Here is a 281,637-nt window from a genome sequence, read left to right as displayed (position 1 = left end):
AATCCTTGAGGAAATACTTTTCATTTTACTTCTTATAAGCTCATTAATACTTATTAGAGGGACACTAAATGCAAATCTTTTTGCAATCCTCAGCATGAAGAACAGTAAAAAAGCAGTCGTTAAGATCTAATACCATATTGATATTTGCAATGGGATACATGTAGGGTTTAGTAACCCCAACTGAATGGGTCCCTTAATCTCCATGGTTTCATTAATTCCTCTTAGGGCTTGCAATAGGCTCCATTTGCCAGATCTTTTCTTATTAGAAATATGGGTGTGTTCCATGGGCTGTGAGTGGGTTCAATATGCCTTGCCTCAAGCTATTCTCAAACCAAACTCTTGTCAACTTTGAACTTCTTTCCTAATAGGGGCCATTGATCAAATCCAGACCGGGTATCTACAAGCCAGGTAATTGTGGCTGCTGTACGTTGAGTCTAAAAGATGATCAATGTTGAAAATTCTGGTAACCATAATTCGTGCCTCCTCTTTTGAGTGGACATTGGGATTGATGACTGACTCTCTTGCTGATTCTCTCCTAGTCCCTTTAGGGGGATGAAATCCTTCAGTAAGCCTTAGAGAAGTCACAATGGAACTCGGACTTGTTATGAAAACCCTCATCTGCTCTACCATCTCCAGTCCCCATAGGTTAACAGGTAACTGTTGCAATACATAAGGTTGAAAACAACCTGGATCTTCCCATTGAAGGAGCTGAGCATCTGCAAGGGTTGAGTAACAGACCCCACTCCTGGCAATTCAGAAGCCATGCGTTAAAGGCCAGGCCAGGGGCCAATGTCTGAAAGCGATGATTGACACATCAGATGCAGTATCCATAATCCCTTTAAAAGGATTCCCATTAATACTTAGTTCTAACTCACGCCCATCCCTGCGTAACTGTTCTTGCCCAATATACAGCGTTGCTGGACCCAAAGCCTCTCCACCATGGGGCTGCATTTCTGGATAGTAAGACAGAAGGAGAATTTGTGCTATTTTTTTTTTTTTTTCTGGAAAGACCTGAATTACAGTATTAACTAGAGGCCTGGTGCACGAAATATGTGCATGGGGGTAGGGGTGTCCCTCAGCCCAGCCTGCACCCTCTCCAGTCTGGGACCGATTAAGGGATGTCCAATTGCCCATTTAGGCCTGATCCAAGTATTGGGATGGAGCCTAAACAGGCAGTCGGACCATCCTTGCACCATCAAGGACTGCTGGTTCCCAATTGCATGCCTGCCTGCCTTCCTGATTGACCCTAACGTATTCTGCCTGCCAGCCTGATCAACCACTAACCACTCCCCTGCTAGCCTGATTGATGCCTAACTGCTCCCCTGAAATCCTGATTGCTCCTAACAGTCCTTTCCTTGCAGGCCAGGTCACCCCTAACTGCCCTGCCCTCTGTCCTGGATTCCCCCCCCCCCCCCCAACTGTCCTTCCCTATAGGCAGGGTTGCCCCCAACTACACTCCTCTGCAGGCTTTGTCACCCCTAATTGCCCTCCCCTGCTTGCCATCTTGTGGCAGATATCTTGTGTCCACATGGGGGCAGCCATCTTGTGTGTTGGAATGATGGTCAATTTGCATAATATTCTTCTATTAGATATGATAGAGGCCTGGTGAACTGGTGGTGGGAAGCTGGTTTGCCTTGAAGGGTGACCCAGATCAGGGTGGGGTTCTCTTGGGGTATGGGACAGCCCGAGTGAGTGGCCTGTGGTGGTTTTCAGGCTGGACACACACCCTGGTGACCCAAATGGAGACCCTGATATCTGGGATTTATTTATCTTCTATAATTGAAACTTTGTAGCCTTGAAGGGAGGCCAGGGCAGGCAGGAAGCTTGGCTTCCTCCATCTCCAGGGTCAACCCAAATCTCTGGCTGGTTCCAGCTCCATGGCTGCTGCCATCTTTGTTGTGATTCATAATTAAAATTTTGTAGATTTGAGCAGAGTCCAGGGTCAGCCAGGGCAGGCTGGAAGCATGGCTTCCTCCATCACTGGGGTCAACCCAAGAGTCCTGCTTACTCTCGCACCATAGGCACTGCCATATCTGTTGGGATAATTTGCATACTTGCTCCTGATTGGCTGGTGGGCATGGCTTGTGAGTATAGTGGAGGTAAGATCAATTTGCATGTTTCCCTTTTATTAGATAGGAATGTTTGTGCTAATACTTTAATTTATCCATTATAGTCCTGATCTATCATCCCAGGGAGAATTTGAAATCATTTTACTGTCAAATTGCTCCTGATTAAATTAATCTCATCATGCCCTGGGGAAGGAGAGCATACAATGGCCTGAGGCTCCATCTCCTGGGTTAGGACATAAAGGGAGGTGGGACTGTGGTCCAATCCTTTACTTCCAGGAGTGGCACGGTTCTGGTTTCCAATGGTTGGCTTTGGGACTGAGCCGCTGGAAAGGCTGCAGTGGGGTCAAAAATAAGGTCCCTACTGTTTAGTGGGGCAGGGGCTGGCCCTGCTTGAAATCCCCCTGCCTAGGGGCATTAAATTGTCTTCAATATCAGTCTTGGAGCAGCATTCATTTACCCAATGCTTTCCTCTCCTGCATCTTGGACACAGCCCAGGCTGCTTGTTTCCACTCCCTGTAGCCTTTTGACTTCCATTTCTACCATTGCAGTCTCTAGCAAAATGCCCTAGCTTACCACAGTTAAAGCATCTCCTTTTTTCTGCTGACAAGCGATCATTTCTTTTAATGTGGCAGCTAATACTGCTCCTTGAACATTGGCTGGTCCAATGTCACCACAAACACGATGAAATCAGGCACAGTACCATTCTTCCTGTAGGTAAGGCCTCCTGACATACTCCATTTGTATTTTCAACAGCCAATTGTTTCATGAGTATCATTCCAGCCTCAGAGTCAGCCACAACCGTGCCTACTGCTTGGAACAAGCAGCCACACATCCAGATATGGTTCCTCTGGGACTTTCCTAATTTTAATTCCATCTAGAGATGTTTCCACTTTTGTTGGCAGCTGCCTCCATGCTTTGGTGGCATAGATATTTATCTGCTGATAAGCTTATATGGGGTATGCTAACTGAGCCTGCAAAGTCCCAGGAGTTCAGGTGCGCATGAGCATATTAATTGTAACGGGAACCCCATGAGCTGGGTGTCTGCTAGCCTGCTCCTCACTAAGCTCTGCCCAGTTACATTTCCATATGAGTAATCTCCAGGTGAGGGACAAGCCTTTGGGACAGTATTCCAATCACTGGGAGCCATAGCTTCCCCTGATATTGCATCTAGTAAGCCGAGCACACAAGGGGAACTTGGTCCACACAGAGAACAGGTGGTCTTCAACTCCTTCCAAGTTTTAAAAGATATAGACTGAGGGCCGTGGAGCATCTGACCTGCATTCTGAGGATCAGGCTGCGCAAATACAGGGTATGGACTGAATCCTGAAGCATCTTCCCCAGCCTGCCTGGCTGCATGCAGAGTCCGCTGGAGTAAAGACAGAGGCACTATATTGGTATCTGCTTGTTTGGGGGGAAAGGAGAGGCTTAGGAGCAACAGTAAACGCCCCAAATGCTTGCACCTGACCCCCACCTTCACATTCCCACAGGTGCTGTTCCCTTGCTGCCTCCTCCTCAGATTCTCATTCACTTTTGGGAGGAAGAACATTGTGCTCAGGGCTCTGCCCACAGCAGCTGTAGCCCCGGGGACTGGAAGAGGCAGCAGAGGCATCCATGGTAGCCTTCCATTCTTACTTCCCCTGCACATCCACCCATTCCTTTCCGGAGTGGGGCCCAGTCAGTCAGGGACCACAGACTGAAAGTAGAGGCAGGAATTCCCTCTGGACCTTCACCCAGGTCATGATCTCTAAGTTGCTTTTCTACCTTCTCCCATGTCTCTGCATTTACCTTTCCTTCCTCTGGAAACCAGGGGCAAGTTTGATTTACCAAATCCAACAAATCAAGCAGCTGATGATGTCTAACAGAACAGCCCCGTGCGTGGAGCACAGCTTTAAGCATAGATACATGTAAGTTCTTTTCCTGCCATCCTGAATTTCCCATTTTTTGCCCCTAGCTATTACTAAACCATGTAAATTGCGCTCCTTACCTTACCTTTTGCTTTCTGCATGTGCTTCACTGGAGCGCCCTTTCACCTTGCAATTGTAGTTCCCCCGAACTCAGGCCCCGCGTTGGATGCCACAGGTGCCATGCCAGCACTGCCAGCACTGCCAGGAGGGGCGGTGGGGGAAGGACTGAAGAAAAGACTGACAAGAGAATACAGCTAGGCACCGGTGGAACTCCGTGCCTGGATGAGGACGGACACAAAAGGCACAGGCTGCAAACAGATGCTTTATTTTATAGTCTGATTACAACAAGGGTGGATTAACATTTATACAAATGTCCTTGTTTTGACAACACTAGCTGCAACCCCCACAGCCCATTAGCTCCTTAGGAATGAATTAGAGAGGCTACAGGTGGGGCTTAGACAAACCAGGAAAGCACAGGTCAGGCCAAAGCTTCCCCTTAGAGACCTCCCTACAGGCCCCATGGCTCTGGGATGAGCATCCACCTACGAAGCAGAGGTCGTGTTTTCATTAGAGGTCCAGGAACCTGTCTGGGTTGCAGGCTCTATCTGGGATATGGGGCATGCATGAGTCAGCCAATCAATGACTCCCTCATCATTGATGTCTCTCTCTCTCTCTCTCTCTCTCTCTCTCTCTCTCTCTCTCTCTCTCTCTTTCTCTGTGTGTGTGTGTGTGTGTGTGTGTCTGTGTCTCCCTCTTGCTACTCCCTCCATCCATACTTTCTCTCTGAGATATAATTTTAAAATATATATATTTTGAAATCATAACAATAAAAAATAAATAAAATGCACAGCCCTGTCCAGTTTTCTCAGTGGTCTGAGCATCAGCCCATGGATCAAAGGGTGGAGGGTTCCATTTCTGCTCAAGGGCACATACTTCAGTCAAAGGTTTGATATCCAGCCCCTAGGCAAGGGTGTGGGGGAGTCAACCAATCAATCTCTCTCTCTCTCTCTCCCAATTACGCAGATCAATGATAGAGAATACCCTTTCCTTCCGTCAAACACTCTAAAAAAATCAATGGAAAAAATATCCTCTAGTGAAGATTATTAGCAAATGAAAAACAAAAAATTACCAAATGGACCAGCAATGGCACTTCTGGGGAGATACACACAAACACGACAGGCAGGTCCTGAAGGGATGTGTGGGCACACCACCTCAGAATAGAAGCAGCCACCGGGGAAGGTGCATTGAGAGATGGAAGGATAAGAAGCAAAAGGGATTATAGACTGGGACCGTGGGACAGCGTTCAGCTTTCTAAACGGAAGGACATGCTGACACATGCTCCCACATGGACGATGACCCATGAGGATATGATACTTCCTGATATCAGTCAGCCCATCATGGCATGTTCTGTGGAATTCTACTTTCATGAGGTGGTCAAACTCACATGGACCGAAAGTGGAATGTAGCAGCCAGGGACTGCAGGGAGAGGGGGGGGAGTTAGGGTGTTTCATAAGTACAGAGGCTCCCTTTGGCCAGATGAGAAAAGGGGAGAGCCTTACAGAGGGATGAACACATGTTCCAGCTCCCAGAGAAGAGAAGGCAGAGGACAAGAAAACATTGCATCTGACCACTCTGTCCCATGGACCAAGCAAGGCAAGGGGACACAGTCCAACAGGCCTCTGGTCCAGGCAGACCGGTGCCCAGAACCACATTCAATCAGAGTTCTGCTCCACGCTGGCAGGGTTAGAGGGTCCTTGGAGTGCAGGGAGAGTGAGATATGGGTGAGCCCTCCCACAAGGTCACAGTGTCTGGTCCCTGTGTTGCTTCTGACTTGCGCTGTGTGGTCTTGACCTCAGTGAGCCTTGGCTTCCTACCCTTGGCCCAGAGACAGGAGTGGTTGTGAGGCCAGTGTGGGGCACTCAGTGGCCTGGCACAGGGAAGGCTGTGCAGAGGATGGGGCCCACCCTCTGGACTGCGAGCTCCCTCCTGTGGATGCGGTCCCCAGGGAGCTCCAGCATTCTAGAAGCCAGTCCAGAGAAGATCAGATTAAGTAGGGTGGGTTCAGGGTACAGATCTGAATAGCAGATTGGAGAACAAGAAGTCAAGAAGAAGTGATTGGCTTAGCGAGTTAATCTGCTGGGAGGCGGGGCTTTCTGCCTATAAAAGTGCGGAGGGCTCCCAGCCTGAGCCATTAGACTGCAGAGCCCAGGAGAGCAGGACCATGTCTTCGCCCAGAAGAAGTCGAAGAGCAGCGCAAGCTCCAGCCCTGCTGAGGGCCACCACACCCAGCTGGTTTCCTCCCGGACATCTGCAAGCTCTGCGGACCCATAGGCGTGCTTCCTGCCCAGCCCCAATCCTGCTACCACTGCATCATCCTACTGACCCTGGCAGCCTGCTCCTGGCTCCCCCCAAAAAGTGCTGGGCCCCCAAATTTCTCATTATCCAGCCAGAGTCCGTGAGGAGAGGCCTTGCCCCCCGCACCCGACTGCCTACCATCCAGGAGCTGTGTGACCTGGGGTGGCAGGCAGAGCAGGCTCCCAGATGCTCAGATGGCCTGCTCCAAGCTGCCCAGCATCGCACCCCAAAGCACCCCGGCATCCACATCTCAGCTGCTGGCAGGGACAAAAGGAGGGTGGCCCTGGTCCCAAAGCCCTGCCTGGCTGCAGGTGCCAAGAGGCCCCTCCGAGGCAGCAGCAGCAGCCCTCCTGCCGAGGCCCAGGGGCTGGGCAGCCAGCTCCCTGAGACACGTGCCCCCTCAGACATGGCCCCTGGCACCATGCCCCCCAAGCGCGTGGCCCGCCGCCCACCCATGCAGAGTTCTCAGCAGCCAGTGCCACCTGAAGAGGCAGGAGACAAAGTCCCCGCTGTCACCCGTCAGCGCTTCCTCAGCCTGTTCCTGGACCAGTGTCTCAAGTCCTGCCCCTCCACCCAGGAAGCCATCGAGAAGGCGCTCCAGGAGGAGAAGACTGCCTACCACCAGAGCCCCAGCAAGACCAAGTACCACAAGCTGGCCCTCAGCACCTTGCACAGGCTGTGCCGCCTGGCCCCCCGCCCCGGGCCCGGTCCCTGCAAAACCCTCAGCGCTGTGCCCCAGGACGTGGGTCTGGGGGGCATGTTGGCCACCCAGGTCTGTTTCTCCCTCCAGCACCCGGACAGCCCCCTCGAGGAGGATCCTGTGAAAGGAGCTGCCCTGTACCTTCGCCTCAAGGAGCTCCTGCTCAGCCAGGCCCAGCTGAAGGAGCTGGGCTTCCCCTTCCCCCACCCCGAGAGGCCGGGGGGCGCTGTCCTGTTCACCAACCAGGACAAGCCGCCCCCAGACCCCTCCTGCAGGCTCTGCTGCCGCTGTGGCACCCAGTACCTCGTGGCGCCCTCGGGCCGCTGTGTGCAGCAGGAGGCATGTCACTACCACTGGGGGCGGCTGCGCCCCACTCCAGCGCCCGGGGGCTGGCAGATCCAGTACACCTGCTGCTCGGCCGCCATCGGCTCCCCTGGCTGCCAGGTGGCCCCGCAGCACGTGCGGGACGGCCGCCACGAGGACCTGCAGGGCTTCGTGCACACCTTTGCCAAAGACCTGCCCCCAGGCGCTCACCCCGGCATCTTCGCCCTGGACTGCGAGATGTGCTACACCACCGCCGGCCTGGAGCTGGCCCGCGTCTCCGTGGTGGACAGCGCCGGCAGGGTGGTGTTCGACTCCTTCGTCAGGCCCCAGCGCCCCATCGTCGACCACAACACCAGGTTCTCCGGAGTGACCGCGGCTCACCTGGCCCGCACCAGCGTCTCCCTGCGGGACGTCCAGGCCGTCTTGCTCGCCCTCTTCAACGCCGACACCATCCTCATTGGACACAGCCTGCACAGCGACCTGCTGGCCTTGAAGCTCACCCACTGCACGGTGCTGGACACCTCTGTGCTCTTCCCGCACCACCTGGGCCTCCCCTACAGGCGCTCCCTGCGCAGCCTCGCGGCACAGCTCCTCGGACGCGTCATCCAGGACGAGATGCGTGGCCGCAGCTCCATCGAGGACGCCATCACCTGCATGCACCTGGTCCTCTCGAAGGTTGAGCAAGACACCGAGACCCAGCACTCACCACAGCCCAGCGTTTGAAGGACATGAGTATGGATTTGGAAACTGCTGTGTGATCACACATGTCTCCTGCCCACATGTCTAACAATAAAGAAATGGTTCAATAAAGTAGAGTACATCAGTAGTTTTCTTTTTCATTATGTTTATTTCCTTCTTTGCTTCTGTGCCTTGCCAGCAAGGTTAAGGGTGAACCTGAGGAGGGGCAGGGAAGGACTGAGGAAAAGACAGAGAATATGCTGGGCGGGTGCATTTTCCGTGCCTGGATGCGGACACCAAGGACACAGTGTGCGAGTGGATGCTTTATTTCACAGTCTCACTAAAACAAGGGTAGATTTATGCAAATGTTTTAGTTTTGGCATCACTGCTGCACCTCCCTCAGCCCATTAGCTGCTTAGGAAGGAATTAGGGAGGGCCACAAGGTCAGGCTTAACTATGCCAGGAGAGCTCTGCCCGCCAGGCCCGGCCTATTTGGTGGACTTGCTACACAACTGCCCGGGGATTCACCATATGCTCGTTCCATGCCTCTCCACCTTTTATTTTTAAGCTACTGCAATTAAAGTAAGCTTGGACATAACCCTCACTATTGAAACAATAACAAAGAAATGCTAAAGCACAGCAATAAAAGAGACATCAAACTACAGACATGTTAACATTTTTAGCTACTAAATAAAATTTCTTGGGCTGCTGGCGTATATTTGTCCAGAGTCCTCGGATTTGGTTGTGTAAGACTTTGCAGAAGACTGGTAGAATAGCCAGAACCATGGCTGAGGGAGTGGCTTCCATCTTCTGGGACCCAGTTGTGAGCTTCTGTAGCTGTCCCCGTGTTGGCACCTTGGCCCCTTGCGTTTTCTTCTTCTTCTTCTTCCTCATTGCTGTCATCGGGCAACTCTGGGACAAAGGGACACCGAGCTTCTCCGGGTCCTTTGTGGTGACACAGGAAACACTCTGGCATCCAAAATGGCTGCACCTTTCCTTCTGGAAAAATACTAGCACAACTACTGCTCCACATCATTACTGGATCTGGCCCAAACCATTGTCCAATTTGTGCATCTTTCCTAGTGGCAGTCGTCAACTCATTAGTCCACAGAGCCAAATATCTGCAGTACAATGACTGAAATTTCTTTTGAGAGACAATTTTTTAAACTTAAACTTCTAAAGTCACTTCCTCAAAATAGACTGGCCCAGGCCGTGGTATTTTGTGGAAGAGCCACACTCAAGGTGCCAAAGAGGCGCATGTTGCTCCCGAGCCACAGTTCGCTGACCACTGCACTAGCCTACCCCAGCAGAGGCTACTGTATTGAGGCCTGGTGCCTTTCGGCTGCTGTGGGACCCTCTGCATCACAATTCAAAAACTTTAAGTATAAAAGGCATGATTGAGTGTGTTCTGAGCTGACACATAACATCCCTCTCCCCTTTTTTTGTTTTAGTAATTGGCTCTTTCTATTTCAGCTTGGCCTTGAGGGTAGTTAGGGAAACCAGTTTTATGACAAATTTGATATTGCTCACAAAAGTGCTGAAATCAGAACTAGCATATGTGGGTCCATTGTCTGTTTTTAACCCTAAAGGAGTTCTTAGTACTGCAAAGTCCGGTAAACAATGATTAATTACGTGCCTGGCACTCTCTCCCTTTTGGGGAGACTCAAAGATAAAGCTGGATCCGGCATCTCCATTAACATGTACCCATCTATGCTGACCAAACTCCAGGACGTGGGTGACATCCATTTGCCAGATTTGATTAGGTTTAAGAAAACCTAGGATTAACCCCTAAGATTGTACAGAGCAATGAGTTTCAAAGGGAGAGCACTGCTTATCAATTTCAGGAGCTTTGCCCCAGAGAAATACGGAATGGTTTGGACAAGGCAAGCAGCGTTGTGATGATGCCATGCACGGGAGGTCTGGGCAGGAGAAAGTGCGGTAGCTTCATGTATTACAGCAAGGAGGCGATCCATAGCGTCCCTGCCTGTAGCTAACGGACCAGGGAGGCCTGAATGAGATCGGATATGACCAATAAAGCAGGGAAATTGTTGTTATATAATATCATAACCTTTTGAAGGCTGAAAAATAAATGAACAAGGTCCTCTGAATTAGTGTGCCCTATAGTAGCTTTTTCAATAATTTTGGCCATACTTACCACATAGGCACTATCAACGTATTCCTTCATAGGCTCCATAGCAAAGTCTGTCAAGCATAAATAGGAGCTTGTATTTCTACCCATTTTGCTGAACTACAAGGGGTTTGAAGGGCCTTTGCTCACCTGCTGCAGTGGTACCCAGCCTTTCCAGAACCGGATCCATCTGTAAAAATGGTTAATGCCCGAGGTTTAGGTGTGATTTCACCATCTTTGGGAAGGTAAAGGTAGTAACTGAGAGAAAATGTAAGACTTTATTTGCAGGATAATGGTTACCAACCTGTTCGGAGGAATTAGCAAGTGCAGCATGTCAACCTGTTGATCCTTGCCAGAGCCAGTCTTGCTATGTATCTGTGAATGGAACTACAATGAGCTCAGGGTCTCAGCCCAGTAACTGGCCTGTTCGAAGGCAGGCTCCATCTATTAGCTGGGTAACCGAATCATGAAAAGGAGTTAATCCCTTGGTTGGAGAATCGGCCAGATATAGCCATTCACCAACTCCAGGAGCTGGCCAAATGACCCCAGTGGGTGTATGTGTTTGTAAGGAAAAGTAAACCGTGTGAAGGAAGGGAGTAATCAATTCTAGTAAGTTGTGCTAAACTTAAGGCATCCTCAACTTTATGTAAGGCTGTCTTGGCTTCCTCTGTCAAGCAGCGAGAGGATGATGGAGATGAATCTCCTGTAAGTATATGTAATAAAGGGCTTCAGTCAGCAGTAGTTATTTTTAAATCAGGTCGGTTCCAGTTAATATCTTGTAATAATTTCTGGAAGTTATCTAATGTAAGTAATGTGTCTGTCGAATTTTGAATTTTCTGAGATTTTATTGTTTTCCCTCAATAATGCTGTCCATATAGGGAAAAGGCTATGTCCTTTGAACCTTTTCAGGTACTATGCATAATCCAGCACTTTGCAGGGAATCCTCACATAATATATATATATATAATTTAGAAGTGTTTCATTGTTATGAGCTAAGAGAATGCCATGCATATAATGAATAATATAAGCCTCAGAATATTTTTCCTTACAGGATGTAGGGGTAGGACTACAAAATCCTGACATAATGTAGTACTATTGGCCAATCCTTGAGGAAATACTTTTCATTATACTTCTTTATAAGCTCATTAATACTTATTAGAGGGACACTAAATGCAAATCTTTTGCAATCCTCAGCATGAAGAACAGTAAAAAAGCAGTCGTTAAGATCTAATACCAATATTGATATTGCAATGGGATACATGTAGGGTTTAGTAACCCCAACTGAATGGGTCCCTTAATCTCCATGGTTTCATTAATTCCTCTTAGGGCTTGCAATAGGCTCCATTTGCCAGATCTTTTCTTATTAGAAATATGGGTGTGTTCCATGGGCTGTGAGTGGGTTCAATATGCCTTGCCTCAAGCTATTCTCAAACCAACTCTTGTCAACTTTTAACTTCTTTCCTAATAGGGGCCATTGATCAATCCAGACCGGTATCTACAAGCCAGGTAATTGTGGCTGCTGTACGTTGAGTCTAAAAGATGATCAATGTTGAAAATTCTGGTAACCTAATTCGTGCCTCCTCTTTTGAGTGGACATTGGGATTGATGACTGACTCTCTTGCTGATTCTCTCCTAGTCCCTTTAGGGGGTGAAATCCTTCAGTAAGCCTTAGAGAAGTCACAATGGAACTCGGACTTGTTATGAAAACCCTCATCTGCTCTACCATCTCCAGTCCCCATAGGTTAACAGGTAACTGTTGCAATACATAAGGTTGAAAACAACCTGGATCTTCCCATTGAAGGAGCTGAGCATCTGCAAGGGTTGAGTAACAGACCCCACTCCTGGCAATTCAGAAGCCATGGCGTTAAAGGCCAGGCCAGGGGCCAATGTCTGAAAGCGATGATTGACACATCAGATGCAGTATCCATAATCCCTTTAAAAGGCTTCCCATTAATACTTAGTTCTAACTCACGCCATCCCTGCTTAACTGTTCTTGCCCAATATACAGCGTTGCTGGACCCAAAGCCCTCTCCACCATGGGGCTGCATTTCTGGATAGTAAGACAGAAGGAGAATTTGTGCTATTTTTTTTTTTTTTTTTTTTCTGGAAAGACCTGAATTACAGTATTAACTAGAGGCCTGGTGCACGAAATATGTGCATGGGGGTAGGGGTGTCCCTCAGCCCAGCCTGCACCCTCTCCAGTCTGGGACCGATTAAGTGATGTCCAATTGCCCATTTAGGCCTGATCCAAGTATTGGGATGGAGCCTAAACAGGCAGTCGGACATCCCTTGCACCATCAAGGACTGCTGGTTCCCAATTGCATGCCTGCCTGCCTTCCTGATTTACCCTAACGTATTCTGCCTGCCAGCCTGATCAACCACTAACCACTCCCCTGCTAGCCTGATTGATGCCTAACTGCTCCCCTGAAATCCTGATTGCTCCTAACAGTCCTTTCCTTGCAGGCCAGGTCACCCCTAACTGCCCTGCCCTCTGTCCTGGATTCCCCCACCCCCACCCCAACTGTCCTTCCCTATAGGCAGGGTTGCCCCCAACTACACTCCTCTGCAGGCTTTGTCACCCCTAATTGCCCTCCCCTGCTTGCCATCTTGTGGCAGATATCTTGTGTCCACATGGGGGCAGCCATCTTGTGTGTTGGAATGATGGTCAATTTGCATAATATTCTTTTATTAGATATGATAGAGGCCTGGTGAACTGGTGGTGGGAAGCTGGTTTGCCTTGAAGGGTGACCCAGATCAGGGTGGGGTTCTCTTGGGGTATGGGACAGCCCGAGTGAGTGGCCTGTGGTGGTTTTCAGGCTGGACACACACCCTGGTGACCCAAATGGAGACCCTGATATCTGGGATTTCTTTATCTTCTATAATTGAAACTTTGTAGCCTTGAAGGGAGGCCAGGGCAGGCAGGAAGCTTGGCTTCCTCCATCGCCAGGGTCAACCCAAATCTCTGGCTGGTTCCAGCTCCATGGCTGCTGCCATCTTTGTTGTGATTCATAATTAAAATTTTGTAGATTTGAGCAGAGTCCAGGGTCAGCCAGGGCAGGCTGGAAGCATGGCTTCCTCCATCACTGGGGTCAACCCAAGAGTCCTGCTTACTCTCGCACCATAGGCACTGCCATATCTGTTGGGATAATTTGCATACTTGCTCCTGATTGGCTGGTGGGCATGGCTTGTGAGTATAGTGGAGGTAAGATCAATTTGCATGTTTCCCTTTTATTAGATAGGAATGTTTGTGCTAATACTTTAATTTATCCATTATAGTCCTGATCTATCATCCCAGGGAGAATTTGAAATCATTTTACTGTCAAATTGCTCCTGATTAAATTAATCTCATCATGCCCTGGGGAAGGGGAGCATACAATGGCCTGAGGCTCCATCTCCTGGGTTAGGACATAAAGGGAGGTGGGACTGTGGTCCAATCCTTTACTTCCAGGAGTGGCACGGTTCTGGTTTCCAATGGTTGGCTTTGGGACTGAGCCGCTGGAAAGGCTGCAGTGGGGTCAAAAATAAGGTCCCTACTGTTTAGTGGGGCAGGGGCTGGCCCTGCTTGAAATCCCCCTGCCTAGGGGCATTAAATTGTCTTCAATATCAGTCTTGGAGCAGCATTCATTTACCCAATGCTTTCCTCTCCTGCATCTTGGACACAGCCCAGGCTGCTTGTTTCCACTCCCTGTAGCCTTTTGACTTCCATTTCTACCATTGCAGTCTCTAGCAAAATGCCCTAGCTTACCACAGTTAAAGCATCTCCTTTTTTCTGCTGACAAGCGATCATTTCTTTTAATGTGGCAGCTAATACTGCTCCTTGAACATTGGCTGGTCCAATGTCACCACAAACACGATGAAATCAGGCACAGTACCATTCTTCCTATAGGTAAGGCCTCCTGACATACTCCATTTGTATTTTCAACAGCCAATTGTTTCATGAGTATCATTCCAGCCTCAGAGTCAGCCACAACCGTGCCTACTGCTTGGAACAAGCAGCCACACATCCAGATATGGTTCCTCTGGGACTTTCCTAATTTTAATTCCATCTAGAGATGTTTCCACTTTTGTTGGCAGCTGCCTCCATGCTTTGGTGGCATAGATATTTATCTGCTGATAAGCTTATATGGGGTATGCTAACTGAGCCTGCAAAGTCCCAGGAGTTCAGGTGCGCATGAGCATATTAATTGTAACGGGAACCCCATGAGCTGGGTGTCTGCTAGCCTGCTCCTCACTAAGCTCTGCCCAGTTACATTTCCATATGAGTAATCTCCAGGTGAGGGACAAGCCTTTGGGACAGTATTCCAATCACTGGGAGCCATAGCTTCCCCTGATATTGCATCTAGTAAGCCGAGCACACAAGGGGAACTTGGTCCACACAGAGAACAGGAGGTCTTCAACTCCTTCCAAGTTTTAAAAGATATAGACTGAGGGCCGTGGAGCATCTGACCTGCATTCTGAGGATCAGGCTGCGCAAATACAGGGTATGGACTGAATCCTGAAGCATCTTCCCCAGCCTGCCTGGCTGCATGCAGAGTCCGCTGGAGTAAAGACAGAGGCACTATATTGGTATCTGCTTGTTTGGGGGGAAAGGAGAGGCTTAGGAGCAACAGTAAACTCCCCAACTGCTTGCACCTGACCCCCACCTTCACATTCCCACAGGTGCTGTTCCCTTGCTGCCTCCTCCTCAGATTCTCATTCACTTTTGGGAGGAAGAACATCGTGCTCAGGGCTCTGCCCACAGCAGCTGTAGCCCCGGGGACTGGAAGAGGCAGCAGAGGCATCCATGGTAGCCTTCCATTCTTACTTCCCCTGCACATCCACCCATTCCTTTCCGGAGTGGGGCCCAGGCAGTCAGGGACCACAGACTGAAAGTAGAGGCAGGAATTCCCTCTGGACCTTCACCCAGGTAATGATCTCTAAGTTGCTTTTCTACCTTCTCCCATGTCTCTGCATTTACCTTTCCTTCCTCTGGAAACCAGGGGCAAGTTTGATTTACCAAATCCAACAAATCAAGCAGCTGATGATGTCTAACAGAACAGCCCCGTGCGTGGAGCACAGCTTTAAGCATAGATACATGTAAGTTCTTTTCCTGCCATCCTGAATTTCCCATTTTTTGCCCCTAGCTATTACTAAACCACGTAAACTGCGCTCCTTACCTTACCTTTTGCTTTCTGCATGTGCTTCACTGGAGCGCCCTTTCACCTTGCAATTGTAGTTCCCACGAACTCAGGCCCCACGTTGGATGCCACAGGTGCCACGCCAGCACTGGCAGCACTGCCAGCACTACCAGGAGGGGGGTGGGGGAAGGACTGAAGAAAAGACTGACAAGAGAATACAGCTAGGCACCGGTGGAACTCCGTGCCTGGATGAGGACGGACACAAAAGGCACAGGCTGCAAACAGATGCTTTATTTTATAGTCTGATTACAACAAGGGTGGATTAACATTTATACAAATGTCCTTGTTTTGACAACACTAGCTGCAACCCCCACAGCCCATTAGCTCCTTAGGAATGAATTAGGGAGGCTACAGGTGGGGCTTAGACAAACCAGGAAAGCACAGGTCAGGCCAAAGGTTCCCCCTAGAGACCTCCCTACAGGCCCCATGGCTCTGGGATGAGCATCCACCTACGAAGCAGAGGTCGTGTTTTCATTAGAGGTCCAGGAACCTGTCTGGGTTGCAGGCTCTATCTGGGATATGGGCATGCATGAGTCAGCCAATCAATGACTCCCTCATCATTGATGTCTCTCTCTCTTTCTCTCTCTCTCTCTCTCTCTCTCTCTCTCTCTCTCTCTCTCTGTCTCTCTCTCTCTTTCTGTGTGTGTGTGTGTGTGTGTGTGTGTGTGTGTCTGTGTCTCCCTCTTGCTACTCCCTCCATCCATACTTTCTCTCTGAGATATAATTTTAAAATATATATATTTTGAAATCATAACAATAAAAAATAAATAAAATGCACAGCCCTGTCCAGTTTTCTCAGTGGTCTGAGCATCAGCCCATGGATCAAAGGGTGGAGGGTTCCATTTCTGCTCAAGGGCACATACTTCAGTCAAAGGTTTGATATCCAGCCCCTAGGCAAGGGTGTGGGGGAGTCAACCAATCAATCTCTCTCTCTCTCTCCCAATTACGCAGATCAATGATAGAGAATACCCTTTCCTTCCGTCAAACACTCTAAAAAAATCAATGGAAAAAATATCCTCTAGTGAAGATTATTAGCAAATGAAAAACAAAAAATTACCAAATGGGCCAGCAATGGCACTTCTGGGGAGATACACACAAACACGACAGGCAGGTCCTGAAGGGATGTGTGGGCACACCACCTCAGAATAGAAGCAGCCACCGGGGAAGGTGCATAGAGAGATGGAAGGATAAGAAGCAAAAGGGATTATAGACTGGGACCGTGGGACAGCGTTCAGCTTTCTAAACGGAAGGACATGCTGACACATGCTCCCACATGGACGATGACCCATGAGGATATGATACTTCCTGATATCAGTCAGCCCATCATGGCATGTTCTGTGGAATTCTACTTTCATGAGGTGGTCAAACTCACATGGACCGAAAGTGGAATGTAGCAGCCAGGGACTGCACGGAGAAGGGTGGGGAAGTTAGGGTGTTTCATAAGTACAGAGGCTCCCTTTAGCCAGATGAGAAAAGGGGGGAGCCTTATGGAGGGATGTACACATGTTCCAGCTCCCAGAGAAGAGAAGGCAGGGGACAAGAAAACATTGCGTCTGACCACTCTGTCCCATGGACCAAGCAAGGCAAGGGGACACAGTCCAACAGGCCTCAGGTCCAGGCAGACCGGTGCCCAGAACCACATTCAATCAGAGTTCTGCTCCACGCTGGCAGGGTTGGAGGGTCCTTGGAGTGCAAGGAGAGTGAGATAAGGGTGAGCCCTCCCACAAGGTCACAGTGTCTGGTCCCTGTCTTGCTTCCGACTTGCACTGTGTGGTCTTGACCTCAGTGAGCCTTGGCTTCCTCCCCTTGGCCCAGAGACAGGAGTGGTTGTGAGGCCAGTGTGGGGCACTCAGTGGCCTGGCACAGGGAAGGCTGAGCAGAGGATGGGGCCCACCCTCTGGACTGCGAGCTCCCTCCTGTGGATGCGGTCCCCAGGGAGCTCCAGCATTCTAGAAGCCAGTCCAGAGAAGATCAGATTAAGTAGGGTGAGTTCAGGGTACAGATCTGAATAGCAGATTGGAGAACAAGAAGTCAAGAAGAAGTGATTGGCTTAGCGAGTTAATCTGCTGGGAGGCGGGGCTTTCTGCCTATAAAAGGGCTGAGGGCACCCAGCCTGAGCCATTAGACTGCAGAGCCCAGGAGAGCAGGACCATGTCTTCGCCCAGAAGAAGTCAAAGAGCAGCGCAAGCTCCAGCCCTGCTGAGGGCCACCACACCCAGCTGGTTTCCTCCCGGACATCTGCAAGCTCTTCGGACCCATAGGCGTGCTTCCTGCCCAGCCCCAATCCTGATGCCCCTGCATCATCCTACTGACCCTGGCGGCCTGCTCCTGGCTCCCCCCAAAAACTGCTGGGCCCCCAAATTTCTCATTATCCAGCCAGAGTCCGTGAGGAGAGGCCTTGCCCCCCGCACCCGACTGCCTACCACCCAGGAGCTGTGTGACCTGGGGTGGCAGGCAGAGCAGGCTCCCAGATGCTCAGCCGGCCTGCCCCAGGCTGCCCAGCATCGCACCCCAAAGCACCCCGGCATCCACATCTCAGCTGCTGGCAGGGACAAAAGGAGGGTGGCCCTGGTCCCAAAGCCCTGCCTGGCTGCAGGTGCCAAGAGGCCCCTCCGAGGCAGCAGCAGCAGCCCTCCTGCCGAGGCCCAGGGGCTGGGCAGCCAGCTCCCTGAGACACGTGCCCCCTCAGACATGGCCCCCGGCACCATGCCCCCCAAGCGCGTGGCCCGCCGCCCACCCATGCAGAGTTCTCAGCAGCCGGTGCCACCTGAAGAGGCAGGAGACAAAGTCCCCGCTGTCACCCGTCAGTGCTTCCTCAGCCTGTTCCTGGACCAGTGTCTCAAGTCCTGCCCCTCCACTCAGGAAGCCATCGAGAAGGCGCTCCAGGAGGAGAAGGCTGCCTACCACCAGAGCCCCAGCAAGACCAAGTACCACGAGCTGGCCCTCAGCACCTTGCACAGGCTGCGCCGCCTGGCCCCCCGCCCCGGGCCCGGTCCCTGCAAAACCCTCAGCGCTGTGCCCCAGGACGTGGGTCTGGGGGGCATGTTGGCCACCCAGATCTGTTTCTCCCTCCAGCACCCGGACAGCCCCCTCGGGGAGGATCCTGTGAAAGGAGCCGCCCTGTACCTTCGCCTCAAGGAGCTCCTGCTCACCCAGGCCCAGCTGAAGGAGCTGGGCTTCCCCTTCCCCCACCCCGAGAGGCCGGGGGGCGCTGTCCTGTTCACCAACCAGGACAAGCCGCCCGCAGACCCCTCCTGCAGGCTCTGCTGCCGCTGTGGCACCCAGTACCTCGTGGCGCCCTCGGGCCGCTGTGTGCAGCAGGAGGCATGTCACTACCACTGGGGGCGGCTGCGCCCCACTCCAGTGCCCGGGGGCTGGCAGATCCAGTACACCTGCTGCTCGGCCGCCATCGGCTCCCCTGGCTGCCAGGTGGCCCCGCAGCACGTGCGGGACGGCCGCCACGAGGACCTGCAGGGCTTCGTGCACACCTTTGCCAAAGACCTGCCCCCAGGCGCTCACCCCGGCATCTTCGCCCTGGACTGCGAGATGTGCTACACCACCGCCGGCCTGGAGCTGGCCCGCGTCTCCGTGGTGGACAGCGCCGGCAGGGTGGTGTTCGACTCCTTCGTCAGGCCCCAGCGCCCCATCGTCGACCACAACACCAGGTTCTCCGGAGTGACCGCGGCTCACCTGGCCCGCACCAGCGTCTCCCTGCAGGACGTCCAGGCCGTCTTGCTCGCCCTCTTCAACGCCGACACCATCCTCATTGGACACAGCCTGCACAGCGACCTGCTGGCCTTGAAGCTCACCCACTGCACGGTGCTGGACACCTCTGTGCTCTTCCCGCACCACCTGGGCCTCCCCTACAGGCGCTCCCTGCGCAGCCTCGCGGCACAGCACCTTGGACGCGTCATCCAGGATGGGGTGCACGGCCACAACTCCATCGAGGACGCCATCTCCTGCATGCACCTGGTCATCTCGAATGTTGTACAAGACACCCAGACCCAGCGCTCACCGCCGCCCAGGATTTGAAGGACGTGACTATGGACTGGGAAATACTGTGTGATCACACATGTCTCCTGCCCACATGTCTAACAGTACTCAATAAACTAGAGTACATCTGTAGTTTTATTTGTCATGTGTATTTCCTGTCTGATCTCCATGGCTCTGGGTTGAGCATCCATGTAAAAAAAGGTTGTCTTGATTTGACTCAAAGTGCTGGCACCTGCCAGGGTTGCATACTCCATCCCCAATGTGGGGAATTCAAAGGGCAGCTTATCAATGTTTCTCTCTTATCATTGATAATTCTATGTCTTTCTCCCTCTCTCTTTCTCTCTAAAATGTAATGAAATGTATATTATAATGTTTATTTTCTGATTTTTTGAATTGTTAGTTTTTTCTGTTTATTACTCATAAGCTCCTCAGTCTCATAATTCTAGTATAACTTTATATGTATGTTTGAACATACACAAATTCATGTAAATGAGATGAAAATTTTAAAGCTTAGATTTCAGCATTTAGATATCTCATTAATTTTATAAAACTATGAATGTACTAATCACATGTATCATCATATTAGAGCTTTACAAAGACCAAAGATATGTTGCTTATTTTGCATTGCCTTTGTAATTTCTACCTTTAAACCTTTTTTAAAAAATAAATCTTTATTGTTCATATTATTACAAATGTTCCTCATTTTTCCCCTCCATTGCTTCCCTCCACCAGGTTCCCACCCCACCCTCTGCCCTTTCCCCACACCCCTTTGTCCTCATCCATAGGTGCAAAGTTTATGTTCAGTCTCTTCCCACACCCCCCACTCCCCTTTTCCTCGAGAATCGTCAGTCCATTCCCCTTCCATACCTCTGATTCTATTATATTCACCAGTTAATATTGTTCATCAGATTTTTTAATTCCCTTGGTTTTTAGATTCACTTCTTGATAGTTATGTATTTGTTGTTCATAATTTTTATCTATATCTTCTTCCTCTTCCCAAAGAACCCCTTTCAGCTCTTTACCTGGCCTTCGATTCTGGTCGATAGCTTTGCTGGGTATAGTATTTTTGGCTGTAGGTTCTTGCTATTCATCACCTTGAATATTTCTTGCCATTCCTGTCTAGCCTGCATGGTTTCTGTTGAGAAATCAGCTGACAATCTTATGGATGCTCCTGTATAGGTAACTACCTGCTTCTCTCTTGCTGCTTTTAATATTCTCTCTTTGTCTTTTGCTCTTGGAATTTTAATTATGATTTGTCTTGTTGTGGTCCTCTTTGGATTCCTTTTGTTTGGGGTTCTGGGCACTTCCTGGACTTGTAAGTCTAATTCTTTCACCAAGTAGGGGAAGTTTTCTGTCACTATTTCCTCCAATATGTTTTCGGTATCTTGCTCTCTCTCTCATCCTCTGGGACCCCCATAATTCTGATGTTGGTTCACTTGAAGTTGTCCCAGAGGTTTCTTACATTATCTTCAACTTTTTGGATTCTCTTGTCTTCTTGCTTCGCTTTATTTCCCCTAATAAGTCTTCAGACCCCATGCTTGTGTCCACATCTAATGATCCCACAGGCTCAGGGACAGCTGAGGAACCATGCCTGGCCGGGGTCGTTAAACAGCCGTGTAAATCCCAGAACCAGTGAACAATCACTATTGCTCCAAAGGGGCCAAGCTCCACTCTGGTCTGAAACAAATAGAATGTGCAGCAAGATATCCGGACCCACTCTCAGATGGCTACAATCTAAAAAAGTGACAATAGCGATTTCTGGCAAGGAGGTGGAGCAACAGGTGGGAACACAGATGGCACAGCCACTTCAGGAGATAATCTGACAGCTTCTATGAAGCTAAACATACTCTTGCCATACGATCCAGAAGTTACAGTCGTGGGCATTTACCTCCTGATTTGAAAATGCCCTCAGAAACCTGCACATACATGTTTAGAGCAGCTCTACTCATAATCATCAAAACCTGGGCGCAAGCTCACGTACAGATTGTGAACCCCAAGAAAGATGTCCTTCAGTAGGTGGGTGGATAAAGAAACTGTGGTCCCTCCAGACAATGGAATGCAATTCAGAGATTACAAAGAAATAAACTACCAATCCACTCACCAACATGAATGGACGTTGCATTGTTCTACACATGAGTGTGTTGTGCTGAGTGAGCAATGCCACTCAGAAAGGCTGTGTACACTCTAGGATTGCATTGATATGAAGTTCCGATAAAGGAAAACTATTAAGATGGGAAACAGATCAGTTGTTGCCAGGGACTTGGAGAGGAGGGGGTTTGAATTAGAAGGAGCACATAGAAGATTTTTAGGACTGAGACAGTTTTGTAGGACACTATAGTGGTGGGGACATCACATTGTGTTTGCAAAAGCCCATGGACTCTTATAGAACAAAGAATAAACCTTAATGTGGGCCCATTAAAAAACAATTAGGAGGTCAGGGGGTTACAGGATGGGATGTAGATTGGCAAAAGAGTGTAGCTGTGTACCGATGCATGCCACTGAGGGAGGTGGGAGGAAAGGTGCTCCCTGAGGAACTGGGATGAGTGGTGTCTGTAAAACTGAAGACAAGACACTGCACACATGTGCTTGAACTTTAGCTGTAAAGTTGTTTCTTACAGGTGGAGGGATGAACAAGTGTGTGTATACTTGGATTAACAGGATTAGTAAAAGATGGTGGGTGGTGGGGGCCAGCTCCTCAGTACTGGGCTGGGATTTTACAAAGAAGCAAGGGGAAGCCTACAATGAATTAGGAGGTGGGTCGGTATGAGACATCAGTATATGCTCGTGTTTCACTTCATATAGACACAGATGATAAATCTGCCCTAATAAAAGAGAAAAATGCAAATTGACTGTACCTTTGCAACACCCACCAGGCAATCAGGGGTGAGTATGCAAATTAACCCACCATCTTTGTTGGGTTAATTTGCATACACAGGTGCTGAGTTGCCAGGAGCAGGACACTTGCATTGTCGCCATGGCAACAACGCAGGTGTTCCACACCACCCCAGCTGCTCCGGGCCTCTGGGCATCATGGGAAGATGGAAAGGCAGCTCCAACCTGAATGAAGGCAGTGCTAGCAGCCAGTGGAAGGAAGACCCATTCTTGCACAAATCTTCATGCATTGGGCTCTAGTATAGAAATAGGTATGGATATGTGCACACTCATGTTCCCAAGCTCTGTCTGAGGGAGTCTAAAACCAATGATACTCCAATTGCAGTGAGCACAGGTATTGCTCAGATCTTGGTTTCTAATGCCATTCTTCAATAAAAGGAACAAAGGCTCCTTGGAGAAATGGCTGAGTCTAAGATGAGAAAGGGAATGTGCCTGGAAATGAGTTGGGACAGAAAATAGAGAAGAGTTTACAAAACATGATGGGGTTATGGCAAAAAGACACAGGAACATTGGAAAGAACTCCCAATGGCCAAAGCTAGAACAATCTGGGTAACAAAGTTATGTACTGTTGGATTATAACCCAAGCTATGAAATGATACCCACCTGCCTGTACTTAACAGTGATTGAAGAAATAAATGGGAGATGGTTAGACAAATCCCTGCAGAATTCCAAATAATTATGTAGATCCTACTCCTCTCAAGGAGGTGGCACATAGCTCCCACCTTGCGGCATGGGGGGCGGGGAAGATGTTTGGTGACTTCATTTCAAAGAGCACAGATGGAAAAGGCATGTGGGGGTGGGGAGAGGAACTTCACAGTGCAGAAGTCTGACAGACTGCCTCAGGCAGGGGATCATGGTCAGCACCATCAGTGAGAAATCATGATGATCAGGTTCCCTCGACCTGATGTGACGAGAGGGACACTTCACCGGTGATCTTTCTTCCCCAATCCCAAATCCCACTCTCATGAGAAAAACACCAGCCAAACCAAAATCAAGAGACCTTCTATAAAGTGCCTGCTCAGTTCTCAAAACTGAAAAGCTCATGTACAGATTGTGAATCCCAAGGAAGAAGACACTAAGAAGGACTCCTGGTGGCTACCGGGCCTCAAATTAAAACAAAACAAACAAACAAACAAAAACACAGAATCCAGCAGCCCTGGCTGGGTAGCTCAGTTGTTTGGAGCATCCTCCCACACACCAAAAGATTGTGGGTTTGATTTCTGATCAGAGCACACACCTAGGTTTCAGGTTCATCCCCTGCAGGACACATACAGGAGGAGGCGGCTAATTGATGTTTCTCTTCCACAGCAATGCTTCTCTATCTTCCTTTCTCTCAAAAAAAAAATCAATAAAACACATATTCTCAGGTGAGGATAAAACACACACATACACACACACACACTCACACCACACACACACACACACACACACACACACACACACACACACACACCCACACACACACACACACACACACACACACACCACACACACACACACACACACACCACACACAAAGAAAACCAGAGAGTAGTAGCTATTTCTCCACAAACTGTACTTCAGGGAGAACCACCGGCACTAAACCTTTCTCTGCACTGAATCGCCTGCCTGCACTGTGTTCTGCCATCTGAGCCAGCGCTTACAAAGGTTTCCTGGAATCCTATTCCAACCAATAGAACTGAGGCTTTCCCCATCCAATCAGAGCTGTGCAGTTTCAACCACCCAAAGTGGCTCTATTCTGTCCAATGAGGACAGTGCCTTTTGGACCAATCAAACTATGAGGAATTGGAGTCCTCATTTGCATGAAGACAGACCAATCGGGGACCAGAGACAGGGATCTCTGCCTGTATAAATCACCTCCTCTCTGGCTCTGGGAGCATATTTTCCCTTTCCAGCAGAGACTGAAGACTGCCTTTCAGAGCAGGTCAGGAGAGGGACCTGGCCCAAGACACCTGACCCCCAGGGCTGCTTCACATGCTGTTTTCACAGCCAAGCCGCACTGTACCCGAAGTTGTTATTGCATTGGCACCAATGACCATCTATTGACAAGATGTTAATGTAAATAAGACTGACTCCATCTTTGTACCCCACCACCATTTTTTTGTTTTTCTATTCAAGGTTTCATGCTATGGACTCTGACCTAACTAGTCTCTGCCAACACCAAAGCCTCATAATTAATGATTTGCTTTGCCCTATAAACTTACATGATGTAAACATATATGCCTTCAGAAGTGGCCAGAATAGCACAGCAACCAAGGTAAATACCAAACTAGGTGATGGCATCAATTGTAAGCAATTCTCCATCATAAGACGATCAGGAGGTATGGCCCCTGGCTCATGCTGTATTTTGTCCCTTTGCCTTGTTAATCAGTACTTTAGCTGGAGTATAAAAATAAACTATAATAGCTGTCTATCAGAGGAGATTAGCTATGGGGTCCTCTTATGCTCCCTGTAAGTTACCCCACAATAAACTGTGGTAATCTATGGAGTTGCCTGCATCTTTTTTCATTCTTCAGATATCTTCACTGTACCACACTGAGACAGCTCATTAACAACAAAGAGCGTCTGAGAAACTATAACATTCTAGAGGTGCCTACAGAAACCTCATACCTGAGTGACAGGTAGTCCTGGATGGGATCTTGGGACAGAGAAAGGACATTGGGGGAAACGAAGGCAATCTGATTCAAGTGTGGACTTAGGTAACGGTACTCACCTATCATTGTTGGTGCACCACAGCACCGTAAGGAGTTAGCAACAGGGGACAGGTGTGAGGGACACAGCGATTCTGCATTAGCTTTGCACCTTAATCTAAATCTAATTCTATTCTAAAGTAAAAACTTTACTTAAAACAGAAAGGACGAATGGAGCTAACTTTATACTTGGGTAAAGAAAACTTATTCACCAGAATCCCTCTGTACTCTATCAGAAGGGTACCCACATGACTGAGAGGGGCTCTGAGCAGTGCTTCAGGAATGGAGCCTGAGCCTCCTTCCCCAAAGCAGCCAGTGCCAGCGGGAGGCCGGTCACCGGTCACCGGTCACCAGTCACGGGTCACCGGTGTGCTGCCCTGGGCGAGGCTCACAGCAGTGGGGGAGGGGCTGGAAGGGAGGATGCGATGGAGCAGGAGGGGGAGCCCTTCACCTCCGGTTCTGCAGGCCTCCTGAGCTGTGAAACGCTGGTGGGAGTGTTTTTAAACTTCAGGAGGAAACTGGTGAAGTTGGGTAAAGACAAAGGAATGAAGGAAGTTGAGGCTTTAAAGACATTTTTGAGGGTCGAGAATGACTTTAGTTCTCTGGAGATTAGCAGGAGCCTTCCGAGGCACCGGGTCCCCGGGCCTGTAACTGAGGGGTCCAGCCTGACAGACATGGATGGGAGGTCAAGGGCAAACTGGACCCTCAGGTAATGTCTGGACACATATTGTTTCCAACTGCTGACCCAAACTGAAAATCGTCTCTTCATGATCAGAGGTTGGGACTGTCCCTGACCATTGAGGATTTTCACTAAGTTAAGAGCATCACTCTGAGTCAGTGATGTTCCTTATCACACACATATGCACGCACACACATACACACATATATACATGTTCACACCCATGGGCACATGCACACACACACCATGGTCATGCGTCGGCCAATTCATAAAGCAAACTAATGTCATTTTTGTCTTCTTGCCCTATCTTGTCTGTTTTTGGTCTCTTTCTCCCTCACTTTCCCTCGGACTTCATCTCTATGATCTTTGTTACATCTTCTATAAGTGACAGATACCATAGTCACGGTAATTGAGTTCCGTTGGCATTTACCTAACGTAATAAAATGGGGGAGGGTGTTCCTGGTGCTTTCAGGCTGTGTGATCTAACTTGTGTTGGAAGGTATGGGGGGGAGGGGCGTTGGCATCAAACCCTCCTCAGTGCAGTGATCCCTGGGGTCCCTGCGCAGCAGCGTGGGCATCACCTGGGAAGGGGTTGGAGACACATTCTCCAGCCTCGCTCCCCCGCCTGCTGTGGGGCAGCTGGGGCCCAGGGATCTGGCCCAACAAGCCTCCAGGAGGCTCCCGCACTCACTAAGGTTTGAGAACCACTGATCTAGGGACTCCGATCCTCCTAAGGCCAAGCTGTGGGCTGGGTCGTGCACTCTGAAAAGCTCCAAAATGTGACTGCACATCGCCTGGGAACTTAAAAGGACAGCCCTGCCTGCACCGCATTCCCCAGGCGTGCTGATTCCCACGTTACTTTTTTAAAAGCTCCCGAGTGATTGTAATGTGCAGGACGCTGAGAACCCGGCCCGGGTCCAGCCCAGGCCTTGTCTTACCGTCCCCCTGAGGAGCTGACAAGAGCGAGTGCCAGAACCCCTGGGAGGGCTCAGAACCACCTTGGACCTCTGACCCGGCAGGTCTGGGATGCCGTGAACTTTCCTGCATTTCTGACAAATTCCCACGGGCTGCTGCTGCTGCTGGCAGGGGCCACACTTTGAGAACACTGGCCTAAGGCTCAGACTCGAATGGCTAGCCACCCTCCATCCCGTCTTCCACAGGGGGGCGTGTGAGCAGCGTCAGGCTGGATGTGCTTGGAAACACAGGCTGCCCCTCCCCATGGAGGCACAGCTCCTCCTCCGGCTTCCAGCCTCCTGGCGAGTGCATACACACACACACACACACTCTCTCTCTCTCTCACACACACACACACACACACACACACACTCACACACACACACACACACACTCACACTCACACACACACACACACACACACACACACACACACTCACACGCACGGTCTGAGAATAATGGTCCCCGAGGTGTTCATGTCCTGATCCCTGGCTCCTGTGAATGGTCTCTTATTTGTACAAGAGACTGTAGATGTGATGAAGTAGGGATTTAAACCGGGAGGTTATCCTGGTTATGGGCGTGGGCCCAGTGCAAGGGCCCAATGCCAGGTCCTCAGTGGAGGGAGGCAGAGAGAGGTTACATTCAGAGGAGGAGGAGATACCATAGGCAACAGAAATAAGATGCTGCCGGATTAGAAGGAGAACGGCCGCAGGCCAAGGGATTCAAGAAATTTGGCCCTGGAAGCCTTGAGTCCTGGAAGCCGTGAGCCCTGGAAGCCGTGAGCGGAAGGGATGGCTTCTCTCTAGGCCTCCAGAGCATGGCCTGCGGACACTTCCATTTTGATCATGAAACTGATTCCCCATTCCTGGCTGCCGAGCTGAGCTGTGGGAGAAGAAATGTGTGCTGAATTAAGCCTTTGAGTTTGTGGAAACTTGTTACAGAAGCCATGGGAAACTCGCTCTCTCCCCCTTCTTCCTCCCCCTTTCCCACCTCTCCCTCTCCCTCTTTCTCTGTCCTTCTTCTTCCCCTTCCCCTCCTCTCTCTGCTTCTCTCTCTCCTCCTCCCTCCCGCCTCTCTCAGGCACACACAAAAGGAGTAGGAAGCCCTGAAATGAGTGAAAATTAAGTTTTCAGTAACTCGCTTCCTCTCCACAGCCCAGAGAGTGAGAAAGGAGGGCATCACGGCATTCCCACTTCCCAGCTGGGAAAGAGCCCTGCGCCGTCCTTACGGCCGCACCTGCCACAGGGAACCCAGGGCTCACTCAGACCTGCAGACACCAAGTCCAGGCCCACATTCTGCAAATAATTTTAATACAAGAATCATCAAAATACACTCTTTAGTTTAAGGTTGACAAGGTCTGGGGTTGGCTGTTCTTAGCATTGTTACTGTGAGTCCAGAGTGAGCTTTAAACTAGGGCTTAGTTTAGTCCTACTGTGTGGTGACCTCTCTGGGATCCCTCAAGCACTTATTGATTTCTCTCCGTTTTGGTTGATCAGAGCACAAATGTCATTAAGCCCTGTGAAAATTTTAGTGTTTTCGGCTTATAGCTCCCTGCTACCAGCTCCCCACATAGACCCCTGGGGGTTTACCTTCCATGTGCATACTTGGTATTCAGCAAAAGATTCTAGGGGAGCCTTATACAGAGTTTTTGAGCTTTTTCATTCTGTAGCTCCCTCCTATCCAGGACTCTTCTCTGGAAATTCTAATCATGTCATCGTAACAAAGCTTAGTCCCTTCCTTCTTGTCCTACAGTTTGAAAAATGCCTTCAAGCAGAAGACCAGGGTGATTGGAGGTTCCCTCATAAACTTCCTTTCTGTTGGGGATCACAGTTAAATGCTGGCTACAGTCAAATGTCTGGAAACAATTGTCTCCCACACTGTGTCTAGTTTTCCAGTTATTTACAGCCGAAGAGTAAGTCTAGCACAAGTTACTTCATCATGCTTGGAAGTGGAGGAGCCTATAGCATTTTCTAATGTAAAGGGCATGTCTTGAGCGATCTCTGGAGCAGTCTTCATGGACAGAGAAATATTTGAAGGGGAACCCTGTACAAAGCACTGTGACTGGCCCATGGACATTAAACACTTGTGATAAATTGTGATGTGCAAACACATAAATGTGCAAGATAATTGCTTTGAGCATTTTAAGTGCTTTAATCTACTTTAAACATTTATGGGACAAGCTTGTCTATGTAACAGATAGAATCCACTTCCTACCACTATGCTATAAATTTAATTTCCATCCCATCAGAGTGATTTCATTAAGGTGTCTGTTATTGTTGTTGTGGGGTGTGTGTATATGCACTTATCGATAATGGGATTTTAACTGTGTGGCAGAGTAGTCCAGTTTCTAAAGTAAATCCCTATAATAATAAATATTTGTCTAAAGCCTGCCACTCCATCCTCACCACATTTGGGCTTTTGCCTACAACGGTGACAGGGAATGTATCTGCGACACTGTTTTGGTTTGCTCATTACTGCGGCAGCAATGACGTGCACCCTCCACCCAGTGCTTATTTACCGCTTGCTCTGCTCTCACAGTTTCCTCTTCTTGAGTTTCTGCTTTGGTTGGCTTTTGCTTGTTTGGTGGATGTTTTGGTTTTGTCATTTGGCTCCCAATACTTCCTTGCCTTATTGTGCATTCTCTGGTTTAAGGTTGGCAAGGTCTGGGGTTGGCTGTATTTACTTATCCACTGATCTTGATCACAAGTCCTGTTGTCCCAGCTCCATCTCACCAGAGCTGTCACGGAGAGGGGAGACTATGTGGTGCCCTTCCATCCACCCATTAAAGCTCTCCTCTCCCAATACGTTACTGTTTGCTGACCCCCAAATACCAGAATCAGCTCCCCATTCCATCCTGGAGGTCAGCCCTCCCAACACAACTTCCACCGAGGCTTGGCCAATGTTCTTTCCACCCAACCTTTCCCGCCTCCTCACCAGCAGAGCTGAACTGTTCTCTGTGCCAGCTATTCCAAGCTGTAATTTCACCCTATAAACTTGTGGAAACTTGTTACAGAAGCCATGGGAAACTCTGTTATAAAGCCAGACTGATCATAAAGGGTAATGACCCAGAGTGGCTTAGTACTTGGCCTCCAGCATCCTAGTTACTTAGGACAGGGAGGGCCAATGAACAAGAAACAGGAGAAAGGACACCCAGTGGAAGTTTCAGGCGCCAGGGAGGAGAGGTGTTAAGATCCATCTTGGAGACTGCTCTTCACCAGAGCTCTCTGTTCTCTGCTTCATCTGTGCCTCTCTCGTCCTGATACCAAATTCAAAGAACAGTGAAAACCTCTATTTAACAAGAGACAAGCAGCTTCTACAAATGAGTGTGGTAATCTTAACAGTACATTTGAAAGCTCAAAATAGTAGTCCTGGAAGTAGCTATTTTATCATCCTGTAGATTTGGCCATTTGTTTGATATGAGTTTGACTATATCATTTAACAAGCTTCAAATTCCCACTTCCATGGGCAGGACCTACGGGTGTGAGGTTTATCTATAAAGCAGAGCCTGGATAACTCTAGTAATTGATGTTTAAGTAATGCCTAACTATTTGAATGCCTGTGCATTTGGGGAAATGGAAAGGCCTCTTCTGTTGGCAGTAATAATCGGATGTGAAGCAGCAGAGTCTAAATGATTACTTCTTTAGTGGGCTTTTCCCATTTTCCCCATTTTCAGGAATTTTAATGAAAAAAACAAAAGCTGATCCATGAGAAAAATATCTGTATCTACGCATTGTAAAATTGATTAGTTTCAGCCGGGACCGGTTTGGCTCAATGGATAGAGCGTCGGCTTGGGGACTGAAGGGTCCCGGGTTTGATTCCGGTCAAGGGCATGTACCTTGGTTGCGGGCATATCCCCAGTAGGGGGTGTGCAAAAGGCAGCTGATCGATGACTCTCTCTCATCGATGTTTCTAACTCTCTATCTCTCTCCCTTCCTCTCTGTACAAAATCAATAAAATATATTTTTAAAAAAATTGATTAGTTTCACTCAGATCTATAGCCAGTGGTATTTAATTGTAATCATTTCCATCAAAATGTTTCAATTAATTTTAAAACTAAATATTTAGTTGATTTAGATATTAGACTTCCATGGCACTAAAACAAATTATTTTTAAACAGCAAAATTTGGCCAATGTACTTTCTCTAAAATTCACCAAAGATATTTATTTTAAGTCTTATTCAATACCAAGGTAAGGAATACTCATTGAGCTGGTTGGGGTTGTGAGAAAGCATTTATCCTCTGGATTAAAAAAAAAAAGATTCTTGCAGAGTATCTGAATTCTTAAGGTCCTTTTTCATGCTGTGCAAAATATGACCTGATTCATATAAAAAGCAACTAATAAAAGAAACCAAGTGCTCTGTATAATCAACATGAGGTGCTTACACGTGAGAACTCAGAGTAGATGGAACTGCTTATTACATTCACTTTCAATCTTGAACTTGACAACCAGGTCTGGGTGTGTGTGAGGAGTGGAAGGAAGTTGCTGGAAAGACCCCCCTGATGGGTACAAAGGGCATTAATGGTAAAATTATATGAAGGCCCAGCCTTCCAACGAAGATTCTTGTCGCTTCTTATTAATGAAAATGGATTCTCTTATTTTTCCTGTCAGATTCCAGCATTGCTGGCTGTAGGCTACACAGAGTATCTGAAGCCTCCCAGATGCCAGCTTCTGTGGGTATAAGACAGGAAGTGCAAATCAGTTTGGGGCCAAGTGCAAAAATATGCCCTAAACAGAGATGCTCTGTGGGGTGGCCTCTATTTTTTTTTTTTTTCATACTTTTCAGGCTGAGTATTAAATCAAGAGTAGCTTGTCTCTGTGGAAATGGTGGTGTATTCAGCTACTTTTGGTCTTAAATGACAGTCCTATTGGATGAGTTAAAGCAAGTACATTGATTTGTTGGAAATGTGTGGCCCCCTCACAGGCTCAGGAAGGTCTTGGACTCAGGAGAGTCCACCTGACACATCTCGAGGGTGCCCTTCTCTCATCTCCGCTTTTCCTCTACAACATTCTCCTTCCTCCTGTGGACTGCTTTCTCCACGTGACACTGGGACCAACAGTTCCTTCGGCCACAGTTAGTGATGCTGCCCCTGACACAGGTCCAGCGGCCCAGAAAAGAGACTTAGATTAGCTGTCAACCAAGAGGAGGACACCTAAGAGGGGGACACATGTTTGGAATAGGGGAAGGCCATTCTTGATAGAAAAAGATCAAAAGAAAAATGCAGGTGAGTGCTGGGCCAACAAGATGGTGCCTCATAACACTTGGCATGTTGGGTATTTGTCCTAGATGAGACCATGGATCCGATCATGGTTGGTCATAGATTTTCTATGGTCCTTTACCCAATATCACTCTGATGTGGTCATCTTTTAATGGCTCAAAACAAAAGAAAGCAAACCATGTTCTAACAGCTTTCTCCCATCATGGAAAGAGAAATAGCATTTTGTGGTCTTGGATATGTGGTTTCCCACACGCTTCAAAGAAAGACGTAGGAAAATGGGTAATTAAACTAACGCGTGCTAACGGAGGACAGGGAGCGTGTCCTGCTCATCGTGGGTTTTCTGCTTGTGCTAGAGGGGTGCCTTGCACACGTAGGCATTCTGTTATGCTCACTGACTTAAATTTTTGGGAAATTATTCCACCATATTGCGAGCAGGAAATCAATAAACAACTGCTGTGGATTGGATGTCTATGGTAGAATCACGAAAAAGTGGTTACAAGCTGGAATAAAGATGGACTTAAAGTCCCGCTAGGAAGTGATGTCCTGGAGGTCACTGTGCGGAGGGACCAGAGCGACGGGCAGGGGCTGCAGCCCTCTCTGGGCTGGCTGCTCCCTCACGGAAGATCTCCACGCGAGTCCGGGCTGCGAGCGTGCTGGGACGGGGCACCAGCCGGAGGCCGGGAAGGCTTGGTAAGTGACTTGCTGTGTGACTCTTGGAATGTTATTGAGTTCCTTTGGTTTGAAGTTCTCACAACATTATGTTAAACTGCCCAATATCACACACAAAAATAATTGGAAAACAAAGGAAGGTTGTACTAAAGTTTGCCAAGTGCCTGTCACGTGGGCTGTATAGTTTTACGCATTTAAAATACCTCACCGGTACTGAAGCATGGACCTCTGCGCTTTTCTAAAAGCCACGCTAGGGATTTCCCCTGCCTGCCCACGCCTTCCCTGCTCCATGGCCTCCCCTTGCTCCACTCACCCCCAGGGCCCCTCGCTCATTCCCCTAACACATTCCTCCTCTGCTTTTCCTCCCTCTTCTCCACGATCTTCTCAGCTCTTCTGCTGCCTCTGCTCCCTGACTGCCTCAGGGTGTCTGCTTCCCAGCACCTCACAGCGTCACTCAGAGGCCTGAGCTGCGGCCTTGCTGAGCTCTGCGGAGGCGCTGAGATTGGGGAAGGGTGCTGCTCGGGCTTCCTGCCGCTGCACACAAACCGCCTGAACCCAGAGGTGCCCGCAGGGCCAGCTCTCCGTGGTGCTTCACACTCTTCATGAGCCGGCGGCTCAGCTGGATCCTTCTGCTGCTGGCCTCCTGGGTTGGTCTCAGAGCTCAACTCATCGCTACACCTGGCTGGGGCAGAAGCGCCCATGAGGCCGCCCTCCGCTGGGCCCCTCTGGCAAGGCAGCCGACCTGCTCCACAGAAGCTGACTTTCTGTCTTTGGCTTGGAGGCCCCCAAATGTCACTTCCACTGTGTTCTTCTTTAATCCTCACCTGAGGACGTGTTTTACTGATTTTAGAGAGGGGGGGAGTGGGGAGATAGAGAGAGAGAGAGAGAGAGAGAGAGAGAGAGAGAGAGAGAGAGAGAGAGAGAGAGATGTATGAGAGAAACATGTCCCCACCAGGTATCAAACCCTCAACCTGGGTACGTGCCCTGACCGAAAGTCGAACCAGCAACTTTTTGGTTCACGGGATGAAGATCCAACCAACTGAGCCACACTGGTTCTATTAATATTAATAGCATGTGGCAAACTTTTTCTAAAATGGACTGCTAGTATTTTAGCTTTGAGGGCCACCCCGGCTCTGTCACAACTGCTCAGCTCTGCCTTGTAGCAGGGAAGTAGCGTAGACACTACACTCAGGAAGGAGCTGGCTGTATTCCACTGAAATTTTATTTACAGGAGCCTGCAGTGTGAACCTACAGGCCACAGTTTGCCGACCTTTGCTATTGGTCACAACAGTCTCAAGGCCAGCCCAGAAGTAAGAGAGGGAACAGCACATGCATCAGGAAGGAGAGAACCCGACAGTGATCACTGGGAGGCTGGGAGGCAACCAGCATGGCTAGGCCCGGGTCCTGTGGGCTGACTGCTGATGGGCAGGGAGGTCAGCGGAGCCCAGTGTGATGACGGGGGGGTCAGTACATGCTTGCCAGCTTGCTGCTCTCCTGCAGACAGGGTTGGGGAGGAAGACAGGGTTGGGGAGGAGACAGGGTTGGGGAGGAAGATGGCTGGCTTCTGGCCTCCTTGGCAGCTGAGCTCTGAGTAAGGAGAGGACACTGCCACAAAGCCAGCGAGGCTGAAACTTATAGCGAGTGCCCGCCACCTCCCCTCATGCTCTGCTGGTGACAAGGACATACTTTTTCTTCCTAAAGCGATAAAAACAGGAAGAGCAAAACACAGTTCTTTTCCTCATGTATTCCCTTTGTGGATTTGCATTAATACGCCAATATTATTGGGACTGATCTATTGAAGGGGAAGGAGGAAGAAAGGGAGTAGAAAAATAGGGATGGCAAAGATGATCTCCCCCAGCCACTCCGGGCAGGAGGCGGGGTGTGAACTTGGGGGGTGGCATGGGAGACGGTGAGTCCATGAAATAATGTTATGCTTGTGTGTCTGTCCGGTGGGTGTGGTATGGACAGCAGGAAGGAAACAAGGCTTGGCTTCGCAGGGAACAGAGGTTGGTGATGGGACATCCCTGGAGGGTGGGCGGTGCTTGCTTAGCAGGCAGCTCAGGAACTCTGTTATCAGGGCTTGCAGTTCTGTCTGAGGCCCTCTTGCAGGTGATGTCCAGCATCCTCAGAGGAGAGTACCAGCAGGTGAGCTGGGAGCCCAGAAGGTGAGCTGGGAACCCAGAAGGTGAGCTGGGAATGCAGAGAACGGGGGAAGAAAGGAATTCACCCTGAGAGGGCAGCATAGGTGCGGCCTCCTGGCACCATTAAGACAAGCATGGCACAGGAAGAGGGCAGCTAAGAAATTACAGAGCTAAGAGGCATCTGCTGGGCTCACGGAGTGGGTGGAGAGAGTTAGGCTCGCCCAGAAAGGACTGTTAGAGAAGAGAGAATGGGCCCGATGAGGGAAGGACTTTCTAACGATGGGAAAGGTTTCGAAGGGGAACGGCTTCTCCATGGAGTGCTGGATCCCGCAGGTCAGAAGTGCTCAGCCACAGGTGGGTGACTGATGTCAAGTTCATTCACTTTCCTCCCAGGAGTGGCGCTCTGCGGAGACAGCCTCCCGGCTCACCTGTGAGCTCCCGGAGCAGGGCCTCACGGGTTCCGTGCCCAGAGCCTGCACACTTGGCTGGTCACCAGTCATGTGTGGTGATGAACAGGGAATGGTGCCATGCTTACAGGCGGGATGGCCATGGCTGCTCTTCCCCTCAATGGATGGTGCCAATTTATTGTTAGTGCATTTTCAAAAATGCACTAACAGAGTGTCTTGGGAATACAGCACTTAACACAAGGAGTGACCGAGGCTGACGTGGAGCTCCTGGGGAGTTTGCACCACACTTCTCTGCGTTTACAAGGAACCCTAAAGTTCTCTGCTCAGTGACTAACAACACACATAGATAGCACACTGAAACACCAAACATAAAAATAGAGGAAATGAGGATGGCAGCGACGGCACTGGAAGGCTCGGGGACGGTGATGTGGTGTGTCCTCAGCAGTGACTCCACCACTCAGCGGGGGAGGGGACTGAGGGGCTGTCACCTCCTCTGAGCTGCAGAGCAGTGGCCCCACACGGCCACTCTGCACTGCGCTGGGGTTCGAGACCCTGGCAAAGCTGCAGGGACTCCTGAGGCACCGGAGCAAGAAACACATCAGTGCTGCCAGCGCCTGCGGCCTGCGGCCTCCACTTGGACCAACGGTGCAGGAGCCGCTTGGCCGTCCTGGGTCAGGAGGCTGAGGCCTGGCGCACGGCAGGCCCCCAGCGGGCCTCCTGCTCTGATCTAGGCACTGCACCGCTGCCATCCACCGCTACAAACTCCCCCTTAGAATCCTTATTTTGTGTCCAGGTGGTTGAGTTTTACATTGAGGAGCCACCATGCTCCTCTGCCCACAGGGAGGGGATTTGGCAAACGTGTGGGGGGAGGGTGGTCGTTGGGGGGAGCCTGACGTGCACAGCTGTGCTCCCTGCACCTGAGGCTGCGGCTGTCTCTGGATCTCCTCAGCTGTCAGCATCTTTTCCGTTAAAACGCTGCAAATGCAAGGTGTGAAGAGACGGGAAACGCCTCATTCCACATGCTAACCTGGTCTGGTAAGATCACCTCTTCCCACCAGAGGTCCAGAGGGATGTGAAGACGTTTACCAGAGACATCTTGGCTGTGTCCAGGGCCCTGGCTGGGGTTTACACTCATCCTCACGCAGGGCTGGGTAGCGTGCGGAGTCTGGACACTCCGCTCAGGCCTCGCTGCCCCGGGCTCCCTCGCCCAGAGCCCGCAGAGGGGCCACTGTGCATAATGAGGACTTTGTGCTCCTCGGTATTTTTTTTTTTAGACCAAAAGGAAACTTCTGTGCTTTTCCTGCCTTTGGCTTCAGTTTGTTATTTGAAATGGCAAACGTTATTGCAATTCAGCATGGAATTTTGCTTAATAAACAGAAACAGAATCTTGAGGAACCACCACTGATCATAAAAATTAACCCTGTGGGTGCCAATCCTTAGGCATAGACAGTAGCTATGGCTGGCATTTGGTGAAGATCTTGTTAGTGGACTGCTGCTATGAGCCGTTGCTATGTGTAACATATACTTTGCTAATATTAAACCTAAAATTAAAAAAATAACACAGAGACATTCAGAATGATTTCGTTTATACAAGATCTGTGTAGCCACAGACTCACTTTTAGGTGATTCACATTGACTCATTCCTCAAATATTTGCGTGTTCCCTTCTATGGGAAATTTTAAAAATAGAGTACCGTAAACACATCAAGAAACTCAAAGCTTAAAATCTAATGAAGCCCTCGCTGGTTTGGCTCAGGCGATAGAACATTGGACTGCAGACTGGAAGGTCCCGGGTTCGATTCAGGCCAAGGGCACATGCTGAGGTTGCGGGCTCAATCCCTAGTGGGGGGTGTGCAGGAGGTAGCAAATCAATTATATTTTCTTATCATTGATGTTTCTATCTCTCTCTAACTCTCCCTTCCTCTCTGAGATCAATAGAAATATGTTTTTTAAAATCTAATGGAGAAAAGAGAAATAAGGTGCACAGAGGAGAATAAGGTGCAATGGAGGAAACATGTGGTGTAGGAATTAATAAGAAAAAATATTTCTAGCCCAGAAGGGGGAAGCAGAAAAGGTCTCTTGGTAAAGGCAGCATCTGAGCTTGGCCTTGGAAGGTGGGGAGGATTAAAGGTAGCCACCCTTCCTTTGATGTTCTCCCACTGAGAAATGGGATTTTTGTACTTCCTTGCAAATGCCAAGGGCCTGTGCCTGCCTCAATCAATAAGACACTGGCTGTGTTCCTTCCGAGTGAAGACCTTAGACCACACATGTCAAACACAAGGCCCTCGGGCCAAATCCGGCCCGCCAGGCCTTGCAATGTGGCCCGCACCATCACTGCACTGCGCTGTCATCACTGCACTCCGCTGCGTTCCATCACATGACGCGCGGTGACATAGGAGGCTTGTGATCTCGCCGGCCGCCTCGCCGGCAGCCGTACTTGCTATCTATTACGCATGCGCATAGATAACAAGTCACGCGAGATTCAGGAGGCGTGACCTATAGTCCGGCATCCGATGTGGTTGTGTGGGTGGCAGAGCAGAGGAGAGAGTGAGTGTGCGGGCATAAAAAATACACAGCAGAAGCTGCCAGTTCCTGGCATAAAGTGCAGGCATAAAAATCGCAACAGAATCTGCTATCTGTACCCAGCCAGGCATTTATTGACTGACTTTTTTTTTCTCCACTCCATCTGCCAAATCAAGCTATCCCTGTGCAGTTTTCAACTCTTTCCTTCTAACATAGATTTCCAATAAACTACATCTTTTACTGCCAATATTGATCCCAAAATGTCCAGGAAAAGAAAAGTTGACGGTGAAGGCAGACAATTTAATGACAAATGGGAAAATGAATACATGTTTGTGCTTAGAGAGGGCAAACCAGTGTGTATATTGTGTTATGAGACAGTGTCGGTGATGAAAGAGTACAATATACGTCGTCATTTTGACACCAAACATAATGTTAAGTATGGCAAATATACTTTGGAAGAAAAGCATAAAATTGTTAAAGAACTAAAAGGCAAACTACAATCACAGCAGCAAATGTTTACAAAGGCTACAGCGAAAAATGATGCTGCAGTGAAAGCAAGCTTTATAATGGCTGAAGAAATTGCCCGTACTTCAAGGTGTTTTTCAAAGGGTGCCTTTTTGAAGCAATGCATGCTAAAAGTGTGTGAGCAAGTATGCCCAGACCAGATACAGAGTTTTCAAAATGTCAGTTTGTCAAGAAACACCATTGCAGATAGAGTTCAAGAACTCTCAGGAAATCTATCATCACAGCTGGCCGAACAGGCATGCAGTTATCTCGCTTTTTCACTTGCTATTGATGAAAGCACAGACAACACTGATACAGCGCAGCTGTCCATCTTTATACGTGCTATGAAGACCGACCTCTCTGCCACTGAGGAACTTTTGGATGTAGCTGCCATGCATGGGATGACGACTGGTAGAGATATATTTGAGGCTGTGGAGAAATCTATAAATAATTTTAAATTACCCTGGGAAAAGTTGGTGGGGCTAACTACCGATGGTGCACCTTCAATGTGCGGAGAAAAGAAAGGCTTGGTTGGACTAATGAAGGAAAGAATGCAAAAAAGTCACTGCCACACACCCTTGATTACTTATCATTGCATTATCCACCAAGAGGCTATGTGTGGAAAAGTTCTGGACATGAATGACATAATGACCAGTCATTAAAACTATTAACTTTATACGGGCACGTGGCCTGAATCATCGCCAGTTCCAGCAGTTTTTACAGGAGGTGGGTGCAGAGCATGGAGACGTGCCATACCACACAGAAGTAAGATGGCTGAGCAAGAGCGCAGTCCTCAAAAGATTTTTTGAGCTCAGAGAACAAATTGCTCTTTTCATGGAAAGTAAAGGAAAGCCCTTGCCTGAACTGTCGGATCCCGCCTGGCTATGTGATTTTGCTATGATGTGTGACATATGCAAGCATCTCGCCCAACTGAATCTGAAGCTGCAGGGACGCAAACAAGTCATCACGAAGATGTCTGACATGATCACAGCATTCCAGCGTAAACTTCAACTATGGAAGTCCCAACTGGAACAGGACAATCTTGCCCACTTTCCCGTTTGTTTGAGTATCTCAACCACTATTTCTGATACTTTTCCTTGCAGTCGGCTGGCTACCAAAGTTAGCCGTTTACTAAGTGAATTTGAGTGGCGCTTCTCTGACTTTAGAACACAGCACTCAGGCTTTGACATCTTTGCCAATCCTTTTACAGTTGATGTCAACAATGTGCTCCATCACCTTCAGATGGAGATAATCGAGCTTCAGTCTGACAGTGGCCTGAAATCAAGGTTTCAGGATGTTGGAATTGAGGACTTCTACCCTGACTCAATGCCAGAGCTCCGACTTCATGCTGCTGGTATTCTATCCATGTTCGGGAGCACCTATCTTTGTGAACAGATGTTTTCAATAATGAATCTGAACAAAAACAAGCACAGATCACGCATTACCGATGACAACCTCCATGCTGTTTTGCGGGTTGCTACAGCCCAAGAAATAAAACTGAACATTGACTCATTGATCCGGGGAAAACGGTGTCAGACATCTAGCCAGAAAACAAAACAATGAGCATTTTAGGTACATTCCAATATTACTGTTTTGCTTGATACCAATATTACTGTTTTGCTTGATAGCATGTGAGTTGGTTAACAGCACTGTTAAGGAAAAGATTGTTCCACTCATTTTAAATTCACATTTCTGGTTAACATTGTCAGTTTATGACTGTTCAGTAAACCATTCGGCCCGCGATTTAGGCTGGATTTTAGATTTTGGCCCCTTCTCTGATTGAGTTCGACACCCCTGCAAATGCCAAGGGCCTGTGCCTGCCTCAATCAATAAGACACTGGCTGTGTTCCTTCCGGGTGAAGACCTTAGACACTGGCGCTCCTCTTGGCTTTTGAGCAGTGATCTTAGAACACTCCTTCTGGGAGCACTGAGACCTCCCGTAGGAACTACCCTGAGGCTCATGCTGGAGAGGCCACATGTCAGCTCTTCAGTTGACAATCTCAGCTGGACCCAGACCTTTCCAATGATCCCCACTGAGCAGAGCTCTCGGACTGTCCAGTGAGCCCATCCCAGCTGAGTCGGCTGAGTGAGCGCCATCAACACTGTGCAAGGCAGCAGAACCACCTGGCTGAGCCCTGCCCGGATAGGTAAGTGGGGTGTAGGGTTTGCTAGCAGAGGTGAGGCCCAGTGGATCCCTGGGAAATGTTGTGTGCAAAGCCATGAAGCCAAGAAGGTGCTGAGAATGCACTTAGGAATTGAGTTTAGGTGAAATTGGGTGACCTGCAGAAAGTATTAAGGAAAAATACCTGTTGTACATATTTTAAGACTAAACAAAGAGTTTGGAGGTCATGTTTATGTTATAGATTTTATAGTCAATGGGTGCCACTAGGATTCTGTATACTAGCATCTTTTATTGTGGAAATCTGTAAAGATACCCAGAGGACACTTAGCAGGCTCTTCTAGTGCCATGTTTCTTAGAAGAGAAAGAAGTGGGGACACCAGGTCAGGCAATGTTTGAAAAGGTGAATCTGATAATGTATAATAATGAGGTGGTGGATTGAAACCTCATCCAAAATGAGGGTTCCTGCTCACCTGGCTGGGGTGGTGGGGGAGCACTCAGGTGTCAGAGCACTAGGAATAGAGAGGTCAGAGGGGGTGCTGGTGATGAAAACCACTCCTGATATTTATCGAGTGCTTACTGCATATGAGGCTCTGTACATGTGACTCTGGTCTCAGCATGCTAAATATTTCCCCATTGTACAGGACAAGGCCCAGAGAGGACATGGACTTACATGCATGGTTAGCATATGACACATTCCTGGAACTGTGTTCTCAGCTACTACGCCCAATGGCAGAGAGGAAGCCCCTGCAGCTGCTGTGGTAGCTCGGGGGGAAATACTGGGGTGAGAAGGAGAGGCGAAGCCTGAGGGCAGTGGGTGAGTTTGGATGGTCAGCTGCGTGAGCTCAGTGTCTCAAACAGCACTCTGAGCCCTGTAACATGGGCATCCCCTAGAATCCTCCTTCCAAAACAGGCAGACTCCTGGCCCTCCTCAAGGCTGGCCCTCCCCTAGAATCCCAGCAAGTGTGGCCCAGGAACGGGCTTTACCCAGCGCCTTGGGGTTGTTAGATGAAGTTTGAGAAGCACTGGCATAAAGCAGGGGGCCAACTTTAGCAGAGGGAGAAAGGAGAGCCATGCACTTCAAATGTAGCGGGGATCAAAGGGCTTGTCACAGTGCCCATGCGTAGGTAGGGTTTTATAAGTAAATGCTGGTGAACAAATAGACCAATAGAAGGAACTTTAGCAGACTGTGAGGGCCCAGCGAGTGGTGGTTGGGGTTTTTTTATTTCGGGTTTTGTTTTTTTTTCTCTTTCTTAATCTGACCCCTACTCGAGTTTTTCCAAAGACTTATAAGATTTCCCTACAATCATTTGATGGGTAGCCTTATCTTTCTGTTTCTCTCTGGAATCCAGTGCAGCCCAAGTTCTTGTGGTTCTGTCAGACCACTGCACACCTGTCCTGCACCCGCCACCATACGTCCTTTCTCGCCCAGGAGTAACACTCTCCTCCCAGCGGCCTGCTGGAGAGCGCCCCCTGCCTGCGAGGAGGCAGCGACCTGGTGGACAGTGGGCCCGTAGCCCCAAGGTGCGAAAAGCCAGCAAGAGGTAAGCGAAAGAGACAATCCCCTGCGTTCGGAGCAGGTCCTAGCGCAGCCTTTTGGACCTAGAGGGAAGGGTCCCCACAGGCCTAGGGGCTAATCAGGTGACACCCGAGGTCAGCGGGGAGGGCGGGGGGGCAAGTTGGTCTTGTTTCCCCTCACCCCTGCGGTCCTCGTACCTGGCATCTGCGCAGGCCTGGCTGGGCCTCCTTCAGTGTCCCTTATGCGTGGGCCAGAGGGCACGCAGTGGGCACTCTGGTCTGCGGACACCTACAGCTCACCAGCCCTGGGTTCTGAAAGGCCTTCTGTTCCGGCGGCCGGGGTGGGGGTGGGGGACGATGTTTTCCTGGATGGCGGCTCTGGACCCGGACTGTGGAGTCTTTCAAAGCATCCCAAGCACACGCTGCCAGAGGCATCTTTAAGTGCAGCTTGGGAATTAAGGAAATTCCAGAGGCCTCTTTCCGAGCCAACAGTGCGGAGGGAGCGGACAGCACAGCAGCCAGCAACCCGGCTGGGGCCAGAGGGACGAGGGGAGAGGGGAGACCTGGGTGGGAGTTGGCAATCCACCTCCCATCCTTCCCAGGGGTCCTGGCCTGCCCGCTGCGCCCTGCCAGGTCCTCGGTGGTGCCTGCATCCTGAGCATCCCGGCCAGAGGCCAGAGAGCCGGGCTCGGCTCAGAGCCTCCGCTTGGACCACTGCCCCCCTGGCACCGCGCCACTGCCTTCGGTCCCTCCCCAAAAGGACGCAGGCCACGCCCGCCCTCCCGGCCTCAGCTCTCCCGCCAGTCCTCCCTCGGCCAGCCCAGCGCGTCCCTCCTGCCGGTGCAGCATGGCCTCCTCGGTGCGGCCCGCCGTCCTGGCTGCCACTGCGCTGGTGCTGTTCCTGCTGCTGTGTGTGGGCCCACGTAAGTGGGGCGATGCCAGGGAGGGAGATGGCACGGATGGGGGCACAGGACGCATTGTGAGTCTGAGCGAGGGCAAAGGGTGATGGGGGTGTTGGGCTTTGCACTCCCACAATGGCAAGTGGTGGCTTGGCCAGGCCAGCAGAGTACCAGGGTCAAGGGCAGGGCCTCAGACCCGTGATGACCTCGGGGACAAGGAGGGCAAGAGGTCCTGGAGGGGCAGGAAGTGTTCCAGGACTAAGGCGGGGAAGGTCCCCGGAAGCTTGAGTCAATGAGGTGGTGCGCCCTCTCCTCCAGGCTGAGCTGGCCTCAGGTTCATACGGGACCTGCTCCCAAAGGAGAAATGCTCCCTGCTTTCTGCTTCATGGAGCCCTCAGCGAGTGGGGTGAGAATTCCCAATGAGATGCTCCCTATAAAATGTGCACCTTCCCACATACTCCCAAAATGAAGCCAACTGGGGGGTGCAGACACCCGGACCCGGGGGCGGCAGAGCCCACCCCAAGAGGCAGTCTGAAATAGCACATGTTGTCTGGACACCCCAGCTTCCCTGTGCCCCTCCTTCTCCCTGGAGGCTCCTGCCTGCGGGAGTGCTGAGCGAGGCAGGCGCGGTGAGGCCCACAGCTCTTCTGAGGGGCTGGAGCGTGTGGGCCGCTTGCCTAAGACCCGAGGCTGGTGCTTTTCCCGCTGCAGAGCAGCCGGCACTTGTGCTGGGAGGGGAAGACCTGCATTTTACTCACTCAGAGCAGGTGGGGAAACCAAGGCCCCGGGGAGGGCGGGAGGCGTGCTGTCCGGCCCAGTGGGAGGGTTGGAGCTGGGTCCTTAGAATAGCCGGGCCTGTTCAAGTGGGGAGGGTGACTGCAGTTCCCATCACAGCCACGGGGGGGCGGGGCACGGACCAACAATTCCCGTTACATCATTGGTCTGCCTGGTGCCCGCCCTTTGCTCCTCCCTTTGTAAGAAGCACATCCAGCAAAGAGGGTGAGCACTGGCTGTAAGTCCTTCATTGCTCCTCAGGCTGCGTTCTACTTCATCATACCCACACACAGTGAGAGTGCTGACCGTTACAGTAACATCACTGAGCTCGATGGGAACTTTCCGAGGACATAAAATGAAAACCTTTTTATCTATGTAGAGTCCCCTTGCTGGCTCTTTGTGACACTCAGAAACATTTACTAGGGGGAAAAAAAAAAAAAATAGATCATCGCCCCCTCTTGATCAATTAGTGAATTGAACAAAGAGACATCTTGCAATCCTGAACCTGCTGGGAGATCTATGCCATGTCACTAAATTTCAAAAATTCACAAGTGCCAATTATCACAGCTTAGAATTAGGAACTGATAGCGTGGGGGTAAAAATAAAAATCTATCCTCAGAAAATAATCATGGTTATTCACTTGTTCTTTGTTTTTCTTCTTCAAACAAATTTAGGGTGGCGTCCGGTCTCATGGTGTATAGTAACTGGCATGGCAGCGACACTGACAATTCATAACTCAGGGACAGCCATGCCTCTCAGTTGCATGGCCGAGAAGCTGTCAGAGGACAGCAGCAGTCTGGAGCAGTGGCGACACATTTGCTGCGAGACACTCCAGCCTCCTGGCAAATGCTTACGCCTCATGTCTATTCCAATATGAGACCACATCCCATCCATTAACTGCTCAGCGCTTTTATAGAAGGCAAGCTGTGGAGGGACTTAATTCCGTGTGAGCTGTTGGAAATAACAAGTGTTAGGACAGTAATGGGTGCTGATGTTACTGCCAAGGAGCACACCTGCGGCTTTAGGAAGTGTTTCCATTGATTTCCTTGTTTAAAGGGAGTATGAGCCAATGAGGACGGGTGACTGCATCTAAAAGTCATCCCCTCAAGCGCTCCTCTCTGCTCACGTCTGCTCAGCGGCTCGCGCTGTGACCTGGGCCAGGCTGCATGGCTGTGCAGCTGTTGGAAACCTTACTTCCCGTCCTAATGTATGGCCCGTGGCCCCAGAAGTTCTATTTCTCTAGGACGTAGGGTGGTCGGCAAACTCATTAGTCAGCAGAGCCAAATATCAACAGTACAACAATTGAAATTTCTCCTGAGAGCCAAGTTTTTTAAACTTAAACTTCTCCTAACGCCACTTCTTCAAAATAGACCCGCCCAGGCCGTGGTATTGTGTGGAAGAGCCACACTCAAGGGCCAAAGAGCCGCATGTGGCTCGTGAGCCCCAGTTTGCCGACCCTGGCTCTAGGTGAGACATCTCAATTCCTTTACTGTTTCTCAGGTAACACATGTTTGCGCCCTGCCCTCATCCTCTCTCCTCCGGTCCCTGTGCTCTTGTGGAAGTGCCCTGTTCTGAGCAGAGGGCTGGTCCGGTCAGAGGAGGGACGAGACAGAGGCCGGACAATTGCTTCCTTCTGCAGACGCCACCCAGTAGTTCACGCAGCCACAGGTGCAATTGTGTCTTAACAGTCCGTCACTGTAGACTGGCGCGCACAGACAGGGAAAGCCCCCGGGTTCTTCCAGAGGCTGCTGTCCCGCAGGCCCCGCCTCCTATGGAAGATGCGGGGACACCCCCCCTGCACCCCAGTCCTTCAGTGTGGTCTCTAGAGACTCTTCCGAACCGGCTCCCCCACTGGCACACCTACTGACAGCTGGGTACCACTACGTTCAAATGCTTGGAGGGGGGAGTGGGAGTGGCTGTTTGGGGACCAGGGGTGTCGAGTGACTTGGGCCCAGAGGTGTTCGGATTGAACTTCTGTAGCATTGGGCATGCCAATAGAGCACACCTGCAGGAAAAGCCATGTGGGCGGCCAGGTTGTGACCTTTCCCTACAAATGAGTTTTCCCCCTCACCTACCTGCTAACTTCTCTATGCAGGGGTTTTTAATCTCACTGGGGTCCCAGACACTTCTGAGAGTCTGGAAAAAGCTATGGCTCCTTTCCCCAGAAAACTGCGCCCTTTCCGACAGAAGCCTGGCATGGGGGCCTGTCCATGGGGAGGAGGCAAGTTCCTGCCCAGAAAGGGCACCCCACCTCCAGGCTGTCTCCATCCTGGGACCAAACTAGCTCCTTACCCCTGACGGTACTCAGCTCCCTGCTCTGAGGCTGGCTTCCCCAGGGCTTTGTTTCCCTGCAGAGGCCAGACCTTCCACTTACAGGCGCCCTGAGGGACCGGAGGGTCTGACTGCCTGCACATGGAGGGTGTTCTGTCAGGCCAGACGTGTTGTTTTCCATTGAAATGCTCAGGCTGATTAGAAACATGTTTAGAGGTGAATAAAAGTCAGAGCGAATGGTGCAAGGAAGGCCTGACTCCGAGGTAGCAGGACAAGCTACTCAGCTGGGCTGGGCTGGGCTGGGCTGGGAGAGGGCGAAGGCAGGGCGTGTGGCAGCTTAGCTCCCTTTCTGCTGCTGTCCTCTGACGGCCTTCTCTGCATCGACTCCCCTTCCTGTGAGGACAGGTCTCGGGGTGCAGAGCCCACCCTAGGCTCAGTGTGATAGCACCTCGAGAGCTCTACTCATTATGTCTGCAAACACTGTGTTTCCAGATGAGTTCAACACAGAGGTTTCCGGTGCCGGAGTATTTGGAGAGGGGGACACTCCCACCCACTGTACCACCCAGAGAGGAAGTCTGCCGGGAGGGACCTAGGGCAGGTGGCCCTCAGAATAGGACGTAATGGCTGACAGAGAAAGGCCACTCTCCAGGGACTAGCTCATGTCATAATGTCCCTGGTCAGCCACAGTCATGGCTTAGTCTGCGCCATGGGCAGCCTGAACTGCTTTTTCTGCACAACAGGGAACACAACGAGCCCAAAGCAGTGTATGTGCTACAATCAAGTTGCCAAATCAAGATGGGCACACGTAGTGGGATTTTCCAACTGACTTTTGCATTTGAGGTGTTAAAGAGTACAGCCACGCTGAACCTGGTCTCTATTTCCATTCCTCAGGCGCCACGCGTGGAAATACACTCAAGCTGATGCTTCAGAAGCGGGAAGGTAAGTACACCCCAGTGGGTAAGGGGTTAAATGCAATGGCCACGCTGAACGTGCTCACCCGAGTGTCATGTCTGGCCACTCAGAAGTGTTTCGTCCTTTAAAGGTTAGCAGGCCTGAAGAGCTCGTTCTGTGGGCGGTGGTGTGATATTTTATTAGTTAAGTATTTTTGCCAGGAGTGTTTGAAGGCTGTTTTTCTGAAAGCTGTCAGTGGGGACTCAGCTAAAAGAGGCCGTGCTGCAGTGTGAATTGCTGTGCTTGTGTTGGGGCCGTGGACCCGTCAGAGCGCATTGTAGAGTCCAGCAAAGCTCAGCCGGTGGATGCGCACCTATTGTATGGTCCTGGTGGTCCATCTCCAGTTAGCTATTGTGGGGAGGGTCAACTCAAAAGCTTCTTCTTACTCACACGCTGAGCGAATGTGGACAGCAGCAGAGTGCCGCAGAGCAGCCTGGGAGCCACAGCAGCTGGGCCATCCGCCATCGCCATCCGCCATCCCATCCGGCGGCCATTGGGCCAGTGCTGTGCTCTTGTGAAGGGCATTTTTCTCTCGGATTTTTCATCTCACCTGTAAAATTAACTGCCACATTTCTGTTATGAACATTTAATCACTTATTCCTTTATAAATATATATATATATATATATATATATATATATATATATATTTCAGAGAAGGGAGAGAGAGATAGAAATATTAATGATGAGAGATACCGTATTTTTCGGACCATAAGATGCACTTTTTTTCCCCCAGAAGTGGGGGGAAAAAGTCCCTGCGTCTTATGGTCCAAATATAGCCTACACATATACTTTAAAAAAAAGTTTTTTTACTTGCCCGGCTCTGTGTGGTCTCTGTGTGCTTGCCCGGCTCTAAAATGGTTCTAAATGCTGCTGTTTACTTTACAGGGTTGATTACATGTGTTTATGACTGTGATGTTGGGTTTTAATGCACATAAAATATTTTAGGACACTATTTGTTTCAGAATCTTTTTTTCTTCATTTCCCTTCTCTAAAAACTGGTGCGTCTTATGGTCCGGAGCGTCTTATGGTCCGAAAAATACGGTAATCATTGATTGGCTGCCTCCTGCATACTGGGGATCAAACCCGCAACCTGGGCATGTGCCCTTGCCTGGAATCAAACCAGGACCCTTGAGTCCACAGGCCGACGCTCTATCCACTGAGCCAAACTGACTAGAACCACTTGTTATTTTAAAAATTTATCTTTATATCAAATACAATACTATGAAAGTATTACAGATGTCCCCCTTCCTCTCTCTCATTAACCCCCTCCATCCTGTTCCTTTCTCCTACCCAGGCTTCATCACATTATTATCTGTGCCCATGGGTTATGCATATATGCAAATAAGGTCTTTGGTTAATCTTCCCCCCTCTTCCCTCTGAAATATGTCAGTCCCTTCCATGCTTCATTGTCTCTGAGTCTATTTTAATCATCAGTTTATTTTATTTGATCCCACATAGGAGTGCAATCATGTGATACTTATCTTTCTCTGACTGGCTTATTTCACTTAGCACAATACTCCCCAGGTCACTCCATGCTGTTTCAAAGGGTAAGAGCTTCTTCTTTTTCACTGCTGCATAGTATTCCCTGGTGTAAATGTACCATAGCTTTTTTATCCACTCATCTGCTGATGGGCACCTGGGCTGTTTCCGGACCTTGGCTTTCGGAAATAACTTACTCTTGTCTCTCTGAGTTAGTGGGGAATCTAGCAGGCTTAAATTGCCTCCAGCACTCACCCTTAGGGAACCCCTCTCAGAATCAGGGCTCCTGGGCATCTTTCCCAGGATTCCCAGCCGCTCCTGTGGCCTGGGTCTCTCCTCAGATTCGGAGCTGCCTCAGAGGGCTTCCTCCCCCAGCTGGGCAGCCAGCCTGTCCCCACGGACAACCCCGCAGACAACTCACAGGGCCAACAGACAGAGGTGGGGCTGGAGAAGAAACCACCAGAATGGCCACAAGTCTGGGGTGTAGATCCTCAACTTTTATTCATTGCAAGCCAAGAAATCCATATGCAGCCCTGCTGTGTACACAACAGTGTGGCAGGCCCCAAGGGAAAAGATGTGAACAAGAGTGAAAACAACCCCCTGGTGTTTGTCCACGTGACAAGGAACACAGAGGGCACCCACTCCCGTTCCCCTGGCAGCCTTCACGTCAGCCCGGGACAGGGGCACTCAGGCCCACGGTGTAGGAGGGCCAGGCCCAGCCAGCCAGCAGGGCAGACCCGGTGCAGAGCGCCCCTGGCACACCTGCCGAGGAGCTGCCTTCTACCCAGCTGCAGCCCCACAAGAAGATGGGAGGAAGCACGGCGCAGCCAGCACCAGACCCTCCCGACTCGGCTGGCTGCCAGGAGGCCCGAGGTGGTGCCCAAGGGGGCACGGTGCACTGTAGCGATCTGCCGTGAGCACTGGAGGTTGGGCCTGGTCTGGCCCCTCAGGCTCATCGCTCTGGTTCTTTCCACTCCCCAGTGTCCTAACAAGCCCAGTGCTCGCCTGCCTGCACGCACAGTGCGTATGCACCAGACAGCTGTGCCTCCCAGTGCAGAGCCCAGCAGTAGCCCCACCTCCACTCGAGGCCTGGTCTCAGCGCGGTGAGAGGCTGTGGAGAGTGAGCTGCCTTCATTCCACCCGGGCCTGAGAGGTGAAGGCCCTGTTACATGACTGTCCCCAAACAGGAGCGCTCGCTAACTTCACTTACATGTGAGGCTGGGCCAGCACCGTCTTCCCGGGGGGCACTGATGGGGGGCATAAAAGTGATCCCCCAGTGAGAAGAGAGGTCATCTCTGTGCCTTGGGGTGGGACTCACCCGTTTCAGCATCCGCTCCAAAGAAAACTGATGTGGCTGTGGCTGAGAGCAAGGCTAAAAGCTTCCTCGGCAGCCTGAGGCGCCAGCGCCGGCAGCTGTGGGACCGGACCCGGCCGGAGGTGCAGCAGTGGTACCAGCAGTTCCTCTACATGGGCTTCGACGAGGCGGTGGGTACCCGCTCCCGAGGCCTGGCTTCCTGCAGGGCCGGGCGGGGGTAATAGCGGGGGGCCGGGGGAAATGGCACAGAAATTTAGGCTCCATTATTCACTCCAGAAGTATCCTTCCCCCACTACCACATCCCCCACTGCCAAGGCCATCCAGGCATCGGTTACGGGTTACGTGAGCATCGATATGAGGGCAGCAGCGGGAATTTTCCATCACACTGGGTCCAAGTGGGAAGCCAAATTCCAGAGAAGGCAGCGCCCAGACTGGCTGGAACTTAGATTCAGCAGAGTCAGATCTTCCAGGGGACAGTTCCCACTGCTTTGCCTGGGTGTCCTTAAAGTAACTCACAACCTCCCAAAAGCATTTCAGCTTTCCCTCAAAAAATGTCAGAAACACCCAGACCAATGGGAAGACCCGCGAGGCCAAAGGAAGGAGATGAAACTTTCGTTTAAGGAGAAAGGGGTCTGAAATGTCTTGGGGAGAATCTGTCAGTGCATTTGCAGGAAAAGATGGTTCGGTTCACGAGCCCAGGTAAGGAGAGTGGGCAATTCACCGCGTTTTTAACCAAGCACTCCCAGCGGGGGCCGGGGCCAGGTAAGCCAGTGCGGTGGGGGTGGGGTAGTACAGCGCAGAGCTCTGCATGGGGCCAGGGCTGCCCGGGGCTAGTGCAGGGAGCACTCAGCCCTCCACCCTGGTCAGGGAGCACTCAGCCCTCCACCCTGGTCAGGGAGCACTCAGCCCTCCACCCTGGTCAGGGAGCACTCAGCCCTCCACCCTGGTCAGGGAGCACTCAGCCCTCCACCACGGCCAGGGAGCACTCAGCCCTCCACCCTGGTCAGGGAGCACTCAGCCCACCACCCTGGTCAGGGAGCACTCAGCCCTCCACCCTGGTCAGGGAGCACTCAGCCCACCACCCTGGTCAGGGAGCACTCAGCCCTCCACCCTGGTCAGGGAGCACTCAGCCCTCCACCCTGGTCAGGGAGCACTCAGCCCTCCACCCTGGTCAGGGAGCACTCAGCCCTCCACCCTGGTCAGGGAGCACTCAGCCCACCACCCTGGTCAGGGAGCACTCAGCCCTCCACCATGGCCAGGGAGCACTCAGCCCTCCACCCTGGTCAGGGAGAGAAGGGAGGGCGGCATCTCCAGCAGGGCAGATGGAAGTGTTTTTCCTAAAGGACTCAGGATTCATATTGTGAACCAAGGGTATATACAAAATAATGCAATAGGTGAAAACAAATTAAACTCTTTAGCGGCATCAGATTTAAATTAAATTTATTAGGAAACAAAACTAAAATAAACAAATGGCACTACATCAAACTACAATGCTTTTGCATAGCAAAAGAAACCATCAACAAAATAAAAGGCAGCCAACTGAATGGTAGAATATATTTGCAAACAATACCTCTGATATGGAGCTAATATCCAAAATGTAGAGAGAACTCGTATAATCCAAGAACAATAAAACAAAGAATCCGATGATAAAATCAACCAGGACCTAAAGAAACCATTTTTAATAGCTGCATAAAATGCAAGCCTGTAGCCATATCATTATTTCTTTCTCATTCCCAGCCGTTGGACATATCAGCTGTTCCCCTTTTATCTTTTTGCTACTCAAATATAATTTTTTTTGTTGTGCAAATAGCTAAACACTTATAGCCAAACTCTGTGCCAGGAATTACTCTAGTCCTTGTGTGAATTAACTACTTAACATTCACAACCTAAAAGGCCAGTGCTGTTATTGGCGTCTTGGTGTGTAGCTTGTTTCTCACTCAGTATTGGGTTCTGTGCAGGGCAGTTACTGGGCAATAACAGAATTACATTCAAGGGTCGTTAAGTAATGCCAAACCCATATTCCTGTAAGTCATGGGTGAGGGTCCCAATTTTCTCACATCTGCAGGAGCATCTGTTCTCACTGAAAATTTTGATTTTTTTACTTATTTGATTAGATGAAAATGCTATATCATCTTCCAGCACTTGGCATTTCTTTGATGACCAGTATTTGCAGTTCATAAGAATAGGTATTATGAGTTCAACATGGGGAAATGGCTAAAATAATGTCTGATGACAAAACCATAATAAAGGAGGAACCTATAAGATTCTAATAGCAAGAACAGAAGCACAGCAATGCTCTAACAAGGACTCATTGTTAGCCAGGGTGTTAACCATTGAAGGGAACCACACAGAGAAAGCCAGGGGTGAGGCACGGCCAGACGTGCATCCTTAAACCCGCTCTCACGGTGTTTCCTCCTTCTTCCCAGAAATTTGAAGACGACGTCGCCTACTGGCAGAGCAGAGGCCGGAACGGACATGACTACTACGACGACCACCACCGTCACTACGACGAGGACGCTGCCATCGGTCCCCGGAGCCCCGACAGCTTCCGGCATGGAGCCAGCGTCAACTACGACGACTACTAACCGGGGTCCTGCCTGTCCGGTGCCAGGAGGATCCCTCTCCTCCTCCTAACCTGGCACAGGTGGCCTCTGTCGTGCTTTGTTTCGGCTGCTCTTTTCCGCCCACTTTCTGTGACCAGAAAAAAAGCGTGCAAACAACGAATATAAATGCCTTTTTATACAGCTTATGCAAGTGCCAGAAAGTGCATTTCATTAAAAATAGCAATAAAAGCATTTTGTTAAGAAGAGGTCTCAGGGTGCATTTGGATGACAGTTAAGCTGGCCGCAGCTTTGTCACCGGATGTTCGCAAAGTTGAGCTTCATCTGAGAGGCCCCTGTTTGTTATCCCAGTGGAGCCTCCCAGGAACTGGCCTCCCCAGGCACCGTGGACTCAGTAGGGGTCTTCCTGTGGTTAAATTCAGGCCACACTGAGTGCAGGATGTAACTCCAGCAAGGAAGCCGAGTTGAACATTATTTCCAGGTTACAGGACTGAGCCTCTGGTCCAGTCCGCGAGCCAGGGCTGCACCAGTTCAGTGTCACCCTCCATGCCCTGAAGAGTAAGAGGGAAAGCCCTCAAGTCTGGTGGATCTCTGAGCCTCCCTATCTTTAAAAAATCAAACCCTGCCCCAGGGCTTCAAGAAGATTTAAGCTTATACTTCACTGCATTTAAGTCACCGAGTGAATGAAGTGAAAAGTGGTGTTGGGGCAGGGAGAGGGGACGAGGCAGGTGGGAAGGAGGGAGGAGGCCGGTGAAGGGCTGGGCATTACTGGAAGCACCTGGTCACAGCCTGCGGGTCTGCAGAGCTGGGGCGTGGGGGTGGGGCGGGTAAGAGGTCCACTCAGAATGGCTCTTATACTTCTGTGGGTTGCAGACCCCTCTGACCATCTAATGCAGTGATTTTCAGCTCTTTTCAGCTCTTGGCACCCGTAAACTAATTTCTAAAATTCTGCTGCAAACCAACAAATATTTTTTGTTGCTCTAAAAAAAAAATTTAAAAAAAAAGTATGATTTTTATTCATTTACACCAAAAGACTATTGTGGTGGCTGATGGCTGTTGTCACTTTTTTTTTTTTTTTTTTTTACAATCTAAGGGAAAAGAGGTCAAGGCCCCTAACTAGTCAGGTATTGCATGTTTTAAAAAGTCTTGTGGCATACCTGTTGAAGATCTGAAAAAAAGCTGTCCTAATGGAAGCTTGTTTGTTCTTAGAAAAATGATCCATAATTTTGCAAATAGTCTCTGAAATACATCCCCATTTGGAATCACGGGTAACAAAACCCCTGGCTTAGCAGGAAGCACCGGCTCAGGAGAGCAGTGTATGGACAATGAAAACAACTGCACATCAGTAATTTCATTTCTTCCTTTGGAATCCTTGCAACTTTTTTAGATTCATGGCAAGATACACATAATATAAAATCTGCCATTTTAACCATTTTCGGGGTACAGTTCAGCAGTTTGTGCACCATCACCATCATCCATTTTCAGAAATTTCCATCTTTCAAAACTGAAACTGTCTCATTAAATACCACTTCCCTCTCACGCCCCTCGCCCCTGGAACCTGACATTCTACTTTCCATCTTCGTAAACTTGACTATTCCAGGTGCCTCATATAAGTGGACTCTGCAGAGATGTAAAAAAGGCTTCTTTTTCTTTAGTATGGCCTTTCACAATTTATAAGAAGCAACTGGTAATTAAACCCCAAGACTGTCAGCTCCTCTGGTTCAAACAGGTTCTCTGTTCAAATTTCAAGACAAGATAAGCTACTCTCAGGCTACATTCTTGCATACTCCCCTCCCTGCTGGTTTTACAACTCAGGGATAGTTAATACAATGCTCCCTTCCTCCCACATCCCTTCAAACAGGCCTTTTTTGAACTCTTCATTGTTTTTGCTCTAAGCATGTTTTACAAGCTTGGGAAAAATACTGATAAGACACCTTCCTAGGACATCTGCCCAGACTATCTCCTGAAGAAGTAACAAACTACAATCCCCTTGATGGCTGCTCAACTTCAGCTCCCAAAACCCCACCCCCCCCTTGTCACCTCCCAAGTTCATATCTCAAAAGTTGGATGTGATGAAAGATTCTAATTTCAATTATAATTTCTCCTTTGACCTATGAGTGGATTATAAGTATTATTAAACTAATGGCCCACTGCACAAAATTCATGCACATTAAAAGGGAATTAATTATATGAAATATTTAATATTGCTATTTGCCCTTTCTCTATAATAGAAATGTCAGAGATGAAAGAAAATTAGTAAAATGTATTAATATATGAAAACCTCCCTACTGTCAGTCTGGGCACACCACAGGACCCAGAGTCAAGTCCCCACCCATCTGCATGTGCCTTGAAATCACACCAGACCCAGACCCTGCCAGCCCCACTCCCATTGGGTGAAACCCAGACGTGGTGGGCCCTACCCGTCAAGCCCTGCCGGGCAGGGGGCATGGCCTCAGGTCCCCTGTCAAGCCCCACTGGGACAGGGGTGCAGCCTGAGGTCTCGGCCTGGCAAGAGGCCACACAACTTCAGGTCACTGCTGATCAATCGTTATGGCATCACAGCATGATGGCCATTTACATATTAGCCTTTTATTATGATGATTTCAAGTGAATGAATTTTTAAAATTATCTTGTCTTTGTTTTCTAGCTTAATTGCATTGTAGTTAAAGACAATGTGGTCAGTCAGATCCAAATCCTTTGAGTATACACTGGGGTCAGCCAGCCTCATGTCCATGTGGGTGTTGCCTTGGTCGGTGTTCCATGTGCACTTGAAAGAAATATGTCATTTCCAGACATCATGAAGTCAAGTCCATTAGCTCAAGTTCCATAGTTACACTTCTCTCATTTTCTATTTTCTTTCTTTTAAGGGATACATTTGATCTGACTAGTGTGCAATCTATTGATATTAAAAGCTGATGGATTTCACAAGTTTTTCCTTTAATCCTGTCAGCCTGGCTTTATATGAGGCTATAGGCAAATTCAGCAGATACATATAAATTTAGAATCAATATGTCTTCCCAGTGAATGGAATAATTTATCTTAAGGTTCTTGAACAAATCCATTAACCAACAGGGATGTCATCACTCCATCGTATCTGCTAAAAAACAGAACAAACAAAATCAGTAACTCTTCTTAGATACACCTGAGAAGTGAAGTCAAAAGGCAAACTCCTTTCCCTCAAATTGGGGAGACTGACAGGCAAATACAGAGAATCACAGCTCACTGATTAGTCGCCTCCACGTGATCAGTGCTAGGGTCAGAAAACCTGAAGTTTAATTGACGAATTGTTGGAGGCTTAGAGTGCACAAGTCCAAGTTTAAAAATCCGGGGGAGCCAGCCAAATGGGGACCCCAACATTTTGAGTTTCACCTCCAGGAGTTCAACTGGGTTCTCATGGTGAAGAGCGGAGAAAAATCTCCTTGCTCCTGGCATCAGGAAGGAAAAGGGAACGGGTTGTTCTTTATAACAAGGCCTTTCCCAGGAGAAACTAGTTAACCAATCTAACCTGCGGGGGTTATACAACAGCCTTCCCCCTCCCCTGGGGAAAGGGAAATGAGCCAGCCCCCTAAACACTGTCCTACCTAAAGGGTGAAAAAAAACTAATTTTTGATAAAACAAATCGCTACTCTTTTCCTTCCCACACACAGCTGTAGATATAAATGACCCTTGTTCCCCAATGTGACCAAGCTACAAACAGGATTTTTAAAGCAGATAAAACAGATGGGTTAATCTCAATAATTGGAACAAGCCCTACTGGGGTCTTTGAAACAATGTGCATCCTACCCCCTAGAAGCTGTAGTGGCAGTCTTGGGGCAAGGCCATTTTTCAATTTTCTATCTAAGGTAGCAATCAACCACCGAGAAAGTCCAGGCGAAGCACACAGATCACTTTACCAGGTAATAGGCAAATTGAAACCCTGAAACTCATGCTCCTTTACCCCAGGAAATCACTGAGGGCCACCCAGGTTTCCCTGGCTCTCTTATGAGACAAAATTGCTACTCACTCTCTTGGCCAGACCAGTGTTTGACTCAACATAACTTCTAGATTAAGAACTAAGTCAAGCTCACACATAACTAAGACTCTGCCAGGACTCATGCAGTAGCGATGGTACAGGAATCTACGTGTGGTCCATCAGCTGGACTCAGTGTCCACAGAGTGCAGTTGAAATCTAGGCTCCCTCAATAGCACTTCCTGTCTCCCTGGGATGTTCACATGCTTAATTTGAAGTTTTCATTATTTCCCTGGATTTATTACGCCTTCCCTGATGTGACTTATTACACATAACCACTCCTCCTCCCCTTCTTCCTTGTTCCCTGAATTTTGTAAAAATCAAGGGGGGGGGGGGGGATGTCTTAAGAATGAAACTCAAGGTGAGTGTCCTAGAATTAGCAAGTAACAAGGTAGGAGTATTCTGGATCCTGTGGCTCTCCCAAACGCACCACACAGTTTAGCCCCACACACCTCCTTCCCTGTCTACACTGTCTTCAATGTATGGGTCACCGTTAGTAGCTTCCAAACTAGTTTCTCACTTCTATTCATCTCTACTCAATAAATAGAGCATCACTTAGTTCTGGCCAAAAGAATGACAAAAATAAGAAACCATCCTGTGTCCTCTCTTTTCCTCCCTCACACCACAACCAATCTAGCACCGACTTTTGTTCTAGAATCTTGCGGAAAATTGAGCATGACAAATAAAACCAAAACTTCTTTCCTTGGCCTGGCACCAGATTCTGATTGAAAAACACATCCAACTAAAAAATCATTCCAAGGTGATTTTGAAGGACAGGCAAAATCTTGGTTAGGTTTGGAAAAGTGTATTCTGGCCAAATGCTTGGTCCTCTGGCCTCCTCGGTGCTGGTTCCAGTTTGTCCATCCCGTGCAGAGCCTACTGAATGTGTTGCTTTGACTTACTGCATTGTTCTTCCATTTGTTTGAAAAGGAATACAAAAATAAAAACTAAATCTTGAAAGAATTCTTAAGGACAGGAAAAGCTCTCGAAGTTTTCACTCAATGAGCTCACAGGCACTTCTTTTTCTCCGTCTGGTCTTGTTGCCAGAAAAGGACACACAATGATTCTAACCCTGGTAAGAGCTAAAGATGTCTCCACACAGCAGTTAACATATTCAAACTCAACCCCAGGGGCCTATAAAAGATTTCACTATCCACTCATCTAATTGTATATATATATACACCAACATAAATGTTTACAGAATTTTTAAAATTAAATTTCTCAACATTTTTCTGAGCAATCCAACAATGAAAGTAGAAAGCCAGCCAACCTTTAAAAGTGAGTTTCAATATTTTATTAAAATAGCATATTTAACCACTGTTAACCAATACCTTAAACTCTGTCCCCCACCCCACCTCACCCCAAATACGCAGCACAACACAGTAGTGATTTCAAATATCCGACAGAAATATCTCAAAGTCAAGTTTGCAACTCAAATCCGGACCTTGGAAAAATTCTGAACTGAAAGAAACACAACGCTCTCAAGACAGAATTCTTTGATCCACCAAAGAAGTGCCAGGGCCACCCTGACAGCACTGTTCGGCTGTTCTTTTCTTTATGCAGAGTATCACGTCTCATTTATAGGTCCCACTTTTATAAATAAAATCGGCATTTTCAACCCATTTAATGTTCCTTTTCAGCTTCACAAAGAAACCAGTAAAAAAAACTGTCAACGACAGTCATGACGTTTGCTCTCACAGCAAGATAAAAAACTTGAAAATACGCAGAGATGCTATTTTACATAAAAAGACAGATTTTAAAAAGTGCAAGGCAAAATTTGCAGGTTTTTGAGGGGAGTTTTTAGGCACATCCATTTCTTTAAAGCAAGCTTCAGATAAAATTCCAGTTTGTTCTTCATGACACCTGTTTAAGTCTCTCTCAGAAAAAAGAAAAGTACATCTCATCAGTGTGAAACAGGGAGTCTCCGTCCCCAGAGTGAGGTGCTCAGTTATGGCGCGTCCGTCCTTTTTTTATTCTTGCGGGCTTTGGTTTGGGGATGTATTGGTTATTCGCCTGGTACTCGAGTTCTTTCCGGAAGTAGTGAATTGCTTTGTTTAAACCTTCTTCCAGCGGGACCTGTTTAAAAAGAAAGGGAGAATGAGAGACAAGGCGGCGACTGAACAACAGTCTCAGGCGTCACAGGAAGAAGTGACGAGGTCACAGCACAGGTGTGGGTCACAAGCGAGAAGCCATCTTTGCAAAGGGCCCTTTAAATGCCCTGGGAATTCTGACAAATTGTACTCCGGGCTGACATAAAAAGAATGAACTCCAAACCCCAGAGATCTGAACGGCTTCTTGCCTTCAGCATCTGCTCGTTGGATCAGTCACAAAGGTCGCTTTCACAGGAGTGCACACACACCCACCACGGAAGAAGGCGCTCTGGAAGCACCTGCACCTGATCGCATCCCTCATTCTCTCTGACACCGACTCTGCACCTCCACCCCACTGGCCTAGGGCTGAATCTCAGAGGGGCCTAATAAAAAGCAATCTTCACTTGCAGCAGCCTACAGCAAACAGGAAATGGAAACCCAATCAAAGAATGAAGGGAGAAGTGGGAGAACAGGCCAGAGGTCAGAAACCGGGAGGAGATGTCTGTTAACTCAGTGGCAATGGTTTCATGTAAAAACTTATAATCGCACAGTTTAAATATGGCAGTTTGCTGTATGCCAATCTCATCAGAGCTGTTAGAAACAGACAAACATGGGAATATTAAGTTGGATTAGACAAAAGCTTCTTTGGACAAGATCTCTGAAAAGTTTTCTTATGAATTAGACTACTAGCAGGAAGAGAAACTAGCAGTAGGTGACTTATATTCCAAGATGCTATATTATTATACTTAGCTCCAGACAAATAAAAATATCCCTGTATACACACTTCACATAAGTTATAGGCCACAGTTACTATATAGCGAATGTGCATCTAACTTTATTCAAGGCCTTTTGCTTAAAACAGGCTCTGCTTAGACAGGGACCAACAACAAATCCCTCCTAAATATGAGGCCTGTGCTCGCTGTTCCTTGTTCTGTACAGAGGTCCTGTTACATGGTAGGCTTTGTTAAGTCTGGGCATAGTCATGGTTTCATTCCAGACAGCAGGTTCTGGGCCTGCAGCAGATACTAAGACTGTAGATCACAGGACAGAATAAGGACCGGGAGGATATTCTCCCGCCTCTTTAAGGTTCAACATTTTGCCTTCTACTCACTGAGTTCCCTCGACCGCTGTCGGGGAGCAAAACATGCCACCCCAAAACATAACTGCGGGGGTTCAGGACGTGCCCCCCAGACCTGCCACGCTGATGGGTCTGAGCTGTAGGCACTTGAAAAACAGAAATGCGGGGGGAGGCGTCCTCTGAGCTTCCCTTATCCGCCTAAAGAGGAACGCTCCGCAGAAAGAACTCAGTTGTCAAAAGTCCTTCCCAAAGCGTTTCATAATCAGGGAGTCTGATGTATTACAGGAGTGGACACTAGAGCTGTCAGCAGATAAACTTTGTCACAAACTATCATCCATCGCCATCTATTCTTCTCAGGGCTCATTCACCTTCTTAGGTCATTTCCTCTCCCCTGAAAGGCCTCCATTCCCCCCCTTTCCCTGTGAAGATGGTACGTAAGCCTGAGTTCTACATCACGTCTCTGAGTTACTCATTTCCCTTTCCCCTCGTTTCTCCCATGTATCTATGCGAGATGCACGGGTCCCCACTTACCACAGGCTCCCACCCGAGCATCAGCTTCGCTTTTTTGATGTCTGGTTTTCTCTTCTGCGGGTCGTCTTGGGCTTCGGAGAGAAACTGGATTTCACTTCCACTACCTGAGTTGTTTTAAAAAGAGAAGGCCAGAGCATCACAAACCTCCAGGGATGTGATGTTTCCCTGCATGTCAAATGACTGGTACAGGCTGGGTGACGGGAGTCCTTCAGCCGCCTGCGGGACTGCGCTTCTGTCCCCCAAGAGCGTGGTGATGGGCAGGCTACTCTGCTGCCAACAGGCCTGAGTGACACTTGAGGGCCAGCCCGACACTGCCAGCTCTCAGGCAGACCACCCACCACCAGCTAACATGGCAGGTGTGCCCACATACAGCGTGCAGGTGCCAATGACGCTGCTGCCCCCACGGAGCACCGGCCATGCCCTGGACGAGGCCTCGCCCAGAACCAGGGGGTCTTTAACTCACTAACCGCAGAGTGCAGGGGGAATGACCCTGGGCCAGCTCCGGCTGATGCCTACCGAAACCTGGGCACTACGTGCCTGCAGGAGCGAGACCTGAGCAACACTAAGATGTCCAGCAGCCCCGCTGGAGGCCGCGAGCAGGACAGAGAGCCTGGCTTGTTCAACATCCTTGCTGGACAGACCCTGCTGGCCACCGGAACGAACCACAGCAGGGGGCCCCGGCCAGGCCTGCACCAGAGACCTGCTTAGGGGCAGAACCTTGGGCAAATTATACGGTTGCTGCTTCAGCCAGCGTGATCTGGGGTGTGTCACACAGCTACCACAGAAGCAGGGGGTTACTCTGTGGCCCGCTTGGGTTTTAGGCCAGCACCTCTCAGAGCCTGAAACCAAACCCGTCACCTGTGCAGAGGGAGCTAACGGCACCAGGTCTCCACTGGGCACTGAGCTGTACTCCCACTCACGTATACCTGTGATTACCAAGGGGAGCAAAACCCACCTCCTTCCCCACCCCGTGGTCTCCATCTTCCCATTTCTTAAAGAAGCAGAGAGCAATGAAGTGCTCCTGATAAAGGTCTGCTTTTTATCTAACTCAATTAGCTTCTATCCATCACACATCTCCAGACCAGGCGTCCTGACTGACAGGAAGGTGCAGGCGCTTCCCCCAGGAAAGTGTGTGCCCCACTCACCCACGAGGTCTTTAATTAGCTGAGCAAACTCCAGGATGGTGTGTTCCTCTGGGTTTCCCTGAGGAAGAAACGGGGTCTGGTTATAGGCATAACTGCATCGGCCGAGCCGGCACCACCACCCACATATGTGCACAGCTTCCCAGGAGCCGGGGGCCAGCCGAGCCTCCGGAGGGGCGCAGGCTCCTGCCCGTCTGCACCGGGCACCCAACCGCCCTGATGACGCGACTCCGCATGGCAGAGGGGCTCCATCCTGTCCTCCAGAATGTCTGGATGGGGACACCCTCTGGCGAGGTCAAGAGTGTCTAATGTGAAAGCGCCTTCTGGCCGATTCACCATGACAATGTCCCTATCTAACTGCAGTGTCAGTAATAAAGGACTCGCACACACAGGTGGACGATACACCCACAGGGGAGGGCTGGGCCAGCCATGGGGGGACACGGTGCAGCTTATAAGTGAGCTGACTTTGGGGACTTTAAGGGAAACTGTTGTCTCCCTTTCTTCCTCCCACCACACACTGAGAAAATGGCCCTCTTCTCTCCCGAACTCCCAGGAGTCAGCCGAGAAGGGGACAGCTCCCTGCCCCGAGGGAGGAGGTACACGGCGGGCGGGCCTGGGCCTAAGGGGGCAGTGCGGGCAGGGCCGGGTCTGGCAGAAAGCGGCCCGTCTCCACGAGGACCGTTGGCAGATGTGCTCCAGACTCAGGAAAACGGGTTTCTACAAGAGACGGGAGCCTCCAAATATGCTGTACAAACGTCCCCAAAAAGAAGAAAGAGGCAGAGAGGGCACACCAGAACATGCCCGCCTGCCAGTGCCAAAGCGCTCCGCCAGTGCCTGGGACTCAGCTGGCTCAGTCCCGTCCCACCACGCTTCGTGTCCTGCAGACATGCAGCTTCTGCGTCCTCTCACTGTCTCACTGTGTGGGCCGTTATCTCTAGGACCCAGCAAACAATAAGCGCTCCCCGGGTGCTCCAGCCAGCCAGGCAGAGCTGGTGCTCCTCGTGCACACAAGGGAGCAAGCGTGGCGGCTCTGAGACTGAGGGCGAGTGGGGGTGGGTGGGGGCCTGGGGGGGCACTCACCAGGTTGACGGGGCTGCTGACGTTGCTGTTCATGAGCACCACCAGGCCGTTCACCAGGTCGCTAGGAGAGAAGGGAGCCGCTCAGGCGCCGGTGCTGAGCGTGCGGAGCGTTGCATCAGCACGGCCACCGCCCGGAAGGACGCCAAACCCGGATGGGAGAGCGTATGTCAGCCTGCATCCTGCATGTGGGCTGCAGCGAGCACGGGGTGACAGGACAGGACCCCGGGGCTGTTCGCCTGGGAGGGTGCACACGCAGACCAGGAGGAAGCTGAGTGACGGGGCTGAGGGCTCTACTTCTATCAATTTCTGAAACCCTTGCACTATCACAAGATAAACATAAACTGCAGTAGGCACAGGCCCAGGAACAATGGGGTTGATACAATTTCTGCTGAAAGTGCCCGGGACAGTGAGCCCAGGGAGCTGGCCCGTGGGAAGGAGGTGACTGAAAACAGTGGAACAGAAGCCCTCCGCACGGAATTCCCACCTGGCAACGCGCAGGGAGAGCAGACGCTGTGCGTGGAAATACGCAACCTGCTCCGACTCCCCGAATCGTCAGCTCACCCACCCACCCACGCGCCTCTAGATGTGTCAAATAACTCGTGATCCACCGGCCATGAAGGGGAAGATAAGTAAGCAGATTTACGCTTACCAAGGATTGTTTCTTATTTCCACAAGTTTTAAAGTGTGGCTCTGCTAAAAACAAAAAGTTACTTTGTAAAAATGACACCTTGCTGCTCTGCACTGCCTGCTTCTTCAGCGCTCTCCCTACACCAGCGGTGGCCCACGGTGGTCCGTGAGGTCCAAAAGGTTGGCGACCGCTGTCTCAGAGGACGCTGAGGTTCTAATGATCCAAATGCGGCCTAATTGAAACTCCCTCCTCCTCCCCGTCTCCCTTCATCATCACCAGAAAGGAGAGGTTACTATGACCAACTTCTAAAAGAAAACCTGCTTTTGCTTTCCTTTCATTGAAACTTTTTTTTTGGTGGGTTATTTAGTAAACAATTTTCTGGGTTTTTGTTTACAGCAAAAGAGTATTTTGTATGAGGAGCCTGAAGTCCGTTCTGTTCTCACAGCTTCAAGCACTGATGCCGACTTTTCCAGAAACAGACACAGTCCCTGCATCACTCTGCCAGTGCTGAGCTCACAGCACATTCTCTTAGGCCACATGTGTCAAACACAAGGCCCTCGGGCCAAATCCATCCCGCCAGGCCTTGCAATGTGGCCCGCACCGCGCTGTCATCACTGCACTCTGCTGCGTTTCCATCACAATGACAGTTTATGACTGTTCAGTAAACCATTCGGTCCGCGATTTAGGCTGGATTTTAGATTTTGGCCCCTTCTCTGATTGAGTTCGACACCCCTATCTTAGGCACACACCCCACAGGGCATACGATGCGCAAGCTGCCATTCAGCAGTCCCAGCTGTTTACTGCACCTGCAGAGCGAGGGGCCTTATTAAGCTACAAGATGACTGTTCTGCAGTCCAGCTCACTGGGGGAGTGGAGGCGGGTCGTGCATCTTGTATGTTAATAACTGACAAATTTTAAATACAAAATTGCGTAGATCACTCTCATTTAACCTGAAGCTCAGCTCTATAAAAGTGTCATTTTGACAAAGCGACTCTAAAAAAATCTAGAGCAGTGGTTCTCAACCTTCCTAACGCCGTAATCCTTTAATCAAGTTGTGGTGACTCCAACCAAAATTATTTTCGTTGCTACTTCATAACTGTAATCTTGCTACTGTTAATGAATCATAATGTAAATATCTGTGCTTTCCGAGGTCTCCGGCTCCACAGCAGCGGCTCTCCACCTGTGGGTCGGCATCAGGAAGGTTGAGGACCGCTGCTCTAGAGTAGGGATGTCGAACTCAATCAGAGAAGGGGCCAAAATCTAAAATCCAGCCTAAATCGCGGGCCAAATGGTTTACTGAACAGTCATAAACTGTCATTGTGATGGAAACGCAGCGGAGTGCAGTGATGACAGCGCGGCGCGGGCCACATTGCAAGGCCTGGCGGGACGGATTTGGCCCGCGGGCCTTGTGTTTGACACATGTGCTCTAGAGCAAGCCGCTGCTGTGCGTGCGGATGAGGACGCGGTCTGACCGCGGGTGTTGGTGCCTGTGCCGACCTCCGGGCTGAGTGCTGACCGCGGCAGTGCAGTAACTGCAGGCTCAGACACTGCACTGAGTGCAGCAAGGAGATTCTGCTGCTCAGTCAGAAACAGCTTTATCAAAACCGCAAACTCTGGTAAGGGAGCTCTCTCGGTGAGTCCTGAATAACGGACAGGAAGTCACGAGCCTCCTCACCTCGCCTCTATGACATGAGATGCGAACATGTCCAGCGGAGGACGTTATGAAGGAAGGGCTCTGGGAAAGGGCTGTCAGTCACAATTCCAGTGAAACTTCCAAGGCCCATCCTCAAACTGTCCGCTGGCGTCTGAGTTGGCGACCACGTGCGTGAGCCGCGCCCATCAGAGCAGGCAGGCAGCATGTCCCAATGTCCCAAGCTGGATGGCATGCGACACGCGCATCACTAAATTCGTAAAACATTTTATCCCCAGCAAGTATCTGAGGCTCTGCTCAATGATCTCCTATCTCCTGCCTTGAAATAATGAGAATAGTGAGGTTAGGCTCCAAAGACTTCCCTCCACCCTGTATCTCTCACTGCGTTCACAAGGGGTCCCAGGGGAGCGGTGTGGGGACACTGGCGAGGGGGCTCCGGGAAAGTCAGCGAATGCAGATGCTAGACCCCTCAGGAGGGGGGAGCGCACGATCACAAAAGGACGGCGCCCGTACACGAAGTCCAACGAGCACACTGCGGACCAGTCATTTCATTGCTAGCTTTCCCAGTGGCCAGGTAAGTTTCTACTGAACGAGTACGAAACATTTTACATAAATGTTTAAGGCACGCCTTAAAATTAAATACCCACTGGATTTTGAAGTTACTTATTACATGTTCTTACAAGCTAATATCTTTTTAAAGTTTGATGCTTTGTAAAACACTGTGTAATATAAAGCAAGAATCTCGTGATCTGTCCACAATGTGTTAATATGGTCGCAGTACAGAAATATCACTCTACCCTGGACCCTCATTATCAGACAAGTCTGAGTGACCACGCTGGCTGAGGGCAGGGCGGGGGGCTGCCAGACCTGCACCCCACTGCCACCCACTCACCGCTACAGCACACCGGATGGCCTCAAGACGCCAGGAATAGCACTTGCCGGCTGAGAGGCATTCCAGGGCATCTAACAATTTAGGGTACCACGATTTACAGGGGATTCCCAGTAACTGCCAGCTGGGAGCGGGTCTGGGGCTATGGAACTGTTTACATGGTGACTCTTCTCTCAGAACCAAAACTGCATTTTAAGTCAGTCACCGATGGAACGGACCGACAAAATCCCCACACCAAGAGGGCAACGAAAATCACCGCGTGAGACTGCGGACCAAGTGCTCAAATGTATTCCAGGCAGCAACACTGCAGCAGCGAGACACTCTCACCTGGCCTTGGGGAGGACATCCGTCCACCCAGACGCCACGGTTAAAGTGGGTCAGCTTCTTGGGCCTGTGGGTTTGTTGGATGATCAAAACCGAATCTTGAACTAAACTCAACTGCCCTCAAGCTGGGCAGGTTTACCTACAAGACACCAGGTGGCAGTAAAGGGCTAGCACAGGAGTCCTAAGTCAGAAGCAAGATGCACACTTTCCACTTCCCACAGGTCTGGGAGCCATTCACAGAGCGGAGCTGCCATGGGGCCTGAGGAAGGCTGCTTATCACAGACACGGCCCGCAGGGCCCACACGGCCCAGCTGCGCCACCGCCAGGCCCAGCGCTCCCAGCGGGCCGCTGTCTTACCTGACGTACTGGAAGGCCCTGGTCTGTGACCCAGATCCGTACACCTAGGAGGAAACAGACCGTTAGGCCTCGTGTGGGTGCTTCAACACTGTGCCCAAAGGTGAGCAGGGGCAGAACTACGCATGCCTGTGTGTATTCACACGTATGGAGTTCTTCCTCAGAAGACATCACCGTGACGAGCCAGGCAGTGTGTCAGGTTCTGGGACAGGAGCCAGCAGATGAGAAACCTGCACACACACGGCACGGGGGCCGCCCACCTGGCCCTCCGTGTCGGGAAGCTGGGCTCGGTCAGGCCAGGCCACAGGGCCTCTGCCGGGACCCAGCATAGGTGTGTTTACAACTAGTTCCCTAGGTCATCCCAATGCGTGGCCAAGGCTGAGAACTAGCCAGGCGACTCTGGGTAGAGCCAGGAGGCGGGAGGGAGGGGGTCTCATGCTCGTTCCTGTCCACTGGATGCTTCCACGTCTCCGCCTCGTACATGCTTTCCACCTGGCAGTGCTCCTCACCTCAGGGACCAGTTCAGACGCCACTTCTTTGGGACACCTCCCCTGGCTCATTCCCAGGAGAGAATTCTCTGCCCTTTTAGGGACAGTCCTCCGCTAATGGATTCATACCAATTTCCCCGGCTGAGAGCTCCCTGGGCCAGGAATCGGGGCCGACTCACTTTGCCCTCCTGCAGCCCAGCACAGCCAAGTGCTCAGCGAATGTGTGCAACACTACAGGGCCCGGGCACTAAGCACCGGGTGCAGGTCACAGCCTGGTCACTCAGGGCTCCCAGACGGAGAGGCAGGCCGCTGCGCACAGGCCGGGGGGAGCACCCTCGGGAGAGCGGGGAGCACCACCACCCACGTGGGGCCTCCAGTGCCTCGGGGCCTTTCATCTGCCCTTGGACAAAGGGCCCGAGTTAAGAGTCACTACAATCCCACACGACTCATATGAGGAGTAAATAAAATGCTAACTTTGGACTGGTCTTAGAAGTGTGGCTTCCCCATAATTTCCTTTGGAAAAGCAAGGGTGTTAAAATGACAGAGACCCAGGTTCAAACCCTACGTCTGCCCCACGTGGGCTGACCTGGGACAGCACCTCAGGGAAGCTCTTTCCTCGCCTGCAACCTGAACAAACAAGCCGGCGGCACAGCAGAAGCAACCGCGCTCTGATGGCATTTGCGTGATCCCATGCTTTAACTGTACTGTGAACTAAGGTCTCTTCAAGACAAGCTTAATGAACTCAATAAGCAGCTCCCCCGTGTGACTCACACAACTAGGCAACAAGCAGACAGACATGGGCATGTCACTGTGCCCACAGGTACTGCAGACAGGTGTGCCTGCTCAGACTGCACTCCACTGCCCTGCGCCTTTACATACCGTAGGTGTGTGGCACCCTGCACATCCCAGCAGCATTGGCTCACTGTGTCTGTTACAAACTTTTTCTTTATTATTATACTAGAGGCTCCGTGCATGAAATTCGTGCAAGGGGGTGGGGGGAGGCAGTGGGTGTCCCCCAGCCCAGCCTGCACCCTCTCCAATCTGGAACCCCTCGGGGGGTGTCTGACTGCAGGTTTAGGCCCGATCCACAGTGGATATCCCTCTCACTGCAGGATTGACTTCAGGTTGGTCAAGCCTCTGGTCCTTGGAATGTGACGGATCCAGGGTTTTTATATATTAGATGTTCCAGTGATCTGTAATCAGTGATTTTTTTTTTTTTTTGTAATCTTTACCCAAAGATATGTTTTTAATGATTTTTAGAAATAGAAGAAGGGAGGGAAGGAAGGAAGGAGGGAAAGAGAAACAGTGACCAGTTGCCTCCCACATGTGTCCCTGCCGAGGATCTAACCCACAACCCAGGTGTGTGCCCTGGCGGAGAACTGGACCTGCAGCCCTTTGGTACAGGATGAAGCTCCAAGCAGCTGAGCCACTGGCAGTGAGCTTTATGTTAATGTCGTGACAGAAAACAAGCACGTCCTGAAAGACCTGGGGACCCGCCACCTGGCAGGTGTCAGGAGACCACCTGCAGTCCTGGGCATGTGTCCAGCTCTCGCCGGCACACAGGCTGGAGCTCCCGATTTCTCTTCTGAGGCTCCCTCTGGCTGCTGGGTGGAGAGTGATTAGGGGCCACAGCAATAAAATGGAAGCGGGCGGAGGCGTGGACCAGGGCAGTGGGAGAAGAGGTGAGAAGGCACCGGGATCCACTTAGGGCAAGGCCACTAGGATGTGTGGTGGATCCAACATGGTGTGAGGGAGAGAAGACTGAGTGTGTGTGATCAGTGTGCCTGTCCTCAGACACCAAGGCACCGAAAGAGCTGGTGTGTACTGAGCGTGGAGGGGAGACAGCGGCTGGGGCAGCCAAACCTTGGCTGGGGTCTGAATTCACCTCTTCCCTACAATGTGTCAAACAAAACTCACCTGAAAAAGCCACATCGTTTTTTAATTCTAATTTGGCAAAGCTTCTGGTTCTAAATTGGTGGCGGTACAGCAAACACATCTAAGAACGGTGATCAAGAGAGGAGGCTCTGGGTTCAAACACAGCCGTCAACATTTGGCCACCTCAGCGTGGGCACCTTATCTAATCTCCATGCTGCCGTTTCCCATCTGGAGACCAGGCATGTAAGCCGCGGGCAGCCCCGCTGTGAGCACTGAGTGAGTTAAAGGTACTGACTCCATTAGTAGACAGCCAGAGAAAGAAGGTGGATGTGTGGACAGATGGATTCGTATGTCCATGGAGCCATATTCCCCCAGGAACAGCCTTAGCTGACCAGCAAACTGCCCTGCAGAACTATCTGAGTCCCACCAGGCACTGCGCTCTCAGAGCCCCAGGTGAAGAGCAAAGAAATGGAGGTGGGAGGCAGGGAAAGGCAGGAGGAAAGAGAAGCAGGAAGAAGGGAGAGGAGGGAACTGAGGATTAGGCAAACCCGGAGAAAACGGTCTGAACTTAACCAGCACACTCCTGGCCTAGCAGGCTGAGGGGGTGCCTGAGGGCCCTGAGCCACACACTCGGACCACTGACCCCAACCCACCATGTGGCCCCAGGCTCGAAGCTTCCTGGGTGCCCAAACCAACCAGACAAATGCCTATTTCTCGACCACCTGAGCGGCCCCTGAGCACAGACACACCCTGACTGTGGCCAGTGGGATAAGCAAACATCGGGAAGGTGTTTGCAGGCAGGCCGGCACAGCAGACAGACCGAGGCCTGGGCAGTGTGGACCACGCCCGCGGCCCATGCTCTATGTTCTCGGCAGGCTTGGAAAGCAAGGCCACCCAAGTGACACCGGTCATCCCTCTCCCGGATCCTGTGCCCCCGCCTCCCCTCCCAGTCACCAGAGTGCAGGGACATACAGAAACCCCAGGCAGCCGCTTCAGGAACGTGACCCTGAACCAGCAGCACGCACGCAGCACCTGAGGCTGCACCTACCGTGAGCGGCTCCCCCTGGAGCGCCTGCAGGATGAAGTTGCTGACGACCCGCCCGTCGTTCATGTGCATGCGCGGCCCAAAGGTGTTGAAGATCCTGGCCACCCGCACTTCGACGCCCTCCTGGACAGGGAGCAGAGAGAGAGAGAGATGGCTTAGCGCCGTGCTGCTGGGAGGCAGTGCATCCCCAGTGCCCTGCACATAAATATGCCAGAGACGCTCTGCTTTTCCTTCCACGTGAAAAAGGCTGTTTTATTTTTATCATGTGCTATGTGCTTGCAGTAAACGCACCTGAAGGCTACACAGTCACACCGAAGGAAGTCAAACATATCCCACGTCTCACCAGGGGCCGCGGTGTGAGCTCTCTGGTAGGGCTCCTGCACTGCCTCTCACCCGGGGCCGCGGTGTGAGCTCTCTGGTAGGGCTCCTGCACTGCCTCTCACCCGGGGCCGCGGTGTGAGCTCTCTGGTAGGGCTCCTGCACTGCCTCTCACCCAGGGCCGCGGTAGGGCATCAGCACCACGTCTCACCCGGGGCCGCGGTGTGAGCTCTCTGGTAGGGCATCAGCACCACGTCTCACCCGGGGCCGCGGTGTGAGCTCTCTGGTAGGGCATTGCTTTGTGTGAGCTCTCTGTTCGGGCATCGCACCACGTCTCACCCGGGCCGCGGGTGTGTGTGAGCTTCTGGTAGGGCTCCTGCACCGCGTCTCACCCGGGGCCGCGGTGTGAGCTCTCTGGTAGGGCATCAGCACCACGTCTCACCAGGGGCCGCGGTGTGAGCTCTCTGGTAGGGCTCCTGCACCGCGTCTCCACTCGGGGCCGCTGTTTGAACTCCTCTGGGAGGGCTCATGCATTCCTCTCACCGGGGCCGCGGTGTGAACTCTCTTGTTAGTGATCAGCACCAGTCATTCCCCAGGGGCCACGGTGTGAACTCTCTGGTAGGGCATCAGCACCACGTCTCACCCGGGGCCGCGGTGTGAGCTCTCTGGTAGGGCTCCTGCACCGCGTCTCACTAGGGGCCGTGGTGTGAGCTCTCTGGGAGGGCTCCTGCACTGCCTCTCACCCGGGGCCGCGGTGTGAGCTCTCTGGGAGGGCTCCTGCACTGCGTCTCACCCGGGGCCGCGGTGTGAGCTCTCTGGTAGGGCTCCTGCACACCTGTGTCTCCACAGTTTCTCCCCGTAAATGTTTATTCAAATAGGATCGTGTTATGCTCAGTCTTTGATAATTTTTTTCACATATTTTTTGCTAATTTATCAATCGAAGATTTATTTTTAAAAATTATTTATTTATTTTAGAGAGCAGAAGGGGAGAGAAAAATACCGACTTGTTGCTCCCTTACTTACACATTATTGATTGATTCTTGTATGGGCCCCGAATGGGGATGGAACGGCAGCCTTGGCATGACAGCATGATACTCTAACCAAACGAGCTACCTGACCAGAGCCCTCAATAGTGATTTAAAGGTCAGTGAATGTTCAATAGCTGACCTGAGGAGAAACGAATCTTCCCCTTGGGAAGTAAGGGACACAGAAACATTCTTAAAGAGCTACCTTCTGCCTCTACCCCACCTGTTACGCTCAAAACTAAAGACAACAGGCCACCCCGAGCTGACGACTGGCTGAAGGGCCGGAAGATGAGCCAACACAGTTGAACACGCTCTTTCCATGGTGGGAGCCAGACATTCCTCTTCTTCTGTGCACTTTTAAACTTGCTTCTATCTTTATTACAGTAAAAAAGGGGACAGGAGAGAGGGAGAGGGAGAGAGAGAGAGAACACCGATTGCCTGTCTCTGTACAGGCCCGACTGGGGATGGAATCCACACCGGCCAGAGCAGGAAAAGCGTGTTTTTAAGTATGTAATAAAAAAAGCATACTTTTAAACTCTAAATGTCTTCTTTAAACTACCTTGTTTAATTATGAATTTCACAGACGTTTTCATAGATACAAAGATTAGATGTTTTATTATAAATGCATTAGTGGACTTTCCCAGCGTATGTGTTCTAACCGGTTGGATCTACCAGACTTCAGGCATACATTTCTGGGGCCCGAGGCAGGAGCATGGTGTGAGGACTGGGCTCCACGCTCCTCGGCTTCCACAGCCCCCACTCACCCTGTCAGAGGAAGGCTGGAGAAGAGAGCACCTGCCTACGGGCTAGGACAAAACGAAGCTGGCACTACCCTCAGCACAAGCCCAGCAACACTTCTGTGTTGCTATTGTCACTCCTGGATAAAATAGTTTTTTCCTTCTCTCGTTTTACCACCTCAAATCTGGCACAAGCTGGGAGCCAACAGACCCTTAGCTAATGAGGTTGTGCAGCAGAATACCCCCCCAGGACAATGAGCTAAAAGCAATCGGCTGCAGGGACCCAAAGGCCCACATCAGGCCTCAAAGAGGCTGGAGCCCCAACCCCACCCCGACTGGCCACCTGCCCACTGCCCTCCCCTCTGTCCCACCCACTGGCCACCTGCCCACAGCCCTCCCCTCTGTCCCACCCACTGGCCACCTGCCCACAGCCCTCCCCTCTGTCCCACCCACTGGCCACCTGCCCACAGCCTCCCCTGTCCCACCCACTGGCCACCTGCCCACAGCCTCCCCTGTCCCACCCACTGGCCACCTGCCCACAGCCTCCCCTGTCCCACCCACTGGCCACCTGCCCACAGCCTCCCCTGTCCCACCCACTGGCCACCTGCCCACTGCCCTCACCCCATCCCTGGTGTGCTGCTTCTACATGTGCTGAAACAGGACATGGTTGGGATGATGGCCCCAGCACATGGTTAACTTTTAGGAACCGATGCACTATATTTCTGCAAAATCCTCCCAGAAATACATAATTAAAACCCTTTCACATGACCTTTCAGATTCTTAGGACTGAGCTGTTATACTTGATCCAGGAACTTGAAATCAGCCCCTTTCTCTACTGATCAGAGAATATTTCAAAAAATATGGGGGGAGGAAGGAAGCAGGGACAGAGGTGTTGAATTCAACAGAAAATAACTCAGAGGTTTCGACTTGTGTTTCATTGCTAAGACGAGGAAAGCATCAGAATGGGAGAAATGGACTTCATTCTAGGAAGAGGCCAGAAAAACAGGCAGAGCCACATGCTTGGCAGGAGGGTCACTGGGCTCATAAGGGCTGCAGCAAACTCCCATCCTCAGGCTCGTCCCAGCACGTGGCTTCCTGAAAAGCAGAGCTCTGGCCACTCCATAGGGAGCTGCTCCCATTCAGACGTCACCTAGGTGACGCAGGACCACGCCTGGGACAGGTGCAGCTGCAGAGAAGGTCACAATGATTTTTCAACAACTCTGGCTCTCAAGCCCAGTTTGCACCAAGACTAGCTCCATATTAAGCCTCACCTCCCAAATCAAATCAGCACAAACCCAGCTTCCCCTCTTGAGACCCGCTCCCCCCTCGTGCACCGGCTCTTCCCATGCAGCATCAGGACCGAGGCACCGGTGCCACCGCGTGCACCCACCGGCCACCTGACACGCAGCCCCTGGGCTTCCTCCTGAGGCGCCCTGCGCAGGACGGCGGAGAGTCAGCAGGCACCCACGTGCGGCTGAGGGAGGTGGTCTGGTGGCACCACATCCTGAAGGAAAGTATAATTCTCCCACCTGAGGAGAGGGCCAGCGACCCACAGCCTGCTTCAGCGGGTAAAAACCAGGCACATGCCTCTTTAGGAGACCCTCCTCTGAAGGACCAGTGAGAGCAACACAAGCTGCTGACCCCCATGGGGTGCATGTTTCACCCTGGCGAGGCGGAGGGCCTGTGCCACACGGCCGGGCAGGGCGCTGTTTCTCCGTGCCCGGCCCTTGTCCCAGCTGGGGGTGACTCACTCACTCACTGGTTTCCAAGCCTCAAGACGCTTATCAAGGGCCAGCACAACTCCGCAGGAGCGAGTCACACCTGTAACCCAGCGGCCACCTGGGGCACACACAGGAGCCCGGGAGGCCCTCGCCAGCTGCACATTCCTGGGAAGGCACGAGATGCCAGATTTCAGATCATGATCTCTGGAATGGGACAGTAATATCCACCTCCCAAGTTTAAAGAAAACACAGGAATCTGCTTCGAAATGCCATCATTCCTGTCTATTTCCATGTGACAGCCCTAAACCTGGTATTTGCCCTGGAATTTGACCTCCTTCTTTGATTCCACTAAATCGTGGTGCAATGGGAACCCCAAGTGAAGTATCTCAGGAACATTCCACCAGGAGCCTTTACCGCCTGAGGGTGGCCACAGCGGAGGGACTGGGTACTATACAACCCCGGACAGGGAAGGGGCATCCGAATGCCTCTTCCGCATCTGCCTCAGCAGGAGGGGCGAGGGCTGGGGAGGCAGGCGGTGCAATGGAGGGACAGGGCTGCCTCCCTCCCCAACCTTTCCAGGGACAGAGACGTTACCAGCAGGGATTAAATGGCTCTCCTTCTACAGTTCCCCTGTGGCCGTTGCTTGGCAAGCCGGTTTCCGGCCTGAACTCGGCAGTGTGATTGGTCACTGTCCTCACTGACGGAAGGTGCGGGTGGGGCAGAGAAGCAGGGTGCAGGGAGAGCAGCGCTCACAGGAGAGGACCGCCCTCCACTGTGTGGACTGCCTATCCCGAGAAAGGCCCCGGGCGTATCTCATTAGTTCTGTCCTGTCCCCACTAGTGCTCTAAGCTTAGAATTTTGGGGAATATACAGGTCAAATTGTATATTTAACTAGTGCTCTAAGCTTAGAATTTTGGGAATATACAGGTCAAATTGTATACTTAACTAGTGCTCTAAGCTTAGAATTTTGGGATATACAGGTCAAATTGTACACTTAACTAGTGCTCTAAGCTTAGAATTTTGGGATATACAGGTAAAATTGTACACTTAACTAGTGCTCTAAGCTTAGAATTTTGGGAATATACAGGTAAAATTGTATACTTAACTAGTGCTCTAAGCTTAGAATTTTGGGATATACAGGTCAAATTGTACACTTAACTAGTGCTCTAAGCTTAGAATTTTGGGAATATACAGGTAAAATTGTATACTTAACTAGTGCTCTAAGCTTAGAATTTTGGGAATATACAGGTAAAATTGTATACTTAACTAGTGCTCTAAGCTTAGAATTTTGGGAATATACAGGTAAAATTGTATACTTAACTAGTGCTTTAGCACTTCTTAGTTGGGATTCAGGAATCTGTAGTTTAACAACTCCACCAGGTGTTTCTCATCATGAGAGAAGTTTGGGGAACACTGCCCTAGAGCATGCAATTCCCGCTCGGTGTCCTGCACGGGGAGGCCACACCCGTCAGGGACAGCAGCACCTGTCTGCCTAGCAGTCTCCCCCAACAGCCCTGCTTCGTTGTGTGGTAACCATGGGGCCCCAGTGCTGTACACAGCAGGCTAAGCTCAAGTCCAGGCCAGGAGGGGACACCTAGGAGGACAGCGGGCACGGAGGGCGGGTGCCCAGCCAACAGACAGTAAGGCTGGGCAGATGTGAATGCTACCAAGAGAACACTTGACTTGTTTCAGCTGCTTCCTGAGTGCTTTTAAAAACGAAAATATAAGGAACATACCAACTATGTTACTTTTTAGTATTCTGAGAGTAAAACAAGCCATTCCCTCAGCCACGGGCTAGATGACTGTCGGTGCTCATGCCTCTGCTCTGCTGGTCTGGTGCTAGGAATGGCGGCCTGTTTGCTGACCCTGCCCAGTGGGTGGGCCACACATCCGTAGCATCGGGCTCCGCAGGGCAGTGAGCTGGCCATACCCACCAGAGGGAGAAGTCCCCACATTGACAGACCCACCACACCCAGGGCACAGAGCCCCCTTTAGTGCCTCTCTGACAAGTTAAAAGTATTCGCAAAAGATGCTGTGCCCCTGACCTCACTTCCATCTCCCATCCCCTGGAAGAAACCCAAGGGAGCATCTCTCTGTGCTCTAACATGGATACGTGCCACGGACTTTTGTTCTGGCAAGTTAAATCCTATTTTGAATACATTAGCATATTTCATGAAGAGAGACTCAGAAGAGAATTCTTTGTAAAAGAGAAACTATAAAAAGATTATTCCTACTTGTATTTGTCTTGTTTATATTTTCAATCCTTATACTGATTCAGAGTAAAATATATCCACATACCATCTGGGAGAGAAAACAATGATTTATACTTAAAAAGTGGGAACGTCATTATGTATTAAAAATATCTTATTAAATAATTAAAATATGCCAAAGACATATAATAGAACCCCACCCGATTCATCCTTCTTTCGGGCTATTTTGTTACATTCGTCCACGGACAGTTTTGAATTCCCCCTAAAAGCTGCTGTCCTGAAGGCCGATGCTAGCTGCTGCAGCTCCCACACGGCCTCCCCGCCCTGCGGAGAGAGGTGATTCCGAGCAGTGCGTGGCCTGGACCCGTCCCGGGTGTCACACTCCCCGCTGTGCACTAAAGGAACCCGGTGCCCTTAGACCCAGAGCTGTATCTCCTCCTGCTGGCCCAGCTTCCTCACCCCGACGGCCCGCCAGCATGGCAGGGAAAGGGGAGGAACACACCCTGAGGACTGCCAGGCCAGGGTGAAGCTCTGCTGATAGGCCTGGAGCTGGAAACAAGTTTTAGGGCCCACTCTTCCATCTGTAAAGGGGCCGTGGGAATGAGGGGAGAATAAACTGACTGAGCCTTGACACAGGCTGAGCCTATTAGAGACCAGCCCACTTGGCTGGCACCCTGTGACCCTGGCCACCGGTGTGTCTTTTCCGTCCTTTCAGCCATCAGCTGTGGGGGCCTCTTGTGTGAGGAGACATGCCACACCTTCCACAGAGGTCATCTTCTCGCGAGTGCGCCCTTCACAAGGACTCCGCTGGCAGGGCACTCAGCCTCAGACAGCTGTCCACAGGGGCTTCCGATGGGCACCTTCCTTCAGTTTCCAGGGCAGGGCCACCCATGCCATTCATCTCCCGGAACCCATGTGAGCAGAAGTGTAAATGCTGACAGTCCAGAGTGATACAGGTGCTACGCGCTGGAGCTCACCAACCAATGACGTGGCTGGCGGTGTTAAAGTGCGTGAAATGCGTGCCCTGCCAGCACCCAGAGGTGTATTCCAGTTCCTGGCATACAGTCAGCAAATGATGGCTATCTCTCTATATAAAAGCCAAGCGGCCAGAATGACCAGATGACTGGTCGCTATGACGCGCACTGTGGCAGCCAACCTGCCCAATCGGGTCCCGGATTGGACCGCCCCAACCTCTTGCAGCCCCTCCCCCTGGCTGACCCAACCCTGATTGGCCCCCCAACCACAACTGGGGGCGGGGCTGTCCGGCCTATGCCCACAGGCCCTCTCCCTGGCCAGATCCGCCCATGATTGGCCTCCCTACCCCGATCGGGGTGGGGCTGGCTGGCCAACCTCCCATGGCCCCTCTCCTAGCTGGCCCTGCCTCCAATCGGCAAACTACCCCAATCAGGGTTGGGGCCAGCTGACCTCCCATGGCCCCTCTCCCCAGCCAGCCAGGCCCAATGGGCCCCCATGGGGGCATGCCAGCTGGACCCCACCCATGCACAAATTCATGCATTGGGCCTTTAGTGTCATTGCTAAACTAGTAGCCCTGCACATGAATCCATGCGTCAGTAGTTCGCTGCCACCCTCCAGTAGCTCTCGGCCCACTGCCCCACCCTCCTGTAGCTCCCTCCGCCCCAGACACCCACTCATAGCTTGCTGCTCTGTCCCCTCCTGTAGCTCTCCGCTGCCCACTTGTAGCTCGCTGCCCCACCCTCCTGCTGATCAGTGATCTGGTCATTACACGGTTGGTCATTACAGCCTCAGGGCGTAATGGAAAATTAGCAGATTCCTCCTATTATATAGGATACTATAATCATCAGTTCATTCCGTAAAGTAATATGTATGCTTACAAAATTATCAATTAAGTTACACTACTAATCCTTTAATAAAAATTGAAATTTCAATAAAACTGTCCTACTTGCCCACCAGCTGTACCTATACAAAAGTCACTGATAAATACAAGACTGAAAGTAAAAGAAAATGGTGATAGACACATCCTCTTCACACTTACCGAGGGGTAAGATGCAATTGCGTGTCCCTGGCATTCAGGGTCGCTTTCTGAAGTACCACCATGCATACAGGTTGTGCTCTCTATCTGGGAGACCATCTTATATTTTGGGATCAAGATATCCTAGGCTCCAAAATGATAACAGTACGTCCTTTCTAAAACTGATTAGTGCTTCTTAAAAATACAGGGTACTCTGAGCCAACTTTCCGAAGGAGCTTAGAAAGTAGCCAGTTCTGCTTCTGGCTGAGAAATAGGGAAGAAAGGCCTAAATACCTACATCGGCACAAGGCAATTTTGTGGGCTTCAATGTTGGCATTTCACTAAAAACAGCAACAACAGAGACACACAGGGACTCCTGGGCCACACACTCAGCACCAGGCATCCAGGGTGCCTCTCCGTCCCATGAAGCCCATGACCTCTGAACTCCCAGCTCCCTGCAGGCAAAAGGGACCCTGGGTCCTGGGACACAAGCCCACTCCTCTTTAGGCCCAGAGAGCACAAACCTGTCCCGTCCACATTCCCTCCCTCTACTGAAGGGCACGTCCATGAGCTCAAGGCGCTGGTCCAAGCACAACAGGACGGTCACCGCAGTGGGTGGACTAGTCAGGCTTTTGCCTGGGCCCTAGGCCTGTCTGGAGGTCTCACTGGCTCCCGCACAGCCTGAGGCAGGCAGGCCGCGCACGGAGCCCATGTCAGAGCCGAGCACCGAGTGACCAAGGAGGTCAGGCCACACTCTGAGGTCGAGGCGGCAGCAGAGCCAGGCGGAACCAGATCCTCTGCCTCGGTCTGTGGGCTCTGTCTGCTCCCGTGTGTGGGAGCAAATCTGGGGCACGAAACCACCAGGGACAGCCCCAGGGAAGCAATGAGTAACGGAAAGCAGGAGACAGTGAAGAACAGTGCCTAAAGAGGTCTGGACGACAGCAGCCATGCACTCACTTTCACACCTAAAGCGAACGGAGGTGAAAAGCACAAGCCACTGATTCGGGGGCGGCAGGAAACACAGGGACTTCCGGCCGCAGGCGGGCATGGCACGTAGACAAAAGCAGCATGGTGTTTCAAGCCTTGTGGTCGTACTCCAAAGCGAGGAACTCATCCCCTGGAAATCGCCATTTAAAAGGAAGAAGGCTGTTGCTAATACCATTCATTTAAAAGTGGAGCCTGGGCTCCCTTCCCAGCGCCTCCCTGCAGGTAGTCATGGCATTCATTCCTTCAGGGCTGCATATTCAGCCCAGCAGGTGCTCTGCATGTCCGCCCCCAGCTCGCACGTGTGGCCAGTACCTGCTTCATGTAGGCGTAGCACATGGTCTCCGCAACCCGTTTGCCTTCATCGTAGCAGGCCCGGGGGCCTATCGGGTTCACGTGGCCCCAGTATTCCTCGTTTTGAGGGTGAACTTCAGGGTCTATGAGAAGGAGAAACGAAACCATGTTTTCACCCCTCCTTGTTTCAAGTTCATAACCGTGATGAACACTGATGATTTATGATGCAAAAGGGAGCTGTGGAAAGACTAAAATAACTTTACACGTGGTAAATGTAAATCTGACCCGTATCTCAAGAAGTCAGTGTTCCACATTCCACTAAGTTCAAGTGGGATATGCTGTTCTTACCTCTCATGTTAATCCGTATTTTACAGAGAAAAAACGAAAAGATCAAAGGCTCTCTATTTTAGTCTTCCCCTCTCTCCCATAAATTGTTCAAGAACTTTTAAATCTCTGTCAAACTATAATTAAATATAATCTATGTGCAGAGATAGCCCAGAGAAAAACCCAGGGACGTCATTCACCCAGATGTGGCGGATGGTCCCCATCAGACCTCTCCTGGGGATTCTTCACAAGGACTGGCCGGCTAGATTCCAAAGGAGACGGTCTGTGGAACCGTGACGGGCAGTCCTCCGCGCCAGGGAGCCGTGACCTGGCCCGGAGGGCGTGCTTCAGCGGGAGGGAGGCGGAGCTGAGACCACAATGGCAGCGACATCGCAGACCAGGAGCCTCTTGGCTGCTGTGCACTGGAGTCAAACAATGCTGCCTCCTTAGAAATGGAGTTCTGGGCCCACCTCTGATTCCTTCCTCACCTAAGACAGGGTGCGAACTGTCCCAGAGAAGCCCCCCGCTCCACCCCCCTCACATCACACACCACACACACACACACACACACACACACACCCGCTTACCTCCATACACCTCGGAGGTGGAGGCCAGGAGCAGGCGCGCACCGACTCGCTTCGCCAGCCCTACGGGAGCAGGGACACAGAGCAACTGTCACTTCAGGGAAACAGGAAAAGACACGCACGCACATTTTGGTCGCCAATTTCAGCAATCTTTCAGTATTAACGGCATCTGACATCCACACATCCTCACTTATCCATTCTTATATACTTTCAAACCAATAAAAACAGGACGAAAAGCACAAGTGAACCCTGAGGAGCCCAGTACGCAGTGAGATACCTATAAAGTAAGCAGGCCAAACTCGGGACCTGTTGGTGTGATAACATGCGATTTGAAGAGTTTCACAAAGATTCTTTGCCCCAACATATCATCCACTATTCAGTGAGGAGCTCCACCCTGTTTGGCATAAGGCCGTTGGCACTTACACTTCCTTCCACTGCTGCCCCCCAATGGTCCGCCCGGCACTTCCTCCGCACGCTCCCAGCACCTTCGCCTGCACTGAACCACCCCAGTCTGGGGACACCTCCACCCCGTCCTCCCGCCTCCTTCTGGGTTTGGCTTAAACAGCACCAACTTCCCCAAAGCAACTCCCACATCCCACCCCTGCTCTGAACTTTCCCTGCCTTCGCCCCGACATGCAGATGGGCGAGAACAGCTCTATCTGTGGTGGTCACGCAAGGTGCAGCATCGGTGTCCGGATGTGCAGGAGGCACAGAGAACTCCACGGCCCCTCACTTAACCCAGCGCTTCCCAACTGTCCTCCACCCAGCACCCCGCACCCCGCACCCCGCACCCGGGCACAGGAAGGGCTGCAAGGAGAGGGCGGGAGAGCACAGAGCCTGCAGCCACTCTGGAGAGGCCGGGCAGACAGAGGAAGGGAAGGGTCCTGGGTGAGGCGGCCGGGTGGGAGTGCGCAGCCGCTGGGGGCCATGAGGACGTGCCCGGAGAACAAGCGGACAGAGCCGCTGGGAGGTAAGGATCTGAGACAACATGTGCAAACGCCCCTGTGGTTGAGGAAGGAATGGTCGGGATGTAGTGTGATCTGGAAGTCGTAGGCTCCCAACACTGGGCCCCATCTCCTTCACTCCAGTTCTCCCCGCAGAGCCGAGAGGTGGGCCACACAACATGGCACAGAGGCAACGGTAGTTGCTTCACCGTGAAGGATCCGAGGTCTCTTCTTTAAACTTGTAAGTTGAAAGAATACAGAGATCCCATGTACCCTTTCCTAATCTAGTTTCCCTCACTGGTAAAAACTTGCAAAACTACGGTTCAGTACCACCACCAGGGCACCGACAGGGCGCACTGAGACAGGCTGCCTCCTCTGTGCAGGCCTCCTCCGCGGGGGGCCTCTGCAGAGGCTGGGCAAAGAGGCTGCATCAGGAAGGCGCCAAGCACAGGAGCAGGAGGCGGCGAGCACAGAGAAGGTCACTACCCGGAAAAGCCAGGCGGCGTTCGGGGCATCCTGTCTCAAATGCAGAATGGCTAGCAACAGCTCCTCTCAGTTCGGAATACCAAGTCCCATGTGGGTCTCTTTCCGGCCTCTGTCCCTCTCCGGCCTCTGTCCACATCATTCCTGGAAACCCTCTGCCATTCCTCCAAGACCTCCAGGCCCAACCTCATGCAGGTTCGGGTCCCAGCCCAGGAGTCACCTGTACCTTGAACTCGCACAGACGCCTCTTTTTTGAGACCTTTCCCTCCCTCCTGGGAATCACTGATGCCTGTGCCCATAGTCCCCTGGCAAAGAGCCAGCGCAGTCCTTCTCTGAATGCCCTCCAGTGGCCAGGACAGTGCCCATGGCACCTGACTGCACAGCTAAATGGGGTCTCCCAGGCAGCCTGCGCTCGGTGGCTTTTTCTCTGTGGGTCTAGCTCTGGCATGAAGGAGGGGCAGCCTGCCACACACCGTATCTCTAAGCAGAATCAGGGCACAACACAGAGGACAAATGCCCTTTCACCTCCCACAGAACTCATCATGAAAACCAAGCTCCAGCTGCCTCTTCAGACCCTGGGCTGAGGCTTCAGTCAAATTCAAACTGAGTGCTAGCTTCCCAAATCCACTTATAAACCTGCTTCACGTCCTATAACTAAATCCTTTTACTTGGCATTTTAAAAAGTGGTTCCTTTCTTCCCGCTTGTAACTAATCAAACCCCAGTGTATTGGGCATCTGTGCCGAGCTAGCCCATGCCTCCTATCTCAAGCGTGGATGTGTGCACATCACCCACATTGTGTGCACCCACACTCACGCGGCCCTTTAATGGGCTCCCTCTCATCTTGCTCTTCTCAGTGAGCCCTGCGGTTCTGTCTGGAGCCAGGACTAGGTTTCCACAGCCCCATAAGGACAGTTGTGTGTGTGTGCGTGTGTGTGTGTGTGTGTGTGTGGTGTGTGTGTGTGTGTGTCTATGGAGGGGTGGTGGTGTGTGTGTGCTGTGTGCTGTGTGTGTGTGTGCTGTGAGTGTATGTGGTGTCTGTGTGTGTCTATGGAGGGGTGGTGGTGTGTGTGTGCTGTGTGCTGTGTGTGTGTGTGCTGTGAGTGTGTGTGGTGTCTGTGTGTGTCTATGGAGGGGGATGTGTGTGCTGTGTGCTCTGTGTGTGTGTGCTGTGAGTGTGTGTGGTGTCTGTGTGTGTCTATGGAGGGGGATGTGTGTGCTGTGTGTGTGTGTATCTATGGAGGGTGTGTGTGTGTGTGTGTCTATGGAGGGGTGGTGGTGTGTGTGTGCTGTGTGCTGTGTGTGTGTGTGTGTGTGTGTGGTGTGTGGTGTGGTGTCTGTGTGTCTACGGAGGGGGATGTGTGTGTTATGTGTTTGCTGTGTGTGTGTGTGTGTGTGTGTGTATGTATGTGTGGTGTGGTGTCTGTGTGTGTCTATGGAGGGTGTGTGTGTATCTATGGAGGGTGTGGTGGTATGTGTGTGCTGTGTGCTGTGTGTGTGTGTGTGTGTGTGTGTGTGTGTGTGTGTGGTGTGTGGTGTGGTGTCTGTGTGTCTACGGAGGGGGATGTGTGTGTTATGTTTGCTGTGTGTGCGTGTGTGTGTGTGTGTGTGTGTGTGTGTGTGTCATCCTCTCCAACCCAATTGGAGCAGAGCCGCCAGTGTCCTTTCCAGCGGGAGACACAACACCGCGAGTCAGAGGGGACAGTGGAGGGAGGCTGGGTCCTCACAGAGGCACAGGCCGTGCTCCCCGGGGACTGAACTGGGACAACACAGACTGGTTAGTTACTACAATGACCATCTCCCCATGACTAATTCTGATGCCAAATGAAGTCCCAGTGAAAGAGCCCACACAGCGCTGAGAGAGGGTGTCTCACTCCACAGCACCAAGACCTACCCGTGGGCTGGCTACGTACCCCCAACAGCAGCTGCCAAACAGGAACGGGCGACTCACCCAGCATGTTTAACGTCCCGATCGTGTTGGTCTTCAGCGTCTTGATGGGGTTGTACATGTAGTTCGGGGGAGAGGCTGGAGAGGCCAGATGGTATATCTGGTCAACTACAGGAGACAAAACCGAAGTCTGTCATTTACAAGGAAAACACTAAAAAAATCTGAATGTCTGAGTAGACAATGATTAATAAAGGTGTTTGTGTACCTTTACTAAAATTTTAGTTATTTTATTCTTCACAGAAACTAATTTGCCATCAGACGAACTTTAAACAAAAACTGAAACCTAATTATCTGGAACGAAAACATGTGGTGGGCCAATTATTTGGACGTTTCTCCTCTAATCAGGGTCGGTCCGAGTGCCAAGCTGTTTGCTGGGAAGACCTGCCCCAGTAAAGCAGTCAAATGAGAGGCCTGAGTTTTCAGACCCAGAATTAAGCACAAATATCTGAAGCAGCGAATTTCAACCTTTTTCCATCCCATGGGTACACAGAAATTACTAAAAGTCTGCAGCACACCAAAAAGTGTATTATTCTGCCAACCTGACAAAAGAAATTTAGACTCATTCACATGGAATGCCCAGCATTGGCTGGCTGTTGCCGTTTATTCGACAGTCTCAGGGAGAAGAGGTCAGTGCTCAGACTAAGTGGTCAGGTTTGGCACGTTCCAAACACCTTTGTAGCACACAGTGGAGAACTGCCGATCCTCAGGAAACACTTTTAATTGGTGAAACAAACCTGGCAAAAAAGCAAAGGCTCAAACATTTGTAAGAAAACAACCTTCAGGATGCTCCTAAGCATCCAGTCCACAGGAGGAGTTTCAAAGCTACAAATGGCTCAGCAAGTCCGACCCCCCACCTCCTCATGCACAGGCGTCAGTCACTTCAACATCCCCCAAAGCCGCACTCTTCGGTCAGTAACAAACAGTGACCCAGCAGAGAGGCCCTTGGGAACAGGACTCCTGTGAAAGCAGAGAGATGAACAAGTCCATAGGAGGAAAGCCCTCCCTCCAGGCCAAAGCATACTGAGAAAAAAGAACAAAGCTGGAGATATCACACTACCTGACTTCAAATTATGCTACAGAGCTGCAATCATCAAAACAGCATGGTATTGGCAGAGAAACAGACACACAGATCAATGAAACAGCATAGAGAGCCCACCTACAAAACCATATGTATATTGGCAGATAAATTTTGACAAAGGAGCCAGAAATACACATTGGAGTAAAGATAATCTCTTCAATAAATGGAGCTGGGAAAATTGAAAAGCCACATGCAAATGAATGAAACTGAATTACATTTTATCCCCAGTTACAAAAATTAACTCAAAATGGATCAGAGACTTAAATATAAGATCCAAAAAATTGTTGCATAGAAAAAATACAAGTACCAAACTTACGGCTATGGGTCAGAGAGAACATTTTATAAACTTAACCCCAAAGGCAAGTGAAGTAAAGACTTTTTAAAAACAAATGAATGGGACTATATCAAACTAAAAAGCTTTTGCACAGCACAGTAAACAGACAACAAAACAAATAAGCAGCCAATCAACTGGGGGATGATATTTGCAAACAGGTTTAATTTTCAAAATATACAAAGAACTGGTAAAACTCAACACCAAACAAATAACCCAATCAAAAGGTGAACAGAGGACCTGAAAATACACCTCTCCCAAGAAGACATACAAACAGCCAATAGATATATGAAAAGATGTTCAACCTCACTGGCAATCAGGGAAATGCAAATCAAAACTACAATGAGATACCACCTCAAACCTGTTAGAGCAGCCATTATCAACAAGACAAGCAATAACAAGTGTTGGACAAGTTGTGGGGAAAAGGGAACCCTCACTCACTGCTGGTGGGAATGTAGCCTGGTAAAGCACTATGGAAAGCAGTCTGGAAATTCCTCAAAAAAAATGAAGAATAGAGCCACCATATGACCCAGCAATCCCACTCCTGAGTACATACCCGAAAACCTCGAAATCATGTACTTGCAAAGATATATACACACATATGCTCACTGCAACATTATTCACGGTGCCAAGACATGGGAACAAACAATATGTCCCGCAATAGATGACTAGATAAAAAAGATGTGGTGCCTATACACAATGGAATACTACTCAGCCATAAGAAAGGACAAAATAGTACCATTTGCAACATGAATGGACCTTGAGAACACTATGCTAAGTGAAATAAGTCAATCAGAAAAACCTAAGAACCATCTGATTTCCCTCATATGTAGAATATAAAAGTGAAATTTATGAACACAAACAGCACTGTGGTGGTAACCAGAGGGAAGTGGGAGGGGGAAGATAGGGGACCTAATATATGGTAACAAATTTTGACTTGGGGTGGTGGGCATATGGTGCAATATACAGATCTTGTAACATATTGTATTTTTCTATGAATTTTTCCATTTCATCTACACTGTCCAGCTTATTAGCATACAGTTGTTCATAGTATTTTCTGATAATCCTTTGTATTTCTGTGTTGTCAGTGGTACTTTTCCACTTTCATTTCTCATTTTATTTATTTGGGTCCTCTCTTTTTGTTTCTTGATGAGTTTGGCTAATGGCTTATCAATTTTGTTTATCCTTTCAAAGAACCAGCTCTTGGTTTCATTGATTTTTTTTTTTTTTAGTGTCTATGCCATTAACTTCTGTTCTAATCTTTACTATTTCCTTCCTTCTACTTACTATAGGCTTTCTTGTTGTTCTCTTTCTAGTTTTTTAAGTTGTAAGGTTAAATTATTTATTATTAATTTTTCTTGTTTTTTTGAGGTAGGTCTATGAACTTCCCTCTCAGGACTGCTTTTGCTGTTTCCCAGAGATTTGGGGTTGTTGTGTGTTCATTTTCACTTGTTTCCAGGAAGTATTTTTTAATTCATTGTTTAAAAACATGCTACCGTATTTCCCTGAAAATAAGACATCCTCCAAAAATAAGACCTAGCGCATGGAAAGATAAGACATCCCCTGAAAATAAGACCTAGCACAACTTTGGGAGAAAAAATTAATATAAGACACTGTCTTATTTTCGGGGAAACAGGTATTTAGCCTCCATGTGTTTAAATGTTTTTGGGTGTTTTTACTCTAGTTGATTTCTAATTTCATTCCTCTGTGATCTAAGAAAATGCTTGACATGATTTCCATCTTCTTGAACCTGTAGATACTTGTTTTGTGTCCTAACACGAAGTCTATTTTCGTGAATGACCCATATGCACTGAAGAATGTATATTCTGCAGCTTTGGAGTGAAATATCCTATGAATGTCAATTAAATCCATCTGGTCCAGTATGTCCTTTAGAGTCACTGTTTCCTTGTTAATTCTTTGTCTGGAAAAATCTATCCAGTGAAGTCAGCAGGGTGTTAAAGTCCCCTACTATGATTGTATTGTTGTCAAACTCTCCCTCAAAGTCCTCTAGAAGTTTTAAAATATATTTAGCGGCTCCAATATTGGGTGCATATGTGTTTACCAGAGCATCGATCCCTTTAGTATTATTTAGTGACCTATGCTATCTCTTGTGATGGTCTTCATTTTGAAATCTAGTTTGTTGAATATGAGTCCTGCTACTCCAGCTTTTTTGTTTTCCATTTGCATGGAAAAATTTTTCCCCCATCCCTCACTCTCATCCTGTGTATGTCTTTCGTTCTGAGGTGAGTCTCTTGTAGACAGCATATAGTTGGATCATGTTTTCATAACCATTCAGCTACCCTATGCCTTTTTATTGGAGCATTCAATCCATATACATTTAAGGTTATTATTGATAGGTACTTATTTATTGCCATTTTAATTCTGTATGGCTAGGCTTCTCTCTCTCCTTCTGATTACAGCAGTCTCTTCAGCATTTCTTATAATGCTGGCTTGGTAGTGATGAACTCCTTTAGCCTTTTTCTTTTTGTCTGGGAAGCTCTTTATTTCAAAGTCTATTTTGATTGATAGCTTTGCTGGATTAGTACTTCAGGCCATTTCCTTCTGGCCTGTAGAATTTCTGATGACAAATCAGATGACAGGTTTATGAGAGCTTGTTTGCAGGTAATAGTTTGCTTTCCTCTTGTTGCCTTTAAGATTCTCTCTTTATCTTTAATATTTGGCATTTTAATTGTAATATGTCTAGGTACAGGTCTGTTTTGGGATCTTCTTGTTTGGGGTTCTCTGTGCCTCCTGAACTTGTGTGACTCTTTTCTTCACCAGGTTAGGGAAGTTTTCTGCCATTATTTCTTCAAGCACATTCTCTATCCTTTCCTCCCTTCCTGCCTCTTCTGGAACACCTGCTATTCGCCTATCATTATGTTCCATGTTGTCCAAAGGCTCCCTTACGTGGTCCTCCTGTGTGTGTGTGTGTGTGTGTGTGTGTGTGTGTGTGTTTGTGTGTGTGTTGTTTTTTGTTCTCGGATTTGAGTGATTTTTCTACCCTGTCTTCCAATTCACTGATCCAATCCTCAGCTTCTCCTAATCTGCTGTGTATTCCTTCCAATATGTACTTTATTTGTGCTAAGTCATTCTATATTTCTGTTTTCATAGTTACTATATCTTCTCTCATGCTGTTGAGCATCTTTACCATTATTATTCTGACTATAAAATATAAATTTCTTATCTCCATTTCATTTATACTTTCTTTAGGAAAATTCTCTTGTTCTTTCATTTTTGGGTGCCTGCTTTGGTTGTGACTATGTTTTAGGGAGATCTGCTATGTCAATCAATCTCTAGTACAAGACAGTGTCAAACTAAAAGCAAAATTTTTTTAAAATGCAAGAGATTTAAATTTTTTATATGAATTAACGTGTAAGAAAGTCTAATCTTTTTAGTAACCAAAATAATTACATCAAGTCATGGATTTTTCTATCAAATTATTTTTGTTAATATTTTTTAAAAATAATGCTCACTGTTATTAATATATTAGTGAAATGAACACTACCAAATGACAAAAAAAGACATTAGTATTTGGCACAGTTCGTATATAGATTCTTTATTGAAGAAATAAAATTCAAACACATATTTATAATAAAACCCTCGAGAAATTTAAATAATAATACAATTACAAATAAACCATGGCATAGTCATATAATAACACTGTTAAGCAATTAAAATGGCTCGAGATACATTCTACCAACATGGGAAAATGCTCGGGATTTTATATGGAAAAAGCAGAAGGCTACACTATGCATGCAGGAGAAGGAGCATATGCTTACAAGCTTTGGAGTCAACCTAAGGCTGTATTCTGGCTCAGTTGCTAAACAACCCTGGAACTTCGGGCAGGCCATAGCACAATTCTTTTTCCAAATTCAGGGGTGAACAAAAGTAGGTTTACAGTTGTGAGCTCGCAAAAATAATTATTCTTGTATTATTATTTATTGTCTTATTTACTATTATTATTATTAACCTACTTTCACCAAAAAGGTTGCAGATTTGACTCCTGGTCAGGGGGAGTGCTGGAAGCAACAAATCAATGTTTCTCTCTCATATCTATGTGTGTTTTTTTCTCTCTCTCTCTCCCTTCCTCCCTCTCACTCTAAGAATCAATAAGAACATATCCTTAGGTGAGGATAAAAAAAAAATAATAATAAGAGATGTGAATATCTTTTGGGAAGAGGGGGAATCACCATCCAACCCACTATAGCTCTCACACCATAATTCCTAGAATTGTCCAAATTATCAGTCAGTTTTAGACTTTTATATGTGAAATTTCATTATGAATTCAGCTACCTTCCCATAGAAAGCTAGAAGTAAGTTTTCATGGGTGGGTAGGCATCAGATCTGTTAGACAGATTTGTATGACACAAGCCCCACTGCTACAGGCCATGAAATTCAAAACCAGGAGGACTATGTAAAAGTGAAGTCAGACACTCACTCCATCATAACCATTCTTTATCGCAGGAACTAGACTGGTGTCTTGTGCATGAGACGACCAATCAAGCACAAAACGCAACACAAACTGGGTGGGGAAGAGATGGACAGCTCACCTGCCAGGCTCTGATGATACAGGGCACGTGGCACTCACCTTCAATGTAGAGAGGCTCCACCACATCGTGGTTGATCAGCTCAAAGTTCTCGTGGCCGATCCAGTGCTCCACGTTTCTCTTCCTGCCAGTGAAGAAGTTGTCCACCACGGTCACTTCATGGCCGTCCATCATGAGCTTGTCGGTGAGATGGGAGCCCACGAAGCCCGCTCCTCCAGTTATCTGCAGCGGGCGGGACATCCCAGAGAAAGCACAGGAGAATGGGACAATCAACTTCAAGAAGACATATTTCTGGGGCAGCCACAACTGAGGACGTCCTCAGGCTGAAGGGAGGAAGGAAGGTGGCAACAGCTGTATTTAGAGCAGCGTCCTTACTGCTCACAACAGGGCAAGAGGGCACACCACGGGGCAGCTTGCAAACAGTGAAAACTGCACTGCCACTCAGTAAGGAAGTCAGAAAAGTAGTAATTACAAGTTTCAAAACGTCATCTTTGACAGAAAATTTTACATTCTTAAAAGGCTCTTGTTGAAGCATTATTGCAGACAGCTAAGACATAGACCTAAGTTTCAGTGGGCGGAGGAACACAAAAAGATGCCTGGCGGGGTGACGTACAGAATATCCAGCCCCACGGGAAGGGAAATCCTGGCCCTGCGCCATGGGCACGCCCGGAGGGCGGCCTGCTGAGTGAGCCAGGACAGGAAGACCAGCACTGCTCTCACTCTGCTGGCAACGCCAAGGCCAAAGCACAATGGTGGCTACCAGGGAGGGGAGGACGGAGATGTGGGTTAGGGTACAAACTGGCAACTACTAGGTAATAAGCCCTGGGATTATAAACAACAGAACCGTCATATAAACACTAAGCTAGCAAGAGACCAGATCTTAATTTGTTCCCAGCACTAGAAGAAATGACAACTCTGTGACAAGATAGAGGTGTACATTAATGCTACAATGACAGCCATAACGCAATATAAATGTGTGAAGTCAGTATGTTGTACATCTTAAATTTACACAGTGTAGTATGTCAAATATATCTCGATTTAAAAAACACAAAAAAAGTTCATGTTTTATAATGAATGGGATGCTGAAACCATCACTTATATAGTTCTAATACAACTCCTGCCAAGTTTTAGAATTACTTTTTTTTTTAAGTGATTAGCAAAATGCAGAGATCTGGGGAACTAGGAAAAAAAAGTGATATTTAAAATGCACTCAAGAACCCCATGAGAAATTTGTATCTTTCAAATCGTTCTTAAAAACCAATTAATGAACAATAGATGCTGCTTGCAGACCAAAGCTCTAAACGCACAAGTTCCCCTGGCTGGGCACTGTCTGAGCAGGAAGGCAAACAGAGAAATGGTGTGGCTGTGAGGGCCTGAGGGGACGGGAGAGCAGCAACAACTGTTCTGAAACTTACGCCATAACAATGGAAAGGTTAATTTAAAAATTTTTAACTAATAAAAAGACTTTATTCAAATGAAGTGGTGTCACTGATGGGCTAGACAAAGCATATTTCATTTCTGGGAGATGGCAGTGAAAAAAGTATACTCTAAAACAGACGTATGATAGACGCTTCTCTTTCCTACTTTCCCACTCTTCCTTCTCTCCAGTAAAACTTGCATCCATCTCATGCCCTTTTTCCAAAGCGGAAAAGTTTACAGTAGGGGGAAAAAAGCATTATTTTTACTTAAAATAAAAAGTACTAAAAGACCTAGATCTATACTTTTAGAACAGTTAATTTGCCATGAAGTCCTATTTAAATAAAATATGACACATGTCCAGGTTTGTCACAGATAAGAATTGGCTGTTCTGGGTGGAAAAGGTAGATTTAGGGCAGCAGCTGGGGTACTGCCTGCCTTAAAAACCCTGTGTCAACCAGGTATTGGCATGTGCTCTGATGGAAACACAAATATGGATTAGAGTATGAAGGGTTAGAAAATCCTGATACTCCAACAGCTTTTTATCAGCTACACTCACGTTTTACTTAGAGCACCATTTTCTAAATCCCTCTGTTTAGAGGTGGATCCAGAGGAACTTAGATTTTCACCAAGATCCACGATCACTACTAATCTATAATAATAAAATCGTGATATGCTAATTTGACCAGACAGCTAAACAATCTTCTGGATGTCCTTCTGGACAAAGCTGCCACAGCGGGGCAAGGCAGGGGCAGTTAGGGGCAATCAGGCAGGCAGGCAAGCAGCTAGGGGTGATCAGGCAGGCAAGTGGGTGGTTAAGAGTGATCAGGCAGGCAGAAGGGTTAGAGGTGATCAGGCAGGCAGGCAAGTGGTTAATGTTGATCAGGAAGGCAGGCAGGCAAGTGGTTAATGTTGTTCAGGAAGGCAGGCAGAAGGGTTAGGGCTATCAGGCAGGTAGGAAGAGTGCTTAGGGGCGATCAGGCAGGCAAGCAGTTAGGAGCTAGCAGTCCCAGATTGTGAGAGGGTGCAGCCCGGCTTAAGGGACACCCCACACACATCCATGCACTAATTTTGTGCACTGGGCCTCTAGTGATATATAAGTTCACAGTCTTAATTCCATGTTCTCCCACTATCTGTCCATCTGTACAATTTGTATTTTAGCTTTAGCACTCCTATAGTCTACTGTATGGGTTTGAACAGAGAATTTTCTGAAAAAATAAAATTCAAATTGGTTCACCACTAGGTGAGAATTCATTTTACTTTACTTTTTATTTGATTGCATTTATCATGTTTTCCATAGTTTTTAGTGAGAAAAATTATACCTTTTTAAAGGATTAGTAACCTCTTCTACTGTAACTATGTCTATGTGCAACTGTTGTTAAATAAGATGTTCTGTGCCATGCTGACTCTATCTCAGAATGCAGACCGTGCGTTAAATTATACACGATAACCTCCAACACTTCCCTAGTTTTAGGAAGAACAGAGAGCTGCTAGAAGCACCTTAGTGTCGCTTAAGATGGACTTGAGCTGTTTTTCTTGAACAATGCCTTCCTATCTAAAATACTAAAAGATTTATGTAACATAGCTGGATGGTTATAATGGCTTTCCTAATGAACTCCAGCCCATTAAGCAAGCATTTAAAATAGAACCAAAGCTGACAGAAGCGTAGCACTTAGGAAGCTCGCTCAGGAAGACTGATCACCAAGCCCAGGCATACGCCTGAATAACAAGGAGCTAATCTAATCGACAGGAGACAGTGGAAGAAGAGATGAGATCTTACACAGCTTGGCATCGCTCTGCAGTCTATGAGCTCATCTATATGTGCTTGTAGCTCTTGCTCTTGCGGGAATTAACTGGCAACTAAAGTGACCTAGTTCAAGGTCAGCATTCAAAGTCAAGCTGCTTGGTAAACCAGCAAAAACTTTCCAAAACAAAACCCTATCTTTGTTCTGAGGCTTCAACAATTACTGACAAGGCTTTAAAATTTCCCACAGTAAGCCAGACTCGGCATCAAAGTGACAACCTATGAGGTGGCAGATGAATGAAAAACCCGAGTCCACTTATTGTGGTTATGTGTAGAGTGAAATAAATCAGTAATTCTCAGCATTACCAGGCAGAGCATCCCACTTGGAAATAGTAGTAATAACCCTTGAAGACTGTGCAGGATCATAAATTAGTGCACAGCACCATACTTTCTGATCACAGTGACACAGAAAGAATAGAATTATCTTTCCTCTGCAGCTGAAGACAGTCCTTAATCCAAACTTAAATGCATAAACATTTTTGATGTGATAATGGGTGTACAAGTAAGAATAGACTTTAGATCTGCTCAGGGTGAGATTTATGAAGCCATCTAAAGGCAAGAGACCTTCTGTAACTATTTATGTGGGGAAAACAGATTTAATATTGACTCAGAAGTATGACTTTGGTGTTTGGGGTACATATTCCTACAATCTAGACGATGGGTAGAAAAACAAGAAACAACCTTATGTACTAACCCTTTACATATCAAGGTCACAAATAAGACATTTTTCCAGAATGGTAGTGTGAGGTGCTCTGTAGACCTGTTCCCCAGCAAAACAACCAGAACTGGTGAAAATTAATTAAAAACAAACAAACCAGCCCTAGCTGGTTTGGCTATCGGATAGAGCATCGGCCTGCAGACTGAAGGGTCCCAGGTTCGATTCCGGTCAAGGGCACATGCCTGAGTTGCTGACTCCATCTCCATTGTGGGGTATGCAGAAGGCAGCCAATCAATGATTCTCTCACAACAATGATGTTTCTATCTCTCTCTCCCTCTCCCTTCTTCTCTGAAATCAATAAATATGACACACAAACAAACTACCTGGTCAGCTAGCTCATTTGATTGGAGCACTATTCCACGCAACAAAAGGTCATGGATTTGAGTCCCAGTCAAGGTACTTCACTAGCTGTGGGTTTATTCTCTGGTTGGGGCACATAGGAGAGGCAACCAACCAATCAATGTTTCTCTCTCACATTGATTTTTCTTTCTCCCGCACTTTCTTTCTCTAAAAAAGTCAATAAACATATCCTCGGGTAAGGATTTGAAAACAACCACCACCACCATTTAAAGTCTCTAGAAATTGTCACAAGAGTATACAACAAATGAAGAAATATTTATGCAAGAAAATGTATTAAAATTCAGTAAAAGTCTGTGACACTTATGCCATGGCTCGCTTTCCCCTTCAACCTCCCACACCCACAGTTCACAATGGGAGAGTGGCGGGCGTGACCAAAATAAATGGAGCTCCCAGTCAAAAGATGGATTCTCACTAGGAAGGCAGCCACCAGCACCTCTCATCCCCACCAGCTGCGAGCCAGAAGCTGAATTCCTGGCAAGCGAGCCAGGTGGCAAAGAGCTCCCTTCCTCCAGCCAGATCCCACTCACGGGACACAGCTCCACCCCAGGCTCGGCAGGCTGTGACCAAAGAGACTGGTCCCTGTTTGCTCATAGGTGGAGATTCCAAGCCAAGAGAGGCCAGTTGAGAAGATGGGGCCTCTGCTCCTGCCCAGCTCCCAGCCTGTAAAAAGCAGTGGTATTCCCTCCCAGCTCCAGAGCAGTGGCTGAGGTCTCCCCAAGGGCAGGGGCAGTCAATACACAAAGAGAGCTCCAGAGTTGCCCCCCAAAATCAACTCAACGTGAAAGAGAGTATAGGGACTTCAAAACAGTGGAGATGGGATGGTAAGCAATACAAAGGAGGCTGGTAGCGCTATGAGGACAAGCTAAACCACAAACCAGAAAGTTCAACAGGAACATCCAGAGGAAGAGACATCTAAGAGCACTCCTGGGGCCAGAGCAAACCTCAAAACTGGCCTCAAAAATCCACCTCTGCAAAGGGGCCAGAACGTAATGGGCCAGACGAGGAGAAATTATAACCCAAAGCACTGTGGAAAGAACAGTTCACTCAGCTGGCAGTTACTGGGGCCTAACACTTGGTGTGACACCACACAAGGCGGATGGCTTAACAGCGACATCGGGGAGCGAGATGGTCAGTACCAGTAAGAACTCTGCTAGAGCCACTGCCGTCCAGGGTGCGTGTGTCCACGCCCAAGTCTGTGCTCGCTAAGGAGCATCCACGAGCTTCACAATTCCGGGGACACACACGTCACTAACACAGACCAGCCAAGCCACTGAACAAACAGAACCAAACAAAAATGAAACTCATCTCCCAGGGAGAGGAGAACAATATCCAGACTTGCTACAGTATACTACATAAAATGTCCAATTTTATACAAAGTATGCAATCTGCAAAGAAACAGGAATACATAACCTGTAAAGAAAAACACTCACCCAATAAACACTGCCTCTGTAAGGACTGGACGATGAATTTAACAAAGTTCCTCAACACAACCATCACAAATACTAGAGGTCCGGTGCACAAAATTCGTGCACTGGGGAGGAGGGGGTCCCTCAGCTCAGCCTGCCCCTTCTCACAGTCCGGGAGCCTCAGGGGATGTCCTACTGAAGGCTTTCTGGCTCCCTCTGCCAGTGGCGACTGGCTGATCAGGGAAAGGCACCATCCCCATCACCCCCTTACTACTGCTGCCTCTGGCTCCAGGAGATCAGGGGAAGGCGACGCCCCCATCACACCTCTGCTGCTGCCACTGCCAGCCGCAAGGCTGCCTGAGCCTTGGCCTTCGCAGCCACTGCGGCTTGTTTGAGCCTCACCCAGCACTCACTACTTGAGCCTTGGGCCCTTGCAGCAGCAGCAGCTGCCATCAGCAGCTTGCCTGAGTCCCAGGCCAACCTGGGCAAGCGGCAGCCACCATTGCATCCCGAATGTTGCAAGTCCCCACACCTGGCCCTGCAATTCCCCACCCACTCTCGCCTGCTGCGCATGCAGCCTGATGATAGATCATAACTATGAGAGTGTCCCAACCAACTTGCATATTACCCTATTATTAGATAGACTAGAGGCCCGTTGCACAAAGATTCGTGTAAGAATAGGCCTTCCTTCCCCTGGTTTCACTCCCAGCCACGTGGGAGCCTGCAAGTCCTCACTCCCAAAGGGCACCACTCCTGTAGCTCCCTCCACCTCCCGCCCTCCCCCTCATAGTAGGTTGTCTAGCTCTGCCAAGCCACTTTGCACCTGCGTATGCAAATTGACCAGCCATCTTTGTTGGGTTAATTTGCATACTCACTCCTGACTGACACCGTGGAGTTATGGTCAATTTGCATATTTCTTTTATTAGTGCAGCTGCTTGAAGAGCCCTGGCTGGTATTGTTCAGTAGTCATAGCACCAGCACTCACACTGAAGGATCTTGGGGCTCAATTCCCAGTCAAGAAGATGTACCTGGGTTTGAGTTCGCTCCCAGCTCCCTGGTCAGGGCACATGCAGGTAGCAACCAATCAATGTATCTCTTTCACAACAATGTTTTTTTTTTCTCTCTCTCTCCCCTTAATGTGGTCTGTGAACCATAAAAGATTTTAAAAACCATTGCTCTAGAAAAGTTTGACATTTCCTCAAAATATAAGACACCCAACAATTCCATTCATTGGTACATACTGAAAAGAACTGAAAACCTATGTCCTCACCAATACTTGTAGACATAGGTTTAATGCTTCTTTGTAGACATTATGTACAAAGAAGCATTATTCAAAGCAGAAACCCCAAATGCCATCAACTGATAAACAGATAAACAAAATATGGTACGTTCATACAGTGGGATATTGTTCAGGAATAAAGTACTGAATCATGCTACAGCATGGATAAACCTTGGAAAATTATTCTAAGTTTAAGAAATTAGACACTAAAGACCACATATTCCATCATTCTGTTAATATGAAATGTCCAAATCAGGAACAGCCATAAAGACAGGAAGTGATTTTAGTAATTGCCAGGAGTTGGTAGGGAAGGGGGAAAGAAGAAGTATGGAAAATGACTGCTAATGAGCATGAAGAAATTTCTTTTTGGCATGATAAAAAATATTCTAGAATTAGAACATGGTGCTGTATGCAGCTTTATGAATATTCTCTGTGTATGGTAAACCACTGAACTGTATATTCTATAAGGGTGAATTTTATGGTGTGCGAATTAAAACTTGATTTAGAAAGCAAATTATTTAATATTACAAATATTAATCAGATATGCAAACTTACCAAAATTCTTTTACGATCCTTTTCAGATAAAAATTTTACTGGTGGGTATTTCTGGGTGAAGCTGTATAATACAAAGAGATTAAAGAAGAAAAAAATCAAACATCTCATATGATTATTTTCTCTGCCTATCATCAAAGCAAAGGTCAGATTTTAGTACTGTTACTACTTTTGTTCTTCTCTTGCTACTCCAACTAGTGGGGCAGGAACCAAACAATCAGCGGCTAATTTGAATTCAAGAAATAGCTAATCTGCTCCTGGTTTCAAATCAAGTGAAGGGTATGCCTTGAGATTCTATTCTTAGAAGGGAAAATTGAAGAATGTGTAGACTACCAGCAGCCAAAGCTAAACACTAAAGGAGGAAGGTGGCAGCATCATCACAATGCTGTATCAGGCCTGGAAGCAAGAAAGCAGCTGCATAAAGTAGACCCAGTGTGGGAGAGGAGCCTTGGGGGAGTGAAAAAAGACCTCAAAGCTGATTTTCCTGATCTAGGCAGGTTCACAATTCCAGCACCCGCTTCCCAAATTGTGCCTCTGGGAAAAACTACTAGGCATCAGCACTTTCTGTCTCAGTCTCTTTGGAACCTACTCGGTCTCCTCTTATTTTTCCACTAGAGGCCTGGTGCACAAAATGCGTGCAAGGAGGGGTGTCCCTCAGCCCAGCCTGCACCCTCTCCAATATGGGACCTCTTGAGGGATGTCCAACCACATGTTTAGGCCCAATCCCACTGTGACATCCCTCTCACAATCCAGAACTGCTAGCTCCTAACTGCCTTCCCTGCAGGCCTGGCCCCCCACCAACTGCCCTCCCCTGATGGCTTGGTCTCCCACAACTCCCCTCCTCTGCAGGCCTGGGTTCCTCCCAACTGCCCTCCCCTGCATGCCTGGTCCCCCCTAACTTCGCACCACTGCCTTCCCCTGCAAGCCATCTTGTGGCAGCCATCTTGTGGTGGCCATCTTGTGTCCACATGGGGAAAGCCATCTTTGACCACATGGGGGAGGCCATCTTGTGTCTTGGTATGATGCAATTTGCATATTACTCTTTTACTAGATAGAATGCCTCTTGCCCCAGGGCATGGGTCCTGACCCACACTGATAATTCAGGAGCAGGATAGCATAAATCATATATAAGATGTCAAATGGGAGCTGCTAAGTACAGATTTGAAACAGCTTTCTTAAAAAAGGCCTTTCTTTTTGTTTGCTATGGCCTTCCACAATTTATGAGAAGCACCTGTAATTAAACCCCAAGGTTGTTAGCTCCTCTGTTCAAACTGCAAGACAAGATAAGCTACTCTCAAGGTTACACTCTTGCATACCCCCTCTTTTTACAACTAAAGGATAATTCTTACCAAGCAGTCTCTAGTTAACAGAAAGTTCCCTCCTCCCCTCTCTCCCCTTTGAACAAGCTCTTTTGAACTTGTTTTGCTCTAAGCATGTTTTACAGGCTCGGGGGGGCGGGGGGGGGGGGAATAGGGGATCTGTCCGGACTGTCTCCTGAAAGACAAAGAAACTCAACTTCACCCAAAATCCTCCTCCCTTCCTTGTCACTTAACAACCAAGGATTAAAAGGGGAAGCCACTCTTCTGTTTCTTGCCCTGTGTTGATTAGCAATACTTGGGCCTTCCCCTTCAGGGAAAGTAAAATAAACTTCCTCTCTGCATCTCTTCCTTTAGCTGTGAATTCTTTCATAGTCCTCACCACCAGCCAAACCCTAACGAAATTATTTTTTTAAATTCCAAGAAATAGGCTTTGTTGTTACTATCTTAATTGGAGTTGCTGGGCCAGGGGCACTGTCTTCATGCCCTCCACATCTCAGCTGGGATACCGAATGCATCAGTGGTTGCGAAGAGAACAGTATATGACAGGTGTCTGGAAAGAGGCCTTGAAGCAAGTGTTCCTCACTGGAAGAACCATTAAGTTGGAGGGTGGAACAGAGGGCTTTCCTTTCAATCCAGACAATTCTCCTGTTAGGAGCTTCCAGATTCTCAAAAGGTCAAGTGCCCCTTGAGACTACAAAAACAGAGGCAGGCCGGTGGGAAGATGTGAGGGGATGGTGAGAAACTCAGTCTTCCCCCAGTTAGTTCTGTGCATCTTAGCACTTCCTGCTCTAACAGGCAGGGGCCATCTTTTTCCTTTCTTATTTTCCAGTTACAGAGGACATACAATACCATATCAGTTTCAGGTGTACAACACACAGCTGGATATTTATATACGCCATGACGTGATCACCACAAGAGGAGAGCGGCTGTCTTTAGCACACCCGCCATGGTGAGTGCGCTGTTGTGGGACCGGGGCAAGCTCCACTGCGCCATGAGCATTCTTGCTGGAAGGCGGGGGAGCCAACAGCCGCCTTCGCTGGGAAGTGATCCTTTGTCACTGCAGATACTTCCTCAGTCACACAGGTGTAGGGCAGCAAAGTAAACCTCAGCAATGCTGTGTGCAGCCCTCACACCTGCCACAATTCCCCTTGTCTTCTCATGTCCTCCACTCCAGACCCAATCCCGAGTTACAAATCCCACCAACAGAATGAAGCATGAATTAAATAATAAACACTTTCTTACATCCCCAAATTAATTCTTTAGTAACTACTTTATGCCATTTCAGACTCCAACCTTATTATTTAATGAGATAGCCAGTAAAGACGTTTTTCTTAGAGTTCAAAGTATCATTATTTGCTATCTATTCAAAGAATATTTAACGATATTGAAAGAAATCTGAGAGACAGAAAGGCAGTTTTAGGGAAAAGGGGGTCCTGGGGAGAGGAATGCATTAGTGATGGGAGGAGATAGCTCCAAGATGCCAGAATGCTTATCTCACTTTTGCAGAGGACGGAGAAATGTTACAGAGGAAGCAAACATTCAGAGGATAGAGGAATGTTGCAAGGTGAGAGGGAGAGGAGAGGGGGCACCACAGGGGCTCCGGACTTTGAAACTGATACTCTGCATGAGAATGACCGATTAAGAAAGCACACGGGTCACAGATTAAAGAAGGGCCCAAGGAGAAAGGGTCCTGAAGAGACAAAGAGCTGCAGCCTTTATCAACCGGAGACAGAGAGGCTCAAAAAGGATGGATGCTTTTTCCCCCATAAGAGAGAGTGAGCAAGCTTTTGGGGACCCCTCCCCTGAACCCTGCCCAAGCAAAGTCTGTATATGCTCCCAATAAACTGCCACATTTTTTACTAAAGAAGCGTTTTAGTTTGCGAATTTATTCTTCAAACTTCGTAGGGCAAGAACCCACAAGGGGGAGATTCTGCACCCCGAAGCCCACATATCAGTATGAAGGTGGAATTTTAAGGCGGCGTGTAGTCAAAGTAAGGAAGAGGAAAGCCCACATTAGCCATGTGCTTATACTTCCGGAAAAGCACTGTCCCTATTCTTTCCCTGAAAAAATACAATCATGACCTTTCAAAAATATTTCTTGGGGGCTACTTTACTCAAAGTAGCAAGCACACCAAGACTACATTATTTCAGATATAGTCCTACCCGCAGGTGCTGAGACTGGCCTGACCATCCCTAGAGCAGAGCCAGGAAAAGTACAACCAGACCGAGCTCCGCTGGTTTCCACCACTAAGTCAGGTTCGGGCCTGACTTTCTAACCAAAGCATTAACTCACGCTCATCTGTCACCGGACATACCAACCTGAAGAACAGAACCTTTTTAGCATAACCAGTACGGCAGAGCCAACAGGCAACTTCTTAACCTTTGCACCTATTTTAAAGGTCATTCTGACTGCCCAAGAAGCATAAGTTACCGGTAAATTCCTTACGATTATATTCACACTGTGCTTCTCCTTCCAGTTTGAAAAGCGTCCAGGAAGCCTGTGTAGGAAGATCTGAACTTACCTCCTCCGCCCAGCTACACACGGAACATGACAAACTGTAGCTACACATGGAACAATTTGCTCTGAAAACTAGCTGAGCAGGTCATTCAGGACAAGGATAAAAGGGCCGCATCGAGTCGGGTAGCAGAAACAGAATACTAGGTCTCGATAAAACACCCACCCAGGCCAGGAGAGAGCTCACAAATACCGAGCTTCCCCCCAAGGTGTGGGTTTGTGCCCCACATCAAGCACCCGACCCTTGGACTCTGCCTGGGAGACATGAGCCCCCAAAACATTTGGCTCTGAAACAGAACTGGATTTGCGTCCAAGAGAGCCAGAGGAAGGTAACAGAGATTCACTCCTCAAAGGCTGTGCGGCCCAAGTTGGTTTGGCTCAGTGGTTAGAGCATCAGCCGCAGAACGAAGGGTCCCAGGTTCAATTCCAGTCAAGGGCACCTGGGTTGCAGGCTCAATTCCAGGCCCAGGATAAGGCTTGTTCAGGAGACAATTAGGGAAGAAAAGACACTGGCAAGAGGCGTATTTGCATTCTCCTTCCACCTTTATATAGTGTTGGTGGGCACCATTTTTGCATTCTGTCTCTAACCTGCTAACGCCAGTGGGCACGCCTGACACCACACCACTCCTATAGCCCCAACGAAGTTTAAGTGGCCCCACGTAGCCCATACAAGGGACACCCCCAGGCACCTGGCTCTTGTGGCCAGGATGAACTGTGCTTCTGGGCCCCGTGGATCTGAAACAATTAGCGACAGTTCTTGGGAAACTATCTCTCTCTCACACACACACACACACACACACACACACACACCACGCACAGACAGCAGACTGAAACAGCCAGGTCTTCCTTTGGAAAAGGGCTACTTACTCGTCCTCAGCTTCAGCCTGAGCGGCAGGCTTTCGGCGGAAGACTATCCCAGGCTAAGGAAGGGTTCCTCACAGAACATGGGCCGGGAAGCCAACTGTGCGCTCTGCCCAGGACTTGCTACAGCACCAGGACCTCTCAGAAAAGAGCTCAAACACTTGCTGAGCCCTGCACTTTTGCAACTATTGCCAAGGAGAAAGCCCATAACTCAGGTGGGTCTGGAAGTCGGCAGGTGCCCCTGCAGTCCCACAGGTTATGTAGGTTTGCTGCTACCTGAGGGTCTAGACTCCAGTCAGCCTGGAAGCAGGTGCTGACTGAGATCCACTCTCTGCAGCACCACAGGTCTTGGCACCCGTTCCAGGAGCCACGACAAAGAATAAACCAGAATGTTTAGACAACCACCAGGTTCAAGAGACAACCGAGTGCCAGGGAAAGGCTAAACAGTAAGGTTCATCTCCTGCCTGCGGCCACCCTTCAGGGCTGGCAGACAGAGACAGCTGCTTCACTAACACACAAAACAAACAGGGTCAAGCAAATGAGGAAACAACGGAATGCATTCCAAACAAAACAATAAAACACCAGGAAAAAAAACATAATAAAACCAAGGTAAATAGTTTACCTAATTAGATTTCAAAGCGATGATCATAAAGATGCTAACCAAACTCAGGAGAAAAATTTATAAACACAGCATAAACATCAACAAAGTTAAAATATAAGAACCAAACAGATGTCATAGAGCTGAAGAATAAAAAACTAAACTGAAAAATACAGTAGGAGGGGTTCAATGGCAGATTAGAAGGAGCAGGGGGGAAAAAAGAATCAGTGATCTAGAAAGACAGGGCAATAGACTTCATCACAAAAGAGCCACAAAAAGGAAAAACAAATTAAAAATGGAAGATGACTTAAGGGACATATAAGAAAACATCAAGTGAGCCAAAACCGGTTTGGCTCAATGGATAGAGCGTTGGCTTGGGGACTGAAGGGTCCCAGGTTCGATTCTAGTCAGGGGCATGTACCTTGGTTGCGGGCATATCCCCAGTAGGGGGTGTGCAAGAGGCAGCTGATCAATGACTCTCTCTCATCGATGTTACTAACTCTCTCTCTCCCTTCCTCTCTGTACAAAATCAATAAAATATATTTTTTTTAAAGAAAGAAAAGAAAACATCAAGTGAAATAACATTCATATTATAAGGGGTCCTAGGAAGAGAAGATAAAGGGTCAGAAAAGTTATTTGAAGAAATAATGGCTGAAAACTTCCCCAAACTTGGGAAGCAAACAGATAACCCTATCCAAAAAGTCAGAGAATTTGAAACAAAATGAACCCAAAGAGGCTAAAAGAACATATAAAATGCCTAAAGTTGATAATGTTAGGAAAATCTTAAAAGCAGGGGGGAAAAAAAAACAAAACAAAAAAAAAAAAAAAAAAAAAAACACGTATTAAGTATAAGAGAGTCCCTATAAGACTATCAGCAGATTTCTCACAAAAACTTTGTAAGCCAGAAGGGAATGACGTGATAAATTCAAAAGGACTGAGAGGAAAAATACCTTTCCAAACAAGAAAACTACCTGGCAACGTTACCAGTCAGAACTGGAGAGACAGGGTTCCAGACAAACTAAAGCTAAAGGCCATCAAAACTAACCCGGTCTTACAAGAAATGCAAATTTTAAGCTGAAAAGAAAGGGCACTACTCACTAACATGAAAATGAGTAAAAATCTCTGATAAAAGTATATTAAGAAGATAGTATATTATAAAGCTAATATGAAGGTCAAATGAGAAGATTCATAAAAATAACTAACACTGTAACAATTAGATAAATGCTCCCTATAAGAGATTCACTTTAGATGTAGACACATACAGAATGAAAGTGATGTTATGGAAAAAGATGTTTCATGCAAATGGAAACCAAAAGCAAGCTGCAGTAGCTATATTTATATCAGGCAAAATAGACTTTAAAACAAAGAATGTAGAAAGAGATAAAGATGCTCATCATATAATGATAAAGGGTCAATCCATCAAGGAAATATAACATTTACAAATATTTCTTCAACCAATGTGGAAGCACCTAAGTACAGGTCTAAAGAAAGAAAGAACAACACAATACCACCACACTGAAGTGAATGGATAGACTGTCAAGAGAGAAAGTCAGCACACAATACACTAAATCAGATGACATTAATAGATATTTTCAGAACATTCTAACCAAGAACATCATTCTCAGAAGAATGGAGCATTCTACAGGATAGATCCTATAAATCATATTAAGCATCTTTTCCAACCACAAAATTAGAAAGTAATTTCAAGAAAACTGAAATAATACAAAACATGACAAGATTAAACAACATGCTGCTGAACCAATGGGTCAATAAAAAACAAAAGTGAAATAAGAAATACCTGAGCAAAAGGAAATTCAAATACAGCACACCAAAATCTATGAAGTACAATACAGAAAAGCAATTCTAAAAGGTGTATTCAAGTAAATAAAGGCTGATGGGTCGGGGTTTCAGAGAGCCTCTCCACTAGAGAAAGGTTACTGCCTGCTCCCCACGCCTTCTAATTTATATTTCTTGTCTAGTGTATTCATTTGTGTGTCAGCCCTCCTCCTCCTACCCTTTCGCCAGCCTCATATGTCTAAACATACTTTTCCAAAGTCTTTGGTAACTTAAAACGTTAGAACACTGCTGAATTAAATGGTAAAAATTATTAAATATTTAGATATTTTTAAATGACAAAATACTGAAATATTTTTTAAATATATATATTTTTTTATTTCCGAGAGGAAGATAAGAACATCAATAATAAGAGAGAATTATTGATCGGCTGCCTTCTGCATGCCCCCCACTTAAGATTGAGCATGTGCCCTTGGCCAGAATCAAACATGGGACCCTTCAATCCGCAGGCTGACACTCTATTCACTGAACCAAAAGTAGTAAAATATTAATCTGAGTTTGCCTCATATGAAAAATCTAAAGGATATATTTGAATCTATTAATTAAATATGTCTTGTATTTTATTTGAAATATATCCTTTAAAATGTGAAGGTTTTACTAACCTGAGAAATGCTAAGCATTTAACGAACCAACCTAAAATTTAAGGCTTCTAAAAGTTAAAATTAAATTGGGAAAGATTATATAGTTATAATAATCAAATGCATAAAGCATAGAAATTCATTTTTGAGAAAAATAATTCTGGATTTTTCTCTAGAAAAATTAGGAGTTCAAAACATATTGTAGTCCTTATGTATACTATGTGTGATAAAATTTCAACCTAGGATATAATATTTTATTGGCCCGATTAAAAAAGGATTAATGCCATTGGTCTGAACCAAATTTTTAATATAAAAACCAGTTTAAATTTAATTAATACCTTTTAGAATAATTACAAAAAGTGTATAATATAATCTTTGGGTTATGTATATTTCAGTCTTTCCAGGTTAAATATTAGGACTTTAACCGAGAGATAGCTTTGGAACATTTCAAGGGCCCAGAAATTATTCAGGGATTTACTCTCTTTTTAAAAGAAATATTTTTTAACTAAATTAGGCCAATATAATATACTTAAAATCATACAGGAAGCTTTATCAAATAAAAATTGATAACTGTGTTCTATTTATATACATATATTTTATTTTATTTATTTATTTATTATTAAATTATTATCTTTGTACATATACCAATGCCCCCCCTCCCATACATACCCTCCCTCCCCAGAGTTTTATGTCCATTGGTTGTACTTATATGCATGTATACAAGTCCTTCGGTTGATCTCTTATCTACCCCAGATCTCCCTACCCTCACCACTGTAATTTGACAGTCTGCTTGTTGCTTTACTGTCTCTTTATCTATCTTTTGGTTCTTCAGTTTATAATGTTATCATCCATAAATGGGTGAGGTCATGTGGTGTTTCTCTTTCATTGACTGGCTTATTTCACTCAGCATGATGTTCTCCAATTCCATTATATACATATATTTTAAATGTTATCAAAGTCTCAACCTCTAAGGGAAAGCAGGACAAAGTTACTGAATACTTCTTAAGCAGATTATTCAGCAACGGAATCTTAAAACAAGAAGCCTCAGACAGCTTGCTCTTCAAATAGGCAAGGGGGATGGGGCAACATCTGTACTTGACAGGTTAAATGTATGAGTTTACTTACTTTGCTTTTTCAATAAAGATGCCTACTTTAGTTACTTAATAAGTTAGCTTTTTACAATAAAATCAAGGTCTCATATAAACTAATTTTATAAACAATTGGTTCTAACAAAGTCCAAAGTAAATTTGCATACATATGCAAATGAGCACTAGCCACAAAGAATACTATTTAAAAGTAAATTTTAAGCTTATTAAAAAGGAGAAATTTTAAAATCTCTTCCGCTAATATTTACAAAGTAAAATGATAGTTATTATTCAAACATTAAATCTCACCATTAATAAGATATCATAAGTAAAAGGAGTTACTTTTACTTGATATGTATGCATTGCAGTATTGGCCAGCATACCTCTCTCCTATTGGTATTTCTAAAAAGCAACCAAGTATGTTACTCTGTTTAAAAGAAAGAAAAAGGTTTTTTTTTAAAAAAAGAATCTCCCTAAATGTGGCCTAGAAATTACTCTGGGAGAAAAAAACAAAAGGAGAGTCCCTTCAAATATCTAGAAAACTGTAATTAAAAATAAAAAATCCCAACTTGTAAAACAAAAAAGGAGGGGATAGTGGAGAAATCTCCTATAAATAAACTACATCAAGCCTTAATTACTTTACATTTTTTCACTTGTAATGCTGATGGCCAGATACCCATGGAATTATACTGGTGTCAGAATAAGCCAAAGGAAAATGGTCTCACTAAATAGAAAGATCCCAAGTCTGGTTTATGGAAAGGTCCCTTTATTAACCTTTGGTAGAAGATATGCTTGTATATTTCCAGAAAGTTCCCCCAAGCTCATGTGGATTCCCGCAACATGAATCCGAGAGAGGACCTTGCACCCTGAGCCTCACCCTGTACCTGTGACTGCAGATGACTGACTACTCCAACCACAGATAGCAGTAGCCACAAGCAACACGCTGACAAGACAGAGGAGAAACAATCCAGAGATGGGGTATGGTAAAGACGCCTTTCCATGCTAGCAGTCATCAGCTGTGCGTCAGTGCAGGTTGCCCTGGACAAAGCCAAAGAAGTTCAGACCTGCACTGCCATTGCCCACCATTTGTCCACCATCCAGAACTTGAATATCATTGCCATCATGTCACAGGGGACAGTGATTGGGAAGGGGACCTGTATAGAACGGATGGCTCAGAAAGAAGTCTACTACAGACTAATTCCTTAAATACCTGACAATTTTTAAAAGGATATAAAAGAACACAATCCTTTTCATTGTATTTCCCTACATTTGCCTGTTAGCATAACCACTATTGTCTGTCTCATTCCTGTTCTTATATGTGTAATTCTAGTCTGCAGATGCAGAATGTAAAGTCTTAAAAGGACCCAAGACTTGCAAGTGGCATACACTTTTCAAGATTTATTAAGAAAACCAAAAGGGCCGAAACCAGTTTGGCTCAGCGGTAGAGTGTCAGTCTGCGGACTGAAAGGTCCCAGGTTTGATTCCGGTCAAGGGCATGTACCTTGGTTGCGGGCACATTCCCAGTAGGGGGTGTGCAAGAGGCAGCTGGTCGATGTTTCTCTCTCATCGACGTTTCTAGCTCTCCATCTCTCTCCCTTTCTCTCTGTAAAAAATCAATAAAATATATTTTTTTTTAAAAGAAAAAAGAAAAGAAAAAAGAAAACCAAAAGGGGGGATTGCTGGAAGCAAAGACCAACAATAGTTCGCATAATCATGCAAGAAGTCTCATGGAAGGCTAATGGACTTGGATATTCAGCAGGACTGAAAGTCCGCATAATGCCTTGCTATTGGTCAAATGGCTTAAGGCAATTCCCTAATGTGATAATACTTTTATTGTTTACCAAACTTTACCATTGATATACCTATTTCTATTCTTAAAGGGCAAATGTGTATTCAAGTAAATAAAAGCTGATAGGTCAGGGTTTCAGAGAGCTTCTCCACTAGAGAAAGGTCCCTGCCTGGCTGTCCCATGCCTTCTAAATTTATATTTCTTGTCTACTGTATTCATTTGTGCATCAGCCCCTTCTCAAAATTTGAACCTTAGCTGCAAATGGATAAGGCATTCACAGAGATCCAAGATGGCAGCAAAGTAGGTGGAAGCTACACTCATCCTGAATAACAAACTGAAGATTAGGTAAAGAGAACTCTTATAATCAAGGTTTACAGTAGAAGCCACATTGAGACTGGTAGGAAAGGTAGAGACGCAAAAGGGCTGGCTCCGTCCACACGGGTAGTGACTTAGATTCTGCATGGATATCTCAGCTATAGGAGTTTACCCTGAGAGGCATGGAGACACAAACCCACGCTGGGTTCCCTAGTCCAAAGAACCAGAGTCGGGAAGAGACGCCAGCATAGCATGTGGCTGAGAAAAGCAAGGGTTTCTGTCCCTTATAAAGAAAGAGACCGGAGTCTTCTAAAAGGGCCAAAGCACAAAATCTCCTTCACAGGCACTCACCCTAGGGTCTGGCAGAGGGCGGGCAGAGCAGACCAGATTTATGTGAGGAGAGAGTGGGATTTGTAGCTCTGGGGGGAGAGCTGAAGAGCCAGCCGCATGGATCCCTGGAAAGAGCTCCTCTCCTACACTGCAGGCTCCATCTCTGTTAGCTGGAGCACTTCCCTCCACGTGCCAACAGTCTGGGGTATTACAATACCCCCACCTGTGGCGCTTGTGCCTGCTGAGGAGTCTTCTGGGGCTGGATGTGGAGGCCTGGGCAGACTCGGAGAGTGTTAGTGATTGAGTTGTGTGGGTTTGAGGCAGGGGCCATTCACTCCACTTTCCCGTGAGCCTGACTGGTGCTTAGCCCTCACTGAAGATCCTCTAGCTCCACTCTCTGGGCTCCGCACAGCCTCACCCTTCAGAATCCCGGTGGCTCCACTCTGCCACGGTCTGGGTTGAATCTAGAAAGACTGACTTGAATGGCTCTGGCAAGCAGGCCACTCCCCACCCCTTCCACAAGCCTGGTTAGAGCCTCTCCCACATAAGACGTCCGCCGGCCTCATCCTTCTGGCTCATAAAGGCTGTGTCCTGCTGAGCTGTCTCCTACCAGCACAAACGGGGCAGGCTAAGTTGTGTGGCTCTAGGACATGGGCCATTTTTCCTTTGCACCCCCAACTAGAGCAGAGCCTTACATTCACACAGCCAAATCTTGCTCTGTTTGGGTCTGAAAAACTGCTGGCCTCATCCTGATGACTCCCTTAGGCCTGGCCACCACAAAGGTGTGTGTGCTGTGTGGTATACGCTAGGGCGTTTGCTGAGTGGCCTCAGCCCCAGCATTGAAACTGAGTTTGAATCTGAATCAATCTGGTGAATATCCCTACCTAGTTACTCACTGAGAACCTAGCTCGGGCAACTTGAGTAGTGCAAGAGGCTCTTTCAGTAAGTAGCCTAGCAAGCAGCTGGCAGGCAGAGGCAAATGGAGGTGGACTTCAGAATGCCTCAGGTCTTTTATAGACATACTCCCAGGCCCAATGCTGATAAAAGCTAGCCTTATTGTGAAACTTAGTCCTTTCCATTCACATTCAGGCTAAGCAAAGGCAGCCACAATCTAAATCGTTTGTAGCTCCAAAAAACATTGCTGACAGCCAATCATAGGCAGCATCTAACATTGACAACCAGTCACAGGCAGCATCTGACACTGGCCTGCACCACAGTCCATCCGAAGAGGCCCCAGAACTTAAACACATCAGTGGCCAGCTTCAGACATCAGCCCAGGATCCAACTATCTTCACTAGTGACACATCCAAAGGGAGATCTCTGCAGATGCCAGACCCTTCTGAGGTGAATTCTGCTTTGTGTAATCAGTGTATGGCACAGCAGGCCATACACTGTGGTTGAAGTTGATCTTCACAGTCAGCCAGACACAGGGTTGACACCACACATGGATAAGCCAATATCAATCAAGACTCTATTGCAACAGAAGAGCTCACATAACCCAAACATGGGACATTCCTGTAGCACCCAGATCAGGTGATCAAGGAAACTGCACCATTAGTACCACAGGACACCTACTAAGGCCACTGTCCAAAGACTAAAATATAGGAACAAATACAAAGATGCAGCCAAAATGGAGAGACAAAGAAGCATGCCAAAATGAAAGAACAGTAGAAATCCCCAAAAAAAGACTAAATGAAGTTCAGGTAAGCAATTTATCAGGATAGAGTAAAAAAAAAAAAAAAAAAAAAAAAAAAAAAAAAAAAAAAAAAAAAAAATGGTTATAAGGATGTTCTAGGAACTTCGTGAGACCTTCAAGGAACTTAGTAGGAATGACCACAACATGCAAAAGAGGACACAGTAATCATAAAACATACCAGTCAGAAATGAAGAATATAATATATAGGAATACACGGAAAGGAATAAATAAAATTGGATGAAGTGGACAAATGAATCAGTGATTTGAAAAACAAGGTAGAAAAGCTGCCCAATCAGAGCAACAATAACAACATTTTTTTAATGAAAATAGTTTAAAGAACCTTAGGGCAAAATGAAGTGTATCAATATTAACATATGGTAGTAGAGAAATGAGAAGAGAGACAGCAAAAAAATTGAGAACCTATTAGAAGAAATAATAACTAAAATTTCTCTAACTTGGTAAAGGAAAAAGCACACAAGTTCAGGAAGCACACACAATCCCAAGCAAGATGAACCCAAAGAGGCCCACACCAAATATATCTTAATTAAAATAGAAAGGTTAAAGACAAAAAAAGGATCTGAAAAATAACAACATAATGAAAAAGAAGGTACTTAAAAAGAAGCTCCCATAATACTTTTAGCTCATTTCTAAATAGAAAACATTTCAGGCCAGAAGGGAGTAGAATGAAATATTCAGTGCTAAAAAGGAACGACTTTCAACAAAGACTACTTTACCCAACAAAAGTAAAATTTAAAAGTGAAGACGATTTAAAGATCTTTTCCAGACAAATGAAATCTAAATGAGTTTGTTAAGACCAACCCAGTATTATAAGAAAGATTAAAGGGCCAATAAAGAGAATGATAAAAAAAAAAAAGAAAAAGGAATATAGTTAAATAAATAAAATAGCAATAAATACATACCTATTAATAATCACTTTAAATAGTGTAAGTTCTTCAATCAAAAGGCAAAGGGTAGCTGAAAGGATAAGAAAAAAAAGAGCCATATACATGCTGTCTAAAAGAGACCCACCTGAGAATGAAAGATATGCACAGACTAAAAGCACAGGGATGGAAAAAGATATTTCATGCAAATGTAAAGGGGAAAAAATATCTGGGATAGTGATAATTAGACTATATTTTTTAAATGTTTAAATATGTTTTTATTGATTTCAGAGAAATAGCAACACCAATAAGAAAGAAAAACTAATTGGCTGCCTCCTGCATGCCCCCTATTGGGGATTGAGCCTGCAATCTAGGATTGTGCCCTGATCATGAATCAAACCAGCAACCTCTCGGTGCATGAGACAATGCTCAACCAACTGAGCCACACTGGCCGGGCTGACAAAATAGACTTTAAACAAAGGCTATAGTAAGAAACAAAGGAGGACATTATATAAAGATAAAGAGAGCAATCCAATAAGAGACTATAATCTTTATAAACATTTATATATCCAATGTAGTAACATAGAAATATGTAAAGTCAACCATTATGGAAATAAAAGAAGATACTGACAATATTACAGTTATAGTAGGAGATTTTATCACCCCCACAGACATCAATGGAGAGATCCTCTGGATAGAAAATCAATAAGGAAATGGCAGCTTTCAATGACACAATAGATCAGATGTATTTATTGATATTTTCAGAACATTTCACCCCAAAGCAGAATAATATATATTCTTTTCAAAGTACACATGTCCTGGCCGGAGCAGCCAGGCCCGGAACAGCTCGCTCCTAGCCTGCCCCTGCCCCACGGCTGCCTCTCAGACATGGCTGGAAACTTTTGCGGAAACTTGAGGGTCTGCTGAATCAAGTGATGAAGGCTTAGATCTGGATGTGTTGAGTTAGTATAGCGCTGGGGTGTTGATCTGTGAGTGCCTTGGGTGGGGCCTGGATGAGGCTGGTTGACCTATTTGGAAATGTCTTTTGTGTGAAGGGTATCATTGGTCATGTGGAGGTATTATTGATATGAGAAAATGCTAAGTAACTGATTTACTATCTGAAAAGGGATTTACTATCGGGGAAAGGGAGGGAGGAAGAGATTGAACATAAACTGTGCACCTATGGATGAGGACAATGGGGGATGGGGAGGGGGCGGAGGGTGGGGTGGGAACCTGGTGGAGGGGGGAAGAAATGAGGAACCTTTGTAATAATATGAACAATAAAGATTGATTTAAAAAATAAATAAATAAAATAAAAATAAATAAAATAATAATTGGGGGAAAAACAACAACAACAAAGTACACATGTCCTTTCTAGCATACAACACATGTTAGGACACAAAACAAGTGTCAATAAATTCAAGAATATTGAAATTATATCAACCATCTTCTCTAACTATAAGAGTATTGAAACTAGAAATCAATCACAATAAAAAACTGAAAAACTCACAAAAGCATGGAGGCTAAATAACATGATACTAAACAAAAAACTGGTTAACAATGAGATCAAAAAAGAAATCTAAAGATACGTTGAAACAAATTAAAATAAAAAACAACCCAAAATCAATGGGATAAAGTGAGAGCAATCCTGAGAGGAAAATTCATAGCTTTCCAGGCCGACCTCAAGAAGGAAGAAAAATCTCAAATGAACAATCAAATTTTACACTTCAAGGAATTAGAAAAACAACAAACAACGCACAAAGTGAGTAGAAGAAAGAAAATAAAAAAGATGAGAGCAGAAATAAGCAAGAGAGTCTAAAATAGCAATACAAAATATCAATGAAATCAAGAGCTGTAAAAAAGGAGGAGCTCTTACCCTTAAGACAGCATGGACAGACCTGGAGATTATTATACTAAGCAAAATAAGCCAGTCAGAGAAAAACAACTACCGGTACCATATGATTTCACTCATATGTGGAATCTAATGAACAAAATAAACTAACAAACAAAAGAGAAACAGATTTATAGAAAATAGACTGTAAGCTGTCACACATGAGGACGGTTGTGGAGCTAGGTGAAATATGTACAGAGATTAAGCAGGGGAAAAAACAACATACAAGCTTATAGCCCTGGCTAGTGTGGCTCACTTGGTGGAGCATCTTCCTATATACAAAAAGGTCACCAGTTCGATTCCCATTCAGGGCACATGTCCAAGTTGGGGTTTGTTCTCAGTCAAGTGCACATGGAAGACAACTGATATACGTTTCTTTCTCTTTCTCTCCCATCTTCTACCTCTAAAAATAATAATAATTTTTTTCAAAACAAAACAAAACTCATACTCACAGACAACAGTATTTTGATTACCAGAGATAAAGGATTGCTATGCGAGGAGATAGGAGAGGGTACAGAAAAGGATAAATGGTGTTGGAAGGAGATTTTACCTGGGTTGTGATCATATAATATAATATACAGATAATGTATTATATAATCATACACTTGAAATCTATATATTTATTTTTATTATCCAATGTTACCACGGTAAATTCCAAAACATTTAATAATAATTTTTCTAGCCATAACCGGTTTGGCTCAATGGATAGAGCGTCAGCCTGCAGACTGAAAGGTCCCAAGTTCAATTCCAGTCAAGGGTATGTACCTTGGTGGCGGGCACATTCCCAGTAGGGGGTGTGCAAGAGGCAGCTGATCGATGATTCCCTCTCATCAATGTTTCTAACTCTCTATCCCTCTCTCTTCCTCTCTGTAAAAAATCAATAAAATATATTAAAAAATAATAATAATTTTTTCTAACAGTCCAGGAACAGACCTGGCTGTTGTTGCTCAGTGGTTAGAGTGCCGGGCCATGCACTGGAGAGCTATAGGTTCAATTCCTGGTCAAGGGCATGTACCTGGGTTGGAGGTTTGATCCCTGGACTCAGTTGGTGCACATGTGGCAGGCAACCAATCAATGTGTCTCTCACATTGACGATTCTCCCCTTCTACCCTCACCTTCCACTCTAAAAATCAACAGAAAAATATCCAATCTTCCTCTTGCCCTAAACGGGAGGTGTCTTGTAAGAGCCCAAACAAGATGGCACTGGTCACCTCTTTGTTCTTTTTGTCTTTTCAGATGAGCACCTCATCTACCATCAAGGTCAGCATTCCCCCAGGTTGTATACTGGGATTCGTTTGACCCACAAACCCTTAAGGAAAAGCTCCTGATCTTTTGTACTCATGCGTGGCCTCGATATAAGCTTGCAGATGGAGAGACATGGCCCTCAGAGAGAAGTATAAAACATCTTGCGACTAGATCTTGCCTGTAGAAGGGAAGGGAAGTGGTCTGAGGTTCTGTATGTTCAGCTTTCTTTGCTTTAAGGGACAATCAGAAATTGTGGGGCAGTGCAGAATTGCTCCCTCGCTTCTGGCAGCACTAATCCAAAGTGGTACCAGAGAATGAGAACCCCTAGGGAGACAGCAGAGTCTGTGCTCCATCAAGTGATTCGGAATCATCGTGTCCTTCTTATCCAGGACCCCCGGGAGGACCTCCCAGCTAGACAAAGGAGACTCGGCCACCCTGGCCCTCAGCTTCTGGTGGTGGCCCAGGGAGAGCTCGAACTCACTTGGGTTCAGGTACCACTTTCCTTACAAGACGTAAGACAAATGAAGATGGATTGGGGGAAATTTTTAGACAACCCTGACAAGTACATAGACGTTTTCCAGGAGTTAACACAAGCCTTTCATTTGTCATGGAAGGACGCAATGTTTCTCCTAAGTCAGACTCTGTCAGGGTCAGAGAAACCATCAGTCACAGAGGCAGCTCAGCCGTTTGGAGATGAACACTTGGCAAATGCAGGTGGGGCCTCCCCGATCAGATTGACCATTACCCTGCTGGCCAACAGGCTGTCCCCTGGGAAGACCTAAATATCTTGATGATGAGCTAGAAGATTGGAATAGGAAACATGTTCATGTCTGTGTGATTCAAGCATTAGGAAGGTACCGCTCCAAACCCTTGAGCTTCTCTAAATTGTCAACTATAGATCAAGGGAAGGGTAAGAATCCCTAGGCCTTCATGGACAGACTCATGGAAGTACACTTCCATGTCCCCAGACTCTTTGGAGGGCCAACTTATTTTGAAAGACAAATTTGTTGGCCCCAGACATTAACAGATTTACAGACATTGGCAACAGGCCCTGATAGTACCTTAGAGAACCTCCAAAATATCGCCACCTCAGTCTTTTACAACCGGAATCAAGAGGAGGCCGAGGAGAGGAAGGCCAAAGGCAAAAAGACGACTGCAGACCCGATTGTAGCGCTCCAAGAGACTGTCAAAAATCAGGGACTCGAAGGACGCAAGTCTCCCACAGTTACTTGTACAACTGTGGCTAGCTAGGGCACGTCCAGAAAGACTGCCCGCAGGGGAAGCAGCAAGCCACCCCCTAAGCCCTATGCTATCTGCAGAGGGAACCACTGGAAGGTGGGCTGTCCAAAGGGACACAGGCCGTCCCGGGCTGATCCGGCATCTCAAATGGTCCAGCAGCAGGCCTGATGGGCCCAGGGACCTTCCCACCTGGCTATGACATGGACGGTCATCTTCACCCAGGTGCCCTGGGGAACCCTGACTGCTGAGGGCAAGGAAATTAGTTTCCTCCTCAACACTAGAGCCACCTTCTGTGCTTTCTTCTCCAACCCTGGCCTACCCTCATCCCATACTGTGACTGTTAAAGGCCTGTCTGAGGGGCTGGTAACTAGGCATTTCTCTCAGCCTTTGAGCTGTAACTGGGACAGTTTTTCCCACATGCCTTCCTTATTTTACCAGAAATTCCGACTCCCCTATTGGGGCTAGACATCTTGGCCCATTTTGGGACCAATATTTGCATGGCACCAAAATAAGTACTCTGCCTATCGTTAGTAGAGACTGAAATTGATCCCAAAGTGTGTGCAACACAAGGGAAAGTTGGCAGCGGTTAGGGCAAACCCGGCACAAAGCACCATAGGGATTCAGCTTCCTTTCCACATCAGAAATAATACCCTCTTCAAGCCAGAGGCAAGGAAAGGATTACAAGCTCTAATAAGCAATTTTAAGCCCAAGGCCTGGTAAGACCTTGTAACAATCCGTAAAACACTCCTATTCTGGGCATCCAAAGCCCAATGGAGAATGGAGGCTTGTCCAAGACCTCAGACTCATTAATGAAGCAGTCACCCCTAAACATCCTGCGGATCCTAACCCATATACCTTGTGGCCCCAATGCCAGAGGATAGGAAAGATTACAGTCCTAGACCTTAAGGATGCCTTCTTTTGTCTACCCTTGCATCCCGACTCCCAGTTTCTTTCTGCATCTGAAGATCCCTCAGACCAGTCTACCCAATTAACTCGGACTGTTTTGCCCCAATGTTTACAGATCGCCCCCTGGTTTGGTCAGGCCTTAGCTCAGGGCTTATGCCAATTTGAGCATCCACAGACTCCAGTTATACAGTCTGCTGGTGACATTCTGTTACGTGGCCCCTCAGAGGAGATCTCGCAAGAAGATACAAGAGCTTTGCTTAATTCCTGGCAGAAAGAGCATATAAGGTCCCAAAGTCCAAGGCACAACTTTGCTAGGCATCTGTGCCATATGTGGGCTTGGTTTTAACAAAGAGAAGTAAGGCTCTGGGGAGGGGAGGGCCAAGCCTATTTCTTCCTGCCCTCTGCCCCATGTCTTAAAGCAACTCAGAAGCTTGGGGCATTACTGGATTTTGTAGATTATGGATTCCAGATATGAGAGCCTGCCTGTCCTCTAAATGAGATGATCAAAGAAGCACAGCAAGAGAACTTAACTTTTCTGGAGTGGGAGCCAGCAGCTGAATTGGCTTTTAGACTCAAGCAGGCCCTCCTTCACACTCCAGCCCTGGGTCTTCCCACCGGACAGGATTTCAATCTGTATGTAACTGAAAGGGGAGACATGGCCCTCGGGGTCTTATCTCAGCTCTGAGTCCCTGTACAGCAACCGGTGGGACACCTGAGTGAGGAATCAGACATCATAGCCAATGGCTGGCTAGCTTGTCTCCGAACAGTAGCAGTGGTAGCCCTGCTGCAACCAGAAGCTATCAAATTAACATTGGAAGAGACTTCACCGTCTGCACCACCCTCCCCACTCCCATAATGTGTCTTACCTCTTAGCCTCTAAGGGCGGACTTTTATTAGAGGGGCTAGCTGTCCAGTTAAAACGCCCCACAATGAATCCAGCTACCTTCCTTCCCCAGGAGGGTGAAGACATAGGCCTGACTGTGAGCAGATTATACTTCAGACTCATGCAGCAAGGGAGGACCTAAGAGAAACCCCTTTAGAGAACCCCAAGTTAATGCTCTTTACAGACAGACGCTCCTTTGTGGAGCAAGGGGTCCGGAAAGCAGGCTATGTGGCTGTAACCTTTGGCATCATTATGGAAAGAGCACCGCTGGCAGAACTGACTGCCCTCACAAGAACCTTAGGGGTAAGCCAAGGTCAAAGAGCAAACAAACATTTACACAGACTCAAGTATGCAGATTTGGTCTCCATGCCCAGGCTGCTATTTGGGAGGAAAGCACTTCATGGCGGCTGACGGCTCTCCCATTCAATTTCATAAGGAGATGGGTAGGCCCCTATCAGCAGTCTCCCTTCCCCAGCGGGGGCAGTCGTACATTGCTGAGGATATCAGAGGGCATGGGCAGGGTTTCAGAAGAAAGCAGGAAGCTGACCTAGCTGCCAAGGTGCTGCCAGGGGCCAGTAACTGAGAACGTGGGAGACTGTAATCTGGGAGGACTCTTCGCTGGAAAGGATGGGCCTTGCTCGGGGACACTCTGCATACCCCAGAAGGGAGACAAGCCGAGGAAGGTAAGGTACACTTCTCCTCCCCAAGACAGTAGATGAAAAGTTATTCGAACCCTACACCAGGCTTTCCACCTGGGAGTGAGGAGGTCCATCAGATGGTTCAGCAGTTGTTCGTAAGCAGAAATCTCCAGAGAACTACCCAACAGGCCATCAGGGCCTGTGAGATATGCCAAAAGAATTACCCCACAATAAAGAGCTGCCCTACCCGAAACTCGAAGGACAGGAGAACAGCCTGGGCAAGCTGGCAGACTGATGTGACCCAAATGCCTAAATCAAGAGGGACCAGGAACTCCTCGGTGGCAGACACTCTCACTGACTGGTGGAAGCATTCCCGGGCCAGACTAAGAAGGCACAAGGAGCAGTTAGAAATCCCTTGTCTCGATTTGTGTTGCCTAGGACCCTGCAACGTGACCATGGTCCATCATTCAGAAGTGCCACCCGGGGGTTTCCAAGGCTTTGGGGCGCCAATAGCAGTTACAGTGCTTGGAGACCACAGTCCTCAGGAAGGCGGAGAAAACTAATGATCTTAAAGAGACATCACAGAAAGCTCACCAGGAGACTCACCTTCTCTGGCCCACAGTGCTTATAAGATGCACACTTCAAAACTTAGGCCCTAGCCGAAACAGGTTTGGCTCAGTGGATAGAGCGTCAGTCTGCGGACTGAAAGGTCCCGGGTTCGATTCCGGTCAGGGGCATGTACCTTGGTTGTGGGCTCATCCCCAGTAGGAGGTGTGCAAGAGGCAGCTGATCAATGATTCTCTCTCATTGATGTTTCTAACTCTCTATCCCTCTCTCTTCCTCTCTGTAAAAAATCAATAAAATATATATATATTTAAAAACTTAGGCCCTAGTGTTAATGAGATGCTTATGGCCGTCCATTCCTCACCAGTGACCAGTTATTAGACAAGGAAACAGCTGCACAGGTTCAGGTATTACTGCCCTGGCCAACTCTCAGCAGAAATTGGCAATTCCCTCTTCTACCTGAGATGCAGTCCTGGTAAAGTCTCTCCCTTCTCTCTCATCTCCCTCAGCCTCTTTGGGAAGGGCCATATACACTGATGCTGTCTATGCCTCAGCATTCAAGGTCAGTGGAACTGACTCCTGGATTCACCACTCGAGAGTGGAAGTTTAGACACCGGGTAGGACCAAGGACAGGAAGGGCCAGGAGGAGAATCTAGGGACACAGGATCAGGGTGACCAGTACTCCTGTGAGCTCCTGGAGGATTGAAACGTCTCTTCCGAAAGACCCCTGGAGAAGCCACAGATGCCAGATAAGTAAAATGTTCTGGTATCTCTGGGTAATCATTCTCTTCATCATCTTAATAGTTCTTATCTTTCTTTTCTGAGGATCACCGAAACCCTAGAATAATTCCTGAGGGACCCATTTTCTGCCCCTGCTGGGATCCTGAAATACTGAGCTAATCTCCTGAAGTCATGTGGAGACCAGGGCAGGAGAGTATATTCCAAACTGAGCGTCAGGGTCCCGATTACCCTAGTCCTTACTAATTATACCACTCTCCCTCCACCCAAGCCTCCTCCTCCTCCTCTTACTAGTACTGTGCACGAAGGTCTACCCCATACCTCTTGAACATCTTCTAAGTCCTCACTATCTTTCTCAAACCCTCAACCTAGCACATCACCTCAACACTAAACTCTCTCTCTCTCGAGGGACTGTTGGCTCTGTCTTCCCCTCTCATCAACTAGCTACACAGCAGCCTCAAATTCCTTACACGCATGGGCCAATCCAGTCTATCCTTCTATAAGAAACATGGAGGACCCCCATTCCAACTCACGCACCTCAATGAACTTTATAACTTCCAAATCACAGAAACGACAAGAGGCACACTCACAGGCAGAGCCGTTCAGTCACCAGAGTCATATTTAAGCAGCATAACTGAACACTCATCCAAAAGTCCACCAGATTTCATCAACAGAACAGTCCCTGCAGGGAAGGGTTTAGGACAGCTGATAGACACTTATGCAACTTTACTCTCAACCTACAGCCTTCCTCCAACTGGGTTAATTTTTTCTTCTCCCTCCAAATGGCCTTTTTCGGAAATTCGTTCCATTCTCAGCCTGGCCTACCATCTCAGCAACCTTTCCAACAACCAGTACCTCCAAGTTCTGTTTAGGTTGACCCCTTTCCTTTTTATTTATTACTAGAGGACTGGTGCACAAGAAACTCATGCATGGGGGGGGGGGGGGGGGGGGAGTCCCTCAGCCCAGCCTGCACCCTCTCCACACTGGGACATCCCTCTTACAATCCAGGATTGCTGGCTCCCAACTGCTTGCCTGCCTGCCTGATTGCCCCTGCTTCGGCCTGCCAACCTGATCACCCCCTAACCACTCCCCTACCAGCCTAATCAAAGCCTAACTACTCCCCAGCCGGCCCAATTGCCCCTAACTGCCCTCCCCAGCCGGCCTGGTCACCCCTAACTGCCCTCTCCTGCTGGCCTGGTCACCCTAACTTCCCTTCCTTGCCAGCCTGGTCGCCCCTAACGGCCCTCCCTTGCTGTCCTGGTTGCTCCTAACTGCCCTCCCCTGCTGGCCCGATTGCCCCTAGCTTTCCTCCCTTGGTGGCCTGGTCACCCCTAACTGCCCTCCCCTGTAGGCCTGATTGCCCTAACTGCTCTCTCCTGTCAGCCTGATCCCTCTAACTGCTAGCCTGATCCCCCCTAACTGCTCTCCCCTGCCGGCCTGATTGCCCCTAATTGCCTCTGCCCCGCCACTGTGGCTTTGGAAGGACATCCGGAAGGTTGCCCAGAAGATGTCCAATCTAATAAGCATATTACCTTTTATTAGTATAATTATTCTTAATCCTCCCTGTAGGATATAATTTTTAGAGAGGGCAGAGAGAGGGAAAGAGAGAGAGAAATACTGATATGAGAGAAGTACCATTGATTGTTTGGTTGCCTCCTGCATGAGCCTCAATCAGCATCCATCCCGGGGAATAGCCTGCAACCAAAGCACTTGAGGTTTCCAAATTGGATGGGGGAATTCGGAGATAGAAGAGCTATAGGTACTTAGGGACAGGACCACGGGAGGGAAGGAAAATAATGGGAAGTCCACAAATAACAAGATACAGCTTGCTGACTAGTTGCTAATGCAACCCAACTGGGTGTGTGTGTGTGTGTGTGTGTGTGTGTCCTAGATAGAGTGCTTTGGCAGTATCCCACTTGGGTCCTCTCCCTGCTAAAGGGAGTCTATCGCTCAATATACTTGGCTTTCACTTTCGCTTAACTCTGCTCATGAACTCATTCTTCGATTTTGCAACAAAATGAAGTTGGACCAAGACACTGCATACTACAAGGTTATAGTAGTCAAAACAGTATAGTATTGGCATAAAAAACAGATACACAAATAAATGTAACAGAATAGAGAGGCAATAAATAAACACATGAATATATGGTCAATCAATTTAAGACAAAGGAGGCAAGAATATACAATGAAAAAGAGACAGTCTCTTTAATAAATGGTGTTGGGAAAACTAAATAGCAACATGCAAAAAAATAAAACGGGCCCACTATCTAACACCACAGACAAAAAAATCAACTCAAAATGGACTGAAGACTTGACACCTTAAAACTCCTGGAAGAAAACACAGGCAGTCAGCTCCCTGACATTGTTCTTGGCAATGATTTCTTGGATCTGACTCTAAAAGCAATGGTATCAAAAGCAAAAATAAAATAAATAGGATTTCATCTAAGTAAAATCTTCTGCTCAGTGAAGGAAACCGTCAACAAAACGAAAAGATTACAAACTAAATGGGAGATATTTGCAAAGCATATCTATAATAATAAAAGCATAATATGTTAATTAGACCGGACAACCTTCCAGACGACCATGCTATGACACCCACTGGCGCCAAGCCAGCCAAGGTGGGTACAATGTGATTGGTTAAGGGTCCGGCCATCGCCTCATGATCGCCCCGCAGAGGGCAGCCCTGGCCACTGACTGGCAGGGCAATCAATCAGAGGGCTCCACAGTAACCCCAAAGAGGGAGGCCCAGGGGTGAGACCTCCCTCTGTGAGGGAAGCCCAGGTCCCAGGTGCCTGCTGGCGGACAGAGGGAAGCTGGTGCTGGCAGTTGGGGGAAGGAAGGCCTACTCTTGCATGAATTTTGTGCATTGGGCCTCTAGTCTTTAATAAGGAATTAAATCCAAAATATAGAAAGAATTCATACACCTCGTTAACAAAATAACAAACTGATTAAAAAATGTCCAATGGATATGAATAGACATTTTTTGAAAGAAGACATATAAATGGCCAGCAGATACATGAAAAGATGCTCAACATCACTAATCAACAGAGAAATGAAAATCAAAACCACAAAGAGAAATCACTTCACACCTGTCAGAATGGCTATCCTCAAAAAGACAAGAAATAAGTTTTGGGGAGGATGCAGAGGACTGCTGTGCACTTTTGGTGGGAAAGTAAATTAGAGTGCCCACTGTGGAGAACACTATGCAAGCTCCTCCAAAAATTAAAAGTAGAACGACCATGTGATTTAGCAATTTGTCTTGTGGGTATTTATCCTATAAAGATGAAAAACATTAAATGAAGAAGATATATGCATCCCTATATTCACTGCAGCCTTATTTACAATAACCAAGATATGGGGGGAAATGGATGAATAAAAATAGAAGAAGTTGTGGTACTTATATACAATGTAATACTAATCAGCCATAAGAACAATGAAACCTTGTCATTTGTGACAACATGAATGGATCTTGAGGCTACTATGCCAAGTGAGATAGTCAGGCAGAGAAAGGTAAATACTGTGTGATTTCACATATGTGGAACATGAAAACAAAACAAATGAATAAGCAACACAAAACAATAATCATACATACAGAGAACGTACAGGTGTTTGTCAGATGGGAAGGGGCTTGGGTGATGAGTGCAATGGGTGCAGGGAGTCAATTGTGTATGGTAATGGATGTTCACTAACTCACTGTAGCAATCACTTTGTAGTGGGCATAAGTATTTAATTAAGTTGTACACCTAAAACTAATATGTTATATGCCATGTTTACCTCAATTTTTTACAAGTACAAAGAACACCAAGAAAATATCAAAGGAAATTCTATAATTCTCACATTTAAGGATATCTTGTGTGTAAGCCTTGCCATATTGGTAAGTTATTGATTTCACTTTTCACATCTAAATATTATTATTCTCTAAAGAAAATTATTTCTGGTGGACAGATTTTCTTTCTTCTTTTTCTTTCTTTCTTTCTTTTTTTTTTCTTTTTTCTTTTTTTACAAACGTAAAACCTGTAGTGGGTTATTTCTATTTTTTTAAGCTCCAATTAAAATCTCAAATTATGCCAGTCATATCAAATTCTAGCTCTCATCCATTGGAATTTTACAAGCAGCATAATTTCAGCACTGACTCATGGCAAGAATGATTTTAAAAGACAAATAATCTTTTATTACTATCTGAATCTGTTAAAAATATCAGTACTAACAACTTTTACTCTAGTAAGAGTTGAAATTAATAGACTTCCTGATTACATATAAACAACCAATTAAAGAAAAGAAAATGAATAAACACATTTTGATTGAATTTTATCCATCCTTAATCCTCTTTAATCATATAATGAAAACACATAAATCAAAGACAAAAAATTGCTCTCCATTTCTTTCCTCTTATCCGGACTTGATAAAAGACTTGTACAATGCTGATGCACATAATTTGAACTCATTCCAAGAAAAAAGATTACTAGACTTAATGAATGTTATCATTTTTCTTTTGTAAACTAGAACCCAACTGTTACTCCAGAAACATGAAGTTTTCTTAATACAATAGAGGAAAATGTCCTAGTGTCTGAAGCTCAACTGTTTAAGAGAGGAAAAACTGCAACAGAATCACCCTCAAAGGGTGAAGAAAATTTTCTTTGCACTCTGATTTAAATAGTCTCCACCATATTACCCAATTCTTCACTGCCAGCCACATTACCTGAACTCAATTCTGAAAACTTCCTGATATATTTTGGTGAAAAAAACAATTATATGGCGCAACATGACAGATCATAAACCATAATTTCTTACAGTACTTTCATATGATACTAGGTTTTATACCCTCTGAAGTCTTTGCTCGCTTTGGAAATAATTCTCTTAGACTAATCAATATAGGCTAGAAACTATCTGACCAACTTGTATGGCATTAAATTGCAGGAATTTATTTAGAAATGCACAAGATTTAGAAAAAGAAGATCCTCTCTTCTCCTAATGTTCTGACTACATGGGTATTACACTCAAATGAAAAAAAACAAAACATTATGTAGACATTTACTTAGATCATCAGAGTTTCTAAAAATCAAATTCATAGCCCAACCAATGTGGCTCAGTGGTTGAGAATCGACCTATGAACCAGGAGGTCACCTTTCGATTCCTGGTCAGGGCTCATATCTGAGTTGCAGGCTCAATCCCCAGTGTGGGGCATGCAGAAGGCAGCTGATCAATGATTTTTCTCTCATCAAGGATGTTTCTATCTCTCTCTCTTCCTCTTCCTTCCTCTCTGAAGTCAATAAAAATTAAAATAAATAAAAATCCAACTCATAGAAACTATTAGAAAAAGAATTTATAACATAGGATCATTGGTTGGCCTCAGAAGACCTCTGAAAATATAAATTTAAATATATCCACACACAAATAATTTCCAGCCCTGGAGAAAAATCCATAGCTTTCATCAGAAATAGTTCTTGACAGCCCTGCCATGTGGCTCAGTTGGTTGGAGAGTCATCCCAATGCACCAGCGTTGTGGGTTATATCCCCGATAAGAGGAATCAACCAGTGAATGTATACAAAAGTGAAACAAATCAATGTCTCTCTCACCTTCTCTCTCTTCCTTCTTCTCTATAAAATAATCAATTAAAATTTTTCTTTAAAGAAATAATTCTTGACAACTAAACTATAGAAAAACAATCATTTACAACTGCCTGAAATTTGGCTGAATAGAAGTCTTATAATTATGGATTAAAGAAGAAGCCACCTGAGACTGGTAGGAAGGTCATAGATGTGGAACAGACTGTTCCCACACTCACATGTAGTGATTAAAAATTGAGAGGAATATCTCATTTCCAAAGGTTGACCCTAAATTGCAAGGGGTCCCAGCCCCAAACCAAGCCCCAGCCCAGGGTTCCAATGCCAGGAAAAGAAGTCCTCATATCTTCTGGCTATAAAACCAGCATGGATTGCAGCTGAGGGAGACAGAAATTACTGGAGTCCCAGGAAGTTCCTCTTAAAGGGCCTGTGCACAACTCCCACCTTCTGAGCTTCAACACTGGGGCAGCAGCTTGAAAGGCACCAGAAACATATGGGGAGGAACTGAATTGTCTGCCATCAGAGCAAGAGCTAGAGGGGCAGCTTTCTCCTGGACAGAAGTGCTACCAGGAGCCATTGTTCCTTTTTGAGAAGCCCCAAAATCTGGCAGGCTGGCTTGATAATACAGCCTATATCAACCTGGATCACACTACTTATCCCACCCTGGAGAGTCCCTGAGACCCTGCCCCACCCAACTTGTTGGTCCATTCCCATATGAATGGCCTGTCTTGGCTAATGCATCAGACTTTCCTAAAATCTCTCAAACAAGCATCATCTGGCCTTAGTGTGCATCTCTTGCTAAGATGCCCAGGCCAAGCAGTAGCAGCAACCAGTCTTAGCTCACAGCCCACACCTCCAAATCTAGCACAAGTAGCAGCCATTTACCGATTGCTTTATAGCTCATGCCAGTGGCCCTGGGCAAACACAGGGAGTGGCTGATCTTGTCCTGCACCTCCTGGGAGGCCTCAAAGCCAGTGCACCCAATGGACAGCTTCAGACCACAGTGAAGCATCACCCAACCCAAACACCTCCACATACAACACACTCAAGAGGTATTCTCAGTGGGCACCAAAGCCACACTACAATAAGTCCTGTTCTAGGGGGTAAGCTGATTCTCCACAGTTATACTCCACTGTGGTCCAACATTGGGAGGTGGGTGGATGCAGCCAATCCTTGCAGCTGATCAGCTCAGGGATAAATGCCTCCCATTGGCATGCCAACAGCAATCTAGGCCCACGGGGAACATACCTTGAGAGCCCAGAGGGGAAGGTGATCAGCTAGCCTGTGTCACTGGGCCCTACAGAATATTGATATTAAGCCACTCTACCAAGTCCGGGAAATATTGCAGCTCTACCTAATACATAGGAAAAAAACACAGGGAGGCTTCCAAAGAGAGGAGACAAAAAACATGCCCCAATGGAAGAACAGAACAAGCTCCAGAAAAAATAAATAAATAAACATGGAGACAAGCAATTTACTACATGCAGAGTTCAAAACACTATTTATAAGTATGTTCATTAACATAGTGAAAACTTCAATAGCACCAAAAAAAAAAAAAAAAAAAAAAAAAAAAAACAGACAAAAATGCAGCACACACTAACTAAAATGAAGAATAATTTACAGGGAAATCAACAGGACAATAAATAAAACCATGAAACAAATCAGTGATTTGGAATATAAGAAAGCCAAAAAAATCAGAACAGTAAAAAGAAAAAAGAATAAAAATGAAGATATTTTAAGAGCTTCTGAGTCAACTTCAAGTATACCAACATTTGCATCATGGTGTGCCAGAAGGAGAAGAGAACAAGAAATTCAAAGCCTATCTGTAAAAATACTGAAAGAAAACTTCCTTAAGTTGGTGAAAGAAACAGGCATACAAGACCAGGAAGCACAGAGAGTTCCAAACAAAATGAACCCAAAGAGGCCCACACCAAGACACATCATAATGAAAATGCCAAAGAATAAAGACAAAGAATCTTAAGAGCAGGAAGAGAAAAGCAGTTAGTTACCTATAGGGAGTTCCCAAAAGACTGTCAGCTGATTTCTCAAGAGAAACCTTACAGGCCAGAGGGAGTGGCTAGAAACACTCCAAGTGATGAAAAGCAAGGACCTACAACCAAGATCACTCTAAGCTATCATTTAGAATCAATGGACATATAAAGAGCTTCCCGGACAAGGAAAAGGTAAAAGAGTTCATCACCATACAACCAGATTATATGAAATATTGAAGGAAGGAAGGAAGGAAGGAAGGAAGGAAGGAAGGAAGGAAGGAAGGAAGGAAGGAAGGGAGATAGGGAGGAAGGGATGGGAGAAAGGAAAGGAGGAAGAGAGAAAGGGATGAAGAGATAAAGGAGAAAAAAGAGAAAGAGGAGGAGGAGGAGAAGGAAAAGGAGGAGGAGGAGGAGAAGGAAAAGGAGAAGGAGGAGGAGGTGGAGGAGGAGAAGGTGGAGGAGGAGGAGGAGGAGGAGGAGGAGGAGGAGGGAGAAGAAATTAAGCAAAAATATGTGAATAAAATGGCAATTAACACATATCTATCAACAACTGAATCTAAAGTAAGCAAACAAACAAAATGGAAACAGATTCACTGATACAGAGAAATATATACTAGAGGCCCGGTGCATAAAATTCATGCACAGGGGAGGGGGATCCCTCAGCCCAGCCTGCATCCTCTCCAATCTGGGACCCCTGGAGAGATGTCCAACTGCCTGTTTAGGCCCGATCCTGGTGGGATATCCCTCTCACAATACAGGACTGCTGGCTCCCAACGGCTCGCCTGCCTACCTTTCTAACTGCCCCTAACCGCTTCTGCCCACCAGCCTGATCACCCCTAACCACTCTCCTGCTAGCCTGATTGATGCCTAACTGCTCCCCTGACAGCCTGTTTGCCCCAACTGTCCTCCCCTGCAGGCGTGGTCACACCTAACTGCCCTCCCCTGCAGGCTTGATTGCCCCCAACTGCCCTCCCTTGCAGGTCTGGTCTCTCCCAACTTCCCTCACCTGCTGGCCAACTTGTAGCAGCCATCTTGTGTCCACATGGGGGCAGCCATCTTGTGTGTTGAAGTGATGGTCATTCTGCATATTACTCTTTTATTAGATAGGATAGAGGCCTGGTGCATGGGTGGGGGCCAGCTGGTTTACCCTGAAAGATGTTCTGGATCAGGTTGGGGGTTCCCTTGGGATGTAGGGCAGCCTGAGTGAGGGGGCCTGTGGTGGTTTGCAGGCCGCCAAGCCCCCTGGTAACCCAAACAGAGGCCCTGGTATCTGGGGTTTATTTATCTTCTACAATTGAAACTTTGTAGACTTGAGCAGAGGCAAGCTTTCTGCTTGCTCCGTGGCTGCAGCCATTTCTGTTGGGATTTATGTATCTCCTATAATTGAAACTTTGTAGCCTTAAGTGGAGGCCTGGACCAGCTAGGGTGTACAGAAAGTTTGGCTTCCTCCATCACCGAGGGCAACCCTAGACTCCTGCTCTTTTCAGCTCCATGGCTGCTGCCATTTCTGTTTGGATTTATTTATATTTTTGAAATTTTGTAGCCTTGAGCAGAGGCCTAGACCAGCAAGGGCAGGCGGAAAGCTTGGCTTCCTCCACTGCCAGGGAAACCCAAGCCTCCCTCCTGCTCTCTGTGGCCACAGCCATCTTGGTTGGTTTTACTTGCATATTTGCTCCTGATTGGCTGGTGGACGTGGCTTGTGAGTTAGTGAAGGTGTGGTCAATTTGCATATTACTCTTTTATTATATAGGATATATATAGATATATTTTTTAATCTTTACCCAAGTGTATTTTTTCCACTTATTCCCAGAGAGAGTGGGAGAAAGGGAGGAGTAGGAGAGAGAGTAAGAGAAACACTAATGTGAGAGAGATACATCAATTGCCTGCCTATACCACACACACCTTCAGGGATTGGGGACCTTGCAATTAAATGATGTACCCTTGACCCGGAATCGAACCAGTGACTCTTCTGTCTGCAAACTGACACTCTAACCCCTGAGAAAAACTAGCCAGTGCTACAGAGAATTATTTGATGGTTGCCAGATGTGAGGGAAGTTGGGGGTATGGGTGAAAAAAGTGAAGAGATTAAGAAGTACAAATTGGTTGTTACAGACTCGTCATGGGGATATAAACTACAGCATAAGGAATACAGTCAATAATATTCTAACTTTGTGTTATTTATTGGGATGTAACATTTATTGGGATGATCACTTAGTAAGTTATAATGCCTAATCACTGGGGTGTACATCTGAAACTAATATAATAATGTACATGTAATTAAAACATTAAAATTATTTAAAATAAAAGGAATAGTTCTTAATGACAAAATAAAAAAAGTTTAGAAAACACTGCATCCAAATTTTAGAGTAAAAATTTACCATGTCATGAAAAGGTTCTTGTTTTGACAGTGCCTCACATTTTTGATACTACAAAATTAATTACTCGGTTGAGATAAACATATATATGATATTGACCTTCTAAAAATCAATTCATAAAGATATATGCATTTTCCTAAATGCAGAACAAAAAGTATACATACCTTTTTTCCAAATCTCTTATTTTCTCTCGAAGTGGTTCAACAATCTAAAATAAAAATAAGCAATATCAGCAAAAACAGTGCTTCACCACTTTCACCTCGTTCTGATGTTCCAGATAATATAACATAATGCAAAAAAAGATTTAATTCCTCCTACAATTCACTTCCAGTTGGAAATTAAGTTATACCACTTCAATCACAATTCTAGAATTGAGATGATAAACTGCACACTGGAACCCTTACTCCACAGATGCATAAGTCTCTGAGGAAATTAACCTTTTTACTTTCCTATCTTACTGTGAACAATATTAAAGGCGGTTCCAGCTCATAAAAAGTGGCAGCTCAATACCACTGGTGTCTTTCCGGGAACAAAAAAATCCCCTAGTTGCTGCCCACAAAAGCGTATCATCTTGTTTCTGCATGTTATCCCCAGGCATAGGCTCTAACTCAGAAATCACAGGCCATAAGTCAATCCCTATCTGTGCTAACACCTTGAGCGTGGACAGAGCAACAAGGGCAATCCAAGGGCTTCCCCAGGAATTCAGCATCTGGCTTCAAATGAAAACAGGAACTCCTCATCCCTCCCAGGCCCATGTTGTAATAGTTATTCATACCTACTTTTATTTGACTAAAACATAAGCAATTACTTTACAATATAAGGTATATTATCAACTACAGGAACTAACTAGCTTTCAGTGAGGGAGTCTGTGATTTCCCTGTCTGCTCCTACAAACACTCTTGTGTTCCCAGAGACCTAGCATCTCAGGCGGACCTTTTTCCTTTCAGCATCTGCTCAGGTGAGCCGATTCATGTAATCACTTCCCCTTCTCTAGGGATTTCTGGAAAGGCTCACCAAGAAGTCACATAAAGATTTAAACTCATTTTGCCTTTAAGATAGGATGTGTTTTAATGGAGCATGCCTTTGTAAAATGCACAAAAACTGACACAAAGATATATCTTCAGTATAACGAGTATTATTAAGTCTCCTATTAAATAAGGGATTTTTTTTTTTTTTTTAATCTTCACTCAAGGACATGCTTAGAGAGGGTAGAGGGCAGGAGGAGAGAGAAACAACCATGTGAGAGGGAAACTTTCAGTTGCTTTCTGTACATGCCTGAGGATTGAACCCACAACCTAGGTACATGCCCTGAGACTAGGAATCGAACCAGCAACCTTTCAGTGTACAGGATGACACTCAACCAAATGAGTAACTCCAGCTGGGCAGGGATCATTTTTTTGATAAATAGTCTCAAAATCATAGATCAGCATCAAGTTGCAACCATAAACCAGCACAAGCAAAGGAACTGAAGTAGATACATATATAGGAAAAAGTAGAAGCAAAATATGGAAGAGACTACTAACCTCTTCAATCTTCCTTTCAAGTTTCATTTCACCATTTTCCTGGATAGACCTGTTGAGTAAAAAACTACAAAACTGAGATCAATTGAAAGGCTTTATGTCTTCAAGAGTTATTTCTGAACAAATGTACACAAAATAAACCAAAGTCTGAGACCATCTCTCTCTCCTTCCCAAATATCAGTACACTAGAGGCCCAGTGGAGTCCCTCAGCCTGGCCAGCAACCGGGGGGGGGGGGGGGGGGGGGTGCACGGCTGGCCATGGGGAGGGACCACAGGAGATTGGCCAGCAGGGGGAGGGACTGAGGGAGGTTGGCTATGAGAGCACACTGACCACCAGGGAGCATCTCCTGCATTGAGCATCTGCCCCCGGTAATCAGTGTGCATCATAGCAACCGGTCAACTTATCGATTGGGCTCTTAGGCATACACACACACACACACACACACACACACACACACACATGACCGGTGCATGAAGTTCATGCACATGGAGAGGGGGTGTCTATTAGCCCAGTCTGCACCCTCTCCAATATGGGACCCCTCAAGGGATGTCTGACAGCCCGTTTAGGCAGCTGGACATCCCTCTCACAATCTAGGACTGCTGGCTCCCAACTGCTTGCTTTCCTGCCTGCCCCTAACCACTTCTGCATGCCAGCCTGATCACCCCCTAAAACACTCCCCTGCCAGCCTGACTGATGCCTAACTGCTCCCCTGCCACCCCAATTGTCCCTAACTGCCCTCCCCTGCTGGCCTGGTCACCCCCAACTGTCCTCCTCTGCAGGCCTGGTTGCCCCCAACTACCCTACCCTGATGGTCCGGTCACTCCTTACTGTCCTCCCTTGCCAGCCTAGTTGTCCCTAACAGCCCTCCCCTGCCAACTTAATTGTCACCAACTACACTTCCCTGCAGGCCTGCCCCCTCCCCACCCAAATGCCCTTCCCTATAGGCCTGGTCCCCCTCAAATGCTCTCCCCTACAAGTCCGGTCACCCCTAACTGCCCTCCCCTGCTGGCCTGGTCATCCCTAACTGGCATCCCCTGCAGGCCTGGTCGCTCTCAACTGCCCTCCCCTGCTGGCCTGATTCCCTCTAACTACCCTCCCTTACAGGCCTGGTCCTTCTAACAGCCCTCCCCTGCTGGCCTGATCGCCCACAAATGCCCTCCCCTGCTGGCCATCTTGTGGAGGCTATCTTGTGTGTTGGATTAATAGTCAATTTTCATATTATTCTTTTATTAGATAGGATGTGCTAATTCCCTCCTGAGGTGGTGCAGTAGAGAAAAATAAATCAACCAGGAGAGTAAATCTAAATCCATCTCACACACTCACTACTGCCTTAGCATTGTTTCTATTAAATAAAATAATCTCACTTTCACATTATACCCAACAAGGGATTTTAAAGCAGGAGGTGTGCCTCCACAGTAGCACAAGCCTGACTGCTGGGCTTTCCTGGGGATTTAATACCAAATGGAGTTTTTCCAAGGAAATAAACAGAACTCCTTTAAATGGGAGCGGAACACCCCACACACAGAAGGCTTTGTCCGGAAACACACAAGTCCTGGTGGTAGGAATTAGCTCAACAAGGACCCGCCTTGCAAAAGCAACCCAATATGAAAAGCCTGGTGGGGGCAACAGCAGCATTAAACTTCCAAACCCAGTTCAATCACCACGTCATGATAGCTTTCTTTATTTAGTTGTACTACCAAGAAAAACAATATGGAGTGATTTTTTTTTTAAATAAAACTGTACTAACTCTGTACTAACTGCACCAAATTTGTTTTTATAATGAACACTTATTATATTTTGACGACTTTTTTAAAATTAACACAAGGATTTCACCTTTATAAGTGTCCTTCCTGTCCAAGTTAGCAACACAAATAATGCCCAGTGAGGCCAGAAGATTCCTGGGAAGGACAGATAGTCTCAGCATCCACGCGGCCTGATCCCTGAGGCCAGGGACCAGCTGCATTACTCGAGAAAACCCACAGAGGACAAGACACAGCACGGATGTGTGAACAGCAAAATACTCGACTTCATTTTTAAAATTAAATCCAATTAAGCCATGATATCAATGCTGTATATGTAACAACTGAAATGTGTCCACAAAACCCAAATTATTAAAATCAATTACCTCATATTAACGTAGTTGCCCCAAACAGCTGTAAGGGAAAGAAGAAGAAAAGGTCAATATTTAAGTTCATGACATTCATGAATATCAATAAATACAATTTTAATTTTTAACCAATGTTTTAAAGTTCACTAAGTAACTAAGTTATAGCTCATGATGACATTATAAATGCACACTTTTAAAATATTAAGTCCAACTAAAAAGTAAGTGCAACCCTAATTGGTTTGGCTCAGTGGATAGAGCATTGGCCTGTGAGCTGAAGGCTCCACCGTTCGATTCCGGACAAGGGCACATGCCTGGGTTGCAGGCTCAATCCCCAGTGGGGGACTTACAGGAGGCAGCCAATCAATGATTCTCTCTCATCACTGATGTTTCTATCTCTCTCCCTCTCCCTTCCTCTCTGAAATCAAAAACAGACTTTTAAAAATAAGTGAAAACATGATCCTACATATCCCTCTAATTTCAGAATATCTTATTTGGGGTTCAGCACTCAATAATGCAGAGCCAGTCACAACAATCAAATACCACATGCCTGAAAGACACAAAGAGCTCAGCCCAAACACTTCCTTTAAGCATTGATGAGAACAAAATCCAGAGAAGTTAAGCAATGGCCTGAAGAGTGTGCCTTAATTCCAACTAGAATCATCCATCCTTTCTTAGCACCTATCCCATCTCATTCAGACTGCAGTCTCTGGGCTACTGGGCTGCCTCCTTGATTAAAGACACTTACAGCCAAAACTGGTTTGGCTCAGTGGCAGAGCGTCAGTCTGTGGACTGAAAGGTCCCAGGTTCGATTCCGGTCAAGGGCATGTACGTTGGTTGTGGGCACATCCCCAGTAGGGGGTGTGCAAGAGGCAGCTGGTCGATGTTTCTCTCTCATCGACGTTTCTAGCTCTCTATCTCTCTCCCTTCCTATCTGTAAAAAAATCAATAAAATATATATTTTTTAAAATAAAAATTAAAAAAAAAATAAAGACACTTACAGAGAGGGTTACCATGTCTACAACCTGTGGTCAGCAAATGTGCATTAATCAGTGGGGTACAACAGCCAAATTTCACCATGGATAACTTTGAGAAATAATTCTGGGCCACGAGCAAGCACTTCAAGTTACTGAACAGAGGGTTACATCAGACAGAAACCTTCACCATGAATGAGTGGTCCTAAGTTTTATACACACTCAGCCCGTATTTGGTCACTCCCTAATGCTGAACATCTCCCAGGGGCCACATGCTTCCAGATGCCTGAAAAAGGAGAGCAAATAACAAACATCCCCCATTCCACCTTCCCCAACCTGAGAAAGCCTTGAGGTTAGAGCTAATCCTAGGCATCATCTCGTTGCTACTCTCTGGTACCTAGTAGGGCCTTAATTAATGTTTACTGAATAGAACTGTCCAAAACCATGCCCCTATTAAGAAACATACATTGCTAACACATTGCACACCAGTAGTTTTATGGCCAGATAAGTTTCTATTGAACGAGTATAAAAAAAATCCTATCTAATAAAGAGGGAATATGCTAATTGACCATCACTCCGTCATAAAGATGGCTGTACCCACAGCTGAGGCCAAGTTCCCATAAGGAGCCTTAACGAGCAATCAGCAGGGACCTGAGGCTACGCCCTCCCCACCCTTGTGGGGCTTGACAGGGGACCTCAGACCGCACCCCCAGCCCCAGTGCCAGGCCAGGGGGCCTCAGGCCACACCCCCGCCCAGTGGGGCTTGACGATAGACCTCAGGGTGTGCTTCCCGTCTTGGTGCTGGGCTAGGGAACCTCAGGCAGGAGACTTCAGGCCACGCCCCTGACCTGGGCACCAGGCCAGGGGACCTCAGACCGCACCCACTGCCTGGCGGGGCTTGACAGGGGACCTCAAGGTGCACCCCCAGTGCTAGGACGGGGGAACTCAGGCCATGCCCCCCCACCCAGCAGGGCTTGATGGAGGACCTCAAGGCACACCCCCTACCCAGGTCTGGGCTGGGGGACCTCAGGCCATGACCCCCGTCCTGGTGCCTGGCCAGGGGATCTGAAGCTATGCCTCCTGCCCAGCAGGGCTTGACAAGGGTGGGACTGTTCGGGTCTGGATCTAGCCCAATTGGGGGCGAAGGGGTGACCGGGTCTGGGTCTCACATTATTTTGAGGTGCATGTGGGTGGGCGGGATTTGACTCTAGGTCCCATGGTGCACCCCAGACTCTGACAGGGGGAAGATTTTCATATACAATTTACTTATTTTCTTTCATCTCTGACACTTCTATTATAGAGAAAGGGTAAATAGCAATTTTAAATTATTTCCTCTAATTAATCCCTTTAATGTGCACAAATTTAGTGTTTTACATAAATGTTAAAGCATGTTAAAGGCATGCTTTAAAAGTAAATACTCATTGCAACTTGAAATTATTTATTACATGTTCCTACAACCTAATATCTTTTTAAAGTATGATACTTTGTAAAACACTGTGTAACATGAAGCGAGAATTCTCGTGATCCGTTCGCAATGTGTTAAGAAGGGACATGTTGATCCAATCAAATCATATGCTTCTTCAAGTAGAGGAGGAAACTATAATATGACAGAAAAGGGATTAGTAAAATAACTAAATAAAAAGTGGCAGTGTGCAATAAATGGGAGAAATTAAAATGAATCGGTACTATATTAACTATTCCTCAAAAAGCAGAGATTGTTTATATCTTTGGACCATGTGATTTCTTTTGGGACTTATCCTCAAGCCACAAGTATACATACAGGATAGCTCACTTCACAAATCATAGCCTTATTTATAATTAAAGAATAAAAAGGCAGAGGGATAAACCAAAATATCTGACAATTGGCAAGCTGCTTTCTAAATTATACCACCATCCAATGAAAACAGAAAGTCATTAAATAGAACCAGAAAACTATGTTGTAACATGAGGATACAATTTATGATAGTATCAGAGGGAAAAAATATATGTAGTATGACTTCTGCTATTAAAAAACACATGGGCCAGAGATCCAAGATGGCTGCGCCCAGGTGAACACCTAGCCGCAGCGGCACACAACAATTTCAATAAAATACAACTAAAATATAAAACGGACATTGCCCAGAACTACAGGAAGGTTGACTGACTGGAAATTCTACAGCGAGAAGCAAGGAGAAAACCAGAAGGAGGTGCGGAGGAGCTGGAAAAGCCAAGGTACAGAGACACGCGGCGCGCTCGGAGAGGATGGAGCCGGAGAAGAGATAAAACTCCGACTGTGCTGGGCCCCCGACTGCTCTGAACCCCGGTTCTGGGCCAGACCCCGGGGACCCAGGCTCAGCCATAGGGAGCCGGGCTGTAAGGCGGAACCCCGGGGAAGTGGCGAAAGGAGGTCCCGGCAGCGGCGCGCACACTGCACACAGAGAAGGGACGGTCGGCTGTGCCGCGGGATTGCCCTGACAGGAAGGAGACTGGGGCTCCAGACTGCTCTGAACGCCACCTCCAACTCCACTTCCAACTGAACTGAACCCCAATACCGGGCTCATTGGGGGAGAGCATAGACTGTTTGGCAGCAGGCGAAAATCGAGGACACCTTTCTCTCAGTGGCGCCTGCAGCGAGCACTGAAGGACCCGCATAGGGCGGGGCTGACGGAAGCCAAAGCTGCAGGCTCCACCCTGCAACTCTGTCCCATCTGTAACTGCGAAATGCGACAACAAAATAGATCACAAAGGAAAGAAATGGAGGACAAAAAGCATCTGGATATAGAGTTCAAATCTATGCTTATAAGGTTTTTCAAGAATTTCCTAGAAAAGATGGATAAGGCCTATGAGGATATGAAAAGAGATCAACTAGAATTAATAAGGAGTCATCGAGAAATGATAAGGGATCAACAAGAAATAAAGAATACATTGTCTGAAATAAAAAATATTTTACAGAGTCCTAAAAACAGAAGGGAAGATCACAAGAATCAAGTCAAAGATTTGGAACATAAAGAGCCAGAAGACACTCCTCCACAGAAGCTAGAAGGCAAGAGAATCCAGAAAATTGAAGATAATGTAAGAAACCTCTGGGACAACTTCAAGCGAACCAACATCAGAATTATAGGGGTCCCAGAAGAAGAGAGAGAGCAAGATATCGAAAACATACTGAAAGAAATAGTGACAGAAAACTTCCCCCACCTGGTTAAAAAATTAGACTTACAAGTCCAGGAAGCACACAGAACTCCAAACAAAAGGAATCCAAAGAGGACCACACCGAGACACATCAGTATTAAAATTCCAAGAGCAAAAGACAAAGAGAGAATATTAAAAGAAGCAAGAGCAAAGAAGGTAGTAATCTATAAAGGAGCACCTATACGATTGTCAGCTGACTTCTCAACAGAAACCATGCAGGCCAGAAGGGAATGGCAAGAAATATTCAAGGTGATGAATAGCAAGAACCTACAGCCAAAAATAATCTACCCAGCAAAGCTATCACTCAGAATCGAAGGCCAGATAAAGAGCTTCACTAATAAAAAAAAAAGCTAAAGGAGTTCATCACCGCCAAACCAGAATTATATGAATTGCTGAAGGGGGTTCTTTTAGAAGAGAAAGTAAATAAAGATAAAAATTATGAACAACAAATACGTAACTATCAACAAGTGAATCTAAAAATCAAGGAAATTAAAAAAATCTGATGAACAATATTAACTATTGAATATAATAGAATCAGAGGTATGGAAGGGGAGTGAACTGACGATTCTTGGGGAAAAGGGGAGAGGGGGGCGAGGGAAGAGACTGAACATAAACTGTGCACCTATGGATGAGGACAATGGGGAGAGGGGAAAGGGCAGAGGGTTGGGTGGGAACCTTGTGGAGGAGAGCAATGGTGGGGGGAGGGAGGGGAAGGAACATTTGTAATAATATGAACAATAAAAACTTATTTAAAAAAATAATAAAAAAATAAAAACATGTTAAAACAAAAAAAATAAATAAATAAATAAATAAAATATTCAATAAATAAATAAAAAAAACACATGGGCCAAAACCGGTTTGGCTCAATAAATAGAGCGTCGGCCTGCGAACTGAAGGGTCCCGGGTTTGATTCCAGTCAAGGGCATGTACCTTAGTTGCAGGCATATCCCCAGTGGGGGGTATGCAAGAGGCAGCTGATGGATGACTCTCTCTCATCGATGTTTCTAACTCTCTATCTCTCTCCTTTCCTCTCTGTAAAAAATCAATAAAATAAAAAAATTACAATTAAAAAACACGTGGAAAAATAAGTGTGGAAATGCCAAAACACTTGAGTTTAAATGGTGAGGTGAAGAGAGACCTCCCACGCCCTGCCTCCCCACCTGGGCTCCAGGACCCAGTGCTTGAGGACCCAGCACTGTGAGTGTAAGCCAGAGGGGCCACACACTCCTTCCTGCCCAGGTGCCAGGGCCGAACTGAAATTGAGAGTCAGAGGTTCCTAGGGCAGAACCCTGCCTCAGGCGCCTCAGCCCAGGCATGCCAGAGGGCTCTGGAAACTCACAGGGAGTCACATACCAGAAGAACTGTGCATGCACCCCACTGACCCCGAGCATCTGCAGCAGACAGTATCCAGTTTGAACAGCAATTGGGGGAAAAATGTAAAAAGCAGGAGGAGTTCCCCTGACCTGGCACTGGGGGTGCACCTTGAGGCCCCTTGTCAGGCCCACCAGGTAGGGTGTGGTCTTGACCGGAACCAAACCTGGGACCTTTCAGTCCACAGACCAACGCTCTATCCACTGAGCCAAACCAGTTTCGGCTGCCATGGTTTTTTAATCCATTCATGTGCTGATGGGCACTTAGGCTGTTTCCATATCTTAGCTATTGTAAATTGTGCTGCTATGAACATAGGGGTGCATATATCCTTTCTGATTGGTGTTTCTGTTTTCTTGGGATATATCCCTAGAAGTGGGATTACTGGGTCAAAACAGAGTTTTGTTTTTAATTTTTTGAGGAAACTTCATACTGTTTCCACAGAGACTTCACCACTTTGCCCACCAGCAGTGCACAAGGGTTCCTTTTTCTCTGCATCCTCTCCAGCACTTGTCATTTGTTGATTTGTTGATAATAGCCATTCTGGTAGGTGTGAGCTGTACTTCATTGTCGTTTTGATTTGCATCTCTTGGATAATTAGTGACTCTGAGCATGTTTTTATATGCCTCTTGGCCTTCTGTACATCCACTTAGAAGAAGTGTCTATTTAGGTCCTTTGCCCATTTTTTTATTGAATTGTTTATCTTCCTTTTGATAAGTTATGAGTTCCCTATAAATTTTGGAGTTTAAATCTTTATCACATGTAACATTGGCAAGTATGTTCCCTGCTGCAGTGGGCTTTCTTGTTGTTTTGTTGATGGTTTCTTTGGCTATAAAGAAGCTTTTTATTCTGATGTAGTCCCATTTGTTCATTTTCTCCTTAGTTTCCATTGCCCTAGATGTGTTGGTAAACATTGCTATAAGATATGTCTGACATTTTGCTGCATATAGATTCTTCTAAGATTTTTGTGGTTTCCCACCTTACATTTAAGTCTTTTATCCATTTTGAGTGTATTTTTGTGTGTGGTGTAAGTTGGTGGTGTAGTTTCATTCTTTTGCATGTATCTGTCGGATTTTCCCTACACCATTTATGGAAGAGACTGTCTTGACTCCATTTTGCTCTTGTGCCAGTACCAGGCTGTTTTGAGGAACAAAAAAAAATTTAAATGCTATCCCAACACTTTTGTCTGTATTAGTCTGACTTAGTTTTCTTAAATATAACCAGCTTCTACTTGAAATAATTCTCATGAGAACACAATTCCTTTCAGTCTAACACCTGAGTGCCTCCATGGATTCAGGGATGAGCCCCGGGAAGTGGGGTGAGGAGGAGCATCCTTGAGAGACTACACAAAGCCCTGGTCCACAGTTTTCAACAATCCAGAGTTTTAAGACCCCAAACAAATGAAGATCCATCAATTCAGAATCCATAAAGCTTGGACTTGAAAGCTAGGCAACAGATAGAGTGCCGATTCTTCCCCCTGACCCTGCCAGCCTATCTAAGCACTGTTATCACTGGAGCAGATCCACCACCATTCCCATCTCCCACCTGTGCAGCTGGCACAGCCACAATACGCTTAGCATGTTCTTATTGGGTGTCCTATCACCACTTTCACCTGAGAGGTCAGGGTGGGGTAGTGACATGGATGTCAGATCAGAATGCTGGAGATGGCCCTGGCCACGGGCGCAGTTGTTTAAGTGTCATCCATAAACCAACAGGGCTGTACGTTCAATCCCTGGAGGCAACTAATTGATGTTTATCTTTCACATTAATGTTTGGGGTGTTTTGTTTTCTCTCTCTCCATCTCTTCTCTCCCCGCCCACTCTCCTTACAAATCAATAAAAACATATCCTTGGGTGATAATTAAAAAAAAAAAAAAAAAAAAAAAAAAAAAAAAAAACAAACACCAGAGGTGGAGGACGACTGGGGAGAAATAATGGACTGGGAGGAGCACATCTGGGTTGGAGGCGCCCATAGTGACGCAGGCCAAAGGTTCCTGAAGGGCTAGTACACACAGACCTGGGGAAGCCAGGCCCCTGAGGCTGGCATGGAAAGGTTCACTGAAACATGGCACTGACCGCTGCATCCAGCTGGGCAGAGATCACAGCCCCAGGGAATCTCATGGCACGGCCAGGCGTATGCCTGGAAAGTGTAGCAATGCCAGTCTCACCACGTGAGCCTGCCACATTCCGTTTCTAATCACAAGGTCATGTCATTATGCCTCCATTTCGCAGCCAGAGACCGGAGCCAAGAGGAACAGCATGACTTGCTCAGGGTCACACTAGTGGCTACCCTTGCCCATGCCAACACTTCAAATGTGAGCCTTCACTCCATGGCCCATGTGACCGGCCCAGGGTTCCGTCATCCATCTCCAAAGAAAAAAGGCATCTTGGTTTTTTCAAACTTGTCCTCTAAATCAGACTCAAACTGAGTAACATTAACTTCGAGAAATCCCCGGGGTGAGGAGCACAAAGTTTATTTGAATGCTGAGGATGTGCCCATGTCATAAGAGTGAATAACAACCCCAACCTACTTGCTTCTACTTTCATTTAGAAAGGTGTTCAAAACAGAAGCCCTGGACAAACACAGGGCATCGGGGGCTCCAGCGGTGCTCCGTGGCCTGCACCCCTGCTGTGGCTGTGGCCGTGGCTGCTCCTCCAGACGCACCGAGCCCTCAGGGAACAGGCCTCCCCACGGCTGGGCCTCGCTGTCTGCCAGTGCTCCCTGCATCCTGTGCCGTCACCACGCTTACACAAAGGCAGACCCTCCATGGTGGCATTTTTCAAACCCGTCCAAACAGTGGCACAGCCACCTCACTTGGGGGAACACTGGCTCTCAGAGCCCTGAGCTGCTGTGGAAGTCTGACCACCTCGAGGCTGGACAGGTCACCCCAGGCATTCACAGCCAGTCCTAGCCGAGTCCGAACTCAGGGGCCACACTTGCCATGAAGAAGCCACCAGGAGAGGATCCTCCAGGCCCACCTGTTTTGAGAGTTCCCAACCAAAGTCCCAGACATCAAGAAACAAGCAGTCCTCTCCATTTCAGCTTCCTACCCAGAGGTCCATGCGCTTAAAAATGCCTGCTGGTCTATACGACTGTTTTTGAAGCATTTAAGCAGCAAGACTTAAGCAAAACCCAAATAGTCAGGTATGCCCTCACCTTTAATCTGATACTGATGTTCCCGCGGCAGCCCTCAAATCAGCCCAGGACATGGGGTTCCAGTCCTCCCCACCTGCCGAGGGCAGGTGAACCCTCCTCCGCAAAGGTGCAGCCGTGCACTGACTCACCGCCTGGGTAAAAAGCGGGGGTCAGGTCCTGGTTTGGAAATCCTACCTCCCCAACCAACCAGGCTGCCTGCCTCCCGCTTTGAACACCACATTCAAGATGCTCCTTGCTCACCTCTGACGAACACTGCCAACTCTAGTATCTTAACAGAGCAAATACTTGAGTCATCTGGATAAACTCCCAGGAGGTATAACTGAAATGTTTTTCAAATCAGATAATATGAATTACCCTTATAATAAGAAAAGCATTATAAGTTGTTTAAATGAATCAGAAAGGTCAAATTAGAAGATATTATTCTGTATTTAATTCTTTTCTTTTGAAGATATGTTTTTATTGTTTTGAGAGAGCAAGAGGGGGAGGGAATAAGGCAAGGAAAAATCAGTGAGAAATCAATCAGCTGCCTCCTGCACGCCCCCTACTAGAGATCGAGCCTGCAACCCAGGCGTGTGCCCTGGCCAGGAACTGAACCAGCCTCCTCGTGGTGCAAGGGATGACGCTTAAACAACTAAGCCACACAGGCCATGGCTCTGTTTCTTTGTTTTGTTTTGACTTTTATCAGGGGAGACAAACGCAGTCCCCCACTGCCACAATTACAGTCAAGTTTCCCACATTTGGGGAAATCGCAGGGGTCAGCACATGCGGAGTGCAAAGGACAAGCCTCGCCTGGGAAAACCACCTTCTGATCATGTATCTCCCCTGCCAGGGAAGTATGTTCTGTTCTGAAAGTAATTTTTTCCCCCAGAAAGAAAGGGAGAGGGAGAGAGGGAGAGAGGGACTGATGATGAGAAATACTGATCGGCTGCCTCCTGCACATCCCCTACTGGGAATCGAGCCTGGGGGCAAGTACCCAGAGCCAGTGACCTCCTGGTTCGTGTATCAACACTCAACCACTGAGCACATCAGCTGGGCAGGGACTCTGCTTTTAATTCTTCAAATAAGAAAGGGAGAAGTGCAAGAGAAAGGACCTCTTCCTCCAGTTCCCATACAAGAATGAGGTGCTGGAAGAGCAGGCATCATGATCCCCTGGAGGAGCTGTCACTGACGGGAATCCTGGCCCACTCTCCAGCCTGAAGGGGCCCAGCCAATGCCCTGAGCTCCCTGACAGACCAACCGTGTGTTTGTCCTAAGTGGTGACACAGGAGGAAAAGTGTCCCAGACATAAAGGCCATTAGGGGTAGCCGAGCAGCCTCCGGTAACGGACTTACCTGATACAATCACACCGGCATTCCCACGGGAAAAGCCTGCCCCAGGATGCTCCTCGTGCTAAACGTGCTTAAAAATGCAAGGAGCTGTGGACTCTGTAGGTGACACCTGGTCCTTTTTATAAGTCTTTACACATAAAAATATCAACGTTGAGTGACAAGGGAAATTTAAAAGAATACTCACAGTATAATCAATTTTCTTGCTTTTTAAAACTATGTTCGTGCTTAAAATTTAAAACCACACGTACAGAAAGTCGAGAAGACATGATGCATACGCTTTCCATACTTTTGTATTACTTTCATGTTTGCAATTCGCAGGAAGAAAGTTTGAAGTACAGTTTTAAGGCCTGTGAGGGCGTGGATTTGGCTGTCCAGCCAGGGAGGTCAGTATATGAAACCTATTAAAATCCCCCAAACTGGTAGTTAGCAAAGCCTGAGGAATCCTAAACTGTTTACTCAACTACCATCTCAAGACAACCAGCACCCTGTTTTAAAAACCCGAGCAGAGAACTCCCTTCCTCAGGGACCCTGCAGGCGGGCAGGCCAGAAGCTGTTCCAGCCAGAGCCCCAGAGGCGTCCCTGCAGCAGTGGCGGCGGCAGCAGCTGGGAACTTGTTGGAGATGGCGGTTCTCAGGCCCGGCCAGGGCTCCCGAACCGAACTCAGGGTGGCCCAGCCATCTGGGTTTCCACAAGCACTCCAGGATTCACCTACCACCTGAGATCCTCTGCATAGCAGCCCACGTTTGTTCTTTTCCCGCGCTCCAATCCCAAGACACGCCATGTTTTGTTAAGACAGCAGTTACAACAATGCAGAATAAGCCCCCTCCAGACACTCTAGTCACACACTTCTAGATGCCCCCTTCCCGGGGCACTGCCCTCCCCACCTGCCCAGGCAGCTGGCAGTCTCTTATTCTTCTTCCTTCTACATGTCCCGTCAGCTCCTGTCCTCCCATCCCTGGGCCAGCCCCACATCCAGGCTCTGGGCACTACAGGACCCAACCACCTCCACCACTGCCCTCCCATTCCTGCCCATCTCCATGTGGGCTGTTCTCTCTCTCACCAGACCATGTGCCCTGAAAGCTGCTGTCCTTGTCATTTTCTTGATCAAGATTTCCAAGTTATCCAAACTACTTTGACTTCTCACTCCAATTATTAAAAAATCTTGCACACACACTTTACATATACACTGAGTGGCCAGAGTATTATGAACACCCCATCAGTACTTTGTTAGGCCACCTTTTGCCTTCAACACTGCAGCGATTCTTCCTGGCATTGACGCCACGAGATGCTGAAAGGTGATGCGAGGAATCTGACACCATGCCTGATGGATAGCACTGTCCAGCCTGTGAGAGTTGATGGTTGTGGAACCAGCTGCCCAATGGCTCTTTTAACTTCGTCCCACAAATGCTCCATTGGATTGAGATCTGGTGATTGTGGGGCCACCTAAGCAAGGGAAAGTCTCCCTCATGTTCTTGAAGCCGCTCCTGCACAATACGAGCACCGTGGCATGGCGCACTGTCCTGTTGAAAGAAGCCATCTCCACTGGGATACGCCATCAACATGATCGGATGAACTTGATCAGCAATGATACTTAGGTATGTTGTGCTATTCAGACGTTGTTCCACACGAATTAAAGGGCCTAAATATGCCAGGAAAACATGCCCCAAACCATAACACTGCCCCACCAGCTTGAAAGGCTATACTCATGCATGTTGGGTGCCTGCTTTCGTGCTGTTTCCACGAAATTCTCACTCTGCCATCTGCATGATGCAACTGGAAAAATGATTCATCGGACCACATGACTTTTCCAATGCTTGACTGTCCAATCCTTGTGCTCCTGTGTTAATTGGAGATGTTTTATCGGTAACTGCAGACAGCAAAGTGTTCGAACAGGCCTTCGGCTTTCATATCCCATACGATGCAGTGTACGGCTAATTTGCCTACAAACGTCAGGTGGTCATAATAATCTGGCCACTCAGTGCATATGTATGTATCACTGTATTATGTTCATTATAAAACAAAGGTAGAAAATTTAAAAAGATGATGTTAAAAATGTGTGTGTGTGTAAGTTCTGGAATATATATGGGACGTCCCATGGGGCACTCTCCCCACCCCAACCCCCTCACCTGTTTCCATGCCTCCATCACCTGCAGTAAGCTGACACCACAGCTCTGAGCACAACTATCCCCACCCAGCCTTCCCAACTCACTGAATGGCTTGGGGCTTCTTATATCCTATTTGTGCTTCCTGACTGTGAAATAACCAGCAATGACAACTGACAGCCCATCTCTAATGGGAAGCATGGCGACATAAAGTCTGCTCAGGCTGATGCCTGGGAGATGGGCTGGGCATGCTTAGGAACAGGGACTCTGTGTTCCAAAGCCCTGGCATCACCCCGATATCCGACGTTCTCTGCTCCTCAGCACCCCCAGGCACCAGGCCCGGCAGGACTGTCCCAGGCTCCTGGACCCAGGCTCCTGCACAGGACAGCCCAGTGATGCTTCCCGCTGCCCCTGAGCCTCATCTCCCTGACTCACTGGCCCTCACAGTCTTCCCAGCACTAAATCTCGCCTGATGTCTGAGTGTGCCTCTCATGCTCCAACTTCAAACCCTAGTCTTGCTCCTCCCCTTTTCATAAAGCCCTTCCCCCATCTCTCCCAGTCGGTTGGCTCTGTTTGGCTCTGTTCTGCTGCCTGTGTGGGCCTTGCCACCCTCAGGTGCCCTCTCTGACCCTTCCTCAGTACTATGTGAAGCCTCTACCTGCTTCTGTCTCTGCCTCCAGACTGAGGTCAGGGTCCCTGTCCCATTCCCGGGTCCCTACTCTGCAAGACGATGAGCACTGCCACAGGATAAAAATAAAACAAAATGCCCACACAACCCATCTTGAGAGCCCAAAACAGTCTTTAAGATAAAGCTTTAAAATTCTAAATATTGAGCTATATCCTGGCGTGACAGAGTAGAAACAGTTGCTACATTATTAATTAGTTCTTTTATATTTTTCCACTTCAACATGTAAAGACTCAACATAAGGAAATGTGTTTCACTCTTACTCAAGAAAGCTGTAAAAACAGTTTGAAGGAAGAGAACTCTCCACTGGGAGCCCTCCCGTAGGCAGAACCTGCCTCTCAACTGGACATAGAGTGATACCATCTACTGCCGAGTTCATGCAACCAGTTAGGTGAACGGGGCAGATCTCTGCATTCAAAGACTATCTTCACATGCAAAGTGAAAAAGCAAATCACAGAACAATCAATGATATTAAACCATTTACATTTTAAAAGAACCTAAACATACTTTATAAACACCTAATGCAAAGGAAACTATCTAGTCATTCATACATGTAGACTAGTGCCCTCCAGCGACTAATGGGAAGAGAAGGGGGTTAGCTGGAAGGAAGAAGAGGAGAGAGAGGGATCTTCCAAATGTTTCTATATTGTTTGGATGTTGAAATTATGAATTAAAATAGGCCTCCAAAAGACATGAAGTATCAATACCCATGGTACCTTTTATCCAAACTGTAAACTACCCTTAACCACCAAATACCTTGGTTTCCAGGTTCTTCAATTCAACTCAGAATTCAAAGGCAACAATGGTGTGGAAGAAAGCTACCTATGCAATCTACCTTCTGCTCATGACAATTATGAGACTACATCTTACAGCCATAATTAAGATACCTCTTTCCTCGCCTTACTTGATTTGGCTGAGTGGATAGAGCATCGGCCTGTGGACTGAAGGGTCCCAGGTTTGATTCGGGTCAAGGGCATGTACATTGATTGCAGACACATCCCCGGTAGGGGGTGTGAAAGAGGCAGCTGGTCGATGATTCTCTCTCATTGATGTTTCTAACTCTCTATCCCTCTCTCTTCCTCTCTATAAACAATCAATAAATATAATAAAAATAATAATAATATTCAACTAGCCGAAACCAGTTTGGCTCAGTGGATAGAGCATCAGCCTGCGAACTGAAAGGTCCCGAGTTCGATTCCAGTCAAGGGCATGTACCTTGGTTGTGGGCGCATCCCCAGTGGGGAGTGTGCAGGAGGCAGCTGATCAATGCTTCTCTCTCATCGATGTTTCTAGCTCTCTATCCCTCTCCCTTCCTCTCTGTGAAAAATCAATAAAATATATTTTTAAAAAATACCTCTGTCCGTCAACTCAGGCTGATACTGGTGATGAGTCTGTCTTTAGAATGCCTAAGGCAAGGCAAGCGGGGAGTGGGGGAGTAAAACAACAAAAACAACAACACCCCCCTAGCTAAGAAGAAAAAGTGAATCCAGGCTCCTCACCACAGCTTCTCAGTACAGCTGCCTCCTCCCAACAGGACAACACTGAATCTGTGAACAGGTTCCACTCAAAGACATTCTCAAGATTCTACTGCACAGCATTACAATTTAAGTAAGCATTCCAAAGGCTCTTAACCTGAAATACTGAACATCATCAGATTTGGAGACATGAGTCAAAAGAGATAGAAAGAAAAATGCCAGCCCTAGCCGGTTTGGCTCAGCGGATAGAGCGTCAGCCTGCAGACTGAAGGTCCCAGGTTCAGTTCTGATCCAGGGCACATTGACCAGGTTGTGGGCTCAATCCCCAGTACAGGGCATGCAGAAGGCAGCCAACTGATGATTCTCTCTCGTCATTGATGTTTCTCTCTCTCTCTCTCTTCCTCTCTCAAATCAATTCAATAAAAATGCATTTTTAAAAAATGCCAGAGAACTCTTGAGATTCAGAACATAAAATGCACTGAGTCTTCAAATTCCTAGAGACAAATACAAATGACAGGAGGAAGACTCTCCTTTCTCCCTTTCCCTCCTCCCTATGCAATTTCACAAATAGCAACAGATGCCTGGCCTGATAGAGTAGAAACAGTTGCTACATTATTAATTAGTTCTTTTGCATTTTCCCACTTCAACATGTAAATACTCAACATAAGGAAATGTGGCAATATTTTCTGTCATAGAAATGAATGCATCTCCTAGTTTTCTGATGAAAAGAACAAATTTGTGAAAGAAAAAGAGCAACAAAGAGAAACCTGTTCGCAAGCTTTCCAGCATCAAGGAGGGCTGCTGCCCGTGGTGGAAGCAGCGGCTTCCCACCTGATCTCAGACCTCGGTGCAAACACAGGCACACCGCCACCCTGGTGAGCAGAGGCCGCAGGCCCCAGCTCAGAGCAGGCCTAACAAGCATCTGCTGCTGCCATCCACGAACCTGCTGGAAACCACTGACAGCAACAGCTCCACTGCAAACACTTCCTTTCCGGCTCCTTCCATGGCCCGGTCCACCCAGGCCAATACTGGTGGATGAGTCTGTCTTCAGAATGCCTAAGGCGGAGCGGGGGGAGGGGGGGGAGATAAAACAACAAAAACACCACCACCCCCCTAGCTAAGAAGAATAAGTGAATCCAGGCTCCTCACCACAGCTTCTCAGTACAGGGAGAAGCTACCATGAGCCACACCCACAGTGTGAAGGTAGGACATAACATGCAAAGTCACATTAGCTTTTTTGGGGGAAAGTAGGACATTATGATTAAAAACAATATGAAGAAAAATATGTACATGTAAGAATTCGTGCAAAAGGCAAAGCAAAAACTTTTTAAAAATAAATACAACTTTGGGGTTAATGTTGCAGTTTGCAGTTGAAAAGTTTCGTTCATAATATATGTGCTATTGGATCTTTATTTAGAATGCTAAAAAGAAACTTGATAGAAATGCACTTCACAGCCCTAGTGGTTTAGCTCAGTGAATAGAACGTCAGCCTGTGGATCAAAGTATCCCGAGTTCGATTCCGGTCAAGGACATGTATGTTGGTTGCAGGCTCCTCCCCGGCCCGGGTACAGGAGGCAGGCAATCGATGTGTTTCTCTCACATAGATATTTCCCTCTGTCTTTTTCTCTCTCTTCTACTTTCCCTAAAAATCAATGGGAAAATATCCTCAGGTGAGGATTAACAACAACAAAAGAAACAGAAATGAACTTCACAATACGTGTACCAAACCAATGTGAAAGAAATTATAAAAACACATATTCATGCACGGGTGGGATCCGGCCATACACCCCATAAGGGGCCAGTCAGGCTAGTCAGCCAGGAGAGGGGGCCTGGAAGGTGGGCTGGCTGGCCCTGCCCGCGAAGGGTGGGATGATCAGGGGTGCAGCTGGCCAGGGAGAGGGGCTGCAGGCGGTTGGCTGGCCCTGCCCCCTTGTCGAACTGCCAGTTGAGGGGACAATTTGCATATTAGCCTTTTATTATAATGGATGACTGAAGGCCAAAAAGAAAGATCTCACTAAGAGACAGCACTATTTCTGTAAAGGAAGGCATGTGATAAAATTATAAGGATTGTGATTTTACTTCTCTACACTTTACTATCTAGTTTTTTCATATTGGGAACATTATTTTCCTATTTCCAATTATTTCACACTTTTTAAATGGGAGCTTTTAAACAATGTTTTAAGTTTGCCTTTTCATTTCCTATTTAAAAGGGTGAGGGGAGGCGATGTGGGAGGGATCTAGGAAAGCCATCACCAAACCACAGTCCCCACCCACCTACAGCATACCACACGAGTGACCAGGGCCCTGAGCACTCTGGGCAGGTGCCCCCCCTGTGGCATGGCCAGCCACGGAGACAGAATACGTGCAATGGCTGACTTAAATCAGGCCTGGAAATGCCAGCCTTCTGCCCACCGCTATTACCAGAAATGGCAGAGTCCAGGAGAGTACAAGGACAGGGGGACGAGAATGAGGGGACAAGTATAGGGGGAGGGGGGGTGCACAAGAGAGGAAAGGTGAGGAGCAGGTGAGGAGGATGGGTGGAGTGTATGTGCATGGGGAGGGGGTGAAAGAGAAAGAGGGAGAGTGGGAGGAGATGGAAGTGGAAGGTATCGGAGCAGGTGGACAAGCAGGTAGAGGTTGAGATGCTCCTGCAAGAAAGGTGTGAGAGCAAGAGGAGCAGCTTGAGGAGGGGGAGTGCGTGGAAAGTGCGGCAAGTGGGGGCATGAGTTACAGGTGCAGTGGAATATGAGGAAGAACAGGTGGGAGTGTGAGAAGGGGAAAGGTGACTGTGAGCAGGTGGAAGGGGGTTGGGAATGAGGGAGCCAGGTGCTTCGGGAGGCCTCTGGGGGAGGCAGTAAGCTGTGCAGACATGGGGGAGGGAAATAGCAATATGGACCAGGCCTGCGAGCCAGGCAGGCACACAGGTGCTTGTGGCAGGTACAGGTGCTATAGCAGGTAGAGGTACAAAACACTCCCACTTGGCAAGACAGGACCCTGCAGACTCAGCACCCTGGACTAGACAGGGTGCTACCGCTGGGCCTGAGGCATGAGCCTTCCAACCATCCAAGCTAGGGTATTGGGTCTGTGGGGTCAGAAGTGGGAGCAATCTTGTAGGGCTGCTTCAAAACAGACAACTGGCTGGGGCCACAGGACTATCTCCCCATTAGCCACACAGTCATCCAATATTATGGCCACTGAATGCCAACTTAGGACCAGCATGTTCTGATTGCAGTTTCTGAAAGTACTATAATAATGTTCAAAGATACTAAGAATAAGATCCCCAAATTGCACCACACAAAAATATGGTTTTCGTTTTCTGGGAAATACAGACCTCATTCTGAAAAAGACTACTATGAAGGCACTCGGGTGTTTTCTCCTGTTGCTTTAGTTCACTTCTTTACTTTGGTTAGAGCAATCAAAAAGCTGACCAAGCAGTCAAACTGATGGTGCGAATACCTTTGAGAATGAAGGGAGATAAGGAAAGCCTCAGCCCGTCCTCTAAGAAGCACCCACTCCCACGGCCCTCCCGGCCTGAGAACAGTGCCTGCTCGCAGGTCACTCTGTGACACCCACACCTGGAGTCACCTTTCTTCCCAGGTGGCTCATCAACTGAAGCTATGACCTATTTAAATAAATTATTTTAATGTCTGATAATATTTTCTTTTAACTATTGCTACATACAAGGTATGAGAACATGGGATTTCCATTTTATAAGCAAAAACATAAAGTTAGACGACTTATCCAAAGTCCTTCTCATCAGAGGTTTATTACTCCTCAGCGAATCAAGTTTATGTCGGTCAATCTTCAAGTTCTCCTTTTAAGGACCCAAATGATCCTGCTCCTTGCTCCCTGTCACCTCTGTGCCTATGCTCATGCTAACACCCGGGCCTTCACCTCCATTGTCCAACCCCTATCCACCCCCTGAATACCAACTCCCAGATCTGAGGGCCTCTGCACTCCTTCACAGTCCCTGGTCTCATTTCTCTCATTAAATACCTTGATCAGTTTCTTTAAAACTACATAGGAATAGTAAAGCTGTTGAAAATAAAAATTCCCCAGTCCTAAAATTTGTTTCTATTCTCACAATACTTCTGACACCAAATATGTGAGCTTTTTCACACCAACAACCACTTTCCCAACTTTCTAGACACCAACTGGGTGTCCAATAATTCAATCCAGTTAAGACACCTACAGCCTGGAGTTAGCATCAGACCCCACAGGTTAAGAGCCCAGCCCTACAAGACTGCTCCCACTTCTGACCCTAATCATAAGACCAGGGGCTACCTACACTTCTGACAGATCAGCTATACATCAGGGGTTTCCAGACTCCCTCCTCACATAACTCAGGAAACGTTTATTAAGACACTGGCACATTGTAAAGGATACAGGTCGGGAATAGCCAAAAGGAAGGGATGCACAGGGCACCGTATGGGGAAGGGACTGGGACTCCCATGCCCTGAAGACAGCATAGGAACTTAGGCCCAGAAATGGAAAATACCAGGTGGCCAGGAGGCCAAGTTAAAACCAGGAGATCAGAAGGAACTTGGGAGAAGCTGACAGCAAAAACGCCACCACTCCTCCAATCCCCACTCGAAAACAGAGGTAGCTGATTTTCTCGCCTCCTAACTGCTTAAACCAGTGGTCGGCAAACTCATTAGTCACATGTGATTCGCAAGCTACAGTTCGCGGACCACTGGCTTAAACCACTGACCCACATGCTCAGACTATCAGGGTTTGACCACTATTCTACCTTCCCAACAGAACAGATTTGAAGGTAGTTACCAGTTAGCTGGAAAAGAATGTCACAAGCCTGAGAAGGAAAATTCCACAGGCCTCTTTTTCAAAAAGCCTGCCTTTTTGTGCAAGCCCAGTTTGTCCCCGGCTTAGGAAAGCAGCCGAGCAGAGTCAGCCCCAAGCCAGTTCAGAGGACCTTTCCTCCGTGCTGCCTCCGTGTTCACGCACAAGCCTAACAACACTGCCGCGAAGGTTCTCTGGGGTTTCCTCTCCATTTCTACTTGAGGAATCCAAGAACCCTAATATTAGTAACAGCCTCCCCAGGTGCGCCAGTCTCACAGCCCCACTGCATGTTCACCAACTGGGAAGCTCAACAGATCTCTGTTGGTGAGTTTTCACAGCGCTCTGCCTCCATCCAATCCGCTCCAGGGGTGGGGGGTGGGGCTGGAAGCTGCCACTGTCTGAAGCTCAGGTAGGTCTTTCTTGTGATCAGCCCATCCTGGGGCCAACCAGGGGCCCCACCCTACGTCACTTCACTGGCAAAAACTCATGTAGGACTGACAGAGGGTTCATATGAGTAGCAAAGCCACTCCTATCACTCAGGAAATCCCAAGGTTTTAAAACTCTGGGCCAGGAATAGGGGACAAAAACCAAATACATTTTCCAGACAAGAGCAAATAGTTGCAATTTATTTCACAAAGGGCAGTTAACATCCCCAATATATAAAGCACTCTTAAAAACAAGGGGGAAAGATGGAAAACACAATCAGAAAGTGGGCAGAAATACGAACAGTTCTCAGGAAAATGTTAACATTTGAAAAAGAGCTTAAGGATTACCAGTAAGAGAAACGCATGTTAAAGCAAGGAGATGCCACTTCTCAGACTGCTGAAAATGCTGGCCTTGGCCCATACAGACTGGTGGACAGCTGGGAGGAAACAGCCATACTGCACCCTGGGTGGCAGCACCTGCACGAGTGAATGCACTGCAGCACTATTTGTAATAGCAAGACATTTCAAAGAACTTCAATGCCTTCCAGGGAGGCTGCTCACACACCTGCAGGGCACGCACGCACAACACACACAAACACACACACACATGCACACAAACATGCACAGGCACGCACACGCAAATACGCACATGTGCACACACACACAGGAGTATTATAAGCTGGAGAACAGAACAAAGGTGATCTGCAGCTACCCATAGACATGGGTGCTTTCCTGGAAATACTGACTCAGGAAAGAAAAAAATAGGTAAGACAGTGTTCAGGCGTCCTCAAACTTTTTAAAGTGGGGGCCAGATCACGGTCCCTCAGAGAGCTGGAGGGCCGGACTATATGAACTACTAATTCCTACTGTAACACCTCGGCTGCGCTCACTGCCCAAAAAACCTGGCGGGCCGGATCAGACTCCTCTGCCCGCGGGCCGTAGTTTTAAGACGCCTGGTGTAGATAGTATGTACATTATACACAAAAAGAAATCCTGAATTTCCTGACGTTTGCTGTTGGTAGTGGAACTGACTAGGAATTCTGAACTGGTTTTGTCTGCATGGTAGGTAGTAAGAGCAAATGAGGCTGAATTTTCATTGCTGTCAGAAGCTTTTCAATGCGGGGGAGAGGAAATAGCAATACAGAATGAGGGGAGGGAAGGGAAAAACTTGTTGTGTTAAGGATTTAAATTGGGGGTATCAGCATAAGCTCATGATTGGAAGAATATTTCCATTTCTTGGCTCTGTCCTCTGAAGAGCTGGAAGCCATGATCCCTCAGTAGCAAAGGGCACACCAGTACTCAGACCCTGATTTTTAAACACGTTCTGCACTGGAAATCAGGGCTCCTTGGACAAACGATGTATCCCAGGTTTGGGGCATGGAAAGAACAAGATGAGCCTGAAGCATCTGAAGATACTTGGATTGGTTGCCTCCTGCACATGTACCAGTTCGAGTCTGCAACTGAGATATGTGCCCTTGACTGGAATCGAAGCTGAGACCCTTCATTCCATGGGCTGGAAAGGATGGGGAGGGGAGAGGCATGCCAGCATGCGCACCAAAGGGTCGTGGGTTCAATTCTGGTCAAGGGCACATACCTGGTGTTTCTCTCACATCACTGTTTCTGTCTCTCCCCCTCCCCTCTTCTTTCCACTCTCTCTGAAAATCAATGGAAATATCCTTGGGTGAGGATTTTTTTTTTTAATTTTTTAAAAAGGGGGGAGGGTCCTAGGTGGTTTAGCTCAGTGGATAGAGCAACAGCCCATGGAATGAAGGGTCTCAGCTTCGATTCCGGTCAAGGGCACATATCTCAGTTGCAGACTCGAACTGGTACATGTGCAGGAGGCAACCAATCCATGTGTCCCTCTCACATCGATGTTTCTCTCTGTGTGTCTCTCCCCCTCCCCTCCACTCCCCCTAAAAAACTCAATGGAAAAATATCCTCAGGTGAGGATTAACAAAAAAAAAGTCTGGGTGTAAATTGATTGGTGCCCCAACCCACACCCAATTCTAATTCCTAGACCTGGAACTATGACCTTACCAAAAAGATAATGCTAGATCAGCGATTTTCAACCTTCTTCATCTCATGGAGCACATAAACTAATTACTGAAATTCTGCAGCACACCAAAAAATACATTGTTTGTAGACCTGACCAAAAAAAATAGGTATAATTTTGATTCATTCACACCAGACAGCTACTGTTGTGTTGCCTGTTGTCATTTTTTTATTTAACAATCTAAGGAAAAGAGATCAGTGTCCCTAACTACACAGTCAGGTACTGTGTGTTCTAAAAGCACACTGGTTGCAAATCACTCTCCTCGATTACCCACTCAGGAGGCCCCAAATCCAGGGATAAGTGTCCTTAGAAGGAACGAAGGAGGGATGTGACAGTCAGAAAAGCAGGAGACACTGTCACCCAGAGGATGCACCCGCAGCTAAACAGCAGAGGCCTGGAGGGGCCTGAGGAGGGAGATGGCCCTAGGACACCTGAATCAGACGGCGGCCTCCTGAACTAGGAGAGAATCAATTTCTCGTACTAACACCACCTTGTCTGTGGCAACTTGTTACAGCAGCCGCGGGAGTCAGAGAAGAGGAAGCACGAGTTTTTCTTTTCTTTCCAGAAGAACGCCAGTCTACAAACAGGATTCAGAAAATGAGAAAATCAGCATTCTGTAATCCCCAGCATGAAAACCAATGCAGGCAAGGGCTGTCAGCGGACAGTGAACACACTGGCTGGAGAACCAGAGAAGTTCTGAATGTGTCACGACCACCCTGACTGTGTCCTGGGGAAGCTTGCCTTTAAAATGAGGTGATGTGGCCCTTCCAGGCACCCAACAAGGGGACAACTCCGGTAAAGCAAACCAGCAAGCACTATTATAAAAAATGTTTGAGGAAAGCCCTGGCCTGTGTGGCTCAGCTAAACACCAAGAGGGCAGGTCTAATCCCAGTCAGAGCTTATACCCAGGTCGTGGGTCCGATTCTTGGTCAGGATGCGTGCAGGAAGCAACTGATCGATGTTTTCCTCTCACATCAATGTTTCTCTCCTCTCTCTCTCTCTCTCCCCACTTCCTCTCTCTCTAAAATAAATTTTTTAAATGTTTTTTTAAAAGTTTAACTGAATTTAGTCATAATAAAAGAATTAGCCCAAAATGCGGGACTTGTTTTAAAAGGCAAATGTCATGAGAAAAAGGAAAGTTACAGACATAACAACCAAATGCAATGTGGGAACCTGAACTGGATTTTGTTTTTCAAACAAAAACAGAAAAGGCTATAAAAGACATTTATATTCAATGGGAAAAAATTCAAATATACACTGTATATTAGATATTTATGTTAACTTTTAGAGAATGGTAAAAGGTGATGAGGTTATAGAGAAAAGTGCTTTTGGCCTTGGGAGATTACATTAAAGTATTTAAAGATGAAGTATCATTATGTCTGCAAACATTTCAACAAAAAAAATATAAAAACAGAGAAGAACCAATGTGAAAAAAAAGATAGAGCTGGTACATCTAGGCAGACAATTCCTTGTGTGTTTGCTGAATTACCCTTTCAGTAGAAAATACATATGGAAATTCTTAAAGTAAAATGTTGAGGGTTCAAAACAATGTCCAGGTTGCCCTCCCAGATCCCGAGGAGGCTGGGAGGAAGGACAGGCTCAGTGAGGCTGGCTGAGGAGAAACACCAGCTACCCTGCAGTCGGCCTGTCCTTCCCTTCCTCCTGGAGGCTGCTGGCAGCAGGTGTCTCACTCGCTGAGGCTCCTCCCTGGCAGCAAGCCAGTAACTGTTTGCTGAGTGAATTTAGGAGAGACTGATTAGATGGCAAAACTACTCCAATGAAAGTCCCAACTCAGAGGAGTTTGCATTACCATAAATGCAAAGCTAACACATATAAGTCATGCTTTTATATGGTTTTCAGGGCTTAATTTTGTGTCTTTTCTGAAAATTTCAGTGGAATAACAGGGACATGTGTAGAATAATAGATAGGTATCGTAAATACAGTGTCATTACAACCCAATCCATGATACACTATAAATTAGATGAATATTGCTAGGTATCACAACTCCAGTTTCCAAGATGTAAAGATGGGGAAAAAAAGATAATGACTCCTAAACTCCATTTAATGTCAGAAAATAAACTTGGCTTTTATTCTTGTTGTTTAAAGTATAAATCAATGTGGACAGGAAGAGGGGAATAAAATGTTGCTGGGGGATGGAGGAGGATCGCTGAAGGCAAAGGAATGAAGAGAACGAGAGACCAGTAGTGGGAAAGGCCAAGTTATAACTTAGACCAGCGATAGTCAACCCGTGTGCCACAGACTTCTTAAATCATGTAATATCTGACTGTTTAGTCGGAGGACATTGACCTCTTTTCCCTTACAATGTCAAATAAAAAAATGTCAAAAGAGCTGTCCAATGAAATGAATCAAAATTATACCCTTTTCCCCATCAGATCTGCAAAACATGTTATTTGTTGGTGTGCCGCAGAATTTCAGTAGCCAGTTTACACGTGCCACAGGAGGGAGAAGGCTGAGAATCGCTGCTTTGAAAGAGTTGAGAACGATCATGCCTGGTGCACGTGGACGTGGGGTGACAAAGCAGCTAAGACTGAAAATTTACGTTCAAACCTGTCTAAACTGCAGCATGACTGCTTCGGCAGAAGGCAGGCATTTCCATCTCAGGAAAGGGCGGACAGGAGGTCTCAGGCTGGAGAGCCCGAGTCCAACTGCACAGGGCTCCCACCGCAGGCAGCCGGCCTCCCTGTCCGCAGGGCCGGGAGAGCCTGGTCACCACAGCTCAGAGGACAGCCCACGGTACTCAGGCTGTGAGGCTCTGCCAGTTCCAGCGACACAGCTTACAGTCCAGGGGCAGGTCAGGGCCCCCCGTCCGCCCAAGTCCTCGGTTCAGACGCTAGCAGACGCCTCGAGGAACCAGAAAGCTAAGGAGAGCCTGGAACAAGAAAGGGAGAAGCAGCCGAAACCGGTTTGGCTCAGTGGATAGAGCATCAGCCTGCGGACTCAAGGTCCTGGGTTCGATTCCGGTCAAGGGCATGTACCTTGGTTGCGGGCACATCCCCAGAAGGGAGTGTGCAAGAGGCAGCTGATCAATGATTCTCTCTCATCAGTGTTTCTAACTCTCTATCCCTCTCTTCTCTCTGTAAAAAATCAATAAAATATTTTTTTTTAAAGGGACTGGGAGAAAGAAACTCTTCAGTGAGAAGAAAACTGAACAAAAAGAATACAACCACAAAGATACTTAGTTAAAAAAAAAAAACTAAGAGAAAATAAAGACATTTAATTTTTTTTAAATATTCAGACAGCATAAAAGAACTCTTATAAGTGAGAGATGATAGCAAAAATTTTAAATCACTAGAAGAGTTAGAATACAAAGATAAGGAAGTTTCCTAAAAACAGAGCAAAACTTATTTAAAAAGGAGAAAATTGTAAATTAAAGGAATAGACTAATCAATTCCGCATCAGCACAATAACATCCCAGAACGACAAAATGGAGGGAAGGAAATAACCAGAGTAATTCGAGAAAACTTCCAGAACTGAAGAACTGGGGATTTCTAGACTGCTCCAAGCACCAGCACCCTGTGCGCAAGGAGACCACCGCGGTCCGTCAGGGCTGGCTCTGCCCAGCGGCTGGACCACCAGCCCAGGACCCTGAGGTTCGGAACAACAGGGGTTCTTCAGGTAGATTCACACTCAGAGCCAGGGCTCTGCACATGAGCACTGACACCTGGAACACTTGGAGAACCTGCCTTCCCAACTGCTGGCCCAGAAGTGAAGCGGGCACCACCCAGCCCGGGCACGGTGACTACATGAGGCCACCAAACTCCAGGAGTGAGGAAAGGCCAGGGTCAGAGATCTGGACACATGCGGTGACGGGCAAAAAGGTCCTGCAATCCTCCAGAAAAGCATGCAAACCCCAGAAAGGGACTGGGCTGACCCTCCTCGTCCACACGAGAAGCCCAAAAAGGAATGGAACAATGCCTGTAAAATCCTGAAGGAACCCTTTTCTAGAATTAAGTCTCCAAAAGCTCCTCCTGAGCATATCTATGAAGAAAGTGAGACATCAGGAAAAGGAAGTCAGGAGACAGGAAGTGTGTGATGGGAGAGCAGTCTGAAGGCTGGGCCCTTCTTCAGGAAGAGGCCCTGCTGCTTCTGAGCGTCCTGCAGGAAGACACCAGCCACCAGCAAAGCGTTTGGAGTTGAAGCAGCAGTAGCACCTCAAAAGCAAAGTAATTTTTAAAAAACAACAAAAAAACCTTTAGCTCCAAGGAAAGCAAAAAGTACAGCATGACTCACTATGAATGGCTTTCAGTCACACACATGAATGTTAAATGTTGATCTCCCGAAATCCCACCACACCTACATGGGGAAGGGGGGGAGGGGGTAATGAGCATGGGAGCACAGAAAAAGAAGGTAAACAATCACCTTTCAAACAAGAAAGTCACGGGGTAATAAATATCTACAAATGAAAACTCAATAGGCAGAGCACTCCATGGCACAAAGAGAAATACCAAAGTAATCAGCTAGAAGCCAAGTGCTCGCCTCTGCGGAGGGGAAAGTAGTGGCAGGGAACTCTGTTTTGCCTAACGCCTGTAGAGGCTATTTGACTTTTTAAACTATGAGCATGTTTTAAAAAAGAAAGAAAAAACAGTAACTAAAGCCGAGTCTCTGCCAAGGGAGCTACCTCATAGGTGGACCGGATTTTCAAACAGTCACGCCTCAGAGGCTTCCGATGACCTGCTAGCACCGATCTAAACGCCGGAAGGGCTGAAACGTGTACCACACAATCCCTGTCCTCAAGGGCTGGTGAGAAAACACAGGCCTGGAAAAGAATGCCAAGTGCAATCAAGTGGGCATATGCTCACCACCCTGAGCATGGCAGGGAGTTATGTGGTAGAGAGAAGGGAGCCTGGGCCCCAGGAGGCACTAAGGACTGAGGAAAGGGGAGCAAAAGCCAGAAGAGGTGGAGTGAGAAAGATGAACAGAATCTAAGAGAGGAACAGGGAGAGCACGTCTAGAAGGGAGCTGGCTAACAGGGACAACAATGTGTGTAATTTGGGAGTATGGACAGTTTTGTCAACACAGGTGAGATTTTACTCATATTGGGCTGGTAAATTATTAATAAGAAAAAGTAGACACTAAAAATCACAGAAGTCACTGTTAAGGCATTTTCAGTGTCCTTCAACACTATCAGGAGCTCTGTGATACTCTTCCTGCAAAGTGTCTCAGCTATACCATCCTGGCTCTTTAGTACCACTGCCTCCGCCCTCGTCTTAACCCCTCACAGCTAAATTCGCCCACTTCCTAAGCCGGCACAGGCCTCTCCCAGGCTTCCTGCTCAGGCCCATCTGGGGGGACAGCCTCATCGCTATACTTCATCTTCCCACGCCAAAGCCACTCCCCTGCTTTACATTCCCAGACACTCCCTGCTCTCGGCTGCCACAGGACCCCTGCACATGCTGTTCCTTCTGCACACACTTCCTTCTTCACCTTCCTATTCATCCCTGCATATCCTTCAACTCTCAGCTCAAGCCTCAATTCCTCCTGAAACAAACACCGATGGTTGCTCTAACGCGGTCCGCAAACTGTGGCTCTTTGCAGTTTGCCACACTCAGGGGGCCCATGCAGCTCTTTGGCCCCTTGAGTGTGGCTCTTCCACAAAATACCACGGCCTGGGCAAATCTATTTTGAAGAAGTGGCATTAGGAGAAGTTTAAGTTTAAAAATGTGGCTCTCAAAAGAAATGTCAATCGTTGTGCTGTTGATATTTGGCTCTGTTGACTAATGAGTTTGCTGACCACTGCTCTAACTCAAAAGTCTCTGACATAAACTCTTAAGCATTCCTTTCCTTCTACCAGTTTATATCTAATTTATGGCCATCTCACCTACTAGGCCAGTAGTTCTCAGTGGGTCCCCAAACCACAGCCAGGGCTTCCCAGTGAAGCTATTAGATAGGCAAATTTTCAGTCCACACCCCAGACCTACAGAATCAGGAACTTGAGGAAGGAGGCAGCAACTAGTGTTTTGCAAACCTTCCCAACCACTCAAGGCGCACACTGGCGTCTGCGACCCACTGCCCTAGCCTCCAAGCCTGCTAAGCCTGGGTGCTCTGCCCTCCTAGTGACCCTTGGCACCAAGCACAGGAAGGAGCTGGTAGGATTCCCTGGTTGAATGAATGGTGGGTACCTTTCCATGCCTCTCCTGGATCTCCTGCCCTATTAATTCTAAACCCTGCTGTCTAACTTTGGAAACCCCCATAATCAACAGGAGCCTGTGGCAGAGCGGCTCTAGGCCCCAACTCCCTGGCCTTTCTAGGTTCAAAACTTGACTCTCCACAGCTTATCGTCTGTGTGACCATCCATAAATTTTCCTAATTTATCTTGACCTTACTTTCCTCACTTCTAAAATGGATGTAATTATGTACCCACTTCCCAGTGCTGTTGAAATAATTAAATGAGACAATGAGAGAGACTCATGCCTGTACACACAAGGTAAGCCCTAAGCAAATTTTGGTGTTATTATTGTTGTCAAAACAATAATTATGCAACTTTAAGTGGTCTTTCCCTTGGGTCTTAGCTTTCTTAAAACTGTCCACACACTTCCTCCCTGGAAAACTGCTACATCTAACACCCTCCTTGCCTAGCAACCAGAAGCCCTTGCGGGAGCGTCCTCAGCCCCACCTCCCGCCGAGCTGAGCTCCACTAGACAGGCTGGGTCTTCCCAGTGCTCCACCTACGTCACTTTCTGGAGTCCCTTCTCACCTCCGGAACCAAAGCTTGGAGACTAGTTAGCAGGTGGTTTCATTTCAGTGTGTCTGGTGGCAGGATTCAAACGGAACTCACACTGGACGGCATTTCTGGCCCACTTTCGGTATTTGATAAAGAACTAATAGCAACGATTAAAATATGTTCCCACTGAACTGATCTTAAGTTAAAAAACAAAAACGAAAAACGATTTCAGTCTCTAAGAAGACACAGGGATCAACGCCTGCCCTGTCTCGGTGCGACCTTGAGTGATGACAGCACGAGAACCGCACACAAGGAAGCGCCTGCCCGCTGGGCCAGGGCGGCCCGGGGAGCCCAGCGCCGCGCCCGGGCGCGCGCCCGCACGCCGGGGAGCTGCCCTGGCCGGCGGGCCCGCAACGCTGGCTCCCCACAGGTAAATGCTGAGTAATTTTCCTGTGGGGCAAACAGTGGCAGCGGGTCTATGCCAATGTCAACAGTATTTGTATCCAACTTAACAGCACGGCACTGCGGCGCGTGTCCCCAGGGTGTCCGGCGCGGCGCGCTCCGGTCTCGCGGCGGCCCCTGGGGCGGCGTGTGCAGCAGTCCCGCCGTCGGGGAGCGGGAATCAGGGGCAGTGGCTGGGGCCGGGTGCGCGGGGCTGGCCACGGAGGGCGGCCGCGCGGGGCCCCGGCCACTGCCCTCCGGGACAAGGGCCTCCGCGCCGGGCCGCCCGCTCTCCGCGCCGGGCCTAACCAGTCGAGGGTCTTCGCCCAAGTTGGCCGGCTGCTTTGCCACAAAAGTGTAAAGAGCGAGAGTCCGAAGCCCCCGGAAAAGGGTGGGAGCAGGAAGGCAGGCCCCCAGAGAGGGGGACCCGGCTGCAGGGCCACCCCGGGGCTGCACACAGCCCGCCGACCCTCGCCCGCCGCCGGGCGCCCAGGAATGAATGAGGCTTCCCGCCGGCACCGGCGCTCACTCACAGGCGACGTAGGCGAGCAGCGCGACGCCCAGCAGCAGCTTCATCCTCCGGCGGTTGACCGCAGACACGAGGCGCAGGAGCGTCTTGCTCACCATCCCCGGGAGCCCGCCGGTCCAGGGCCCTGCCGCGGGGGCGCCTGCTGCACAATGCGCGGCGGCAGCAGCGGCCCAGGGAGCCCCGCCCCCGGCCGCCCGAGAGGCCCCGCCTCCGCGCGCCGGGTTTCCTCCTGGAAGAACCACTGCGCATGCGTGGCTCCGCCCCGTCCCGCCCCCTCCCCGCCTCCCTCCCCGCCGCGCCTCTCCCCGCAGGCGCACTGAGGCAGCTCCGCCTGGGCCTTCGAAGAATGTAGGTGGGCGGGGCGGGCGCGCGCATGCGCCCGCAGGCGTGTCTCGCGGAGCGGCGGCTGGCGCGGGGAAGGAGAGGTCTGTCTCCAGTCTGAGGGCGGCGCCGCGGTTGCTAGGTTTCTGAACCCAACCCACCGGGAGGCGCGGTGGGCAGTCAAAAGTTGCGATGAAAAGAAATATTTGTGCTAAATTTGGCCGTGTCTTTTTGAAGTTCTTTGAAGGCTTTCCCTAAAAAAGTTGACCAGTTCTCTGGGCTGTTTTGTTGGTTTTTTTAGTTACAGTAACAGCAGAGAAAATTATTAATCTCTCAAACATTGCTGAAGTCAAAACCCCGTGCATTTTTCTGTGCTATGATCAACTGGATGTCTTTTTAAAAATAAAACGTTTATTATAATTATTAAAAAAAAAAAAAAAAAAGTAATGCTAGCCCTAGCTGGTTTGGCTCAGTGGATAGTGTCAACTGAAGGGTCCCCGGTTTGATTCCTGAGTAGGGCACATGCGAGGGTTACGGGTTTAATCTCCAGTAGGGGGCGTGCTGGAGGCAGTCCATCAATTATTCCCTCTCATTGATGTTTCCATCTCTCCATCTCCCTTCCTCTCTGAAATCAATAGAAATCTTATTTTTTTAAAAGTAATGTTTCTGGTGTAATTAGGACAAACCAGGGAAAGGATAAATCACACTGAATTTGCCTAAAGAAAAACAACGCTGGCATGTCATCCTGTGTGTATTTCATCCCAATTTGTTGAATATGTATATTTTAACATAGTTAGGGGGTGCATTATGGTGGTGGAGTGATTGCATATGTGGGACCTGAATTTATTTTTTTGATAAGCACTTATTGGAGTCCCACTTCAAGCACAGAGGTGTGTCAAGGGATATAGATACCATTATCAGAGCCACAGAAACACTGGTCCCATAAGAGAGAAAAGATGGTACCCACAGATCTCTGTTGTCAAGAGAAACCCCCAAGAAAATATTGGGGAGCTGCTCACTAGATATGCTGCTCTTCAGCCACAGAGAATAACCAAAGCCAGCAATGTCGCTGGCCTCTGAGCTCCAGACCCCTTTGCTAAACTTAACAACCTAGTGCCCTTGAACTTTATTTAAAATGTCAGATTGAAGCGGTAAGCAGATTCCAAGCATATTAGGTATCTAGTAATTCAAGAAGGCCAGAAATTGTGAAATACATGTTATTTCTGTACAAAACTCCTTCAAACCCAGCATTCCTAGATACGGTAAGTGTTTTCTTGCCACCACACACTGTTGCCAACTCCTCCTGCCCCACTGGACCAAGTATATGGAAATACCATCAGCTGCTGCAGTTGGGAATATTGCTGCTGTCATTATTGCCACCTAGAAAACTGTCGGTGGCCCAGACCCTGATTTTCAGTTCAACCAAAGCCAGAATTACGGAGTTAGCAATAGTAATTGTTCACCTGTGGCTGTGAGCATGCAGGAGGGAAAGGCTGGGCCAAGGAGGCCCTCCAGGCTCATCAGGGAAACCGTGGGCTAAGGCCAGTTCACCCTTGCTGTTCCTTTCTTTTCTCTTCTTTCAACCAGCCCACCCCTCCTCCTCCTCAGGTTCTGGACTCTCATCCACTCCACCCTGACCTTGCTGTCTACTTTATTCTCTCCAACACTTCCCAGCAATTTCTAGTTCAAGGCACTGTTCTTGATAGTTGAGGTCATTAAAAAATGAATCGTAATATGACTCCTTTTCTATATTGTAAAAAGCCTAAGAAAAGTAGAAAATGAGCATTTATTAAACTTCTACTGTGTGCCAGGACCTGTTATGTGGAATGCTTATTTAATTCTGAAACAGCTGGGAGGGCCTGACTAGAGTTCACCTAATTCTCAAAGCCAATTAGAATTGAAGACCCTATTCAGAGTACACCAGATGTTCAAGGCAGCTCCGAGCATGCATGCTCCTACACAGATACTGCTTTTTCGTACACAGATACTGACAATCCTATGTATATTTTCTGGCTATTGATGGCTTATCCCTATTTGTTTCTACTTTGAAGGTCATAAGGATACATTGTTCCCTAGTTTTGTTGTAAATGTTTTCTAGGAATTTCTCATTTAGATATATTAGGTATTTTGATTTTTATGGGGAGATTTGGAAAGATTTTAAAACTGTGCTACTATGGTGCTAACATTCCATGTCTATTCCAAGTTGTGTGTGTGTGTGTGTGTGTGTGTGTGTGTTCTAGTTATTTTTAAAAACAAATTTACTGATATAGCCGAAACCAGTTTGGCTCAGTGGATAGAGCATCAGCCTGTGGACTGAAGGGTCCCAGGTTCAATTCTGGTCAAGGGCATGTACCTTGGTTGGGGGCACATCCCCAGTAGGGGACGTGCAAGAGGCAACTGATCAATAACTCTCTCTCATCGATGTTTCTAATTCTCTACCTCTCTCTCCCTTCCTCTCTGTGAAAAATCAATAAAATATATTTTTTTTAAATTTACTGATATATAATTCACATACTATAAAATTTACCTATTTGAAGTGTATAATTTAGTGGTGTTTAGCATATTCACAGAAATTGCAATCATAACAACAGTAAATTTTGAAATATTTTCTTTTTTTGTTTCTTCCTTGTTCAGTTGTATCTTTCTAAAAATTCATCAATTTATTCTAGGTTGTCCAATTTGTTGGCATATAATTGATCATAGTATTCCTAATACCTTTTACACTAGAGGCCCAGTGCACAAAATTCATACACCGAGGGGGGGGGGGGTGTTCCTCAACCCAGCCTGCACCCTTTCCAATCTGGGATCCCTTGAAGGATGTCCGACTGCCCGTTTAGGCCCTTTCCAGTGGGATTGGGTCTAAACAGGCAATCGGATGTCCCTCTCTCAATCCAGGACTGCTGGTTCCCAAATGCTCGCTTGCCTGCCTTCCTGATTGCCCCTAACTGCTTCTGCCTGCCAGCCTGATCACCCCCTAACCACTCCCCTGCCAGCCTAATTGGTGCCTAACTGTTACCCTGCCAGCCTATTTGCCCCCAACTTCCCTCCTCTGCTGGCCTGGTCACCCCTAACTGCCCTCCCCTGCTGACCTGATAGCCCCCAACTGCCCTCCCTTGTAGGCCTGGTCCCTCCCAACTGCCTTCCCCTGCTGGCCATCTTGTGGTTGCCATCTTGTGTCCACATGGGGGCAGGATCTTTGTGTTGGCCATCTTGTATGTTGGAGTGATGGTCAATCTGCATATTACTCTTTTATAAAATAGGATAGAGGCCTGGTGCATGGGTGGGGGCCAGCTGGTTTGCCCTGAAGGGTGTCCCGGATAAGGGTGAGGGTTCCCTTAGGGTGTGAGGTGGCCTGGGCCAGGGGCCTGTGGTGGTTTGCAGGTTGGCCACATCCCCTATACTTCCCCCCCAGTGACCCAAGCAGAGGCCCTGGTATCTGGGATTTATTTATCTTCTATAATTGAAACTTTGTAGCCTGGAGCAGAGCCAAGCCTTCTGCTCACTCCTTGGCCACAGTCATTTCTGTTGGTATTTATTTATCTTCTATAATTGAAACTTCGTAGCCTTAAGCAGAGGCCTGGGCCAGCAAGGGCAGGCGGAAAGCTTGGCTTCCTCCATTGCTGGGGAAATCCAAGCCTCCCTCCTGCTCTCTGTGGCCTCAGCCATCGTGATTGGGTTTATTTGCATATTCGTTCCTGATTGGCTGGTGAGTTTGGCTTGTGGGTATGGAGGAGGTATGGTCAATTTGCATATTACTCTTTTATTAGATAGGATTACTGTAATGTTGGTGGTAACTTTTCTTTCATTTATCATTTTATTTATTTGGGATCTCTTTATTTTTTTTATGAATCTGGCTAAAGGATTGTGAATTTTGTTTATCCTTTCATTGAAGCAACTCTTAGTTTTACTGATTTCTTATTTGTTTTTTTTGTCTCTATTTTGTTCATTTTTACTCTGATCTATATTATTTTCTGCCTCCTACTTACTTTGGGTTTTGTTTGTTCTTCTCTTTCTAGTTTCTTTATGCATAAAGTTATGTTGTTTATTCTGGATTCTATTTTTTTTTTTCTTCTTGAGGTTTACCTGTATAGCTATGAACATCAATATTAGAACTGATTTTGCTACAAGCCAGAGGCTTTGGAAAGTTGTGTTTTCGTTTTAATTGCTTCAAGGTATTTTTTATTTCCTCTTTGATTCATTAGTTGTTTAGTAGCGTGTTATTTAGTCTCCATGTGTTTGTTTTTTCCAGTTTTCTTCTTGTGGTTGATTTCTTGTTTCATACAGTTGTGATTAGAAAATATGCTTGACAAGATTTCAGTCTTCTTGAATTTATTGAGACTTGTTTTATGGCTAATGTGTGATAAGTCTGGAAGAGTGTTCTATATGTACTTGAAAATAATGTGTATTCTGGAGTTTTCAAGTAAAATGTTCTGTATCTATTAAGTTGATCTGATATAATGTGATGTTTAAGACCATTTTTTTCTTATTTATTCTGTTTAGATGACCTATTCATTGATGCAACTGGTGTATTAAAATCCCTTCTTATTATTGTAAAACTGTCCATTTCTTCCTTTATGTTTATTAATATTTGCTTTATATAGTTAGGTACCCCTATGTTGGGCACATAGCTATTTAAAATTGTATTTTCATCTTGTATTGAGCCCTTTATTATTTTGTGACTAGAGGTCTGGTTCATGAAATTTGTGCATGGGGGGGGGGGGGGTAGGGGAGGGCAAATTCCTCAGCCTGGCCTGCATCCTCTTGCAATCCAGGATCCTTTAGGGGATGCCGGGCCTAAACCAGCAGTCGGACATCCCTCTCTCAGTCCTCAATGCTGTATGCACCAGTAACCTTACTTTTCATACAGGTGAAAGGCATCTTACTGTTGTATGGGCAGTTACTTTTTTTTTTTTTTTTTTTTTTTTTTTTGCCCTGATTATAAAAAGTAGCACATAGCATGATCCTTCTGAGGCAGTAGTACAATTTTCTCCATCTTATGGGTGGAAAAACTGTATTGGCTTTGTCACACAGTTACAAAATGTGTAAGCCACAGTCCATGCATGTCACCACTGCATCAGCCTGTTTTTTCAGTGTAAGAGTAGCCTTGCCAGGTTTTAGTTTTTAAATCTAAGAGACTGTTCCCAACATACAGGGTAGGGTCCTAGGCCTGGCTGGTGATCAGGGCTATTGTGGGGCAACCAGCAGGTGAGGTGATCAGTGGGCCCCCTGCTGGCACCCAACTTGGCTGGCAGCCTCGTGCTGCCCACTGGCCAGCCCATCCCCACCACCACAAATCGCCTCCCTATTGGGGGCAGATGCTCCTACATTGGGTGTCTGCCCCACTGGTGCACATCATAGCAACCAGTCATTCCACAAGTCATTCAACTGTTAGGTCAGTTTGCATATTAGAGTTTTATTATATAGGATGCTTTTCTTTATTTCTTTTTTCTAGACTTTGTTTCAAAATCATTTTTTTCTTTTTTATTCCTCACCCAAGGACATTTTTTCCATTGGTTTTTAGAGAGTATGGAAGAGAGAGAGAAAGACAGAGAAATGTTGATGTGAGAGAAGTACATCAATTGGTTGCCTCCAGCACATGCCCCACCCAGGGCCTAGGCTGGGGAGGAGCCTGCAACTGAGGTACGTGCCATTGACGGGATTCGAAACTGGGACCCTTCAGTCCACAGGCCAACACTCTATGCACTGAGCCAAACCAGCAAGTGCCCAAATCTATTTTCTTTGACATGGGTGTTGCCTGCCAGCTCTCTTTTTGTTTCTATTTGCATGGAATACCTTTCACTTAGCCCCTTCACTTTCAATTTGTGCACTGAAGTGAGTCTCTTGTAGACAGCATTTAGTTGCTCTGAAGTGAGCCTATTGTAGACAGCATTTAGTGGGTCTTTGTGCTGCACCAGCACAGCTAAGGGAGGGTGGTGAAGGATGAAGAAAAAAGACAGACAAGAGAATATACTGGGTCTAGGTGGATCTTCTGTGCCTTGCTCAAGCCACAGAACAGATCCAGACTGCAAAGCTGATGCTTTATTTATAGTCACGGGCAAACAAGGTAATTTACAATGTTCTTATAACTTTCACTTGTTTTGGCAGCACTTGCTCCCCTTCCCACAGCCCATTAGCTACCCAGGAAAGATCTAGGGGAATAGTTACAAGATCAAGCTTAATTATGCTTAGAGGGCTGTCCTCTCCACGCTGGGACTTGTTTGTGACTTTGCCAGAAGGTCCGTCTGAGGCTTAACTCTATAACCGCTCCCTACAGGTCTTATTCTTTATTTTAATCATCCAGCCATGCTATACCTTTTGATTGGAGCACTTAGTCCATTAACATGTAATTATGGATAGGTGTATACTTACTGACATTTTGTTTTGTTTGTTTTTATAGTTCTTCCCTGGTCCTTTCTTCTCTTGGTCTCTTTCCTAGTTTTCTTTGGTGTTATGTTTTGGGGGGTTTTCTCTTTATTTTTATAGATATTTAGTTTGTGGTTACCATGAGGTTCATACATATCCACCTATATTTGTAGTAGTCTTTTTTAAGCTAATAGATGTTTACATCCAAACACATTACATTTTTACTCCAGAATTTGTTTTTTATGTCATATTTTAGATCTTTTTGTCTTTGTATCCTCTTCATTACTGTTATAGTTAACTTTACTAATTTTTAAAACCTTAATAGTAGCTTTTTAAATGTATGATTTGCTGTGCTTTTTACATATGTGCCTTTACCGAAGATAATATTTTCCTTTTATGAACTTTCTTATTTCTGGTTATGGCCTTTTCTTTTCTGCTGATAGGAGACCCTTTGATGTTTCTTGTAAAGCTAGTATAGTGGTGCTAAACTTCTTTAGTTTTTCTTTATCTGGGAAACTCTTTATTTCTCCTTCAGTTCCAAATGATAATCTTTCTGGGTAGATCATTCCTTTCTTTTATGTCTTGTTGGCCTCTTTAGATTTACCTTATTTGGAGCTCCATATGCATTCTAGACCTGGATGTCTGTTGTCTTCCCCAGATTAGGTAAATTTTCAGCCACGGTTCTTCAAATAAAGTTTTATTTTTCCTTGTTTCGCTTTCTTTTCATTTGGGGATCCTTCTGATGTTGATGTTAGTGCAATTGTTGTTGTCCCAGTGGTCCCTTAAACTATTCTTTATTTATCTATTGTTATTCTAATTGGGTGACTTCTACTATCTGACCTTTCAAGTCACTAATCCATTCTTCTGTATTAGCTAATTACTGTTGATTCCATCTAATGTATTTTTCACTTCAATTATATTCATCATCTCTAATTGGTTCTTTTCTCTCAGTAGTTCAAAAGATTGGGGATATAAATATTGGAGATTTAAATTTTTTAAGATTTGAATTTATTGGGGTGACATTGGCTAATAAAATTACATATGTTTTATGTGTACAATTCTATAGTAAGTCAATTGTATATTGTGTTGTGTGTTCACCACCCCAAGTCAAGTTCTCCTTCCATCACCACTTATCCCTCCATACCCTCTTCTACCTCTTTCTCTAATTGATTCTTTACTATATTTTCTCTTTGTTGAAATTATCTCTAATTTTCTCTGTTCTACTCTTTGTTGAGCATACTATGACAACTTCTTTATAGTCTTTATCAGGCAAATTATTTATCTCTTATTTCATTAGGGTTTTTCTCTGGTTCTATTTGTGCCTTCATTTGTAATGTATTCCTCTGTTATCTCATTTTGCTTGACTTTCTGTGTTTGTTTCTAACAATTAGATAAGATAGCTATCTCTTCTGATCTTGAAGAAGTAGCCTTGTATAGAAGTGGCTTCTACATAAACTGTGTGCTGGGTGGTTTTAACTGGCTGTTTGGAGTTGGAGTGAGTGCATACAAATTCTGGGTGCTAATTGGCCAGGAGGAATGGGCTCAGATGGTATATAGCCTAGTTTCTGCACACGGCTGTGCCCTGTTTTTCCTGCCAGAGCAAGCCACAGAGGGTGCAGCCATTTGTGCACATGTGCTTGGCAGTGCTCTGTTGACTCATTTCTGGTTGCAGTGTTGACAGGGCAGCACAGCACAGTGTGTGTACACCACAGTGCCTTTTAGTCCCACTAGTGTGAGCTCTGGGTGGGGTTGCTAGGAATGCACTGTAGTGGCCTTGCAGATTGGCCACAGCACCTGGCTAAAGCTCTCCCATGCTATGCAGGTGGAGAGGGAACATAAACAATGGTGCTGGCCAGCAACTCCAATCTTAGAGAGCACCCTCAGATCCTAGAGAGCTCTTGAAGTTCCCAACCTTCTCTATGCAGACTCTCTCTCATTTGTTGTACAGAAACTGTTCAATTGGCCTTCAGCTGTCTGTCAGGAGGATTTCTCTAAATGTAGGGACTACTCAGTGTGTTTGTGAAAGGGGGTGAGGTCAGCATCCCCCTATGCTGCTGCCTTGGATCCACCTCTAGAACATTTTTATTACTCCAAAAAGAAATCCCCTATCCTCTACCCACCATCTCTCTACACTAATCTACTTTCTGTTTCTGTAGATTTCTTTGTTATGAGTACTTCATGTGAATGAAGTATAACAATATATGGTCTGCTCTGACTAGCTTTTTGTATTTAGCTAAATGTTCTCCAGGTTCATCCATACTGTAGCATGGGTCAACACTTTTTTTTATGGTAGAATAATATTTTATTATATGGCTATATTACATTTTGTTTATCCATTCATCAGTTGATAGATACTTGGTTGTGGGCACATCCCCAGTAGGGGGTATGCAGGAGAAAGCTGATGGATGTTTTTAACTCTCTATCCCTCTCCCTTTCTCTCTGTAAAATATCAATAAAAATATATATTTTTAAAAGTACTTATGTATTTCATAAGCACCAATTATGCAATGCTTATAAAATGCTGCAATGCAATCCTGCCCCAAGAAGTGGGTGGGGTTGGGGACAAATCCCATGGCCGTTTCCACCTCTAAAACCAAATCCTCTTTTAGTCTCTATGTTTTTGAGTTTTCTCAGTTGACACTGTCAACTGATTGTTTTCATTCATTTATATGGGTTACTCTCACTTAAAAGTCCACTTTTCATTCAAATAAATCAAAGAAATCTGAGTGGCTTTTAATATGCTGACTCCTTAAATATGGGTTTCCTTATGCTTCATTTTTTTCTTTTCTCTCTTCCAATTCTCTCTCTCTCTCTCTCTCTCTCTCGCTCTCGCTCTCGCTCTCGCTCTCGCTCTCGCTCTCTCTCTTCTTCTCCTTCCAGGTCTTCTCCTGGGCAAATTATATTGTTCCCATGAGCAAGAATTTTCCCATGACTTGTTGTGTCCTACAAGTAGAAATACCAACCGTTGGCCATGTCTCTTGTTTGCGACAGAGGCAGGTTGGGAAGGGTTCTTTCAGCCCTTCAGGATGGGATTTTCCTACCTCCCAGCTACGTCCTCTCCTCGCTGTCTGGAGCCTGCCATCTAGCAACAAATCAGCTTTCACTCATCCACCCTCTCTTCTTGCTTTGACTTTACCCTTGTCCTTGCCTATTGAAATATTCCCAGAAGTCTCTCTTACCCCCTCAATTGAATTTAACTGCCCCCCTCCAGCCTCTACAATACTGTGCTTGTGCTACTATCATAGCATTTGTGCATGTCCATCTCACACCAGGCCTGTGCTTCTGGCTGCCTTCCTCACTAGGTTGTTTGTGCTTTCTTTGGGAGGACATACTTCTTTCTTGTTTTTATTCTCTGCTTACTGTGAGTTGCTTTATAAATAATGTGTTCCATGAATATTTGCTGAAACTGGGAGGCTGAATCTATAATGCCTAAGAGAATGGTGCCCTAACATCCAGTGGCAGACGACTGGACCCAGTTCTGTTCTGTAGTTGGAGTGTACAGATCTGCCTTGGGCCAATCCTCCCACCCACCCCCAGTTTTAAAATTATCTAGATTTGTGAGGTGAGAGTAATCATAGTACTGATGTCTTAGGTTGTTGCTAGGAGTAAATGAAATAATAGAGGCAATAGTGTAGAACCCAGTACATAAATAATACTCTATGTTAGCTCTTATTATGAATTAATCTAAATGCTTAAAGTATCTTTGAAAACCGAGTCCCAAAGAATTTGTCCCCAGGGAGTTTATACAAAAAGAAAGGCATCTTAATTCCTTTTACCTTGATGAGAATTTGGGTGCTTAGGGGGTCTAGTAATAATTAATGTCGTTTTTAACATGCGTTTAAAATCTTGCTTGGCGTTGACTTGTATTGACATAACCCTCAAACACGTGGTATCTACAGAACGTGTGAAGTGCAATTAACAAGTTTTGTTTGAAAAAGTTTGTGTTTGGTTTGGCTTTTGTTGCAAAACTAGGGCTAAGAAGATGGCGGATGAAGAGCATATTCGGCACTGCATGCTTTACGAGTTCCAATTAGGAAGAAAAGCAAGTGAGGCTGCAAAAAACATCTGTAGTGCTCTTGGTCAGTGCTCTTGGTTAGCGCCAGAAAATGCCAGCGTTGGTTTGAGAAATTTCGTGAGGGAAATTTTTCGTTAGATGACAAGAGTGGTCGAGGCCGTGTGTCCAATTTTGATCAAGAAGCTCTTCAAGCTCTTTTGGTGCAAAACCCTCAAATTACCCAACAAGAGCTTGCGACAACTTTAAATTGTTCACAAAAAACAATTTCCAATCAATTGCGCGCACTTGGCAAAGTCCAAAAGTTTGGAAAATGGGTTCCTCATGAGTTGACCGACAACAACCATAATCAAAGAGTCACAATTTGCAGTTCGCTCCTCTCTCGTCAAAACCTTTTGCCGTTTTTAGAACAAATTGTTACCGGAGATGAAGAATGGGTGCTGTATGTTAATTTGAAAAGGCGGCCTCAATGGTTGGACAAAAATGAGGCTCCGCAGCCCACGCCAAAACCTGACTTGCATGCGAAAAAAGTGATGTTGTGTGTTTGGTGGAATTTTAAAGGAATTCTTCATTATGAACTTTTACCATCTACCCAAACCATTACAAGTGCAGTGTATAGTGCCCAATTGGAAAGGTTAGCCCAAGCTTTAAGAGAAAAAGAACCCGCGCTGATTAATCGGAAGGGTGTAATTCTTCACCACGATAACGCACGACCGCATACTGCAGGGATCACTGCTGAAAAACTGTGCCAGTTGGAATGGGAAGTTCTCCCTCAACCTGCATATTCTCCTGATATTGCCCCTTCCGATTACCATTTGTTTTGTTCTTTGCAAAACTTTCTTCTTGGAAAAAAATTTAATAATGAAGAATGGCCTCAAAAATGCATTGACCGAATTTTTTGCATCAAAATCACAAGAATTTTACAACAGAGGGATTAAAATGCTTCCTGAGCATTGGGCACAAGTAGTAGAAAACAACGGCAACTATATTGTTGATTAAATTTTGTTGTATTGTTTAAATAAATTCGATTTAAAAAAGTATTAGAAAACGACATTAATTATTACTAGACCTAATAGATTGATTTTTAAGCTGTCATAATTAGGATTTTTCATTTTCAGAATTCAAGCCAGCTGTTTCTTGTCTTGCTGATTTCTGCCTATTCATCAGCACCAAGATTCTTAAATGTGAATGAGCATGAGGATAGCTTGGAGGGCTTGTTAAACACAGGCAGCTGGGACTCATCCCAGAGTTTCAGATTCCAATTCCGTAAGTCTGCACGGGGAACGAGAATTTGCATATTAAGCAGGTTCCCAGGTGATGCTTGAGAACCACTGCATCCGGACTCAGTTGGCCATCCTACAGGAGTCATTATTAGTTAGGGGTCTCTGGAAAGTATGGTCTGTAATTTCCTTTAGAAGGAAGTTTAGCAGAGAATAGATGACCCTTTGATCCCCAAACTCAACTGAATAATTACATTAATAATTTGTAGGTTATTACCTTGCCAGTCTCTAAAATCTTTAAATTATTCAGGTCAGCATCTCGGGTGGGAATATTTCAATATCACATTAGACAGTGCTGATGTGGGAATGCTCGGGTTACAGGTTCGCACATCTCATTAGCTTGATGCTGTGACATTGTTCTCCTTGGCCGGGAGAGAGTAACCAAAGCGAACACGTTCCTGGGTTAGATGTCGGTAGCTCTCCTGGACTGTGGCCTTGACTTGGTCACTGACATTGGCCCCTCCACCAGGGAGTAACTGCCTCTCTTGTTTGCGACAGAGGCAGGTTGGGAAGGGAGATGGCACATGAGCCAGAGGTGTTAGCAAGAACCTCTCTGCAGCCTATACAGACCTGCTCTTCTGGCTGTGCTCCGCCTGGGACAGACAGAGCATCTCAAACCTGAGATGATGATATTATTTCTCGTGTGTGTTTGTGTGTGCATATATTAGCTTGTTGGACAGGGAGCATATATTAGCTTGTTGAATAATCACAACAATCCTCTGTGAGAGTATTTGCTATTATCCTTATTATATAGATGAGGAAATTCAAGCTTATTGAAGTTCAGTAGCATTCCCAAATCTCACAATTGAGTGTCATAAACAGGTTACAAGCCCAGATTAAAGCTCCAACTAATAGGTGATGGAGCTAGAAAAAGTAATACCCTTATATCTTAGGGCCAAGGCTTTATATGATCAAATAGCTAGTCACTTCATTCATTCATGCATTCATTCATTCATTCATTCATTTAGCACATACTATATGCAACTCACCATGCAATGTATTCTGAGGGATAAGATGCTACCTAAATAAATTAATAGTGCTTTTTTTTTTTTCTAAACAAAAGGTCTCACAAATTTATTACTGAAGCAACCTATTAATGCAATAGTAAATTAAAAGGAAAAGAAAAGGAAAAGTCAATAAAAAAAAAAGTAAAAACCAACAAAACATGTTCAACTGATTAAATAGGAGTGACTTTCTCAGCTGGCTATAATAAGGTCCTGGTGACCTTAAGACAGCATGAATTCATGTTCCATGGCAGATGCACTGTCTTATGACTCAACTTGGTTCTTCTTCAATATCTCCTCTTGGAGTTGAATCTGCTTTAGTTATGAGTTTTCATTCAAATCCATTGAGAATGGATTGAAGTTGGTAACTAATCAGAGCATGACAAAGTGAAAATATGGTCTATCTTTATTATCTAATTAAGAAGCAAAGGATGGGATGCAGAAGTGACATGGCTGATGGCTGGAGTGATGGTGAAACAGAGTTAATCTGACCTAATGCTCCCACCATCATTACATTTTATAACAAAATGGGCATAATTAGGGAATTATAATGAGTGGTTGCCATCCCAACTCAACTGGCTTAAAGCAAAGGTATTGGGTGTCAAAAGTCCCCGGATGCCCAGAAAAAGGGTACACAGGGCACAGCAGCGGCCCCTCCGTTTTTTCAGATGCAGGTGCCTTTGTTCACTCTGCCAGCCTCAGGGTGGGCTTCGTCCCAGCGCTGCTTTCCAGCATGGCTTCCAGATGCCCGCAGCTGTGCCAGGCATCACACTCAGAGGGGGCAGATCTGGTGCTAGCTGTCTTCCCTGGGGCCCTGCTGGTAATGGGAAAACCTGCCAGGGATCTCCTAAGCAAAGTCCCCCTCCAGGCTCATTCAGCCACTCCTAAACCAATTCTTGATAAGGGATTGCCAGGTTGCCTTGTATCAATTACAATTTTGGTTGAGTCTCAGAGCAAAATTGGGGATCTGCCAACATGGAAGGGGAGAGTGGCCACTGTCAGCAATAAATGTGTCTGCCTCAATGTCATGGTGCCAAATGACATATATGGTACCCAGTCCTGAGAGCAAGCCCTTGTGCATTTCTTACTTTGAATGAAGGTAGCAGTGAAGTAGTCTGCTTTCCTGTCTTCAAATCACTCAACAGGCATTGACAGCCATCTGTATGCAGATGACAGCAGGCTGCTCGTGACTCATTTGAATGGATGCCCATCAATTAGCTGGAATCTATTTCTGTTCCAATGAAAATAAGGATATGTCAATTAACAGGAACTGTGGTCATATTTACAATAACTGTGTGAGAAGCAATTTCTCCCAAGTGGAGTTCCAATGTGAGGGATTGTATGAACTCTGGCGGTTATGCATGTGATAACATGGCTTACAGCACCTGATTCTAATCATATCTAAATCTATTTGTAACGAAGTACAAGTTCATGGCTGAATTGCTTGTGGTCATTTTGACACTATCACTACCATCTCCCTTGGATGTCCAGAGACTGGGAACCATTTCCTTGTGTTGTTTGGCCCAGGTTTAGAATTGGCCATTGAGAAAGACTCCTGGCACCTGGGAGGTGAAATTCAGTTGGAGCCATCACTTGGAGAGTGTTGGGGTCAAGCATGGCCGGTGCACAGATCTTATTACCCTCCCAAGTGTTCGGACTGTAGGGCAATATGACCCTTAATGGCCATTTGTAAGCTTCCCGCCACAGGAGGACAAAGACCAGGAAATACATACTAAACCCCAGGAGTCAGACCACCAAGGAGTGGACACTGTCCTGAGGCACCTGATCGCACACCTGCAACCCATCTGCCTTCCAAGCCCACCTCAGCCCCAAGCCCACCACCGACAAGAGCTCCCGCCAGTGACTGTGTGTAAGGAGGGATCGCCAGCTCCTGTGCTGACATCAGCCCCAGTGTACTGTTGGCCTGGTGCTGTGCAGCCCTTCCCTCTGGGTACCCATCCTCCATCTCCTTTCCTTAAATAGATTCAATTTCCTTAAATCAGCATCTGAGATGGCTATTTGGCCTGCCTTGCTCCATCCACTTTAAACTCTCACCAAGCTCACGGACCCAGCGGCTTTTCAGCTCTTCCTAGGAACTTCGGCTTGGTGGGTGTGGCGGGACACCTGGTCTCCACCTGCAACCTGCTCCTGGTGGCAGCTTAATTCCTGCCATCTGCCAGGCGGAGACTTACTGCCGGCTTCTCTGGCCTTTGGGGGCAGCTTTCCTGGTAACCACTCCTCTAGCTCTGAAACTGGACAACAAATGGGTCTGGCCTGCCTGGCACTCCTTGAAGCCAAGGCAGGGTTGAATCGCGAATGAGTGTTTATTCCAATAATGCCAGCAGCATGGGAGAGCAGCAGGTCAGCCATGAAAGTCTGCTCTACCCCCACCCCAAAAGCCAGCTGCTTATATTGGGTAGAAGGACAAAGATTACATGGGGAAGTAGGCAAAAGGGATGAGTGGGTATTATGGGCATGGGGAAGTATGCAAAAGGAATAAAAACGGGTATAATGGTTACAGAATACAAGCAATGTGGGCTGGGGGTTGCAACCGGTGGGTGGGCTCCTGCTTTCCACAACACGGTTGTTAATCTTTCTATGATAATAGGCAGCTTTCTGATGAAGAAGATGGGCCACTTTCCAGGTGAGCTCCCAGGTGAGCATACAGCTCCCAGCCAATCTAGGATGTGCTTTCTTTAACCAGAACAGAACAGTCATGGTTAACCGAGCATGATTAATATTTCTGCCCTAACAGCTCTTCAAGAGTCACAAAGCCCCTGATTCTGTTTTAAATGCTTTATACCTACTATGTAGATAATGGCTACTGTTTTCCTCCTCAAACCCTGACAGAGCAGGTCTTCTTGAATATTTTTCCCAATTCACTCCTCAACACACATACACACACACACACACACATACACACACACACACACACACACACACCCCTCATCTGTATATACATATACATAGACACACACATGTCCACACACACACAATCAATAATTTTATTAATCTCACTTTGTCCCCTAGAATTAACCTCTAGTAAGTTTGGTGTGTATCATTCCACTTATAAACACAGAAGTATCTCACACATATAGCATTTAAAACATTAATACAAAAGATATGTTTAGCCGAAACCAGTTTGGCTCAGTGGATAGAGTGTCAGCCTGCAGACTGAAAGGTCCCAGGTTCGATTCTGGTCAAGGGCATGTACCTTGGTTGTGGGCACATTCCCAGTGGGGGGGGTGCAGGAGGCAGCTGATCAATGTTTCCCTCTCATCGATGTTTCTAACTCTCTATCCTATCCCTTTCCCTTCCTCTCTATAAAAAATCAATAAAAAATATATATTTTTAAAAAGATATGTTTAGTTGGCTATAATATCACTTGGTAATATTGCTTTTGTCCTTTTAAATACCTTGGATATGTTCTCATTATCTAGACATTACCGTTATTAAAACTTTTAAGACTTCCATTGAATTCTCTTACATGGATACAATACGATTTTGTTAACATCCCATCTAGATGACCACGCAGGCTGTGTCCAGTTTTGCCACTGTTCGCACGTGCGGTGCGTCATGTGCAGGACTCCATGTGCTTGTGGCAGGTGTCCTGTAGGACAGACGTGATGCAGCTGCTGCCACAGAAGGCATCCCACCTAACCTTCGATTTGATACATATTGCAGAGTGCTGGGGCAGTTTGCTAATGTTCAAAAAGACTTGCTCTGTCAGAGTATAGCCACTCTATACATAGTAGGTATAAAGTATTTAAGACATAACTATAACCATAACCATAATGTCATGATTGCTAATTTCTAATTTTCTGTGTAAAAAGACAAGATAAGGGCTCACTTATGCTTCTTATAACTATGCGCTTTTCAAATTTATATTTTGTATCACTTTATCTCTACAACTTTCAAGACATATGTGAAAACTAAGGGCCAAAGAAGTTGTGACAAACAATTCCTGATGAGCAAATCTAGAATGAAAATCCAGGTTTCCTAATCTTCAGTATAAAATGTACTGTTAAAAATTATTTCTATTTAAATATAGATGTTGTTGTTGATTTCAGAGAGGAAAGGAGAGTGAGAGAGAAAGAAACATCAATGATGAGAGAGAATCATTGATCAGCTGGCTCCTGCAAACCCCACACAGGATCGAGCCCACAACCTGGGCATGCGCCCTGACAGGAAATTGAACCATGATCTTCTGGTTCATAGATTGACACTCAACCACTGAGCCATGCTGGCTGGGCTAAAGTCTACCTTTATAATTTGACATTTTTAGCTCTCAGCCTAGAACCATTTCAATCAGGGGTTTAGAAATAATTATTAGAAATTTAGTATTAGATTGAACATAAAAATTCAAACCTGTGAAGAATTTTTATGAGGTTATTTGAGCCAATCTGTCGATAAATGCCAGGAAGCAGAATCTCAGCAGATTGGAATAGTGCTCCAGAAAAGGCAGGTTTTTTTTTAACCTTGTTTTATACACTACAATCAAAGGAGGTGACATAAGTGGGTTACATGATACCCATTGGTGATAGATCAGGGAGGCGGGAAAGCAGAGTGATAGACACAGCCTTCTTTTACTTAGGTGGGTGCAGGATGGTAAACAGTCAACAATGAATTCAATAACAGTGAGAGGATTTGTAATCTCCACAGAGTGGTGCCTGTGCTTTGAGGGGCCCAGAAAAAGGAAAATTATTTTGACATTCCAATGATATATTGTAGATGAAAAAAAAAATAGACTCAGTTAAGGTAAAGATTGACTTTTGTCAGGGAAGATGCCAGCTAGGACATGACTATCCACCATAAACTGCTTTACGTTTAAAAAGGTTTAATTTCAGACCATCCTTTGTGATTACATTTGGTCTCTGAGTTTGTAAGGCCTCCACACAGGGCTCCCATGAGCTTGTCAGGTTTAGTATGTGGCACCTTATTGTCCACAAACTATATAAAGTTACTATTTTTGAGGATTAATAATGGTCCAATATCAGCCATTTTGCATAATTCATCCTAATACTCAGGGACAAGAAACAGCACACATCAGATTATTACTGACTAGAGGCCCAGTGCACAAAATCGTGCGTGGGTGAGTCCCTTGGTGTGGCCTGGGGGATCGGGCTGACACCAGGTATCCAACCCCACCTGCCACTCTTGCTGCTGCTCCTGCTCATGCCGGCCCCGCTGCGCCTGCTGTGGGCTTTCACCCAGTCAGCCCTGATTAGGAGAGGTTCACGCCCCAGCAGTGCTTGCCAGCTATTAGCTCTGCATCTGGCTCCCCTCCTGAGGAGGCCGGGGAGCGGCCGGCACATGATTGGCCCTCCCAGTGGGCAGTGAAATGCCCTTGCTTGCCAGGGATCTAGATCGTCCTGCTGACATTCCTGCCAGTTGTCAGGAGCCATCTGGCGGCCACTTTTATATTATTTCTTCCCTGTGGATCATCTAGGGAGGGGAAGCAGCTACAGTGCCTGAGGCCAACTTCTGGGAGACCAGCCGCACTGTTGGGATTGTGCTGGTGGCACTGGTCCAACGGTGCCCGGCCTGTTCTCCAGAGATTGGACCTGCAGGACTATTGAGGAGGAGAGTGGCTGCCACTGGGCTGCTGGGCCACCAGGATGGGTTGGTCAACTGAGCAGCACTCCTGCTGTGGGAGTGCACTGACCACCATGGGGCAGCCCCTGAGTTGAATGTCTGCCCCTGGTGGTCAGTGCATGTCATAGGGAGTGATGATTTGTTTGTTTATATATAGGGTATAGTTGGATTCAAGGTAATATTAATAAGCTATTATGAAGCTTAAGGAATTAACAATAATGAGAGTAAATGTTTCTTTCCTTTCATCTTTGCGGTTTGAGATTGGCTTTCCTCTTTCCTTTTTCACAGGATCACATTACTTTGAGGCAGACATTCAATCCATCATTTCTTTTTCTCACCTATTAGAATACTTTGCTCAAATAACTTTTACAAAAAGTGCTTTTAAGCTTATATTCTGGCAGACAATATGTCCAAAGTAGACAACAGGCGGGTTGGTCAGAGTGAGGCAGTTTGCTACTTACAGCTCAGCAAACTGCAGGAGCATCAATGTCCTTGTGTTAATTCCCCTTATCCCAAGTCCCATGAGGCAAGGTCATGGGCCTACCTAGAGGCTATGCATGCAGTGGGCTGCTCTTCACCTGGGCAATGCAAGGCCAAGGCCAGTACCTTGTGTAGTCAGCTACCAACCAGCCAGTCCTCCTCCAAGGGACAGCAGTCGTGCTGCAGTCACTTTGACTTAGCTGAATGCCTACAAAGAACCAGAGAAGTTGAAGATAGGTAAACAGTTATTATGTAGATTGAAACACACACACACACACACACACACACACACACACACACACACACACAGTAGAAACACAGGACAGAGAACCTAAGAGCTGTGCATCAACATAAGTAGAAACAATGTATGTTATTGGAATTCCCCTTCTCCCTCCTGCTCCCCTCCACTCCCCAACTAAAAAAGAGAGAAAGGGGCAGAAGAAACACTGAAGGATGCAATGGCTGCAAATATTCTGAAGTTACTGGTATACAGAAAACCACGTAACCAGAAAGCTCAGAGAACACCAAGCAAAATAGACACAAAACAAACAGAAAACCAGCAATAAAATAATAAGTGATATCATGTTTAAGTGTCTGACTAAAAAGACAAAGAGAAGATTCTAAAGGCAGGCAGAGGAAAACACGGCCCATTACATACAGGGGACCAATAGAAGAATTAGAATAAATGGCTTGTCAGACAGCAAGTGAGCCAGAAGACATCTCTACATGCTGAAAGGGAAAACACACCTATCAGTCCAGAATTCCATGTGAGGAAATATCATTTAAAAATGAAAGAGAATAAAGACTTTTTCAAGCAGACAGAAACTGAGAATGCATTGTCAACAGATCTACATTACAAGAAATATTAAAGGAGGTAAGAAGGAATATGATGCAAAACAAAAACTTGGGCTGTGGTGGCTCAGTGGTTGAGGTCCTGGGTTTGATTCCCAGTCAGGGGACATGCCTGGGTTGTGGGCTTGCTCCACAGTATGGGTGAGCAGGAGGCAGTCAATCAATTATTCTCATCATTCATGTTTCTATTTCACTCTCCCTCCTCTGAAATCAATAAAAATATATTTTAAAAAACTTGGATCTACACAAAGAAATAAAGAACACTGGAAATGGAATACATGAAGGTAAAACAAGTTTCTCTTTATTTTTTATTGCTCTGAGAGACATTTGCCTGTCTAGAGCAAAAAAAAAAAAAATGGTAGCAGTTATATGTTTATAGAATATGTAAAAGCAAAATATATGACAATAGCCCAAACGATGAGAGGGAGTTGTTGGGAATACATTGTTGAAAGTCTTTTCATTCCATGTAAAGTGGGGTAGTATTATTTGAAGGTAGATTCTGATTAACAAGATACGCATTGTTAATCAGAATCTAGAGCAAACTAAAATTTTAAGAACAAGTGTTCTTTCACCTTGGCCACTAGCATGCCCTCCAGACTGAGGAAGACCTGGATACTTCAGAGCCATGCCAGCCACAGCCAGGGCCCTGGGAGGCCAGGGTAGCATTGAAGGGGCATCCACAGGACCAGCTTTATAAAATAGTGCCCAGGTTACTTGTAGGGGGGAGGGTGTGAGGCATAACCACTTACTAAGGAACCTGAGCTTCTCCCCAAATGCTCCCTTGGAAAACTGCGGGCCTTGGTCAGGAAGCAGACACAGGTAGGTTTTGCCAAAAGAAAACAAGCTGCTTCCATCACTGAGGTGGTGCGATGGCGCTGCTCCCAAGCTCTGGGGGAGGGAAAGCCCCCAAAGCAGCCTGTCACCAAAGAGCTAAGGCGCAGATTAGGCTGGGGGCGGGGAACCAGGGGGCTCATGAGCTGTGTCCTGGTGGCTTGAACCTACATGGAAGGAGGTTCATTACATGCTAACAAATGTTTTTTTAAAATTTAAATTATTTATTGTTTAAAGTGTTACATGAGTCTCCTTTTCCCCATTGACCTCTCCCTGGCCGCCCTCAACCCCCAGCACATGTCCTCACTCCCCGCCCCCCTATCTGTGTCTATTGGTTATGCTCATATGCATGCATACAAGTCCCTTGGTAGATCTCTTACCTCCTCACCCCCCACATCCCCTCATAGGTTGGACAGTCTGTTCAATGCTTCTATGACTGGTTCTATTTTTGTTCATCAGCTTATGTTGTTCACTATATTACACAAATAAGTGAGATCGTGTGGTATTTACCTTTCTCTGACTGGCTTATTTCACTGAGCATAATGCTGCCCAGAATGGGTATAAATACGGTCGGACACAAAGGGTCGGGCTGCTCTCTGGGCTGTGTGGAGAGCGCAGTCAGCAGGCCGGTTATTAAAGGGCTCCCTAAATTTTAATTTGGTCTGGACTCCAGTGGTCGTTTACTTGTGTTCGCTTCACAACAAAGAGAAAAGAGAAAAAAACAATTACATGGAGGGGGAAAAGAGAAGGAACAATTCACATGGAGGAAGGAAGCAATCACATGGAGAGGGAGAAGGGAAGGAACCACAGGGATGGGGGGGAGAGAAGGAAGCGATCACATGCAGAGAAGGAAGAGAAGAAACCAACCGTACTGTATGGGAGGATTTATACCTCCCACTGGCCACAACGTGGCATGTTGGGCAGTTCTTTACTAAGAGCAGCAAAAATGAAATATTATGTTAGTCTCTAAAGGCCAAGGTCACCATTAAGCAAGGTAAGTTCTACTATAGGAACTGTGTGTGTGTTTTATTTGTGGAAATGTGAGCTATAGCTCTGTAATGGCTTTTAGCTCTATAATTACCTTTGTGATTTTAAATATATCAGGATGTCTGTTTCTGGGCACACACCAAATTTATATAATGTCTTTATACACTGTCAGACTCTCTCCAGTGAAAAATGAGAACATTTTCCCCTTACATTTTCTCACATATTCTGGTTCACATTTCCAAGTTTGTCATAATGAGGTAAAAATGTACTTCTCAAACATGTAGGAAATATAATTTCTTTTAAAATAAGTGAGTTCATTTTATCCCGGAGTCTCCATTTCTATTCAGTAGTAAAATATGAAACTAAATGAAACAACAGTAAACAATGCTAATAAAATAAAACGTCCAATGCAAAATATTCAAGCTCTGTTTCTCCCAAAGAATCTTACACATGTTCATTCTAGGTGTGGTGGGTCAATCCAATTTACTGTAAAACAGTCTCTGTGGGGTATGGTTACACACCAGGAGACCTGTGAGGTGCATCACTTTGTTCCACCCCTGCAGTCAGGGGTGAGGGAGGCACCGAGCTGGTCAATCCTACAAAACCACACAGTTGGGAAATGGTCAAAGGGAAGGGTAATCTTTTCCAAAACCTGTGACGACCTTTGCCCATTGTCTTTTACCCCATCAACTTATAGCTCCTGCTGTGTGATAGGTGGTGAAACCCATCCCATCAGGAATTCAATCAAACCCTTGCCCTTCCTGCTCTCAGCCACACTTCTTTGCAGTTTCTCCAAAATACCAGGCATTGACACACCCCATTTTCTCTGAGGAGCACATTTCCTATGGATATTCTCACCCTCTCTTTATTGAGACACTGCCTCCTGAGTCACCGTCTGAAATGGCATCTTCTTACGCCCCCATCACTATGGTCCCCTTGCCCAGCGTTAGTTCTCTTCACTGCAGGAATGCCTGTCATTATAAGATATATTTATTCATTGCCTGTCTCCTGTCCTGGAAAGTACATTCCATGAAGTCAAAGACATTATCTTGTTATCCCTGTGTCTCTTGTACCCAGAACAGTGTCCAGCACCCAGTAGGCCCTTGATAAACTTGCTGAGCAAACTGGATATCCCAGACATGAGTGAGCTCTCCTTCCCCCAAGGAGCTGCTGCATGTTTTATCTGCACTCATTCGACAGAAGTGCTGTGTGGATGACTGCATGCCTAGTGTCTGCTTCAGGCTGCCAGGCAATGGCAGATCCCTCAAGAGCAGGGCCTGTGCTCTACGCTCTTCTGAAGCACACAGTTCTCCACCCAGTGAAGAGTCAAATGTGTGCTTATTGTTGTGCAGTGACTTTGGTTTCCTTCCTATGTCAGCATTTCTAAAAGAAGTTTTACTCACCTCCAACCAAATTCTCATTTCAAGATTGATAAATTGAAGACTATTCTCATAACAATAGTCATGTGAGAGGGCTCTCTCAGGATGAAAGGGAGAGAACTGGAGGGTCAAATTCCAGTGTGCTGGACCTCTGTTCCATCCGGGGCATAGCACATCAGTTATTCTCAACTGTGTGTGATCCAAGACCCTTTTCAGCAGGTCTAAGAAAGCAAAACTATTTTCATAATAATACTAAGTTGCATTTACATTTTCAGTGTGTTGACATTTGCCTTATGTTGCAAAAGCAATGGGTTAAAACTGTTGGTGTCTTAGTGCCAGTCACAGCAATTGAATCCAGCTACACTAGAGCTCCCTGGCAAAAGCATTTGTGCAATTGACTCATAAACTCAAGTAGCAGCTTTTTCTCACAGAACACCATTTTTACTGACAGACAAGCTATGGTTATTCAAAGTTGGGCATCTGACAGACATTTTCTAAAAAATAAACAAAGTGAGCCTGTCATTTCAAGAAAAAAAGTCAAAGCATTTGCCACCAATCATAACATTCAAGCTTTAAAGTGAAAATTAGAAGTTTGGAAAACTGGAATAACTTTCCAGTCCTTAGAGATTTTTCTGATGAGATCAGTGGTGGTACTAACACATAGGACGTTTTGATAGTATAAAATGAAATAAATTAGTGTTTGGGAGATCTATGTAATTCAGTAAACCAATATTTTCCAAATAACCAATGCATGATGCTGCAAAATTAGGCATGACTGGGCCAAAATTCAATACAGACCAATTATTTTAATGTCACAGAATATATTGATATAGGTTCAGATTCCATACTGCAACTTACATGTTAGAAAGTACCATTTGGCCGGGACCGGTTTGGCTCAATGGATAGAGCGTCGGCTTGGGGACTGAAGGGTCCCGGGTTCAATTCCGGTCAAGGGCATGTACCTTGGTTGCGGGCACATCCCCAGTAGGGGGTGTGCAAGAGGCAGCTGATCGATGACCCTCTCTCGTCGATGTTTCTAACTCTCTATCTCTCTCCCTTCCTCTCTGTACAAAATCAATAAAATATATTTTAAAAAAAAAAGTTTGCCGTTTTAAAAAAAAGAAAAGAAAGAAAGAAAGTACCATTTGTAGAATTTCCTTGTAATACCAATGAAAAAAATCCAAAAATACTTTAAAAGGCCATTAAAATGCTCCTTCCTTTTCCAACTGCAAGTTTCTGTAAGTCTGGATTGTATTCATCTACTTCAACCAAAATAATATATTAAAACAAATTAAAAGCAGGAAAAGAAGTTCTGGGTAAGATGGTGGCATAGGTAAATGCAGTACAGGGAACCTGCCACAACCACATCAACCACACCAAGCCTTCCAGCACAGGTTTTCAATGCCAGGGAGAAAAGTACCCTAACTTCTAGCTGTAAAAATCAGCGGGGATTGCAGCTGAGTGAGAAAGAGGCTGCTGGAGACCCAGGCAGTTCCTTTTAAAGGGCCTAGGACTCACTTCCTCTAAGCTCTAGCACTGGGGCATCAGCTAGAAAGGTACCAAAAACATACATGGAGGAAGTAAATTTTCTGGCTCTGAGTGAGAGCCGGAGTGGCAGCTTTTCTCAGACAGAAGTGGGGGCAGAGGCCATTGTTCCTTTTCTGATACCTTCCCCACAGTGCCAGTAGGGCAGGTGCCATGCCTGTCTCCATCAACCTGGCTCACAGTTAGTCCAGCACTCATGATTCCTCGAGACCCTGCTTTTGGGTGGATTTTTAAGTCCACCCAAGCCATTTCTAGTGGCTTTTCCATACAAATGACCTCTCTTGCTTAATATTTCTGACTTTCCTAAAGTCTCTCAAATAAGCAGCATCTGGCCTTTGTGTACCCTGTACCTTTTGCTAATGTACCCAGTACTAGTTGCACCTAGCCTTGGTTTGCAGCTTGGCCTCCCCGAGCACCTACAAGGCCAGCCATTTTCAGATTGCTCTGCAGCTAGTGCCAGGTGGTCTCGGGGAGGACATAGGTGGTGGCTGACCTTGCATATCCAGGGAGGACCCAGAGCCAGTGCACTCAATGGACAACTTCAGAACATGTTGGGCCGAAACCGGTTTGGCTCAATGGATAGAGCGTCGGCTTGGGGACTGAAGGGTCCCGGGTTTGATTCCAGTCAAGGGCATGTACCTTGGTTGCGGGCACATCCCTATAGGAGGTGTGCAAGAGGCAGCTGATCGATGACTCTCTCATTGATGTTTCTAAACTTTCTATCTCTCTCCCTTCCTCTCTATACAAAATCAATAAAATACTTTAAAAAAATATTATAGCAGAACATGTTGGATTATAAGTCTACCACCTTTACAAGCAGCACACTCAAAGGGCAGACTCAGTGGGCACCAAAGCCCCACTGAAGCAAATCCAGCTCTGTAGGGTAGGGCCTACACAACAGCTCTTCCTTGCAGCTGATTCTTGCAGCAGTGGGCCTGGTAGTGGTGGTGGGGGGGGTGTCAATCCCTCCCAACATCAATCAAGGCTTAATTATAACAGGTCAGTACACACAGCCCACACAAGGGGCATAACTGCAGCACCTAGCTTGGGTGACTGGGGAGGCTGTACCACTGGGTCCTACATGACACCTACTACCAGGCCACTCTATCAAGTCTGGGAGATGTACCAGCTCTACCCAGTACATAGAAACAAACCCAGAGAAGCAGCCAAAATGAGGAAACAAAGAAAGAACAGGAGAAATCACCATGCCAGAAACCCATCATCGTCTCATTAATTAGAAATATATGGGCAAGGAACCTGGAAGGCTGGTCATCAACCTTAATTGCTCTGAAAGGTCAGAGCTAATCACTCACTGTTTAGTTTAGGGGTGTCGAACTCAATCAGAGAAGGGGCCAAAATCTAAAATCCAGCCTAAATCGCGGGCCGATTGAAACACTGTTAGCTAAAGCAGCCTCCACCTGTTTGTCATATGTAAATTTCTATTATTGGAGTTTCCTGCCAAAAGGCTATGGGTGTATCCCATAGTCTTAATAAAAAGGGATAACAAGGCCAGAGCTGGGTATAGTCCTCACCACCGAGGTGGACTCCCACCTGGCCCCCAATATTCCCAAATTAATACTTTTCTAATCTCTTTCATTTGTGTGCGGCCTTCTCCAGAAACCACGCGGGACATGAAAGGGGTCCCACTTCACTAGGAAAAAAGGCTAAGTGAAATGGAGACAAACAAACTACCAGGTATAGAGCTAAAGACAATGGCTATAGTAATTCTCAAATAACTTAGTGAAAATTTCAAGAGCATAAAAACACACAAAGGAACCATAATAAAGAACCAATCAGAAATGAAGGATACACTAATTAAAATGAAGAATAAACTACAGGCAATCTACTGTAGAATAGATGAAGCAAAGAATCAAATCAGCAATTTGGAATATAAGGAAACAAAAAGAAAACACCTCAATAAGAATAAAAAAATAAATAAAAAAGAATCTATAAAAATGAGAATACTGTAAGGAGCCTCTGGGACAATTTCAAGTATATTAGCATTTGCATCTGGCGGTTCCAGGGGAGAGAATAAGAATTAGAAAACCTATTTTAAAAAATGACAGAAAACTTTCCTAACCTGTTGAAATAAATATACAAGTCCAGGAAGTGCAGAGAGTCCCAAACAAGATGAACCCCAAGAGGCCCACACCAAGACACATCATGATGAAAATGCTAAAGGTTACAGACAAAGAGAGAATCTTAAAAGCAGCAAGAGAAAAGCAGTTGGTTACCTACAAGGGAGCCCCCATAAGACTGTCAGCTGATTTCTCAGCAGAAACTTTGCAGGCCAGAAGGAAGTAACAAAAAATATTCAAAGTGCTGAAAAGCAAGGACCTACAACCAAGATTACTCTACCCAATAAAGCTATTATTTAGAATAAAGGACAGATAAAAAGCTTCTAAGACTAGAAAAAACTGAAAGAATTCATCACCACCAAACCAGTATTATAAGAAATATTAAAGGGTCTTCTTTAAGAAGAAGTAAAAGATAAAAAACATGAATAATAAAGAGCCATAAAAAATAATGAAATTTTACCATTTACAAAAACACAGATGGACCTAGAGTGTATTATGTTAAGCGAAATAAGTCAACCAGAGAAAGACAAATACCATATGATTCAACTTATTTGTTTAATTTAGAGAACAATATAAATGGGGATACTAAACAGACAAAGACTCATGGATACAGAGAACATACTGATGGTTGGCAGAGGGGAAGGGTGTTGGAAGACTAGGTGAAAAAGGTGAAGGGATTGAGAAGTACAGATTGGTAATTACAAAATAGTCATGGGGATGTAAAGTACAGCATAAGAAATGTAGTCAATAATATTGTAATAGTTATGTATAGTACCAGTTTGATAGTAGAAATATCAGGAGGAATACTTTGTAAAGTGTAGGATTGTATAACAATTATTCTGTACACCTGAAATTAATATATAAGGATATTGAATGTAAAGTATAATTGAAAAAAATTGAAAACTAAAATAAATAAATGCAGGAAAAGATATAGGAAAACAGCAATTAAAGAGATTTGAAAAAATGTAAAACAATGTTGTCTCCCTAATTTTTTATTTTGAAAAATGCAGTTATTTTTACAGAAATGCATCTTTAATGTGAACTTATAAATTTAGTCTTTTTTAAAATAAATTAATATAATACAATAGTATATGCTTTAAATTATTCTTAGTTTTCATCTTAATTGTGGTAAATATTGACCCAAACAAAAACTCTTTGGAATACTGAATAATTTTTGAGAGTGAAAAGGATTTCCACCAAGGCCTTTGAAAACCCACTATGATAGTTGCAATAAGGGTGGCAACAGGCAGTGCATGTCTCCTTCTCCCCAGGGGATGGCAGTTTAGAAGACAGGCCAATGTGAATGGCAGTCACTATGGATGAGGGGCCAACCCTGGAAGAGTTACACATTTTCCTATTGGCTGAAGCAAGACTGATGTTATGAGTTGAAATGGGCTTGTTAGAGATCAACATGCTTCTTTTTGCTTCAAGAGAAGTTAATGACACAGAGAAATGACATGTATACGTTTCTGACTATGGGATGGAAAGAATGTTGCTCCTGATATCCCACATCCTTTTCTTCTCTCCCAGTGTTAAATGCACTGGCTTGTTGGTGCTTCACATATAACATATTTTCCTCAAGATTTCACTTGTTGGAAGCTTCTAGAAGCTGCGGGCGGGCTCACCCTTTCCTCTCCAGGCCTGTGCTTGGTTGCAGAGGCTGCAGGCCGGCTCTCCAATCCCTGCTCCGGCTCCAGGAGTCCTGCCCAAGCCACAGTGTGGAGGCTCGGGCTGCCCCCCCTGTCTCTGTCTCCATCTTCGCTCCAGGCCTCATCTGCAGGTGCAACCTTCTCCTGTCCGGTCATGACTGTTATGGCATCCCAGCCTAATTTGCATCTCTCTCTCTCTTGTTATATTAAAGTGAGTTTTGTAAATGGATGCTACCATTGCATAAGAGTGAGAATAAGCCATTTTAGTATATTTTCTCTAATTTATGAAGTAACATTATTTATTTGTAACTATGTGGTAGCCACATAGTAGAGCTCAATAAACATTTCCTGAATTGAATTAAATGTAATGTGGTATTTTATACTTTGCTGTATTTTTCAAATCGTCTCTGGCCTCCTCTTGACTGATTTCTTGAAAAAGGATGGCTGGGCCTTCTCCTCTGTCAGCTCAGGGAGATGAACATGATTCAAGGCATCTCTTACCAGCTCCCACAGCTCCACTGTTCCAGCCCAAAGGACAGGAGGAGCAAAGAGAGCGCTGACCTTCCAGTGAATGGGAGACAGCTTTTCATTTTCACTTGCTGACCATGGTTGGTCTCTGACTCATCAGCGCCCAAAAGTGGTTCTGATGGTGGGGATCTACCTATCTATCTACATATCTATATCTATATCTATATCTATATCTATATCTATATCTATATCTATATCTACATCTACATCTATATCTGTATCTGTATCTGTATCTGTATGAGTATCTGTATCTATATATCTATATATCTATATATCTATATATCTATATCTATATCTATATCTATATCTATGGCTAATATGCAAAATGTCCACTCAGGAGTTCGACCAGGAGACTGGGAGTTCGACCCATCACTATGACACGCACTGACCCCCAGGGGGTGGTGTGGAATGAAGGAAGGCCCAAGCCGGGAACCGACAAATGGGTAAGGGAGTCCCTGGCCAGCAGCCAGCAGCCAGGGAAGGGAGGCCCCTGCCTGCAGCCAGAAGGCCCCAATCAGCCCTGATCGCCAGCCAGGCCTAGGGGCCCTACCTGTGTATGAATTTCATGCACTGGGTCTCTAAGATAAGAATATCAGCCACACAAAGGCTGGCCATGATCTTCAGGCTTCCAGACATCTTAGCTCCTGAAATTCATCAGGTGTTACACTGAATATGGCTCTATTTGGGGACAAATAGAACATTGAAAATCCATTGGTTTATCTTTGTGGGATCATAAGCAACAATCTGGGTTCAATTTTCCGGGACCTTTAAGCCAAAAGAGTATAAAGAATAAAAACTCCTAGCAACTAATATGTTCCAGGATCAAAGACAAAGCTTAGGGGCTCAGACTACTGTGACAGATTATGAATATTTGCAGTTCAGTAGTTAAATTGATCACCACAAGGTGGCATGGTGGCACAAAGGAAGAAGGTGTTTAAGGTGCCTGAGGGTCCGGAGTGATGGGGAGGTGGCCAGCTTGAACTAAGTCTTCCAGGAAGGGCTGCAGATGTCTTGAGAGAGCCTTTAACAAGAAGGCACCAGCAGCACTGGGTAGGCTGGCTGCTGCTGCAGTCAGGTCTCTGCCGAGGGGCACCTACCATGTTGCATTTACACTGGGCCTTGGTCCAGCAGCCTCAGAAACCCAATCCCTCAGGACTGGGGGTTCCTCAGATCAAGATGTGGCACCAGTCCACCCTGACCTGGCTCACGGGGAAACCATCTGACATCAGAATGCTAACTGTTGGAAGATTTAAATACAAATGCCAAGCCACCTGAGTGATTGCCACGGCCTCAGTAGTACATTCTCCCAAGAGGCAAACTGTAAGCCAAGTCTAATGACCAGGAAGTTGCTCAATGATCTTCCAATCAGCCTATAAGGCCAACTTTACAAAACAACAGTGACAACAGGAGCTCCCAGGAGGCCCACGCTGGGCCAGGCCCCGGGGAAAGCTCTTCACCTGCGTTCCATCCTAAAGACACTGACATCGCTTCCCAACGCTGAGCATCTGGAGAACCTGGGATCCATGTGTCGTTTCTGGTGTGATATCCCTGGTGCCCCGCATCGTGGTGGGAACAATAAAGGTGCTATTGAATGAAATGAGTACGTGGATTTGTTCCTGAGTGAACATTAAAAGAGGACAGGCAAACTGTCTGCCACTGGAGAGCACCGCGCTTCTCCTCCCTTCTCCCCCCGCCCCCTCGCCTCCAACTCTGCTCCCTAACGTGGTTTCTCTTGTAAGGTGGCTATTCTTTTTTCTATGGAGCCTAAAGCACCAGTGTATATGTAACACTTTTCAAAAGCTACAGAGAGCCCCAGCTCATGAACACACCAGAGTGGAAGCACATTCCATGTTATTCCAACAAACTGCGTGAAACTTGCAGTGCAACAGGAGGTGGAGAGGTGAGTAGGACTAGAAACCAGGAATGAGCTCTGATGACTTCCCTAAATTTCGGTATTTTAATTTCCTTACATAACCTGGCCTTGGGCTCTTGATGGGCCTACAACCCAGAAGAGCCCACAGACTCAGACCAAGACCTCGCTCTTTCTAGCCAGTGTCAGGAAAAGAGTAACCAAGCAGGACAGAAGCATTGTCACCTCGCGGATCCCACTCCAAGCAACACTACGAGACAGCCATGGTCTCAGTGGCCTCCTTCCTTCTGGAGAGCTGTGGTCTGGAGCCTTTGCACTGTGAGGACCAAGTAGGCTCCCCCTCCCCCACAGAGACTGCAGGCGAGGCCTGCTCTGCAGAAACTTGGCTGGGGAGCGGAGACCTCTCCTCTCCTCCTCAGGCACCGCAGCTGCACAGACATGGACAGAGCCCTGCTTGCAGTGCCAGGAGGCAGCCTTTTGCCTTGGTGTGCAGCCGCTGTGCGGGGCAGGAGCACTGGCGTTCATCCTTGTCAGCAATAAGGCAGTGCACCTCTCCCCTTCCCTCCTGCACGCATTCCACCCCACCCACCAGTAGTAAGGCAGTCACTCCTCTGTCCCAGCTAGGAGTCGGGGGGAAGTGGAAGGGAGGAAACAGAGAAATGGAGTTTCTAAGCGTGTGTATGAAATCCTGGGCAGGTCTCAGCAACCCATATATGAAACGGACCAGTAGGGACACAGCAAAAGATCTCGGAACTAAATGCTGCTCTGGAACACCATTCGGGTCTCAGACTGGCCTCCAGGCTGCACAGAAGTTGCGGCACAACCTCATGATGGGAACAGACAAAAAATAAGCCCAAGAAATACTGCTGTTCCTGAGGAAAGAACCAGGAAAGGGACAGCCTAACAAGAGATAAACCTTTGAGACTATAACCAACTTACTCCAGATTCCAGGCATGGAGAAGCCTGGGCCCCACCTCTCAGCTCTGTCAGCAAAGCCCGGTGGGGCACCTAGACTCCATGCTCACCTGGCTATAAATGAGGCACCAGCTTGGGGGAAAGCAATAATGTGTGGTAAGGAAGCATTCAGAACTCTCAAACGCTGTGGGAAGCCAAAAGGAAGGGGCGATGTAAACTGGTATAACCTACACTTTGGAAAACTATCTGGTACCACTGGGCCAACGTGATGTGCATACACTCTAGACTCTACAGGCTAGGGGACATAAACAGAATTTTTTAAGAGTAGTTTATTGGCCTTGGCAGGGGGCTTGGTTGGTTGTGGGTTTGATTCCTAGTCAGGGCACATACTTAGGTTGTCCCTGGTCAGGATGTATATGGGAAGCAACTAATCAATGTTTCTCTCTCACATCTATGTTTCTCTCTCCCTTCCTTTCTGTCTAAAAATCAATAAACATATCCTCTTTAAAAATAACTAATCATATATAATAAAGAGCTAATATACAAACGGTCATCACGCCCTCAAGCCCTCATGCCCTTACCCCTTCACATCCTCCAGAACTGCTAAGAAACAACACTGGGGAGAGAGGAATGGGGACCAGCCAGGCTGCAGCCCTGGAGAGGGACAAACCACCTGCCCTGCAGTCCTGGGTGCCAGTGGCTGGAGCTGCAGCCCAACCTGTGGTGCTGGGCACCTGCGGCCGTGGCCCAGGTGAAGCTGTGCATCCACGGTCCCCTGCTGCCTGAGCAAAGCTGGCTCGGGTACTGGGTTCCTGCGGCCAACTAGAGGGTGGGAAGTCCTGGTCCTAGGTGCCTGCAATTGGCCTGAGGAGGGAATTCTGGGTCCTAGGTGCGGGGCAAGGCGAGGTGGTTAGGGGTGATCAGGCCAGCAGGGGAGCAGTTAGGGGTGATCAGGCAGGCAGAGGTGGTTATGGGTGATCACCCAGCCAGGCAGGTGAGGGGTTAGGAGCCAGCAGTCCTGGATTGTGAGAGGCAGTCAGACATCCCCTGAGGGGTCCCAGATGGGAGAAGGTACAGGCTGGGCTCAGGGACTCCCACCCATCCCCCATGCAAGATTTTGTGCACTGGGCTTCTAGTATTAAATAAAAACATTGTTTATTAGAAGAAACAACACGGACAAACAAGTGGCTAGTAAAAGAGTAAAGGTTTTGGTATCATACAATGGAACACCATGCATCAGAGAATAAGGAAATAACAGCTAGCTGACACAGATCAATCTAAAAATAGCACAGTGTTGAGCAAAAAAATCAAGTCAGAGAAAAGCATATGATATGGTATCATTTATATAAAAATTCCAAAGAGAAAAACTAAACAATTCACTCTGTAGTGACCCCTAAATAATTGCAAAACAACGAGTAATGAAAACAAGGGACTGGTTTATTGTAAGAGTCAGGACGGTGTCTATCTGAGGGAGGCAGGGAGATGAGGGTACAGTCAGGAAAGACTCCAAGGAGACAACCTATACTGGCAGCCTCTATACCTTAACCTGGTGGAGCTTATATGATTGTTCATGCATTATTCTTCAAACTGTGTGTATGTATTTAAACCTCATAATTTAAATTTGTAAAATTTACATGATTATGTGTGTAAATTTTACAACTGATAAAAGACCCAGCCAACATAGTATACATTTAATATAATGAGTTCTTACAAAACTTTTGAGATTTAGCAAAGCTACCCATATGGCAATTTCAAAACTATCTTCTTTGTTGAACCTCAACTCTTTGGAAACTATCTACCTGCACGCATTGCAGGTTCACCCTCTGTGCCAGGTTCCTAGCGCCAATCCATCAAAGACGGCAAGTCTTAGGCCTCCAACTTAGGGCCAACCTACTTTGGAGACTTCATTTTCAACTCCTAGAACATCTTCTGTCAAATCCTACAGACAAGTAGGGAATAGTAAACATCAAACTGAAACGTCACAGCAGAGGAGGCAGTCCCACGAGGCACCAAAGGCTGCTTCTGACCCCCGAACCACTCCTGTGCACAGCCAGGTTTCCCCTGCTTTTGGGAGCAGCATGGGGTCTATCTTCTAAAAAAGGACACACATTTTATTTTAAAGCCTGCAAACTATGACACAATGATTTTCAAGTTCTCAAGAAAAGTGCCCGTGTTTATCTTCACTGGCGCAGCGTCTTTTGCCTGTATGCTGGTGATGGAGACACAGAAGAGCTGGATCTTATCATTACTCACTTGAATCTTCACACAGCTAAAGATTAAATTACAAAAACACAAAGTACTGACTCATGCAATAACCCATACTGATCCCAAGGGTATTATGCTGACTGCAAAAAGCCCACTTCAAAAGCTTTCACACTGTAGCTCCACAGCTTTTTGGGGGGTGGGGGGTGGGGGGTGGAGGAAGGAGAATCAAAGTAAATTGAATCAACATCGATGGACTTTTTCTTTTACTTCCATATTATGCTAGTCACCTACTGCTAAAGTAATACAGACTTGGATTTTAACCCTTCAAGGGTCAAGGGGCTCAGGCATCTTATAACATCCCCTCTCTCTCTCTCTCTCTCTCTCTCTCTCTCTCTCTCTCTCTCTCTCTCTCTCCTCTCTCTCTCTCTCATACTAGGTTCTACTTCCTCACTCATTTTAAAACCAAGCCACTAATGCCCAACAATGTCATCCTGGAGTGGTGGTGCAGAAGACCAGGAACCTGTAACAGGGATAGGCAATATATCATATTCACCTTACCAAGCAGGCCTTTACAGACAAGGGTTTTATTTCCTATGTGAGGACCAACACAGAGAAGCACCATCAGCACTGTAACCCCCCCTCTCCTCCCCTCCAACCACCCACTAAGAGCATGCATTTGCCTGCTGTGTCACAGCTCACCCCTGCCTCTGTGTGTGATACATACCACCTGCTTTCCCCCCAGCCACTTCTCCCCTTCCTCAGTCCCTCTCCCCTGTATCTTCAGTGCTTTCCCTGCTTTGGGCGTGCTCCTTAAAACCTACTCTCTCAATTAAGATAAAGGTCTCAAAATATAAAGGTGGGCTGGCTATTATTTTTAAATCTTTATTGTTGGAAGTAGTATTGGTATCCCCTTTTTTCTCCCATTGACCCCTTATACCCTGCCCCTGCCCCGCAGCCCCGGCCTCCACCACCCTATTGTCTGTGTCCATGGGTTATGCATATATGATACAAGTTCTTTGGCTGATCTCTTCCCACCCACCCATCCACTCCTGCCCCCTCTGACATTCCAGTCTGTTCCATATTTCTGTGTCTCTGGATCTATTTGGACGGACTATTAGGTGACACGAAGGACGCATTGAAAAGTGGCAGGTGTGACAGTTTGCTGCGGTTATTCATGTTTCGGTTAGGTGAGGAACTGCCCTCGCTTTTTACAGACACACTGAGGAATTCGGTCATTAAGCATTTTCTTTAAGTAGCTCAGCATACACACTCACCCTTGACCCAGACCTCCATCTGGCCAGTTGTGTATCCTCACGGCCACTCAAAGGCAGACTCCTGAACACAGCCTTTACGTCCATGTTCACGTCCTCAGCCGCATTTACTTCCTGTCCCTGACTCCCCTGTACCGCCTGCTCGCCACGTGTTCTAGCCAAGGTCCCTGTGCAACCGTCAGTAGGGAGGGATCCTTTCTCCTTGCTCAGGCCTCAGGACTCCAGAAGGAGGCTGACTTCCCTGTGAGCCACACCCACAAGGAACAGTTTTAGAAACTACCACATCCATGCTTAGTTGAGAAGGAGGAAAATGGATTCAGTCGCACATTGCTGAACGGGGTGTGAATTCCCTCCTAGAAAAGTCTGGCAGAATCTGTTTAAAAGTACGCATGCTTTCCTCAGATGTTTTGAGAATCTAGTGAATAAGCACAAATTATATAAGGAGATTTACTGTACAGTTATTTGCAATGGCAACACCCTGGAAACCACTTCCATATTCATCAATAGGAAATTAGATGAAGAACTATGGTATCTATGCTATGAAATAATATGTACCTCTTAAAAATAAAGAGATGTGTGTGTTGAACTGGAGGGATGGCCATGATATGTTATTAAGTAGAAAAAAAAAAAGTAGTAAGTGGAAAAAGCAAGTTACCGAGTACATGTAAAAATAGACTCCTAAACCATAAAAATACTAGAAGCATCCACAGGCAGCAAAATCTCAGACGTATGCCAAAAGAACTTCTTCACTGATACTGCCCCTAGGGCAATGGAAGCTAAAGAGAAAATAAACAAATGGGACTACATCAAAATAAAAAGCTTTTTTACAGCAAGAAACCATCAACAAAACAACAAGAAAGCCCATGGTGTGGGAGAACATATTTGCAAATAATACCACTGATAAAGGTTTAATCTCCAACATCTACAGACAGCTTATACAACTAAATAAAAGGAATATGAATGATCCTATTAAAAAATCCTAAATAGAATATTTTCAAAAGAAGACAGAAGGAAGGTCAAAAGGCACATGAAAACATGCTCAGTCACTAATTATCTGAGAGATGTAAATCAAAACAACAATGCAGTACCATCTCACACCTGTCAGAATGGCCAACATCAACAAATCAACAAACGACAAGTGTTGGTGAGGTTGCGAGGAAAAAGGAACCCTCGTGCACTGCTGGTGGGAATGCAGACTGGTACAACCACTGTGGAGAACAGTGTGGAGTTTCCTCAAAAAACTGAAAATGGAACTCCCACTTGACCCAGTAATCCCACTCCTAGGAATATATCCCAAGAAACTAGAAACACCAATCAGAAAAGATATATGCACCCCTATGTTCATAGCAGCACAATCTACAATAGCTAGAATTTGGAAACAGCCTAGGTGCCCATCAGCAGATGATTGGATCAAAAAACCATGGTATATCTACACAATGGAATACTATGCTGCCATAAAAAAGAAGGAATTCTCATCATTTGCAGCAACCTGGATGGAATTGGAGAACATCATGCTGAGTGGAATAAGCCAGTCAATGAAAGAGAAACATCACATGACTTCACTCATTTATGGATAATAAAGAACATTATAAACTGATGAACCAAAAGATAGATATAGAGACAGTAAAGCAACAAACAGACTGTCAAATTACAGCAGGAAGGGTAGTGAGATCTGGGGGGGATAATAGATCAACTGAAGGACCTGTATACATGCATATAAGTACAACCAATGGACATAAAACTCTGGGGAGGGAGGAGATGTATGGGAGGGGGTCAATGTTAAAATATATACATAGATAATAATTTAATAAAAAAATGTAAAACAAAAACAATAAATAAATAAATAAATAAAGTGGACAAATAAGTACACACGTGACACAGATTTTGCAAAATCATGGCGATGGTACGAGGAAGGCTGAAGACAGAAAACAATGCACAGCTAAAGGCCTCTGTGGACCAGCGCTCTCGGCTGATGGTGACTGTGAGCTGATGTCTTGTCTGTCCACTGCTGCCCTCCCAGCAGCACCCAAGACATCAGAGGACCTCAGCACGGTCCTACAACGTCACTCTGGGCTGAAGCCTGCTTCAACAAAATGGATCCAGTTACTTGAGTGGAGCAGTAAATTCTTCAGAACACAAAGCATATCTAAAAAGGGACTGCTCCACAAAAGCCAATATTCTGTGCTCTGACACAGGAAGTGGAAAAAAGGGCAGCACATTTAAAGTTAGCTGCCCAAAAACAAGTCTTAAAAACATCTCACTTGACAGAGACCACACAGTTTCTGAAGCGAAGCAAGTGCTGATGCGTTATGTCCTGGCCCAGGGACCTGGGTGTGGATGCCCCAAGGCTCCGCTAACACTGGGTGGGCTGCAGTACTGTCCAGAGGCTCTGACAACTGGTCTCTTCTGAAGTCAGAATCCACACTGGCCCTTTAAGCTTGGCTTGGAATTTGGGTCAAGAAGAGGGGTCCACTTTGGGTCATTTGACCTTTAGTTACTGTTTTCCTTTTTGTTTGATTGAAGTGCAGGCATGTAGGAGGGCATATTGTGAAAAGACTGGTGAAGGGAAAGGAGTAGGAATCTCCAGTGTCTGAGAGAGGGAGGGGCGAGTCAGAAGCAGGTGTGATGTCAGAGGAAGACCAGAGCTGCATGCCTTGAAAGAAAGCAGGTGGGCCGATAGAGACTAGGCCTTGTCCTCCTTTCTTCTTCTCCAAAAGCGATTCTTTTTGTGCTGAGTTACTAAATTGTTATCCCCTGGATAAGCCAAGAGAGGAGGGAAAAACAAAACAGCAAATAAATGAAATGAATAACAACAAAGGACTCCATTAGCTAAATGTTCTTGGAAGATCAGAGTCCTTCCTGCCCAGGAGAGTTGGAAACAATACCCACAGCACAACCAGAATCAGGACTCGGTGAACCATTATGCTCTGACTCTGCTTAATTCATTTAGTGGAATGCTTGTGCCAACACTTTACTGAGCATGTGAGGAGGGTTCTACTAAGGGTACCAGTTAATTATGCAGATTTTTTTCCAATAGATAGAGTTACTCATATGTTGATATATATGCGATTTGATATGTATGCTATTTCGTTGTATGGACAGCAAGCTTCAAAACTTCATATGTCAAATTTGCCGAAGGTGTTAACATAACATAGATATTTCACCTTTAAAAATGTTTAATTTCATGCCAAAAAAAAAGAGCATTTGTGGGAAGTGTTAATTCATTACTTTATTTTGAAGATAAGTGCTGCTGAACACTTCCGGAAGCTTATGGTGAACATGCTCCATGTCAAGATACTTGTGAACGCTGGTTTAAAGGCTTTACAAGAGATGATTTCCATGTCAAAGAAAAGAATGTCCAGTTCAATTGAAAAAGTTTGAAGACCAATTACAAGCATTATTGGATGGAGATGAGTGTCAAACTCAAAAACAACTTGCAGAAAGATTAAACATTGCTTAGCAAACAATTTCCAATTGTTTAAAAGTTACAAGCAATGGCAAAGATCTTAAAGGAAGGAAAATGAGTGCCATTTCAACTGAATGAAGACAAATAGAAAACCAAAAAGTCATCAGTGAAATGTTGCTTCAGTGACACAAAAGAAAGTCTTTTTTGCATCAAGCATTGACTGGCAATGAAAAGTATATTTATTTTGAGAGTCCCAAATGCACACAATCCTGGGTTCATCCAAGTCAACCATCAACATTACTAAAAGGCCAAATCACTTTGGAAAGAAGACAATGCTCTTAGTTTGGTGTGGTGTACTATGAGCTCCTAAACCTGGTGAAATTATTAATTCTGATCTCTACTGATAACAAATAATTCAAAACACTCCTTGATAGTGAAACAACCAGAATGTGCCAGAAGACAGGGCAATGCAACTTTGCTTCATGATAACACACCATCACACACTTCAAAACCAGTTCAAGACACATTAAAAGATCTTGCTGGGAAGTATTAACGCACCCACTGTATTCACCAGACCTTGCTCCTTCAGATTAGCACTTGTTCTGATCAATGGCACACGCACTTTCTGAGCAGCACTTCAAAACATACCAAGAAGTGGAAATTTGGTTTCTGAATGGTTTGCCTTAAAACAAGAAAACTTCTGTTGGGACAGTATCCACAAATTACCTGAAAGATGGGGAAATTACCTGAAAGCTAGGGAAGGATATTTCTTTAAATAAAGCATTTTCAATATTTCTCTTGAAATGATTTTGTATTTTTTATTATAAAATCTGCATTATTAACCAGTACACTTAGTATATTGCACTAGGAGCTGATGCCCTAGACTATTTTTCAATGTCAATGTGTTAAATGATTAAATAAGCATTTTTATTAGATTAGGAGCCAGTTTTCCTTACTCCTCTACCCTAATGACAAGCTCCCTGACAACTTGGCTCACACACAACTAACTCCTGCTCCTGTTCAAAGGCCTTGGGACACTTCCTGATATGTTTCTGGCTGCTGCAGCAGGTTAGTCTACCTGAACTGCTCACTGATAATCCTCATACACCTAAAACAGCCTCTTACAGAAGGATGAGTTTGAAATACCTGTTTCATACCAAAACACTGTGAACACATCGAGAATTATTCTCATTTAGACCTCTACACATCCTACCTGTGAATTATGGAGTCTTATCAGAGCAGACAATTGGCCTAACTACCTGAACATGTACCTGAGCATAAGTGGTTTATCTGATTTCTGATTTAGGATTCAAGTCCATAGCAGGACCCGTTATTTCTCTTTCCACAGCACCACCTGGTGGCCACAGCTCACACCACAGGAGAAGGGACCCACTATGCAATGCTGGTGCCCCAGGCTTGGTCAGCATCTTCAGGGACCAAAGCAACTTTTTTTTTTTTAAATATATTTTATTGATTTTTTACAGAGAAGAAGGGAGAGAGATAGAGAGCTAGAAACATCGATGAGAGAGAAACATCGACCAGCTGCCTCCTGCACACCCCCCACCGGGGATGTGCCTGCAACCAATGTACATGCCCTTGACCGGAATCGAACCCGGGACCCTTCAGTCCGCAGACTGACACTCTACCACTGAGCCAAACTGGCTTCGGCCCAAAGCAACTTTAACTGCAGGCAGTGCTCACAGTGGTTATGAGTTCAGGCTCCATACTGTCAGGCCCTGGTTCTGAACCCAGCTCTACCCCTTATTCTCTGGGCAAGTCTTAACATTGTCAAGATTTTGAATACAAAGAAGCAAAAAACACCCAACTGGAAAAGCAAAAACAAAAGAATCCAAAAAATTGAAGACAGTGTAAGAAGCCTCTGGGACAACTTCAAGCGAACCAACATCAGAATTATGGGGGTCCCAGAAGAAGAGAGAGAGCAAGATACTGAAAATCTATTTGAAGAAATAGTGACAGAAAATTTCCCCCACCTGGTGAAAGAAATAGACTTATAAGTCCAGGAAGTGTACAGAACCCCAAACAAAAGGAATCCAAAGAGGACCACACCAAGACACATCATAATTAAAATTCCAAGAGCAAAACTCAGAGCGAGAATATTAAAAGCAGCAAAAGAAAAACAGTTATCTACAAGGGAGCACCCATACGATTGTCAGCTGATTTCTCAACAGAAACCATGCAGGCCAGACAGGAGTGGCAAGAAATATTCAAAGTGATGAATAGCAAGAACCTACAACCAAGATTACTCTACCCAGCAAAGCTGTCATTCAGAATTGAAGGGCAGATAAAGAGCTTCACAGATAAGAAAAAGCTAAAAGAGTTCATCACCACCAAACCAGAATTATAAGAAATGCTGAAAGGTGTTCTTTAAGAAGAGGAAGAAGAAGAAAAAGGTAAAGATAAAAATTATGAACAACAAATACATACATATCTATCAACAAGTGAATCTAAAAACCAAGGGAATAAAAAATCTGATGAACAGTATTAACTGGTGAATATAATAGAATCAGGGGCATAAAAAGGGAGTGGACTGACAATTCTCAGGGGAAAAGGGGAGAGGGTGGTGCGAGAAGAGACTGAACAAAAATCGTAACCTATGGATGAGGACGGGGGTGGGGGGTAGGGGGGGAAGGTAAGGGCAGAGGGTGAGTGGGAACTGGGTGGAGGGGCGCTATGGGGGGAAAAAGAGGAACAACTGTAATAATCTGAAAATAAAGATTTATTAATTTTTTTTAAAAAAAAGATTCACATGAACAGATAGTTATTTCTTATAGAATGTGGTCTACACAAGGACGAGTAAAGCTAAGTTCGACGTGACCGTTACTTCTGGCTGCACTTCATGGGGGCAGCACTCTCAGGCTGCTTTCTGTCTCATTTCACCCAGGAAGTCGTAGGTCTGCTCTGAAATGTCAAAAGGTTCATGGACACCCTCTGGTGACAGCAGAGCTTGGAGAGCACCCTGGTTTTCTCGGTTTTGCTTCAGGAAGTCAGCGATGACTTTCCACCGCGCGGCCTCGGTCTCCTCTTCTGCCCACCTGAGCGGGGGCAGGAGTGCGGAGTGGAGAAGGGGCACCGCACAGTCGTGGTAGACGAGGAGAAATGCAGCCTTCAGGAACTCTGTGTCTCTCTAGGAAAACACCACAACAGCTGTGAATGGATCCACATCATTACGTGTTAAATTCTACGAACTCTGCTGACTAAAAGCCATTACAGCTGGGCGGAGGTGCCGCAGTGCCGGCGGGTCGGGTCAGTGGCTCGGCACTGGGGAGGCAGCAGGACATGGAACTCGGCTGGGGTGACTCCTGGAAACCAGGGCTCTCCTAAGGCACTGAGGGTGTCTCACACATCCTCCCAAGGAGAATGGGCGCTGAAGTCTAATTCCGGTGACAAGGATGTGGGTCCAAGTACATACAACAAAAGCACAACGTGAAGCCAGCTGTGCCCCTTACTTCCATCACAGCACATCAGACGATAAGTGTACAAGGGAAGGGCCATGTGTGCTCTGTGTGAAATCCAGAGAAAGGACCCCAGCAGTACGGACCCACTGTCGGGCTCTCCCTGTAACAAGAGGACTGCAGTGTAGACTGTCACTCAGCCCCCACACGGACAGGCTGAGCGGGAATCACCGGGCAGGGCGCTGGGAAGGTGGAGGCGTCCCCACACTGTGGAGTCTGCACAGAGATGCCGCCCTCCAAGCACACCCTGTGCGCAGGGCAATCCCCACGGGTCCCAGGCCCAGCACCTTGCCCATGGCTACACCACAATAGCATTAAACCTCCAATTCTAGCCCGGCCGGAGTGACTCAGTGGTTGAGTGTCAACCCATGACCAGGAGGTCACAGTTCGATTCTCAGCCAGGCACACGCCTGGGTTGCGAGCTCAATTCCCAGTGTAGGCATGCAGGAGGCAGCCAATGGATAACTCTCTGTTTCTGTCTCTCTCTCTCTCTCTCTCTCTCTCTCTCTCTCTCTCCCTCCCTCCCTCCCTTTCTCTTTGAAGTCAATAAAAATATGGCAAAGGTCAAATAAGGATACAATATGGATACTTTTTTTCAACTTTTAGGGTTTTTAGTTTGTAGATAATTAAGACTTTTTAAGTCCAAAACACCATGGCCCATGGGTCCATGGAGCCCCTGTTTTTATAAACCAAGTTTTATAGAAACAGCTGGGCTCAGATGTTACAACGGCAAAGTTGAGTCACTGTGACAGAGAACATAGGGCCCAAAAAGCCAAAAATACCGACCATGTGGCCCTTTCCAGACTGTCCTTGGACCGCAGGGTGGAGCAGTCAGTGTGTTGCTCACTGACGGGGATGGTGCTCTGGTTTGTAATGACCTCGCTTCTGTGGCAACGGGGCACACCCTGTGTTTCCAGTGTCTGACACGGCTCAGGCAGTTTTCTTTTTCCTTCTCCTTACCTGGCGTGCACTTTGAGAGCAGGAGGAATATTTTTTTAATAGGAGAAATTTGATAGTCAACTGGGAGCTTTGGTTTAGAATCTCCCCTCAACTAAATGATACTTAGTGACCTGAAACAACTCCCGATCCAGCGTCGGTTCACTTCAGGAAGCGGCACCCAGACACTCCTGGGACGTGTCTCTACAACCGTGTAAGGGACTAGGAGGAATATGACATGGCCCCGTTAGCCTAAAAGGAGCCTATGTTAGAATGTGTGAGCAGTGACACTGCGGGTGTCAATGCAGATGAATCACGAGAATTCTGGTGTTTTCCTATTACACAGTGTTTTACAAAGTATTATACTTTAAAAAGATATTAGCTTGTAAGAGCATGTAATAAATAACTTCAAAGTGCAATGGGTATTTAATTTTAAGGCGTGCCTTTAACATTTATGTAAAACGATTTGTACTCATTCAGTAGAAACTCATCTGGCCACTGGTAAAGCTAGCAATGAAACGACTGGTCCGCAGTGTGTTAAGTGCATGTGGAAAAGCAGGTTACCTTCTCTGATCTTTTAAATGTACTTTCTTTCTCAGCCCACGAACTCTGAAAAGGAAGCAAATGCTATGTTAATCTGAGGGTTCACTAGTCTTTGCCACAGGCCTGCAAGTTTACTGTAATTAAGCTGGTGCCGGGGTTTAGAACTCTGTCAGGACCGCCAGCGTAAGAGCGGTCTGAGGACGCCGCTTCTAACCACGAAGCCAGACCGGCCAGGCAGAAGCCCGTGCTTTTGCACGTTAAACCAATGTAAGATCAGAATCAGTGAAGGCCAACACACACATTCAAACTGCACAAACAGCCGAAACTGGTGTGGCTCAGTGGATAGAGCGTCGGTCTGCGGACTCGGGGGTCCCAGGTTCGGTTCCGGACGGAGGCGTGTGCCTTGGTTGCGGGCACATCCCCGGTGGGGGGTGTGCAGGAGGCGGCTGATTGGTGTTTTTCTCTCATCGATGTTTCTAGCTCTCTGTCCCTCTCCCTTCCTCTCTGTGAAAAATCAATAAAATATACTTTTTAAAAAAACAAAAACTGCACAAACACAGCATCTGAACAATGAAACACTAGTGAGCTTTTCAGGCGAGCCAGCAGAGAGGTGGAAAACTGTCCAGTACCACACCAGTCTCCAGTTCTGTCTGCTGGACAATGACAATGGACACAGGACATGAATGCTGTTCAGTTTTGCAAGTTAATATTCTACCTGCCCACGGGGTTTCACCAATGCTCTTTTACAGAAATAAGAACCCCAAGTTCAGGTAGCCCCACGGAAGTCGGGATTGAAGCCGCCAGTGCCAGCTCTGCACGCTGTACCCGAGGGGTGCCCAGGCTCCAGCTGCTTGTTCCGGGGCCTCCCGCGGTGCCTGTTGGCTGCTACCTTCCTCTGGCAGCTGAGTTCATGCTTTCCGTGGATGCATCGACCTTCCTCAGTGGGGAGGCCCCGGGGTGACCATGGCATTTGGCACAAGACGAAGAGTCTCCAGAAACAAAGAAGTTTCCCACCGAGACCACAGAGGTGCGCTCCCCCTCCCTCCCCCCTGCAGGAGCCTCGTCCCAGATGCTCAGTTGGAAGGACCGCCTTAGGGCCTGTGCTCCTCCCCCGATGGCGGCTGCGCCTGGGGCCAGAGAGTTTGAAAAGGACCCTTAGAGGCCAGAGCTCCTCACTAACCAGACCAGGAGCCATTATCGTCATCAAAGCACCAACAACAAGCTGAACTTTGCTAAGTTAACAGTGAGAGGCTCACACGTCACAAACTGTAAGGAATCTGACTTAACGCAAACAGGTTGGTGTATGACCTTTTCAATGTATTGCTGGAGCTGGTTTGCTAATATTTTGTTGAGGAATTTAACATCTATGTTCATCAGGCATATTGGCCTATAATTTTATTTCTTTGTAATGTCCTTATCTATATATTTCTTCTTCTTACAGCAGGTCCTTTAACATTTCTTGCAATACTGGTTTAATGGTAATGAACTCCTTTAGCATTTTTTTTCTGAGAAGTTCCTTATTTCACCTTCAATTGCTGGTTAGAATAGTCTTGATTGCAGGTCCCTGCTTTTCATTACTTTGAATATTTCACACTAATCTCTCATGGCCTGATGTGTTTCTATTGAGAAATCAGCTGACTGCCTTATGGGAACTCCCTTATAGGTAACTATCTCTCTCTTGATTTTTTTTTTTTTTTGTTCGTTTGTTTGTTTTTCTATCTCTTGATGCCTTTAAGATTCACTCTTTGTTTTTAACCTTTGCCACTTTAATTATATGTCTTGGCTTGGGTGTCTTTCAGTTTCCTAAACTTCACTGGGACTCTGTTTCCTGAACTTGTAAATTTTTTTCCTCCACCAGGTTAAGAAAGTTTTCAGCCATTATTTCTTCAAACATTGTTTCTTGTCTGTCCCTTGTTCTCTCTCTCTTCTCCTTCTGGTACCCCTATAATGTGAATAATTGATTGGCTGTCTCTTGCACACACCCCCACTGGGGATCAAGCCCAAAACCTGGGCATGTGCCTTTGACCGGAATCAAACCTGGGACCCTTAGCCCACAAGCCAGCACTCTATCCACAGACCAAAATTGGTATGGCTCATGGCTTTTTAAAAATTTGACATTTATTATTATTGAGCCAGCAATGGGAGACCAGGTGGTACACTCCCCAGGCTGCTGCTGCAGCAAAAGAATGTTCATCCCTATGAAGGTGGCATCTGGGTCTTTCCGGCAGACTGAAGACCCACTGATTTTCACCACCAGATGCTATGTGGGCTCCTCTTCCCATTTCTGTTGCTCTGGGTTCTCTCTACATGGGGTTGAGACCCCATGATACTGGGAGGCAGTAGTTTTGTAGCCACAATATCCCTCCAGCTTCTCAGCCATTGCCGCACCTGGGTGTGGGGGCCAGCCCTTTCCACGTCTCCACTCTTCTTGCCAGTCTCTATGTGGCCTCTTCTATAAATCCTTGGTTAATATATTTCAGGTTAGCTGGCCTTCAGTTAGTTATGCAGGTTGACTGCTCTGTAATTTAGCTGTAAACCCAGTTTAGGGTGGGAAGCAGATGGGTGTAGTTCCCATCTACTCTGTAACCATATTGGGATCTATCCTGTAATGTCTTCCACTCCCATCTCAGCACGTCAAAACCAGACTTGGCTCCAGTGTGAACTAGGTCCATCTCACCCAGGACCTCTTTAATGGAACAGTCCCTGGTCCTCGTTTGCAGCCTTATTAAGTCTCCAAGGACCTGGGTCATGCTTCCCCTGTGGCACCTGCCATGTTATCTGTACATCTGCCTTCTAATACTTGTTGACCCTGTTACGATAAGTTGAACTTTATAAAATTGACATTTTGAAGGTCAAAAATGGCTGAAAATTGAAGAATTCATGTGGTTCAACCAGCTTCTATTTCATGCAGCAGACAGTATATGTCGAATTAAATAATGATATGTGTGTCCTGATTCTCCCTCTGAGAACTCAGTTCATATATCTAACAAACCATTTTGGAATTTTGCTCTTAGGCCACAATTAGTGGCCATCTTAAGTTAAGGAACAAACAACAAATAAGAGATTGTAACAGTGTACACAACATGCTTATTGCTGTGTAATAAGCCCTTCACCTACATATTGGGTGCTGGGCAGCCTGGAAAAGTAGCACTCATGCTAAGAAAGGAAGGATTAGCTCAAGTCACATAAAAAGTGGATGCAGATCAGCAGATGTCATCCAAATAGGGGTAAGAAAAAAAAAAGAATAGGTCTCAGAATGCACTAATGTGTGTTTAATTGCTTTCAGAACCCACCAGATCCCATCATGATACTACCCACCCTGAGTGCATCCATCACGTCAGGCTGCTCCAAGAGCTTGGGGAAGGTGGCCAGTACGGGGTTACTGATCACATCTGAAATACAAAGACCAAAAAGGATTTACACAAACTTTATCCAATATGTTTTACTACAACAGACACAGCATATATTCAAGTTGGAATCACTGTGTCACAAGATTTGTTGATAACACATTCTAACACTTTAACCTCTAGGAGCTCAAAGCTGTCCCCTCAACCTCCATCCCCCACTATATCCACATCACGGATGTGTGAGTCTTGTACCAAGTAAACAGAGCTTTTAGGAGGGGAACATCCTATTATTTCTGTGTTTTCTCCAGCCTCACTTCCTCAAGACTGGTCTCACCTTTGGAAGCAGAAGATACAGGCAAACATAGGTTACATTTACTCAAAGCATGATGCATTATTGTACAAGAGGAAATTACAAAGACCCCCTTACCAGCACTTTGCATGCTCAACCTGTCTTTCAGGAGTACATCTCCAAGAATTTGGCGATAAAATATCAACAAATGAATGTAGGACATGCTTCCAATTAATGTTTCCGGCAGTAAACTATTAAAGAAGAAAATAAATGTTTTCACTAAACAATATCCTACACTCCAGCTTACAATGTTTTTTAAATGTGTGTTTATTACTTTAATGAACTATTCCAAGTTTTGTTTCATCATTGGGAAAAATGCAACAATTATATGGGAAATTCCCACTCCAAGTTGGTCACGTTAAACTTCAGATAACTTACATTTTTATGGGTACACTTTCAAGTCTCCACTCTGGCCTGCCATACTTATGCTTCCATTTTAGCTTCCATACCCATATTAAATGTCAAAATTTTTTAAATCCATGAGCCCTACCAATTTTGCTCTGTGGATAGAGTACTGGCCTATGTACTGAAGGGTCCAGGTTTGATTCCGATCAAGGGCACATGCCCAGGTTTTGGGCTTGATCCCCAGTGTAAGGTATGCAGAAGACAGCCAATCAATTATTCTCTCTCATCATTTTGTTTCTATCTCTCTCTCCTTCTCCCTTCCTCTCTGAAATCAATATATTTTAAAAAAAAGGCATGATTACGTGTTTTGGAAATAAGGAAACTAGTCCAGCTACATGGTTGTTGTTGTTTGTGTGTGTGTGTTTTAAGTATATTTTATTGATTTTTTTACAGGGAGGAAGGGAGAGGGATAGAGTTAGAAACATCAATGAGAGAGAAACATCGATCAGCTGCCTCTTGCAACACCCCCTACTGGGGATGTGGGGATGTGCCCGCAGCCAAGGTACATGCCCTTGACTGAAATCGAACCCGGGACCTTTCAGTCCACAGGCCGACGCTCTATCCATTGAGCCAAAACGGTTTCGGCCAGCTACATGTTTTAACAAAGCCATGTGGCCATCTCCCCTGATGTGATGAATGAAGAAAATGTGAGTTGATTGTTCACGGTACTGGGTGGGACCTGGGAGGGTGTGGCAGATCTGGACTGAATTCTGACTTTGCTACTTCCTAGCTATATATCTTCAGATTAATTATTCTCCTTGTGTTTTGATTTCCTCATTTGTAGAATAAAGAAATAATACCTGAATTTCAAAAGGCTAATAAAAAGATTAAATGAAATAAATGTGGGGTGTTCAATGCAATGCACAAAACAAAATAAATTTTGTAAGGGTTCAAAAACAAAATAAATTTCAGCATTGAAGTTAAATTATTATTAGTTTAAAATAGATTCTTATAACTATGTGATCCCCATAATATCCACAAAGAAAAAAATCTATAGAATGCACACAAAAGGAAATGAAAACGAGTAAGTGTATCACTACAAAAACATAAAACACAAGAGAAGGACCCTATCAGGTTTAACTCAGTGGATAAAGCATTGGCCTGTGGACTGAAGGGTCCCAGGTTCGATTCCAGTCAAGGGCACATGACCTGGTTGAGGGCTCAATCCCAAGTAGGGAGCACGTAGAAGGCAGCTGATCAATGATTTTCTCTCATCATTGATATTTCTATCTCTCTCCCTCTCCCTTCCTCTCTGAAATCAATAAAAATGCATAAATAAATAAACAAACAAACAAACACAACAGAAGGTAAGAAGGAAAGAAATAAGGGACAAATCTAAAACATACAGAATATCAATAACAAAATGGCAATAGTAAGTCCTCTCCTATTTAACTATATCCTATCCTATATAATAAAAGGCTAATATGCAAATAGACCAAATGGCGGACAACTAACAACCAATTGCTATAACGTGTACTGACCATCAGGGGGCATGTGTGGAACATGGCAAGCGTTGGCAGCAGGAGGCAGAGTGCAGAACATGGTGGGCGTCAGCCATGGCTGGATGGTGGAGCAGGTGAGCAGGGATGCTAGACCAAGGTGGGGTGCCAGTCACTGTCATCAGGGCAAGCCTCTGGTGGATACTGAAAATTCCTTGCTCCCATGCACCGGGGTCCCACCCAGCACTCACACCTGCTGCTGGTGCTGGAGCCACTGTTCGCACCCACTGCCCATGCTGGTGCAGGCTCCAATTGCCCCTGAGGACTTCTCCACCTCTCCCTACTCTTGAGGGGCATTCAGGCGGTAGCCACTGCTTGCAGCCACTGATGGCACCTGCCCCACTTGCACCTGCTGCTGGGACTGGTCCCAAGTGCTCCATGCCGTCAGCATGTGCAAGCAGAGCTGCCAGCAGACAGGGGGCCAGGGGCCACAGCAGGAGGGGCCGAGCAGGATGGGCCGAGACCCACCCCTCTGCCCACCACAGCCTCTCAGCCCACGGTTTCTTTCAAGGTGCATGAATTTGTGCACTGGGCCACTAGTACTACCTATAAAGAGACTCACTCTAGATCTAAGGACACTCATAAGTTGAAGATGAAAGGATGGACAATGACATTCTATGCAAATAATAGAAGTGAGCAAGGATGACTAATAATAATATCAGACAAAATAGTCCTTAAGCCAAAAAACTGTTACCAAAGTCAAAGAAGGACATTATATAATGAAAATAGGGTCCACTCACCAAGAATATATAAAAATTATAAATATAAACACATCAATATTAGAACTTCTAAGTATATGAAGCAAGCATTGACAAATTGAAGACAGTAGGAGACAGATCTATAATATAGCAGACTTCCACACCCCACTTTCTTTTTACCTTTATTACAGATGTACTCAACTTTTTTCTCCCCGCTGTCCTCTTCCACCCGGTTCCTGCCCTGCCCTAGGCCTTCACCATCCTATTGTCTGTGTCCATGGGAAATGCATATACACATATACCTTCTTTGATTAATCTCTTCCCTCTGAGATTCAGTAGTCTGTTCCATGTTTCCATGCCTCTGGTTCTATTTTATTCATTGGTTTATTTTCTTTACATTCCTTGTTCATTTATTTTTTGAATTCAATTGTTGGTAAATAATATTTACTGCCATCTTATTGTTCATATTTCTTCTTCTTCTTAAATAAGACCCTTAAACATCTCTTATAATACTGGTTTGGTGGTATGAACTCCTTTAGCTTTTTCTTGTCTGTGAAGCTCTTTATCTGACCTTTCATTCTAAATGATAGCTTTGCTGGGTAGAGTAATCTTGGTTGTAGGTCCTCGCTTTTCATCATTTTGTTTTTTGTTTTGTTTTTTAAATATATCTTATTGATGATTATCTTTTTACAGAGAGGAAGGGAGAAGGATAGAGAGTTAGAAACATCGATGAGAGAGAAATATCAATCAGCTGCCTCCTGCACATCTCCTACTGGGGATGTACCCGCAACCAAGGTACATGCCCTTGACTAGACTCAAACCTGGGACCCTTCAGTCTGCAGGTCAACGCTCCATCCACTGAGCCAAACTGGTTAGGGCAGCATCACTTTGAATATGTCTTGCCATTCCTTGTGGCCTGCAAAGTTTCTGTTGAATAATCAGCTAACAGTCATATGGGTTCTCCCTTGTGGGTAACTAACTGCTTTTCACTTTTTATGTCTTTGATATTCTAACTCTCTTGAAGCTCTTATTAAGATCCTTGAGTTTCTGTATAACCATTATTTTGAACTCTATATCTAGTAGTTTGTTTACTTCCATTTAATTCAGTTCTTTTTCTGGAGATTTCTTCTGCTCTTTCATTTGTGCCATTTGTCCTCACATTTTGGCTGCTTTCCTGTGTATAGATAGATATGCTCTGTCTCCTGGAACTGGTCAAGAGACCCTGTGTAGTGGGTGTCCTATAGAACCCCGTGGCTCATCCTCCCCAGTCACCTGAGCTGGGCACTCTAGGTGTACCCTGTGTAGGATGTGTGCACTGGCTTGTTATAGTTAAGACTTTATTACTTTGGCATCACTGGGAGGAACTGGACTCCAGGCCAATTGAATGTGAGGACCAGCTGCGATTACAGTGGGAGAGCTGCCGTGCAGTAGACACTCCAATGGAGCAGGACTTGTTTCAGTGGGGCTTTGCTGCCCATTAATTCCATACCTTGAATGTGTAGCTTATGGATATGTAGTTATAATCTGGTATGGTCTGATTATATGATGTCCACTGGGTGCACTGGCTCTGGGGCCTTCCAGGAGGTGTAAAGTCAGCCACTGCTTGGGGCCACCTGGCAAGAGTTACAGAGAGAGCTGCAAATGGCTGCTACTTGCATTGGGCTAGGAAGTGCCCAGGCAAGGCCCAGCTGTGCAGCAAGGCAAGCCGGTGCTAGTGCAGGGTCTTGTGCCTTTAATTGATAGGTTTGACTCTAGCTTTGCAGATTTTAGCAAAGTCTGAAGCCTGAGGCAGGACAGGCCACTGACATGGAAAATCAGCTACCGACAGTGTGGGTGGGCTGCAAATTGGATGAGGAAAAGTCTTAGAGAATCACCAGGGTGGAGAAAACAGTTGGGTCAAGCTGATGGAAACTCAGCTATGGCTGCTAGTCAGGAGTGACTATAACAGAAGAGCTGCTGTGCAGGAGACACCCCTATGGAGCAGGACTTGCTTAAGTGGGGCTTTGGTGCTCCACTTAAGTGTGTCGCTCATGGATGTAGTAAAGTTATAATCTGCCATGTCATATCCCACTTTCAATAAGGAACAGGACAACCAGGCAGAAGATTAATAAAAATTAATCTTTGGGATGCATACAAGAGGACTTGAAACAACACTGTGGACAAATTGAGCTAACAGACATATTCAGAACACTCTGCCCAATAACAGCAGAATACACATTTTCTCAGGTGTACATGGGACATTCTATGGGCTAAACCAAATGTAGGGCACAAAACAAGTCTTAATAGACTAAAGACTGAAATCATACAACTATCTTTTCTACCACAATGGCATGGAACTAAAAATCAAGAGCAGAACAAAAGTTGGAAAAGTCACAAAGGTGGAGATTAAACAAATACACTCTTAAATAACCATGGTTAAAAAAAAAAAAAAGTCAACTGAAACCGGTTTGGCTCAATGGATAGAGCATCGGCCTGCGGACTGAAGGGTCCCAGGTTCGATTCTGGACAAGGGCATGTACCTGGCTGCAGGCAGATCTTCCAGTAGGGGGAGTGGAAGAGGCAGCTGATCGATGTTACTCTCTCATCGACGTTTCTAGCTCTCTATCCCTCGTCCTTCCTCTCTGTAAAAAATCAATAAAATATATAATATATATATATATTTTAAAAATAAGTATATTTAAAAAAAAATCATGCCCTCGCCGGTTTAGTTCAGTGGATAGAGCACTGGCCTGTGAACTGAGGGGCCTGGGTTCGATTCTGGTCAAGGGCACATACCTCAGTTGCAAGCTCAATCCCTGGCCCTGGTCAGGGAATGTACAGGAAGCAGCCAATCAATGTGTCTGTTTGACATAGATGTTTTTCTCTCTCGGTCTCTCCCCCTCCCTTCCACTCTCTCTAAAAATCAATGGGAAAATATCCTTAGGTGAGGACTGACCACAAAAAATTTACTGTGGTAATGATTTTATGTAATTGTGAATATACGAGAACCAGTGAACTGCACACTTTAACAGAATGCACTTTACAGCATGTGCATTAAACCTCAATAGAGCTGTATAAATAAATACATAAATAAATGTATTTTTTAAAAATCTCAAGGCCTCAGCCAGATGGCTTAATTGGTTAGACTAAACAGAGTGTCATCCCATACACCAAAAGGTTGTGGATTCAATTCCAAGTCAAGGTACATACATATCTAGGTTGTAGGTTTGATCCCTGGTTGGAATGCATACAAGAGGCAACAAATCAATGTTTCTCTCACACATTGATCTCTCTCTCTCTCTCTCTCTCTCTCTCTCTCTCTCTCTCTCTCTCCTTCCCTCCCTCCCTCCCTTCCTCTTCCTCCCTCCATCCCTCCCTCTCTCTTTTCTAAAATTAATATTCTTAGATGAGGATTTTTTTTAATTATAAGAAAATACTTAGAAATGAATTAAAAGAAAACATAACATACAAAAACTTATGGAACACAGTGAAAGCAGTGTTAAAGGGGACATGTATAGCTATAAACACATTAAAAAATAAAATATCAAATCAATAGCCTAACTTTGCAATTTAAAGAACTAGAAAAAAGAAGAACAAAGTAAACCTACAGAAAGCAGAAGGAAGAAAATAAAAAATATTCGGGGAGAGATAGACTAGAAAAACAATAGAGAAAATCAATGAAACAAAAAGTTGGTTATTTGAAAAGACCACAAAATTGACAAAACTTTAGCTAGATGGACTAAGAAAAGAGAGAGAGAAGAGAAAGAATGAGGCCAAACAGGACCTTGCTTTTCTGTTGCAAAGACTGCTTCTGTGCTTTTAAAAACACACACAGCTGAAACCAGTTTGGCTCAGTGGATAGAGTGTCAGCCTGCGGACTGAAAGGTCCCGGGTTTGATTCCGGTCAAGGGCATGTACCTTGGTTGCTGGCACATCCCCAGTAGGGGGTGTGCAGGAGGCAGCTGATCGATGATTATCTCTCATCGATGTTTCTAACTCTTTATCCCTCTCTCTTTCTCTCTGTAAAATATCAATAAAATATATTAAAACACACACACACACACACACACACACACACACACACTTTTATTGATGTAAGAGAAGGGAGAAGGCAAGAGAGATAGAAACATCAATGATGAGAGAGAGTCATTGATGGGCTGTCTCCTGCATACCCCGCACTGGGGATCAAGCCTGCAACCCAAGCACGTGCCCTTGATTGGAATTGAACCTGGGACCCTTCAGTCCACAGGCTGATGCTTTATCCACTGAGCCAAACCAGCTAGGGCTAGACTTCTCTTTTTAATCTTTTTCCAAGGGAAGATCGGCCAAAACATTGAGTTTACAGGCTCTATAAATACCCTAGGGGGAAAAAAGCCAAGAGAATGAGTAATACCTATGGACACATTATTAAGGGTTATTTCAAGATTTAACTGTTAATACTATATTTATGAAACCCATTTCAGTATCGGAGATAAGAACAAAGGAAAATTAAACTCAGAGCATGATCTAGAATGACAAAAGCAACCACTCAGAGAGGTAGGCCAAGTTCTCATTCATTACACTGCTTCTTGACAATGTAACAGCTAAAAGGTCCTGCTGGGATAGTCAGGGGGGTGCCCCGGTCGTGTCCCCGTCCCATGCCCCATCACCACCATATAGCGTGCACCTCTGTGGAAAGGCCCTTTCCTGATGTCTTCACAGGGCACATCTCCAATTCTTCAAAACCCCATTTCAAAAGCCCACTACCTTGCACATCTTCACTTAGATGAATGCTATGACACGCTGCACTGGCTAGCTGGCATTACATTTGCATTTATCTATACACAAGAGGACTGGTGCACAGATTCTTGCGCTGGCGGGGCCCCTTGGCCTGGTCTGCAGGGATCAGGCCAAAATTGGCTCTCCGACATCACCTGAAGGGTCCTGGATTGCAAGAGGGCAGTTCTCAGATGATGCACCCCGGAATCGGAATCAGGCTCTCTCCTCTCTGGTCCCGGGTGTGTCACCCAAGAACCGCAGCTGCCAAGTCACTGCAGCTCAGCAGCTCCTGTGTTGAGTGTCTGCCCCCTGGTGGTAGGTGCACATCATACAATAGTTACCGGTTAGAGCATCAGCCCCCTCGTGGTCACTGTATATCATAACTATCAATCAGACAGTTGGATAGTCACTTAGGCTTTTATATAGAGATATATAATAATAATATTAGTCAATTATTAGAGCTCACACTGCTTAATTCCATGCCATGTTCTATAAATACTTGCTAAGTGTTTTATATGTTGTTTTCATTAAACTTCATTACAACTTATGGGATTAATATTTCTACAATGCTCTTTATAAAGATGTAGACATTGAGACCCCAAGATGATTCTATGATTTTCCCAAGAGGTTCCTTAGTTTGAAACTGATAGACCTAGAAACTACTAGTATAAAAGCTCCCTGCAGAAAATGCAAAAATCATGAGATGACACTGCTTACTTATTAAAATAGCTAAAACAAACAAAAAGGCTGAGAATACCAAGTGTTGTCAAGAATATGGGGCAACTAAGTCCTAGCCGATTTGGCTTAGCAAATAGTCTCTTCTTGCGGAATGAAGGGTCCTGGGTTCATTTCTGGTGGAGGGCCTAGGTTGTGGTCTCGATTCCCAGTGAGAGTCAGGCAAGACGCAACTGATCAATGATTCTCTCACATTATTGATGTTTCTATCTGTCTCTGTCTCTCCCTTCCTCTCTGAAATCAACAAAAATGTATTTCTAAAACAAGAATATGGGGCAACTGAAATGCTGATACATTGCTGGTGAGAATGTAAAATAGTGTAGTCATTTGGAAACTAGCTTGGCAGTTTTTTACAAAATAAACAAGCATCAGATGTCCCAGAAAACCCATTCCTAAGTGTCTCTACTCATCAGAAATAACAGCACATTTACACATTCAAAAAATTTATGTACAAATATTTAGAGGAAATTTTATCCATAATAGGCCAAAATTAGAAACCACCCAGATGTCCATCAACTAACTCATGGGCAAACACACTAAGATACATCCAGGCAATGGAATACTGGCACACCTAGCTTTATTGTGCTTTGAAGATATTGTGTTGTGTGTATTTTTAATTTTTCTGACTTGTTTTAAGAGAAGAGGGGAGAGAAAGAGAGAGATGGAGAGAAATATCAATGTGAGAGAGAAACACCAGTTGGTGGCTTCCTGTAATCATCCTAACTGGATATCAAATCCACAACGTGAATATGTGCCCTGAACCACAATCAAATTCAGTACCTATTGGCGCAAGGGATAATGCTCCAACCAAATCACTCTAGCCAAAGTGATACTGAATTTTTTACAAATTGAAAATTTGACCCTGGATGGTGGGGCTCAGATGGTTATGTTTCATCCCATGCACGGAAGGGTTGCTGATTCAGTTCCAAGTTGGAATACATGCCCAGGTTTCAGGCTCAATCCCCAGGGGATGGGAGTATGCAGAAGGCAGCCAATCAATGTTCCGCTCTCACATCAATGTTTTTCTCTCTCCCTCTACCTTCCTCTCTCTAAAAATCAATTAAAATATATATTTTTTAATCCTAGCTGGTTTGGCTCAGTGGCTAGAAGGGCTCTGGGTTCGATTTTGGGCAAGGGCGCATGTCAGGTTGTGGGCTCAATCCCCAGTGTGGGGCATGCAGGAGGCAGTCAATTAATGTTTCTCTCTCATCATTGATGTTTCTGTCTCTCTCTCCCTCTCCCTTTCTCTTTAAAGTCAATGAAATATATTGCCAAAACCAGTTAGGCTCAGTGGATAGAACGTTGGCCTGCGGACTGAAAGGTCCTGGGTTCTATTCCAGTCAAGGGCATGTACTTTGGTTGCGGGCACATCCCCAGTAGGGGGTGTGTAAGAGGCAGCTGATCGATGATTCTCTCTCATTGATGTTTCTAACTCTCTATCCCTCTCTCTTCCTCTCTGTAAAAAAATCAATAAAAAAATATTTTTTTTATTGATAAATATATATATATATATATATATATTATATATATATAATCTTATTAAAAATTGAAAATTTATGGCAACCCTCAGTTGAGCAAATCTAATGGCCTTTTTTCCAATGGGCTCAGATAATGGTTAGCAATTTTAAATTGAGGTATATACATTGGTTGTTTTGGGGTGGTTGTTTTTTTTTAACACACAATGCTATTGAACACTTAACTAAAGTATGGTGTAAACATAACTTTTATATACATTGGGAAGCCAAAAATTCATGTAACTTGCTTTCTTGCAATATGTACCTTATTGCAGTGATCTGAAGCTGATCCCACAATATCTCCTGTACTGTTTAAAACAAAAAGAACAAACTACTAACACAGGCATCAGCATGGATGACTCTCAGAAGCACTATGCTGAGTGAAAACCAGACTCACAAGCCTGCATTCTAGATTATCCACTGTATAAGACATTCTGGGAAAGGCAAAGCTGTCGGGAAGGAAAACAGAGGAGTGATTGCCTGGGGCTGAGCTGGGGCTAGGTAGTGAGGACAAAGACAAAACCATAGAGGTAACTCTTAAGAGTCATGGACACATTCTCTATCTTGACTGTGCTGACAGTTATAAGACTGTATACATTTGTCAAAACTCAAAGAACTGTAAATTAAATTATACCTCAACAAACTTAACATTTTAAAAATTTCTCTGAAGATAGACTCATGAGTCAGTAAGCCCACTTAATAGAAGTTCTCTACTATATTTCTGACCAAATCTGTCCTTTGTGCTAACTAGTAAGTAGAAGAGTAAGCTAATCTGAACTTGTTATTCCATTTCCCTGATCTTTGGCAAACAAGTTAATACATACATACATACATATGTATGTATATATATATGTATGTATATATGTATATATATGTATGTATGTATGTATTAACTAATATGCATATTAGTTAATGCATAATTGCAAATAGACCAAATTGGGGAATAACCACACAACTGAAGTGGTTGCTATGACGTGCGCTGACCACCAGGAGGAGCATGCAGAACATGGAGGGCATCGACAACAGGTGACAAGAGCATGAAACATGGTGGGCATCAGCGGCAGCAGAATAGTGGAGCAGGTGAGTAGAGGTGCCGGACCAAGGCAGGGTGCCAGTGATTGTCATCAGGGCGAGCCTCTGGTGGTTACTGAAAATTCTTTGCTCCCATGCACCACAGTCTCACTAGGCACTTGACCTGCTGCCAGAACCTGATACTGGCACCGGAGCTGCCACTTATATCCGCTACTGGCGCCCAGCAGTGACCCCAATAGCTCAGCGCTGTCAATGGGTGTGAGCAGCGGGTGCTGGCCCCAATCATCCCTGAAGGCTTCTCCACCTTCCCCTGCTCCTGAGGGGCAATCAGAGCAGCAGCAGTTGCTCATACCCACTGCTGGTGCAAGAGGGACCGACGCCGTCAGTGCATGGGAGGGCTGCGGTGGAGCAGGGCTGCTGGCAGACAGGGCACTCGGGGTCACAGCAGTAGGGGCAGGGCAGGGGCACAGAGAATGGGCCGAGACTTGCCCCTGTGCCCACCACAGCCTCGTGGCCCACAATCCTTTCAAGGTGCACAAATTCATGCACTGGGTCCCTAGTGAGGAAATAATGACCAGCAAAAGATGACCAAGAAAAGGAGAAGCTGAGAGCAGAGATGGTCTACACATGCTGAGTGACCCGAACTTCCAGACTAACAGAAACTGCAGAAGGCATACCAACCTTAACAGGTCTCTTGATCTTCTGTTCAAAGACCTCAGTTTTACTAGAAGCTGCGGCTGTCTCCTCATCATCATCATCTGATGGAAAACACTCCCTTGTGCTTAAAAAATTAATAAATGTTACAACTTTAAGTGCTTGGGACAGTGTGTATAATACAACATAGTATTTTCATTTTAATTTAAAAGCATGGCATTTTGCTTTTCACCACCAGTGCCTTACCCTGACAGCTGCATTGTTGTGGTTGAATTACAAAGAAAAAAGGAGGAGTTTAAAAAGCATGTCTGGGAGAGTGGTGTTAGAGGAATGGCAACAAGTGAGATCCCCTTGGAATCTCCCCTGAAATTTTAACAAGTTTATCAACTATAATTCAACAAAGGATCCCATGCTCAATATAGAAGCATGCCTGAGAGACCCATACATTGAAGCATCTAAAGGTGGGCAACCAGGAGTAAATGGGAAGGCAAGAACGGAGGAGAGCTCACACAGCCACAGATGCAGCCCTGCAGCTGGGAGCTGGCTGCTTGCTCAGCCCCAGAGAGAGGAGGAAGTAGGTATTTCCATGGGCCAGGAAGAACAGAGAGTCTCGATGGGCTCTACAGCAGGGCAAGTGGTGCGAACAGCAACTGAGCCAGCTGAGAGGCTGGGGTAAGAAAACAGAGCCAGGGTTCTGTCGTGACTGTCTGCTGTTGGATGGCTAGTGTTCCAGGCAAAGGTGGAGACACAGAGGCCCATCACCCCTTGGACTCCAATAACTCACCTCCCATTGCCCTTGGTGTCAGGTCAAGGAGCACATTATGTGTAAACTGAGAGATACTGCAGCAGAGTCCCTGTTTGCTCCAGAGATTGATCCCATTTGGAGTTTGGGGCGGGGAGCACACCATAGAGGTCTGGGGGTCACCATTACAATGAGGGTAAAACAAAGCCCACCCCCAAGCAGCACAGCTGTAATGTCGGATCGGAGCTATGGAGGGCAGCTCTGGGACATCACAGAGCTAAAAATCTGTGACTCAGCACCACCTACTAGAAAAGAGTAGAAGGACCTGTTCAAAGAAAGATGCTAGAGAAGGGCCAACATAATACATAGATACCTAAACAAACGGGACCAGCAAATACCATGAATAATCATGGAAATAAGGAAGCCCAGAAAGAAAAAAAAATCTCCATAAAGCAAGCTGAAACACATGGAAATATATAAATGACAGAGAATTCAAGATTGCAGGTCTGAAAATACTCAACAAGATGTGAGAAAATACAGACAGGCAATCTAATACACTCAAAAAACAAATTAATGAAAAAAAATGAGTATTGCACCAAAGAGTCTAAAATATTAAAAAGAACCAATCAGAAATCCTGGAAATGAAGCATGCAATTAAGGAGATCAGGAGTAAACTACTAAATATAGGAAACAGAACTGACCAGATGGAGAAAAGAATTAGTGATATCTCTATAGGAATCTAGAAATGATGCATAGGGGGGAAAAGAGAGACCCAAGCATTAAGAAAAATGAAAGAGCTCTATAAGAACTATCTATCTCCATCAGAAAAAGCAATCCTATGGAATTGGAGAACATTATGCTGAATGAAATAAGCCAGTCAATGAAACAAAAACACCACATGATCTCACTCATTTATGGATAATAAAGAACATTATAAACTGATAAACAAAAAGATAGATACAGAGACATCAAGCAACAAACAGACTGTCAAATTACAGAGGGAAGGTTAGGGAGATATGGGGGGAGATAAGAGATCAGCCGAAGGACTTATATGTATGCATATAAGCATAACCAATGAACACAAAACTCTGGGGGGTGAGGGCATGAACGGGAATGGGAGGGGCAGGGGGGCCAAGAGACACCGACCAATGGTAAGATATGTACACATATAATACCTTAATTTTTTAAAAAATGAAGAAAAAAAGAAAAAGCAATCCTACATAATAAAACCAGATATGCTAAGTATCGGTCATCCATTCAACCAATTAAAGCATAATATGCTAATAATACGCTAAGGCTGCTCAACCACTCACTATGACATGCACTGACCACCAGTGAGCAGATAGTCAACTGGTCAACCAGTTGCTATGACGTGCACTGACCACCAGGGAGAAGACACTCCAACCAGTAGGTGAGCTTACTGTTAGGGTCTGGCTGATCGGGACTGAGTGAGATGGGCCAGACACGCCCTGGAGCCCTCCCGTAGTCCCTCCCCAGCTGGCCAACCTCCCACATCCCACCCCAGGCCTAATCATGTACCAGTGGGGTCCCTTGGCCTGGCCTGCACCCTCTCAGAATCCGGGACCCCTCAGGGGATTTTAGAAAGCTGGTTTCAGCCCGATCCCACAGGACAGGCCAAGGGACCCTCACTGGTGCATGAATTCATGGACTGGGCCTCTAGTATAAGAATAATAGGCATACCAGAAGAAGAACAGAGGGATAAGGAACAGAGAGCCTATTTAAAAAACAATGGATAAGAACTTCCCACACCTATGGAGAACTAGATCCTCAAATCCAATAAGCAAACAGAGCACCTAGTTACCTCAGTCCAAAGAGGCCCTCTCCAAGGCACATTGTATTAAAATTGTAAAGAGTTAATGAAAAAAAAAAATCTCAAAGCAGCCAAGGAAAAGAAGAAAGTTATCTTCAAAAGAAAATCCATCAGGAACCCAAGATGGCGGTGTAGGTTAATACCTAAACTGCTGCCTTGCACAACAATTTCAAAACTACAACTAAAAGACAAAATGTCTATCACCCAGAGCCACGGGAGGGCTGGCTGAGTAGAATTTCTACAATTAGAAGGAGAGAGAAAAGCACACTGAGACTCAGAGGAATTGCAGAAGGCAAAGGTTACTCAAGAATCTTCTAAAAACTGCTGAGAAACTTGATGAGACCTTTAAGGACCTTAATGAGAATGCAAAAAAAAAAAAAAATGGAAAATGACCAGTCAGAAATTAAGCATGCACAGTCTGAAATAAAGAATATACAAAAACTCAACTGTAGATCAACATACCCCAAGAGTCAAACCAAAGATCTGAAATATGAGGAAACAAAAAACACCCAACCAGAAAAACAAAAAGAAAAAAGGATCCAAAAATATGCAGATAGTGTAAGGAGACTCTAGGACAATTTTAAGTGTACCAACATATGTTGCAAGCAACACTCTGTGGCAGATAATGGACACTGTCTGACACAATTTGAGCTTGCTATAGCAACAAAGTCTAACCTATTCCGATGCCCTCCTCTATGAGATGAGCCATTACATAGACTTAAACAGTGTAAAAAAAAAAAAAAAAAAAAAAAAAAAAAAAAAAAAAAAAAAAAAAAAAAAAAAAAAAAAAAAAAAAAAAGTGTACCGACATATGAATTTTGGGGATGCCAGAAGAAAAGAGAGAGCAAGATACTGAAAACCTATTTGAAGAAATAATGACAGAAAACTCCCCCTACCTGGTGAAAGAAATAGACTTACAAGTTCAGGAAGTACAGCTGAAACCAGTTTGGCTCAGTGAATAGAGAATTGGCCTGTGGACTGAAGTGTCCCAAGTACGATTCCGGTCAAGGGCATGTACCTTGGTTGCGGGCACATCCCCGGTAGGGGGTGTGCAAGAGGCAGCTGATCGATGATTCTCTCTCATCGATGTTTCTAACTCTATCCCTCTCTCTTCCTCTCTGTAAAAAATCAATAAAATATATTAAAAAGAAAAAGAAAAAGAAAAAGAAAAAGAAAAAGAAAAAGAAAAAGAAAAAGAAATAAAGCACTCAAATAAAATGACCAAGATGCAAGCAAGGAACAATACAGTTTTTAAATGTGAATTTCCTATTTGTGTTAGAACATAGCTATCTTCTCCGATGCCTCCTGTTTGCTTGATCTTTAAGGCAGGGAAGGAAGGTGCCCCCTGAGAGCTGTACCTCTTCTGGATACCGAAGGGTCCACTTCCACACCTTTTTCATAAGGGGTGCCACCGTTCAGGAGGAGCTCGTAAGTCCTACAAAGAAGGGTATGCTGTGATCAAGACCTGTGGTGGACTTCCTGACTCAATTACTTTTCTGCACAGATATCTTTGTGTCATTGAGTGAGAATGGAAGCTGATCCTTCTGTGGGGCCTCAGGTCAGTAAATAAGTCTCTTTCTTACCTATGAACCATAGAAACACATTTTCCACATTAATATGAAAGAGATTATTAATGTTGTTAAAACGTTTTGAATCATCATTCGGAATAAAGCCAGTACAGTCAGAGAGAGGGGATGTGGGGGAATGGGTGCAGGGGGGGGGGGGGGGGGGACAACTTTAATACTTTTAACAATGAAGATAACTTTTAAAAATAGACAATATGACTTTATATGATGTTTAAAATATAAAAGTAATAAATAAATAAAATATAAAAGTAACATGCAGATTGTATAGTAAAAAGTTCCAATGGCCTAGAAATAATAAGGAAAAAGTGAAAGCCACCTCCTTCCTCTCAAGTTTGGTAGTCCCTTGCCCTACCTTATTCTATGCAACTGCAAACAAATACATTCCACAGTGAATCCCAAACTGAAGACTTTTCTTTTAAAGTTACAAACTGCCGAAGTGTAGAAGCAGGAAGGAGGTCAAAGGCCTCTCTAATCCTGCTGCCAGTCCCCACTCCTACTCTAGGGCAGCCTTGGGAACAGTTCACATAAACCCACCCATGAAGGTGCACAAGCGCAGCTCTTTGTGGACCAAAGTGGAGTGGCAGTATGCGTCCTATCCTGCCACTTGCTTTTTCATGTAAAAATATACATTTGAAATGTTTCTATATTAATACAGAGGCCTCTGGCCTCCACCAAATTTAAAAAAAAAAATAGCTGTGGCTTTAGGAAAGATTGAGTAGAGACACACCATTTCTTTCTACCAAGTACAACTAAAACCCTAAATGTTAATAATCTCAACAATAAAGATTTTTTAAAGAGAAAAGAAGCGAAGCACTCAAATAAAATGACTAAGATGTTAGCATTGAACAATACATAAAAACAAAACCCCCAAATCATAAGAAGCCTGGGCTTCTGCATCTACAGGGGGTAGGAGGGCCAAGGTAATAAAATGCCCCGTCTCCTGCCCAGTGACATCAGAGGACTAGCACAGTCAGGACTTTCACCTCCGTCCTATGGTAAGGAGCTTCCATCCACCCTGAGGTGTCAGCAGAGGTGGAGGGGGGAGCATTACCTGAATTAAACATTTGGGGTTAGAAACTATGATAATTCCCCAATTCAAAAATTGGGGGAAACTATGGTTTGGAGACTTACAGTTACATGGCATAGCAGGACTAAAGCCCTGAATTTTATGCAAATCTGGGATCTTCATCATCATATTCCTGACTACCCGCCTGTGTCTCTCTTTGAATTTCCTGTCTATATCCTAGACTTCGATTTACGGTATGTGTCTGTGCCCATTTTAAGGTTAGATTTCTATGTGTGTGCCCGTTTTAAAATTAGATTTCTAAGTATGTGGCCATTTTAAAGTTAGATTTCTATGTGTGTGCCCGTTTTTAAATGTAATTGTCTTTGCCCTGTCAGTATGTTCAGTGGTTAGAGCATCAGCCCACACACCAAAGGATCACAAGTTCCATTCTCACTCAAGGACAGGTACCTGGGTTGCAGGTTCATTCCCCAGCCCCATTTGGGGCACATGCAGCAGTCAACCAACCAATGTAGTATCTCTCTCACATCAATGCTTCTCTCTCTCCTCTCTCCCTTCCCTCCCTTCCACTTACTCTAAAAATCAATGGAAAAAATATCTTAAGGTGAGGATTAAGAAAAAAAATAAAATAAAATAATACAATAATGAATAAATAATGCAAGAATAAAGTGTTTTGTATATGCAACACTATACACCTACTTTTCCCCATTGCTACCAGTTTGCCACTTGTTTTTTTTTTTTTTGTTTGTTTGTTTTTTGGTGTGTTTTTTTACCATTTAGTCACTTTTATTATTCAATTACAGTTGACATACAATATTATATTAGTTTCAGGTACACACCCCATTAGACTTTATACAACTTCCTAAGTCAGTGGTCAGCAAACTCATTAGTCAACAGAGCCAAATATCAACAGTACAACGATTGAAATTTCTTTTGAGAGCCAAATTTTTTAAACTTAAACTATATAGGTAGGTACATTATTATTAACTTAAATAGGGTACTTCTAAGGTGGCCTTTACTAAAATCTCAAGGGGCCAAAGAGCCGCATGTGACTCGTGAGCCGCAGTTTGCCAAACACTGTCCTAAGTGATTATCCCAATAAATCTCATACTCATCTGACACCATACATAGCTATTAGAATTTTATTGATTATATTTCCTATGCTGTACTTTACATCCCCATGACTATTATGTAACAACCAATTTGTACTTCTTAATCAATTCTTCTTTTTCACCCATCCCTCGATCTTTCCTCCCATCTGACAATCATGAAAGTGTCCCCTGCAACTATGAGTTTGTTTCTGTTTCACTTGTTCATTGATTTTGTTTTTTAGGTTCAATTGTTGATAAGCATGTATTTATTACCATTTTATTATTCATATTTTTATCTTTTTTCTTCTTTTCTTAAAGAAAATCATTTAATATTTCATATAATACTGGTTTGATGGTGATAACTCCAACCTTTAGCCTTCTCTTGTCTGTGCATTTCTTTATATGTCTTTCAATTTTAAGTAATAACTTTGCTATTTCATTTTGTTCTTTATCACCTACCTTTCATCATATGGGACCTATTTCTTTGTCTCCACATTTTGGCTGCTTTCCTGTGTTTGTTTCTATGTATTAGGTAGAGCTGCTATGTCACATGGAATTGGTAAAGTGGTTTTGTGTTGTAGGTGTCCTGTAGAGCCCAGTTGTACAGCCTCCCCAGTCACCCGAGCTGGAAACTCCAGGTGCACCTCTGTGCATACTGTATGCACTGTCCTACTGTAGTTAAGCCTTGATTGCTGCTGGCATCACTAAGAAGGATTGATCCTCAGGCCAACTGATTGCAAAGACTGGCAGTGACTATAATAGAAGAGGTGCTATGCAGGAGCTAACCCAATAAAGCAGGACTTGCTTAAGTGGGGCTTTGGTGCTCACTGAATCCGCCCCTTGAGTATGTCACTCATGGAGGCGGTGGGGTTGTAACTGGCATGGTCTGAAGCTGTCTGTTGAAGCACTGGCTCTGGGTCCTCCTAGGAGGTGCAAGATCAGCAACCGCTTGTGCCCTGCCTGGCACCACCCAGCACAAGCTATGGATCTGCAGATGGCTGCTACTTATGTTAGGCTTAAAAGTCCCCAGGAGAGCCCTGACTGGTTTGTCTTAGTGGATAAAGCATCAGCCTGTGGACTGAAGGGTCCCAGATTTGATTCTAGTCAAGGGCATGTACCTTGGCTGCAGGCACATTCCCAGTGGGGGTGTGCAGGAAGCAGCTGATTGATGTTTCTCTCTCATTGATGTTTCTAACTCTATTCCTCTCCCTTCCTCTCGGTAAAAAATCAATTTAAAAAAACAATTTTTAAGTCCCCAGAGAGGCCAAGCCACAAACCAAGATCAGCTACCACTAGTTCCAGGCTTGGGGCAAGAGGTACGAGACACATCAAGGCCAGATGCTGCCTGTCTGCAATTTGTGAACTGTTGAGAGACTTTAGGAAAGTCTACAGCAGGAGCCAAGACAGGCAGTTTGTGTAAAAGAAAAAAAAATGGCTAGGGTGAGTCAAAAAGTTGAGTGTGGGGTAGTCTCAGGGAATCACCAAGGTGATGTGAACAGTGTTAACAGGTTGTTGGAGACTCAGTTATGGCACCTGCCTGACAGCCTTTTGGGGGTCAGGGGTTTTGGAAATAGAATAATGGCCTCTGACAGCACTTTTGTCCAAAGTTGCCCCTCTCTCTCTTGCCCTGATGATAAACAATTCAGTTCCTTCCCATACATCTATGATGGCTTTCCAGCTGCTGCCCCAGTGTTAGAACTCACAGGGAGCAAGTCTAAGTCCATGCACAGACTATTTAAGAGGAACTGTCTGGGCCCTCGTTGGTTTGGCTCAGTGAACTGAGTGTCAGCCTGTGAACTAAAGGGTCCAGGGTTCAATTCCAGTCAAGGGCACATGCCCAGGTTGCAGGCTCGATCCCCAGGAGGGGGCATGCAGGAGGCAGCCAGTAAATAATTCTCTGTAGTTATTGATGTTTCCATCTCTCTCTCCCTTCCTCTCTGAAATCAATACAAATATAAAATAAAATAAAAAAGAACTGCCTGGGACTCCAACAGCCTTTTTCTCACTCAGCCACACTCCTTACTAGTTTTTACAGCCATAAGTAATGGAGACTTCTCTTCTGGCACTGGAACCTGGGCTTTTGGGCCTAGTGTGAGGCTGGGACCCCTCACTCCTCAGGAGGGACTTCAGCAACCAAGATTTCCCTCTCAAATTATATCCAACACACACAGGGTGTGGGATCAGCCTATTCTGTGTCTCCATCCCTCCTACCAGTCTCAATATGGTTTCTTCTTTAAGTCCCTGGTTGTAGGACTTACATTCAACCAGATGTGAACTAGTTCTGAATGATCGTTGTTCTATAGTTTAGTTAGAATTTGATGTAGTTGTGGAATAAGGAGCATGCTATGTTTGCCTACACCACTATCTTGACCAAAAATCCACCTTTTGGTCTTAAGTTTTAAATGTGCTTGCTGTGGCTGCCATAACAAATTCAATGTTCCACCTACAGGAGAAATGCAGAATCACAGAGGCCCTGGGGACCCTGAACTTAGCTTTCCCTCATTTTGGAGGGGACTGGGCTGTTTCAGCACTGTGAAAAGTACTAATCCCACACACAATTACTAAGAATATTCTCGGCAGACAGTTTGTACAAACACCTTTTAAAATCCCTTTTCTGTTGTCACTTCCCCTCTCTAGCATGGGACTTACATGCTGATTTCATACCCTACCTGAAGGGACATAAAAGCAGATTCAAAGCCTTCTCCCCATAAGCTACTGAAATGCTAACAGAGCATACATTTGGCAAATCTAGATTCTAAAAACTGATCTACAAAGTTACCCGTTTAGAAGGAATATATAACCAACTTACTTTGCTGGAATAGGAATTCCACTGGCATCAAAAAGTTTAAGAAACACCCAGCCACAGCTTAATTCTCCTCTTTCACCAGTTGACTAAGGAATAAAAACATAGGTGAAACAATGTCTGAAGCAGTCAAATTTATTGTTTAATTATTCACTCCTTCATTCATTCATTTATTTATTTTAACATATTTTTATTGATTTCAGAGAGGAAGGGAGAGGGAGAATGAGAGATAGGTATGTCAATGTTAAAACAGAATCATTGACTGGCAGCCTGGAGCCCGCAACCCAGGCATGTGCCTTTGATAGGAATCAAACCCTGGACCCTCCAGTCCGCAGGCCAATGCTCTATCCACTGAACCAAAACAGCTGGGACTGAAGCAGTCAAATTTATAATCACACAAGAGGCCTGGTGCACGAAATTCGTACACGGAGGTGGGAGTCCAGCCTGCACCCTCTCAATCTGGAACTCCTCGAGGGATATCCAACTGCTGGTTTAGACCTGATCCTAAAGTTTAGGATATCCCTCTCACAATCAAGGACTACTGGCTTCCAACTACTCACCTACCTGCCTTCCTGATTGCCCCTAACTGCTTCTGCCTGCCAGCCTGATCACCCCCTAACCACTCCCATGCCAGCCTGATTGATGTCTAATTGCTCCCCTGCCAGCCTGTTTGCCCTTAACTGCCCTCCCCTGCAGGCCTGGGTCCCCCCCCTTTCAACTGCCCTTCCCTGCAGACCCAGTCACCCCCAACTTCCCTCCTCTGCGAGCCTAGTCACCCCTAAATACCTTCCCCTGCAGGCTTGATTGCTCCCAACTGCCCTCCCTTGCAGGCCTGGTCCCTCCCAACTGCCCTTCCCTGCTGGCCATCTTGTGGTGGCCATCTTGTGTCCACATGGGGGCAGGATCTTCAACTACATGGGGGCAGCCATCTTGTGTGTTAGTGATGGTCAATTTGCATATTACTCTTTTGTTGGATAGGATAGAGGCCTGGTGCACAGCTGGTTTGACCTGAATCGTGTCCCAAATCAGGGTGGAGTTTCCCTTGAGATGTGGAGCGGCCTGGGTGAGGGGCCTATAGTGGTTTGCAGGCTGACCATGCTTCTGGCGACCCAAGTAGAGGCCCTGCTCTCTGGGATTTATTTACCTTCTACAATTGAAACTTTGTATCCTGGAGCAAAGCCAAGCCTCCTGCTTGCTCCGTGGCAGCAGCCATTTCTGTTGGGATATATTTATCTTCCATAATTGAAATTTGGTAGCCTTAAGCAGAGGCCTGGGCCAGCCAGGTATTACAGAAAGCTTAGCTTCCTCCATCACCGGGGGCAACCCTAGCCTCCTGCTTTCTCCAGCTCCGTGGCTGCCACCATTTCTGTTGGGATTTATTTATCTTCTATAATTGAAACTTTGTAGCCTCGAATGGAAGCCTCAGCCCACCAGGGTGTGTGAAAAGCTTGGCTTCCTCCATCACCAGGGAAACCCAAGCCTCCCTCCTGCTTGCTCAGTGGGCTCAACCATCTTGGTTGAGGTTAATTTGCATACTTGCTCCTGATTGGCTGGTGCGCATGGCTGGTGGGTGTAGCAGAGTTAAGGTTAATTTGCATGTTGCTCTTTTTTATTAAATAGGATACCAGGTCCTTTTAAAGTACAAAATTAGTATTCATTTTAGACTAAAAATCTCTTCACAGGAAAATAGTGAAGCACAGCAGAATCCCTTTGTACCTACAGAGCTCATGGCAATATGCAAACCTCTCTGAAAATCTCTACACCTGAGAGACCCTGGCCAAGTAGCTCCATTGGTTTGAGCATCATCCCAATACACCAAGATTAAGGTGACCAGACGTCCCGCTTTTGGCAGGACATTCCCGATTTTTAACAATTTGTCCCACGTCCCAAGGAGTTTTAAAAAAGTCCCGATTTTTGGGAAGACTTTTTCCAAAAATTGGGACTGTTTCTCTCTCTGTTTGTGTATATTTAGATTCCACATATAAGCGAAAGCATATGGTATCTGCCTTCCTCTGGCTTATTTCACTTAGCATAATGCCCTCAAGAATCATCTATGTTGTTGCAAATGTCAAGGTTTCATTCTTTTTTATGGCTGAGTAATATTTTGTTGTATATATGTATCAGATCTTCTTTATCTAATAGTCTATTTATGAACACTTAGTCTATTTATGAACACATATTTGGCTATTGTAAATAATATTTGAGTAAACATAGGGATACATATATCTTTTTGAAATAGTGTTTTGGATTTCTTTAGATTAAATATCCAGAAGTGAAACTGCTGGGTTATATGGCAGTTCTATTTTTAATTTTTTGAAGACCTTTCATAATGTTTTACATAGGGGCTACACTAATTTACATTACCACCAACAGCTCATGAGAGTTCCCTTTTCTACACATCCTCACCAACATTTTTTGATAATACCATTATCATTTATCTTTTTGATAATGCCATTCTGACAGTGGGAGATGATATCTCACTTTGGTTCTGATTTGCATTTCCCCAGTAATTTGTGATGGTGAGCATCTTTTACACTTTAATTTTAAGTGCACTAAATAAGCAGCAATACACACACACACACACACACACACACAGAGTGGCCAATTATAATCTCTGAAAGCATAATAACCTGGCCACTCAGTGTATATCCTATATAATAAAAGGCTAATATGCAAATTGTCCCCTCAACCAGGAGTTCAACCAGCAGGAAGACAGGCCAACAGCCCATGTCCCCTCCCCCTGGCCAGGCTGGCCAGACCCCACCCAAGCACAAATTCATGCACTGGGCCTCTAATACACACACACACACACACACACACACACACACACACACACACACACACTGAGTGGCCAGATTATGCGTTCAGAGATCATAAAATCACTGCCATTGCCCTAACTGGTTTGGCTCAGTGGATAGAGCATTGGCCTGCGGACTGAAGGGTCCCAGGTTCAATTCCGGTCAAGGGCATGTACCTTGGTTGCGGGCACATCCCCAGTGGGAGATGTGTAAGAGGCAGCTGATCGATGTTTCTCTCCCATTGATGTTTCTAACTCTCTATCCCTCTCCCTTACTCTGTAAAAAAAAATCAATAAAATACATTTTAAAAAATAAAATAAAATCACTGCCATTCCCTTCCTTCAAGGATTAAAATTCTATAACAAAAATCTCAATTATTTTACTTGTAAATACAAGCTTTTTAAAAAATCTTCCCTTTCAATTGATACGTGAGAAAGCCTTATTTGTTAATTGACATACATTACGAATATAAGAAATTCCAAGTTCAAATAATATTCCAAGATCGGGAGATGCAGAATTGGACCTGATAAAACAATCACCATCAAGCAAGCACGGCAAGGTGCCAGTAACCTGAAACAATAAGAAAACTAAAGTCACCAATAAAAGTTAAAACTGGGGGAGTTTTCAGCTCCACTCACCTGTGAATATGACTGCTGTTCCCTACCAAAACCCTTCTAGATGCTGGACAAGACCCCAGCATGACCTGGCATCACAGTAAAGTTCTCTTAAAGGAAACAAAGAGCAGATGGACTAGATTCATCTGAACTAATGATTTGAAATTTGAAACTTTAAATTTATTTTAACTTCATGTTCAAATGAAATAACTTTACGTTCTCTTACCCTTTTGTTAGAGAGGCTAAGTAAAACAAATACTACACCTACACACCTAGAGGTGTAATGGATGTCATTTGCATATACTGTGTAAGAACTAACCATAGTTCCTTGTGAACAGAGCTAAAATTAAAGACTTCATACACACATTGGTATGTGATTGCTAGAAGCCAATTCCAGCATGTCAGCAGGGCTGAATCATCTGGGATGGTTGAGGGCATTTCCCCAAACCTGAAAAGGATGCATAAATGATTGCTTGCTGCCAGATAGCTGAGGGTACTTCAATCTACATGTTATTGCCTCCTACTGGCTCACCCTCTCCTCATCTCTTCCTGTCTCCTCTCTATATTCCCGGCTCACAATAATTCAGATCGGCTACATTTCAACTGGTTTTTCAAGTTGAAAGCTCTGCAATTTAGCCACAAGTCCAGTCTGGTGCTGGAAGCAAGTGGACAGAGCTTCCTGCTAGTCTGCAGCCATCTTGGAATCTTCTTCCAGCAAGCATTTTTCTGAATTGAACCCTGAAATACGCTGAATGATTCAAGGAATCATAACTTTGCTGAGTCATAAACATGAATAATTTTTGATTAAGTCCTCAAAGAACATTAAATAATCTAAAGATTTAAACATGACCCCATATGGTCTGTGCTAAACATAAGTATATCATTTCAGAAATACACTTTGACAGCCTCACCTTAGAAATTAATTGCATGACACTTAACAGTAGAAGAAATTCATATTTCATTCTATTCACTCATCAGATGACTCACCTGAGGAGAAAAGGTCCATGTTCTGGGCTTTTTAGGCTGCCATGTGGCTCTGACTGTATGAATGTTGCTCAGAACCTGAAATGAGATTTTCCCACTGGAAATCATGTAGAAAGCTCTCTGAAACACCACTACTTCCTCACTCTAAACAGTTAAGAGTGGCTAAACTGCGTGGAAGGAGGGAGAAGGGATCTTTCACTTTTTATTTTGTGCAGTTCTCTACAGTAGCGGTTCTCAGCCTGTGGGTGACCGCTAGCAGAGCGCCTAAGACTATCGGAAAACACAGATATTTACATTAAGATTCATAACAGTAGCAAAATTACAGTTATGAAGTAACAACAAAATTAATTTTATGGTTGGGGGTCACCACACATGAGGAACTGTATTAAAGGGTCGCGGCGTTAGAAAGGTTGAGAACCACTGCTATATGCCAACAAACTGGACAATGTGGATGAAATGGACACATTCTTAGAAATATACAATCTTCCAAAACTGAATCAGGAAACCTAAATGGGCCAATAACAACTGATAAAATTGAAGTAGTAATCAAAACACTCCCAACAAAAAAAAAAAAGCCCTGATCTGGATGGCTTCACAAGGAAGTTTAACTAAACACTCAAAGAAGAAATAATACCGTGTTTCCCCAAAAATAAGACATCCTCCGAAAATAAGACCTACTTACAGGTTTCCTTCTGAGTGAAATATAAGGTATCCCCCCAAAAATAAGGCCCCCCCTAGGCTAAACATGAGAGATTTGGTCCACTGATTCTGAAAGAAATGGAGTCACAAGAAATTCACCAGGAAATTCAGGAATTGGATTATTATGATGATGTTCCAGAAGATGATGACATGATTATCATTGGATAAATGAGTAGATTCTTGATACTGTAGGATTCACAGTTTGTCTGGTTTGTGTTGACAACTACCGTACTACCGTACCGTATACAGGTAATAAATTTCCTTTATTTTCATTTAACAATAAATGTGTACCATATTCTTCTTCGTGGAAAAATAAGACATCACCTGAAAATAAGACCTATCGCATCTTTGGGAGAAAAAATTAATATAAGACACTGTCTTATTTTCGGGTAAACAGGGTACACAGCCTCCTCAAATTACTCTTTAAAAAAATCCAAGAGGAAGGAACAACTTCCAAGATCTTTTTAAGAGGCTAGCATTATCCTATTCCAAACCAGATAAAGACACTACAAAGATAAATACAGGCCACTATCCCTGTTGAATATAGATGCTAAAATCCTCAAAAAAGTATCAGCAAATCAGTCCTAGCTGGTTTGGCTCAGTCGGCCTGCGGACTAAAGAGTCCAAGGTTTGATTCCTGTCAAGGGCAGGTGCCTAGGTTGCGGGCTCGATCCCAAGTAGAGAGCAGTGCAAGAGGCAACCAATCAATGATTATCCCTCATTATTGATGTTTCTATCCCTCTCTCACTCTCCATTCCTTTCTGAAAATCAATAAATATATATTATTTTAAAAATTATTAGCAAATCAGATCCAACAATACATTAAAAAGATCATACTCCATGACCAAGTGGGATTTATTCCAAGGATGAAAGGCTGGTATAATATTTGCAAATCAATAAATGTAATATATCGCATAAACAAATGGAAAGACAAAAATCACATGATCATATCAATAGACAGAAAAAGCATTTGACAAAATCCAATATCCATTTTTGATAAAAATGCTCAGCAAAGTGGGAATAGAGTTATCATAACTCAACATAATAAAGGCCATATATGACAAACCTACAGCCAACATCATACTCAATGGGCAAAAACTAAAACCATTTCCCCTAAGAACAGGAACAGGACAGGGATGTCCACTTTCACTACTATTAATTCAACATAGTACTAGAAGTCCTAACCACAGAGATCAGAAAAGGAGGAAGTGAAACTGTCATTATTGAAGAGAAACCAAGATGGCGGCATAGGGTAGACACCCAAATGCAACCTACCACAACAAATTTGAATTTAGAACTGAAAAACAGGGGAAACATCGCCCTGAAGCACTGGACGGCTGGCTGAGAGGAGGCTCTACCATCTGGGAAGGAGAGAGAAGGCACGCTGAACCTCAGGAACTGTTAAGATACAGAGAACTCTGCGCGCGAAAAGGAGGCCGCCCGACTTCACTGCCGGCTTGCTTCTGGAGCACGGAGAGGGCAGGCTGAGTTTGCTGCTGGCTTACTCCCTACGCAGAGAGGGTGGACAGCTAATGCACGGCTGGCTTTCTTGTTTGGGAGGAAAACAGAACCACCCTATTGCGCTGATAGACAGCCCCAGACAGGGAGAAGCCAGATTGTCAGGCAGTGGGCAGAGATTTCTCAGAGGTGAGTGAAGCCAGCAGCCTTTACTGCGAAACTCAGAAACCAGATTCTTGTAGGGAGGGCTGAATAAAGCTTGTCTGAACCACCCGAGACTCTGCCCCATCCAAGCAGAGTACAGAAGCCCTTCCAGTGGCTAGCTTTCTCGTTCGAAGTGAATGGGACTCTCCTAGGGAGTGACAGACAGGAATCTAAAGTTTGTATGCTCCTATACCAAAGAGGTGCGTGCGCCTGCAACCAATTGTGCAGGATTCAACAAAGCTTGTCTGTGCCACCCCAAGACTCCGCCCCATCCAAGCGGAATACAGAAACCCTCCTAGCTGAGTCACTACTGATCCTAATAGCCAATTGGCTTGGAGATCAACGCTTCCCAGTGATACCAACAACAAGCAAGGCTTAACAACAAAGGGCTATACCAAGACTGTCCACCTCACGTAACTGGGAGGCTGACTCACTGAACCATATTGGACACCTTAGCAACCAAAGCCACCCTACCGACTCAGGGAAGCTGTGAAAATGCTGAGACAAGGAAACAGATCACAAACAAAAGAAATGGAGGAAAAGAAGTGCCTGGATATAGAGTTCAAAACCACGCTTATAAGGTTTTTCATGAATTTCCTAGAAAAGGCCGATAAAATAAACGAGACCTTTAAGGATATGAAAAGGGATCAACTAGAAATAAAGAACACATTGTCTGAAATAAAAAATATTATACAGAGTCCTAAAAACAGAATGGAAGATCGCAAGAATCAAGTCAAAGATTTGGAACACAAAGAGCCAGAGGACACTCCTCCACAGAAGCAAGAAGATAAGAGAATCCAGAAAGTTGAAGATAGTGTAAGAAACCTCTGGGACAATTTCAAACGAATCAACATCAGAATTATGGGGGTCCCAAAAGAAGAGAGAGAGCAAGATACCAAAAACAAACTGGAAGAAATAGTGACAGAAAACTTCCCCCACCTGGGGAAAGAATTAGACTTACAAGTCCAGGAAGTGCACAGAACCCCAAACAAAAGGAATCCAAAGAGGACCACACCAAGACACATTATAATTAAAATTCCAAGAGCAAAAGACAAAGAGAGAATATTAAAAGCAGCAAGAGAAAAGCAGGTAGTTACCTATAAAGGAGCACCCATACGACTGTCAGCTGATTTCTCAACAGAATCCATGCAGGCCAGACGGGAATGGCAAGAAATATTCAAGGTGATGAATACCAAGATCCTACAGCCAAAAATACTCTACCAAGCAAAGCTATCACTCATAATTGAAGGCCAGATAAAGAGCTTTACAAATAAAAAAAAAGCTAAAGGAATTCATCACCGCCAAACCAGAATTATATGAATTGCTCAAGGGGTTCTTTAGGAAGAGGAAGAAAATAAAGATAAAAATTATGAACAACAAATAATGTAACTATCAACAAGTGAATCTAAAAACCAAGGGAATTAAAAAACCTGATGAACAATATTAACTGTTGAATATAATAGAATCAGAGCTATGGAAGGGAAGTGGACTGATGATTCTTAGGGAAAAGGGAAGTGGGGGTGCGGGAAGAGACTGAACATAAACTGTGCACCTATGGATGAGGACAAGGAGGGGTGGGGAAAGGGCAGAGGGTGGGGTCGGAACCTGGTGGAGGGAAGCAATGGATGGGGGGGAAAATGAGAAACATTTGTAATGATATGAACAATAAAGATTTATTTTTTTTAAAAAACTGTCATTATTCACAGATGACATGATATTCACAGATACATTAAAAAAAAAACCCAAAGACTCCACCAAAAAAAACTACTAAATTTAATAAATGAATTTGGCAATGTAGTAGGATACAAAATTAACACCCAGAAATAGATGGAATTTTTAGACACCAATAATTAATGCTCAGAAGGAGAAAAACCACTTACCATTACAACAACAAAAATTAAGATACTTAGGAATAAACTTAGCCAAGATAGTAAAAGACCTGTACTATGAAAAGTATAGGACATTGAAAAAAGAGATAGAGGAAGAGGAGAAACCAAGATGGCAGCATAGGTAAAAACCTAACTGCAACCTCACACAACAATTTCAAAAAAATACAACTAAAATACAAAATGGACATTATCCAGAACTACAGTAAAGTTGACTGACTGGAAATTCTACAACTAGAAGGAAAAAGAAAACCAGAAGGAAAATCAGAGGAGCTGTAAAAGCCTAAGGTATGGAGACACAGTGTGCGCATGGGGAGAGGATGGAGCCGGAGAGAAGGGGAGGCTGAGTGCCTGGCTGATGTTCCCTCGAAGGAAGGAGATAAAAGCTCCGGACTGTGCTGAACCCCAGTTCCGACAGCACTGAACCCCGTTTCTGGGCGATACCCTGGGGACCCATGCTCATACGGAGGGAGTCTGGGCTGTAAGATGGAAACTCAGGGGAGCAGTGAAAGGCAGAGCCCCTGGAGGCGTGCACATTGCACGCAAAGGACAGACTGTTGACTGCTGCTAGATTGTCCTAGCGGGAAGGAGACAAAAGCTCTGGACTGTGCTGAGCCCCAGCTCCAACTGCACTGAACCCCAGTTCTAGGCCAGACCCTGGGAACCCAGGCTCATACGAAGGGAGTCTGGGGTGTAAGGCAGAAACTCAGGGGAGCGGCGAAAATCTCAAGTCCTGCAGGCGTGCACATTGCGTGCAGAGAATGGGCGGTTGAGTTTGCCCCGGGATTGCCCTAGCAGGAAGGAGACAAAAACTCCAGACTGCTCTGAACCTCACTTCCAACTGCACTGAACCCCAGTTCCAGGCTCATTGGGGAAGAGCCTAGAGTGTTTGGTAGCAGGCAAAACTCGAGGGCACATTTCTCTCAGAGGTGCTTGCAGCGAGTACCGAAGGACCCTGAGGAACACTGAGACTCAGGAACCTCATAGGGAGGGGCTGACAGGAAGCCAAGGCTGTAGGCTTCACCTGAAACTCCACCCTATTCAAGCTGAGCAGAGGCTTTTGCAGTTTTCCAAGTCTAGTAGAATAAGGCTGTCTCCTGGCATAGACACAGCTGATCCTCACAGCCAATTGGCCTGGAGGTCAGTTCCTCCCAGTGATACCAACAACAATCAAGACTTAACTACAACAAGACTGTACACACAGTCCACAAAAGGGGGCACCAAGAGTGTCCATCTCAGGTAACTGGGAGACTGACCCACTGAACCATATAGGACACCTTAGCACACAAAGCCACCCTACCAACTCAGGGAAGCAGCGAAAATGCCGACACAAGGAAACAGATCACAAACTAAGGAAATGGAGGACAACAAGCGACTGGATATAGAGTTCAAAACCACGGTTATAAGGTTTTTCAAGAATTTCCTAGAAAAGGCCGATAAAATAAATGAGACCTATGAGAATATGAAAAGGAATCAACTAGAAATAAAAAGGGATCAACTAGAAATAAAGAATACACTGTCTGAAATAAATAATAATAATACATAGTCCTAAAAACAGAATGGAAGATCACAAGAATCAAGTCAAAGATTTGGAACATAAAGAGCCAGAAGACACTCCTCCACAGAAGCAAGAAGACAAGAGAATCCAGAAAGTTGAAGATAATATAAGAAACCTCTGGGACAACTTCAAGCAAACCAACATCAGAATTATGGGGGTCCCAGAAGAAGAGAGAGAGCAAGATACTGAAAACATACTGGAAGAAATAGCGACAGAAAACTTCTCCCACCTGGTGAAAGAAATAGACTTACAAGTCCAGGAAGCGCACAGAACTCCAAACAAAAGGAATCCAAAGAGGACCACACCAAGACACATTATAATTAAAATTCCAAGAGCAAAAGACAAAGAGAGAATATTAAAAGCAGCAAGAGCAAAGCAGGTAGTTACCTATGAAGGAGCACCCATACAATAGTCAGCTGATTTCTCAACAGAATCCATGCAGGCCAGACGGGAATGGCAAGAAATATTCAAGGTGATGAATACCAAAAAACTACAGCCAAAAATACTCTACCCAGCAAAGCTATTACTCAGAATCAAAGGCCAGATAAACAGCTTCACAAATAAAAAAAAAGCTAAAGGAGTTCATCACCGCCAAACCAGAATTATATGAATTGCTAAAGGGGGTTCTCTATGAAGAGGAAGAAGATAAAGATAAAAATTATGAACAACAAATACGTAACTATCAACAAGTGAAACTAAAAACCAAGGGAATTAAAAAATCTGATGAACAATATTAACTGGTGAATATAATAGAATCAGAGGTATGGAAGGGGAGTGAACTGACGATTCTCGGGGAAAAGGGGAGTGGGGGTGCGGGAAGAGACTGAACATAAACTGTGCACCTGTGGATGAGGACAATGGGGGGTGGGAAAAGCGCAGAGGATGGAATGGGAACCTGGTGGAGGGGAGCAATGGAGGGGGGGAAAAATGAGGAACATTTGTAATAATATGAACAATAAAGATTTATTTTTAAAAATTAAAAAATAAAAGCATCAAGCTAAGGGAAATAAGCAAGTCAGAGAAAGATAAATATCACACAATCTCACTCACTTGTGGAATATAAAGAACAACATACACTGATGAACAAAAACAGAGGGGGGGGGGTGTGAAATACTCCAGAATATTATAGAAGTAATCCTGTTATTTGCAGATTTTTTTAATATTTCCTACAACTTTTGTGAGATCATACTATGTTAGTACAGTTTTGGTAATATTATTATACTTAAAATGCTTTTATTCTTAAATATTAATGTTTTATATGTAACATTAAAAAAAAGAGATAGAGGAAGATATACACAAGTGAAAGAATATACCGTGTTCATGGATTGGTAGATCAACATCCTTAACAAAACAATCTATAATATGCTATTAAAATATCAACAGCATATTTCACAGATCTAGAGCAAACACTCCAAAAGTTTATATGGAACAAAAAACACACACACAAAAAAAAACTGAAGAGCTGCAGCAATCTTTAGAAAGAAGAACAAAGTTGGAGCGATCACAATACCAGATTTCAAGTTAGACTACAAAGATACCATAATCAAAACAATCTGGTACTAGAAAAAGAACAGGCATAGAAGTCAATGGAACAGAATAGAGACCTCAGAAATTGATCCAAGCCATTATGCTCAATTAATATTTGACAAAGGATGCAAGAGCACACAATGGAGTCAAGACAGTCTCTTCAATAAATGGTGCTGGGAAAATTGGACAAGCACATGCAAAAAAATGAAACTAGACCACTAACTTACACTGTACACAAGAACAAACTCAAAATGTATAAAAGACATAAATGTAAGTCGTGAAACATAAAAATCCTAGAAGAAACCATAGGCAGCAAAATCTCAGACATTTATCCCAAGAAACTAGAAACACCAATCAGAAAGAATATATGCACCCCTATGTTCATAGTAGCACAATTCACCATAGCTAAGATTTGGAAACAGTCTAAGTGCCCATCAGCAGATAAGTGGATTAAAAAACTGTGATACATCTACACAATGGAATACTACACTATGGTAAAAAAAAATAAATAAATAAAAATTTAAAAAAAGGAGTTCTTACCATTTGCAACAACATGGATAGAGATGGAGAGCATTATGCTAAGTGAAATAAGGCAGGCAAAGATAAATATCACAAGATCTCACTCATTTGTGGAATATAATGAAAACATAAACTGGTGAACAAAAATAGATCCAGAGACAGAGAAACATCAATCAGAATGTCAAACCTCAGGGAAGATAGGGGATAATAGGGATAAGGGGAAAAGATCAACCGAATGACTTATATGTATGCATATAAGCCTAATCAATGTTCACAGACAATAGGGGGGTGGGGCATGAATGGGAGGTGGGGGTTAATGGGGGAATAAGGACACATTTGTAATACCTTAATCAATAAGGAAATTTTTTTAAAATATCAGACATCTCTTGAAACAATTATGTTTACAGATATGTTTCCTAGGACAAAAAAAAACTAAGGAGAAACCCCCCAGCAGACTAAGGATTTCAGACTCCTCTCCAGTATCTGTCTGCTTTCAGACAGTTGCTTTTTGTACATCACCCAGAATGTACAGTTGTCACCACTGGGAAAGCTATTCTGAAAGGAGCTTACTCAGCCAGTATTAGAAACAAGCAATGTCTCATTAATCAATTTTACAAATATGCTTTTTATTTGGAACGAGGATTAGATTTATTAAAGCACTCAAGTCAATAGAATCAGTATTTGTTCTATAACTTCTCAAGTTGGAAAGTTGACATAAATAGGTTTCAAAAATTCTATTATTTTATGTAAAATTACTTTTATTATTCAAAATAAAATTTCAATCTTTGTTTTATGTTCTCATATAACAGGCAATTCATCTTTTCTTGGCCACTGGCGACACCTGCTGGCTCATGTGTGGCAGTGGTGGGTATTGCGCAGAGTGTGGAAGTGAGGCAGGGTCCCTGTATCACAAATTCATTTACTCCCAGTTCAGATGAATGGAAAACACTTTTCTCGTGCCATGAGTTAGAGGTCTACCAGGATAAGCAAAAAGCAAACCACAACCCCTTCAGACCTGATGTGCTTTCAGTGTCCCCACCAAACTGTACATCAGCACCATGGACAGAGCCCACTCTCTCCCTCACCAGCCGCATCCAATCCATCACCAGTCCTATTGGTTTTACCTCTCTCATCCCTACCTCCACCTTCCTCATCTAAGTCATCACCATCGTCTCTCACACGCCTACTATGTCCCTGTGTTTATGCTAACTCATTAAATAACTCTCACACTGACCCTAATAGGTGTGAACTGATGAGAGGGAGAGCAAGGTCAAGTACTTTGGTCAGCATTCCACACTCAGCAGCTGGTGGAGCCAGGGTTGATCCTGGCAGGCTACCTCCAGGTTTGTTTTCCTGAAGGTGACACTTGCTGCCCATTCACCACCACACGGTGCCATAGGCCCCAAATGGTCTACTCATGTCCCTTCTGTCCTCTCTAATCCATCTCCAGAGAGGAGCCTGACATCTTCTCAAACATGTGCCAACATTGTGTCACTTCTCTCAGTAGGTCTCCTGTTTTTAGTATAAAGATGAAACTCCTTCACCATGGCCTACACTGTCCTAGGTTCTACTTCCTGCCATCTCCCATTTCAACCCAATCAGTACTTCTCCTAATTCTCCCCACTCAGCAACACTGGCCTCCCACTTCCCGAGTCCTTTCCCACCATGAACTTTGCCTGCACTGCTCCTTTGGCCGTGTACACAGTTCTCATTCTCTGCACCTTCTTAAGGCCAATTCACCCCTAAAATCTCAACTCAAGCGCCACGCCCTAAGGAGAGTCAAGACTACCATCTATAATGTAAACATGCAGTGCTATCAACTTCCCTGAAATCACAGCTTTAACCAGCATCCACTTTACATGCTACATTTTTATGTTTTGTTCAGTTCAAAATATTTTCTAATTTCCCTAGAAATTTCCTTTTAACCCTTTATTTAGAAATCCATTTCCAAATATATAAGGATTTTCCAGTTATCTTTCTGTTACTGATTTCTAATTCAATTACATGAGATCAAAAATTACACCATTGGCCCATCAGGTGTGGTTCAATGGCTGAACATCAACCCATGAATACCAGGAGGTCATGATTTGATTCCCAGGCTTCAGACTCGATCCCCAGTAGGAAGCATGCAGGAGGCAGCCAATTAATGATTCTCTTTCATCATAGATGTTTCTATCCCTTTCTCTCTCTGAAATCAATAAGAAAATGTTTTTTAATATTTTATTACTTACAGAGAGGAAGGGAGAGGGATAGAGAGCTAGAAACATCAATGAGAGAGAAACATCAATCAGCTGCCACCTGCACACTGGGGATGTGCCCACAACCAAGGTACATGCCCTTGACCAGAATCAAACCTGGGACCTTTTAGTCTGCAGGCTGACACCCTATCCACTGAGCCAAATCAGTGTTGGCAAACATATTTTTTTTTAATTTTATTATTTCAATCCTTTTAATTTGTTCAGAAGCATCTACCTTGCTGAATGTTCCATATGCACCTAAGAGAATGTCTATTTTGGAGTGAAGTGCAAATATCAGATCTAGTTTGTCAGTTTTTATTACTGGGTTCTTTTCTATCCTTACTAATTTTCTATCTGCCTGTTGCATAGAATTCGTATATATACTAGTGGGCAAGTGCACAAAATTCATGCACATTAAAAGTGAATTAGAGGAATTATTTTAATATTGCTATTGGCCCTTTCTCTATAATAGAAGTGTCAGAGATGAAATAAAATTAGTAAAATGTATATGAAAATCTTCCTCCTGTCAGAGTCTGGGGCATACCACAGCACCCAGAATCAAGTCCCCACCCACCTGCATGTACCTCAAAATCGTTTGAGACCCAGACCCAGCCGGCCCCACCCCTGTCAAGCCCCACCACGCAGGGGGCACAGCCTCAGGTCCCCAATCAAGCCCCCCTGGGTGGGAGACACAGCCTCAGGGCCCCCATCAAGCCCCACTGGGCAGGAGGCACAGCATCAGGTCCCCTGGCCCAGTGCCAGGGGGGGGGGGGGGGGGGGGGGGGGGGGGGAGGGGACGCACAGCCTCAGGTCCCCCATTAAGCCCCACCAGGTAGGGGGTGCAGCCTGAGGTCCCCTGTCAAACCCCACCAGGCAGAGGGCATGACTTGAGGTCCCCCATCAAGCCCCATTGGGCAGGGGGGCACAGTCTCAGGTCCCCCATCCTGGCCCGGTTCCACGCAGCCTTAGGTCCCTGCTGATGGCTCATTATGGCTCCTTATGGGAACCCTGCCTCCGCTGTGGGTGTAGCCATCTTATGATGGTCAATTTGCATATTACATCTTTATTATATAGGATATATAATGATTGATTGATTTCAGAGAGGAAGAGAGCAAGAGATAGAAACATCAACGATCTGCCTCCTGCACACCCCACCCTGGGGATCGAGCCCACAACCTGGACATGTGCCTGAATTGAGCCTGGGACCCTTCAGTCCACAGGCTGACCATGGGGTCAAACCAGTTAGGGCTGTATAGATTTCTGAGAGAAGTAGTAGAGTTTCCAAATGTAACTGTGGTTTTGCCTGTTTCTCCTTTCAGCTCTATCAGTTTTCACTGTGCATTGTGAAGCTCTGATGGTAGGTGAACACTCTGGGGATTGTTACATCTTGGTGAACTGTCCCTATAATGCGTGTACCTCTCTATTCCTGGTAACTGTCTTGTTCTAAAGTCCACTTTGTCTGATATTAATATATTTTAAGTGCTACATGTTTTCCCACCCTACTTATTACATTTAAGGTAGGTTTCTTATACGTAGGCTATGATTAGATCACTCTCATTGTGGTCTTAACTTGCATTTCCCCAATAACTTATTATATGTTGAATATCTCTTTATATGCCTCTTAGTTTTTCATACATTTTCTTTTTTAAGTGGTTTTTGTCCATTTAGAAAACTGAACTATATTTTTGTTTCTTGGACATCCTTGACTTGTTCGTAAGATCTTAGGGGACAAGTGTTCAACATTCCACCATTAAGAATGATGATGCTAGCTTCAGTTTTCTCCTGTTGTCCTTTACCAATTTAAGGTGTTCTCTTTTGTTCCTAGTGTGTTGGGATTTTTTTTTAATCATGAATGGGTTTTGAAATTGATCAAATACTTTTTCTACATCTATAGTTCCTTAGTTCTTTAGTTCTATTAATGTGGAATATTACAATTATATAAATTCAAACATCAAATGTTGGTTGCACAGGTGCATACATTTGAATTCCTGAAGTTCAAGTTCAATATTCCCCAATTAGTCATGATATTCAATGTGCTAACTTTTTTTAGGATTTTAGTTTTGATATTCATGAGGGACACTATTCTTGAAATTTTTTTTTCTTGTAATGTAGTATTTTGGCATAACATATCATTGGCCCTACAAAAATATTTCCTTTTCATCTTTTGAAGAATTTGTAATTATTTCTCCCTTAAATGTTTGGAGGAATTCACCAGTGAAGCTATCTGAGCCTAGGGTTTTCTTTGTTGGAAGATTTTTAATTACAGTTTCAATTTTTTTTAACAAAGGTCATCTATTTTTTCTTATTTCACTTTCAGTAAATTGTGGTTTTTCAGGGAATTGATGTATATACATTATTAAATATACTGGCATAAAAATGTTTATAATATCCCCTTACTGTCCTTTTAATGTCTGGGGGATCTGTGGTGAAGTTCTATTTTCATGTCAAATATTAATCATTTGTTTTCTTTCTCCCTTTTTAAACTTTCTTAATCAGTCTTACTTGTTAGGCATTTCTCAATTTTACTAATATTTTCAAATAATAAACTTTTGCCTTTTCTGATCTTCTCTTTTGTTCATCTGTTTTCTGTTTCATTAATTTCTATTCTTACCTTTATTATTTCCTCCACTCTACTTCCTTCTAGTTTAACTCACTCTTCCTTTTCTAGCCTCTTGAGTTAGTTTAGATCACTGATTTTAAATCTTTTTCTTGTCTAATAGTATAATATATGCAATCAAAGTTATATATTTCCAGCCCAGCCGGTGTTGCTCAGTGGTTGAGCATCAACCTATGAACCAATTCACAGTTGGATTTCTGGTCCGGGCACATGCCAAGTTGCAGGCTCAATCCCCAGTAGGGGGCGTGCAGGAAGCAGCTGATCAATAATTCTCTCTAATCATTGATGTTTCTATTTCTCTCTACTTCTTCCCTTCCTCTCTAAAACCATTAAAAAATATATATTTTTTTAAAAGCTATACATTTCCATCTGAGCATCATTTAAAGATATTGTCTCACAAACAAATCAATATTTGTAATCGTCATCCAAGAATATGTTTTTATTAATTTTAGAGAGAGGAGGGGAGAGAAAGATAGAGAAACGACGATGTGGGAGAGAATCATCAATCAGTTACCTCCCATACACAGCCCAACCAGGGATCGAACGCACAACCTAAGTCTGTGCCTTTACCAGGAATCAAACCTGCAACCTTTTGGTGTATGGGACAATGCTCCAACCAACTGAGCCACTGGCCAAGGCCAAATCAATTACTTTTTTAGAAGTAATTCAAATTCTTTTTTGATACTGAATAAAAATATTCTCCTAGGAATCAGTGAAGAGTCAAGTGGAAAAGGACACAAGGAAGCTCCATAAGGGAGATAATGCTCCACTTCCTGATGGGGTGCGGGTTATACAGGGATGTGTGTTTGACAGAAATGCAACTCTGCACCTAAGTCTTGAGCTATACAACACTAGAAGGCAAGCATCAGTATCTTTTTGTAGTGAAAAGTTTTTGGCTAAGAGGCCTTAAATGGGACGATTAGCCAACATCACACTCTGGCCCCTGAAAGAGCCAGAGTGAAGCCTATATCATCAAAACCCATGTAGTTTGCACTCGACCACGTATTATTTTATATGTATGTACACATGCCTATATATACACATACGCATGCACATGCACATGCACACATAAAGAAACAGAGACACAGTCCCCCGCCAGGACATGTTTAACGTGTTGACTAACAAAATGTTTTCCAAATTGACGTGAACCCTGTGCTCCCCGGTAAGCTCACCTTATTGCCATCAAACAGACAGAGGCGCACGTGTCTGCTGAGGAGCTGGATGCTCACTCCCGGAACAGGAATCATTTTACAGCTCCAAAGGGTCAGGATCAAGGAAACACGACTTGCTCTTGACCTAATCTAAGAAAAATTATTTATGAAAAGGTTCACTTTTGTGACTAACAAGACAAAATTCATTTTCAAAGCATCTTTTATAAATAAGGAAGGAAATATACATAATAATGTACAAATAACAAAAAAAGAATTTTGCAAACAAATATACACCCACAAGAAAACTGTCACTAGTATGATTAATTTAAGTCAAAATTTTAGATATATTTTTAATGACAATTTATATTTGAAATATTTGCACTTTGGTGGAAATGTATAAAACTGTGATGGGAAGAACCACCATACAATCAGGTAAGATGTATGAGCTCATTCACACACAGTCACTCCACAATGGGGGTGAGGGCAGACGGTCACAGCATGTACAGCTTCCAGCCAGCTCCTCTTTGGTTTAATTCCAACCACTTAGCTACATTGTTCCTTGGCTTCCCAAACAGATGTTTTGACAGACAGAAGTCACTGACCATGGGACATGACTGCTTGGTTCACCTTCACAAGTACAGTTCAGAATTTCCATAAACAAATTTCATCTGGTTTCTAATTTAAGAACATCTTCCATTCTTAACTCTCTGCCTTATGATCATGGTCCTTCCATTTAAAATACTTACATCAGAGAGAGAATCCAAGATGGCTGCTCGGGTAGGCAACTAGCCGCAGCCGCACACAACAATTTCAACAAAATACAACTAAAATATAAAATGGACATTACCCAGAACTACAGGAAAGTCGACTGACTGGAAATTCTACAAGAAGCAAGGAGAAAACCAGAAGGAAGCGCGGAGGAGCTGTAAAAGCCTAAGGTACGGAGACACGCGGCGCGCAGAGAGGACAGAGCCGGAGAGGAGGGAGACCAAGTGCCTGACTGGCGGTCCCAAGCGGGAAGGAGAGAAAAGCTCCGACTGTGCTGGGCCCAGCTCCAACTGCTCTGAACCCCAATTCTAGGCCAGACCCCGGGGACCCAGGCTCATCCATAGGGAGCAGGGCTATAAGGCGGGACTCTGGGGAAGCAGCGAAAGGAGGTCCCGGAGGCGCGCAGAGAAGCCGGCTGTGCCGCGGGATTGCCCTGACGGGAAGGAGACAGGGGCTCCAGACTGCTCTGAACGCCACCTCCAATCCCACTAACAACTGAACTGAACCCCAATACCGGACTCATTGGGGGAGAGCATAGACAGTTTGGCAGCAGGCGAAAATCGAGGGCACATTTCTCTCAGAGGCGCTCGCAACAAGTACTGAAGGACCCTGAGTCTCAGGAGTCGCATAGGGCGGGGCTGACGGAAGCCAAGGCTGTAGGCTCCACCCTGAAACCCCGCCCCATCAGGAAAGATGCCTGCGAAAATGCCTAAACCAAATAGATCACAAACGAAAGAAATGGAGGACAAAAAGCGACTGGATATAGAGTTCAAAACCACACTTATAAGGTTGTTCAATAATCTCCTAGAAAAGGCCGATAAAATAAACAAGACCTATGAGGATATGAAAAGGAATCAACTAGAAATAATAAGGGATCAACAAGAAATAAAGAATACATTGTCTGAAATAAAAAATATTTTATGGAGTCCTAAAAACAGAATGGAAGATCGCAAGAATCAAGTCAAAGATTTGGAACATAAAGAGCCAGAAGACACTCCTCCGCAGAAGCAAGAAGGCCAGAGAATCCAGAAAGTTGAAGATAATGTAAGAAACCTCTGGGACAACTTCAAGCAAACCAACATCAGAATTATGGGGGTCCCAGAAGATGAGAGAGAGCAAGATATCGAAAACATACTGAAAGAAACAGTGACAGAAAACTTTCCCCACTGGTGAAAGAATTAGACTTACAAGTCCAGGAAGCGCACAGAACTCCAAACAAAAGGAATCCAAAGAGGACCACACCAAGACAAATCATAATTAAGATTCCAAGAGCAAAAGACAAAGAGAGAATATTAAAAGAAGCAAGAGCAAAGAAGGTACTTACCTATAAAGGAGTACCCATACGATTGTCAGCTGATTTCTCAACAGAAACCATGCAGGCCAGACGGGAATGGCAAGAAATATTCAAGGTGATGAATAGCAAGAACCTACAGCCAAAAATAATCTACCCAGCAAAGCTATCACTCAGATTCGAAGGTCAGATAAAGAGTTTCACTAATAAAAAAAAGCTAAAGAAGTTCATCACCACCAAACCAGAATTATATGAATTGCTGAAGGGGGTTCTTTCAGAAGAGAAAGTAAATAAAGATAAAAATTATGAACAACAAATACGTAACTATCAAGTGAATCTAAAAACCAAGGAAACTAAAAAAAAAAAATCTGATGAACAATATTAACTGTTGAATATAATAGAATCAGAGGTATGGAAGGGGAGTGAACTGTTTACTCTTGGGGAAAAGGGGAGAGGGGGATGTGGGAAGAGACTGAACATAAACTGTGCACCTATGGATGAGGACAATGGCCGGTGGGGAAAGGGCAGAGGGTGGGGTGAAAAGTGGGGGGAAGGAACATTTGTAATAATATGAACAATAAAAATTTATTTAAAAAAAATAAAATAAAATAAAATAAAATACTTACATCATTGATAAAATAAGGCAACATCTAAAAGCCTCACCTTTTCATTTTAAGAAATGAGAACTGGGTGTAAAATTCATAAAATGAAATGCCATTTATTCCAGTTTTCCAGTACTAATACACTAAACAGACTAAATACAACATCTTTATTGACTTGCAATAAGAGATATTTAATACAAAGAAGGTTCCAGACAATTCTTGGGGTGAGAGGAAAAGCGGTACTAAAATTCTATGCTACTCCTCTCCACAACACCTGACCACAGTAAATCTGCTCCCTCCTTGAGGCCCTGGGGCAGGAAGGGGAAAGTGGAAGATAAACAGGAAGGGGAGTGATGCACTCCAACATGGTGTAGATCTGCTAAAGAGTTGGAGAGTAAAACTAAATGAAGAGTGTTTCCTACAAAAATCCTTTACTCTAAGGAATCAAAAAAAAAGTATAATCAGAAAGTACTTGTTCTTACTTAATTAACATAATGTTGATAATAATAATTGCTGAGGCTGACCAGCAGACCCTGAGCGATGGATGAATGATTACTCTGACACACGTTTCTGTGAAAGAGAGGGCTAAGGGACTGCTTAGCTATAGGAACCAAAAAGACCCATTCACCTGCCTCCTTGGGCTTTTATTGTACCTATTGTACCAACAGCTTGAACTAAAATTATCTTCTCGATACTATCAGCAGGGTAAGTAGCCTTGAGAAGACACATGCATTTGCAGTGTCCTTTAAGCAAGGTGATCTAAAGACTAAACATAAAGCCGAAACCGGTTTGGCTCAGAGGTAGAGTGTCGGTCTGTGGACTGAAAGGTCCCAGGTTCGATTCTGGTCAGGGGCATGTACGTTGGTTGCGGGCACATCTCCGGTAGGGAGTGTGCGAGAGGCAGCTGGTCAGTGTTTCTCTCTCATCGACGTTTCTAGCTCTCTATCTCTCTCCCTTCCTCTCTGTAAAAAAATCAATAAAAATATTTAAAAAAAAAAAAAAAGACTAAACATAAAGATTTCCGTAAACACTGGGGGCTCAGACTTGTTTGGAAAAGTCAAGACAGGAGCTGCCGCCTTTGGCAAGTTCTCTTAGAGGCCCCCAACCTTTTGGAGAATCCTCCTTCCAGACTTTCCAACCAAGTCCTGTGCTTCCCACAAATAATAATGATGATGATAGTGATAGTGGCTAACATTTCCTGAGTTATCATCATGAGCTAGGCACTATTCTCTGCCCTTCACACACATAATTCTCTCAATAACCCCATGTGGCAAGTATTGTTTTTATTCCCTTTTCATAGATGAAGAAATTGAGGCAGAGAATGACTGAGATAGGTATTATTTCCTTTTTAACAATAGGAGAAGAGAGCTATGGAGAATAGAAACAAAATACATCACAAACCCAAGTTTTGTCTTAGCTATGAAACTCGTTGAGTATTTCAAAATCACAGATCAGAAACAATGTCTTTGTTTTTAATAATGCATTAATCAATTTGCATGTTACTGGTATACTTGCAACCATGACACAATCTGGAAAAGCTGTAATTCAGTAGCTACACTTACAGTGCCTGTCTTAGCATCCCACAGGAGATCCTTGAAGGCCAGCTGTGAAGGAGTGAGCTCTGGCTGTAAAAAGTAACTTGCTCGAAATTGATTCCCTGCAAAAATAATGTTTTATTTATTTTCTTACAAAGAAAGGAATCAAATTCAAAACCAAAAATCCATTATGCTATGCTATAAACTTAAGAAACAGACATCCAAAAGGCCAGCTGCTTCCTGTGAATTGGCTTCCTAAAACAGAGGCACTAATCAGGATTTACAGACAAAAAACAGGAAACACAAAGATAGAAGAAACACATAAGAGCTGATCACCAAGCAACTTTAAGAAAGATCTGAAAGCCTCTTAGGCCAATAACATGGCCCGTGATGAAGGTGATCCATTCAAATATTTTTTGTAAGATTCAAGAAATCTGTAAATATTTTTTTTGGAAATTTAGAAAAATATATAATCATTAACGTTACTTCTTTTTTTTTTAATATATTTTATTGATTTTGTATAGAGAGGAAGGGAGAGAGACAGAGAGTTAGAAACATGGATGAGAGTCATCGATCAGCTGCCTCCTGCATACCCCACACCGGGGATATGCCTGCCACAAAGGTACACGCCCTTGACCAGAATCGAACCCGGGACCCTTCAGTCCCCAAGCCGACGCTCCATCCATTGAGCCAAACCAGTCTCGGCAACGTTACTTCTTTACACAAAACCATTTGATACTGTTCTCCCAAACTTTAGTCATGAAGAATACTTATCACAAAATCATATATTCATTGCAGAAATCATCTTTGACTTCCTACTCTGTGCCAGGTGCTATGCTAAGACCTGGAAACCCAAATGAGAACAGAGAAATGTGGCCCTGCCCTCATGCACTTACAGTTGAGTGGGGGAAACATTTAAAAATTAAGTAGATTCCCAGCCAGGGTGACTCAGTGGTTGAGTGTTGACCTATGAACCCGAAGGTTGTGCTTTGATTCCTGGTCAGGGCGCATGCCCAGGTTGTGGGCTCAATCCCCAGTAGGGGGCATGCAGGAGGAAGCCGATCAATGACTCTCTCTCATCACTGATGTTCCTATCTTTCTCTCCCTCTTCCTTCCTCTACAAAACCAATAAAAATATTTTTTTAAATAAAATAAAATGTTCTTATGGACAAATGTTGTCAAGTAAAGGGAACTCCAGGAACAAGTAAGACAACAGAAAAGGCGAATGGAGGAAACTCTGGAAGAAAAGCAGAGAAAGGGAGGCTTAGCCTGGGAAGGGGCAGGCTGGAGAGGCTGGTTCTCAGAGTGGGGAGGCTCTAGGCTTGCCAGTGTCACTGGGGAGGGAAGTGGTGGGTCCAGCTGAGGATACAGGGAGGGGCTGACAAGAACGAGCCATGTTTCTGGAATAAAGGGAAGAGACTGGAGCCCAGAGTACAGGAACACAGGAAGACAGGCTGGCCTCTGATCGCATCAGGGGTCCTTCCTCCACTGACACGGGACAGATGAGGAAAAAATGAGTGAGCACCAATGAGATGCGAGGCTCACCATCTTTTTAAGTAACTTATTTGGGCTAAAACAAGGAAATCAGACATAAAGCTTAACGAAGATCTGTGGCGGCTGAGAGCACCTGGACTGTTACCTTCCTCCAGCAGCTGGAAGAGTGTGGATGGCCTGAACCCAGCGGGAATGGCCCCCATCGTGGTCAGCACATCAACAGTGTTTATCTGCTGAAGATGCTAAAAACAAATAAATTTGCTGTTTTCATTCATGTTTCCCTCACCTCTACAGTATTGTCTTTATCATTTACAGCAAGTGCAACCCAGAAAGGAAAGCACAGTGTACAGATGTTAGTGAACAAACACAGCAATTTACCCCCAAGTTCCTGAGAGGAGCCTTCACTGAATCCTGGCATCCCCCAAGGACCTAAGCCTCAAGCTGTGCCCAGTGGACTGAGCCCTGTGCTCCGGCACATCCCTCATCAAAATGTCCCCCTGCTGTCCCAGCCCGCAATGTACCGTCATGTAACAGATGAGTTAGTGTCATAAACTCACATGCACTGACAATGGCTTTTTTTGTATATAGGTGTACACCACACACACATAAACGCACACACATGCACTCACAAGCATGTCCATGTGAGACCCAGGGTAAAAAGTCAGAAAGAATAATTATTAAGCTGCTAATGGTGGTTATTTATGGGGGAAGTGAATTTTCATTTTTCTATGTAATTTTTAAGTGATAAGATTATAAATAATTTCTTACTTTTAGAGGTTTCTAGAATTTTTCCTACTAACTAAAATTTAGCAGCAGTCTTTACCTAAATGATAGAAGATGCAGGCAGAATCAGTGAGAGAGATGACCAAGCTCTCAAATCTACTCTTCTTACAGAAAAGACCTGATGGGGAATGCTGGTTGGAGTGCAGGCTCACTAACCAGAAGCACATGTTTCATGCTCTGTCCGTCCAGGCCTGCACCCTGTCTCACATCCAACGCTCCTTCATAAAGCCCCATCTTGCTTTGATGAACTCTAGCAGAACTGGTAGATAACAGAGTGAGACATCATTGACAAGACAGGAGGTACCAACCTCTGAGAGAGCTTTTTGGACAGCACTCCAGTGAGAATCAGTTCTGGAAGACAAAACAGTAACGTGAATGCACAGACAGGTCACGCTTATTCACTTAGTTAGGCAACTTCATTAATCAAAGAACGAAGTACATAACTATCAGTAAGTCCTTTTTTCCTTTTCCAAACTGTGAGAGAAAAGGTTTTTGGGTGTGTTTGTTTGTTTTTTAGGGAGAGGAAGAAAGAGGAAGAATGGGAGAAAGAAATATCAATTTGTTGTTCCCCTTATTTATGCATTCATTTATTGTTTCTTGTATGAGCTCTATCGGGGACTGAACCCACAACCTTGGCCTATCGGACAATGCTGTAACCAACTGAGCTACCCAGCCAGAGCTGTCAGTAAGTTCTGAAAACCTAACATTATCCAGATGTAGCAAAGAAAGAACAATCACAAAATTAAAGTAAGCAAACAATAATATGAAAAGTACTATTCACAAACTGTAAGTGGTCTCTTACCAAAAAAAATTGAATTATTTACAATGATAAAAATAAACAAAGTTTCCCAAACCTTTAATTTATTTTACTTGGATATCCCCCCAGGCCTTGGTACCTATGCTCAGCTTGTGCTCCTTGTGCTGCCTCTTCCGCCACCTCCACATCACCTTCACTGTCTTCTTCACTTGACTCGTGGCCCTCTTCTTTATGATGGGGCTGAAAAATGATTGAAATATAAGGCGCTTTTCTTACACAATGCAAAAATCAACCAATACAATGACTTTCAGAGAGACTTGAGTGTAGATGGGAATTTACATGAGGGGCATATAAAAAATCAGTGGGAAGATTTCAACATGTGGTTGATTGTTTGGAAAATTACAAGGATAGAGGTAAAGAAAAAATTTAATCAAAATACATTCCAGATAGAATTCATTCAAATGAAAATAAAAAGTGAAATAAAGGTACAAACAAAAGAACTCAAACAGCATAAGGAGAAAATAATCCTGAGAGGGAGAAGCCATTTCCAATTTTGATGCCCAGACCAGAAATCATACATGAAAAGAAACACTGACAGACTTAGCTGCATAAAAAATAAATGTGGTTGAAAGTCAACAAAGAAAACACCTGTCACAAATTTTCAGGAGTTAATATCATTATTATTAAAATATTACAAAAATACCAATAGATCAGTAAAAGTTTTAAAAATCCCTTATAAAAATGGGCAAGCAAAAGAACTGAAAAGGCAATTTACAAAGAAGAAACAGAAAAGATCATAAAGCATATGACATGAAGCTCAGGTCCATGAATGCAAATCAAAACAATCACAAGTCCTGCTGGTATGGCTCAGTGGTTGAGCATCTACCTATGAACCAGGAAGTCACAATCTGATTACCAGTCAGGGCACCAGCCTGGGCAGCAGGCAATACTCAATAGGGGGCATACAGAAAGCAGCCAGTCAATTGTTCTCTCTCATTATTGATGTTTCTGTCTCTCTCCCCCTCTTCCTTCCTCTCTGAAACCAATAAAAATATATTTTAAAAAACAATCACAAGCCTATTTTACCATCACACCAGCAAGAAGACTGGCAATGGCCGTGACTACAAATCTGTGGGAAGCATGTTCTCTTGACATCGGGATGGGGAACAAGTCGGCCTAACTTTCTGAAAGGCAAAACAGCAAATGCAGTCAAATGTAAAGTTAAGCCCTCTGACCAGCACTGAGCACCTGGGCTCCAGCAGGGAACAAGCTGGGAGTCTACAAACTCACCTAACAGAGGAGCTTCACAGAGGCTGCGGGGGTCTGCCGCTGACCCTCCAGTTCCTCCTTTCTGACAGAATCCCTCCCTTCAGCAAGGAGCTGGCAAAAAGACTACGTTTTCAAGCCCTTTTTGCCGCTAGACATTGAAAAGAACTGGAAATAGTCTTAAAAAGATGGAAGTTTGGGCATTTTGACATCTTGTTCCCTTTCCTTCTCTTTTGCTGTTAGGAACTGTTAAAAGATCTAGCAACCAATTTAACCTACAGAGACAGCCCCGGGAGAGCTGCCCCCACTGCCCAGAGGGAAACATTAGATGGGGCCTCAGCACCTTTTTGACTGCTACCTCCATCCACCCTCTGCCAAGCGCGAGAGAAATCTGTTTCTACCTAACTTAAGCCACTATTTGGGGATTGCCTGTAACTCATAATGGAAGCTAACCATAGCTTCTCCACCACAAAATTGATAGCTGTGATAGGCAGAAACAACCTGAATGTCCACCTGTGAAGCTGGAAGACACTGCTGCCACTGAAAAGATGAGCCAGACCCATTGTGGGATAAGACAGCCACTCGCTGCTGTAGCTGCTGCAACTCCTCCAAAATGAGATGCATATTTACCAGAAAAGTGTAAAATACACACAGGAATTCGAACTTAGTATAAAAAAATAATTTTTTACTATTGATCAGATGTTGAAATGGTACTATTTTTGATATGTTGAATAATATACAATATATTGTTAAAAGTCATGTCACCTGTTTCTCTTTTATTTTTTTTTAATATGTGGTGTAATGAAAAATATATATTTGGTCTTTATTCCCAGTTCTTGGCAAGAGTTCTTAAAACCCTTGGAATGTCCTGACTGACAGAAGGGTCCTGTTCTTCACAGCTTCCAGGCTGGTGACACTTCCAAGTGCTGAAGAAGTGGCACACAGAGCGGGCATGGAAGTCCCAGGTCCCACTCCCTCCACCTCCCACACCCTGGGCACCTCTTCCTGAGTCGGGTCCTTCGTAATAACCTTCATAATAACACAGTAAGCTGTTTTCCTCAGTCTGGGAGTCCCTCTAGCAAATTCTCAAACCTGAGGAGGGCTGTGGAAACCACTGAACGTACAGCTCTTACAAATACAGGAGGCTCCCAGGACTTGAGACTGGCATCTGAAATAGGGCAATTTGTGGGCTGAGTCCTTACCTGTGGGGTCTGCTATCTGCAGGAGTTAGTGTCAGAACTGAATTGAACTGTTGGACCCCTGGTTGGTTTCAGACAATTGATGTGGAAAACAACACATATTTGGTATCAGAGAAAACCACATAGTTGGTTAGAAGTGGTGTCAGGGGGAAAAAGACATCTCAGTGTGGTTAATAGAAAAATCTTAATTATATTTATAATTTGCATTAGGTTTCTATTAAACAGCACTGATCCCAACAGATTATCTATGTGTATTGTCACAGAAAATGACGATGCTATTTCATGAAATATGAAAAACAACAGGTCACAAACATGAACATGGAGTATGTTCATAAGCTAGTTGAGATCATATATGCGTGGAAGTAAACACAAAGTTAACTGTGGTTTTGCTTTACAACAGATAATAAGCCTCAATTAATTTTTATGACCAGCACGAACCCACACAGCATCTTGATTGTGAGATGACATCATAGGGCTCACCTCCTGGGAACACTCACAGATCCCAGGGCTGTTAGCACACAGTATTTCCCCATGCCTTGTCCCTCAAAATTAAAGCGAATTCTACACCTCAAGTCATTCAATAGTCTGTTGATCCAAGAAATCAGCTTAACTTTTATGAAAAATGAAAAGATGTTGAAGGAGGAAAAGAATAAGCAAAAATACTAACCTCCAGGTAGGTTCTGGGTACGAGACCTTTGTTTCCTTTGGCATTTTTAGCCATCCACCAACCATCAGGGTGTTTTTCCGTTATAAGGAGAATTTCCCCTTTCTTAGAGAAAAAGTAAAAAATGTTTAATTAAATTTTATTCTTAAAATAAGAATTACCAACATTAAAACTATTTTTAAAAATATAATGAAGGACCGAGACCGGTTTGGCTCAATGGATAGAGCGTAGGCTTAGGGACTGAAGGGTTCGATTCCGGTCAAGGGCATGTACCTTGGGGGGTGTGCAGGAGGCAGCTGATCCATGACTCTCTCTCATTGATGTTTCTAACTCTCTATCTCTCCCCCTTCCTCTCTGTAAAAAATCAATAAAATATATATTTTTTTAAATACATATATATATAATGAAGGATAAAAATCATATGGTCATATCAATAGATGCAAGAAAAGCATGTGACAAAATCCAGCACCCACTTATGATAAAAACTCTCAGCAAAGTGGGAATAGAGGGGACATATCTCAACAGATATGGCAAACTCACAGCCAACATCATACTCAATGGGAAAAACTAAAAGCATTTCCCTTAAGACCAGGAACAAGACAGGGATGTACACTTTTACCACTTTTATTCAACATAGTACTGGAAGTCCTAGCCACAGCAATCAGACAAGAAGAAATAAAAGGCATCCAAATGGGAAAGGAAAAAGGAAAACTGGTATTATTTGCAGATGACATGATACTGTGTGCAGAGAACCCTAAGATTCTACCATAAAACTACTAAAACTAATAAATAAATTCAGTAAAGTAGCAGGACATAAAATAAATATTCAGAAATCAGTTGTATTTTTATACTCCAACTAGAGGCCCAGTGTACAAAAATCATGCACTTGAGGTCTTCACCCAGCCTGTGCCCTCTTGCAGCCTGGGACCCCTTGGGGGATGTCTACCTGCTGTCTGAGGCCACTCCCTCTCACAGCCTGGGACCCCTCACTCCTCACCGCCCGCCTGCTCACTGCTCCTTCCTTAGCGCCGCCATGGAGGCGGGAGAGGCGCCCGCACCACCACTGCGCTTGCCTGCCACGAGCTGAGCTTCTGGCTAAACAGCACTGTGGGAGTGCACTGACAGCACTTAGAGTCTGCTCCCTGGTGGTCCGTGTGCAGCACAGTGTCTGATCATTCTGGCCATTCCGCTGCAAGTCACTTAGGCTTTTATTACATACTAGCTGCCAACCACCAGCTGGGGCCTTCCTCCCTGCCCCCGACCAGCCTGCCCCCTTGTTGAACTTTTGGAAGAACTCTAATTGAGGTTAGCTTGCTGCTGGGGTCGAGCTGATCAGGACTGAGCGAGCCCTCCTGCAGTCCCTCCCCGGCTGGCCAGCCTCCCAGGTCCCTCCCTGGCCCTGACTGTGCACCAGTGGTGTCCCTCAGCCCGGCCTGAGCCCTCTTGCAATCCTGGCTGAGGGACCCCCCACCTTCTGAGTGCACGAATTTCGTGCACTGGGCCTCTAGTATTTTAATAACTAAGTACAGTGCCAGGTAGGCCACTGAAATATCAGGTTGCCACTTTGTAAAGGATATGATTGTCTGACCACCATGCTGTACATCTGAAACTAATACAAAAGAATACTGAATGTAAACTGCAATTGAAAAATTAAATTAACAAAAAGTCTTAAAAGGATAATAAATAAATAAAATGAAAAGTAGACGAGTATTATTACTCTTTTGCCATTTTATTACCATGTAACTTTGGTAACAATTTCACGACAACTGCTCACTAAATCACAACTATTACTTATTTAAATGAATTGAGTGTCTGCCAAAACTGGTTTGGCTCAGTGGATAGAGCGTCGGCCTACGGACTGAAGGGTCCCGGGTTCGATTCCAGTCAAGGGCATGTACCTTAGTTGTGGGCACATCCCCAGTGGGGGGTGTGCAGGAGGCAGCTGATCGATGATTCTCTCTCATCGATGTTTCTAACTCTCTATCCCTCTCTCTTCCTCTCTGTAAAAAATCAATAAAATATATTTTAAAAAAATAATAAAATAAATAAAAATAAATAACAATAAATAAATAAATAAATAAATTGAGTGTCTAAAAACTTAGATCAGGAACATGTAACACAGGCACCCACGTAGCATCTCCTTATTCTGTTAGATATGCAAATTGGGCCTGAGCTTACTTGTTTCTACCTGCCTTAAATGTAAGGTCCCCAGCCTGCTGAGCAGTAAAATCTCCAACAGCAATGTATTCTTCATCTGTTGCCTGCCGCTGAGATTCATTTTCCTGTTTCTCTTCCTCTTCTTCTTCCTCTTCTGTTTCTTCCTCCTCCTCACTACTTTCTTCACTTTCTTCTTTATCAACATCGTTGTCTTCTTCATCTTCTTCAGCAAATTCATTATCTTCCTCTCTTTTGGTAAATGCCTCAATTCTGCAAAAAAATAATTCTATGACAAGGATCACTTGAAATAGTACCTAAGAAGAGATGAAATATGAGTGTAACTTCTCTACATAGAAGCATTGGCCATGTTTGAAACTATCAAGTGAAAAAAATAAGGAAAAAGCACGGCTAATAGTTTCTACCATCGAGCTGAGAATATGGGACTTGGTGGAGGAACTATTTAGCAGGAAGGTAAGTGACAGGGTGGAGCATGAGCTGGACTAGAGGCCAAGAGACTTGTAGTCTAGTCTTGGATTCATCCACTCAGCACTAGCACACAGTGCTTAAAGCACGGGCTCTGAGTTTAAATTCTGGCTCTACTCCTTCTTGCTGAGGAATAACTGTGATTTACAGGCAGTAAATCCTAAGCTCCTCATTTCTCATTGATAAAGTGGAGATAATAATAGTCTCATGAGGAGTATATGAGTTACTAACTCACAGTGTTTGCAAGAGCGTCTGCCCCTTATCACCAAACTTGTAATAAAGGTCAGCACTGATGATGCTGGTCTGTGTCAGACACGGTGGCTACAAAGGTAAACAGACATAATGCCCTCTCCCCACGGAGAATCTAGGAAATGGATAATTACTCTAGAGCTCAATAGATACTAGCTTGGAGGCACACACAAGATGCTAAAGAAACAAGAGGGGCACCTAAATAGACCGCATGGCTGCGGATCGGGACTCAGAAATAGCTCTTGAGAGATGAGTTGGAGTTAATCAGGTAAAAGGAAGTACTAAGGAGCGGGTGGGAGGGAGAAAGGAGGCTCAAGATCAGGGACCCTCAAGCAGGTCATGAGAGGCAGGACAAGGCTTGGAGAAATGGGAGAGGTGAGGCTGCGCAGAGGTGAGCGCCCTCTGTAAGGCAGTCCCAAGATGAAGTGAGGGAAGGGCAGCATCTGCTCCGCACGCGGGAGGAAGGCTAAAGGAAAGGTGGCTGTGAAGCGTAATACAGGGCCACAGTACGGACTAAGAAAACAGCATTAGGCAGGAAGAGAAAGACTTTTTGGGAAGATGAAGGAGGTAAATGAAAGGTGAGGGAAGGGAGAGGAGTGCAAATAATACTGATACTGACTGAGATAAGTTGCTAAATCTCTGAGCTGACTTATTCATTCAACATTAGCAAAGTCATCAAATGTTTACAGGACACCTACTGTGTGACAGACACTGTGTGCTTGGCATACAACAACAAAACAGCCTTTGCTCTCCTACAGCTTACGTTATAGAAGCTTGCCTTTAGAACGATCATGTTTAGGATCTCATTTTATTGTTTGTGTTGGTTTTCTTAGCTACATCTTTACCTTATTTAGTAGTGATTGCTCTAGGCTTTACAATCTGCACCCCTAACTTACATTGTCTAACCTGAATACTACATTTCACCCAAAATGAAAGACCTTTAAGACTTATCATCCCTTGTGCCCTGCCAGCCCTCTTAGCTACTCCTGTACCCCCGCTGTCACATAATGACTTCTGCAAAGAGCTGATCCTTACTATTTGCAGATTCCGTATTTGTAAATTCATCTACTTGCTAAAATGTATCTGATAACCCCAACCAACACGTGCAGTGCTTCTGTGTTCATGCTCAGATGAGTGCAAAGCAGCAAAAAATTCAAGTTGCCAAAGCACAGGCTCGCAGCTGAGGTTGAACAAGGCGACACTCTGCCTTCTTTTTTCAGCTCATGGGCGGAAAACAAGTATCCTTTTTACAGTCTACTTAGTGCCAGGAATTCTGCACTTTTGTTGGCAATTTTGCCATTTAAAGTGGCCCCAAACATACTGCTGAAGTGCTGTGTAGCATTCAGACGAAGCCCACAGCAGTAAGGGTCAGATCTCGGGAGGGGAAAGAAGGGAAGTCACAACTTTGCCCTCAGGTAATTTATCATCTAGTTGGGGAATACAGCCGAGATCTGAAAAGCGAAATAAACAAATGTGCGAAAATGTATGAAAATACAGATGCTGTCTTTAATGTCAATGTTCATATGTAAAAAAAAAAATTTAGATCGTCTACTTGCACACGTTCTCTTTTCATAACTATTCTCTGGAAGCTGGAGGCAGAAATATGTGCTGCTTCCTGCTGGTGGGAAGTCACAGCCTTTGCAAAGTAGAAAGGAACCTGATGGTGTAACCCAGCGGTCAGCAAACTCCTTAGTCAACAGAGCCAAATATCAACAGGACAACGATTGACATTTCTTTTGAAAGCCAAATTTTTTAGACTTAAACTATATAGGTAGGTACATTGTTATTAACTTAATTAGGGTTCACCTAAGCTGGCTTTTGCTAAAAATTCAAAGGGCCAAAGAGCCGCATGTGGCTCACGAGCCGCAGTCTGCTGACCACAAGTGTAAACAAACCAAATTTGTAGGAAGCAGAAAGGGACATTATCAAATGCTGAGCCTTATTTTTATGCTGCATCCTGGGAAAATGCTAAGGATGGAGGTGCAAGGACTCCAGAATCCCCCTGATTTCCAGGACTGAGAAGGGCAAAGGAGCTGGTATTGGACTTAGCCTTCTAACCAGAAACAGCTCCAAAATCTGGACAAATACACAACACGCTGTTTGACGTCACTGAGCATCAGCTGAGCAGGACTGCGGTCTTCTGCATGGCTCCTGGGCTCTCACACTGCTACTGTGCTCTGTGACCGTGTCCACGGACTACCCTGTTACGGCCACTTGTTTATCTCTGTGCTGTCGTGTCTGTCTCCCACGTGAAACACTAAAACTGGTGAGCTCATGTCTGAGAGAAGGAAGGGAAGAAGCTCACTCGGTTCTACTTTCTCTGCTTACGGACACAGCGAGCTCCTGCAGCTGGTGGGTCAGGCTGTCCAAGAGGCTGAGCTCCTCCTCCTTTTTCTGATGATAGTTTCCAACAGGCGCAGGTTCATCGGCCTGGAGAGAGCATGAGTCCATTTCACTGAAAAATGTATTTGTTTCCATTGTATTTACTTTAAAAGACAAGACAACTCCCATGCATGCTAGAAGACTAAGTAAATAGCTATGAGAATAGGCCTCCCTTAGGCAAATAAGATGGAAAGAAATGTGGATTAGTTAGAATGTAAACCAAACAAGAAATTAAATTACTTGTTTTTGTTTTGCTCTGCAGTGGGAAGGGCTAATCCCAGGCGGATGGCCTCCAAGCACCCCGGCCCGGGCAGTGAGATGGGAACTGTTTCCGCATCTGGGAAACGGCCCGCAGGTTCCCAAATGGAGCCCACCACATGAAACAGATGTGCTGGGCTATCAGTGTCTGTAATACTTACTTTGTTTAATTTTTGAAGAGCGTTTTTATTTTCATCAATTGCCTGTTTTAATTGGATACACCTAAATTTTAAAAGAGAAAATATATTGATTTTTTTATTGTCAAAACCAAAAAGTATTCTATAAAATCATACATAAGACTTTAAGCAGGCAAGGCAGTTAGTGATTATGTTTCTTATGTTTAAAAATACATATGTAGCCTGGCTGGTGTGGCTCAGTGGTTGAAGAGGTCCTGTTTCAGGCTCAATACTGGGGGAGGTGGGGGGGGTAACGAGCAGGAGGCAGCCAATTGATGATTCTCTCATCATTGATGTTTCTGTCTCTCTCTCTCCCTCTCCCTTTCTCTCTCTGAAATCATTAATAACATTTTTTAAACTTAGAAAACATATAGACAAATATGTCATAAATATTTAAATAAATAAACACATGTAAATAAAATGCACATGTAAATGCTTTTCCACCCATTAGCCTGGCGTCCTCCCAGCCCAGCTCTGAGGCACACAGATATGAAAAGCAAAGCTCAGAAAGCTGAGTGACTCTGGCTTCAGGGTCCTGCCTCTAAAATAAGCACAGCACCGGACTTGAAAATGCTCCTCCACCCCCTCTAAATCCACAAGCCGAGGCCCAGCCAAGAGGACTCTGAGGATGAGGATAAGGCTCACAGGCCGTGTGCACCAGGGGAGGCTGGGCAGTGCATAGGCATCGCCTCACTCGACCCTCAGAACACCCTCCAGATGCAGAAAGTGAGGTTCTAACAGGAGAGCACAGCCCGTCAGTGGGAGAGTGACCACACGGAGGCCGAGCCGAGGACCCCACAGCGGCCTCTTCCCTTTTGATCTTGGCCTGTCCGTTCACCTAGGGTTTAGGTATTCCACAGACAGCTCATAGTATTTAGCTTCAGTTTTAGACGTCCAAGTGAGAACTATAAATACAACCAAAAGTAAGTGGCTATAGCAGGGGCTTGCTTTATATATTAGTACTAGAGGCCCGGTGCACAAAATTCATGTATGGGGGGGTGTCCCTCAGTCTGAGAACTTCATTCTCATCAGAGAATACCAGAAGGAAGGAGAACGGATATACAATAGTAGAAAACCCTATAAGGCTCTCTAGACTAATCAACCTAGTCCCTCATCTATAATAATCTACAATAATAAAAGCATAATATGCTAATTAGACCAGATGTCCTTCCAGATGCAGCCAGCACTGCAGGGAAGCCCAGGTCCCTGGTGCCTGAAGGAAGCCAGTGCTGGCAGCCAGGGGAAAGAAAGCCTACTTTTGCACAAATTTTGTGCATCAGGCCTCTAGTTCTTAAATAAAAATGGATAACCCAAGGACCACAAGATGCAATAAAAAAAAAAAAAAACCAGCAACATGGAAGATAAAATTTAAGACTCACCAACATTAAATAAAGACAATAGAGAACAGAAGAAAATTTTTTTTTAATCTCCTAATCATGCAAGTAATGAGATCATCTGAAAACAGGAGCACAATGTTATGAAAAAAGAGTAAGAAAAACACTTATAAGCTGCCAATGTGTCTGCTAAAATCAAACATTCCATAGGAAATTAAAGAAAAATCAAGAGAATCTCCCAGATGAAAACAAAAAGACACAGAAACAAAAACTATTAATGGGGAGATAAGAGACCAAGAAAACAGTCCAGGGGGCTCCCTGACTCAAAGCTGTTTCAGGAAGAAAAAGACACACAAAAGTAAAAAACTTACCTTTTAATAAAAGAAAAACCCTGAAGCTCATGAATGACATGAACCAAAAGGCTGCCGGTTCAATTCCTGGTCAGTTCACATACCTAGGTTGGGGGTTCAGTCCCTAATCAGGGCACAGTTGGGTGGCAACCAATTAATGTTTCCCTCTCTTTCTCTAAAATCAATTTTTTAAAAACATATTGTCATGTAAGGATTTAAAAAAAAATAAGGTAAAATGAATGTTGAGCAAGATAAAAAAAAAACACAGACTTTTTTTTTTTTTTAAAGGAAGTCTTTTTTATATGTTATTGGTTTTTTACACAGAGGAAGGGAGAGAGATAGAGAGTTAGAAACATCGATGAGAGAGAGTCATCGATCAGCTGCCTCTTGCACACCCTCTACTGGGGATGTGCCCGCAACCAAAGTACATGCCCTTGACCGGAATCAAACCCGGGACCTTTCAGTCCACAGGCTGACGTTCTATCCACTGGGCCAAAGTGGTTTCGGCAAAACCACAGACATCTTGATAAAATATCAAAACACCCAAGCTGAAGAGAGAAGCCAAAAGGTCAGTTAGAAAGGAGTAGTCATTATCGCACCAAAAATATTAAGATACCTAGGAATAAGCTTAACCAAGGAGGTAAAAGACGTATACGTGGAAAACTACAGGACACTGAAAAAAAAGAGATAGAAGATATAAAAAAAGGAAGAGAATATCATGTTCATGGATTGGTAGAATCAACATCATCAAAATGTCCATACTACCCAAAGCAATCTATAAATTCAGTGCACTTCCCATTAAAATACCAATGACATATTTCAAAGACCTAGAATGAATTTTCCAATCCTGAGAAGGAAGAACAAAGTAGCTGGGATCTCAATACCAGATATCAAGCTGTATGACAAAGCCACTGTTTTCAAACTGCCTGTTATTGGCACAAAAACAGACATATAGATCAACGGAATAGAATAGAGAACCCAGAAATCAACCCAAATCACTATGCTCAATTAATATTTGACAAAGGAGGCATCAACATACAATGGAGTCAAGACAGTCTCTTCAATAAATGTTGTTGGGAAAATTGGACAGATACATGCAAAAAAAAATGAAACTAGACCACCAACTTACACCATACACAAAAATAAACTCAAAATGAATAAAAGACTTAAACATACGACAGGAAACCATAAAAATACTAGAGGCATCCACAGGCAGCAAAATCTCAGACATATGCTGAAGCAATTTCTTCACTGATACTGCTCCTAGGGCAATGGAAACTAAAGAGAAAATAAACAAATGGGACTATATCAAAATAAAAAGCTTTTGTACAGCAAAGGAAACCATCAACAAAACAAGAAAGCCCATTGCATGGGAGAACATATTTGCGAATAAGATCAACAGTAAGGATTTAATCTCCAACATTTACAGGGAACTTCTACAACAAGAAGAAAATAAACAACCTAATCAAAAAATGGGCAACTGACCTAACTAGATACTTTTCTAAAAAAGACAGAAGGTAGCCAAGACCGGTTTGGCTCAATGGATAGAGCGTCGGCTTGGGGACTGAAGGGTCCCGGGTTCGATTCCGGTCAAGGGCATGTACCTTGGTTGCGGGCATATCCCCAGTAGGGGGTGTGCAAGAGGCAGCTGGTCGATGACTCTCTCTCATCGATGTTTCTAACTCTCTATCTCTCTCCCTTCCCCTCTGTACAAAATCAATAAAAAAAATATATTAAAAAAATAAAAAAAAGACAGAAGGAAGGCCAAGAGACATATGAAAACATGCTCAAAGTCACTAATCATCAGAGAGATGCAAATCAAAACAACAATGCAGTACCACCTCACACCCGTGAGAATGGCTATCAACAAATCAACAAATGACAAGTGCTGGTGAAGATGCAGAGAAAAAGGAACCCTCGTGCACTGCTGGTGGGAATGCAGACTGGTGCAGCCACTATGAAGAACAGTATGGAGTTTCCTCAAAAAACTAAAAATGGGACCTCCCATTTGACTCATTAATCCCACTTCTAGGACTATATCCCAAGAAACTAGAAACACCAATCAGAAAGGATATATGCACCCCTATGTTCATAGCAGCACAATTCGCCATTGCTAAGATTTGGAAACAGCTAAGATTTGGAAACAGCCTAAGTGCCCATCAGCAGATGAGTGGATTAAAAACTGTTTTACATCTACACAATGGAATACTATGCTGTGGTAAAAAAAAAGTTCTTACCATTTGCAACAATATGGATGGAGATGGAGAGCATTATGCTAAGTGAAATAAGCCAGGCAGAGAAAGATAAATATCACATGATCTCACTCATTTGTGGAATATAAGGAACAACGTAAATTGATGAACAAAAACAGAATTAGAGACAGAGAAACATCAATCAGAACGTCAAACCTCAGGGAAGGTAGGGGACAATGGGAGTGAGGGGGAGAGATCAACCATGCATATAATCCTAATCAATGGAAACAGATAACAGAGAGGGGATAAGGACACATATGTAATACCTTAATCAATAAAGAAATAAAAAAAAGAGCCGAAACCGGTTTGGCTCAATGGATAGAGCGTCAGCTTGGGGACTGAAGGGTCCTGGGTTTGATTCCAGTCAAGGGCATGTACCTTGGTTGCGGGCATATCCCCAGTAGGGGGTGTGCAAGAGGCAGCTGATCGATGACTCTCTCTCATCAATGTTTCTAACTCTCTATCTCTCTCCTTTCGTCTCTGTTCAAAATCAATAAAATATATTTTAAAAAATATATAAAAATAAAAAGAAAGAAAGGAGTGGTCATCAAATTTAGCATCACTAGGTACGAAGAAACCTGACAATGTCTTCAAAGGTTTAAGTAGAAATTATTTTTACTTTATCTCCCTCCAGCCAATTATTAATCAAACATACAGGCTAAAATACATTTTCAGACATGCAAATCTCAATGTGATTCTTTAAAATGGCTGTGAGGAGGTCTTTTTATATACAGAGAAGACTATTTTATGGTTATTTGGGTTTTAAAATAATTAGTTAATTAAAATAAAATTTAAAAACCTAGTTTTTCCTGGCACTTCAAATTCAGCATAGATATCTTATTTTATTTTTAAGCCTAGTAAAGCAAGTACAATCACCTTCACTTTTCTTTCACTATTGTTTAACTCAACTTGACTTAAATTCCTTAAATAATCAATCCTACTAATAATGTAGTTAGTTAATTAAATCCCCTTACACATTTTTAAATTCATATAAACCTAATTTTGCTTTTAAGCACTTTGAATGCCTGACTTCAGTAAGTTTTTCAAATGATTCTAATGAATCATCATTTAAACTAGTAGAATGAATCTCTAATGTTCTTCTGGATGTTATAAACTCTTTAAATACCCCAACACACAGATTATCTTAATGATGTCCTAAACAATACGAAAGTATTAATAATCTAATTCAATTTAGTTCATTATGATTATATAATTTTAAACTCTATTTTATTCTAAACTTTTCCAGGGATTTAAAAAAAAGTCACAAGAGCGCTTACCCACCAAGAGAACCGTTCTCCCACCTTACGGACGTTGGAACTGTCACTAGAGAGTTCTGACCAGGTCACAGGACCTGGGCCTACAGGGCCAAGGGCCTCCCCCAGTCCTGCCTCAGCCACGTTCGCTCACAGTTTCTATCGCTGCTGCCACAGCAGCAAGCCCACCACCTTCTCCTCGGTCCAAGTGAGGCCGTGACGTAATTCCTCCACGGGATTCAAATGGACCAAAGCCTGCTTCTCCACAGCAGCGTCAGCAATGTTCTTACTCTTGATTCCCTGAATCCTGCGCTTCTCAGCAAACTTAAAGTATTTCTAATGCCCCTTCACTCTAATGTCTCAGAGCAGAGTAATGTTAGAGAAGTTAACGGGCCTCTGTGAACCTTCAGTTTCTCCTGCTGTATCGTGAAAATTAATCCGGAATAGTTTTCAGAGTTTGGTCCACACTGCTTGGTACATACAGAGTACAAAATAAATTGTTACCTCTTTTTAACATTTGTCACTCTCAATTTAATCTTATCATTTGAATATTTAGACCTGATAGATCTAGATAACTGTAAGAAATCTTTTTAAATACATTTTGAAAAAATTCATGGTTACCTCAATATTTCTCATTATTAGTTTTTAATTGTACTAATAAAAACAGAAAGAGCCAAAACCTGTTTGGCTCAATGGATAGAGCGTCAGCCTGTGGACTGAAAGGTCCCAGGTTCGATTCCGATCAAGGGCATGTACCATGTACCTACTGGGGATGTGCAGGAGGCAGCTGATCAATGTTTTCTAACTCTCTCTCTCTCTCTCTCTCTCTCTCTCTCTCTCTCTCCCTTCCTTTCTATAAAAAATCAATGAAATATATATATTTTTTAAAACAGAAAGAAATAATGCCGTAAAGTCTCAATTCTATAAACACAGCTCATTGCAATGCAAGTATAGTTCTTGGAAAGCTTATAAAATTGAGTATGCTTTACCTTTGGTAAATATCTCGCCTTTTACTGGTTTCTAGAGCTCCTTTCAATTGACTCTCAGAAAGCAAACTATCAACCTATAATAAACAGAAATTTTAAAATATCACATTCTTAAATACCATGTAACCTTAGGAAATAAAATTTTAATCTTTCACCAGTATTTTAGGATGAACACATACAACCAAGTGGAAAGCATTACATCATGAACTCCCACCAGTAGATCCTACCACTGACGTTTTACTATACTTACCCTTATTTGAGCCATCTACTCACAGTTTTATTTATGCATTTCAAAGTAATCTGCAATCATCAATACATTTCCCCTTAAATAATGCACTATGGTAACACTAACTAGAGTTTAATAATTGGTGTAAAATTTACATACAATGAAATGCACAAATCTTAAATATACATTTGTATACACCTGTGTAACCCAAACCCCATCAACATACAGAAAAGCACCTTTACCCAGAACAGGCCCAAGAAGTATGTGCTCTTTTGTGTAATCCTTTTACACAGCATGTTTTTGAGATACTGCCATATTGTTTGTTGTATATATCATTAGTTTATTCCTTCTTATGGCGGAGTAGTACCCACTATATGGATATTTCACATGTTTGTTTATCCTCATTCTTATATCTTACACCTTGACTTAGTATTTTCTAAGCACGTGTAACTTTGCCAAAGTACCCACAAAAGAGCCACATACGTCTGTTGGATTCTTTTCTATAAATGATGCGAAGACAAAGTGGGTGAAGAAAGAGAGAAGTTCACTAGCTTCTCTACTCGCTATTTTGCATCTTGTCTGAGGCATGAATGAGCTTGGCTCTTGTCCCCCGGACACTAAGTGGGAAATCTGTTCCTTTTTTTGCTTTAGATGTCCTCTACAGAGACAGGGAAGAATGAGTTCACACTATCCAAGAGTCTTTCCCATTCAGGATATCAAAGGCTCCTGAGCCTAAACCGGTGTGGCTCAGTGGATAGAGCATCAGCCTGCGGACTGAAGGGTCCCGGGTTTGATTCCGGTCAAGGGCACGTACTCTGGTTGCGGGCACATCCCCAGTGGGGGGGTGTGCAGGAAGCAGCTGATCAATGTTTCTCTCTCATCAATGTTTCTAGCTCTCTATCTCTCTCCCTTCCTCTCTGTAAAAAAATCAATAAAATATATATATATATTCTTTTTTAAAGGCTCCTGAGCTTATTCTTTTCCAGGTTGGACAATCCTTGTTAATAGTTTATTTTGTTTTAATAACGATTTTTGTTATTTTCCCAATATCGCATTAAATTATAATTAGATACAGAATCATCCTATATAATAAAAGTGTAGTATGCAAATTGTCCCCTCGTTCGGGATGTCATTCAGGAGTTTGACCAGGGGTAGAGCTGGTCAGGGGAAGGGAGGGAGGCCCTGGCCGGCAGCAAGCAGCCACTAGGTACCCTACCAATGCACAAATTTCCTGCGCTGGGCCTCTAGTATTAAATATCTAGACAAAGTTCAGCTTAAGTGCATGCCTCATCAAGTTTTATTTTTATTTCTACCAAAGAGTATTTTGTGTTTGTTGTACCACTACAATTCCAATAGAATCACTAAATAAAGAATTATCCACCCTAGCTGGTTTGGCTCAGTGGATAGAGCGTTGGCCTATGGACTAAAGGGTCCTGGGTTCGATTCTGGTCAAGGGCATATGCCCAGGTTGTGGGCTGGGGCCCCAGTAGGGGGCATATAGGAGGCAACCTATCAATGACTCTCTCATCATTGATGTTTCTCTTATTTTCCCCCTCCTTTCCTCTCTGAAATGAATAAAAACATATTTTTTAAAAGAAATATGTATCCATCAAATCCTTGGTACTTTTAAATGAGTGTCCAAAAGTAGATAAAACATGAATATTCAGTAAATCTCCTATCTGTTATAGATAATAAAATAATTTTATTTAGTGGAAATAACACTTGGCAATATATCAAATGAAAAATAAAAAGTAAAATTAACAAAGTTAAATAGAAATTTAAAGAAATAATCCACATTTTATTTTTAAGTACTATAAATCTATATTCAAAATAATAAAAATATCAAAATGTATGGAGAGAAACATAATAATTAGCATACTATATAACCATCCTAGCATGTTTCTATCTTTTTTCTGCATATACAGGGTATCCCAAAAAATGTATATACACACTTTAACAGCTGATAGCTCCATTTTAAAAATAAAATATATTTTAATAAACCTTGCCTTTATAATTATTCAAAGTGTGCATGTACATTTTTTGTGATACTCTATATATTGAAAAGTACTGTATATTCAAATTCATATATTTGTAAACTGACATTATACCACAAATAGTTTACCAATACATTAAAATCTCTCACATTTTTATTATAGTATTATAGCCTATCCTAAATTACACATAATTTCCCACTAATGATCATTTAAGTTGTAGCCTGTCTTCTCTATGAGTAATACTGTGATAAACACTTTTATACATTAATATCTGTCCCAATTCTTTATTCTTATGTGTGGTAAATTCCTGGAAATGTAATCATCCACCCCAGGAGATAAATATTTGCTACATCTTGTCAAACTATCTTCCCTGTGCCAGGGAAAAGAGTAAGCAGGTGTCTGTTTATCACACCATCTCCAGTACTGAATACTGTGATTTAAAATGTGTTCAGTTTGGCTCAGTGGATAGAGCATTGGCCTGAGGACTGAAGGGTCCCAGGTTCAATTCCTGTCAAGGGCACTTGCCCAGGTTGTGGGTTCCATCCCCAGTAGGGGGCCTGCAGGAGACAGCTGATCAATGATTCTCTCATCATTGATGTTTCTATCTCTTCCTCTCTGAAATCAATTTTAAAAAAATATTTTTAACTTCTGGTGTTGCTGGTGTTGCTCAGTGATTGAGCATGGAGTAATGAACCAGGAGGTCATGCTTGAATTCCAGGTCAGGATTACCAGCTTGATTCCCAGTGCATGAGGCAGCCGATCAATGACTCTTTCTCATCATTGATGTTTCTATCTTTCTCTCTCCTCTCCATTCTTCTCTGAAATCAATAAAAAATAAAAATTTAAAAAATAATAATGTTCAAGAACCCTGACCAGTGTTTATGTTATCTGAGCATCCTGTGGACCAAAAGGTCGCAGGTTCAATTCCTGGTCAGGGCACATGCTTAGGTTGTGACAACCAATCATTGATGTTTTTTTCTTTCTTTTTTCCTTCTCTCCCCCCTTACTCCCTTTCCCTTTCTATCTAAAATCAATAAAAACACTTAAAAATAAATAAGTGTCTGAGATATCTTTCCTTTGCAACTACTTCTTTGAAGTTAACTTTCCTCAAGTATATTATTACTTATATTTCTTCTTTAAGTCTTTGCTCACTGACTAGTCCTATTGCGCGTAAGTTCCCGGGAAGCAATAGCGGCCTCCATGGAGGAAGGGGGGAGAGGGGTGTAGGGAGAGAAAGTGGCGGCTGCCGCGGGGAGAACGGTGTGGGCACAGATGTGGTTGGCCGGCAATGGTCCCTGTTGAAAGGTTAGATCGCAGGAGAGGGGGTTGGGGAGGTGTTAGGTTCGGGGACTGAAATGTTAGGGTGAGGGCGCGCAGTGAAAGGCCAACACTGGGGAGTTTGGGTCCCCGGGTCGGGTGGGAGGTCGAGGGTCAGCTCCCGGGACTCGCCCCGCAAGAGCGCCGCCGCCCACGCAGGGCCGGCGGCGGCCACATGTACCTGCAGCTTCAGCTCGCGGCCCCGGCGCCGCAGGGACTGCAGCGGGTCTCGCGGCCGCCGCGGCAGCATCTCTGCAGCTCCGCGCCGGGCGCGCACCGGTCGCCAGGGAAACCGCCTGGGCGGCGCCGGCAGGTGACGTCACCAGATGACGCCATCAGCGCGCGTCCACTTCGCTGCCAGCCGCTGCAGGGGCTGGCGAACACTGAAAGGCAATGGTCAGCCACCGCATCCCCCCGCAGCTGCCCCGCAGCCAGAGCCCTCAGTCCCCGCGCACCCAGAGGCCGGGGAGGAGGCTGGGTGCGGGGGTTCCCCACGGCATCCTGACCTGCCCGGCCCACGCCCGCAGTGCTGCCACGTGACTGCGGGCCTCGGAGTTATGCCCCTAGTTTTCTGATGCCAGTTTTGCTAAGCCATTCTTAACTTCTTAAGATACCATTGAAGTATCTTAACCTGCAAGGACAGTTTTCCTCATCGGCCCTCATGGGATACACAGTTCTGTTGCATACTGTCCTTTCAAAAGGCAGTTTTTAGTTCTTTGCTATCTGGTGCATTGCTGAAGTTTCGTTTCAATCTAGCTTCAGCTTTGTGAGTATGGTGATTCTGTCTGTTGGACAGCAAGCCTGTAAGCAAATAATTACCATCCCCATTTTGTACCCATGATCATATACCTCATTTTTTAACGTACTTTAACTTATACAATACTAATAATACTAAACTTGGTCAGAATATAGAGTTAAAAAGAATACTAATATGAATTAAGTGATAGAAAAAAATTTTAACCCACATAAAACTATATTATTAACTTTAGGGAAAACTAGAACATTAACTTGAGCTAATATAGGTTTCTACAATAAAAATACGAAAACTGAATATACCAACTGACTATAAAATAAAAACAAGAATTAAATATACTAACAATAAAACTCATAAAAAAGTTATATACTAATACTTTCCTTATGAGTACCCAGCAGGACTCAACTGTTTCTGTCCCATGGCCAACTCACCCAACTACAGGAATTCGGCTGATGCTGATCAGTTCCAGAATGCTGACCACCAAAAAGGCAGCCTGCCTATCTGCAGTTTCTCTGTCTGTCCACCCGTTCCCTTCCTTCCACCCTGTAAGAATTGCTGGCTTCACCAAGATTAGGAGATGGTTTTCAGGACCAGAGACCACCGTCTTCTCAGGTCACCCACACTTGAATAAACCACTTTTCTTCTCACAAATACCTGTCTCAGGAGTTTGGCTTTTGTTGAGGCAGGCAGTTGAACCTGTGTTCGGTTTCAATTTTATATCTATACTCTGAGATTGTAATAACACTTCCCCAATGGGACTGGATCCTATAAATGGTTCCCAAACTCCACTACATTGAATAAGAAAAATGATGTGAGCTTACTTTTCAAATGATGAATTACATTAATATAAATGTGCTTCAGGACCACACACAATTTGATTCCACAGGTCTGGCTGCCATGCTATCTATGTATGGTGTTTATCTTCAGGTATAAAATAAATAAAAGTGACAAGTGTCCACCTCACTGAATTTTCACACTGAAACATCCCCATAACATCACCCAGATTAGGATTCAGAACAGTACCAGTACCCTAGTAGTCTTCTCCTCACAGCCCCACTCCTTCCATGTCAAAGTAAACACTACCCTAGTTTTGCCTTTCTGAACTGTGTGTCCTGGCAGCTTTGTCCGGCTTTTATTCAACATGTTTGTGAGATACACTTACATGACTGTGGGCCATTACAGTTTGTTCATCCTGATATTTTGTGTGTGATGTACTCAATTCATTCCTTCTGCTGTTGCTAGACATGTGCAAAGTTTCCAGTTTATAGCTATTATAACTAATTACATATGTACACAGTGGGAACATAGGTGCATAATGCTGGGACCCAGGCCATATTTCTTGTTTAGGTTTAGTAGATACTGCCTATTTTCTCAAAGTTGTATTGATAAGTGATCTCGTAGGTGTTAAAGTCAATCCCTCATTTATGAAATCCTTATTTGTTTTAAATACAGTATTTCTATAAATAAATTAGGTGCCCTAGATGGTTTGGCTCAATGGATAAAGCGTCGGCCTGCAGACGGAAGGGTCCTGGATTCAATTCCGGTCAAAGGCACATTCTTCGGTTGTGGGCTGGATCCCCAGTAGGGGACATGCAGGAGGCAGGTGATCAATGATTCATCATCGATGTTTCTATCCCTTCCTCTCCCTTCTTCTCTGAAATCAATAAAAATAAAAATATTTTTAAAAATTTTCAGGGAAAAATCCTATATCTGATTTAAAGAAATTTCCATATTTTAAATGGAAAAGTCATGGATATAGTCTATGTTGGGAAACATAAACTCCCAACATATGTGTATACATATGAGCAATGAGAAGAATGAAAACAGTTTATTACCCTTGCTCACCTCAGTTGACTTTGATTTTACACATTTTTGTGCCATATTCAGAGTTACAAGCATTTATTCCTGTGAGTCGGCGGTGCCGACCCCTGCAACAGGCTGAAGCAGCGCAGGAGCCCGCAGAGAACAAAGGGGTGCCACAGGCCAACCTGCTGAGCTCCCAGGACAAGGAGGAAGAAACCAAAGAAGTTCTCAATGTGAAGAAACCGAGTGAGAGCAAAAGATAGTAAAATTACTTAAGAAAGAATACAAAGAAGATTTTGAAAAATCTAAGACTAAGTCAGAACTCAACTCAGCAGCCAACATTGCAACATAAATGCGTTTTTTTAAAAAAAAGAAAAAAGGACAGAATGTTGGAATGGCGGCGGCCAGGCTTAGAGTGGCCAGGCACAAGGCAGTGGCAGCCAGGCCTGGAGCAGCAACAGCCAGGCCCCAGAGCAGCAGCAGTCAGAACCAGAGCAGCAACAGCCAGGCCTGGAGCAGCCAGGCCTGGGGCAGTGGCAGCCAGGCCTGAGGCGGAGGTGGCCAAGCCCAGGGTGGCCAGTTCAGGAACACCCAGACCTGGAGTGGCCGGGCCCAGAAAAGGCAGGCCCAGAGTAGCTGGGTCGGGAGCAGCTAGACCCAGAACATCAGCAGCCAAGCCCAGAGCATCCAGGCTGGGAGCTGCCAGGCTCAGAGCGGCTGGGCCCAGGCCCAGAGCAGGTGGGTTGGGAGCAGCCAGGCACAGAGCAGCAGCAACCATGCTTGGAGCAGCCAGGGTGGGAGCAGCCAGGGTGGAAGCAGCCAGGCCCGGAGCAACCAGGCCCAGAGCAACCGAGTCGGGTGTGGCCAGGCCCGGAGCAGCAGCAGCCAGGCTGGAAGCAGCCAGGCCTGGAGCGGCTGGGCCCAGAGCAGCAGCAGCCATGCCCGGAGCAGCCAGGTTGGGAACGGTAGTGGCCAGACCCGGAGCAGCTGGTTGTGTAACGGACCAGAGCAACAGAGGCCAGGCCCAGAGCAGCCAGACCCAGAACAGCTCTCTCCTCGCCTGCCTCTGCCCCAAGGCTGCCTCTCAGACATGGCTGGAAACTTTTGGGGGAACTTGAGGGTCTGCTGAAGCAAATGAGGAAGGCTTAGATCTGGATGTGTTGAGTTAGTATAGCGCTGGGGTGTTGATCTGTGAGTGCCTTGTGTGGGGCCTGGATGAGGTTGGTTGATCTATTTGGAAATGTCTTTTGTGTGAAGTATATCCTTGGGCATGTAGAAGCATTATTGATTTGAGAAAATGCTAAGTAACTGATTTACTATCTGAAAAATTTAAAGTTCTGAAAGCTTAAGGTCTCTTGCCAAAAAGAGGTTTTAAAGCTAACACCTTAATTTTAATGGAGAAAGGGAATGACAAGCCCTTCCCACCCAGAACAGGTAATCCAATTCCAACCAGCAGCTATGTTTAAACAATGTGTTCATTTACACTTGAATGGCTTTTTTTGATAGCCTAAGGGCAAGTTTACATGTAAACAAGTTTGCTCTCAATTCCCAGGGCAGAAAAAAACAAGGTTTAAAATTATTAGATTTTAAAATTTATTCTTAGAAGTGTAAAAGTTTATTAATTAAAAACAACAACAACAACAAAAAAGGAGATTGAAAAACCTGATGAACAATAATAGTGGTTCATTGTAGTAGAGTTGGTAATATGGGAGGGGAGTGGACTGACTGTTCTCGGGGAAAGGGAGGGAGGAAGAGACTGAACATAAACTGTGCACCTATGGATGAGGACAATGGGGGATGGAGAGGGGGCGGAGGGTGGGGTGGGAACCTGGTGGAGGGGGGAAGAAATGAACCTTTGTAATAATATGAACAATAAAGATTGATTTAAAAAAAAAAAAAAGAGCAAGCTGCTATTTGTTACCATCATTATGTTGATTAGGAATACACGGGCCTTTTCCCTTCAGGGAAAGTAAAAATAAACTTTCTCTCTGCATCTATCTCTTCATTTAGTTGTGAATTCTTTCAGAGCCTGAGTCACCAGCTACAAAACCCTAGTAGGATGGAACTCTAAGAATGAGCATGTTAGTCCTCGAATACTGCATTCACAGAATGAACACAAGGTTGGCAGTAAAGCATAATGACCCCAGTAAACTGAGGAGAAGGCTTTCTGTGGAAACAACTTTCTGAATTTTCTTGTTGACATGGAAATGTCATTACATTTACTAAGACAAAAACAATTAATCTTTATAGGAACAAACAAGGGCTGTGTTCTAAAAAGCACCTCTTGCAAACCCACAATAACCAGGCTTGGTCTCTCGCTCTTGATTTTTAGATGGAGAGGAGATTCATCACTAAGCTCTATTCAAGAGGGTTTCTCCTTCGCATGCATGTTCCATATGCTCCTAGACGCACAAATGTCTCATTGTTTTTCAGGCCTAAAATGTCCCTGCTAATAAGGAGATGCTTGAGGTAAAGTCTTCTAGGAGCACTGAGGAGCCGCCAGAGGTCAAACAGCTGCATCGGGTGTGTCCACACAGAAGAGGAGACAGGGGGAACCACGAACTTTCAAGCTGGCCCTTCTGCCTTACTCCCTCCAGTATTCAGGCTCCTGAGAGTCTGGTTTCCAGGGAGTCGCTGGTGATTTATTGAGTCATTTTCAGTTCACTTCTCACAATGATATGAAGTTATTTGTTGACATTTAGACGGATTAGGCAGGTCCCTGGGCAACAAACCCACCGGTAATTACAGAGCCTTAGGTCTTGGATCTCTTAGCTGCTTGTCACCTATAAACTACTGCACTGGGATTTCCAAGGATCCCTCGTTGTGAGAAAGAAGTTTTCAATAGTGCCACACCCCTCCTGAGCTTCAGGGATCTTCATGTCAACATGCCCACCGAAACCCCTTGCTGAGTGTTGAAAACGAGACCAGCCTGGCCATCATGGCTCAGTGGTTGAGCACCCTCTGATCTATGAACGAAGAGGTCATGTTCAGTTTCTGGTCAGGGCTCATGCCCAGGTTGCAACTCAACCCCCAGTATGGGGTGTGCAGGAGGCAGCTAATCAATGATTCTCTCTCATCGATGTTTCTCTCTCTCTCTTTCCCTTCCTCTCTAAGATCAATAAAAATGTTAAATTTTTTTAAAAAGAAAAGATCCATCTTCTCTTTATGGAAATGAGCTTGAGTCAAGGTAAGAGAAGCTAATTAAGATCATTCCCAAATAAGGTAAAACATAGACCTCATCCTCTTCTTGAGTGTCAACTTGATAGACATCGTAGCCCTATTCCTCAAAAGATTTATTTTTGAAGGTATTTTGAGCTTCTAGAAAATCAGATACTTTATCAGAGATTTTGCAATATGCCCTCTCACTTGCCCCTGACTTCAGCTTTCTTGGTCTTTCTTACCCTATTGTGCTCTATTTCATCCCATAACACTGATCACCTTCTGAACTATAATTTACTTATCTTTATTATCAAACTCCCTCCACTGGAATGTAAACTGCATGAAAATAGGGATTTTAGTCTTTTGTGTCAACTGCTGTAGTAGATACTCAGTAAATATTATTTGGATTAATTTAAGATCCTAAAGGGCAATAATAATAATAACCTCAATTATTTTTTTAAATACATTTTTATTGATTTCAGAGAGAAAATGAGAGAGAGAGAGATACAAACATCAATGATAAGAGAGAGAATCATTGATCCGCTGCCTCCTGCACACCCCATACTGGGGATCAACCCATAACCAGGCATGTGCCCTGAATAGAAATCATGACCTCTGGTTCATAGGTTAACACTGGCTGTCTAATCTCAGTTATTTTTATTCAGCCTCTTACTTTCCTGATCAGGTCTAGTAAACAACTGACCAAAAGGACTCACAACAATGCCCAGGCCAATTCTGCTTTGCAGTTGTGCCAAGGAATTAGCATAGATTCCTTAAGAAACAAGATAGCCGCCCAAAGACACTAACATAGTTTGAAAACCCAGGTCTCTTGATGCAGTGAACTGCATGGCCAATAAAGATACTTCTCCTTTTAATAAAAAAGTTCAAAGATGTTTGAAATTTTATTTTAAAAATAAAATCGGTGCATAAGTGCAAGGAGAAATAATTTCTGTCCAGTGCTCTATATCCATCTTCAACAAGCTATGGAAACAGAAAAGAGGGAGGAAAAAAAAGAGAGAGAGAGAGAGAGAGAAATACATAATCATTAACTTCAACTTATCCTATTGTGGAGCTAAACCATGAACTACAACATCTGGTGTTACAGCTTGGATGAAAAAGCCAGGACTAGATGCAAGGCTCCTGACTTCAGACCCTCTCTCTCCCTTCCCATTCTGCCAGGGACTCAGACTGGAGAGTACACAACACGAATGCAAGGTCCACGGTGCTACATTGCACTTGGTAAGGAATTCCCAGTGAACACATGCAATGAACTGGGACACAGTGTAAGTTACTGGGGAAACAGAGCTTCCCCCTCTTATTGGTGTCTGTGGGAGCTGCCGTCTCCACGTAGACTTAGAGCCACTCTCCGCACTGCTCACCGACACTGCCGAGGAGCCTCGGTGGCGGGTGGGGTGTGCGGGCGCGCTCAGGCCAGGTCCAGTTTCTTCTGCGCCGCCGCCAGCTGGCCCTGCAGCCTCCGCTTCCTCCAGTCCAGGTAGCGCCTCCGCAGCCGGTTCGCCTGCCAGCCCACGAGCACCCCGGAGGCGAAGGCCAACAGCACGGACAGCCGCAGCGTCCTCTCGGACACGTCCGCCATCGCGGCCACTGAGCACAGGCGGCCTACAGCGGGGACGCGGCACCCGCGAGCGTTCCGGACGGCGGAGGAGGCGAGCCCAGCGCCGCCTGCTGCGCGGTGGCGGCCCTGCAGCGCCTGCACCGGGAGCAGGGCCGGATCTGACTTGCTGGGATGTCATAAACCTCCTTACCAGACTGAGACTCCCCTGTGGGCTGGATGAACTAAGCAAGCATGTTGGAGAAGCTCAAAGAGCAAAGCACTGATGTGGCCTCTAGGAACAGTGGCCACTCCGGCCAGCAGCAAGCCAAAGCTACAGCCTCCATCCTGAAGCTGTCACAAGAAGCCGCCCGAGCCATCGCCGCCCATGGCCTGTGTGGTGAGGGTTCTTGACTTCATGCTGGAAAGATCTTAGGAGTCCAGGTGATTTTCAGAGAACATTTATTAAAGCTGGGACAGTGAAATAATAGAAGGCCTTAGCATAGAAGCAGCAGGAGAGCAGAGGAGGTGCTGCTTTGGCCCTGTAGAAATTTTATAGTAAAGAAGTGAGCCATGCTGAAACCGGTTTGGACTGAAAGGTCCAGGGTTCGATTCTGGTCAAGGGCATGTACCCAGTAGGGGTGGTGCAAGAGGCAGCTGATTGATGACTCTCTCATCGATGTTTCTAACTCTCTAGCCCTCTCTCTTCCTCTCTGTGAAAAATCAATAAAATATATATTTTAAAAAATATATATTTTATTGATTTTTCACAGAGAGGAAGGAAGAGAGACAGAGAGCCAGAAACGTCGATGAGAGAGAAACATCGACCAGCCGCCTCCTGCACATCCCCCACCGGGGATGTGCCCGCAGCCAACGTACATGCCCCTGACCAGAATCGAACCCGGGACCTTTCAGTCCGCAGACCGACGCTCTACCATTGAGCCAAACTGGCTTCGGCTAAAATATTTTTTTTTTTAAGAAAAAAAAAAAAGAAGTGAGCCACACTGGGTTTCGAGGACTCTCTGAGAAGAGTCACAATGACGGAAGTGAGCCAAGGTGAGGCTGCTGTTAACTCACTAAAAAGTAAGAGAAGGTGTGGGGGGCTTGGAGGCAGTTCCCTGTGTTAGCCCGGAAGCTGTAGTTACCCACTGCTCCCCTGGTTGCAAGTCCAGTGGGGACCTTCAGAGTTTAGGAGAGAGCGAAAGTACATGCCCCAGAAAAGAAGGGGTATGGGCGTAGTGCAGGGAGAGCACAGCGGGGTCCTTTGCTTTGAGGGTCCTCATTTGTTTTTTAAAGGCAGGAATCCTAGGGGAGGGCCTCAGCAATATATTCCTCAGCTTTCCAGGTGTGGTCTTTAATATGCTTATGTGTCAAGCTGAGCAAACAGAGGGACCAGGGTTATTTTCTGGTGAATTTTACCTCTATCTTGGATTTGCTTGGTTCTAATTAGTTTGTTTGTTTGTTTTTTTGTTTTTGTTTTTTCTTATTTGTTCCCCTGATTTCATTTGTGCTGGGGTTTGGCTGGCATTAATGACACCAACTAGGTCTCTGTTATCTCCCTGTCCAGGGTGATTTAAGCTATTTACTTTAGGAAGAATTGTAAACCATTTGCTCTCAAGTGTCCTTGGTTAGGGAAGATAAGACTTTGCAGTTTATTAGCAGGCTGTAAATTGCTCACATTGACCCCATCTGTCTGTTTCCTTTTTCCCACTTGTCAAAAAATTCTCCTAACATCTAACTATCCTGACTCACAATCACAGATCATCCAAAGCACAATTCAGCAGCCACTTCTCTCAAGTTTCTTAGTCCATGGGCACCTAGTGCCCACACCCTCCACACATACACACATACACACACACACACACACACACACTCACTCACTCAACCCCAAATGGTGGCTCCTGGTAGGACACCCTGGCACACACCTGGCTTATCTTGATCCCATCAAGCTCCCACTGCACCCCCCATCCCCTGTCAGGAAC

The 281,637-nt window shown here is 45.4% G+C and overlaps 6 protein-coding genes, 1 non-coding gene and 1 pseudogene across 18 annotated transcripts; 4 read left to right on the top strand and 4 right to left on the bottom strand.

Annotated features, from left to right (window-relative positions):
* The first annotated feature begins 6,194 nt into the window (after positions 1 to 6,194).
* LOC118727903 (RNA exonuclease 1 homolog) lies at positions 6,195 to 8,246 on the top strand. Its single transcript, XM_036453928.2, has one exon. The coding sequence runs from the start codon at positions 6,195 to 6,197 to the stop codon at positions 8,073 to 8,075; it is 1,881 nt and encodes a 626-aa protein (XP_036309821.1). The 3' UTR covers positions 8,076 to 8,246.
* Positions 8,247 to 17,624: 9,378 nt separating this feature from the next.
* LOC118727902 (RNA exonuclease 1 homolog) lies at positions 17,625 to 19,367 on the top strand. The gene has a single exon (XM_036453927.1). It carries the CDS (start codon positions 17,625 to 17,627, stop codon positions 19,365 to 19,367), a length of 1,743 nt encoding a protein of 580 aa, XP_036309820.1.
* Positions 19,368 to 42,198: 22,831 nt separating this feature from the next.
* Positions 42,199 to 52,133, top strand: ECRG4 (ECRG4 augurin precursor). The gene is made up of 4 exons (XM_036453985.2): positions 42,199 to 42,562; positions 46,475 to 46,522; positions 49,342 to 49,499; positions 51,756 to 52,133. The coding sequence occupies exons 1-4, from the start codon at positions 42,487 to 42,489 to the stop codon at positions 51,912 to 51,914; spliced, it is 441 nt and encodes a 146-aa protein (XP_036309878.1). The 5' UTR covers positions 42,199 to 42,486; the 3' UTR covers positions 51,915 to 52,133.
* Positions 52,134 to 57,170: 5,037 nt separating this feature from the next.
* On the bottom strand, positions 57,171 to 160,986 carry UXS1 (UDP-glucuronate decarboxylase 1). 9 transcript variants are annotated; one of them, XM_036453981.2, is made up of 15 exons: positions 160,794 to 160,986; positions 131,628 to 131,655; positions 129,505 to 129,568; positions 128,146 to 128,189; positions 96,129 to 96,189; positions 88,632 to 88,812; positions 82,638 to 82,742; positions 79,265 to 79,324; positions 78,375 to 78,496; positions 69,078 to 69,197; positions 65,670 to 65,713; positions 61,821 to 61,881; positions 60,744 to 60,801; positions 59,599 to 59,702; positions 57,171 to 57,975 (listed from the first exon to the last, which is right to left on the bottom strand). In XM_036453981.2, exons 1-15 carry the CDS (start codon positions 160,885 to 160,887, stop codon positions 57,844 to 57,846), a joined length of 1,278 nt encoding a protein of 425 aa, XP_036309874.1. In that variant the 5' UTR covers positions 160,888 to 160,986; the 3' UTR covers positions 57,171 to 57,843. The 9 variants fall into 9 exon arrangements, with proteins under 9 accessions (XP_036309874.1, XP_036309875.1, XP_045443222.1 ...); XM_036453982.2 differs by having other exon boundaries at positions 129,505 to 129,553; positions 160,794 to 160,985; XM_045587266.1 differs by lacking the exon at positions 160,794 to 160,986 and adding an exon at positions 145,104 to 145,109.
* Positions 140,955 to 141,109, bottom strand: LOC118728006 (annotated as a pseudogene).
* A 41,093-nt stretch (positions 160,987 to 202,079) lies between the features above and the next one.
* Positions 202,080 to 272,801, bottom strand: NPHP1 (nephrocystin 1). Of its 2 annotated transcripts, XM_036454034.2 has the most exons (20): positions 272,569 to 272,795; positions 268,854 to 268,927; positions 262,661 to 262,721; positions 262,165 to 262,289; positions 259,163 to 259,397; positions 256,974 to 257,075; positions 253,981 to 254,081; positions 253,393 to 253,435; positions 252,447 to 252,543; positions 250,835 to 250,929; positions 246,633 to 246,761; positions 232,759 to 232,833; positions 231,617 to 231,727; positions 228,366 to 228,448; positions 223,214 to 223,290; positions 219,310 to 219,409; positions 208,087 to 208,199; positions 207,631 to 207,704; positions 204,334 to 204,378; positions 202,080 to 202,505 (listed from the first exon to the last, which is right to left on the bottom strand). In XM_036454034.2, exons 1-20 carry the CDS (start codon positions 272,635 to 272,637, stop codon positions 202,233 to 202,235), a joined length of 2,082 nt encoding a protein of 693 aa, XP_036309927.1. In that variant the 5' UTR covers positions 272,638 to 272,795; the 3' UTR covers positions 202,080 to 202,232. The 2 variants fall into 2 exon arrangements, with proteins under 2 accessions (XP_036309927.1, XP_036309929.1); XM_036454036.2 differs by lacking the exon at positions 202,080 to 202,505 and having other exon boundaries at positions 204,350 to 204,378; positions 207,627 to 207,704; positions 272,569 to 272,801.
* Positions 222,459 to 222,582, top strand: LOC118728011. The gene has a single exon (XR_004990750.1). It is a non-coding gene; the product is annotated as a small nucleolar RNA SNORA28 (small nucleolar RNA).
* Positions 272,802 to 275,634: 2,833 nt separating the features above from the next.
* On the bottom strand, positions 275,635 to 280,228 carry LOC118727970 (mitoregulin). 3 transcript variants are annotated; one of them, XM_036454042.2, is made up of 2 exons: positions 279,526 to 279,730; positions 275,635 to 275,675 (listed from the first exon to the last, which is right to left on the bottom strand). In XM_036454042.2, the coding sequence occupies exon 1, from the start codon at positions 279,698 to 279,700 to the stop codon at positions 279,530 to 279,532; it is 171 nt and encodes a 56-aa protein (XP_036309935.1). In that variant the 5' UTR covers positions 279,701 to 279,730; the 3' UTR covers positions 275,635 to 275,675; positions 279,526 to 279,529. The 3 variants fall into 3 exon arrangements, with proteins under 3 accessions (XP_036309935.1, XP_045443221.1, XP_045443220.1); XM_045587265.1 differs by having other exon boundaries at positions 275,651 to 275,670; positions 279,521 to 279,730; XM_045587264.1 differs by lacking the exon at positions 275,635 to 275,675 and adding an exon at positions 278,982 to 279,084 and having other exon boundaries at positions 279,483 to 280,228.
* Positions 280,229 to 281,637: the final 1,409 nt, after the last annotated feature.

The sequence above is a fragment of the Pipistrellus kuhlii genome, unplaced genomic scaffold, assembly GCF_014108245.1.
Source record: "Pipistrellus kuhlii isolate mPipKuh1 unplaced genomic scaffold, mPipKuh1.p scaffold_m20_p_27, whole genome shotgun sequence".
Lineage (NCBI taxonomy): Eukaryota > Metazoa > Chordata > Mammalia > Chiroptera > Vespertilionidae > Pipistrellus > Pipistrellus kuhlii.
The sequence above is the reverse complement of the archived record's forward strand: the minus strand, read 5'-3'. Positions and strand labels throughout refer to the sequence as shown.

Excerpts from the sequence above, each read along its gene's own strand:
- LOC118727902 (XM_036453927.1), top strand. The coding sequence starts at position 17,625 with ATGCCCCTGCATCATCCTACTGACCCTGGCGGCCTGCTCCTGGCTCCC.
- NPHP1 (XM_036454034.2), bottom strand. The coding sequence starts at position 272,637 with ATGCTGCCGCGGCGGCCGCGAGACCCGCTGCAGTCCCTGCGGCGCCGG. Across the intron at positions 259,398-262,164 it reads AGCAGAGAAAGTAGAACCGA|AATTGAGGCATTTACCAAAA; the intron begins GTGAGCTTCTTC and ends ATTTTTTTGCAG. Across the intron at positions 252,544-253,392 it reads TCCAAAAAGCTCTCTCAGAG|CATCTTCAGCAGATAAACAC; the intron begins GTTGGTACCTCC and ends ATTTGTTTTTAG.
- UXS1 (XM_036453981.2), bottom strand. The coding sequence starts at position 160,887 with ATGGTGAGCAAGACGCTCCTGCGCCTCGTGTCTGCGGTCAACCGCCGG. Across the intron at positions 96,190-128,145 it reads ATAAGAGATTTGGAAAAAAG|CTTCACCCAGAAATACCCAC; the intron begins GTATGTATACTT and ends TGTATTATACAG. Across the intron at positions 65,714-69,077 it reads TCCAGGGGGAGCCGCTCACG|GTGTACGGATCTGGGTCACA; the intron begins GTAGGTGCAGCC and ends GTTTCCTCCTAG.
- ECRG4 (XM_036453985.2), top strand. The coding sequence starts at position 42,487 with ATGGCCTCCTCGGTGCGGCCCGCCGTCCTGGCTGCCACTGCGCTGGTG. Across the intron at positions 46,523-49,341 it reads GATGCTTCAGAAGCGGGAAG|CATCCGCTCCAAAGAAAACT; the intron begins GTAAGTACACCC and ends CACCCGTTTCAG. Across the intron at positions 49,500-51,755 it reads ACATGGGCTTCGACGAGGCG|AAATTTGAAGACGACGTCGC; the intron begins GTGGGTACCCGC and ends CCTTCTTCCCAG.
- LOC118727903 (XM_036453928.2), top strand. The coding sequence starts at position 6,195 with ATGTCTTCGCCCAGAAGAAGTCGAAGAGCAGCGCAAGCTCCAGCCCTG.
- LOC118727970 (XM_045587264.1), bottom strand. The coding sequence starts at position 279,700 with ATGGCGGACGTGTCCGAGAGGACGCTGCGGCTGTCCGTGCTGTTGGCC.